At 42.3% G+C, this 265,637-nt stretch overlaps 5 protein-coding genes, 1 long non-coding RNA gene and 1 pseudogene across 16 annotated transcripts; 3 read left to right on the top strand and 4 right to left on the bottom strand.

Moving 5' to 3' along the window:
* Positions 1-11,297: 11,297 nt before the first annotated feature.
* TMEM126A (transmembrane protein 126A) lies at positions 11,298-20,288 on the top strand. 6 transcript variants are annotated; one of them, XM_047752868.1, is made up of 6 exons: positions 11,298-11,423; positions 12,131-12,195; positions 13,860-13,990; positions 17,436-17,629; positions 19,464-19,578; positions 20,052-20,288. In XM_047752868.1, exons 3-6 carry the CDS (start codon positions 13,902-13,904, stop codon positions 20,242-20,244), a joined length of 591 nt encoding a protein of 196 aa, XP_047608824.1. In that variant the 5' UTR covers positions 11,298-11,423; positions 12,131-12,195; positions 13,860-13,901; the 3' UTR covers positions 20,245-20,288. The 6 variants fall into 6 exon arrangements, with proteins under 6 accessions (XP_047608824.1, XP_047608825.1, XP_047608822.1 ...); XM_047752869.1 differs by having other exon boundaries at positions 11,298-11,418; XM_047752866.1 differs by lacking the exon at positions 12,131-12,195.
* A 5,480-nt stretch (positions 20,289-25,768) lies between these two features.
* Positions 25,769-29,820, bottom strand: CREBZF (CREB/ATF bZIP transcription factor). The gene is given in 3 exon segments (XM_047752564.1): positions 25,769-26,445; positions 27,062-29,353; positions 29,355-29,820. Coding segments are annotated over 2 exon segments (1,065 nt in total). The 5' UTR covers positions 29,556-29,820; the 3' UTR covers positions 25,769-26,445; positions 27,062-28,489.
* A 12,338-nt stretch (positions 29,821-42,158) lies between these two features.
* Positions 42,159-44,735, bottom strand: CCDC89 (coiled-coil domain containing 89). Its single transcript, XM_047753764.1, has one exon. It carries the CDS (start codon positions 43,996-43,998, stop codon positions 42,883-42,885), a length of 1,116 nt encoding a protein of 371 aa, XP_047609720.1. The 5' UTR covers positions 43,999-44,735; the 3' UTR covers positions 42,159-42,882.
* Positions 44,736-48,911: 4,176 nt separating this feature from the next.
* On the bottom strand, positions 48,912-50,664 carry LOC125111920 (uncharacterized). Its single transcript, XR_007130968.1, has 2 exons — positions 50,492-50,664; positions 48,912-50,398 (listed from the first exon to the last, which is right to left on the bottom strand). It is a non-coding gene; the product is annotated as an uncharacterized LOC125111920 (long non-coding RNA).
* Positions 50,665-52,449: 1,785 nt separating this feature from the next.
* SYTL2 (synaptotagmin like 2) lies at positions 52,450-168,027 on the bottom strand. 6 transcript variants are annotated; one of them, XM_047754109.1, is made up of 21 exons: positions 167,906-168,027; positions 166,245-166,326; positions 123,791-124,294; positions 113,022-113,173; positions 111,210-111,345; positions 94,117-94,198; positions 91,939-92,053; positions 89,080-89,871; positions 81,192-85,088; positions 78,233-78,334; positions 76,062-76,115; positions 74,786-74,833; positions 70,530-70,624; positions 67,065-67,184; positions 65,581-65,750; positions 64,137-64,239; positions 61,124-61,294; positions 59,044-59,122; positions 56,229-56,328; positions 54,538-54,743; positions 52,450-53,672 (listed from the first exon to the last, which is right to left on the bottom strand). In XM_047754109.1, the coding sequence occupies exons 3-21, from the start codon at positions 123,889-123,891 to the stop codon at positions 53,575-53,577; spliced, it is 6,621 nt and encodes a 2,206-aa protein (XP_047610065.1). In that variant the 5' UTR covers positions 123,892-124,294; positions 166,245-166,326; positions 167,906-168,027; the 3' UTR covers positions 52,450-53,574. The 6 variants fall into 6 exon arrangements, with proteins under 6 accessions (XP_047610065.1, XP_047610068.1, XP_047610070.1 ...); XM_047754112.1 differs by having other exon boundaries at positions 85,020-85,088; positions 167,906-168,021; XM_047754114.1 differs by lacking the exon at positions 67,065-67,184 and having other exon boundaries at positions 85,020-85,088; positions 167,906-168,021.
* A 30,201-nt stretch (positions 168,028-198,228) lies between these two features.
* LOC125112079 (voltage-dependent calcium channel gamma-like subunit) lies at positions 198,229-198,839 on the top strand (annotated as a pseudogene).
* Positions 198,840-207,613: 8,774 nt separating this feature from the next.
* CCDC83 (coiled-coil domain containing 83) lies at positions 207,614-249,181 on the top strand. The gene is given in 11 exon segments (XM_047754335.1): positions 207,614-207,734; positions 208,446-208,551; positions 212,405-212,489; positions 222,771-222,933; positions 225,008-225,175; positions 233,139-233,230; positions 235,940-236,008; positions 242,850-242,971; positions 246,207-246,310; positions 246,837-247,039; positions 248,905-249,181. Coding segments are annotated over 11 exon segments (1,395 nt in total). The 3' UTR covers positions 249,067-249,181.
* The last annotated feature ends 16,456 nt before the right edge of the window (positions 249,182-265,637 follow it).

Consider the following 265,637-nt stretch of genomic DNA (forward strand, 5'->3'; position numbering starts at 1 on the left):
GCAAAAAATAAAAAGCCATACAAAGAAACAAGAAAAAACGGCACACACTTAAAGGAACAAATCAATTCTCCAGAAACTAACCTTAATGAAACAGAAATATAGTAACTACCCCCAAAATTCAAAATTACTGTAAAAAGGATACTCAGTGAATTAAAAGAGAACACAGGGAGTTCCCGTCGTGGTGCAGTGGTTAATGAATCCGACTAGGAACCATGAGGTTGCAGGTTCGATCCCTGGCCTTGCTCAGTGGGTTAAGGATCCGGCGTTGCCGTGAGCTGTGGTGTAGGTCGCAGACGCGGCTCGGATCCCGCATTGCTGTGGCTCTGGTGTAGGCCAGTGGCTATAGCTCTCTCTGATTAGACCCCTAGCCTGGGAACCTCCCATATGCTGCGGGAGTGGCCCAAGAAACGGCAAAAAAAAAAGAAAAAAAGAGAGAACACAGACAACTAAATAAAATCAGAAAAACTATGCATGAATGAAATGAAACTATCAACTAAAAGATGGAAACTATGAAGAGGAATCAAACAGGAATTCTAGAACCTAAGAATATAATACCTGCATTGAAAATTTCAATAAAGGGACCCAACCACAGAGTTGAGCAGTCAGAAGAAAAAAAAATCAAGGTACTTAAAACTTTCAAAATTTCTGTTGCAGAGAAGCAAAAAGAAAAAAGGGATGAAGAAAAATAAAGAAAGCCTAAGGCACTTTTAGGTCATCATCAAGTGTCACAAAACATGCATCAGGTGAATTCCAGCAAAAGAAGAAAGAAAAGTGTAGAGAATCTATCTGAAGAAATAATGGCCAAAATCTTCCCAAATCCGAGGAGAGAAACAGACATACACATTCAAGAAATTCAAGCAACTCCAGTTAGGTAAGGTATCTACGAGAGAGGTACTGGGGGAAGAGGCAATCTAGAACACATGACCACTGGTTTACCTAAAAGGTGGGTCAGGGCAAACAAAGGCTTCTCACCCTCTCCCCTGTCCTTAGCATGAATATTGTGCCTATCATTCCCAGAGTGGGAAACCTCTTCAAGGACACAGCCTTGAGAAAACAATATGTTGTGAGACCATCCAGACAGGATAGATGACTGAACTCAGTTAAGACCTCTCTATAAACTTTTAAGATTTTGGGAGGCAGGTGGTGTGGAGATCTATTTGTCTTGCAGCCACCCAAGACAAGCTTTGCATGCAAATTCTCCTGCTTATTAAAACTGCCACCTACCAATATGAAGTGGGTTTTTCTCAGTGTTTAGTCTCTCCTTGCCCTCCATGTATGGGGATAGCTGCAAACCAAAAGACATTATAATCTAATTGTCAAAAGTCACAGGCAAAGAATCTCCAAAGCAGCTAGAGAAAGAAACTTGCTATATACAAAGCAGATACTATTAGACTGTTGGCAGATTTCTTAGTGGAAACCTTGTAGGCCGGGAGGCAGCAGGGATTTGTTTAAAGCACTGAAAAAAAAAAAAATGCCAACCAAGAATACTGTATGTTGGAAAACTGCTCTTCAAAAACAAAGGAGAAATTAAGAATTTCCTACAAAAAACAAAAGTTGAGGAAGTTCATTACCATTTACCTGCCCTACAAAATGCTGAAGAGAATCCTTCAAGTTGAAGGACTATAAACAACAACACAAAACCATACAAAAATATAAAAGGTAAAGGCAAATATTTAGGTGAAAATAGAGTACTACAGTATGATAATGTAGGTGTGTAAATCACTTTATAATCTAATGTAAAATTTAAGAAACAAAAGCACAAAAACTGTCATAAATTTATGTCAATAGATACACAATATGAAAGAGGTAATCCTATCATCAATAACATATAGAAGCAAACCTCATTTTATTGAGCTTGGTTTTACTGTGCTTTGCAGATACTATATTTTTACAAATTTAACAAGCTGTAGCCACCTTGTGTCAACCAAGTTCATTGGAGCCATTTTTCCCATGTTTTCAATAGTATTTGCTCTCTTCACGTCTTTGTGTCACATTTTTGTAATTCTTGCAATATTTCCAACCCTCCACCAGAAAAAGATTATAACTCACTGAAGGCTCAGATGAGTTAGCATTTTTTAGCAGTAAGGTTTTTTGGGGTTTTTTTTTTTTAGGACCACACCAATGGCATATCAGGCTAGAGGTCGAATCGGAGCTACAGCTGCTGCCCTACACCACAGCCACAGCAACATAGGATCCGAGCTTTAAGATGTTTCATGTTTTTGCAATGGTAATCACAAAGGAAATACACAAAGGCAAAGGAGAAGAGAATCAAAGTATGGAACATTCTCAAGACAGATAATATGTCAGACCACAAAACAAGTCTTTACATATTTAGGAAGACTGAAATCATACAAAGCATCTTCTCTGGCTATAATGAAATGAAATAAAGAGTAGAAGAAAAATAGGGAGAAATATAGTAGAAGAAAAATAGGAAAAATCCACAAATATGTGGAAACCAAGAAAGGTACTCTTTTACAAGTTTATTATTCACATACATATCACACAAACATAGTTCTACATACTATATTAATTCACATTTAATTTAAATATTTCTTTAATATTTTAGGTATAACTAAAATCTCTCATAGAGCAGAAATTATCACAGCCTTGTAAATTAACTATACTCCAATAGAACTTAAAATAAATAAAATCCCTCAAATTTCAGTCCAAATATATTCACTTTGCTTAGTATAAACAAAATCCCTCTTATTGCATTTGAACTATTTTATATCAGTGTCAGGAGAGGCAGCCCACTGCAGGCCCTCCTACATGCCCTTGCTGAGCATTATCAAATTGCAAGGCTTACTTACTCTTACTTACCCTTCTGATGCTCCACCCTCTCTATAGGAGTCACACAAACAAATAAATAATGTCAAGTCCACCACAGATGACTGTAGTAATAATTTAACATTCTTCATTTTCTCTTGTTCACACAAAAAAATTGTTACTTATTTAGGTTTGTTTTTTTTTTTAATACAGAAGACAAGGTTTTAATCATTTGTAAAGTATTTATATTTTGGTTTGTTTTCCCCATTAAGAAATAATTGGTGGAGTTCCTGTTGTGGCTCAGTGGGATAACCTATAATGGTTAAGAACCCAACCAGTACCCATGAGGATATGGGTTCGATCCCTGGTCTCAATCAGTGGGTTAAGGATCTGGCATTGCCGCAAGGTGCGGCATAAGCTGCAGATATGGCTCGGATCTGACATTGCTGTGGCCATGGCATATTCTGCAAACTACAGTGCTGATTTGACCCCTAGTGTGGGAACTTCCATATGCCACAAGTGTGAACCTAAAAAATAATAATAATAATTGTCATTATCATTATCATTAGATTAGCATTATAAGTGAAGGCAGAAAGAGAAAGGTAAATGTCATGATATTAATTATATATGGAGTTCAAAAAACATGATACAAGTGAACTTATTTACAAAACAAACAGATTCACAGCCATAGAAAACAAATTTATGGTTACCAAAGGGGGAAGAGAGGTAGGGAAAAAATTAGGAATTGGGATTAACAGATACACACTACTCTCTATAAGATAGATCAACAACAAGGACCTCCTCTACATCAATATCTTGTGATAACCTATAATGGAAAAGAATCTGAAAAAGAATGTATATAATTGAATCACTTTGCTGTACACCTGAGACACTGTAAATCAACTATAATAAAACACTGTAAATCAACTTTAATAAAAAAAACTTTAAAAAAAGACATAATTGACATATAACATTTGTTTCAGGTGTACAACATAATGATTTAATATATGTATATATTTCAAAATGACTACCACAATAATTCTAGTGAACACCCATCACCCCATATATTTACAATTTTTTTCTTGGGATAAGAACTACCAAGATTTACTCTCTAAGCAACTTTCAAATATACAATACAGTATTATTAACTATAGCCACCAGGCTATACATTACATTGTTTATTTTATAACGCCCTTCATCTATTGTGTCCACCCCAAATCCCCAAATTGGTACCTCTGTCAGTACCAATCTGTTCTTTGTATCTATGAGTTCAGCTTTGTTGTGGTGGTTTTTAGATTCCACACATAAATGAGACATGCAGTCTTTCTCTTTCTGGCTTATTTCATTTAGCATAATCCCCTCAAGATCCATCCCTGTTAAATGGTAAGATCTCTTTCCTGTTATGGCTCAATAATATTTCATTGCATATGGGACTAATATCCCATTCATCCCTCAGTGGAGGCTTAGGTTGAGCCCATGTCTTGGGTATTATAAAATGCTGCCGTGAACATGGAGGTACATATACCTTTTGGGGTTACTGTTTTCATTCCCTTCATATAAACACCCAGAAGTGGAAGTGCTGGGTCATATAATATGACAATATGGTACTAGCATAAAGACAGATATATCAACTAACAGAACATAAGAGATAGTCAAGAAATAAATCACTGTAGATATGGCCAAATGATTTTTTACAAGGATACCAAAACTATACAACGGGAAAAGAATAGTATCTTCAACATATGGCGTTTGGAAAACTAGATAAACAATGAAGTTGGACCTTTTCTATACTCCATACTCAAAAATCCCTAAAAGAAGAAAGAGGAAAAACTTGAGGACAGTGGATTTAGAAATGATTTCTTGACTATGACACCAAAAGCGCAGGCAACAAAATAAAAAATAGACACACAGGAGCACATCAAACTTAAAGACTTTTGCACGTCAAAGGACAATTAACAGAATGAAAAAACAACCTATGGAATGGGAGAAAATAGTTGCAAGTCATGTATCTGATCAGGGGTTAATACCCAGAATATATAAGGAACTTCTACAACTCAAAAAAAAAAAAAACACCCAAAATTCAAATAAAATATATGCAAAAGAATTAAACAGATTTATATATATATATATATATATATATATATATATATATATACACGAATGGCCAATAAGCACATAAAAGGATGTTCAACATCACTAGGGAACACATACATCAAAATCACTTTGAAGTATCCCCTCATACCCATCAGGATTATTACTATCGAAAGAACATAAAATAACAAGTGCTAGCAAGGATGTGGAGCAGGTGGAACCCTTGGAGTTCCCTAGTGGCTCAGTGGGTTAAGGATCTGGTGTTACCACTGCTGTGGCTCAGGTCATTGCTGCAGTGCAGGTTCAGTTCCTGGCCTGAGAACTTCTGCATGTCATGGATGCAGAAAAAAAAGAATTATTTTTAATGCTGTACAGAAGTCAGAACCCTTGTGTATTGTTGGTAGGAATGTAAAATGATACAAACATTATGGAAAACAGTATGGAGGTTCCTCAAAAAAATAAAAATAGAAATTCCACAATCCAGCAATCCCATTTGTAGGTATATAATCCTATAGACTTCAACGCAGGTCTTGAATAGAAATTTACACACTCATATTCATCACAGCATTATTCACAATAGCGAAGTGGTGGTAGCAACCCAAATATCAACAGATGAATGGATAAAGAAAATACATACATATACATATACTGTAATAGCATGACAGCCTTAAAAAAGAAGGAAGTCCTGTCACACACTACAAAACGGATAAACCTCCAGGACATTGTCCTAAATAAAATAAGCCAGTCACAAAAGACAAATATAGTTTCATTCATATGAAATATATAAAGTAGTCAAATCATAGAAGCAGAGAGTAGAAAGGTGTTACCAAGGGCTGAGAGGAATGGAGAAGAGTAGTGTTTAGTGGGTATAGCATTGCAGTGTTGCAGGATGACAAAGTTCTACAGATCTGGTGCATAATGATGTGAATATACTTAACACTACTAAACTAGACACTTAAAGGTGGTTAACATGTTTAAATTGGTTAAATTTAATATTATGTGTTTTTTTACCAAAATTTTAAAACTAGGGCTAAATACTTTTTAGATTTGTGAAATGTGAAAGAATTCACCACCAGAAGATTTGTTTTCTAAGAAATGTCACAGAGAATACTCTGGGTAGAATAATACCAGATGGAATATGAATCTATAAAAAGAATGAACTACACAAGAGATGGCAAATATGTGGATAAGCATAAATTTTCTTATTTTTAAACATTCTTTCAAAGACAAACATCAAAAATGATAACTGTGGTGTATGGTTTATAACATATGCAGAAGGAAATGTATGACAACAAGAGGACGAAGACGGAAGAAATGAAAGTATGCTGTTGTAATTCTCATCCCATGCGTAAAGTGGTATAACATGACTTCAAGATGGACTGGGCCAAGTTAAAGAGTTGTTGTGGGTTAAACTGTGCCCCACCGAAATATATTTTCAAGTTTTAATCCCCAGTATCTGTGAATCTATCATTATTTGGAAATGGGATCTTTGCAGATGTAAGTTAAAATGAGGTACATTGTACTGGGGTGAGCCCTTAACCAAAGGTGTCTTTAGAACAGAACTTTGGCTACACAGGCACACACAGAGGGAAAATGGCCATGTGAAGTAACAAAGACACAGGGGGAAATGTCTATGAAACATAAGTAGGGACTGGAGTGAAGCATCCACAGGTAAAGAGACACCAAACATTGCCAGCAACCACCAGAAGCTAAGAGAGAAGCATGGAACAGACTGTCCTTCCAACAGGAACCAACCCTGCCAATACAGTGATTTCAGACTTCTAGCCTCCAAAACGTGAGGAGATAAATTTGTTGTTTTAAGCCATTTAGTTTGTGGTGTTTTATTAGAGAGCCCTGAGGAAACTAATAGAGATGTATACTGTACATGTTAAAGCCATCATTATAATTTCTTTAAAATAATTATAGTTAATAGGCCAAAAAAAGGAATAAAATAGAATAAAAACTATTCTAATCTTAGAGGATCCTTAACCCTCTGAGCAAGGCCAGGGATATAGCCTGTGTCCTCATGGATGCTGGTCAGATTGATTTCCACTGAACCACAATGGGAACTCCAACAGTTTAAATACCTCCTTCATCAAAAGTCAGAAACTATGGATTTAAATTTTTTAAAAATCCAATTACATACTGCCTATAAGAAGTCTACATTAAATATAGAGACACAAACAGGTTAAAAATAAAACAATGGGGAAAGCTATGTCATGTTAACACTAAACGAAGTTATTGGAGTTGGTATATTAATATTAAACAAAGTAAACTGTTTAATATTTTATTATTTGCAAAGCAAAACATATTACCAATGAATAAGAAGGTTATTTTAGGAAGTTCCCATTATGGCTCAGTGATAAGGAGCCCTACTAGTATTCATGAGGATTCAGGTTTGATCCCTGGCCTCACTCAATGGGTTAAGGATCTGGGGTTTCCACGAGCTGTGGTGTAGGTAACAGATGCAGCTCAGATCCTGCACTGCTCTGGCTGCGGTGTAGGCCGGCAGCTGCAGCTCCATTTCGATCCCCAGCCTGGGAACCTCTGTACACCACAGGTGCGGCCCCCCAAAAAAACAAACAAACAAAAAACCTAAGAAGGTTATTCCATAATGATGCATGGATCAACTCATCTTAAGTGTTTATTCATATAATAATGAAGCTTCAAAATACTGAAGCAAGAGCTGACAGAACTGAAAGGAGAAATGAGACAACTCCCATAATAGAAATTTCAATAACCTTCCCTCAATAATTGATAGGACAAGTTGGAAGAAATTCAGAATAGAGAAGTGTTATGCTATCAATCAACTTATGCTAATTGACAGACACGTGACACAATAGCAGCAGCATATACATTCTTTTCTTTTCTTTTTTCTTTTTTTGCTTTTTTAGGGCCTCACCCTCAGCACATGGAGGTTCCCAGACTAGGGGTCGAATCAGAGCTACAGCTGCCAGCCTACACCACAGTCACAACAACACAGGATCCGAGCCATGTCTGCGACCTACACCACAGCTCACGGCAACATGAGATCCTTAACCCACTGAGTGAGCCCAAGGATGGAACCGGAAACCTCATGGTTACTAGTTGGACTTGTTTCTGCTGCGCCACAACAGGAACTCCTATACATTCTTTTCAATCACTCATGAAACATTTCCTAGATGGCCCAGAATCTGGGCTATGAATATCAATAAATTTAAAAGGATTCAAATCATACAAACTACATTCTCTGACCACAAAGAAAAAGAATTAGAAATCAATAACAGAAAAGCATGTGGAAAATTTGAACTATTAGAAAATTAAAACAATTCTAAATAAACCACAGGGCAAGGAAAAAAGAATTTATAAAGTATTTTGAACTTAACAAAAAAAAGTATTTTAAAAGTACTTTGAAATAAACAATATTTCAAAATCCATGGGATATAGTTAAAGTACTTGGAGGGAAATTCATAGCACTAAACGCCCCCATATGAAGAGAAAAACATCTCACACCAATGACTATCAGATTCCTCCTTAAGATACTAGAAAAAGAGGAAGAAGTTAAATCCCAGGTGGGAATAAGAAAGGAAAATATAGGAGTTCCCATTGTGGCTCAGTGGTTAACAAACCTGAGTAGCATCCATGAGGATGCTAGGCCAGCAGCTACAGCACTGATTTGACCCCTAGCCTGGGAACCTCCATACGCCACCAGTGCAACCCTAAAAAAGACAAAAAAAAAAAAGGAAAAAAAAAGAAAGTAAAAATGCAGATCAAAGCAAACTACAATCAAATTGAAAACAGAAGAAAAAAAAACCCAAATAAATAAAAAACTAGTTGAGAAGATCAAAAAAATTTTAAGCATTAGCCAGACTGCTCAGACATAAAAAAGAAACAAATGACTAGTTACAAGAAAGAGTGATGTGGCCATGCATTACAGATTCCACAGATTTTAAAGGATAATAAATGTGTATTATGAAATAAACAAATAGGACCCGATTAAACTGAAAAGCTTTTGCACAGAAAAAGAAACCCTAAGCAAAAACAGAAAGAGAGCCCAAAGAATGGGAGGAAATATTTGCAAACGAAGTGACTGACAAGGGATTAATCTCCAAAATATATAAAAAACACCTGCAGCTCAATACCAAAAAAATAAATAAAAGACAAAGAATGGACAGAAGATCTTAACAGACAGTCCTCCAAAGACATACAGATGGCCAAAAAACACATGAAAGGATACTCAACATCACTAGTTATTAGAGAAATGCAAATTAAAACTACTATGAGGTACCACCTTACACCAGCCAGAATGGCCATCATCAAAAAGTCTACAAACAGGGGAGTTCCCATGGTGGCTCAGTGGTTGGCAAATCCGACTAGGAACCATGAGGTTGCAGGTTCGGTCCCTGGCCTCGCTCAGTGGGTTAAAAAGATCCGGCATTGCTGTGAGCTATGGTGTAGGTTGCAGACGCGGCTCAGATCCTGCGTTGCTGTGGCTCCGGCGTAGGCCGGAGGCTAGAGCTCTGATTAGAACCCTAGCCTGGGAACCTCCATATGCTGCAGGAGCAGCCCCAAAAATGGCAAAAAGACAAAAAAAAAATCTACAAACAATAAATGCTGGAGAGGGTGTGGAGAAAAGAGAACCCATTACACTGTTGGTGGGAATGTAAGTTGGTGCTACCACTATGGAATACATTATGGAGATGCCTCAAAAAACTAAAAATAGAATTACATTTGATCCAGCATTCCCACTCCTCAGCATCTATCCAGAGGAAACCATGACTCAAAAATATACATGTACCTCAGTGTTCATTTCAGCACTATATATAATAGCTAAGACATGGAAGCAACTTAAATGTCTGTCAACAGAGGAGTGGATAAAGAAGAGGTGGTACATATACACAATGGAATATTATTCAGCCATAAAAAGGAATGAAATGATGGCATTTGCAGCCGAATGGACCTAGAAATTATCATGCTAAGTGAAGTTAGGCAGACAGTGAGACACAAACATATGCTATCACTTATATGTGGAATCTAAAAAAAAGATACAATGAATTTCTTTGCAGAACAGAAATTGACAGACTTTGAAAAACTTGTGGTTACCAAAGGAGACAGGGTGAAGGGGGAAGGATGAGCTGGGGGTCTGGGATGCAAATGTTGTAAAACTGGGTTGTGATGATGGTTGTACAACTATAAATACGATAAACTGAGTTAAAAAAGGTATATTATGAACAATTTAAGCCAATAAATTTGAGAACTTAGATGAAATGAACATTCCATCTCGTCTGGTGAAGAACTGATTTTTTGTAAAATCTCAACGTACTAAATTGCTTTTATTGCTCCAGAATGGCATACTGCAGATACTGTACAGCATGCACATTTATTAACTTCAAAATTAGCTTCAAACCATTAAAAATGAAATTGTAATAAGAGTATAAAATGGAGTGTTGGGGAAAAAACTATTCATGCACACTGAATTAACTTCTAAAAACCTGGTTTTCCCAAACTGTTTGTTTATCTTAGAAACTTTCCAATTGGGATGTACGCTGATCTTCTGCCTCGGAAAAGCACTTGTTTTCATTTTCTGGATCACCAACAAGCGAAGGATTGACATCTGACAAATCCCTCAGGGAAGGAGTTGGGGCCGGGGGGATTCTCCTCCTGCTCACCTCATCTATCAAGTTTTCCCTCTTCACCTTAACTATTGCTTTCTTCTTAGATAAAGCTCAATGAGCTTCCAGGTAACCTTGGTAACGCTTTTATAGGATCCTCACACCTTTACAAAATAGTCAATGATTGTGTTTCCTCTCCTGCTTTATAGATGAGGAAAGAGCCTGAGAGGATGAGGCTTGAGGCAGGGGTCTCCTGAAATTTGGTTCAAGACTTTGGTTCTTAATTGTCCTGAGGGAGCTACAAGACTCCCTCGCTCTGAAAAGTTTTCTTTCGCCTCATTCACCTACTCCTCCTTTTTATAAACAGTACTCTACTGGGCGGGGATGGGGACGGAGAATGCTCCTGCTGGCACTTAAAGTGTTCGGATTTCGGTGGCACAATCAACCAAACCGTAACATGGCACAAGAAGTTCAAGATCTAAGGGAGAACAGACAATCAATGGAGCAAAGAAATCTCAGGTACCTATCTCGTATGCCCAGGGCTATGCAGGGTTTTTTTCACATAGCCAATGTCAATACATGAGGCATAATCTAATGGTTAGGAAGTTTTAAGGAACTTACCAGAGGTAGATTTTCAACGAAAGAGACAACGAAAGGGGAAATCTGGAAATTTCTCAATTTCCGAAAGCTCTGTTCCGAGAGGCGGGAGAAGGTTGTAAGCAGTAAGTACTCTCCACGGTAGCCAAACTTCCTTGCTGGGAGGCACAGCACCTTCCCGAGGAGGGAAGGCTCTGGGTGCAACCTCCCTCCCGGTAGCCCAATCACCTGCCGCGCGGCCACCCAGCGCCCGCCCCGGACCGCGTCACGTGTCGGAAAAATGGCTGCGCCCGGGCGCGTTGCGCAGAGGTTGGAGTGAGCCTTCGCGTGGCTGAGGAAGACCAGAGGAGGCCCCGACTGCTGGAAGGAGAAAGTAAGGTACTGGTTCCGGGAAAAAGGGTGCAGTAAACCGCGCAATATCAAGAGAAGCTCGGCGTGGTGACGTGCTGTTCACCTGTAGCGCGGGAATGAGATCCCAGGACTTGAGTCGGAAGGGGAGAAGTCGGTTCTAGGGCACCGACACAGTCCCTTCACTTTCCACCCGAAAAGAAAAGGCCTTATATTTAAATTAAGCCTAGGAGGAGGGGGAGAAAGACTGCTTGAATTTAATTCCAGGTTTACTGCCGATTTACAGAGTCACCTTGACCTAATTTAATTTTGTCTATTTTAGGAGCTATCCTGAGCCATGAAAGGTAGCTAGTGCAAAAACCTTTTGAAATGTTTGTAATATTTAAACGTTGCATTGTCTTTGATAGGGATTTATTAATAACCGGGGTAATAACCGTGGCCTGCTCCTGGCTGCTTCATCAGAACTTTTACCAAAACAAGGGTGACTTAATATCCACGCCTTAGAAATGGCTAGTTCACAGAACCAGGAACCTCAAAAATATGCAGAGCATGGAACAGAAAACTTTCTAGTGATAGCACTAAGCTGGACTTTCAAACATTTCAGACATATATACTGTACACTTTATATATACTAAATTTGATTTTTATATCTTGCTCCAGCACCACCCCTTACCCCCATCCCCACAACACAAAATTATTCCTAATAATTAAACTAATATTAACTAATATTCCTGTAGGGCAAAGATCCTATCATGTTATGTAACCAAGGCCCTCAAGAAATTTGCATCCAAGAAACATAGAGGTAAATTTCTGAGCCTACATTGTAGTACTTAGGTTAACTGTAAGTGCAGGGATATGAAATTTCAGTGCACTGAACATTTTCCTGGTCTCTTATATATCTACTAGCTACCCAGTAAATATTTGTTGGTGTGTAAATTAATCTCATAGAAAATGAATGATGAACCAAGAAAATTTAATTTCATAAAACCACGTCCTGGAGTTCCCGTGGTAGTTCAGCAGAAAAGAACCTGACTAGCATCCATGAGGACACAGGACGCAGGTTCAATCCCTGGCCTTGCTCAGTGGGTAAGATTCTGGCGTTGCTGTGAGCTGTGGTGTAGGTCACAGACACAGCTCAAATCTGGCATTGCTGTGGCTGTGGTGTAGGCTGGTGGCTGCAGCTCTGATTCGACCCCTAGCCTGGGAACCTCCATATGCTACGGGTGCAGCCCTAAAAAAAAAAAAAAAAAGTCCTTTATTTCTGAACTTTTGCTTTCTTAGCTCTGCTACCCTGAAATCTTATTTAATACTCTAAATCTTCAGGCTAAAATTCTTCATTCACCCATCCCCTTACTCCTTTATTCACCTCAACTAGTGCAGAGATAAACCACCCTCCAGTGGTCCAGAAGAAAGCCTATAGCTTATTTCCTCTGTACAGCCAGCCAGAATACCTTTTTTGTTTTTTTTTGCTTTTCAGGGCTGCACTTATGGCATATGGAAGTTCCCAGGCTAGGAGTTAAATTGGAGCTACAGCTGCCAGCCTATACGCCACAGCCACAGCAACTCAGGATCTGAGCCAAGCCTGCTACCTACACCACAGCTCACAGCAATGCCGGATTCCTGACCCACTGATGGAGGGATCAAACCCACATCCTCATGGATACTAGTCGGCTTTGTTTCCACTGTGCCACAATGGGAATGCCCCAAAATATTTATTATATTGAGTCTGTGTTCAAGTATTTGACAAAAACCATTATGTTTCCTGTAAAGCCTAGAATATTTACTCTCTGGCCCTTTAAATAAGTTTGCTGACCTCTGCTCTAGAATACACCTAGAAGTGCAGTTGCTGAGTATGTGTCTTCTACCTATTAAATAATACCAAAATTCTTTTTGGGGGGCACAATTTATGCTTCCACCAGCAGGACATGAGTTTCAGTTACCTTACATTCCAGTCAATAATTGAAATTTAATTTCTATTTCCCTGATTACAGTGAGGTTTGACTTTCTTCTTTTTGAAGTCCTGTTCAGATCTTTTAAAAGTTTTTCTATTAGGTTGCTTGTTATTCTTGTTGATTTGTATATTCTGGATACAAACTACTCCTTTGTCAGTTGCATAACAAACATTTGCTCCCACACTAGCTTATCTTTATGGTATCTATTGATAAACACAAGTTCATTTTAGTTAATATTAGTTTAATATTAACTTTATGTCTTTTATGGTTAGTGCTATTGGGAAATTTAAAATATTTTTAAGTGTTACAAAGATTTTGTGTTTTTTTCCTACAAGCCTTATGTGTTGTGTTTCATATTCTGGTTTCAATTCACATAGAATTGGGTTTTGAGGGGGAGGGTAGTGTTTATGCATTAATTTTTCATATTATGAAATCAAGCTGTGGCTAATTTTTTAAAAAATTAAATATGGTCTTCAGAAGGTTTTTTGTAAGCCTTTTTGCTGTTTTTCTATAGATATACATCATCAAAAAATAGTATTTTAATTTAAGGCTCAAGATGGAAAATCATGAACCAGATGATACTATCAAGGAAAACTTAATTGATATCATAACCAGAAAAACCAGCCAACTTCCAGAAGCAGAAAGGTAAGATCCCTTCTTAATTAAATCATTGTTATCAGGTAGATTTTCATCATTGATTCATCTCAAATTTATTTGGTTTGAATATAAATAACATAGAATGTCAGAAGGAAACTGAATTTTTTTCTTGCATTGATGAGAAAACAAAGGCCCAGAGAGATTAACCATTTTACTTGAGGTCGAGGCTACAATTCATTTCTTTAAGAGGACGAATCTTTTTGGACACATGATAGTTCTTTTTTTTTCCATTTGGCTTAGAGTCAAATGTAAACATTTATGGACTAATTTAAATAACAAAACTTTAGGTTTTAAACTGTTTTTCCTATCACCATGCTTACCAGTCTAAGAGTGCACCATGTAACACACATGGCTAGACAGGAATGGCAGACAAATGGGATTGTGGCTAAAAGATCTTTAAGATATTAAATTTATATATATTTCTTATATAAACAAAATGATCTTTAAAGACAACACTGAGTGAACTGCAGTACACTTCTGCAAAATGTTCTTAGACCTCTTTGGCAAGGCAGCCTCTCTTGAGGTTCCATTTAAACTGAAAATCTGAGACCAAAATGAAGAGCCAGCCTGCAGAGAAGAAGGAATGGTATATATGCCTAGGTCACAGGATAGCAATGAGTTTGTCCTGTCTGAGGAACCAATGTTACTAAAGTACAAGGAAAGTGGGGATAAGGTTTTATAAGGAAGAGTTTTAAGCAGGGAATGATCCAGTTAACAATTCCCAAGAAGAATTCAGCTGCTTTTTGGAAAACAGATTTAAGGGAGAAGAGAAAAGAAGATAACCAGTAGGAAAACTGGCATAGCAATCCTGGTGAACAGTTAGTGGTTGCAGCTGAGGTTAAAAAAAAAAAAAAAAAAAGGATGGATTTGGAATACATGTGGAAGTATAATCTTACTGTCTTGCTGCCACTTACCAGCTCAACAAGGGAGAGCCTATAAACCAAGGGCAGTAAAAAGAAAGTGGTGAGATTTCATAAACTGTATACCCAACTCCCCCCCCAACCACACATACATGCTGGCACATCCTGTTACTGCTTTCCAGAGGTAAACAAAAAAACTTCCCAAGCAAAAAAGAGACTTATGCCCATATTTCCAGGCCCAACAAGGTAGGAAAAGCAGAAAGAGTGACCCCAGAAAAACAGGAGATATGACAGCCTTGAGGAAAATTAAGCAGTTGTGTTACCGGGATTTTCACCAATTCGAAGAGTAAGCAATAGGGAAGTAAGCTGGAACTGCAAAGTAAGCTTTAGTTTGTAAGTAGTAAGTTGTTTTCAAACACTGGCACCTAAACAGGGCAGATGACAGCATATATCTTTGCCTTATCCTCTATTTTTCCCCTCTTCATATTTTATCTATCCTACTTCTCCTAAATTTGAATTGTTTCTTGCATTACCAGTTAGATAAGTATACCAATAATTTGAAGAGATCTTAAGTTTATGAAACTTAACATCAAACACTTCACTTACTAATCTATAGTAATTTGATGTGTGTTTCATTGCCAAATATTAAATCTTGTCTTTTATTTCATGTGTTTAGTTCATGTATCTAGTTATTCTGTGAGTGTATCTTGTCAAAAAGTCATGAGTTTACATTAGTAATTGTATGGCACTTTTCAGGAACACTGACTGGCAGTGGGGCTGCTAGATAATAACAATTTTGTATTGAATTATTAACTTAAAAAAAAATGTGACTTTGGCATTCCCATTGTGGCTCAGTGATAACAAACCCAACTGGTATCCAAGAGGATGCAGGTTTGACTGGGATCCAGTGTTGCGGCAAGCTGTGGTGTAGTTCGAGCACATGGCTCAGATCTGATGTTGCTGTGGCTGTGGCATAGGCCTGCAGCTGCAGCTCCAATTCAACCCCTAGCCTGAGAACTTCCATATGCCGCAAGTGTGGCCCTAAAAAAAGAAAAGTGACTTTAAGCAACATGAAATTAAAATCTGGTTGGGAGACAGCAAATTTTGCTGTTCATATTCCAGTTACACTCCTTGTTACATTTAGGTACTTATGTGATTTTTTAATGTTTAACACTATCAACATATAATGTATTTTAATAATTAATTGATGTATAATATACGGGCAAATTGTTTACCTCTCTGAGCATTTGTTCTTGTGACTAAAAATGGAGATTTTGTATTTCATAGTATTGTTATGAAGATGAAATATTTTAGAGGAAGTCCTCGAGTTTCCCATTCCCTCAGCTCCCACAAAAATACACAGGTCTTTTTTTGCAGTTATGTGTTTTCTGTTGTTACTGTTTGGTAGCTTCTCTAGGCCCTCATCCCAATTTAAATGATGTACTCTGTTTCTAAACTGCCTCCTTTGTATTGCCATCACCACTTAAGTACACTTCTGTCGTATCTCAAGTTTACATGTCTTTTATTCTCCAATGATAAACTATGGAAACACTAAAGGTAAAAGATAATTTTTGTGCCTTCATCACTAAGTCTGCTGCATGCAGTAGGTGCTCAGTGATTGAATATCAAATGCCATTATGACTGCAAAGTGACATGTAATACCTTATACAATATAAAAAGCTCAATTGGGAATTCCTAGAAAAGCTGTCTTAAGATGAATGTTAACCATTTAAGTTAGAGGGGGCATTGTGTGGCTAGTTTGCCTAATTAAGAGTAATGAGAAAATTGATAAGTAAAAAAGTTAAGTGGTAGGCTGAAGAATCTAAATTGGAATATTTTCAGTATTCAGCAGTTTGAGGGTTGCATAGAACATGCATTTTAAAACTCACATGCCTTGCTTAAAACCCATTTCTACCACTTATATTCCAAAGCATCAATTTATTCTTATTTCAATGAAATCTTGTAAAATACATAGCATAGAGTATCCCTTAACTCTTTGTCTTCCTCCAAATCTGCCAATCCTGACTAATGCTTCAAGGAAGAGTAAAAGGAAACACTCCACTTTACTGAATGAATGCCTTTTATGTATCAGGTGCTATTGAAACCAAGATGCATATATCCTTGTATCCATTCTCTTCAAGTTGTTTACAGACTAGTGGGGAAGCCTGACATGTTAATCAGCGATAAGACAGTATCACCTTATAGTACAGAAGTTAAGTATGGGGTATCATGAAAGCCTAGAGAGGCATCCAAATCACTCTTCAGAAGCTCTTCCTTGCTATGTAGTTGGGGGAAATTTTCCATTCCAATATCTTTTGCAAAATCACAAAATACATTTAGCAAAACTAAATCTATCACTGTATCTTTAATCAACCACATTAAAGCCTTTTAGAATAAAACTCTATATGTAAAACATAATTTTAAAAGGCCTTTGTTTTATAGAGCTGTAAGGTATAAATGTTTGACTCTTTTATTCCTTAAATCCTGTTAAATTCTATAACATATGCCAGAATTATTGGAGAGCTTACATATACAACAGAGCCCAAAAAGTTACTGTTTTTTTCCTCACTCAGGAATCTGCTTGAAAATGGATCAACATACATTGGAATTAATGCTGCTCTCTGTGGCCTAATAGCAAATAGTCATTTTCGACGCATCTTACATGTGACACAGGCTCGTATAGCTGCTGGCTTACCAATGGCAGTGATCCCATTTTTGACAGCACACGTTTCTTACAAAGGTTTTATAAGCTTACCTTTGAATACAGGTAAATTCTGTTTTACTATCGCCAGCAAGTTTGCTTTGGTATACATTATTTGCGCCTTACATTAATCCTTAAATACTAATAGCAAGTAGCTACATGCTATAATGTAGTCATTACTTGGATAAGTTTGAACCTTGCTAGCCTCTCTGTGTGAAGTAGCAATTAATTCGTATTTGCATACAAACAAATAAAATCATACTAATTCTAAATATGTTCCTTTATCTAAATTCTCTCGGTGCTAATAAGGAAATATTTGGAAATTTTATTTCTAAAAAATGCTGCCTTAGTTAAAAGAAAAAAATTACAAAAGTTTCTTCAAAGGAAAAAAATGTTTATGGGAACAAGACTGTTCATGTAGTAAATCTCTCAAGACTAAATGTATATACATACAAAATACATGGAAATCTAGCAGTTCCCATCGTGGCTCAGTGGTTAACAAATCCGACTAGGAACCATGAGGTTGCGGGTTCGGTCCCTGCCCTTGCTCAGTGGGTTAAGGATCCAGCACTGCCGTGAGCTGTGGTATAGGTCGCAGGCATGGCTCAGAGCTGGCATTGCTGTGGCTGTGGTGTAGGCCGGAGGCTACAGCTCCGATTAGACCTCTAGCCTGGGAACCTTCATATGCCCCGGGTGCAGCCCTAGAAAAGACAAAAAGACCAAAAAACAAAACAAAACAAAACAAAAAAAAAACCACCAAAAAACAAAATACATGGAGAGCTGATATCCTGTGGACAGTTTACCATATTTGTTGAGTGTTCCAAGTACAACTAAATCATGACAAAATATTCAATAATTAAAAAAAAAATTACCAGGCGCTCCCACTGTGGTACAGTGGGTTAAGGACCTGACTGCAGCAGCTCAGGTCACTATAGAGGCATGGGTTCCACCCCCAGCATGGCCCATTGGGTTAAAGGATCTGGCATTGCTGCAGGTACTGCTGCACAGGTTACAGCTGTGGCTCAGATTCAATCCCTGGCCCAGGAACATCCATATGCTGTGGATACAGCCACTTAAAAAAAAATTATTACCACAGGTAGTGGTGGGGAGAGAGGCAGTCCATTTACATTCTTGTAAGTGCTACTCCAAATTTATTTAAATTGGATGAATATTTTGCTTGAATCAGTCAAGATCAGAGTGTAAAGAATTTTTATGATCCAGGGAAACCTAGTCCACAATGAAACGAAAAGAATCAGTGAAAACAAAGGTGAACTTAGCTTTCTAATTTTAATACCTTGTACTTACTTGGAAATGATTATAGGATTTATAAAAATAAAATCACACTATATAATGTAAAAATGTAAGATGAATCAAATTGTTAAAACATTCCCCGTGAGTTTAAAAAAGCATGTGTGTGTGTGTCCCCACCCACCCATTTTTGTCCACCCCATGGGATATGGAGTTCCCAGGCCTGGGATCAGATCCAAGCTGCAGTTGTGACCTTCATGGCAAGGCCAGATCCTTAGCCCACTGTACCAGGCCAGCACTCCAGAGATGCCACTGATTCTCTGCCACAGCAGGAGCTCCTAAAAATGTTTCTTAAAGACAAAATGTTAGCTCAGGTTTATTAATACAAGTGCTGAAAACTAGAAACCATGCAAACCTAGATTATTATATCCAAGGTCAGAACAAATGAGTTTTTCCTAAGATGGTTTTATCAGTTATTCCTTGCTGTTTTAGATTATCCATACATTATACCTTTTAACATGCCATGTAGAAAAGCATTTGCTATATTTACTGCCTGAAAATTCAGATTATCTGAGGTACATATAAGGGGATCTTGCCTTCTTTAAATCATGTTTGCTTGCCTGTCGATTTGCAGAACTATTTTATTTCCTAGGTGATTTGCATTGTGAAACCTGTACCATAATACGAGGTGGATTGGTTGGTCTTGTTTTTGGTGGTCTGTATCCTGTTTTCTTGGCTCTACCTGTGAATGGTGGCCTTGCAGCCAGGTAGGATTATTTGTTTTTTCAGTCACTGAAAAACTTCAATAATTTACTTGTTTGATTTAAAAGAGGTAAGATTTTTTTCTTAACAGTAATCAAGGAATACTGCTCAAGAATTTGAAAACAGTTCTAGAAACTATCATATTATCTCCTGGATGTGTAATGTCAGGTCTCAACTTGATGTTGAGATTCAGTAACATTCAGCTGACATTCAGTACATCAAGTTGAGACCTGAAATGAATGTCAGCTACAAAGCTACCAACAGTACCCTGACTAGCGTAAAAGCTACATTATATGCATAATGTTAGTCTGAATAAGTCTATCAGAAAATGTCTAGCTATAAACCGAAATAATTCAGTTATCCTCAGATGCACTCTTAGTTTTATTTTAAGACTTCCAAGATTAATAGGTATTGTATACAGGTTTGCCCCTTGATAAAACTATCTTTTCTAGTGAATTGTCTCAATGTTTTCTTACAGGTATAACTCAGCACTGCTACCTGAGAAAGGAAACATCTTAAATTACTGGATGAGGATTTCTAAGCCTGTCTTTAGAAAGATGTTATTTCCCATTTTGCTCCAGACTGGGTTTGGAGCATACCTTGGGTCTAGACAATATAAAGTACTTATAAAGGCTCTTCAGTTACCTGAACCTGGCCTGGAAATGCACTGATTCTAAAACAAGTCTGTACACAAGAATAAAATTATAAAAAATAACCTCTGTCTAAGTATGAGTAAACACAGACTTAAAATTTATCACATGCGGTACAATTCTGGGATCAAAAGGCTGGTCCATACTACCACTTAAACAAGAGCATAACTTCTCTAGTTTTCCCAGTATTGTCTCCCACACTGCTTGCTCTACTCTTTTACATTAGGCAGAGTTTGGTCATCACACAGGAAAAAAATAACCATATAAAAATTTTCACTGAACACCTCATAAAGAATCCAAACAGGAATGAAAATGGAGGCGTGGGAGGAGTATCAGTACACTAATGTTCTACTTCATTTTCTCAATTCACTGTTTCCCATAGGTAGTTCATTCACAGGATCTTAGAACATATTTAAAAACATTCCTCAGAGAGGGATCAATTCTAGTATTCTTGACGTGATTATTCAGGCTCAGCTTGAGCTGTCCTAATGATACACCTATTTCAAAAGTCATCTTTTTATATCCTTGGACAACTCTAAGATTGAAGCAAATTCTGTCTTTGAAAGCTTTCCTCCAGTGTGGTATATTAATTCTTTGCAATCACATAGACTTGAACCTTTTTTTTTTTTTTTTTTTCAGCTGTATGACACTAAACAAGTCTGGCCCTCAGTTTTATCAGTAACCTCACTCAAGATTGGTATATAACATAATGTATGTAAGTTGACTTAACATAGCTCCTGACATCAGGCATTCAAATGGCAGCCATATTCCTCCTACTGTTTCTGGTTTTGTTCTTTGAAATATCCTAGCCTATTCCTCACTTCCTAAAATAGATTATTTAAATTTGTGAAATGACCTATTCTGTTCCCCTTCCTAAAACATTTTATCTCAGTTCATTAAACCATTTTATGTGACAGCATCTAAATCAGCATTGTCCAACAAAACTTTTTTTTTTTTTTTAGGGCCTCACCCACAGCATATGGTGGTTCCCAGGCTAGGAGTCAAATCAGAGCTGTAGCCACTAGCCTACACACCACAGCCACAGCAATGCCAGATCTGAGCCACGTCTGTGTCCTACACCACAGCTCATGGCAACACCAGATCTTTTACCCACTGGCCAGGGATTGAACCTGTGTCCTCATGGATGCTAGTCAGTTTTGTTTCCACTGAGCCACGACAGGAACTCCAAAAAAATTTCTGATGAAAAAATATTTTATATCTTACAATATATCAGCACTAGTCATAGATGGCTACTGAGTCTGAAATGTAAGTAATAGGCCTGAACTAAATGTTTTGATTAAATTTTTTAGCCACACGTGACTAAAAGCTTGCATACTGGACAATACAACAGACCTAAGCCAACACCTATGAAACAAGCCAAGTCATACCAAACAAAATATTAAGTCTCATCCTAGATCATATTCACAAGCATCGTAACTATTCCTTCCAAATAGAGTGACAGATCTGTTAAATAATCTTTGCTACTTAAAATTATATGAAAGGAGGATTTAGCCTGTCACCTAAAACAGGCAGCTCTGGGAGTGGAATAGAGTTCCTTAAAGAAAGCAATGCAGCCAAAGATTTAAAATTAAACTGAAATTAACAAAATACACTTTCAGTTTTTCAGAGCAAGATTTGTCCTTTCAACAGGTACCTAAAATATATTCCCTATCAAACTATTTTGATAAAAGTTAATCCCAATCATGAAGCAAAAGGATCTATATTTTACTGTGTATTCTCTGGGCTATAGACTTACAGATAATTTTTCTTTTCATCCTGATTCCTCTTTGGATATTCCCAGTTTTCTACAATGAATATGCTTTACTTTTAAACTAGGGAGAAAAACATATAAGGCAAAAACAAACCAAAAAACCTCTACCAAAAAAACCCAGTTTATTTTATAAGCTAAAATATCAAAATAAGCTTTCTGAACCAAAATTACACATTTTACCTGCATTCTGTCACTTTAATTTAAAGCACAATTCTATTTATCACAGTAAAAAAAAAAAAGAATTAGAATTTCTGACTTCAAAAATAAAGCCAAATTATTATTGAATTAGGCTCTTTAAAAATAGAGAAAGGTATAATCAACTTAGATATTCAAAACCACTGACAAAACTAAATTGATAATTTAGTACAAATTGTTTCCTTATCCTTATATATTCCACAGTACGTGTTCCCTAGCATAATACCACCTATAAACAGTTTTTTTTTTTAATGTACAATGAGTTCTGTAACCAAAAAGTATTTCTAAACCTGTCCTCTACCACGTATTTCTTAAATCATCTCAATTAGTAAAAATAGGCAACATAAGCCAAAGAGCATGTTATTTTAAACCTGTTGCTACAAGTCTACCAAAATTTTTGGTCAGGGGGCACTAAGTGTGTTGAGCCTCCTGTGATCTGCATTACAATTTAGCTAAGTCCTAAAGAACACTGCCTTGGCCAGGAAAAACAGTTTAATATTTCAGTTCTATCACAGTAAACAAACTACTTAAAGCTATCTTTTACAATTTATTCAGAATACTTACTTTAAAAAAGAAAGTTCATATTATACTATACTTAAAATAATCTGTAAACCCCAGACTACAGTACATTAGAAGCTAGAGAGGTCCAGGAAATTGACTTCAGTGGTTATAAAGGAAAGATAAAGAATTTGGTGGCACCGTTTAAAGGAAGCTGGGCCACCAATAAAATTCAAATCCATGCATATTAACAGAGCTACACAAATGTTCTAAACGCCAAGTAACTTGATTTTAAAATCAGATTAACTAAAAATTATGCAATATTTTCAACAAAACAAATTTGGGGTCAATAAAACTACAAAAAAAATGATTAAACTCCACTGTGAACCGGTTTTTTTTTAAAAAGTAGGGGAAATGATTCTAAGAAATCTTGAAAGGTAAAAAAACTAAGAATAAAAACACTATTATCAGTAACCAAAGCAATGAAAAAGGCAACTTTCTATTAACCTGTATCTTTTAAAATTTGTTTTCTCAAATGCTACAGATTTATGTTGCTAATGATAATTTACTTTCTGAATAAAATTTATCTCCAGTTTAACTCTTCTGTACTTCATTTATTTATTTATTTATTTATTTATTTAGTCTTTTTGCCATTTCTTGGGCCACACCCAGGGCATATGGAGGTTCCCAGGCTAGGGGTCTAATCGGAGCCATAACCACCAACCTACACCAGAGCCACAGCAACGCGGGATCCGAGCCACGTCTGTGACCTACAACTACAGGATGGGTTAAGGATCATGGCAACGCCGGATCCTTAACCCACTGAGCAAGGGCAGGGACCGAACCCACAACCTCATGGTTCCTAGTCGGATTCGTTAACCACTGAGCCACGACGACAGGAGCTCCTAACTCTTCTGTACTTTAAAACTGAAAGTAAATGACCACTTGGAGTCTAGCTGAGAGGTGTGAGCTCAATCTGGTATTATAAGACAAAAGGGAGCGAATGGCAGAGACAGTATTAAGTAAGGGAGTATTAATTAAGGTATTCAAGTATGTGAAAAATACTGTGGCAGCTAAGCAAAACTTTCAAATGGAAGAACTCCCCTTTCTGAATCCCTACCTTAGATGGTAACTACCTGGTTTCTGAAGAAAAAAACAGCACAAACAGTACAGTAAAATATAAAGTTTAACCATTTGGGAATATCTCAAAACTCTACTGACAGCCTGGGGAAAACGAACTAAACACATGAAAATACAACCTATTCGTTAATTATCAGATTATTTAGCTTAAAATTCTGATTAAATTAGTAAGAACTTAAAGTATACCTCCAAAATGCTGAATTAGGTAATAAAATATTTTAAAAGATAATAACTTATTATCAATGAATTATCCACTCTGTTCTAGCAAAGCAATAGTTATGGTCCCCAAATAGCTCACACTTTAGGAGCATCCATCAGTCACTTAAGTATAATCCACTGGGAATGCTCTCTGCTGCCTGGCATGAGAGGTAGTGAATTACAAGAAACTGAGTGGATTTGATAAATTTAGTAAATATCAAACTGTAGTTATTATGATGAATCATTCTGTAAAGAAAAGAAATAAAAGCCTATCTACTGCCCCTTCCCACTTCTATCATCTGCACACTTCACAAATGAGTCAGTAAGATAAAATGACTAAGTCTAGGCCAGGTGAAAGAATGTATTAACATAATCCAACAAAAATGAAATAAAAAGACCAGAGTTTTGAGTGTTTTTTCACACTTGTAATGAGCTGAAAAAATGTTTTCAATTAAGTAAAACAACCATATTCCATGAAAAAAGCCCATATCACCCAGAATACTAAAGCCCTTACATACTAGAGAAATTTTAATATAAAACCACAGAAGCTAGTATACCATTCATTAGAAACCTCAAAATATTTTTTAAAAGTCCTCACAAAAAGCTCAAGCCAAAAACCTCAGAATCCAAACATCTTGGCATTACTCTGAATTGCAATTAACTACCCACACATTCTCATAATCAATGTTTTCAAAGATATACAGACAAATCAGTGCATCTACTTAAAAAGACTACTCTTTACATTAACTTTTATATTCCTCACAGCAAGGTGTCTGTACTTAAGATTAGCTCTCATGTTCCAGGAAATAAATACAAACTCATGATATGCCTCGTGATCACTGATGGCCTGTTTATGTAATTCTATTCCACTAAATCTAAATCCATAGAATGTGCTCTTGATTGAGTAAAGAATCTAATATTCCTTGATGAAATACTACCATCTCTTCAAAGGTTACAATTTTTAAAAGGTATGCAAAGAACTGAGTTATCACTCCCGTGAAAGACAAAAAAGTATAATTTTGTTCCAAAATTAACTTAGTCTCATGTATTTCTATTAAGTCTTTCAAGGATTCCAGAGAATCTTTTCATATCTCCATTTCTGGAAAGTGAAATCAGTATAGAAGTAATTTGGGAACTTGAAAATGGCATTCATTTTTTCAGCAGATGCCAAATATTTGACCGACATGGCTCCCACAATTACTTTGTTACCATCAGTCCAGTCAGTTAACAGGTTGTAGGAAAAGATTCGTTTTTGCAGACACTGCTAAGCTGTTTAAAGAGAAGAGAGAGAGATTAATTTAGTGATTATAAAATGCACAAAAATTTAAAATATTTCGAACACTTTTTGTTGGATTATATCATGTGTGACTACATTTTAACAAACGTGGACTTTTAGTTAGGTTTGGTCAAGGAAGTGCAGAAACATCAAGTCAATATGATAGAAATAGTAGGTCAATATGATGTGTTAGTTCAATTAATGTATGAATTCCTATCACCACCAGAAGACAAATATTAAAAGCTACCACTTTACTCTAGTTCTTTCTGTATCATTTTGCCACAGAGGCACAATTAGGACAAAAATTTAAAAATTAAAAAAGACTCCCCAAACACTAAATTGCTTTCATCCATTACATAGAGCCAAACCTGAAAATTTCTAAACCATCCACATTATATTCCAGAAATGGCCTTTATCCAACTACTAATCATTCAAAACACAATTTTCTAAAAATAGTAAGACAACAGTTTCATATTAATCATAATTTTTTAATTAACAAGTAGTGAATAGGACACTTTAAGATATTGTTTACTACATACTGAAATAAACAGATCCGTTGTAAATTCAGAAACCCAAACATTTACAGTAAAATGTGCTTACACATAAATATGACCAAATTCATTTAAAGCCCCTGATAGGTCCTAAGTACATGCAATACCATGTAAAAACAAGACCGTGACGCTGATGTAAAAAATGACAAAATCACTAAGTCACCAAAATTAGAAAAAAAAAAAACGAATGAAATGGAAACTAAGAAAAGACAGTTGAAACATAAGGAACCTAACAAAGCAGCTTTTAAAATATTCGATACTAATCTCCATTTTCAAAAGTTCTTAATCAAGTATTTCCAAAAACTGCCATTTATAAAATGACATTCTAAAAATCTAGACTTGGAATTTCAAAGCATCCCAATTCAGAAAGCTTTGCTACTGTTTCTCCCCAGCCCCAAACTTCAAATAATGCAGGAAAATCATTGACGTTAGGAAGAAAATACTCCAAGGGAATGGGATAATTTTTAGAAAAACGCACTTACTGCTTCCAGAACCTTTAAAGACCCACAGCATTAACAACAATCATTTTTCCTATTTTCATCCATTATTTTCCAATGTCATGTTAGAGATGAATAAATTCTTTGAGCCCATAACTGAAAGATCAACAAACCTGGTTTTATTATGACACCGTATTTTTGTCATTGGTACTGCACAAAATTATATACAAAGAAATATATACAAAATGTTCAAGTATTAATTAAATTTCAATTCAAGGCTTCTGTTTCAAAAAGCTACATTTAACATATTCCATAATGATAGCACAAATTAGTCATTTCAAATAATTTTTCCAACTACTTTTGGTTTGTATATATATATATATAATTCAGTAGGCACTAAAAACCCATGCAGCTGCATTGTGAGGGGCCTGCTCCTGCACTTACGTATAAGCAGGTTCGTCACTCCAGGTTGTGAGTTTGGCTACTATCCGTTCATGCTCAAGTGCAGTAGATGATTTTACAAAATATGCTGTAATGCACTGGAAACCAGAGACCAAGTTAGGTCTCAAATTGTATTATCTAGCAAGAAAACATTTACAGTTGTGCAAGAACAAGATTCCATTTTCATAACCAAGTAACAACAAAATAAAACATATTATGTGTAAGATAACTTACATCTTTGGACTGCTGGAAAATACTTTTTAATTATGAACATTTTAAAATAAAAGCAGAAGCCCTGATATTACCTCTTTTTCCTCATTTCTTATACTACCTTTTAAAATAAAGCAGGAAATGTGGCCAGCAGCTGGTCCCGTCTCTTCTGCCCCAACAGCTGTATCCACTTTAGCACAAAGAAAAACAAGGATGCTAAATACGTATATACTTTATCAAACAGTGATGTTTCACAAAGAATTTCTTAATGCCTCTTACACTGAAGGACACAGTGACTCAATCCATACAACTGGACAATAGAGTACTTCAAGGGAAGACTATGTCCCAACTTTGGGAAAAGTGTCAATTGTGTCATTAGGTAGCCAGAACCACTCAATTTCAAAACTTATTTTTAAATAGGTCACAGACTTAAAATATGGAAAATAAGATTCTTTGTGAAACCTCACTTTACACGTTTTCATTCACATTTCATAACCGTCAATGTCTAATCATACATAAATTTAACCTAAAATTTTAGTACAACAAAAATAAAGGTGTTCAACAATTTATTCATACTCAGTGATAGGATAATCACTGTGCTGGTCCTCAAAGAGACATTCCATTGACCATGCTTATTCCCCCTTCAATTAACCAACACAGGAGTCTGATGTGCACATTAATTTCCAATTTCTCTAATGGTGATATAAAAATCTATAATCTGAATAGACTGTATGTCTAGACCTAAGAAAACTAAAAGGCATTCTTGATTATTCAAGAGATTTCTGTTATCTCCGGCAAAATAACTATCACATTTGTGCATGCCCCAAGTACTTATTGTCAACCTCTGAAAAGTTGCTCTAAAATTGGAATTCCAATTTGCACCTTGTACAACTCGGAACTTCCATTCAACTTCACCTGTGTCACTGTCTCCAAACTGTATCTCTATTAGCAGCTTTCAGTGTACAGTTGGAACCGATGTCATCCAAGGCCATGTCCACACTGGGGACAGAAGAGCTAGGTACACGCAAGTCTGAACAAGGGGACACATTAACAGCTATTTCAACCAGAAGAAGCATCTTGAATACATTACTGACCAGCACAAGTCTGTTTCCAGGGTGGACAGGGCCCAAATTAGATTCCCCTCCCACCTTCCAAAAAAGAAAAAAAAAAAAATCACACACACACACACGAATTGAGATGTTGCCCATTAAAGTAGACTAAGCAGCAGAGCATGAGCGTTACGTGAAGAGATGGATCCTTACCAGGTTGTGAGGCGGGAACGACTGTTCTGTAACCCCTACAACGGAGCCTGGCAGGAAGGAAATCACCTAAAAAAGAAACTGTCAGAGAGATTTAATAGTCACATGTTATCATTAGGAGTTGGTTACAGTGTCACATTCATGCTTTTAGCTAAACACTTAAAGATTCAATATTACTTTTTTTTTTCCTCCTCTGAAATGTGTCCAGTGAAGATGTCCCACTAAGGTGTTTTACATGGTGTAAGGGAGTTGAAAGGGGTAAACGCGGATAAAGAGCAGATTACTTGACCCTACATTTTAAGAGAAGACGACGCCTTCCGGGCGCACGCTGAGCAGAACTCCACCGACACCTTATCCTTGTCCACATGAAGACACACTCCTCCGGCTGAGTCGTCCTCTTCCAGCAGGTCCTGCTGCTGCTTTCCCACCGGCAGCGCGTAGTCATGGTCCCCGGCGGGCGAGTCTCTGAAGAGCGAGGTGGTCAGCCGCAGTCCCACGCCGCTCAGCCGGCTCAGCAAGCGAGCCAGTCCGGTCTCGTTGGCTAAGACGGCCCGTAGGTAGCGACTCTCCTCCTGCAGTGCTTGGACGCGCTTGCCCAGCTCCCGATTCTCGGCCCGCAGCTCCTGGTTCTCGGCTGCCAGACCCCGGACTCGGCTCTCCAGCCCCATCACGTACTCCTTCTTCTTCAGCCGATTCAGACGAGCGGCCGCCGCCGCCGCCTTCCGGGGACTCTTTGTCGCCGCCTGGTTGCTGTCGTTGCCGCCGCTGCTGCCGCCGCCGCCTCCGGGGGACTTTCTCCGCCTCTTTTCGCCGCCGCCAGTGTCACTGCCGCTGCTGCAGCCGCCGATGCCGTTTAGCAGCCTCTGCAGCAGGTCAGAAAAGCGCTGCATCTCAGCGGCCGCGGCTTCGTCGTCGTCGTCCCCTCGCCACAGGCCACCGCTCTCCGAGCCTCCGCCGGACGAGGAGAGAGGCCCGGGCGAGCTGAGCCCGGGCTCCAGGTGCCAGTCTGGTTGCCGGGGGTCCAGCAGATCCGCCAGTTCCAGCCCGGACAGAAAGTCCATGTCCTCCGTTTCGTCCCCGGGGACGCTGGCGACCGCCTCCTCCTCCATCTCCTCGGGCGAGGGCGCGCGCACGGCCACGCCGCCGCGGCCCCCCCCTCCCGGCCTCCGACTCGCCCTCGTTTCCGCGAGGCTGTTTGCGGCCGGGAGATCCGGCCGCCGCCGTCCCTTCGTCCTCCGCCGCCGCCCGGCTCAGGTCCGGGGGCAGCGAGAAGGTCGCGGCCGGCGCCGGGCTCTCGCTGCGGGTTGGGGAGTCGCTGCCCGAGGCCGCCAGCAGTTTGGTCAGGCTATGCCTCATGGGGCCCGGCAGCGGGCCCACGTAGGCCCCGGCCCCTCAGACCGGGCCTCGCGGGTCCCAAGGACCCAAAGCGGGTAGCCGGGGTGCAGGCCAGAACGAAGTGAAGGGGAAGGTCGGAGTCACCTCCCGCCCCCACTTGGCTGGTCGACCCCCCCGCGCTGCGGCGGGGGGGAGGGACGGGAGATCGGAGCGGCGAGGCCCAACGATGACTCGACCGCGCCACCCAGACAACGGCCTGGCCGGAAGTCGGTCAATCTTGGCCCGGCCCCTCCCACCACATTTCCCGCTCCACCAGGCCCTGGTATCGCGAGAGTTCTGTGAGGTCGAGAGTAGGAGTAACTCCACATTTCCAGTGATGTCATAGTAACAGAGGCAAAAATAACAACAAACCTAGGATTAATCGAAGGAGTGGCCACTCCTCTGGGCCCTCAAGTCTCAATCCCTGTATTCTAGCTTCCATCTGCAGTAAAACCACTGTCATACGAATTGATCTTTTAGATACACCAAATTTATGAATAAAATTATCCTGATGATCAGATTTTTCTCCTTTCGTTATAACACATGATTTTTTTCAAACACTTATAGAATACTGGAAGAAAAGAGAGGTAAATAAGTCTTTCATATATAATTTAATTTTTCCAAGTTTTTATTTTAAAAATTTCCAAATATACAATATGTGAATATGAATGTGAAAGAATATTGCAGTATATACTCTAATTGAACACCCAATACTCAGACTTAACAGTTCAACAATTGTCCTTTTGTCAAATGTGCTTTATCTGTATGTAAAGATTGGTAAAAACAATTTTTCTTTTTTGCAGAATCATCCCAAAGTTGCAGATAAGCATACTCCCAGAATTTCATACTTTCTCAGAATTTTTCATCTATATTTGAACATTAATTCTTCCAGATAACTTTATAACATTTTCCAAGTTCAAAAATAAGCTGGAATTTTCATGGAAGTTGCATTAAATTTATTAATTTATTTTTCCCAGTTACTTTATGCATTTTTTTGCTACTAGACTAGATTATTTCTTCTTTTATATTTTCTAAATGGTTATCATTGCTACATAGGAAAGCTGTTGATTTTTTTGTTAAATTCTTAACTGATTCACCCACTGAACTTCCTTGATAGTTTTTATTTTTAGCTTATTCATTCAAATTTCCCTGGTAGACAATCATATCACCTTATTGTACATAATGACAATTTTGCCATCTTCTTTGCAACACTTCATTATATTGACTAATAATGAAATAGCACTTCCAATTGATGTTAAATAATGCTTTTAATAACTAACTTCCGTGTCTTATTCCTAACTTGAACAGAAACACCTGTAGTGTCTAGCTGTTGATTTGAGATGGATATTCTTACCAGGTTATACTCAGTTGTAGGAAATAGAAACCAATTCAAGTATTTTAAGCAGAAAAAGATGTAATGGAGAGAAGGTGCTTACAAAGTAATTGGAAGAACTAGAGGAGGGGCATTAGGCTGGGTGATCAAGAATGCCTCTCAGTATAGGGTGGCCAAACAGGCCTGACAGGGAGCAGCTATTTCTGCCCCAGTTGGGAACGTTGTCAATAGAAAGCTGGAATGTTGGCCTCAAGAATGCTGCTGCTGCCAGTACTATTGACCCCATGTATTAATTATCTATTTCTGCCTGACGAGCTACTCAAGACCTTGAAACAACAATAAATATTTGCTTACCTAGTTAGGGCTTAAAATAACAATAAACATTATCTCTCACAGTTTCTGTTGGTCAGAAATTTGTATGTACCTTGACTATGCAGTCTAGCTCTGGAATTCTCATGGTCTTCAGGAAGAATTTGGCTGGAACTGGAGTCATCTGAAGGCTTAGCTGGGACTAGAGGATCCACTTCCAAGGTGGCTGACAAGTTGGTCCTGGGGGAAGCTCAGTTCTTTCTCTAGGCTGTGCGAGTGTCTACACTGGCTTCCCCCAGACTGAATCACCCAAGAGACCAAGGAAGCAACAGCAATGTCTTTTATGATCTACCATTGGAAATCACTTACGATCACTTCTGTAGAATTCCCTTGATCACACCAATCAGACTTTACTCACTGTGGAAGGATATGAACACTAGGAAAAAGAATCATTAAGTGTTATCTTGGTGGCTGGCTACCATATCTCAAAAAAATAGTGAATGGACAGCTACTTGAAAAAGAATGAAATTAGAACATTCTCTAACACCATAGTCAAAAATAAACGAAATGGATTAAAGACCTTTATGTAAGATCAGAAACCATAACATTCCCAGCGGAGAACATAGGGGGAACACTCAATGACATAGATTGTAGCAATATTTTTTTGGATCTGTCTCCTAGGGCAACAGAAATAAAAGCATAACAAACAAACAAAAGCAAATGGGACATAATTAAACTTAAAAGCTTTTGCACAGCAAAGGAAACCATTGACAAAACAAAAAGAAAACTATTTGAAAATGATATGACAAGAAAGGGGCTAATATCCAAAATATTTGCAAATGATATGACAAATAAGGGGCTAATCCAAAATATTTAAACACCTCATACAACTCAATATCAAAAACAAACAACACAGTTAAAAAATGGGCAAAAGATGTGAATAGGCATGTCCCCAAGAAGACATACAGATGGCCAAGAGGCACATAAGAAGACGCTCAGTACCACTAATCATTAAAGAAATGCAAATAAAAAACCACGATATATTACCTCACACGATCAGAATGATGATCATTAAGAATTCCACAAATAACAAATGTTGCAGAGGATGTGGAGAAAAGGAAACCCTTGTACATTGTGAGTGGGAATGTAAATTGGTGCAGCCACTATGGAAAACAGTGTAGAGGTTCCTCAAAAAACTGAAAACAGGGAGTTCCCGTGGTGGTGCGGTGGTTAAGGAATCCAACTAGGAAACATGAGGTTGTGGGTTTGATCCCTGGCCTTGCTCAGTGGGTTAAGGATCCGGTGATGCCGTGAGCTGTGGTTGTAGGTCACAGACACTGCTCGGATCTGGCATTGCTGTGGCTCTGGTGTAGGTTGGCAGCTGTAGCTCCGATTGGACCCCTAGCCTGGGTACCTCCATATGCTGCGGAGAGCGGCCCTACAAAAGGCAAAAAGACAAAAAATAAATAAAAAACAACAAAAACAAAACAAACCTGAAAACAGAATTACCATATGATCTGGGTGTGTCCCCCCAAAATCTCACTAATTGGAAAGGATGTATACTCCCCAATGTTCATAGCAGTGCTATTTATAATAGCCAAGATATGGAAGCAACACAAATGTCCATTAACAGATGAATGGATAAAAAAGATGTGGTATATACGTATAATGAAATAATAGCCATTAAAAATAATGAAATTCTGCCATTTGCAACAGTGGGGATGGACCTAGAGAATATTATGCTTAGTGAAATAAGTCAGATGGAGAAAAATAAATACTATGTGTTATCACTTATATGTAGCATTTAAAAAATAAAACAAACGTGTATATAATAAAACAGAAACAGACTTACAGATATAGAAAACAAACTAGTGGTTACCAGTGGGGAGAGGGCAGTGGGAAGGAGGACCGTGAGAGAGATGGGATTAAGAGATACAAACTGCTATGTATAAAATAGATAAGCAGCAAGGATATACTGTATAGCACAGGGAAATATAGCTATGATTTTGTAACAACTTTAAATGGAGTAAAATCTATAAAAATATTGAATCACTATGCTGTACACCTGAAACTAATGATATCGTAAATCACCTATACTTCAATAACAAATAAATAAATAAAACTAGTAAATGAATACTAGGATGTTGTTGCAGAAAAACCCAATGTCCCCAAGACTGTGCTTGGCAGCAAGAAGAGCCAAAGCAGGGAGAAAGGATGGCTGTCTAATTTGCAGCTTCCAAATATAATCTGGCAAATATGGTTTGATCTGGGGTTTCTTTTGTTTTAGCTTTTCCATTTCTGCAATACTGAAAAGCACATTAAAAACACATTAGGGGAGTTCCCGTCGTGGTGCAGTGGTTAACGAATCCGACTAGGAACCATGAGGTTGCGGGTTCTGTCCCTGGCCTTGCTCAGTGGGTTAACGATCCAGCGTTGCTGTGAGCTGTGCTGTAGGTTGCAGACGTGGCTCGGATCCCACGTTGCTGTGGCTCTGGCGTAGGCCAGTGGCTACGGCTCCGATTGGACCCCTAGCCTGGGAATCTCCACATGCCACGGGAACGGCCTGAGAAATAGCAAAAAGACAAAAAAAAAAACCACATTAGGGAGTGCCTGTTGTGGCTCAGTAGGTTAAGAACCCAACAGAGTATACATGAAGATGTGGGTTCAATCCCTGGCCTCATTCAGTGGGTTAAGAATCTGGCATTGCCACGAGCTGCAGCGTAGGATGCAGAAGCAGCTCCATTTCAACCTCTGGCTCAGGAACTTCCATATGCCATAGACACAGCCATGAATAGAAAAAAGAAAAAGAAAAGAAAAGAATACATTAAAAGAGGGATTGAAATAGATGATGAGTACCAGTCTATCAAATGCTTTACAAAGACCATGACATAATTGTACTCCATCACCAATACGTACATTTATTAGATTTTCCATAGCAGAGAGTTGGAGTAGAGATGGTGGGGAATGCAGCTAAGTCAGGGTTGGGGTTTTGCTAAATGAATACAGCAGAACAATAAGAGCGCTACAGAGGCCGGAGTGCTCACTTTAACATAGTTTACTTGTGCATTCATGAAGTATAATCTGTAAAGAGTAGGAAATAAGATCATGAAAGGATTTTACAATAGGATGAAAATTGAAGACTCAAAGACTGACAGTATCTAGGGTATTGTAGGATTATGTTTACAAGACTACATAATTGCATGGATTATATGCAATTCTCTGTGTACTAGCTATATTTCCATTTCTTTCGTCTCAAAAAAAGCATTTCTACACTTGATCTTAGCCAAAAGGCCGAGAAGCGATAAAAAAAAAAAAAGCATTTCTGAATGCAAATGAATGAGTTATAGTATTATGGGCTGGAATCAGATTTATTTTATTTTAAAATGACCAACATTGGTAAACAACTAAAATAGTAAGAAATCACTGGTATGCCACCCAACTAATCAAGTCCCACAATTGCTGACCCTGAAGCTGACACTTGCTGCTTTGGTGGGGAAAGGCACCACAGGTGTAGAAGCTTGGGCATTAGAGATTTGGAAGCATAGGAGCAAAGCTTTTCATGTTCTGATGGAAAGGACTCCACTTCTCAGGTGGGAAAGTGTCTTCTCTCTCACCCACAGGCACCCCTGAGCCAGAACTTGGTTAAGCTCATTGCCAGTTTCTAACCACTTCTCTTCCTCCCTCCTTCACAAACATCAGATCTCTATTAACTTTTTAAATATTGAAAATCTGCAGTCATATACAGAGCTACAGAAAATATGCTGAATCCCTATATACTCCTCCTCCAAATTTAAGAATTATCAAAATTTGCCACACTGCTTCATCCACTTGCCCTTTTTTTTTTTTGAAGTATTTCAAAGTAAAAATCATTGACATCATGTCATTTGATCCCTACACATGTCAGCATACATTTTTAAGTGTAAGTTCATCTTTTTCTGTAACCACAATGTCCTGATAGCACCTAGTCAGTTGTTATGCATTTCTTGGTATCACTTAACCCAAGTCAATATTCAATTGTCGCAAAAATTTCTAACTACAGATGGCTTGATGGAATGAGGATCCAAACAATGCAATACATGCTTTATATCTCTCAAACCTCTTTTACTCTAGGACAGCATCCCTCTACCCCTTGTCACCAGTGCCATTTGATTTTTTGAAGAAGCCAGATCAGTAGTCCTGTTGAGTATCACTTATTCTATATTTGTCTGTTTGCTTTCTCTGAATGCTGCTTTACTTCCCCCTGCCCCCAGCTCCATCATTCCTATAAGCAGAAGTTAATTCTCAGGGCTTAGTTAGCTTAAGGTTCAACATTTTTGGCCAGAATACTTCCCAGGAGGCACTGCTCCATATGGTGCATCACATCAGGTAGCATGTAGTGTCTATCTTTGCTGGTTTTAGTGAAGCTAAGATTGATTGATGTTTTCAAATGGGGACAGCGAAATTCTCCATTAACTTTTTTTGTTTGTTTGTTTGTTTTCTATTTCTTTGGGCCGCTCCCGCGGCATATGGAGGTTCCCAGGCTAGGGGTCGAATCCGAGCTGTAGCCACCAGCCTACGCCAGACCCACAGCAACAAGGGATCCGAGCCGCGTCTGCGATCTACACCAAAGCTCACGGCAACGCCGGACCCTTAACCCACTGAGCAAGGGCAGGGACCGAACCCACAACCTCATGGTTCCTAGTCGGATTCGTTAACCACTGCGCCACAACGGGAACTCCTTCCATTAACTTTTCTCCTAATGGTTTCATCTAATGATGATCGGTGCCTGAATAATTATTTCACTGGGCTTTTATTATTTAGGGTTCTTCAGTAAAAAGCACATTTATCTCACCATGTAGGGGCCATTTTGTTACCCTGAAATAAAGGGACTAGAAAAATGTAGGATAAATGCTCCCTTACTGAAAGTTCTAGCTCTCTGATTTCCTCTTCACCCAGTAAGGTCTTATAAATAAGGTCACCCAGGAAGTGACATGATTTTAATCTATGCAGTCTGATGCCAACACACCCCTTCACTCCCTGCACTAACACCTTGGCTAGTCTGCCGATCATAGATCTAGATTTCGAAGGGCCTAGTGAAAGGATTTGAGTGGAGATGGGGCATGGGGAGGATTGAGCCAGATTATGCAGGCTCAGATTTCTGACCCAGAACCCGGGAGGTAAATATGGATGTGTAATTGGATTAATCAAGCCAGAGAGTCTCTTGTTAGAGTCTACCGTGACTGCTTATTCTGCAGCCCTGGATGGTGTGACTATTGTGACAGCAGTTTTCACACCAAGAGCAGGAAGAGCTGTACCGGCTTCCAAGCTACTCTACTTTCATGTTTTCCTCATCTCTTCTCTGGGACAATTCTCACACATTCTGCAGGCTTTAACTTAAATGCCACTTCGAGGACAAGCTTTCCCTAACCTTTCCCTAAACTCTGCTATGCACTCCCATGTCATCCTAACCTTCAGCATTTTCTCCCCACCCACCAGGATGCTGATTCAGTGAGGATAAAGTTTCTAGGACTGAACACAGTGCCTAGCTGATAACAGGCTCTCAATAAACATTTGTTACACTAATGAGATATATTAAATGACAATTATTAATTAAAATTGAATGATCAGAAAAGCTTGGCCTGAAGAACAAACAAAAAAGGAGTTCCTGTTGTGGCACAGTAGAAACAAATCTGCCTAGTATCCATGAGGATGTGGGTTTGGTCCTTGGCCTTGCTGAGTGGGTTAAGGATCCGGCACTGCTGTGAGCTGTGGTGTAGGTCACAGATGAGGCTCGGATCCTGCATTGCTGTGGCTGTGGTGGTAGGCCGGCAGTTGCAGCTCCGATTCAACTCCTAGCTGGGGAACTTCCATATGCTGCAGATGTGGCCCTAAAAAGAAGAGGGGGGAAAAAAATGAATGGCAGAATGGCTTGGCCTGCCCTACCTTTATTTTTTTTTTAATTTAATTTTATTTTTTGGTCTGTGAGGGCAAAACAACAAAAAACCAATACTCAAAGCCTGAAAATTTGAATATATGAGAAAATAGGCCTTCCTAAAACTTAAAATTTAAGTCTCCCATGGACATGTGAATATCCATGAGAAAAGTTAATACCTTTAAATCTTTAAATTTAGGAGAGAAATAGTAATGATTAGGAGGCATTCCTAAGGGCAGAAAAAGATACTGTCATCAGCTGTACATTGTTGAACATTCATGAAAGCGGCAGCTTCCAGCTGAACTGAACGGCCTGACCCAGTTCTGTCAAACCATATTTGGCTCTGTGTAAAATATGTCTTGTCTACTCAGTTCTTGGGGCAAGAAAAATCTGTAGGCTTTTTGAGTCATCTACACAGAAATAGAGCTGACTAGGAAGCAGTTATGTGGAAGATTCTTTTTTGTTTTTAATTTTATTAAATTTTCAAAGAGGTGATGTATTCACATGATTCAAGGGGCAAATGATACACAATGGAAACATCACGAAGTTTCCTTCCCAATCCTCACCCTATCCATCCCTGTCTCCACTCCTCCATAGCACTAAGAAACACTTTTCTTAGTAATTGTCTTTTCCAATATTTATTTATAGCTGGGAGTACATAAATAAGTAAGAATTTACATTCTTAGACCCCTCTCATTCTCTACCCCTTACACAAAGGTAACATATAACATATTCTTTCTTTTTTTTTTTTGTCTTTTTAGGGCCTCACCTGCGGCATATGGAGGCTCCAGGCAAGGGGGCGAATCGGAACTGTTGCTGCCAGCCTACACCACAGCCATAGCAACACCAGATCTGAGCCTCGTCTGCGAGCTACACCACAGCTCACGGCAATGCTGGATCCTTAACCCCCTGAGCGAGGCCAGGGATCGAACCCGCAACCTCATGGTTCCTAGTCGGATTTGTTTCCGCTGCGCCACAACGGGAACTCCCACATATAACATATTCTGCACGCCGTTTGTTTTTTCTCCCTGCATATGTCCTGGAGATACTTCTGTATCAATACACAGAGAGCTTCCCTCCCTCCTTCCCTTCCCTCCCTTGTATTTGCAATGTATCCCACAGTTTATTCAAAATTTAATAGGTTCCTTACTGATGGTATATAGAGTGTTTCCAATCTATTGCTATTAGAAACAATTATGTAATGAGTCATCTTAAACATGAAAGAGAAAATTGAAACTAGTGCATGTAAGAGTAGATTCGAGCATCAAATAGGGACGGTCTGGCAAAGAGCTAAGACAAGTCCTTTTGTTGAACTGAGGAATGAGGAGGGTGTGGAAGGGGTACCATAGTTAGTTGAATATGTAGTGAATGATCAGGGAGGTCTGTTCCAAGGGAAAACTTCTTTCTTGAAGTAGTTTTTTCCAAATGGGATAAATATCAGGTTTGAAAAGAACAATGCCAAGTAGGGAGACTCAGTTGTAGAGCTCTAGGGTCTTTAATAAGATGTTGTTAGTGTTTGGAAGCTAGCATCCAGTTTGTCCTTAGGGAGATGGACAAATGATTAGAAAAGCCCATTTCTGGCCACTTCCCAAAATCTCAGCAACTTTTTTTAAGAGACGGAGAATTTACAGAGAGACTCCCACCTGATAAGACCACTGCTGGTGGTCCACCCAACATCCATCTCCATTCTCAAGGGCAAAGCCCTACCTTTGTTAGGTCGCTGCATCTAGTATATGCCATAGAAAGTCGCCTCATTCCCAACCAAGGGCACATCCTGATTGAAGTCAGTCATGGTTGCAACACTGTCCATGAATATGTTTGATTGAGGTATTTGCATATGACCTGATTTTGGCCAATGACAGCAGAGTCAATGGTCAGCTTTTGAGAGAGCAGTTAAGGTCATGGTCCTCGTTCCTTTATTCATGGGCCAAGAGGTGGTATCTCAAATGCCCAGTTTTCTTGGTCTTACCATAGTGGGGAGCACAGCACCATTCCTGCCTTGACCCAGGCACAGCCACTCCTCGAGTATCTGAGTCAAGGAGGGTTGGAGAGAACAGCAAGCAGGTGTTCCTTCAAACAATGTTTAACTTCAATATAGAGGAGTTGGGGAGAAATTGATCTTCTTTAATACTTTACCAGAAACAAATTAATTTTCACTAAGTGAAACAGTATTGTGAAAATGTCAACCAGTCACTTTTCATTTTTCCTGTAGTTTTTCATTTCCTAGTTCTCTTTCATGGCTTTGTGTGTTTGTTTTTTGAACCAGACAAGTTCCTTACGGGAACACTGAAGGGCTTACAATGTAGGTAACACAATAGATCACACTTATCAGCTACACAGCACTACTTACACATTATCTGGTTTTAGAATCTCTGTTCTATTGATTTTCATTTTAGGGTTACTGCTCATGGATGATGTCACAGATAAATCCACCAGGAATATCGGTCTGCTTTGTTATGTTTTTTACATTTCCCCCCAAAGGCAGTAATTTGGAGATCGTGGATTTATACATTGACTAAACATCACTGTATAGCATCCTGCCCACAAGGATGCAGGTTTGATCCCTGGCTTCACTCAGCGGGTTATGGATCCAGAGTTGCCACAGCTGCAGTTTAGGTCACGGATGAGGCTCAAATCCCATATTGCTGTGGCTGTGGTATAGGCCCGCAGCTGCAGCTCTGATTCGACCCCTAACCTTGGAACGTCCATATGCTGCAGGTGCAGCTGTAAATAAAATAATAAAATAAAATAAATAAAAACATGGAGCCCCTTGCCATACAATTATTAAGAAATCTCAAGGCAGCGGCAGTAGGACCAAGTGTGGGGTCCCTGTGCAGGTGGCAAACCCATGAAGCCAGACCTGCCCAAGGGGCTTGGTTTCAATTCTCTCCTTCCACCCCAAAGCTCCTTGGCTTTGGGCAAGTCACCCTCTCTGAGTCTCACTATTTTCACCTATAGGATAGTTAATTGAACCTCTCTTGAAGAGTTGGCATGAAAGTGACACGAAAAGCACTGGACACATGATAGGTGCACATTGCTCTTACTTTCCTAATCTGTTGTGGGATCTTTTCCTCAGCTAACCTCTAGGCATCCATCTGTGACCGTCTATTCTCATTACCACTTTCTAATATCTTTCAAAGGAGTATTAGAGTGAACACTATGAAATGACCCGTTTCTAATCATTGTGAACTATAAAGTGCCAACTCTGTATGGCTCAAACTAGCACAAACCCTCAGAATGCCTTTGAACATTGCCATCCTCAGACCTAGGCAACTGAGACCCTTTTTTGTGCCTACGCTTTAGGGGCCGTGCATCCCTGTCCCCCATCTTACCCAACCCCATGCTCTTCCAGAGGTACCCTTCTCCACCTAGCAGAGTTCCAGAGGGCAACTTCTACCAGCCCACACTCTGTACACAGACCCCAGAATTCCCTGCCCAGATGACTGCTTCCAGGACGCCCTTGACCTCTGCACAGGAGTCACTTCCTCCTCCTCTCTTGCACAAAAATTAAGAGGGACGACCCTTCCAGTCGTTTGGGTCTAGTGGTGGGAGTTTTCTCAGGCCAGTGCTAGTAGAAGTTGGGGAGATGATATTGCGCCTGCACACCAGGCTCTTCGCCATACAGCCCAATCTGCGTGGGAAGGGCGGGGGGGGGGGGGGGGGGGGCGTATCTGTGGTTCCTTTTTTCCGGCTTGCTGACTCTTCTCGCCTCTCCCTGCAAAATATGGGGCCCACTGGCTTTCGAGGGTCCTTTTATTCTGCCCACAGTTTTACTGTAGACATGCTTCTCAGCACCGCTTCCCATCGACTTAGTTTTGCCAAATGTGCTGGACATTTTAGAAAACCTCTGTGACTTTCTACATGATGCTATCGCAATCCTTTCTCCCTTTTCTCCACCTGATGAAATTCTAGTTATTTAAGAACCAGCTTATATATCAAGTGCCGTGTTAGTCATTCCTGGCAATCCTCTCTACCATCCCGACCCTGACCCCCCGCCGTTTAGCAGGTGTGTGTGTGTATTTCAGCCACAGTGATTCATAACACCCCTGGTTGAAAACACATTACACTGTATGTGATTGCTTTTTGGCCCCTCGTCTAGACTATGTGGGTGCTGTTCCAGGGCAGAAAACATCCTTCTTTAGGCTTATTCTCAGCACCCACCCCTAGAGCTTGGTACTCAGTAGACAGTCAATAAATCTTTCATTTATTGTCATCAAAATCTCAGCTCCCTAGTGAGCAAGTGGCCTTGAACAAATTACTGAATCTCAGTTTCCTCTTCTTTTAAATAAAAATGAACACAATTACTTTCTTCAGGGGTCCTAAAAATTAAACAAAACATCCAAAGTGCTGGTGTTGGGGGGCAGGGAAACAAAGTGCGTCAGCACAATGATAAATAGTAGGAACTCAATGGTCTATGATTAAATTAGCTCCTATATTCTGATTCTTGGTAACATGTAAGAGGAAGTAAGTAGTCCTTTCAAGCCAGCAACGTGGATCTTTGACATCCGTATTTAATACCACCATTTTAATAGAACCATGAGAAAACAGGTTCTAAAAATTGTCTTAGATAATGCTTAAAATTGTGTATTAAAAAAGTACCAAGTAATATTTTTTAATAAATCCAAATCATTAGGTAACTCTGGGCACTCTTGGCACCAAGTGGGTGAAAAAAATATGTTGCAATATATTTTGAGAAGTATTCATCATATGCTTCTATATCAACTAAATACAGAGAAATAAGGAAGCATAAAGTGTATTTTTATAACTACCTCTTTAAGAACTTTGTATAAAACAAGTTTTTATAACGACTATTTAAGTATTTCTCAACAATGCTGTAAGTATACAGATACACATTTCACTTAGATGTTTTTCTTTAAAAAAGAAACAATTGCAAGAAAATATGCTCATAGAAAAAAAGCAATCGCTATGTGTTGCTATCTATATCATATGCAGTCTGCTATGACTTGTTATTCCATATTGGAGACCTCTATTAGCATATGTGCAATGTTAAATGAAACTACTGATAATTTGCTTTTTTGCACCTCAAATTCTAATTTTTATTAAGAAAAAAAAAAACAAGAAAATGGCATGTGACCTAAGCATTCTGGAAAAATTAAAATGGGTTGATTTTACTTATTTGAATCTTATTGCTCATGTAGAATGATTATAATAAAGTTTGCCTAGTTTAGAACTAAATGAACTCAATCTTTGTTTTCCAAGCCAGTATAAATCAAATAAAATCAAAAGGATATTGCCATAAAGCAGGTAAAGTGAGCAACTGTTTGGCCAGTTACAAAATCAGTCGCTTTTCTGCAAGTTATCCATGCTACTATGGGAGACTCCAAGCTTACCTATTTACAAGGGCTTATTAAGCCATTTTTTTCCTCACATTAGCACATCCCAACTAGGCACTTTTAAGATTCACTTACATCCATAAGCACTGCTAATTTAAAAACTTAGGATATCTGAGGTTGAGAATGAAAAATGTATGGGGGAGGTGGAGATATTGACAGCAAACTTAGGAAGATTTTAAAGAGACAGAAAGAAATTTGGTAAATATCATGTATTCTAGGTGGTGGCACTAAAATTAGTGTTATCCTTACAATAGCAACATCATCACAGTAAAGTAGCTTTTCTTTGAGGGGTCTTTTGTACTTGAAAGTATAATAAATGGAATACCATCTTTACTCTTGCCATTATGCTAAGGCACAAATACTTGAATTCTAAGTGAGAGGCCAGAGGAAGCAGAAGCTTTCTTATGGAAAGAGATGGCGAAGTTTGGCATTGAGCTCTCTCTCTTTGCTTAAGAGATCCAGGCTGTGCCTTTTGAAGGCTTCAGACTGCAGCCTGAGTTCATCATAGGCCTTCTGGATCCCATCCACCCTGCGCTGAAGCTCCTGAACTCTCAAGTTACTGTCCACGGCCACTGCCTCTTGTTCAAACCGCTCCACTGCGTGCCTCCTGGCCACATCTGCTGTCTCCAGCTTATCCTCAAGCTGGCGTATCTCTGCTTGCTTGTTCTGGAGCACCTTGCCCCTCTCCATGGACAACTGCAATAGCTCCTCTTTCTCACGACTGACGGTCTGCAGCCTGGCCTGCAGCTCCTGGTTCAGTAGGCTGTGTGTCTGCTCGGCCTTGGCCATCTGCTCCGTGGCCTGCTGGTGCTGCTGCTTGAGGCTCTGCAGCTGGCTGCGCAGCTGCTCGGTCTCCCTGGCGTGGGCGCAGGCCTGCTGGCTCTGCAGCTTCAGCAGCTCCTTCTCTCGGGCCTGTGCCTGGCAAGCATCCTGAGCACTCCGCTGTTTCAGAGTCTCCAGCTCCTTGGCCAGGGCCTCGCTCTGGGCGGTGAGCTGAGCTACTTTGACCTCCTGGTCCTTCAGAGCCTGGCTGAAGAGGTGGTCATTCTCCAGCCTCAGCTTCTCGTTCTCCTCTCTCAGCTTGACGTTCTGATTCTTGTGTTCATCCTTGAAGCGGATCATCAGCTCGTGGTTGGCTGCCAGGGTCATAAAGCGTTCCTCCAGCTTCTCGGCATGCTCACTCTTGGCTTTCAGCTTCTCGGCCTCCAGCATCCTCTTCTCCTCCAGTTCTGCGTTGAGCAGCTCCAGGACCTGGCAGCGCTCCAGGGCTTCGTCTGACCTCCGCTTCAGGATGCAGATGAGCTGGGATTGCTCCTGGATGCGGGAGCAAAGCATCGCCTTCTCACCCTTCTCCTCCTCGGACAGTCCCCGGAGGTTTGCCAAGGCTTCCCTCAGACCATCCAGTTCCTTAAACTCCAGTCCCTCCTCTTCCTGGTTTTCGAGCTTTTTGTTTTGCTTTTCTAATAGTTTTTCAGCAGATGGGGCGTCCATCCCGAGAGCTGTCTCTTCCTGGGGCATCTGCAGGTACTATCCTGCACTATCGGGCTGATTACTCACGGTTCCCCTCTCCAGATTTCAAAAGCCACAGCGTTGCTAGGGGCTCCTGGCACTCTTTAGCATTTCACCCAGTAAGGAGCCCTGTGATTGGTGGACAGGTCTGCAGAATGCTGTGAAGTAACAACAGGGGAGCCCAGAACCAATGTGGTCAGGCTATGCTCGCCTTTCTGACCAATCAGAGCTCTCAGCTCACAACCCAGGGTCTGGCCTGTGTTATGTAGAGATGCCAACCCCACTGGACTTCCAGCCGGCGTAGGGGGAAGAAACCTGACGCCACCTGATTTCTTGCGAGAGTAAACAAATCCAGCAGCCATGACATATCCCTCTACCCGCTCTCCGCTTCAGTGGTCATGAGAGTAGAGTCCGGTCTGTGGAAATGGCTGGCTCCTTAAAAAATATGCAATCTATAAATACAAAGCAGCAGTATTGCTCCTGAGAGCGAAAATTCGAAATGGCTGAGGGTGTACCTGTAGTGTTTAAGACAGCTCAGTGAAAGAGCAAAGCCCAGTGGTAGCTCTTTTGTTTCCCCTTGCATTGGCCCCCAGCCAAGAATACATTTTATTAGATATTCGGCATGTCCTGTTTTGCTCATTAACACAATAGGATCACAAAGGGAAGCTTAACGGATAATGTAGGTGTGATGAACATTACAACCAACAACAACAACAAAGATTCAAGTGAGGCTTACTTTACTTACACCAAAGGCAATTACAGATGGATTATATAGTTAAATGTAAAGAGTAAAATAAAAACAAAATATTAAAAATGGAAACTAGAGGAAAATAAAGGGAAGCATTAAAGCTTCGTGTGAGAAGTCTTTCTTAGCTTAAATATTATGTAAGAGATGAAAAAGGCAAAGCTTACTTTGACTTAGCTGAACATCAAAAGTTAGATATAATTTTAAAAAATTATGTGGTTCTGAGGTCTCTCCAGCCTCTTCTTCCTCTGGCTCTGCCTGGCATTTTACTCCCTAGCCCAACCGTAGCTGACCAGCTCTCTGGCCCTGCCTATAGGTGTCTGTTCTGCCTGGAATGCTTTTTCCCACCTTGCCCCTGTCACTTTAGTAATTTACTCAGCATTTTATGCTTGGTTAAGAATCATCTCCTCTGGCTGGGGGAAAAATGTAATTGTAATGTATACATGTAAGGATAACCTGACCCCCTTGCTGTACAGTGGGAAAATTTAAAAAAAAAAAAAAAATTGGAGGAACTGCAAATAAAAAAAAAAAAAATCATCTCCTCTGTGAAGCCATTCCTGGCCCCTACATATTCATTTGACCACTCACCTCTGTTAGTGCTGCCATTCTAGCCTATTTGTACTTCTAACAGAGCATGTGAAAGCTTTACTGCACTGTTTATTTGCCTGCCTCCCCCTTTTAAACCCCAAGATCCTTAAAGGCAGGGACTGTGTCTATTTTGTTCCTGACGACTAGATCTGTGCCTTGGGGAGATTCATATAAACATGTGCTGAATGGACACTGAAGGCAAAAATCAAATTGACACAAACACCTACCATAAATATGACAGATGATAGATTTATCTTTTTATAAAGAGCCTGTATAAATTATTAAAGCATTAACAGCTTAAAAGAGAAGTGAACAATTAAATTCACAGATGAGAGGAGACAAAGGGCTGGGAATTGAAACCCCATGGTGATATAATAAATACAAGTTTAAACTAGATATCACTTCTTCTCTCCACCTAATCAAAAATTTCCCCCTTATTTTAAGATGACTCAGGTCAGGTAAGGGTATAATGAAATAGGTTCTCTCTTTTACTGAAAGTCAATTGATACCATGTTTTGAGAATTTAAAACAGCTCTATGCCTTTGGAACTAATGATTGTCCTTCTAGGGAGATCTTTGCTCAGGAAATACCCTGAAAGAAGACATTTTGCTCAGAGAGTGGTTTATAACAACTAAGAATTGAAAACCAAAATGTCCAAAAAAGGGAAAATGTTAAAAAAAGTGTATTTTCATATAATAGAATATTATGTACACATTAAACATTATCTGTTTAAAGGTAATTTAATGGCATGGAGACGCTTGTGTTAGATAACTGAAAAGAGCAAGATAAAAAAGTTAAAATTCAGAACAATGTTAGTAATGTGAAAACTTAAGGACAGCGTAAAGAGCTGGCTTTTTCTGTGTCACAGTTTCTGGTGGTCAGACTCAATTTCTCAAGTCTTTACGATAAGGAAAAAGCCTAGGGTTGTTGTTATAGATGGATGGATTTTTAAATACTTCAGATTTCACTTGGAGCAAAATAGAACTGAAAGAAGAGTTTGAGAGTCTCCCTTGGTCCCAAAGATTAGGATCTCTTGTCCCAAATCCTGAATCTCTTGTCTACACAGGAAAAGCAGGCTGAGGACTAGGGAAATCTTCTGAATTAAAATTTTAATAACAACTTAAATTGTAGGATATTTAGGGTTTATGAAAGTGGGTTCCAAGACTTTAAAAAATAGAACTGAAACTTATTTTTAATTTCTCCATCACATCTCTTCTTCACTTTTCCTTACATTTCAAGCTTCATGTACTGAAATGGAACTTACAAAACTGAGGCAAGTGACCAGAAAGTGAGAACAGTTCTCTTCAAACTATATGCAGATGACATGATATAGGAAACTCTAAGGATTCCACACAAAAACTACTCAATCTGACAAACTAATTCAGCAAAGTACCAGGATACAAGATTAGTGTTCAGAAATCAGCTATATTTTTGTATACTAACCATTAAATATCAAAAAAGGAATGTAAAAAAAAAAATCACCCCCCCCCAAAAAAAATACCTAGGAATAAACCTGACCAAGGAGGTGAAAGATGTACACTGAAACTATAAAGCATTAGTAAAGGAATTTAAAGATTCAAAGAAATGCAAAGATATGCTCTTGGATTGGAAAAATTAATATTGTTAAAATGGCCATACTATCCAAAGCACTCTTCAGATTTAATGCATTCCCTATCAAATTACCCATACCATTTTTCACAGAATTAGAACAACTGGAAAATTTATATGGAACCATAAAAGACCCAGAACTGTCATAGCAATCCTGAGGTGGGTGTGGGGGGAAAGGCAGGAGGGAGTGCCTTTGTGCTGCATCAGGTTAACCGAACCAGCTTTGTCACTGCAGCAGCTCAGATCACTGCTGTGGTGTGGGTTTGATCCCTAGCCCAGGAACTTCTACATGCCTTGGATGCAGCCAAAAAAAACCAAAAAAACAAAAAATCCACAAGGCAAGAGGCGTAAACTCTCCCAGACCTCAGACAATATTACAGGGCCACAGTAATCAAAACAGTGTGTTATTTGTACAAAGCCATCTGTTCCATATGGCTCATTGGAACAGAATATAGAGCTCAGAAATAAACCCAGACACTTACGGGTCAATTAATCTTGACAAAGAATGTAAAATGGGAAAATAACAGTCTCTTTAGCAAGTTGTACTGGGAAAATTTGACAGCTGCATGTAAATCAGTGAAACTGGAACACACCCTCATACCATGCACAAAAATAAACTCAAAATGGCTTAAAGACTTAAACATAAGACATGCTACCATAAACTCTTAGATGAGAACATGGGCAAAGCATTCTCTGATATAAATCATAGCAATGTCTTATTAGGTCAGTCTTCCCAGGCAATAGAAATAAAAACAGAAATAACAATGGGACCTGATCAAGCTTAAAGCTTTTGCACAGCAAAGGAAAGCATAAATGGAATGAAAAGACAACCTACACAGTGGGAGAAAGGAGGTGCAAATGATGTGACCGACATGGACTTAATTTCTAAAATAAGCAAGTAGCTCAAACAACTAAATAACAAAAACAAACAAACAATCCAATTGACAAATGGGCAGAAGACCTGAATAGACATTTCTTCAAAGAAGACATAGGGATGGCCAACAGAAACAGGAGAAGACACTCAGTATCACTAATCATTATAGAAATGCAAATAAAAACTGCAGTGAGGTACCAACTCACACCAGTCAGAAAGGTCATCAATAATAAGTCTACAAATAACAAATGCTGGAGAGGGTGTGAAGAAAAGAGAACCCCTCTTACACTCTTGGTGGGAATGTACATTATTAGTACAACCACTATGGAAAATAGTATGGTGGTTCCTGAGAAGACTAAATATAGAACCACCATATGATCCAGCAATCCCACTTCTGGACATATATCTCAACAAAACTATAATTCAAAAGCATACACGCACCCCTTGTTCATAGCAGCACTGTTTACAATAGCCAAGACATGGAAACCACCTAAATGTCCATTGACAGATGGGTGGATTGAGAAGATGTGCTACATATATACAATGGACTACTACTCAGCCACAAAAAAGAATGAAATCATGCCATTTGTAGTAATACAGATGCAACTAGAGATTATCATACTAAGTGACGTTAGTGAGAAAGACAAATACCATATTATAGCACTCACATGTGGAATCTAAAATATGGCACAGATGAACCTATCTACAAAACAGAAACAGATTCATGGACATAGAGAACAGACTTGTGGTTGCCAGTGGGGAAGGGAGTGTCCTCTTCATTTAAATAAAAGGGTCAGACATACACTGAAAATTTTATTTGCCGATTATGACATATGGTTGTCTGAGGTAGTCAACTGAATTCATAAAATATATTTCAAATGCTCAAAATATTGCTAGAAGTTTTTTGTGGATGAGCTTATGGATGCTTCACCCTCTCTTTCTACCTTTCTAAGTCCCTCGCATAGAGTTGATGCTCAATATCTATTGAGTAAATAGATTTTCTATGTTAGGAATATTTTATATATCTTCTACGTTAAACTTATTTAAAGTAATACTAAATGTATAGATCGCTTGTCAAGGTCAAGAATCTCACAAGATCCTAATCAATATGCATTCACTGATTTATTCAATAAACATTTGTAATGTATGGTGTGGTGCTAGATACTAAGTCTTCATCATTAAATTAGGTGTGTCACTCTTCTCAGAGAACTTACAGTTTAGTAATAATGACATTCTGCTCCTCTCTGCCAAGGTGGTTTTCTTTGTTCTACTATTTTTTTCCCCCACCTGCCTTTGATCCTGAACGATATATTCCCTTCCCAGAGGTACAAGATGTAAACAGTGGCCAACACCCTCCCTAGGGGTGAACAATACATCCCCCTCCTTGCCTTTGTTAAGTCTTTTAACATCTTTTTAAAGCTACTAGTTACATGGTTCTATACACTCTACACAGTACTAGACATTTGCACATTTAAATCTAACAATATTCTTGAAAGGTAGGCATTATTATCCACATTTTATGATCAGCAAGGAACAAAGAAATTAAGGCAGAGAGGTTAAGCAAGTTGTCCCAAGTCACTAAGGGAGTGATAGAAACAGAATTCAAATCCAGATCTTTCTGATACTAAAGCCCATGGTCTTTAGTTCATCATTCATTCATTCAGTTCACATACTAAGAAACTTATGTCTAAGGTTTGCAGTCCCAGTTCTTAAGATGACTACAGCCTAAGGATGGAGACAAATAGAAAAACAGAATATTCAGTGTGATAACGGCTAACACAACTGTGGATAAAGTAGACATATCACTTCTCTCAAAGAATAAACATGGGGATGCCATGATCTGAACTCTGACCCAACATCCTGACTGAGGTTCTAAATATGGAGAGTGAAAGTCACCTTTTTGTGAGGCTGAAGAACCAGTTCTTTTGGAACAAGTCAGCAAGAAGTGGAAGGAATGTTGTGATTGGATCAAATCTGTAAGGGCACATGTTTTGTCAAACAAACTAGTGAAATGAGCGAATGAGCCTGGGAGAGAGTGGCGAAGGAAGAGGAGATGGGAGAGCAATCCCAAATCTGAATGGGAATAATGGTCCATCAGAAGGCAGATGTTCAAGCACTTTCTACTTAGATGGTGAGTATGGATGAGATGTAGGCAAAGCAGTCCAAGCAAGTGTCGTGGAAGTGAGGGTAGCCTAAGAGTGATCATGCTTTGGTGGGCTCCGAGGCCAGGTGAGCAGGCCGTGCAGTGACCAGAATCCTTGCCACCTACTTAGAAATCATGGTGGATGTGGAAATTTAGGCCTCTTTGGAAAGCTTCAGCAGTGACTCTGAAAGATGACCTCATTTTTAAAATAAAGGAATTTTGAAGTATTTTCACCAGAGGGAGACATAAATTGCATGGCTGTTTACCTCTTGATTTCTCCAATGCCCATGTCTATATAATATCCCATTCTCCTGATAATGGTGGACCCATAATCCAGGCAGGGTCAGTCATGGAGCTTACCCTATCCATTCCTGGCTACAGTGGGTGGTACAAGAGGTGGGCACATGACCCAAGCCTGGCCCGTTTCTCCCAGAGCTCCCTCAAGCTGAACCTAGGAAAGAAAAGTGCTTTAGCTGAGAGGTTGTGATGCTAGGGCTGCCTGTGGTACTATTTCCCACTCCCTGAGGAAGAAGAGAGATGGTACCTGCGTTCCTGGTTCCAGCCCATGAGTCCCCCAAGTAATATATGTTCCTGCAGTACTTTTTTTTTTTTCTTTTCTTTTTCAGGCTGCACCTGTGGCATATGGAAGTTCTCAGGTTAGGGGGTGGAATAAGAGCTGCAGCTGCCAGCCTACACCATAACCACAACCACAGCAGATCCTTAACCCCACTGAGTGAGGTCAGGGATTGAACCCACATCCTCACAGACACTCTGTTGGGTTCCAACCCACTGAGCCACAGTGAGAACTCCAGCCTGCAGTACTTAATTCTGTGGGCTAACCCAGTATCTTTCCCATCAATCCCCCCCTTTTAGCTTATTTCCAGTTGAATTTCTGGAAAAAGAACCCTAAAACATGCAATTCAAAGAAATGCCTCCAGTTTAAGCAAATAAAAAGTGTCAGCAGGGACTTTGCCTAAAAATCCCACTGGGTCAAAAGCCCTCAACTTGAGTTCACCTCCCCAAAGAATTCAGGTTGCCCACACTTTGTAATGCATGGAGATCCCATTTAGCCTTCCTCTGTAGCCAGGTGAAGACTGCAGCTGTAATTTATATTTTCTTTTTCAGAAGAGAATGTGACATGACATCCCTTTGGACATCCCGAGGCAGTTGGAAGTTCTGTGGGTGGATGCAAGAAGGATGGTTCTATGGTCCACTCTGGTGTTTTGAAGGCCAGGGGTCTGAGGATGGAGACAGGCAGTCTCCTCAGTGAGACTGCCCTCACTAATCCTCAGTGAGGGGATACGAGAACCAACTTCATGGGTGCTTCAGAGCCGGCTGAATGCTGGGAGATGTCTGAGCAGGTAACTGGAAACAAGGAGCGAGGAAGCTTGAAGTGGTGGGAGCTGGAACGGGATCTGCACTTCAGCCATGATTCCAGGTTGACGTGGGAGCTGGGCCTCCAATCACCTCGTCTTGCTCCTCCCACAGTCAGAATAGGAAAAGGAAATGGAGCTAAATTAAATACCCTCCTAAAAGACCTGAAGAGGTTATGGGTGTAGGTGGGCATTCTTCATTGTTCTAGGTTAGGTGCTCTTATGAGCAGTGGGCTGAAGGTTCTAGCATCTGTTTAGGAGAGGAGGCAAGGACTCTATCCATTTTCAATGATATTTGTTAGACACCCAAGATCTGACTCTCTGCTCATATTCAGGCTTTCCTTAACCTACGTGAAATCAGTGCTTCTTTTTTTGGACAAGCATAGGGAGTTTCTGGGCCAGGGATCAGATCTGAGCCAAAGCTGCAATGCCACAGCCGTGGCAACTTGGGATACGTAACCCACTGTGCTGGGTCAGGAATCGTACTGTGTCCCAGGGCTCCAGCGATGCCCCCAATCCCCTTGGGCCACACTGGGAACTCCAGTGCTTATTTTGAGAACAGCAAACTAGTGGGTTCTAAGGTGGAGAAATGCCTTATGTATTAAATGTCTCTGTGGAAAACATTATGAATAAACGTTAACTTACCTTCAAAGCTTTTCAACTGCCTTCTAAAAATAAAAACTATGCTCTTAATAATGTAGCTGAAGATTCCAACTTTGAGGAAATGATGCCTGGAGTTACAATAAAGACTCTGGGGAAATATTGTCCAGAAATTCTTTAACCTTGCGAGGGAATTTAGATTTTTTTTTTCTGTTTTTCTTTTTTTGGTCTTTTTAGGGATGCACTTGCGGCATATGGAGGTTTCCAGGCTAGGGGTTGAATCGGAGGTCGAGTCGGAGGTACACCTGCCAGCCTATGCCACAGTCACAGCAATGCCAGATCCAAGCCGCATCTGCGACCTACACCACAGCTGACGGCAACACCGGATCCTTAACCCACTGAGTTAAACCCACAACCTCATGGTTTCTAGTCGGTTTCGTTTCCGCTGCGCCATGACGGGAACTCCAGATTTTAGGATTCTTAAAATATCTCATTTAAATTAAGAAGTCAGATTAATTTGACAACACCATTAATCATATAATAATTTATGCTAAGGGTTTTACAAAATATTTTATGAAATATATTATACATACATAAGAAGTACAATATAATTTAACAATTTACATTCAAATTAAAACTTTGTTGCAGGGCATGTCTGTGACCATGCTCATGCTGCTTTCAATGTAGTAGAGATATAAGGAAAACAGAATCATATATGTGAGGGTTTCGTTTTTGTTTTTTAACATATTGGGCGTGCTCTATAACAAAATACAGGCTTGAGACTTAGGACTAATTAAGCTCAAAACTGAATTCCACCTATGGCCATGTGGGTGGCACCAAAGCACATTTGAGATTTTAACACTGGGAAAAGGGAACGTTTCTCAAGGCAGAAACACATGCAGTAGAATTAAGTCTTACTCCCCCAGCATGGAATTCCATATTTCTTTTTCTTTTTCTTTTTTTTTTTTTGGCCACGCCCATGGCATGTGGAAGTTCCCGGGCCAGGGTTCAAACCCAAGCTGCTGCATCAACAACACCGGATCCTTAACCCACTGTGCCACAAGAGAGTTCCTGGAATTCCATATTTCAATAGAGATTACAGAATAATTTCCTCATGGTCAACTTCTTTATCAACAGTGATATTCTGCCTTTTTTTCCCCTCATAGGAGTATCTTTCTGTCATTCTTTTCCACAACCAACATTTTTTCAGTTCCTGGAAGGGTTTTCAAGGATCAAGGGACAGGTCCTCCTACCTACACCACAAGACTGTGGTGTGAAACCCATGATGGCAAAAAGGCAACTTAATTTTTCACCCCATTTAATTTTTTTTGGCAGCTTTTTCTTTGAAGCAGCAGCAACAGTTTGATTTAAATAGCTTTCTGAAACATCTTCTTTAATGTTGGAGCTGCAAATATAAGTTACACATTCTGTTACTATTTCAGTCTCTTGGGCCTTGTAACCAAGAAGTACACGCAGGTTGACTTTGACATATGTGGCATTTTAGTGGCAATAGAGGGTGAGGATCTCCGTCTACACAGTCAGATTTTCAAGATCAGATTCCACCTGCTCAGTAGTTTTCACTGGAGGAGCCAGCAGACTTTGGGTTCACTTGGAAATCTTGGCAATCAACAGCATTCTGAGAGGCAGGGTTGCTTCAATCCAAGTATTCGGGGAATTTACCATTTTTTTCCCAGAGAGCAACTTCCTCTGAAGTAGAGTCCATCCAATCCACTTCAGTACCATAGCTTTTACCTGGGGGGGTGTTGGGGGGAGGAAGGGAAGCTTTGCATTTAAAAAGGTATAGCTCACTGGGGAAAAGTGGGTCATTCCCTAATTGCAATCACCCATGGAAGACAACTAGGAAGAGTTTTAACATCACCAGGAGGGTAGATCTGGGATTCAATAGAAGACAGACCTGTTTAACCATCTGAGATACCCAATAATGGGACCCTGCACAACTGGGATTATTCTCATTACTCTCCGGGTAACGCAAATACTCTCACATTCACATAAAAGGTAGATGAGACTCTCTCGGGGGCATAAGGGAGTAGTAGGGAGAATTCCCGCATTGGGTTGGAAGTGACAGATGACCTCTAAGGAAGTGTAGTTACAACTTTAGTCTCCAACAGACTAAAGTTTGAATCTTGTCTCGCCGCTTACTAGCTCTGTTATTAATTTCTTGGAACATCAGTTCTCTGGGGAGAACATTAGTAATAACTCAGAGAACCGCTCTGAGGACTAAAAGAAACAATGCACGTAAATCACTCAGGACTGTGACCAGTTCTGCCTAAATGATAGTTACGATTATTATGCAAAGCATACTTGAAGCCATGAAGGGCCGCAAACTTTTTCTCAGGAAAGAGTAGTGATGAAGGCTTTTTTGTTTCCACCCACAATAACTTAAGCTCTGTGTGGACAAACAATGCAATCCAGTTCATTCTTCATATCTGGATCCCTTGGCTCAAGCCTGACATTCCTTCCCACATTCATTTTAACACACTTAACAGTGACAGAATACCAGTCTTCAGTAAGAAGAAGCAAAGCAAGCAACCGACCAACATCTAGTGTCTCCAGAAGCATTCCGTTCATGGAGAATTTAAAACATAACAAATGGTACCTGTTCCAAAGCCAATCCGAAGACCTCCCAAAAACTGGTTGGTTAGCTTGTAATGGTCCCAGACAGTAAGCTCTACACAGGCTTCTGTCAGATCTTCGGGCCTGAACCCATCGTACACCATGGTGTGGTTGAAGACAGGGTTGGTGGTTTTCCCTACAGCTCTTGTCTTCTGGCGACTTTTCCTACTCGTATCTGGAAGGATGGTACTGTAAAAGGGAAACATTGGGAGAGCAGCTTAATGAGATGGCTAGTGCTCTTGCTTTCAATGTCCTGCAATGACTGAGGATTGGCAGAAGGAATTGGAAGAAAAAAGAATGTAGAGAGATGGAGATGCTGGTGGTGAGACATCCCAATAGGAAGACTATGCATTTAAGAGAACCACGCTTGCTTTGAATCCTGGCCCTGCCACTTACTTATCGACTGTGTATTATAGGAAATTGACTGAACCTCTCAGACATTTGTTTTCTCATCCATAAAATGGGAATGGTGATGCCAACCACATAAGGTTAACGTTAGAATTAAACATGAAGCAAACAACTTAGTTCAGTGCCTGGATTTAGTTAAGTGTTGACTATGTAGCAATTGTTTGAGGATTCCTCTAAAATCTATTCCTGATTACTTGTGTTAGCCTAAGAAATCAGTCTTGTACCGAATTGGAAAAGAAGAGAAACCTCTCCGATTGGCTAGATTTGACTTTGGGAATAAAGTACATTATATATTGGCAATTATTTGTGTTTAACTTATGGTAAACATTGAAATTAACCTATGATGCCTTCTGTAAAGGCAAGAAGGTCTAAGATTAGTGCTGGAATGGAAGACTGACTGGAGCTGAAAAACTTACCTGTTGATGTCTATGAAGAACATGTATTGGGAAAACCATAAATAATGTCATATAAACTTAAATAGCTGGGGAGTCTTCTGGTAAAATCCACATAAAGGTAGTCAAGAGAGACAGTCCAGCACACTACTATCTATGTAGTTACTATTTACTAGAGGCCAGGCATTTATATTACAACAGAGAAAAAAGTTTGCCACTTAAAAACCCAGACTGTCTTAAGCTCACAGAAGCTAATTATTAGTATGGGTCTGCTTAGCAAAAAACTTTACAGGCTGATGCAAAGGACCCTTTGCAAATGGGCCACAAAACACATGCTCCACAGAGTAGCCAACACACGTGGCATCTCACTGAGACATTTCATAAACTCTTTCATGCTGAATATATTGTCCTACCAGCAAATGCACCTCCTAGAAAACATTAGTTATCTGAGTAGGCGGCCTCTGTTGTTTTTACAGGCTAGAAGTCAAATGGGAGCTGCATCTGCAACCTATGCCATAGCTTGTGGGAATGCCAGATCCTTAACCCACTGAGTGAGGCCAGGATCGAACCTGCATCCTCACAGACACTATGTTGGGTTCTTAACCCGCTGAGCTACAATGGGAACTCCTGGTCCTCTAGTTTGATTGTATACACGTCCTCTTATCTTTTATGACTTAAACACCAAATGAAGCCTTTGAGGGGATGAGGGTGGTTCACGTCACAGACCCCTTAGCTCATGTCGCCACTGTCTCGAGGTATTTCATTTATACAATGAATGATGAGTTTCAGCATCACAGATACAGAGAAGTAAAACCAACCCAGCAAAGGCCAGGCCACCGCAGGAACTGAGAGAGACAGTTATTAATGTTATTACCATTTAACAAAGGAATTTAGATGGCTGCCCCTCAGCAGTGGTAGATCGAGGCATTCCTTTACCCAGATGTGCACTTCTCCAGTCGTAGGAAGCTTTTTACCTAACATAGAAAAAGAGAGAGAAATGAAATGCCACTGCCATGCCTCTCTCGGCAACACTCCATCCAAAGATGCCAATCTAAAGAATGCTCTGGTACCGTGATGCTGCTAGGGCTTGATGACATGATCCTAATTGATTTTATCTATTCTTAACTATATCTTTCACAGTCTGGCTGTATAGAGCTCAGAGAGCGCTACGAAAATAATTTAATTGATTCCAAGTACAGAGTACTACGTCGTTGTTTCTGGGTTTTGCTTGGCTCAACATCAATTATAGATATTAGGTGTGTGAATCAACCATTTACAGTTATGTTCAAAAGTACTTAGTGAAATGCATATATCTTTCCAATATTAATACCAATGTCAACTGGTGCTGATAGGAGGCATTTTAAACATATTTGCCTATAAAGTAACCAAAACAGGTACTGGTTAAGGTACAGTCACTCTTCTTGTTAAAGCAGTTACCGGAGTTCCTGTTGTGGCTCAGTGGTCAACGAATCCGACTAGGAACCATGAGGTTGCGGGTTCAATCCCTGGCCTTGCTCAGTGGGTTAGGGATCCAGCGTTGCCGTGAGCTGTGGTGTAGGTGGCAGATGCGGCTCGGATCCTGTGTTGCTGTGGCTCTGGCGTAGGCTGGTGGCTACAGCTCCGATTCGACTCCTAGCCTGGGAATCTCCATATGCCACAGAAGTGGCCCTAGAAATGGCAAAAAGACAAAAAATAAATAAATAATAAAATAAAATAAAATCCACCTGTAAAAAAAAAAAAAAACTTTAAGGAAAAAAAAAAAGCAGTTACCCCTTTTATAGGACCGTTGTATAGGTACACATAAGAGCCAGTGCTATCGTCAAGGAATTACTGGAATGGTGGCTTAGTCTCAAGTTGATGTCTAGGCTGGGTGCATGTGGATGGAAGAATACTACCATGTTTTTTCTGCGTGGGTGAAACCAATCAGGAACCAACCAGTGTTTAATGAGAATATATTACATGCTCAGCCCCATGCTACCAATGTCTTTGGATGTACAGGAAACACATGAAATCTATGTCCTTGGGAAATGTTTATAGTCAAGCTGGAGAAACCCTATAAAAACTATTAAAATGTAATATAGGGTAAAATGTCAACTTATTATATTACTGTAATGTTCTAGAAGATGACATGATCATTGAGGGTAAATATGTTCAGGAAAAGCTTTAAGGAGGAGATGGGACTTCGTCTAAGACCTGGATAGGGTGAGGAGGAGAGGAAGCCACTCCAGGGAGGAGAAATTACACGAGTAAAAACTCAAAGTGAAGCGTATCACAGCATTCAGTCTTCCTGACCTCCCCCCCACAAAGAAATGATAGTGGGGAAAATGGGAAATGAGACGGGCAGAATTTCTAGGCATGTTGACCATAAATGATAGGATACAAGTTAAATATAAAAGAAGCTGCCTTTTAGAAAGATTCAGAAGTAAACAAGATGGTGGTGCAGCCATTTGGCCTAAAGCTATGCTTTGCTTGCCCTCTAATTCTTTTTCTTTTTTCTTTTTTTAACTGAATTTGAATGCCTTTCTCTAGTTTAGTCACTGTCCCCACCATTATTTCTATCAACCCACTAGCTTCACTGTCTGGTTCCTGAAAGCATCTGAGTTTGCAACCCCTGATTTTAGTCATAACATTCGAGTAGATTCGTAAGGAGAGCAACCTGGAGAACTGTGTGGGAAATGAGAGGGGGTTAGCACCCATTTCCTGGCAGTCCCTCGCTCCTTAACTGTGTGGGAGACCTGAGGCCCTAGCATCCAGGATGCAATTAGTTACTTTTGAAAAAAAAGCTTTCTCTCCTAATTAGACCTTGAGAACAGAGGACAAATGAGCTCTAATTTCTTAGGGGCCTCATATGACTTCTCCAGTTTCCACCTGTGGAAAAAACCCACTCTGGTCCCATTTGTACCCCAGCACTATCAGTAGAACCACATTCTAAACACAGGAAAGGCCATTCGCACTGTGCAGATAGAAACTTTGGGGAGAGTGGGGTGAAAATCCAAACAAAGGCTGTAAACCTGACTGAAAAAAAAAAAGAGGATTTTTCTCATAGAAGCAGAAAATAGCGTGGTGGTTAGCAGGCAGGGGAACCTGGAGGAAGGGGGAGAGGGGAGTTGTGGTTTCGCGGCTCTAGTCTCAGACGAGATGAGAAAGTTCTGGAGATGGGCTCTACACCAATACAAATACACTTAACAGTACTAATGGCACACTTAAAAATGATTTTTTTTTTTGGTCTCTTTAGGGCTGCACCCTCAACATATGCATGTGGAGGTTCCCAGGCTAGGGGGTGAATCGGAGCTGTAGCGGCCAGGCTACATCACGGTCACAGCAACTCCAGATCCGAGCCACGTCTGCAACCTACACCACAGCTCACGGCAACACCGGATCCTTAACCCACTGAGCGAGGCCAGGGATGGAAGCCTCAACCTCATGGTTCCTAGTCGGGTTTGTTAACCACTGAGCCATGATGGGCACTCCAGAAAAATTTTATATTATGTGTTTTTAACTACAATTAAAAAAAAAAGAAAAAAATTCTAGTTTACCATTGTGGATTGACTCATTCTGTCTATACCATTACTAAGCTAATAACTTTATTCAGGGTTTCACCTTCGAAAATATCATAGAATGAAAAGGAATCCTTGGAGAGGGGAGGGATAAGGCAGGGGTGCAAATCTGGACAGAAAATCACAACATACCAGGCATTGGCTCTGGGACATACTGGAGAGCTAACTTCATTTCACCTCTGTTTTCTGCTTCAAGGGCAACTGGAGCCGTCTATGAAATGAAGAAAACGTCAGCAGGTGTGAGACACAAACCATTGACCCTGTTTGTTGGTACTCTGTTATAGGACTGTATCTGCCTGACTTCTGGGATGAGGCATCACTCATGAGTGCCCTGGATTAAAATCTCCCTCCCCATCAGAGCTACACTGTTGCTTTTACATCTGGGGAAAGCTGGCCTATGTATCCTGGAAAACCCTGCAGGATACCCAGAAAACATTTCAAGGCCTTGAGTTCAGAGAAATCAGAATGCCTTTCTTGGAGATGGGAGAGGTGTGCTGGGATGCTTTGATTTTTATAAAGACACAGACATTTTGTTAGTCATTCAACCAGCACATGAAACAACTTATATATCCTCTTTCTTTGAAGGAGTAAGAAAAGTGTGGGACAGGGAAAGGGAAGGAGGGCAAATATTACATTTTCAAAGTGGCTTTAACCTAGTTATTTTAGACCAAATGAGTCGAAGCCTATAAGAATAACAAAGACTGAACAACAAATTCAAAATTTCTATTATTTTCAAGTATTACATTGTTTTACTTTCAAATTTGGGTCTTTTAGAGCCTTGTTTCCAAACATGGCTATCTATCAGAAACATAAGGAAGTTTGGTAAAAATGAGATGCTTTTGACATATTCTGAGGAATTCTCACATCTAACAAGTCATGGGTAGACCTAGAAATCAGGTGATTTTGATGCGATGTTTTGGAACCATTTCTTAAGTGGAACTGTTGCGTAGATACTAAATAATAATTTGTATTAATTGTATGTATCACTTGCAGCTATGATGGACTAGCTGGGATCACACCAACCCTCATACTGAGAACAATTTTAAAAACTGAATTAAAAAAATCTTATTTGAAGATGCTGAAGATTATTAGGCTAGATGGGGCCCAAATGGACATGTTGGAGTCTGACATTCTCTGTCTACTTTGAAGCACTGACTGACTTTTGGGTAGTGCCAACTGAGAGCATAACAAGCCTGGCAGAAAGAAAGACATGAAGAAGCTGAGCCGGGCTTTAGGTAGTCTCACAGGACTGACGGCAAAAATTGGAGTCTCTGGCCAAATCAAGAGACATGGCCTCAGAAAACACTCCGGACCAGAGGTTCTCGAAGTATGGTCCCCAGGCCAACAGAATCAGCAATGCCTAGGAATTTATGAGAAATGCATACTCTTGGGCCAGATCTTATTAAACCAGAAATCCTTGGAATAGGGCCCAGAAATCTGTATTTTAATAAGTCTTTCAGGTGAGTTGGGTAGCATGCTAAAATTTGAGAACTACTACCGAGGCTTTCAGTTGGAACTCATGAAAGACCACAGCCTAGGAATGTGGGTGAACAGAAACTAGATCAAACCACGTGAAAATTAAACGCCAGCCTAGTCAGTTCATTACCAGACTGGATAAAGGTGGTGTGTCCCAACTCTGTGTGTCCAATGTAAAGTACAAAAGCCTCTCAGATTAGCCCTAGAATTTTTCACATGCGATGTCCAGCATGCAGTTAAAAAAATGAACAGGCATGGCAGAACAAAGGACCAAATGACCAAACTAAGGCAAAAAAAAAATGAGATGAGAGATTCACATATGTTTAAGATACTGGAGTTTTCAGATACATACTTGAAATAACTTTCATAAATTCATAAAGATAACATGAAGATGGAGAATTTTAGCCAAGAAATGGAATCTATGAAAAAAGAATCAAATGAAAATGTACCTCTGAAAAGTATAATAACTGGGTGTAATAGACTAGGCAGAGAAGAAAATTATTGAACTGAAAGGTAGTTTAGCAGAAAATAGCCAGCCCACAGATAAGAGAGCAGGAAAAGGAACAGAAAATAGAGAAAAGGGCATAAGAGACTTATGGGAGAGAGTGAAAAGATATAAGGACCCCAAACTACGGACAGGCCTTCTTAATGAAACTGCAATTTTATAGCAGCTTTCCTCTATATCCCAGGCCCCAAACCAACCAACGCACAAACCAACAAAAAACCCTGAACTTACCTTCCTCTTTAGAGGGTACCACTTCAATTGTTTATTCTGTTTGTTGTCCCAGTCCCAAGTTTCTAAATCAAGTTCCACTTCCCCTAGAAAACTATTGCGCTTAAATGTATCTCGATGCCAAACGGAGAGGTTCAGCTTCTGCGTCTTTAAGATCTGCTTTTCAATTTTATACTGCAGTTCAAAGAAGGAAGTTTAAATGGTACATAATATTATTTTATGCCAGAGCAATGACAGAGAGAAGAAAAAAAGTCATGTGTATAGATCAGATTTTCTCGTTAGGTTTCAAGTCTCAAGAATATTGCACAGTCATCTTATTCTAAGACTCTTATTTCAAAGAGCTAAAATCCATCTTTCACAAAAGCTGATTTTTCTTTCCTCCTCTGGAAAAGCAAACCATGGCTCAAGTATCATAGCCAGCAATAGCTTTCTAAAAACAAAAGCCAATTATTCAATTTTTTTACTGGATGTTTTTAGTTCTAACCTGATATAAATCAAATTCAGTCTAAAAACATAAATGAAGCTAAATCCAATGGTCTATTTTCTATCTAAGGACAAAATATTTTTAATAGACAATATTTTTTATATCAGTTTTAGATTCATGCAAAACTGAATAGAAAATACAGAAGAGTTCCTATATATCACCTGCCCCATATACATACAACCTCTCTCTCTTTTTTTTCTCTTTTTGCCTTTTCTTGAGCCGCTCCCACTGCATATGGAGGTTCCCAGGTTAGGGGTCTAATCGGAGCTGTAGCCACCAGCCTGTACCACAGCCACAGCAATGCGGAATCTGAGCCGTGTCTGCAACCTACACCACAGCTCATGGCAACGCTGGATCCTTAACCCACTGAGCAAGGCCGGGGATCAAACCCACAACCTCATGGTTCCTAGTCAGATTTGTTAACCACTGAGCCACGACGGGAACTCTGCCCTCTATTTTTTTTTTCTTTCCTTCTTTTTAGGGCTCCACTTCCCAGGCTAGGGGTCAAACTAGAGCCACAGCCACAGCAACACCAAATCTGATCTGCATTTGCAACCTATGCTGCAGCTTGTGGCAACGCCAGATCCTTAACCCACCGAACAAGACCAGGGGTCAAACCAGCATCCTCATGGATACTGGTCAGGTTCTTAACCTGCTGAGCCAAAAGAGGAACTCCTCTCCCACTACTGATGCCTTGCAAGGACAAGGTATTTTTCAAGAAAAGATACACTTGTTTTTTTTGTTTGTTTGGTTTGTTTTTTTTTGGTATCCTAAGAGTTTTTAATCTAAAATGTAGTCAATCCTTGATTATATATAATCATGGAAGGGAATAATAGTCCTTCTAATCCAAAAATAACCTCTCCTTGGCTTCATGATATACTACTCGAATGTCCATTTTGGTTGTAGCCAAAATGGCTTGTCTCTGAGTTGACCGTTCAAATTAGCTGACTTTTCCCAAGGATAGGGTTGAAGCTGCTGACCTAGAAAGAGCTGGGGTGCTGAGGTATACCACAGTCAACCTCTAATTAAAAGACCTGCTACAGAAACTCCCTAAGAAATTCGCCCGTGGACGACTGAGAGTTAACTCTGCTGCTTTCCTCAGAGGATAACCCAAACACTTGGACAGAATTTTCAGAAAAAGGGAATGAGTAAGACTTCTCATATTTATAGTTTTAAACAATCTGTTACCCATGACTAAGGCAGCATGATACAGTCCGAAGGAAAAAGGAAGGTGGTATTTGAGCTGCGATGTTCTCCACTCATCTATCAATCTCTCCTTCCTACAAACTTTTTTTTTTTTTCCTTTTTTAGGGCCGCACCCATTGCATGTTGAAGTTCCCAGGCTAGGGGGTCCAATCGGAGCTACAGCTGCCGTCCTATACCACAGCCCCAGCCACTCGGGATCCAAGTCATGTCTGTGACCTACACCACAGCTCATGGGCAACACCAGATCCTGGACCTACTGCGAGAGGCCAGGGAATGAACCCACATCCTCATGTATACCAGTCAGATTCATTTCCTCTGCCCCACGATGGGAACTCCCCAATACACACTTTTTGAGTACCTATCCCAGACATTGTATTAAGAGTCAGCAGCATCAATTAAGTGTTTAATGCATATTAATCACTTCACACATATTAACTGTTAACAACTACTGAGGTAGGTAGGTACTATTCTTATCTCTCTTTTGCAGATCTGAAATGCAGACAAGTCAAGTCATTTGTCCAAGGTACACAGTTTATAGGCAACACAGAGCTGGTCCCTGCCCTCGTGAGACTTGCAATTTAATGGGAAAGCAGACAATTAAACCAGTTGTTAAATGCTGAATGTTAATGCAAGTATTATAAAATAAGGAGACTTAGGCAGCAGATAGCAGGGAAACAGGCAGTCCCCACTTGGGTGACCTGAACAAAGACTATGAAAGTGGAAAGATGAGGCTGGAGCTTAGGTTGTCAAGGGACTGGAGTGCCTGTTATGAAGGATGGACTTGACCCTTAGGGTAATGGAAATGCTTAAAGATTTTAAGAAGAGAAACACATGATCAGATTTAGGCTTTTAGAAGACTGTTTTGGTTGCAATGCTCAACGTTGCTTTGTTTCTCTAAGCTTCACTTGTCTCCTCTGCAACATGCAGATAATAATACCTGCCTGGCAGTGTACAGAGGGCATGCGTGAGAGAATGCCTACAACCTTCATGGTAAAGCTCACACAAAACAGATTCTCAGAAAATGGTTATTCCTTTCATTCTTCTCTCAGTGACTGACTTCAACTGTAAAGATACTATCCAAGAGGACATGTCCCCCCCACCCCACTTTTTAAAAAATTATATGGCCACACCCACAACATATGGAAGTTCCCAGGCAACACCCAATCCTTTAACCCACTGCCCCGGACCAGGGACTGAACCCATGACTTGGCAGTGACCTGGGCTGCTGCAGTCAGATTAACTGCACCACAGTGGGAACTCCAAGATGGCCTTTTAAATGCATAGGTCACCACTGAGGATTTTCTTAGATAGGGAGGTCAAAGATACCCGTAGTATCTCGTTATACACAGGATTCAACGTTTTCTTCACGACAAGCGTTTTCTTCTTGCCCATTTTGCCCTTGTCTGGTAACAGGTAAGTCTTTACATATCTAAAAAGAGAAGTGAACAGAGAAGGAAGTTAGAGAAAATAAAAGGGATGTGTCTACCCCTACTTTTAAAAATGCATTGGAGGAGTTCCTGTCGTGGCTCAGTGGTTAATGAATCCGACTGGGAACCATGAGGTTGCGGGTTCGATCCTTGGCCTTGCTCTGTGGGTTAAGGATTCTGCTGTGGCTGTGGTGTAGGCCGGCAGCTACAGCTCTGATTCAACCCCTAGCCTGGGAACCTCCATATGCCATGGGAGCGGCCCTAGCAAAGGCAAAAAGACAAAAAAAAAAAAAAAAAAAAGAAAAGAAAAAAAGCATTGGAAACTGACAAATGATTATTTCATGACACTAAGAAAGCAGTAAGTAATTATGGCTCTCACCAATCAATACCTTTATATTTAAATGTTGAAAGTGATTTCAGTCGAATTGATCACTTTATACTGTTTCGAAGATATTTAAAGGGTATCTCCTGAATTTCTATTTTCCTTTGACCTTAACTAATGTGGGGCCGGAGAAGGACAACAGACCTCAACGTGGTGCTTGATTCTATTGCCTAGTTTCCTATTAAGAAAGACTCTGATGCTTGCAGAATTTTAAAAAGTTTTTGCTACTGTATTTTGAAAAAAAAAAAAAACTTAGCACATACCTAATCAAACCACATTTAATATAAAAAGGAAAAAAAGAAAAAGAAAAAGATATTGAGCCCAGCTGTTTTTATAATAAAGAACTGGGCTTAAGTTAGCAAATTCATTAGGACTTCTGCACAGGGCTAAGTAGGGGAATACCAATTAACTAAACTGAAATGCATTTGAACCTATGATTTCAAAGATGAACTGGTAAATCCCCTTAAAGTTCTGCGAAATATAATTTAAATACGGAAACGACCTCATTCTAGAGTCTTAACTATTTCTGCACCACTGGACGTTATGCAGTAAGTCCCATATGTCCCTTATTTTAGAGAAAGTTTGAAAGTGTCGTGGAGAGAGACTGAGGCTCAAGCCCTCGTCCTCATACGGCTGCTGATTATGTGAATTTATGCCAACCATCGCTTATCTTCTCTGGCCTTTGTTTCCTTATCTGTAAAAAGAAGGAATCAGGACTAGAGGACCACAAAGGTCCCTTCCAACCTGAAACATTTTGTGCTCCTCTGACATTTTTATGATTTAGTAAGTTTGGCAGAGGAATCTATAAAGTAAACAAAAGAGCATTCTCCCCCAAGGTTTTCCCCTCAAACATTCCTTTTGACACAGTCTCACACATCCCCTCCCTTTAATTACTTTCTTTCCTTCACTCTACAAGACTAAGAGTAACGAAGGAAGAATAATGACTCCAAAATGTACTTACGGGTCCGAACGCTGCTTCTTAACATCCGCTGCTGCTAAGTCTTTACACTGGGCCACAAAGACATGCAACTCCTTCAGTGAGTCCACATAGTCGATTGCAAACTGAATACTTCCTCTCACTTCCAGATTGCCGAAGTCTCCGCTATAAACACTCATCACACTGCCGCTTACCTGAAAGCATCCGAAACACGCAGTGTTTGTCTCCATCTCATTCCTGAACCCAAGGATCATGGGTGTAATCCTTGCTTGCCATTATTTTTCTAGTTTGCATATAAAAGCAGTTAATTTCAAATGGCATTTAAAAAGTGTACCAGCACAGACCACCTGACATGATATATATATGACGCGATGCCTAGTGTTTAACAAAAACGGCCTCTAAGAGACAGATGAAAAGTAAAATGCAAAGTTATTTCAATGCTGCCTCGTTTCAAAGCAGGGTGATTTTATGGTAGGGGGTATTCAGAGTTCCATTTTTAGGCATGCTTAGAATTTAAAGTGTTATAGAAAGAGGATGTGAGAAACCCCAGGCACACAAATCACAGTGACATGTTGCTCTATCAAATTTCCAAGGCACTAAAAAGGAATTTTACTAGGTTACCCATCCCCTGTAACTAAGAAAATGCTTACTGAGCCATATGCTTTTAGAGGTCAGGAAGGGTAGAAAATGGATGATTGATGAAGGAAGTTTAAAGCCTTCCCAAGGCCGTACGTTTGATTGTTATCAGCAGAAATTCAATTAAATAGTTTTTTTTCCAGAGTTTGAAAAATGCAAGGCTAGTGAGAATTTAAGCACAGCTTTACCATTTGTTTAGCATACCTGGTGAGATATGTGCATGTGTATGTATATCAGAGGCCTCTTGTTACATGTATGCAAACATATTTATACATGTATATTTCTATATACACACTACATGCACACACAAAACCACCTCCCTTTAGGAAAGTTCTGGGTAAACTCAAATTCTCTCAATCGAATCTGAGCAATTACTCCTAGAGGGCTTTCCTTGGAAAACCCTGTTCTGAATCCTTTTAAAAGACAAAGAACTGCCTCTCCTATTCTTTTATGTAAATCAGTACTTTTATTCATCAGAATAAGAGGCTTACCAAAAAGAGAGGTACAATTCTATACATGCAAATTGTATATAAAAGCATATCTGATATAAGCGGTCTTTTTATAATAGTTACCCTATTTGCTGCACAAATTTAGCAATCATCTTGTTGGTAATTTAGGTTTATTTTTGAAGTACTTACGTCCAAAAAACCGTATTTATTTATTTTGGATATGAACTCTCTTGTGATTAAAAAGAGAGAAAATGGAAGATTTAGCTAGCCAGAAGCTAATTGTGGGTTAGAGAAAAAGCTTGTGCCCTTTGAATCTGAGAAATACAACAGAAGGCCATTTCACCGTAGGTAGCAGGAGCATGGTGGAGCAAGGTTCACAGAAGCAGAGGGATATTAATTAACAAGAAGCCTATGTTTACATACAGAGGACAAGGACGTCATGCCAGAGGAGCTGCTAAGATTGGTTAGAGAGCTTGGGCTCTTCTTGTGTCTGCTGAGCTGGTAACTGCCTTCTGATGCTGTATCTGTTTCTCTGTCATCACTCTACAAAACATCATACAATATACACAAAGCTTAAATTCAGAATGAGTCAAGATCAAAATTTGTTTAAAGATAGTATCTGGTATCCCACTGGAAGGACATTTTCCCAGCTGAAAGGACCCTAGTGCTAATTGCCAGGGAATGACATTAAAGATGGGGTGGGTGGTTTGCCTTGGGCCTCACCCAAGGAGGGGAGCAGTATTTGGCTACTGAAATAATGATTTTTTTCACCTAAAAGGTGGCCCCAAGGTGCTACAAAAGGTAGCATTACTATGAGCTTTCTTGACATTCTCTTATTTATATTGCTTGGAAAACTGTATTGATATATATGAGAAATTAACTTTACCTAAACAATAAAAGGTCTAAGATTTACTATCAAATCATAAAATGTCATGCCTAATTCCTGTCATTAACATAGCCTTAACTTCCCTAAAAATCCAATCTTTTACTTGAGATCCTATTGAACTAGGGAAAACTGAGGCTAATCTGATTTGTGTTTCAAGTTATATATATCATGCATGTGTACATAATTTTTTTTCTTTTTCTTTTTAGGGCCACACCTGACATGTGGAGGTTCCCAGGCTAGGGGTCAAATCAGAGCTATAGCTGCCAGCCTACACCACGGCCACAGCAATAGGAGATTTGAGCAGCCTCTGTGATCTACACCACAGCTCATGGCAACGCTGGATCCTTAATCCCCTGATTAAGGCTAGGGACCGAACCCACATACATTCTCATGGATACCAGTTGGGTTCATTACCACTAAGCCACAATGGGAACTCCTAAATTTTAACTACCTTTTAGGTATTTCTATAGTACTATTGTGCTTTTTGTGGTGATAGGGAAGTATATTGAATTATACATTCTACCCACATTACATTTTAACAAGTTAAAAAAACACAGCAACAAGATTTTTATTCTAAATATGTTCCAGGAAATATTTGCCTGGGTCAAGAAAGAAAAGTTACAATAACAAATTTTATTATATTTATATCTAAAGTTTATTAGATGGTAGCTTTAAAAATGCATGATTCAGAATGAGCTCCTTTTGCAGTTAAAGTGTTTAGGGAATAGTTCAGTGGCTCCTGGGGTTAGGGAAACACCTTTGTGCAGGAATGGTTAGTTCATGCCAACATATTCCAGGGCCATGCAATTACATATCAGTGTAACAGATGCCAATTGTAATGCAGATTAAGAAAGGAGTTTTAAAAAATTATGATACATACGGATGAAAAAAGAATCCTTCCTCAAGGATGAAAGAAAAAAAAAATCCACACCTTTTTCATGTCTCTATTACCACCATCTCTCCCCCACACACTCATAGACCATTTCCCCCATCATAGCCCTAATACATTCTACCTAGTACATCAGATCATTAGTGATTATTGCAAGGATAGGACCTTGTTTTGATGGCCTGGAACAGTGATTTTCACAAAGCTGGCCCTCAACAAAGGTGACGGATGCTAAGCCTCAAAGGGACAGTGGACAAAGAAGCAGGGCACCCCAAGTGCTTTGGAAGGTAAAATGATACAGCTTAACTTGGCATCTCTGATTTAGACTGTTTTTTGTGCAGAGCTACGAGGCAGCAGGTTAAAACTGAAGGGAGGAGAAAAATTAAAAATCAAGGACTGGTATCATTTTGCCTCTCAAGTTATTATATGGTTCATTCAAAGGACCAACCAAGACCAAAGCATATCGACAAAGGGATAAAAGCATAGGAACTCCATGAGGTGCCTAGGCTGGCTTCCAACTAATGAGTTCATTTCAAAGAATGAGTGATTCTTTCAAAGAAACTGTAATATGGGCTCTTAAGCACATTCATCAAGGGCTGAATATTTGCAGATGCAGATCATCTAAAGGCTCAAGAGCAGGTAGAGGGGTGCCTAGGAGGTGGAGGAGGAGGGATGTAATTTATAAGTTGTCCAGAGCTTTCCTTACATTCCATCTACTAAGAGAATGCTTGAGGATGAAGCTTTTATTTCACCATGAAAAAATAAGACCACACGGCAAATAGAAAGCGTTAACATTAAGGTGCTATAAGTCAGCATTGTGCTATGTGTTTTTCCTGCATTATCTCACTGACTCCTCCCAATCTAATGAGGTCAGTTCTAGGAAAGCACTCAGGGAAGCTTAGGAAATTGTCCATAATCACATAGACAATCAGTAGCACCACCAGGACCGGGAGTGTCTCACTTCAAAGCTCAGACTCCCAGGTGCCTGGCTGCAAGAACACACAATCTCAATTAAGGCAAAAGAGCTGAGTTAAAATCTTAGATCTACTTTTTAGTAGCTGCTGGACTTGGGGAAAGTTACTTAACCTATTTGAGGCTTTCTTCTTTTATAAAACGGAGGAAGGAGTTCCTGTCGTGGCTCAGTGGTTAACGAATCTGACCAGGAACCATGAGGTTTTGGGTTCGATCCTTGGCCTTGCTCGGTGGGTTAAGGATCTGGCGTTACTGTGAGCTGTGGTGTAGGTCGCAGACACGGCTCGGATCCTGCGTTGCTGTGGCTCTGGCGTAAGCTGGCAGCTACAGCTCCTATCCGACCCCTAGCCTGGGAACCTCCATATGCTGCGGGAGCTGCCCAAGAAATGGCAAAAAAGACTAAAAAATAAAAATATAAAACAGGGGAAACAGTATCTACCACAACTTGGTTAATGAGTATCAGAGAGACTATTAAGTGCCTGGTACTTAGTCGGCACTCAGTGAATAGCAAATAATAGTCATGTTTTTACTTGAGACAGTTAAGTAGTTAATAGCATGGGGGCCAGATCTGGGCTCTGGTTCAAGCCCTTTCTAGCTGAGTGAGGTTACCTTACCTTGCTTAGTCTCGGTTTCCTCACCTGTGCTATCTGGGAGTAACGATGGTGCTCTCCCCTCTCCCCCCAGGGATTCTTGGAGGATTAAAAGAGATAATGTACACCAAGGAATCACACCCAGTAGATATCGCTCAAGTTTGCCATGTCACTGTGACTTTATTATTTTAACATATGCTTTCACGCTAGTCATGCTTTCACTCTAAGCATGTACTCTAAGCTGCACAGGAGTTCAGGTCAACATTTTTCTGCCTGGATTTCTTCTTTTACACCGGCTTTGAAACAAAAGTCACATTCCCAAATCGATGCAATGTGACTTCACTACCAACAAAAGGGTTACTGGAGGAGTCAGATGAGACATGCTTTGCCTCATTCCAGGACCAACAACACTACCTCTATTGATATGAGAGGCAAAAGTCAGTCCCGCTGACCTCTCTGGTCTCTGCCATAGCTGAATACAAACACACCAACCTTGGCATAGCAAATTCACCTAATTGGTTCCATTTTTCTGAAGGTACAAAAGACAAACTTGCCTCATCTTGTAGAAAGGCTGGAACAGACTTGCTCATCCTTTTGAGTTTGTCAGGGTGGGAAAACTGATTATCAGGCTGTGAAGGCACTGTGGAAACTAAACAGCAGCATGTTCCATTCAAAATTATCCTCAATTGTCAAACATAAGGCATTAAGTTGAAAACACACTTTTCTTTAATCTATGAACAGAGACGTTTCTGTAAAATGGTTAAAGGCACAGTAGTTCACATGCATAGGACCGTAAGATAAGCGACATGCAGTTTTCATAAATTATAAAGAACTAGCAAGGAGTTGAACCAAAGAGAAACCAAAAATTAATTTTAAGCCCACTAGGTTTTATCGCAATGGAGAACTCAATTTGAATTATACTGAAACATACAGCCAATGTGAACTGGTTTTCATTTTTTCACATCAGAGCTTTGACATGTACTTTATTGGTTCATCTCCTTGAGATATATGTTTAACATGCTGCAGGCTGAAAAACTATTTCATTGGATAGCAGGGATCTTGATTCACAATTCAATCGTAAGAGTCCTGGGTACTGAGTGCCTGAGAAGAGGTCGGTTTAGTGACTGTTGTGATGACTTCTAAGAGTGTTTCTCACCCAGAATTATGAGACTACAATTTCAAAATAATTCTTTTTGGAAAACAGAATTTAGATAGCTGTCAACTCAGAGAATTTTCAACAGAGATATCCCAAGGCCCAAGTTTGAATGATGCAAGGTAGGCTGCTCTAAGAATTCACTATGAAAATGTAGCACACGGTTTCTTTCTGAAATATTAAGTATACGTATGGAATTTCACAATAAGATGACATATTCTCTAATTTGTGTAACTCTAGTTAGAAAACTGTTTTCTTTGTTTCTTCCTTCTTTCCTTTCATATTTTCCGGGCCACATTTGCAGTATATGGAGGTGCCCAGGCGAGGGGTCAAAGTGAAGCTGTAGCTGCCAGCCTACACCACAGCCACAGCCACATGAGATCCACGCCATGCCTGTGACCTACACCACAGCTCATGGCAACACTGGATCCTTTAACCCACTGAGCAAGGCCAGAGACTGAACCCATGTCCTCATGGACACTAATTGGGGTCATTACCACTGAGCCACAGAAGGAACTCTCTAGAAAACTGTTTTCTTCTTTGTCTAAAAATGACAATGTCTAAACTTTTCCGATGGTGAATCAGAGCTTTTATATTGAATAAGTTAATATGTTTTGAGGCACTTAGAATAGTTCCTGGCACATATTAGGCCCTGGGTCAGTATTTGCTAAACAAGTAAACATTATCTGATAGAAAAGCTTTATTTGGGAGTTCCCATTGTGGCTCAGTGGTTAACGATTCTGACTAGCATGCGTGAGGACTCAGGTTCGACCCCTGGCCTTGCTCAGTGGGTTAACAATCCGGCATTGCTGTGCTGTAGGCCAGCGGCTAGTGCTCTGATTCGACCCATAGCCTGGGAACCTCCATACGCCATGGGTGTGGCCTAAAAAGGAAAAAAAAAACAATTTTAAAAGAGAAAGAAAATCTTCACCTTTCTAATGTGACAAAAAAAAAATATACTGACTTAGCTTTCTCATTGAAAGAGCTACCAGGAAAACAGATAAATACAGATCAAATTCTATTTCTATATATTATTCAAAAGCCTCAAATTTAGCCCTAAACATTAGCTAAATTCATCTTCGGTTAAAAGAAATCTAATGAAGGAATATAGAAACTTGAACTACACATATTAAATACTTTCTTATTCACATAATAGTTCTCACCTAGCTTTAGGCTCACAAATGCATCAAAATACATTTACGGTGTCTCTCACAAGATGACATCTGCTTTAACCACTTCCCATTAAACAGTAACACATGTGGATGTATTCGGGTGACTTATACCGAAGCAGGATAAGATTAAGTCCTGCAAGGGCACTGTATATACCCCAATGAGTAGGCAAAACTTTTTTATCCTAACACTGCTATCTGTTATTTTTCAAAATATAGATCTACTACTCAAATGTAATCAGTTTTACATGTATTGGGCTTTAGTTATTTGTATTCTGATCATGCATTTCATTTCATCAAGAGAAAGAGAATAACCCCAGCCTGGGCACTGAGTCGTCTTGGCAAATATCACAAAAAAGAGAGAAATTAATTTACCCAGAATTTAGCATGTGATTAGCCTAATCGTCTTGACCAATAACTAAGCTAATTAGGAGGTCACAAATGAAGACAGATATATTGTTCTACATTGTCTATGTTTTGTCTTCACTTCTCAGGTCAATGATGAACAAGATATAGAAAGATAAAATAAGCTGACCAAACTCAAGTAGCCAGTTGCCAGTTCAAACAAGACAGAAGCCTCATTTTTCTCTGCAGCAGCCGGACAGAGAACACACACAAGCCGGGATTGCTTTTTTCCCTAAGTTGTTCTTAAGAATTTGTCAGGTCATGTGCCAAAGCTCAGCGCCTTCATCTCCGGCAGGAGAACTTCATGAGCAAAGTTTCAGATTTCAGAGGAGATGCCACTGCCTTTAAGCATCAGCATTTTTTCTCTAGCTAATGGCTCCTTCATTTAGCTGCTCTTCTCTTTACGAACCATTAGCACAGCCAAAGACTGTTGGGAAAGTGTTATTAAAAACTCTGTGGACGCCAGAGGGCAGGTATGTGTATCATCTTTACCCCTCCAGTGCCTAGGATTATGAAACCGGCTGAAAAAGGGATGCATATCTGCATGCTTTGCTCATTCCCACAGACACCTTTTTAAGGCACTATTTGTCCTCGAGACAATAGTCACAGTCAAGTACAGGAACCTTCAGATTGAACAGAAAACAGTGAATAATCATTATCTTTTCTTGGTAGGGGGTATTAATTAGTTGATGCACATTAGCTACCACAAGTATACATACACTTTTTTTTAAATGAAATATAGTTGACAAAAAGAAAAAAAAAAGAAATATAGCTGACATACAATATTACGTTAGTTTCAGGTATACTACCTAGTAATTTCATATTTGCATACATTATGACTACCATAAGTCTAGTAACCATCTGCCACCATACAAATTTATTATAATATTATTGACCATACTCCTTATGCCTTGTGTTATCTCACCTTACAAGTTAATCCCCTTCATCTAGACCCCTCTTCTTTCCCCCTGCAACCACCCACTTGTTCTTTGAATCTGTTTTTGTTCTGTTTTTTTAGATTCCACATATAAGTGAGATCCTGTGGTCTTTGTCTTTCTGACTTACTTCTCGTAGCATCACACCCTCTACATCCATCCATGTTGTCACATACATTTCCCACTTAAGATTTTAAAATCCACGTGCTTTACATATTGAGCATGCCCTATTTGAGTTTTGAGCCTCAGAGCTTAAACGAGGGGCAGTATGAAATTTACTTCTAAATCTGATACATAAAGGGGTATACAGAGCCATACGACATCGTAATGGTCAAAGTGCAGCTCTTTCTTAGGTCCAAATACACCATAAATTGCTTCATGACTATAGTCTTATGTCAAGGCCAAAAAAGATTCAATACTCAAGACCACAGTGCAACATAAAAGCCAAGTGATATTAGAAAGTGCCAATTTCATTTTAAGTAAAGACTCAAACAACAGAGAGACTGGCAAAGGTAATAATAGTGCTCAGTGACAACATGTGTGTGTCTGTGTGCATATTTATATGCATGTATATATGACTATGTAGTATGATCATATATACCCCTTTATGGATCAGATTTACAGAGTTATGTGTGTGTGTATATCATTTTTTTATTTTTATTTTTTTAGGGCCACGCTGGCAGCATATGGAAGTTCCCAGGCTAGGGGTTGAATCGGAGCTACAGCTGCCGGTCCACACCACAGCCGCAGCAACATGGAATCCGAACCGCATCTATGACCCACACCACAGCTCACGGCAACGCCAGATCCCTGACCCACTGAGCACGGCCAGAGATCGAACACGCTTCCTTATGGATACTAGTTGGATTTGTTTCCACTGTGCCACAAGGAGAATGCCTATATATTATATATATAATATATATTACATGTATAACGATTCCTCAGTGGAATCATGAATTAATCTGTCAACCAAGGCAGTAGTAAAACGCTTTTTAATAAAACCCTTGTCAGAATGAAATAGTTTTTTGTAAGTGGCAAGAGTTTAGTACAATAATAAATGTTATTAAGGGGGTTAGTTATTTCAGTACATTTAACACCACGTAGAGTGGCAACGTTTAGTCATTTGTAAGAAAGATCCTGCTACTCACTTCCTGGAATGCATTCATTTGTATCTGGCTCCTGATCTGCTTTTTGATCTACTCAGAAGAGCAACATTGAGAATAAATACCATTTCAACAGAAAGATTAAAGAGACATGAAAGTAAAGCTCAAATGTCAGTTTCACAACCCAGACTGCAGAATACATCTGACAGGTTTTCGGCTTGCTTTCGTCTGTTCCCCAGCGCATTTCTTCTGAGCCTGTTAAAGGGCTCCTGTTCAAACGAAAATCCAACATCCAGCATAGGAGATGTTCAGCATCTTTCCTCTCACTCACTCAGCCACGGCATGGAAAATGAAAAGAGCATTGGACTAGGAGCAGTGAAGCTGAGAGCCCATCCCTACCCTCCCACCGACTGACTAGCTAAAGGAGCTTAGACCCATCACCTAATTTCTCTGAGCTTTTCTTATCTGTAAAGCGAAGATAAAAATCACTGCCCCACCTACCTCAATGGGATTGTCGTAAACATAAAATGCGAGAAAGACAAAACTATTACATATAAGTAGGGCATGACCTGTGAGGAGCTCTGTTGCTGCATTTTACATGGGAAAGCTCAGTTAATATACAGTTCTCTTATTTTTGTGAAAGCAATTTAGAAAACAAAATTCCAGCATCCCAATACAAATCATACATTTGCATCAACGCTGAACCATAAAAATCAGCCTCCTTTCCATCCCTTCCCCAGCTAGCAACCTATTCATTTTATAACTGAAGCCAATAATACCTGGTCCGCTGACAAGCTGCAAGACCTTCTGGCTCCTTAATATTCAGAATCAGTTCATTTCGCTATACTTATGTTCATGAGCAGAAACAGGATGCCCGCTCTTGTTCTGGGACCCTTCCCTTTGAACTTAAAGCTTTACCAGTTATACCCAGAGAGATCTACATGCTGGGACTTGAGAATTAAATTCAGGGATAACTTAACCCAGGAATCCACTCCACTCTCCCTTCACAAGGAGTTCTGCATGTCAGAGTGGCAAAACCCTGCTCATAGCCACAGAAATACAATTTCCTATTTATAGAAACCCTCGCTTGCCAAGGGTCTCCGATGAGATCCTCAGAACAGTGTCACCAGCAGAAACCTTAAGCATACAAACCGTATTAAATGCACCAAGTCAGAACCATTTTATAATAACTTAGGCACCATTCATCACGTAGTGCAAATGACGCTCTTCTATTTATCTCACAGCTGCGTCCCGGTGACTGGCCCAAACCGCCCCAGAACCTGACACACAGACAGACATGCAAATACATAAAGATATTTACCATCTTCAGCACTACGTACTAATTCTTCTGGCAGATTATCTACTTTTGCTTGATCTGTGCAGGAGAAATTAAGAAACGGTTAACACGACTGCCCCTTGGCGAGGAAAGAACAATGCGATTGTCCCTGGGAGCCCCCGGAGTTGGCAGCAATTAGTCAAGATGCAGTGAGGGGTGCAACCAAGATGTCTTCCCCCAAATACTTTCTCTTTAGATTAGCTACTTGAGCCAGTGCCATAGCGGGAGCTCCCATTTCAGCCCCGATGCAGCTTACATCAGCACGCTGCTGCACACGGACTCCCAAGGGTTAGATAGAGGGTTAGCTCAGAGCAAGCAATCGGCCGGCAGCAGGAGAAAGCACGGGGCTGCAGCAGCCTCTCTATTCTTCTGGAAAGGGTAAGATGCATAGCCATGACTAACACCTTCCCCAACCCTTGGTCATTAACAAATACTTCTGCGTGTGCATCATCGTTTGTGTATGCCTCTGGGAGCCTTGCTTGGGAAGTCAACTGAAGAGATGTAACTGGGGACCAGCTGCTAAGTGGAATCTTGGCAGGCTAGTGTGAGAGTGGGTATCGGTATTTGGAAGGGAGCGTGCAGGAATACCCGTCAGCTGATGGAGATTTTTTTTTTTTTAACCCTACACATTCCTGAGTACTTTAAAGCTGCACCATGGAAATAGCCCCATGCTTCTCAGGCAAAAGGTTTGCCAAATTGGACAATGGTTGCTGAGGTTTTGTGTCCCCCACCCCCACGCCCAGGGCCATCAGTGACATGGGAAAGAACAATCAGGGCTGTCTAGTAAGGGACTGGGCTCGCCTTCTCTGGAAGCATTCAGGCGGATGTGGGGGGTTGGCCACCTGTTGAGGAGGCTTTAGCGGGAATTCCTGCATTGGGGGTTGTTCGGAATGGGTGACCTTCAAGGTCTCTTCCAACCCTGGGATTCCAAGGTCTTTGGAAGGGTGAGGACTGCATTCCAAATCGGGACTGCTATCCTCGGAGCCCTGAAAATCTCTAAATTTTAGCAACTGTTTAGTGACACAGCTTTTTCTCTTTTTCCTTCCTTTTCAAATTCTGACATTTTAGTCTCAGTTGCAGATGCATAAAAATATTCTAAACATGACAGCAGTCAATTTTTAATCATATGAGTTTGGCAGTGGTTAACTTGCACTCAATACATTTTCTCATGACCATGTGTAATCCCAAGAGTGCATCTTAGATTAAAAATAAGAAGAACAGGGAGTTCCCACATGGCTCAGTAGGTTGAGGATCCAGCACTGTCACTGTAGTGAGTGGCTTGGGTCGGGTTCAATCCCTGGCCCAGGAACTTCTGCATGCTGCGAGTGCAGCCCAAAAAAACAAAAACCCCTAGAAGTCATAGTTTCTAATTCATTTGTCTGGCTCACAAGTTCCTATACACATTATACTTTATGTTAGTATTCAAGAAATCCTTCACCAATTAAAGCAGTCAATGGCGAATGATGTGCCTGAAGAGTTGGGTGCCAGGTAGCCTTTGGGTTTACAGTTCTACCATCCAAAAGAAATTCGTGAAAAGAAGGGATAAAAGAGAAAGGAAAGTTCTTGAAGTCAGGGATGAATTCATATCCATATCATGCAAAATTCATCAGGCAGCCAACACTCTCATATGTAACATGGTCACTTCATAAATGTTCTTGGTAACAGCCTGTTGATTTTGAGTCTCAGCTCTGCTATATGCCAGGACGCAAATTACTCTACCTCTCTTGACTTTACTTTCCTCATCTGTAAAATGGGGATAACAATTTGTCCCTCACGGGATTGCTTATGCCAGTTCAGTAAAATAATGCGTTTAAAATGCTTAGCCACATCTTGGCACACAGGGATGTTAGCTAGAACCACTAGAACCACTAGCTACCACAGTCTTGAAATTTACTGTACTTAAATAAACACTCAAACTGGGATTTTTCAAGGAAACCCAGTGTCCTAGTAACCAAACCTCATGTGTTATTTTAAAAGCAAAGTTTCAGCCACTTTAGGGTGAGCCTCTTCGGCTCCCTTGGGGAAAGTTATTCTCATCTGTTAAGCCCCCCTTTAGGGGTTTCAGTGCACAAGAGCATGCAGTCAGGCCACAGAAGAGCATGTAGCATTTTTAAGTTTAGATGGGGCATGAAGAGTGGGACAAACTTTATTCTCACTTGATGAATCTGATGAAATATCTTCTAGACTTTTGGAAGGCATTTTCCTAGCAGCACTCCTTTCCAAAGTTTTCAAAACAGGACTGGGTTCTTCTTCTGAACCTGTTACAAGACAAAACCGATGAATACTGCACAATGCAAACAAACAAAAAGACCACCAACCAAACTCTTAATAACCAACGGACATTGAAACAGTAGGCTGAAAGGAGGTATTATGCCATAAGTCTCTATACTTGTATTCACTCTAGGAAGCGCTCCACATAAGAAAATAAAATTTCTCCACTATTAGTATGTTCTTTAAACAACGTTCCTGGTCAAGAAATATCTGTAAGCATAAATGATATAGAAACAAGATTAACAAGATGACCGCATTAATAGAAATGGGATCTCTTAGTTGTCTACACCTCTATTTTAGGCACATGATTTGCTCCTTCACTTTTAGCTTTTGAAGATAGCCACAAAATAGTTTTAGGGACATTAAAATCATTAGCTGAAAACCACAGAAGGCAGGATTCAGATGTTTCAACATCGGTGTATAATAGGGTACCTGGATGGGTGAATTCTCCAGATCAACAAATGTAGGCTTTGGGGGTTGCATGACCTAATAAAATTTCCAGCAAAATGGTGGGTAAGGACATGAGGCAGTCAATTTTTTAAAATTTTGCTAAGACATTTTAAAGGGGGGAGACTCTACTGTTCTACCAATGCCTTTCTTTTATAAAAAGGAAAGGCATTTTAGGAACACAAGAGAAAAAAAGAAAAAGGGCATAACACCTAACATTACAAAACAATTGCTCTAGACAGGCCTTCGTTTTTCCATTTTGACGGTGAAAACTCCCTCCCAGACAAGCCCTGGTCTGAGTACTGCCATTCGTCACTGCTGTATTCTCAGTGCCTAGAATAGTGGCTGGCAACAGGCACTTCAAAAATGTTTGCTAAATCAATGAATGATTCCATTAATGAGTCGATGAATTTGGGAACCATTTCTCTAGACAATACTTTCCTGAAATGCATCCCAGTTCTGCCCAATGTTAATAGGCATTCCACAGTAATGGATTCCAAGATGGATCAGATTTGAGTTGCTCTGTGTTCAAATGTAAAAGGTTCCTACTACAGACCTCCTCAGTGACTTTAATATGCTTTAATATACTAATAATGCACATAATCTCCCAGCATTCTCTCCCTTTTTTTAAAAGGAACATATTAAACTATTGATTGGTTAAGAGCTCAGCCACAAGTCAAACATGTTAGGATGCTCACTGAAATTATGGTACTCTTGTTGTCAGGTTCTCTCCTACTCTCATTCCAGTTCTACCCATTTATGTAAAAAATAATAATTTAGGTTAAAGGATATGGAACTATGACTGTACCATTTTATACCTCCTACTTGGCTTATCATTTTAAAACATCTTCTCTGGGCTTTGTCTGGGTGGTTCTTTATACTTCATTTTTTTTTCTTCTTTTTGCCTTTTCTAGGGCTGCTCCCGTGGCATACGGAGGTTCCCAGGCTAGGGGTCGAATCAGAGGTGTAGCCACCGGCCTACACCAGAGCCACAGCAACACAGGATCCGAGCCGCATCTGCCACCTACACCACAGCTCAAGGCAACGCTGGATCCTTAACCCACTGAGCAAGGCCAGGGATCGAACCCGCAACCTCATGGTTCCTAGTCGGATTTGTTAACCACTGAGCCACGACGGGAACTCCTATACTTCATTTTTAAGATGGGCTTTTTGTTGTTCAATCAGTTACACTGGTATACTTGAACACAGCTATTAAGGAACAGTCTCCAAAGTAAGAGCAAATTTACAAGCCCTTCAGCTCTGATGGGTCAGTTTACCCTAGTAACTCATGAGGTAGCTTAGTAAAAGTCTACTTCAACAAGTTTAGCATGCTTATACACCTGCTTATAACATGCATATGTCTGGTTTCAGAGACCGGTATTTCACTTTCCTTTTTTCACCAGTAACAAATGTTAAAGGGGCTTCAGCTTGATTAATCAGGATTAAAGGTGGATTCTTGGTCAGTTTTCAAGAAGAGGCCCTACAGTTACTTGTAAAGGAACCCAAACCTCTCAAGTCAGCCACTCAGCAAAGCTCATTTGTTCCCACTGAGACTGAAGGGAGGTAGAAAAATGACAAATTCCATTAATTTTCTACTAAAGAAGGTGGTCAACACTAGTTGTTGTGCAACTTTGGTTAAAATGTTCCAGCCAGAGAGTATCCTTTATCATTTCATCCCTCTAATCAGGTAACTTCTAATCCCTATTTGTTCCTGGGTTTCCCTCCTAAAATAACCATGTTGATCAGAACAGGAAACTGACTTAAGCCCTGGGGCTGCACAGCCTGGCTGAAACCAAGACCCAAAGTCCACTTAGAAGAATATGGTAATTGATTAAGATCTTCATCCACTTAGCTAAAGCTGGAGCCAAAGAAATGCTTCAGGCCAGGCTATGCCCTTAGGTGGAATCAGGTGAAGTCATCTGACTGAGTCATACTCTAGAAGGGGAATAGTCTGCAGATAATTGAAAATGAGAAGGAGAGAGCGGCAGCAAAAATACCACAGCACAAGATATCTGAGGGAAAGTTCCAGCCTTGCACTTTTGTTCCTGGTACTCAGCCACTACTGTGATAAAATGCCGCCCCTAAAAGGGAAATTTGTGCTCCTTTGTGGCACTTTCTTGCCACAGATCTTACTATTTTTGAAACATAAAGATTCTACTGTTGATTGGTGAGAATCAAGCCAGATTCTGAAACACTGCCTTATGGGTCAAGCAATTGCTATGCAATTCATTTGATTAAAGAATACAAAAGGAAATGTAGTTTTTATTAAGAAAATCTAGGGAGAACTGAAGTGCAAAGAATTTAGCACAGTTTGGGACTGTCAAATTAATCCTAGTTTTAAAAGCTATACCATTCTTTATGTCACCATTATGTAAACGAACTCATTAAAATGCTCACTGGAGGTATTTCTCCAGCTTTCTGCATTAGAACTGATGTTTCCATCTGCAAAATCAGAGTCAGAGACGCCTTCTTTTTCTTCATGTTTCCCTGCTCTCTTATACAGTGATGCCAGAATCAATTCAACTTTACTTATTTTCATAGAGTTTTCTGCGGTCGTCAGGAGAGGAAAGAAGGGTTGCTCACTTCTGGGCAAACTAATTGCTTCAGGAGCCTCTTTGAAACCTGGCTCCTGAGAAGCCCCTTCTTGAACCACTGCCACCTCCCTCTCACTATCCCTGTCCTCTGGGGGGTTTATCATTTCAGTGGTCCCTGTTGCATGGTCCACAGACAGTTGTGAGGTGCCAGGGATCTCAATCCCACTTTCAGAACCACAGAGATCTATGGATCCATCAGCCACAGCTTTGTCTCTTCCCAACTCTTCACCACCTTGGTTGACGTGGGACCGGAAAGCATGACTCTTGAGCTTCATTCCAGAGGCCCCTGAGGCTGTCCAGGAAAAGGGGGGCACTTTCCCCAAGCACCTCTCCTGCCTTGACTGGGAAAGCTCCTTCTCAGGAGTTTCATCCTTCACTGACATTGGGAGCTGATAAGGACAACTGTTAAATGTTTCTTTAAGGAGTTTCTCAAAACCAATATCAAAAGCACCCTCAGCTTTGGATGGGGCCTCAGACTTTTTTATTGTTTCTTTTATTTCCTTAGGATGGAATGCAGGAGCAGCTTGCCTGGGCACCTCAGTACTACCTATTAGCTCAGATGAATCAAGAGCCCTGGGATCACTGTCATGTCTTGAACAGGGGGTTGCAATTGTTTCCTTCAGTAGTTTTTCTAAGCCAGCGCTGAACTCAAGGAGCTCTGATTTAGGCTGAACAACTGTCTCCCTCACACTTTCTGTCACTTCCTGAGGTAACTCTGGGCCGTACCGAGCAGCAGTGGAAGCAGATGAGCTAAGAGTCTGCTCTGTTGGAGACATGTGGGCAGCTGACCAAGACCCAGCTTCATGAGTTTTATCAGGAACTACGCTAAAGGCACAAAAGTTCTTTCTCTCTGGAACTGTGGTGTCCACTGAAGCCCATGGTGGGCTAACTCTCAGAGAATCTGGGGGGCTACCTGGGACCTGCACGCTCTCAGGAAATTCTGCGTTTACTACTCCAGAAACAACTTCCCTCTCAGCTGGATAACTCAAACAGGCTTCTCTAAAGAGCTTCTGTAATGCAGCCCTGACGTCAGTCAGTGCAGGTTTGGGTGGAATAACAACCTTTTCTACAGTCTCTGAGATTTCCCTTTGGGAAGGAAATGCCTCATCCTGGGGAGCAAGCTGAGCATCCCTGAAAGAGGGCCTGTCTTGGGGAGAGTTGGCCACGTCCCTGCAAGAACCCTTTCTGTGACACTGGGGAGGCTGATCCAGTGGGCGAGAACCCTCTGCGCCCACGCGAAATGAGCTCGCCACCTTCAGCGGGCACTCACCACTCCGAGCTTTCTGGGAGGGAGCCGTCTTTCCCCAAGTTTCTCCCCCCTCTGGCAAAGGAGCTATTTTCTCTCTCTGATAGACTGGTGTATTCAGATTCCCTTCTATCCCCTTTGCAACCTCTCTACGCTCTTCAGACTCAGCGCTGATCCTAGTAGTGACGAGCTCACACTTGGTGTGCAAGGGCGAGGGTGGAGTTCCAGGTGTTTCCTTCAGGAGTTTGTCTAGACTCGCAGTCAAAGCGTTCCGTTTGACCCTGGGAGGAGCTACTGTTTTGTCTATAAGTTCATGAATGACCTCCTTAGGTCCTTCGGCTTCTTCCTCAGTAGCAGCAGAATCTGTCTTTGGAGGCCATATCCTCTTTTCAGAAACCCCTGGTTCAAGCACTTGTTTTTCATGAACTTTTCCACCAGAAGCCTGGATGCCTGGGGACGAAGCTTCTGAAAGCAGCTTCTGCAAGCTGTCGTTAAAAGTGTCTTTGTAGTCCTGGGACGAAACACTTGTTTTCACTACGGATTCCTGAATCTCTTGCATCTTTCGGTCAGAGTAATCCTTTTCTTCCTTGAACTCTGGAGTAACAAACGGTTCCGTATTTTTTCCCATGTTTTCCTTTGGTGATTCATTTCCTGGCAACTGATGAGTGGACTTTCTGGGTGGTCTCAATGGAAATGTGGTTTCATCTGGTAACACCTGGAGTGTGCTCTGTGAATTTAATTTCTCTGTTTCCTCTCTTGCCGGAACTGTTTTCTCTCTTTCGTGGGTATTTTTTCCTGATGACTTAATGTCACTGAATTCTTTGTGTTTCTGGCTATTAAAAGGCACAGATTTTTTTTGGCTGCTGGTGGTAGTATTCTCCTCCACAGTATCTTGACTGTTTGACTGGGCTCCTAAGTCCCAAAACTTCCTCAGATTCTCAAATTGAGAGTGATTATAGACCTGTTCTGCACTGGGTTCATCCATTCTTTCTCTTAGGGACATAACTTTAAAGTTGGGATTCGATTCATCGATTTGAGATCTGTCTTTCTCCAAAGAGGTATGTATTTCACTCCCAACATCTGAAGGATGTGGCAGTGGCGGTAAAGTAATGTCCTTTCCAGAATGCAAATGGTCTGGCACTGGTAATCTTTTCACAGGCTCAGTTGTCTTATTCTGAAACAGAGACACTTGACCTGGTTGGTCAGCTGAAGGATAATTTTTGGATGGACCTAATACTTGGGGCCTGGTCTCTTTATTTGAGGAATAAAAACCAGAGAGATGGGCTGCTTGGCCATCCTTATCTAGGACCACTGGTTTGGCAGTGACTTGATTATTATATTTACTATGGCCTGTAGATAAACTATTGGTGGACTTCACAGGCGGATATGCATTAGCAGAAGGTCGTTCCTGACTGAATGAAGATGTGGGTTCTTTATGAGTTATCTTAGCAGCAGTTTTCTCACCTTCCCAAAACGATATTCTGTCACTCACTCTTTTGTATTTCTCTCGCTGCACTTGGTTCTGGGAAACCTCACCAGCTTCTTGTAGCTGGACCTCGGGCTTCTTCCAAGACTTATTGTTGGCCACCTCAGGTGGCAGTTCAGTCTTCTCCGGTTCTAAAGAAGCTTTTAGGTTGTAAGTATCCCTTCCTTTGCTCTCTCTCTCTGCCTTCATGTTGTCTTTCAAACTTGGATCTTTGGCAATTGCTGTAGAATCAAAATTCACTTCCGACTTTCCTCTGTTTTTTTCATAAACATGAAGCTTGGGCTCTTGTTCACTTAAGCTGTCAACATCCTTAATGTGGCATGAAGCCTGGCCTTCTGCATGAGATCCTTTGTGAACACTGTGAGAATAGTTACGGGTTGGAGGAAGTACCCCAGTTCCTTCTATGTTTTTTGAACCTTGGCTATAGTCCACAGTTTTACTCTCTTGATTTGGACTATAGATTTCAAACGGTTGCAGTATGCCTGGATGTTCCTTGTCTTGTTGGGACAAATTAATAGATTTGGGTTTGACATTCACCTTGTGGTCCTGGCAATTTTCAGAAGGCAGCATATTTTCCTCCATCTGAAATGCTGAATCAGATACCACAGGTGTCAATTTCACTTTGGTGGATAATAGAGCCTTTGAGCCATTTTCTTTTTGACTGCTATCATCTGTCTCCAAGGCAACCACAATCTGTGACTTTGAGTTTGTTTCTCCTTTGGGCTCTGTTTCTCGGGGATGTTGGAGAGATGACTTACTGTCTTCTGAATGAGAACTTCGGTTAAACCAGTCTAGGACTTTAGATATGGAATCATCAGTTGTCTTCCTCATCTCAGTGGCATATGGACCAGAGCGTGAGGACGTCTTAGCTTTTAGGGCCTTGAGAGGAGGGGGCTTACCTTGCTGATGGTCTCTAGAACTGTGATCTGGCACCTGAGAAGGCTCAGGCTCAGTGTGAGACAGTTCATCTGCAACACAGAAACGCTTTTCTAAATAAGAAAAGAGAAAACTTACAGAATTATTCTTTGGTCACTCACAATAGCTGTTAAAAAGGCGCTTTGCATTTACACTTTCCACACCATTAACTATTTATATTAGCATGTATCAGGCATTAGAATGTAAAGCATCCTCATTAAGATATTCTACCGAAGATGCCCTATAAGAATAAAGGAAGCTAAATATAGACCCCTGGAAGTGCAGGAAATTCCAAGTGTCTGTTTTCTCTTAAAAATTTATGTGGATTTTGTATTCTGGCCTATGTTACATTTTAAATATTAATTTTCTCCTTGTCTCAAATTTTTGCTTCAAACAGACACTCCAGGAAGATACAGCACATTGATTTTATGACTCCGCCCATCTCCTGGCACACCCCCAAACCCTTGAGAGGGCTTATACTCGAATTTGAGGGAATTTCCATTATGGCTCAGAGGTAAAGAAACCCAACTAGTATCCATGAGGATGCGGGTTCAATTCCTGGCCTTGCCCAGTGGGTTATGGATCTGAAGTTGCTGTGAGCTGTGGTGTGGATTATAGACGCAGCTCGGATCTGGCATTGCTGTGGCTGTGATGTAGGCTGGCCGCTGTAGCTCCAATTCAACCCCTCTCCTGAGAACTTCCATATGCTATGGGTGAGGCCCTAAAAAGATAAAAATAAATAAATATTTATTTATTGATTAGAAACAAAGATTTTGGAGATTTCAGGAGCTGGGAAAACAGCTTTCAGGAAGATTAAACAAGGAGTTCATGGCACAGTGAAGACACTGGCATTCCTGGGCCTTCCTCCTGCTAGACCCAACCCGAATCTCTGAATATGAGGCCCAGGAATCTTTCCTACCAGCTAGCCCAGTGACATAGTAGAGTCTGGGCCCATGGTGTCGAGAGGCTCCTGCACTATCCCCTATTTCACTTCTGCAATTTGTAGTTTCTGTGAGACAAGTAGCATGAGGACTGATGGAGGATGTGATTTCTACCTATCCCCTGATGTTTGCTAGCCCAGGGACTAGGAGGCTGGAATAGGATATTTAAGTTCTTCCTAAGCTACAGGAAAGCAGGGAGAGACTTTTCTAAGCCTTAATCACAAGGGATGTGGCACATGAGGGAACTCAGGCATTTTCCCCTCTTCCTTATAAATGCTAAGCTACACGATACATGTTCCTGAAAATAATAGGAGCCAAATTTTTATGAAGTCAGCTATATTGCAAAAGCACCAGAAGAAATGTCAATGAATCAAATTCTCTCTTGGAGTTCCCTTCGTGGCTCAGTGGTTAACGAACCCGGCTAGGATCCATAAGGATGTGGGTTTGATCCCTGGCCTCGATCAGTGGGTTAAGGATCTGGCGTTGCAGTGAGCTGTGCTGTATGTTACAGACTCGGGTCGGATCCTGCATTGCTGTGGTGTAGGCTGGCAGCTGTAGCTCCAATTTGACCCCTAGTCTGGGAACCTCCATATGCTGCAGGTGTGGCCCCCCCACCCCCCCAAAAAAATTCTCTTTAATTTTAACAGCTCTGGCTACATATACAAACAACAAAGGCTTAAAACAATAACAACAACAACAACAACAAAGGCTTGTACAATAATTGGCTTATGGTGGATCCTGGTTTCTTTCTTAACTACACATTATACAATTAAATTTCTGTCAGTAATAGTGAAGTTCTTTTGAGATATATTTAAGCATTCTTTATTAGTCTATTTAACAGAACACTTAAGATGAAAAAAAATGCTTATAATATACTGTCAGGGGAAAAAAAAAAGTCTGGACAGTATAAACATAATTTAAATTATATCCATGACTGAAAATGATTGAAAGGCCCTACAATTAAATGTTCACAATAATTAATGCTGGGAGATGTTATCACAGATGATAACTGTTTTATTCTGCGTGCGTTTCTTTTTTTCCAATGTTTTTACACTTTTCAAATGAACATGTATTACTTTAAAAATAAAAACACACAGGGAACTACGTCCAATTTCTTGCAGAACATGATGGGGGATTATAAGGGAAAAAGAATGTATATATATATGTATGCCTGGATCACTCTGCTGTATAGCAGAAATTGGCACAACATGTTCAATCAACTATAATTTAAAAAAGAAATGAAAATAAGAATAGTTATTTTAAAAGTTTTATGCCAGGAAATATTTTGTTTTCTTCGAGTATTATAATGAGTATGATACTGACTGTCCTAAAGCTTAGAGCTAAAGTCACATCCTTATAATTCACACAATTAGAGAGTTTACCAATTTTTCTGTCCTAATCTTCTTTTTATGCTCTAGTATTTACTGGTGTGTGTGTCTATATCATACACATATACTAATATATTATATATAATATGTATATATAGGGATAACAGTAGACCATTAATGAGTAAGTAGAACTTTGTTTATAAGCTCTAAGGCCAGAAGATTTCTCTGCCAATCAATTTAATTGATGCCTTCTTCCCAAATTTCATGGTGAGTTGCGATTGAAAAATCACAAAGCACAAATAAATAGATGATATAAAGTTATAAAGGTAGTCTGTGGGAAAGTAGGCATACTTTGAAAAACCAAAGTTTTTGCCAATTTTTTTCTATGGATTATAACAAAGGAAAACAACCAAAAATTTTTGTTTCCTCTTTTGGATGAATATTTATGTAAGCACCATCCAATTATTGGCTAGGGTCTACTCAAACTTTACTAATTTCCTTTAATATGAGCTCCTTTGTATCTTGAAGAAGCACCTGCTAATTTAAAATTTTTTAAAAAAATATTCTGTTCAAATGCTTTATAATGTCAGGGAGAGGGGTGATAGAAATGTTTTATCCTTTGAGAAGTGAACTGATCCTAACAAGTATGAAACTGTAGGCCGGAGCAAAAGTGACTCAAGGTCAACTTAACATTGACTAATAAGGGAGGGGAAAGCACATGAAACTTGACTTTTACTACTGGAAATCTTCCTGACTAAAAATATTATCATAGGGTTGGAGTAAGACTTAGTGAAGATGGGGAAAGAATATATAAAGTGACTTTTCACATTTTTTTTTTCTTTTTCGGGCCGCACCTGTGGCATATGGAAGTTCCCAGGCTAGGGGTCGAATCTGAGCTATAGCTGCTGACCTACGCCACAGCCACAGCAATGTGGGATCTGAGCCTCGTCTGCAACCTACACTACGGCTCAGGGCAACACTGGACCCTTAACCCAAGGCCAGGGATCAAACCCGTGTCCTCATAGATACCAGTCGGGTTCATTGCCACTGAGCCATGATGGGAACTCCTTGTTTTTTAAAACATAAGAATTATGAAGTAATTCTGTAGGTATGGGGAAGCTGTTTGAGGCATCCCCTGAGAGTTTTAAAATCTTTAAGAGAGAGCTAGTTAGTAGGAGAAGGTGGTATTCTCACTGCCTCCCAGCTCACACCAGCGGAAGAAAATTCCTTCAAAGCATTTAAAGTCTAAGAACAAACAGATGGAGGCCCTGGGCTGGCCCAAGCATGAGGCTTTTTGTAGTAAGAATTTAAAGTCTAGTTTCCCGTCCTTTGAGGCTAGGAAAGTGAAGGTTCTCCTGAAATTAAGAGAAATCAGAATTTGGTTTAAATGATAATTGATAAATTTGCACTAGGTGAGTAATAATACTATTTACTCTGTGCAAAGGTCTAAGCATAGGTTTAATTCTCACTCTGTATATACATTTTGACTTATCTCAAAATACTGTAATTTGTTTAAATAATTGATACAATTACATTTTTTAGGATTAAGCACAATGTGCCAAAAAGTGTGCTATCCTGGTTCTTTTTGTTTTTGTTAGTTGAGGAAAACCTCCAAATCCATTAAGAGGTATACACATTCCCCAGGGGCCTCTGCCTGAATTTCAGCTGAAATAATCAGAAGACAAAATGAGGCGTCCACTGGGCTGCCTGGCTGGCCTGGCTATTCCAAGCCCACTGGGTCATTTTTTGTAGCCCGGTAGTGACGAATCTCTTACCAGCAGGGTTTTGCGACAATGTTGACTCAAGCCTTAACAATTCTGATGAGTTAGCTTTGTGTTCACCAAGGGTGTGTGGATTCTCAGTGGACTGTGGTCTTGCAGTGAGAACTTCTTTGGGAGAATGGTGCTCATTAACTGGAAAAGAACCAGAAGTTGTTGGCTGATGTGTGTCACTTTTTGATGCACTTGGGCTTGCGGCTGGGGGCTGAAAAGGCAAAGGCTTTCTGTCCTGCGAGGGCTTAGGGTCCTTCCAAAACTCATCTGCGTCCCCAGCATCTTCTGTTCCATTCTTCAACGTGTCAGATTCTAAAACACCAAATTCTCCCACCTCACGGCCACGGACTAGCTCTGGACTCTGTGGGTGTCCATCTTCCAGCGCAGAGAATCTCACGTGCTTTAATGGCTCCAGCGAGTTTGAGGAGGAGTCATCCTCTAAAGAACACTCCTTCTCAGAAATCCTCTCATGGATGGTTAGGCCAGGGGACACGATTTTGCTTTTGGGTTCAAAGCTCTGATGGAAACGAACAGTTTCTGAATCTGTGCTGCTGGAACTGGAGTTGCGTTTCAGGATCCCTCGCGGAGGCCCTCTTGTGTTCAGGGAGTCTGTCCTTTGTCTAGGAAGGGACTGCTTATCATCTTGCTTTAGGTCAGGTGATTTGTACATCATTCTCCTGGCTTTGGGGATTGGAGGCTTGATTTGGGACCCTTTCTCAGGGCCTGGTAGAGTCGGCTCTGGTTTCTCTAACTTTTGACTTGAAATATCCAGGCGAGATGATTTTTCTTTGGACTCTGACAGTTCACCGGAAAAATCAAACATATTAGATGATATACCAAATGGACAGTAACTCAATAATTTAAAACACTTATACATTTAATCTACATTTAGCAAAAGTACTAAAATATTAAAGACAGTAAAGCATGTAGCCTAAGTACAGTCCTAATTAAAAAACCTTTAAAAATTAATGCCTGGACGTTATTGAACCGGACATTTAAGACTGCTGTGTTTTACATATATACACAATAAAAAAAAAGTTTAAAAAAGAATTTAAAAACTCAAGTAGGCTAAAAGAAAACCACAAAGTCAGTTAAAAAATTCACGTACACAAACTAGAAAAGGGAATACAATTTTTTTAAAGAAAATCTCAATATCTAAAGCAAAGATTAATACAGTCAAAAAGTTTAAAAAAAAAAAAGTGTAACCTGTCCTGTTTCAGGGACTTTTTACAGTAAAATATTTTGTGCTATAACATAAATGTCCATCAACAGAGGAATGGATAAAGAAGATGTGTGTACATATACAATGGAATATTACTCAGCCATAAAAAAGAATGAAATAATGCCATTTGCAGCAATATGGATGGACCCAAAGATCATTATACCAGGTGAAATAAGTCAGAGACAAATATCCTATGACATCACTTTTCTGTGGCATCTAAAAAAAATGATACAAATGTATTTACAAAACAGAAATAGATTCACATCTTTCAAAAACAAACTTTTGGTTACTAAATCGGAAAGTTGCAGGTTAGGGATGAATTGGGGGCTTGGGATTGGCATATGCACACTATTATACATGGAATGGGTGGTCCATGGGGACCTCCTATAGAGCACAGGGAAATCTACTCAGTATTCTGTGATAACCTATATGGCAAGGAAATCTGAAAAAGAATATGTGTGTAACTGAATCACTGTTGTACAGCAGATATTATCACAACCTTGTGAACCAACTATACTTCAATAAAACATTAAAAAATGAAAAAAGTATGCTATTTAAAACTTACCCACTGCTGTACAGCACAGGGAACTATGCCTGTGATGGAACATGATGGAGGATAATGTGAGAAAAAGAATGTATATGTCTACATGTATGACTGGGTCACTCTGCTGTATAGCAGAACATTGTAAATCAACTACAATAGAAAAAGTAAAAATCTTAAAATAAAATGTATCAAAAGGAGAGGAGGAAATACACTATTAAAATAGGCTAATTGAAAAGCCCAACTCCACTGTCTGACTGTTAATTTTCTCTCCTTTAGCCAATCTTTAATGCTTATGCAATCTTCTTACAGTTGCTTTCGAAGAGTTTAAATTGTCTAAGAATTCTTCTTAATGGTAGGTAAAAATGGTAAAATTCCATAAAAAGCAGACTTCAATCAATTAAGCCAAAACTTGACTGAACGCTCCTGAGGGACTGGGCTGATAACTGCAGACTGGAGGACTATAGCATTGTCAAGTGGTCTTTTTTTCTTGAGGCACTCTTTTACTTCTATTTTATTTATTTTTTGTATTTTTTTTAGAGGGCCACACCCATGGCATATGGAGGTTCCCAGACTAGGGGTCAAATCGGAGCTACAGCTGCCAGCCTACGCCACAGCCACAAAAACAAGGGATCTGAGCCACGTCTGTGACCCATACCACAGCTCATGGCAACACCAGGTCCTTAACCCACTGAGGGAGGCCAGGGATCAAACCTGCATCCTAACGGATCCTAGTCGGGTTCATTACCACTGAGCCATGATGGGAACTCCTAAACTCTTTTATTTTTAAACAGAGAACTGTGAGGTAAATACCTGAATGCCTATGGTGAGAAAACTTCCCAGTTTGCTGACAGGGGCCCCACGACATGGAGGTCACACAAGTGTCAGCTCCTAGCCTGAATGCATGGATTTCGAGCTTCTAAAACTTCTGCCTCCTTCCATCAGGCAGGAAACCAGTGGGCATAGTAGAAGAGTAAGAAAACCATCAGGACTTGGCTCTTTCTCTTGAGAGCTATTTTAGTTCAAGGATCTCTGAGAATTTCCCTCAGCCCATAGATAACAAAGATAAAAATATCTAGTTCATAAAAATAATATTTACCCTTTTCTGAAGTCTGAAAGAAACCAGCCCTTCCATTGTGTGACTGCTCGTTTTTGGTTTGTTGAGATAAGTGATCTTCCGGCAACATGGAGCTATTAAACGGATTCTTCCTTTGCTGGGGAAAAATATTGTTTATTAAACTCATTTTAAGTGTCATAACACCAAGTCAGTGACAGAAAATGCTTATTATTATGTCCAATATGTGATAGTTCTATGTGGTAAATTCTTTTTTTTTTTTTTTGTCTTTTTCTTGCCTTTGCAGGGCCGCACCCACGGCATATGGAGGTTCCCAGGCTAGGGGTCTAATCCGAGCTGCAGCTGCTGGCCTACACCACAGCCACAGCAACACCAGATCCGAGCCACGAGATCTGTGACCTATTTACCACAGCTCATGGCAATGCCAGATCCTTAACCCACTGAGTGAGGCCAGGGATTGAACCCGCAACCTCATGGTTCCTAGTCGGATTTGTTTCCACTGCGCCACAACGGGAACTCCCTATGGGGTAAATTCTATCTGGCATGTTTGAAAAAATGGCTGTCCTCATAAATGCATTGAGCATAGAATGACCATGTATGCCATACCCCGCCCCCCCAAAAAAACCTGTATAAAATATATTCAATTCCAGAGTCCTACAAAGGTAAACCAGAACCAGGCATGCAAATGTAAATCTCACAGAGGTGTGGTTTTTTATAGAAGTGAAAAAACTTGGGCCCAAACATACCAAAGAGCTGGGCAAGGGCAAGGTGAACCTGAGACCCTCGTCAGGGCAGGTTCCCACCAGTGCCCTTTCTACTATATGAGACTCACTCTGAGAGATTAAAGCTGTACGAAGTATAATTCTAACTGCCCTTCTTAAAAGGATGTAAAAGACACATATCAAAGTATCTTAAAGTGGAGTTCCCGTCGTGGCGCAGTGGTTAACGAATCCGACTAGGAACCATGAGGTTGCGGGTTCGGTCCCTGCCCTTGCTCAGTGGGTTAACGATCCGGCGTTGCCGTGAGCTGTGGTGTAGGTTGCAGACGCGGCTCGGATCCCACGTTGCTGTGGCTCTGGCGTAGGCCGGCGGCTACAGCTCCGATTAGACCCCTAGTCTGGGAACCTCCATATGCCCAAGAAATAGCAACAACAACAACAACAAAAAAAGACAAAAGACAAAAAAAAAGTATCTTAAAGTGCTTCATGGTCACTATTACAACCATCAACTCTAATGACAGAAAGGGTATCAGTAAACAGATTTTTTTTTTTTTAAACATAAGACTGAAAATCCACGTTTGCTATCTGTAGTTTTGCACACTGACAATTCCCCCACACAACCTCTAACAGAGTTTCAGGGAGTCAGGGATAGGGACTGACACAGAACTAACAAGCCACATTCCACAGGCTGAAAAGAAGCAGCCTCTAATAGTGTCAGACTTTTTTTTTTTTTTGGTCCATATGCGCCTGCAGCATATGAGGTTCCCAGGCTAGGGGTCCAATTGGAGCTGTAGCCTCTGGCCTATGCCACGGCCACAACAACACTGGATCTGAGCTGGACCTGAGACCTACACCACAGCTCACGGCAATGCCAGATCCTTAACCCACTGAGTGAGGCCAGGGATCGAACTTTTGTCCTTTTGGATGCTATTCAGATTCACTTCTACTGAGCCGTGACGGGAACTCCCAGACTTTTTAGTCTTTAGAGGGAAGACTATCTTCAACCATGCAATAACATGGTATTCATAAAATTTTCCACCACAAGAGTGATTTCCTATGTTAAATAGTAAAAACTGGGAGTTCCCGACATGGCTCAGTTAACGAACCCGACTAGTAACCATGAGGTTGCAAGTTCGATCCCTGGCCTTGCCCAGTGGGTTAAGGATCCGGTGTTGCCGTGAGCTGTGGTGTAGGTTGCAGACGCGGCTCGGATCCCATGTTGCTGTGGCTCTGGCGTAGGCCCGAGGTTACAGCTCGGATTCGACCCCTAGCCCGGGAACCTCCAAATGCCTGCCGCAGGTGCAGGCCTCAAAAAGACAAAAGATCAACAACAACAACAACAACAAAAAGTAAAAATTATCTCTATTTTGTAGAGAAAAAAAAAAGTACTACAAAATCCTCTTTACTTCATGATGCTTTGATAAAATGAGGAAAATGGCATTCTTGCCTCAAATGACATTTTCAAAGTCTGAGCGCAATCTACCTTGGTTGGAGACGCATCTGACTTCCTTGTGTTTTCCTGGGATGTATCAATCACGGTGGAAGCTGGATTTACCGCACTGGAACTGCAAAAGAAGCAATAATTCAGAGAATAAAAAGCTACTCTTTGAGGAAGTGTAAATCACGCCCCTGAAGCCAAAAGCTTCGAAGGCAGGGTAGGAGAGGAAGTTTATCAAATCAAAGAGCCAGGAAGGGAGAGGGACCTGGAGCCTAGGGATGATGAAGCAGTCAAGCAAAGGCAATGGTGGAAAAGAAATGAAAGACAGACATGAGACAGGACAAAACCTTCCATCAGAAGCCTGGACATTTTTATCACAATACCAGGCACAAAGGACATTCACAGTTTAAATCTGTAGAAATAAACCTGTCTCTGTGTTGGAAGCTAACACCAGGTATAGGTTAGAGAGTGGGCAGGCAATGTCCCTGCTGAAATAAGGCCCCCAGCAATGGAGAGAGTCCACAGGCCAGGGCCCAGCATGGCAGTGCTGTAGAAAATTGCTAAAGGCAAGACTCAGGGGAGACAAGTGACATGGCAATGGAAGAGAGGAAACAGCAGATCTCAGAGACGCTGTGACTGGACGATGGTGGATTGGGGCAACTTACTGCCAACTTTCAACCCAACTCTCCAGGCAGGCTAGATGAGTTCCTGTTCAAATACAAGAGGCGTAAGGACAAGAAGAGCACCCAGAAGCTTGAGGGAGGTGAGAAGCCTGGAGCTGGCTTAGAGGATGAGGATTCTCTAGATCATGATTCCGTATCCCAGGCGGGGGCAGGGCAGCTCTAGCGGCAGAGTATGGGGAGAGTGAACGGAGAAAAGAGAGTTGAGCTCGCTCCCTCCTCAACAACCACTCCCTTGGCTAGTGAGTAAGAAGGGCAATAAAGGGTCATAGTAGCCCCAAATAGGAAGGAAAACCACCTGCTCAGACTTCCTGCTCCAGGGGCCTAGCCTCAGGCATAAAAGGTGAAGTCACTATTGGCTGAAAGCACTGTGCCTGTGTTAAACTCCACCCATTCTCTTCGTGACATTATTGAATTAAAGGCTTGGAAAAATACCACATAGGGTGCTGGCTTTTCAAGGCACAGCTAAGAAACTGGAGGTAGGGGAGAGGAGCACTTTGCCCCAAGGTCACAGAAACTTGCCCAAGATTACTGTCGCTAAATTGTGGGCTAGATTTTCTGCACCTTCATTTCCATTCCTTCTTGCTGCACTTCAATTGCTCTTTTGTATAGTTAGTCCAAGGAAGAGGCTGAACACTTGAAGGCATGCTTCCTTTCGTTCCCCTTCTCACTGTTCCAGAAAGCATTTATTGCAGATGAGGCGGATGTGTATCAAATACAGCTTGATCACAGGGATATGAGAAGGGGGAAAGAGGATAGGGAAGGGAAGGGCAGGGAAGAAGAGTAGGCACTTTAACAGAGCCGGAATTAAGGCTAAGAAAAACACACACACATACACACTGCAGAAGGCCTCTATTCTTATAACAGGTGAATACAAAGTTGAAACAAGTTATCCAGCAGCCAGTGTAAAAAAAGAATCCTGGTCACTGATAGACCTCACAGTAAAAGCAGCCGAGAGCTCAGGACTAGAAAGCAACGTCTCTTGAGTGTCGCCTTAAGAAGCCAGTGAGTGAGATGCTATAGCAGACACCGTGTCCAGTTTGTCAGAGTGTTTTGTATCATCTTCCTTAGTAAATAAAAGAGCGTATGATCAGAGGATCTGAGCCACATGCTAATGGTTGCAGTCTCCATGGAATAGCCATTTTCTTCCTTCCCTTCCCCACTCTCCAACAACAAATGACAAGCAGAGCCTCTATATCCTCTTCCCTCTGCTCCCTGGAAATCCAGTTCCTGTGACTCCAGTGCCACCAGCCCCTGGCAACTACCCATGTCACACCTCATTGCTGCCCTCTCCTTCCCAGAGATGAAACCAGTCTCTCTCTTACTAAACTCTACGCAGCAAAGGACTTCTGGTCTGCTCTGCAACGTCATTCTGTGCATACACATCTTGTCTCTCATAGTAAAGTGGTAGATCCTTTGAGAACATCTTGATCATCTTTCCATTCCCCCACAATGCCCTGTATAGTGCCTGGTATACAACTGGTGAGTGACTGAACAATTAAAAGCTGATGGAGCCGGTGCCAGGGAAGGCAGCAGCAGACAGGAAACCATGTTTTTTGTCTTTTTTTTTTTGTATTTTTGCCATTTCTTGGGCTGCTCCCACGGCATATGGAGGTTTCCAGGCTAGGGGTCGGAGCTGTAGCCACCAGCCTACGCCACAGCCACAGTAACTCGGGATCCAAGCCACATCTGCAACCTACACCACAGCTCACGGCAACGCCGGATCCTTAACCCACTGAGCAAGGCCAGGGATCAAACCCACAAACTTATGGTTCCTAGTTGGATCCATTAACCACTGAGCCACGATGGGAACTCGTTTTTTTTTTTTTTTTTAAATCAATGTTACCCACAGCCGATGGAAATCCTGTGAATTTAGATTGTTATGATCATTATACAACTACAGATGTGATAAATTCATTTGAGTAATAAAAAAAAAGAAAAAAAAATGTTACCCACAGCCACTATAATACTCAGTGGAGAAAAGCCGAAAGCCTTCCTGCTAAAATCTGGAACAAGACAAGGATGCCCACTCTCACCACTTTTATTTAACATGGTATTGAAAGTTCCAGACACAGCAACCCAGAAAAAGAAAGAAAAGAAAAGAAAAGAAATCCAAACTGGAAGAGAAGAGGTAATTGTCTCTACTGCATATAGAAAACCTTAGACTCCACACAAGAACTACTCCATCTAATAAATGAATTCAGCAAAGTAGCAGGATACAAGATTAACATTTAGGAATTGCTTGCATTTGTAATATACTAACAATGAAATATTAGAAAAGGAATATTTAAAAAATACCTTTTAAAATTGCACCCCCAAAAATAAAATACCAGGAATAAACCTGAACAAGGAGGTAAAAGACCTATATGCTGAGAACTATAAAACATTAATCAAAGAAATTAAAGAGGATTAAAAAAAAATGGAAATCCCATGCTCTTCAATTGGAAAAACTAATATTGTTAAAATGGCCATACTACCTAAAGCAACCTACATTTTTAATGTGATCCTATCAAATTACATGAGACATTTTTCACAGACCTAGAACAATAACCCCGAAATTTATATGGAATCATGAAAGACCCAGTATTTCCAAAGCAATCCTGAAGGAGGCAGGGGGAAAGCAGGAGGCATAACTCTCCCAGACTTCAGACGATATTACAAAGCTACAGTAATCAAAATAGTGTGGTATTTTAAAAAAGGAGTTCCTGCTGTGATGCAGAAGGTTAAGAATCCAATTGCAGCAGCTCAGGTCACTGTAGAGGGGCAGGTTTGATCCCAGCAGGTTAAAGGATTGGGCGTTGCCACTGTGGCACAGGTTGCAGATGCAGCTGGGATTCAGTCCCTGGCCTGGACACTTCAGATACTGGGGATACAGTCATGTACATATGAACAAAAAAACACACACAAAAAAAGTGTGGTATTGGTACAAAGACAGACATACAGATCAACACAACAGAAGAGAGAGCCCAGAAATAAACCTAGACACCTACAGTCAATAAGTTTTCAACAAAGGAGGCAAGAATATAAATGGGAAAAAGAAAGTCTTTTTAGCAAGGAGTGCTGGCAAAATTGGACAACTGCATGTAAATCCATGATGCTAGAGTGCACCTTCACAGCAAGCACAAAAATAGCCTGAAAATGGCTTACAGACTTAAACAGAAGACATGACACCATAAATCTCTTAGAAGAGAACATAGGCAAAATATTCTCTGACATAAATTGTACAGATATTTTATTAAGGCAGTCTCCCAAGGCAATAGACAAAAATAAACAAAAATAACAAAAATAAACAAACTGGACCTAATCAAACTTAAAGTTTTTGCACAGCAAAGGAAACCATAAACAAAACAAAAAGACAACCTACAGAATGAGAGAAAATAACTGCAAATGATGCAACCAAGGGCTTAATCTCCAAAACACAAAAATAACTCATATAACTCAACAACAACAACAACAAAACCCAATTGGAAGACGGACAGAAGAGCTAAATAGACATTTCTACAAAGAAGACATATGGATGGCTGGTAAGCACATGAAAATATGCTCAACATCACTGATTATTAGAGAAATGCAAACAAAACTACAACCTCACACTGGTCAGAATGGCCATCATTAATAAATCTGCAAATAGCAAAGGCTGGAGAGTGTCTGGAAAAAAGAGAATCCTCCTACAGTGTTGGTGGGAATGTAAATTGGTACAATCACTACGGCAAACAGTATGGAGGTTCCTTAGAAAACTAAATATAGAACTGCCATATGAGGAGTTCCCGTCATAGCACAGTGGTTAACGAATCCGACTAGGAACCATGAGGTTGAGGGTTCGATACCTGGCCTTGCTCAGTGGGTCGAGGATCAGGTATTGCCATGAGCTGTGGTGTGGGTTGTACATGTGGCTCGGATCCCACACTGCTGTGGCTCTGGCATAGGCTGGTGGCCGCGGCTCTGATTGGACCCCTAGCCTGGGAACCTCCATATGCCGCGGGAGCGGCCCTAGAAAAGGCAAAAAGACCAAAAAAAAAAAAAAAAGAACTACCATATGATCCAACAATCCCACTCCTGGGCATATATCCAGACAAAACTATAATTCAAAAGGATACATGCACCCCTAGGTTCATAGCAGCACTATTCACAATAGCCAAGACATGGAAACAACCTAAATGTCCATTGACAGATGAATGGATTAAGATGAGGTACGTATATACAACAGATTATCCCTCAGCCATAAAGAAGAACAAAATAATGCCATCTGTAGCAACATGGATGCAACCAGAGATTATATTAAGTCAGAAAGAGGACAAATACTATATAATATCACTTAATGTATTGAATCTAAAATATGGTACAAATCAACCTATCTACAAAACAGAAACAGACTCACAGACATGGAGAACAGACTTGTGGCTGCCAAGGGTTGGGGGGAGTGAGATGAACTGGGAGTTTGATGTTAGTAGATGCAAACTATTACATTTAGAATCAATCAGCAATAAGGTCCTACTGTGTAGCACAGGGAACTATGTCCAATCTCCTGTGACGGAAAATAGTACTTAAAAAAGAATGTGTATGACTAAATCACTTTGCTGTATAGCAGAAATTGGCACAACATTGTAAATCAACTATACTTTAATTAAAATAGAAAAAAGTCTATGTTACTTCACAAACTACAAGGCACATTATTTGTGTTTTAAACAAAATATCTTTGTTCCTGTTATTCAAAAAGCAAAAGAGAAAATGAAATGAGGCATTCAGAGTACATGATCAGATACAAAAGTTCCAGAAACATGCAGTATTCACAGGATTACCTTGTGGTTGGGGCAGATGGAAAATGGGAGAAGGGTGGCAGACTTGGTTAGCTATAGTTCACAAGTCTGCTTAAGTAGAAATAATTAAAACAAGAATCCTATGCCTCAGATTCTGTTTATGAACATGCAGCTCCTTTCACACTTAAGCTCTGACTTTGCTTCTCTCAAGGAATATAATTTTTTGCTTGTCTGTCTTTTTTTGGGTGGGGGGAGGGTGCTGATAACATGTGGAGTTCCTGGGCCAGGGATCAAACCTGTGCCACCACAGTGACAACACCAGATCCTTAATCACTAGGCCACCAGGGAACTCCTTGCTTGCCTGTTTCTTACTGGGCATCATCATTACAGCAACCATCTTATTCTCAGTTGATCTTTGCAACATCCCTGTGAGGTACATATTCTTTTCCTCATTTTACTTGTGAGAACACTGAGGCTTGGAGAGGTTAAGTTACCAGCTCCGTGTCACAGAATTAGTGAAGGAGCTGGGGATGTCCGCCAGGTGTGTCTAACTCCGATTCCAAAGACAATCACGGTGATTGTTGGGCGCTGCTGCCAAGGATTTCTCACATTAGCAAAGCAGCGGTTTATGAAAGAGGTCTGGAGTGAAGTCTGGGCCATTCTTCCTTCCCAATGACTTTCCTGTCTGTCACTTCCTTTCCATCCCTACCCATTTCTGTCATCTGTATTAGCCTCACACCTGACCTCCCGACTCCAAAGTTCCACTCCCTTAATGCGTTCGGCATTTGGCCACTCAGCTGGAATGGGCTAAAACCTCACTTTGATCATGTCGCTCTTCTGCTCATTCTCTCTCCCGTACCCTCAAGGCCTGTGGAAGGAAGCTGGAGTCTGAACTCAGGAAGGAACTGGAGATGCTCCTCCCTTCTGCTGGCCCTCATGCCAGGCACACCTCACTGCCCCCTTTGCTGTCTCCTCCAACCTAGCTCCAACCTCCCCTTCAAATGTTTGCTCGGCAATCTTTTTTTTTTTTTTTTTTGTCTTTTTGCCTTTTCTAGGGCCACTCCTGCAGCATATGGAAGTTCCCAGGCTAGGGGTCTAATCGGAGCTGTAGCTGCCAGCCTACACCACAGCCACAGCAGTGCAGGATCTGAGCCACATCTGCAACCTACACCACAGCTCACGGCAACACCGGATCCTTAACCCACTGAGCAAGGCCAGGGATCGAACCCGCAGCCTCACGGTTCCTAGTCAGATTCATTAACCACTGAGCCATGACGAGAACTCCTGCTCAGCAATCTTGACCCAAATCCTCACTATCACCTCCAAGCCCAGTCCAAATCTCACCTTTGTGGCACTGTTCACCTCTCAGCCCAGCCGGAAGTGGGTCTCCTTGTCTTAAATCTTACAGTTCATTCCACTGGTACTTTGGAACTGGATTTGCTCCCTGCCTGGCACTATGTGTTATCATGTGATCAGATATTCATATAGGGAAGCATTATTTTTCCTAAGAGAACGTAGTTGCTATAGCCAGACACCGTGTCTTCTGTTTCTTAGAATCTCTCTCAGAGGGATTAGCTTTCTATTCTCAGGTTGTGTCCTGCATATGAAAGATATTCAACGCATTACATATGATGCATTCTTGAAACTGTACGGCAAGCCGAAGTTCACATCTTGTGTTCTGTAATTTCTTCCCTCAGGTACCATTCAAAAACTACCTGTAATACTAGAGGTAGCACTTAGACAAAATAGGTTTACTTCTTAAGAAGAGTATCAAAATATTAGACTAGGATATTGCTGTTGGGGTTCCCCCTGTAAAAGTGTTGGCATTTTAATACAGGTCTTTTTTTTTTACTAAAAAGCATAATAATGTTAGGTCCAGTGTTGGGGACACTTGGGGAGGAAGGAGGTAGGGTTTTATAGCAGTCTTGGAACTGCACCGACATGGGCAGCGGGATAATCCAGCCGGTCATAAAGTGCTTCTAAGCACACCCAGCGACTTTTAAAAGTTTTTGAACCTTAACCAGTTAAAACTAACAAGAGATATAGCTTCTTCTGAAGTCTTTTTCAGTTTAAATATTAATGGATTCTAGACAAGGTTTTTGTTTTTTTTTGTTTTTTTTTTCCCCCACTGTTTGTTTACTGCAGATTTTTCCCTTTGGATTGTGAATTCTTTGGACGCTAATGCTGGGCCTGGCCCCAGCCTCCGGCACTGTGCTAACACATGTTACACTCAGGGAGGCGTCAGCACATGTACAAACACATGAAGAAATGGGTTAGGGATTAAGTGAGTGAAGCAAATCAGGAAATGGGCTATGCCAGCTTTTCAAGTCAGTACGTTTCTTAAGTAAAATATCACTTATAGCAGTTCCTGTCGTGGCTCACTGGAAACAAATCTGACTAGTATCCATGAAGACGCAGGTTCAATCCCTGGCCTCACTCAGTGGGTTAAGAATCCGGCATTGCCGTGAGCTGTGGGGTAGGTCACAGATGTGGCTAGGATTCTGCCTTGCTGTGGCTATGGTATAGGCCAACGGCTACAGCTTCAATTCGATCCCTAACCTGGGAACCTCCATATGCTGCAGGTGCAGGCCTAAAAGGACAAAAAAAAAATAAAAATAAAAATAAAAAAAAATATTACTTCTCTGGTTCTACCATACTTCATGCTACAGATTTATCTAACAGAAACATTCCCATCCAAACATAAGGCATTCTGAGGTCACAGTGAAACTATCGCTACCACAACTGATGTGGCAAATCCAAGATCCTGTAGGATTAAGAAGGATTCTTTTAAGAGCTCAGCGTAAGTGATTCTGTGGGGCAGGCCTCCAAGGAATGAAATGTTCACATCACTGGATTTGTAATCCATCTAAGGACCAAAGATGAAATGCATTGTTCCAGAGACTGGCTCATCTCTACCCTGCTTTTTCGAGCAAGTGAAATGCCTCAACCTAATCCTATTATTGAGAGTGAAGGCAAGTAGCTAATCCTTCTGGGAGAGGGAGATAGATATACACAAACAAAAGCTTTCCAGGAAAAAGAGTATTACTGGAAAAAACAACACTATGTCAGAGCTAAAAACATGGTGTTAAGTGATTGGTTCCCACTGCACAGAGGCTAAGAGAGCAACTGGTGTCAGAAGTGAGTATCATGGAAGCACAGGCAGTCAAGCTTGAAGACTAGCATTTTTGGTTCACTATGATGACCTAACAAACAAACAGCCTCTCAATTCTACCAAAAACAAAGATGCACACTTTTTGCTTGCAAGAACACTCATCGTTTTCTCACTATTTCATAAGGAAATTCCCAGAGGAAAACCTGCCAGTGTCATGGAAGGAAACACCATGGTGCAGGCTTTCTCTTGTTCTCCCTTGAACTCATTTTGGAGACACTTTCTTTTGTTTATTATTATTATATTTTAATAGTTATTTCCCCAATACAACTTTTTTTTCTACTGTGCAGCATGGTGACCCAGTTACACATACATGTACACATTCTATTTTCTCACATTATCATGCTCCATCATAAGTGATTAAGACATAGTTCCCAGTGCTACACAGCAGGATCTCATTGCTAATCTATTCCAGAGGCAATAGTTTGTATCTACTAACCCTAAGTTCCCAAACTACCCTGTTCCCTCCCCCTTCCCCTTGGCAACCTCAAGTCTATTCTGCAAGTCCATGATTTTCTTTTCTGTGGAAAGGTTCCCTTATGTCTTATATTGGATTCCAGATAAGTGATATCATGTGGTATTTGTCTTTCTCTTTCTGACTTACTTCACTCAGGATGAGAGTCTTTAGTTCCATCCATGGTGCTGCAAATGGCATTATTTTGTTCTTTATGGCTGAGTAGTATTCCATTGTGTATACATACCACATCTTCCTAATCCAATTATTTGTCAATGGACATTTGGGTTGTTTCCATGTCTTGGCTATTGTGAATAGAGCTACAATGAACATGCGGGTGCATGTTTATTTTTTAAGAAAGGTTTTGTCCAGATATATGCCCAAGGGTGGGATTGCTGGGTCATATGGTAGTTCTATGTATAGATTTCTAAGGTATCTCCATACTGATCTCCATAGTGGTTGTACCAGCTTACATTCCCACCAACAGTACAAGAGGGTTCCCTTTTCTCCACACCCTCTCCAACATTTGTTATTTGTAGACTTATTAATGATGGCCATTCTGATTGGTGTGAGGTGGTATCTCATGGTAGTTTTGATTCGCATTTCTCTAATAGTCAGGGATGTTGAGCATTTTTTCATGTACTTGATGGCCATCTGTCTATCTTCCTTGGAAAAATGTCTATTTAGGTCTTTTGCCCATTTTTCCATTGGGTGGTTGGCTTTTTTTGCTGTTGAGTTGTATAAGTTGCTTATATATGCTAGAGATTAAACCCTTGTCAGTTGCATCATTTGAAACTATTTTCTCCCATTCTGTAAGTTGTCTTTTTGTTTTCCTTTTGGTTTCCTTTGCTGTGCAAAAGCTTGTCAGTTTGATTAGGTCCCATTGGTTTATTTTTGCTCTTATTTCTGTTGCTTTGGGAGACTGACCTGAGAAAACATTTGTAGGGTTGATGTCAGAGAATGTTTTGCATATGTTCTCTTCCAGGAGTTTGATGGTGTCTTGTCTTACATTTAAGTCTTTCAGCCATTTGAGTTTATTTTTGTGCATGGTGTGAGGGTGTGTTCTAGTTTCATTGATCTGCATGCAGCTGTGCAGGTTTCCCAGCACCATGTACTGAAAAGACTGTCTTTTTCCCATTTTATATTCTGGCCGCCTTTGTCAAAGATTAACTGACCATAAGTGTCTGGGTTTATTTCTGGGTTCTCTGCTCTGTTCCATTGGTGTGTATGTCTGTTTTGGCACCAGTACCACACTGTCTTGATGACTTTGTAATAGTGCCTGAAGCCTGGGAGAGTTATGCCTCCTGCTTGGTTTTTGTTCTTCAGAATTGCTTTGGCAATTCTGGGTCTTTTGTGGTTCCATACAAATTTTTGGGTTGTTTGTTCTAGTTCTGTGAAAAATGTCATAGGTAATTTGATAGGGATTGCATTGAATCTGTAGATTGCTTTGGGTAGTATGGCCATTTTTACAATATTAATTTTTCCAACCCAGGAGCATGGGATATCTTTCCATTTCTTTACATCTTCTTTAATTTCCTTGATTAATGTTTTATAGACATCTGCCACAGCTTGTTGCAACAGTGGATTCTTAACTCACTGAGGCCAGGGATCAAACCAGCATCCCCATGGATACTAGTTGGGTGCTTAACCTGCTGATCCACAACAGGAACTCCTGTCTATTTGTTTTCTTCACTGTGCAGCCTGGCTTTGGGACTGGAGACCCTGATGGCCAGCTGGGCAGCTCTCTCTCCATAGTGGTTGTACCAGCTTACATTCCCACTAACTGGAATAAACATGTAATGTAACGTCATGTAGTGGTAAGTGATGGAGGACAGTAAGAGGAAGTACAGGGATTCATTCATTCATGCCTTCCATAGATAGTGACAGCCTACTATGTGTCAGATACACAGTTAGAGGAGGGAGGTATAGTGGTGATCGAGATTCATGTCCTCGACCCAAGAAAGCAATGCAGTGATACTCAGCCCTAGGAATCTGAATTAAAAAAAAAAAAAAAAAAAAAGTTCCTTGAGTAATTCTCACCTATAGGTCTCAACAGAGAACTTCTCAAGTAACCCACATATCCGAAACCAATTATTAGTTATCTCTGGGTGTCCTACGAACAGCTCAAATTTCTTTTATTCTCATCTCTAAAATTCTGTCATGTTTCCTCTTTTCTCCATTCCCTTAATTAGGGTCGCACCATCTCCTACCTGAACTCCTCTTATTATGTCTTCATTGAACCCTTCCTCTACACTGTGACCAGAATCATTGTGCTAAAAAAGCAAATTTGGTCAGAAAGGCATATGGTAGTTCCTGGTGGCTTAAAGGAAAAAGTCTAGTCCTTTGGTCAACATTCAAGGCTTTTCAGTCTGGTTCCAACCTCTTTTTCCAGCTTAACTTCCCACCCCCATGCAATATATCCATCACACAAGACCCTTCCAGGTGCCAAGCCATATCAGACCCCCATGTCATCCCCTGTCTGTACTGTCCTCTTTCCATGTCTACCTAACAGAATCCTTCTCATCTATCAAGAATTGCCTTAAATACGACTATCTCTGGGATGAGTTCCTTACGGACAGGGACCATATCTTCTTTGTCTTTGAATTCCCAGCTACCATTTTGTATGCAAAAAATACTCAGGAATTGTTGACTGAATACGTGCATGAAGAAGGAATGAGTAACCCTACAGAATGATTTATTCTACTGGGTGCTAGCAAGATGTTAAGTCAGGGTTTCCCATCAATTGCAAACAAGGACATTTAAACTTTATTTCCAATATTCTGAAAGTAAACCTAGCTAACTTCTTAAAAAACCATCCTAAGAAAGGAGGTTCCCAGGCTAGGGGTCGAATTTGAGCTATAGCTGCCAGCCTATGCCACAGCCACAGCAATTCAGGATCTGAGCCACATCTGTAACCTACACCAGGGCTCACAGCAATACCAGATCCTTAACCCACTGAGGGAGATCAGGGATTGAACCCACAACCTCATGGTTACTAGTCAGATTTGTTTCCACTGCACCACAATGGGAACTCCAGACCTAGGCAACTTTTGAATTAATACTTCCATCCTCACTCATCATACCTATTTCTCTTTGTCCTATTTTCCTCCACATCTCACTCTTACACGGCTTACATCTGGCTGTCCTAACCCTTCTGTCCATGGCTCAGGCTACTTGTGCAGTCACTGACCTCTTACTGACTCTCATCTTAAATTACTAGGGCTGGTTCATATACAGTCAGAGTGATGCTCTAAGTGTGATGCTCACTGCTCCTAAGATAACCTTTAAACCTACGAACTTGCTTCCTGTGGTTGAAGCCTCTGATCTTTATCAGGACACATTCTAAGGGTAATTCTTCAAACTTTTAGAAACCATCAAGAAAAGGAAAGAGCCTCAAAACTATTCACCCATACAGGCTTAAGTTAGTGAAAAGTCAAATATGCCTCAGGCAGAATGCATGTTCGATCCTTTCAAAGGAGAAAGGCAGACCCCAAGGTAACTGAGGAATGTGGGGTGTTGAAAAGTGTGGGAGGAGGACCCAGAAGAAGAAAAGAGTTCGGAAGCTTAGAACACACTTGAGAAATTTCTGTTGTGGCTCAAAGGGTTGAGAACCCGACATAGTCTCCATGAGGATGCAGGTTCGATCCCTAGCCTCGCTCAATGGGTTTAGGATCCATCATTGCTGAGAGCTGCAGTATAGGTCATAGATGTGGCTTTGATAGGGTGTGGCTATGGCTGTGACACAGGCTGGCAGCTGCAGCTCTGATCAACCAGTAGCCCAGGAACTTCCATATGCCACAGGTGCACTGTAAAAAAAGAGAAGGAGAAAAAAAAAAAAAAAACAATTGAAGAACTTTTTTTTTTTTTTTTAAAGGCCTGGGCTGGTCCTATCTGTGGCCACAGAGCCAAGATGGTATAAGCTACCAGAGGGACCAGTCCTCAGAGAGGTTGTCTTGGAAGAGATTAGAGACAGAAACTGAAAGGTCAGTCCACCGCCAGGCTCCTTCAGCCCAAAGCAACATTAACATTGGGGACATCTAAGGCCCCAGTCAGTAGAGAGGCTCCTGGACCCTCAGCGTTGCCCCAAGCTGCTCAACTGGTTTCACAAAACAAGTCACCTCAAATAAAAAAGGACGGGCTCCCCAGCCCAGAACAGCGCTATGTCTATAATCAGGATACGTGTGTTATACTCGACTGGGGGCGGGAGTCTGACCCACAGAGAGTTTCTCACATCTTTACCCTGTGCTCCCCGTCTGGGCTCAGCCGTGTCCTGTGGATGACTGGGGGCCTATCCCACAGTTATTGGGGGGGCGGGGGGGCATGACATGCTACCAAGGTGTGGTTCATGGATCGGTGCCAGTATGTGAACTGTTTGTTGATGGTTTAGGAGATAGCACAGAAATCAAGAGAACGCATTTAGCATTATTTAAAGTCATCTGCTGACACATCCTAGCACACGATCGGCAGGTTTCTATTTTGCAAGTCCTTGTTGTTTTCAGCATTTCATTTTTCTGGTATTCATTCATTTTTACTGTATTTTACACGAGGTTTCACTCTGTGATAATTAGAAATAAAAAATTGTTTTAAAAACCCCAAATAGGAGTTCCCATCATGGTGCAGTGGTTAACGAATCCAACTAGGAACCATGAGGTTGCGGGTTCGGTCCATGAGGTTGCGGATTGTTGTGGGTTAACAATCCGGCGTTGCCGTGAGCTGTGGTGTAGGTCACAGACGCAGCTCGGATCCTGCGTTGCTGTGGCTCTGGTGTAGGTTGGTGGCTACAGCTCCAATTGGACCCCTAGCCTGGGAACCTCCATATGCCACGGGAGTGGCCCAAGAAATGGCAAAAAGACAAAAAACAAAAACAAAAAAACAAAACCCCAAACACTAGTCCTTTACCACCGTTTGTGCCCAACCTACCCTGCTGAGAACCAGTAACCCCCGCCAGAACTGGGAGCAACTGGAGTTTTGCCTGTGACTCAAAAGGGAACCTCTGTTCATCCCACCTCTCTGCTTCCTTGTGCTACAGGTACAAAGCTGAGTTCCCAAAGAACACGGGCAGCTTCCCATGCCTGAGTGCAGGCTGAAGACCCATGGCATTTAATGATTCACTGGCAGAACCCACTGAAGCGGGCTGCCAACGGAAGAAGGAATCTTGCCCCAGAGCCTATGAGACAAGCTCCCTCAGAAACTGCAACATGCAGTCACTGTGGCCTCACTCTCTCTGACTCCTGGCTAAGAAAATATTGACAAGTATTGAGTCATTCTATTCAAGTTCACTTAGTCTAAAGGTGCAGGCCCCAAAATGTACCGAACACACCCAGCTCCCAAGGGTTAAACTGTAGGTGAGAAACACTGCAGGAACCTGACACTGAATAAAGCCAAAGTTTCTGACACGGAAAGGAGGAAGTCGACGGCAGCTTCTTGGTTCTGGGTGATCACCACCCATGCCACGTAGTGAGCCACGCACACTGGATACGTCTACCATCCTTATTCCTGCCTTCTCAACGGACTGCATATCTGTGTTCTAATAACATAATTATAATGCCACCCGCAAGTTGCCAATTTTCTTTCTTTGTGGGAAGTGCTAAGTGGTTCCCACACCTCATTCCATTTAATCTCGTGACATCCTGGTGAGGCAGCTCGATTCTGATCTACAGATGAAACCCCACAGGCTCGTCTGAGGTCACATGAGGAAAGTAGCAAACAAGAGAGATACAAATGCGGGCCCCACATTAACAGCCTCAAATTGAGGAAGGGGGACGGGTACCCACCAGTTCACAAGGTCTTCAGGAAAATCATTCAGGTTCCAAGGGCAGTGGGACCTCTTAGGCCCTTAGAGATTTGAGTTCCTGGGAGAAGGGCAGGACTTTTGACCCACATAAAACTGCAGTGAAGTAAGTTTGTGTCTGATACCCCCAGATCTTCTCCTGCCCCCCTCTTCTTTCCCTAGGTGTCCCCATCTCCCCGATCAAACCCATCTCATAAGAGCTGCTTTCACTCCTTGAAGGTGAATCTAAATGACTGTGTTCTCACTCCCAGAGCTTCTAATTTTTTATTTTTCTTTTAGGGCCACACCTGCAGCATATGGACATTCCCAGGCTAGGGGCTGAACCGGAGCTGGCGCTGCTGGCCTATACCACAGCCACAGCAACACCAAACTGGAGCCACATCAGTAATCTACACCACAGCTTGTGGCAAGGCTGGATCCTTAACCCACTGAGTGAGGCCAGGGATCAAACCCGCATCCTCATGGATACTATGGCAGCTTCTTAATCCACTAAGTCATAACAAGAACTCCTAATATTCAAGGCACCCTCTTTCCCTGTGGAAGGAAGGCAGGCCTTCATCCCACTGGGGAGGCTGCAGACAGCTGGTAAATGGGGCGTCACAAGGGGAGGGAGGTAGGGTGTTCCCCACATCCTCTCTTAAGCTCCCTGAAATATCTGCATGGAAGTGAGAGTCCATGCTTCCTTCCATTCATTGAGCACCTACTATGAACTATGAACTATGTGTAGTAGCTAATTAGATTTGCAAAAATCCTGGTAACAAATGACTATCGTTCCCATTTTACAGCTTAGGAAACAGAAACCCAAGAAGTTAAGCCACTTCTAGTGCAAGGTTGCAGAATCAATCCATGGCTACTGTTCAAGTGTTTTAACCTCAAGCCAACAACAGAACATTACAAATTATCCCACAGGGGAAACAGTGCAGCTTACCACCCAGGAACACAAAGTGAGCCCTTGCCAAAAGGGGAATGGATAAATGACAAGTACCTTAATAGAACCAGCATTCTGGAGTTCCTATAGTGGCTCAGTGGTTAACAAACCTGACTCGTACCCATGAGGACGCGGGTCCAATCCCTGGCTTGCTCAGTGGGTTAAGGATCTGGCGTTGCAGTGAGCTGTGGTGTGTGTCACAGACGCGGCTCGGATCTGGCGTTGCTGTGGCTGTGGTGTAGGCCGGCAGCTGTAGCCCCAATTCGACCCCTAGCCTGGGAACCTCCGTGTGCCGCAGGTTCGGCCCTAAAAAGACAAAAACAAATGAAAAAAATAGAATCAGCATTCCATTATCCATGTAACAAAATTTTACTTACATTTGACCCTGAAATACCTGCTGGTATTTGCTCACCTGTAAATTATGTTGGAAACATCCCTATTTCCCAGGGGCCTTGGACCCTGACTCAGTGACCATCCTAACCAGCAAATTCATTGACTTCATTCCAGTTGGAAACTCTGAACTGAACTGTCTTCACTGAGGAGCCAGAGATAAAATGCAATCGCCTTCCCACCAAAGGGTAACGACTATACCTCCAAGGGATGGATACCAGTGGGAAGATCATTCGATACCTAAAAGCAAAGCTTCATAGTTCAAAAGGTTTGTGCTAACGTAGTTCCGTAATGAGCTATAATGCAGAAGCAATGTACAAATGTACATTCACTGGCCAGCTGATAAAATGTATGGAAAACACCCAGAAATCAAGACTGAAAAACATAATCTACATCCTGAAGAGGCATCCACTGGGTACCCACCAGGCACCAGGTATCCTACCTACATAACCACGAATTCTCACCTCAACCTTTCCTATAGAGCACGATTCTTATCTACAGTTAAGAAGAGATCTGGCAAGATGAAATGACTAGTAAATGGCTTATTCGGGATTAGAATTCACATCTGTCTGGTTCTTGTACTTGAGCTTCTTCTCCTGCACCGACAAGCTGTTACACCTGACTGGATCATCATTCATTTTTCCTGAAATGACTTATTCCCCTACACTCACTGGGGAAGCGCCTCTTCATCTTCTCTATGCAGACGTCCTTAGCGTGAATAGAAACCAGTGTTTGTTGGTGCTGGCAGAAATCACCACTCAACATTTTCATGTTATGTGATATGCAGGTTTGTTAGAAATTCTGGAAGCTGGGAAAGAATAGTGCTCAGGCTTTGTCCACATCAGGGCCCCGAGTTCTCCCAGACAGGTCCCCTGCCCTGTGCCCATGAGACCAGTCTGGCATCTGCAGGCAAACAGCACACCAAGCCACGAATCCCACCCGCAGCTCCCCCCAGGATCTCTGCCTTACCTGGGGCTTGCGGGGGCTACGTCTTCTCCGGGCTCTTGCACAACGCCGCTCAGCTCTGGGGGCGGGAAGGCGTCTTTGTTGATGTTATTCACCCAGCTTTCCTTTGCCCCATTTTCTCTGTCCTTACTCTGCTCGGCTGACACAGGAAACAGCAAAGACAGGAAGGTTATCTTGCTCTCACCTCCACAACCTACAGCCCTCATAGCAGCTCTTATCACTGAAGGCTGGACCCTGTACTTCAGGCCTTCCCTGAGCACCGAGGCCATCCTGGATGCATCCGAGTACCTGGGATCAGCATTATATCGGCGCCAGCAGTCAACACATTCCCACGTTGTTAGCTCCCCGCAAATCGAGTCTCCAGAGAGCACAGGCATTCCTTTACATGTGCAGAGACAAGCAGCAATCCGACTGCCTCGGGTAAATCTGACCTGAATCAGGGTCAGGACTGAATGTGTGTGGCCAATGGACACTCAGGGCAGGGAGCACTCACTGGGACAAAGGCACCACCATGACCACATATTTACTGAACAGCCACGATGCGCCCGACTCAGGGCTGGATTCCGGAATATAAAGGGGGAACTAATGCTTCTATTCTGGAATGTTCCTCTCCACCGCCTCCTCCTTCTCCAGTCTCTGCACATCCAAATTCTATGTTTTCCTCGATAGCCAGCTCAGAAGCCAGGGCCTTCAAACAACCTCTGGGATCCGTCTTTAAGAAATAATCTCTCATGCCTCTGAACCCCCAAGGCCCTTTACCCGTACCGATTGGATAATTAGCATCGACTGAGGGATGACTGAGCGCCAGGTACAGTGCTGGGTCCTTTGCATGCATTGTCCTATGAGGAGGGGACTATTTTCCAAGTTTACAGACTGAGAAATGAAGGTAAAAAGGGTTCTTGAAGCTTGCCTAAGGCCACAGAGCCAGTAAATGCCAGGAATACTCTGATCCGTGTTAAGAGGATGAAGCAGCCTAAAGTCTCCCAGTTTTCAAATACACACACCCACAGGTCTCTTTACATGTAAGTCTAGTTTCTTCAGCTGGGAAAGGGAGTCCCCCGTACTAACCTGTACCCCCTCTAGATTTCCGAAGGTCTGAATGCAAATCAGGCAGGCTTTGAGCAATGCAGAGCACATAATAAGCAGTCGGCCCATATACCTGCCTTACAGGATTGCTACTAAAATTAGAAATAATGGAGAATAAATGCCTATTATATATTAGATGCTGAAGAGGTATTTTCCCCACTGAGTACAGGCTAGAACTAAAAGGGGTTGTTCTTGGGGGTAAAAGTTCACACTGACCAGTGCAGAGTTAATTAGAGAGAAGGCACCTGGTAAATATTTAATGAATTCAACAGAATCCCACAGAAGCCCTCAAAAGGCTGTCTTCTCAGCCCCTTAAATGATGTACTTGATTTTAAAGAAGTACCAGATGTCAAGGTCATTGAATACGGAGGCAAATCTCTTCCCATCACCCTGCTCAGGAGGAAAGGTTCTGAATTTCTAAAGTTAAACCAGAGAAAGAGGAGGTGGTAGATCCCCTAGAAGCCCCAATTGCCAACGCTACTCCAATTCAACATGGTGCCTACTGCTCTGCCTTTGTCCTCCTTCCCCACCTGTGTCCCTAGGTCCTGCCCTCCTCCACCCAAACTGGCAAGAAGAGTCTAACTTAGAGGACTACCCACTGTGCAGGGCGTACCTCTAAATGATTTCCCTCCGCAGATTTCAGTGATGATCCCAACACCCCTTCGCTTCTCCCAAGGAGTCCTTCCCAAACAAATGCTGGCTCTACATGTACCAGCCAAAGCAACTCACCTGCTACCTGGTGCCTCTTCTTTCTCATGGATGCTCTGATGATATCTGCACCGTGGATTTTGTCTCTGTGCCTTTTGGCCTTGGCTTCGTAAAACCACTGGCCACTCATGTTCTTCAGCTGCTGGTCATCCTTAATTTTTTCAGGCAAATGTCTACAAAAGGAAAAAAAGCTTTACTTTGCTAAGAACCCACAGTAAATAAATGAGTTCATTGTGACGCTGCATCAAGAAATTTGTAAACACTCAGCCAAAATGAAGCTCTCCATATTTTAGAAGATCCCACAAACCTTGCAGATGACTAGCCAATGTATGCTCCCCTTTGACCAAAAGGTCAGAGAAGCCAAGGCCAACTTTTAAAAGTTCAAAGATTGAAACCATGATCCTCAGATGACGCCTGAGATTTCTCAAGAGCAAATTCACTTTCTGACCGCAGGCTTGTGTGTCCACCATTCAAATGCAAACACCCCAGGGAAAGAAAGATGACATAGTAAGCTTCCCTAAACCTTGGGTTTCCTTATCTGTAAAAACGGGTTAGTAACAGTCATCTGCCTCATGGGGTTGCTAGGAGGGTTAAATTAGCTAATGCATGTTCACTATCCCCTGCACATGCCTGGCATCCAATAAACACTCAGTGAATAACTGGTGGGGACGTTATCAGGCCATCAGTTCTTGCCATTTCAGTAACATGATGATCAGAGACTTTCCTGGCAGCCTATGGTGGGGAGTGCATGATGTCCCTGGTTCTTAAGCCTGGGGAAGGAAATGAATTCAACAACAAGGCAGTCTGGGATCAGAGAAGACCAAATTTATGTGAGGTGGGGAATGGTAGGCAGGAGGGAATTCCACTTGAGCAGATACTGTTTTTAAGGGCTCCACAGTCACTCAGGCTCACTTAAAACCCAAAGAACAAACCAAGTACCATCCTTCTAAAAAAATATCTCCCTAATTTACACTGGAGGAAAAACACTGTCCTACACAACAAGTCTTTAAACCTTTGCCTCTCTCTATCCATCTCAATAAACAGAGAATTGCAAAATCTGTCTTTTCTTAGTCAGAGACATGTACCTAGAGTAAAGTGGAAAAAGAGCCTTGAGGAGACTTTGAACTCTTGGAAGATAATGTGCTACAAAAATCTAAAAGGGTTTTATGATCTAAGAGGGTTTTATGTCATTCAAGCGAACAGGCATGCTTCCTCAAAGCAGCAAGTCTAAGTGTTTTAGCCAGAGAACTTGTGGGAATAGTGACCACACCAAGGTGGTGGCAGGGCCATGTGTGAGGGTTGCAAATAGGCATATTCAGGACTGGGGAAGACAGGTGGACAGTTGCCTGGGTGCTGGCAAGTACACTTCTCTCCCTCAAGAGCGCCTGGAGCGATTCTTTCCCAGCTGGAGTCCACCTCTGCTGGAAAGTGCTCTCCTCTCCCAGTTACCCAAGGAGAAGTGACTCTGTCCCAAACACGTCCAGTCACAACCCTTGGACACACAGCCCATCACCAACTCCTGACACGGACACGGTGTCACCACTTCACAGTTCTGAATCACCAGAGAGGTCATGATTCTTCTTAAACATTTTTAATCATTTCCCACTGCCTAGATTTTCAGCAGAGCAAACAATCCATCCTGGGCTGCTGGTGGAGCTTTTGCCTTCTGTTCCCAGAAGGATCACATTCAAGTTCAATACAAGCCCTTCCAGGAGTACCCATCATGGCGCAGTGGTTAACAAATCCACCTAGGAACCACGAGGTTGTGGGTTCGGTCCCTGGCCTTGCTCAGTGGGTTAAGGATCCGGTGTTGCCGTGAGCTGTGGTGTAGGTTGCAGACGTGGCTCAGATCCCGCGTTGCTGTGGCTCTGGCGTAGGCCAGCGGCTACAGCTCTGACTAGACCCCTAACCTGAGAACCTCCATATGCTGTGGGAGCAGCCCAAGAAATGGCAAAAAGACAAAAAACAAAAAACAAACAAAAAAAAACCCTTCCAGCTCTCCTTGACTAGTCAGTGAGCCCCGATGGGCAGGGCCTGTACTCAAAATATCTTTGCTTGGTGTCTGGAATACAGCAGGTGTTTACTCAGCGCTTTTGTAATGAAGGAACATCATTTAACGCTCCTGACCACTGGCTTCAGGCTACCTTTTTAGATTCATTTTCCAGCACTCATTCCCCTGCTCCCCCTGCCAGGACAGCAGCCCTCTCGCTGGTCTCCAAACTGCTCTTACGTGACCCCTGTGGAATTAGGCTCTGGCATCTTCCCAGATGAGGTCCAAATCCCAGTTCCCATCCTTCCTAGATGTCACCGTTGGCAGATGACTAAACTTTTCTAAGCTTCCATCGCCTTGTTTGTAAAAATGGGGGAAATAAGACCAACTCTGCAGGACTTCTGGAATGATTAAACACGGTGTCCACCTAAAAGTACTTAACAATGCCTGGATCCTGGTAAGAGACCAGTAAATGTGAATTCTCCCAGGACATCCTTCTGTCACTTCTCTGTCCAGCATGTGGCCCCTCATCCCTCAGATCCATGGGCCACCTTGCCGGGAAGCCCTCCCTGACTCCCAAGGATATGGTGCTCCCAGGTCCTCCTCGACAGCACTTACCACACCGTGTTCCAATCATCTACCTGCACACCTGCCTGGCCCACTAAATCTGTGAACCCTGCAAAGTCCTGGAAGGCGAGGACCACCTCTAAACCACCTTCATGACACTGGCACCTGGCACCAAACTGATACCTAGAAACTGAATAAATTGGTTGATAAATAAAAGCTCAGCAGCCAGCCCTGTGTGAGCTGGCCAAGAGATAAGAGAGTTCCCGCCACTGCTGGGGTTAAGTGAACCACATTCCATCATAACGGTGGTGCCCCCTCTTGATGACACAGACCATCGTGTCTCTTGGCAGATTAGGAAAGAGCATGATGACATGTGGCATCAGGGAGTTCCCTTGTGGTGCAGCAGGTTAAGGATCTGGCATAGTCCCTGGAACAGCCCAGATCGTTGCTGTGGCTCGGGCTCAGTCCCTGTCCCAGGAACTTGCACATGCCGCCAGCACAGTCAAAAAACAAGCAAGCAAGCAAACAGTTGGCATCAGCCATCATCTTTGGAAGGAGACCACAAACCCTCATAGCAAAACAACTCTCAACTTCTCTTCATGAGATTATTTGTTTGCTTATTTCTGTTGTTCAACTGAAAGGCACTTCACAAGAGTCCTTGGGCAATTCTTGTCCTGCTCCCGCCTAAACGACTGTCTACAGGCCTTTGGTCCCACGAAGCTTTCAGTGCACAATGAGCATGTACTGTGTGAGTCAAGCTCCCTGAGGCACATGGGCCCTTACAGTAAGGTCCTTACAGTAAAGCACTGAGGTTGGAGAGCTCCTGCTGTGGCTCAGCGCTAACGAACCCGACCAGGAACCATGAGGATGTGGGTTTGATCCCTGGCCTCACTCAGTGGGTTAAGGATCTGGTGTTGCCATGAGCTATGGTATAGGTCACAGATGTGGCTCAGTTCTGGCGTGGCTATGGTTGTGGAGTGGGCCGGCAGCTGCAGCTCCAATTTGACCCCTAGCCTGGGAACCTCCATATGGCACAGGTTCAGTCCTAAAGAGTAAAAAAATAAAAATAAAGAAATCGCAAGTAATGATTTAAAAAAAAAAAAAAAAAAGAACTGAGGTTGGGTTTTTGGCATATTTCTTTTATTTCTTTTTTAAAAATTTTTTTTTATTACTCAAATGAATTTATCACATCTGTAGTTGTATAATGATCATCACAATCCAATTTCACAGGATTTCCATCCCACAACCCAAGCAGGCATATTTCTTTTAAAGCGGCAGATGAATTGGAAATTCTTCCAAATTCAGTAAGTGCTATTTATATATTTCTTGACATGATAATCACTGCGAGGGTTAATCAATTTCTTTTTTTTTAACTTTATTGAAGTGTAGTTGATTTACAATGTTGCATTAATTTCTGCTGTACAGCAAAGTGACTCAGTTATCCATATATATTACTTTTCACATTCGTTTCCATTGTGATTTATCACAGGATAGTGAATATAGTTCCCTGAGCTATACAGTAGGACCTTGTTTTTGTTTTAAATTTTTGGATTGGAGGGAACTTTATTTTTTTTTTGATTTTCTTTATTCTTTGGCCACACCTATGGCATGCAGAAGGTCCCATGCCAGGGACTGAACCCAAGCCACAGCAGTGGCCATGCTGAATACTTAACTGCTAGGCTACCAGGGATCTCCCTCAATTTCTTTGTCTATTTTAGTCATTGGGAATATTTTATAGATGAATCCTTACGTATGACATCAAAGCCCAAGTTTTGTAAAGATGTAGATTTAAAAAAAAAAAAAAAGCCACCATCTAGGTGGTGTTACTAAAATTTCCTCTGCACCTAAATATATTAATTATGCTTATGAAATAATTCAGAGAAAGACAAATTCTGTCTGATATCACTTATACATAGACTCTAAAAAAATAATACATACTCAAGTTGGTGCAAAACAAAAATAGACTCATTGATATAGGAAACGAACTGGTGGTTACCAAAGCAGGAGAGGGGCAAATAAGAGGTGTGGGATTAAGAGATACAAACTATGTAGAAAATAGATAAGCAACAAGCATATATCGCATAGCACAGGGAATTACAGCCATCGTCTTGTAATAACGTTTAACGGAGTCTCATCTGTAAAAATACTGAGTCACAATGCAGTACTCATACGAAACGCATGTAACATATAAATCGACTATACTTCAATTAGAAATTAAGGGAAAAAAAAGTCTTCTCTACCAGCCCACACTGAGCTCTCATTTTCCTTGAACTCCAATGGTACCAACCAAATTAGCACTTGATTCTCTGGCTGTTGTACCATTTGGTCAAAGTGACAAAAGGGTAACTTCCTTGGCACTCACACTGTATTCCTTATCGTCCTCTCTCTGCGTGCATGCAGTACCTAGAGAGAGCTGAGCATGGAGAAGAGGCTAAAAAACACCCCTGGGCTGCTGGGCAGAAGTGAAGGGAGAAGAAGTGCCCTCAGCCCAGGAAAGACATCATCCCGGCAGCCGGCCAGGCAGAACACGCTGATGACAGCCCACTCCTTCAGCTAATAAAACACAAACCATGGGTTCTGTTCTGGGCCTCATGCTTGGCACTTAACACACATCATCTCATTCAATCCTTACAACTTCACCCTGATGTACAAAGAATTCAGTCAACTGCAAAAGGTGGCCATCTTGCCTCCTTTAACCAGATTATGGCCTGGTTATAGGCCATCCCCGTTCATTCACTAATTCATGAATCCCCTTGCATATACCAGCCATATGCTTGGAATTGTATAAAAAACTCAGTCTACAGCCCTCACTGCCAGCGTCAACTCCCGGGGTGCAGAGAGGGTGCAAGTGCTTTCAAAGGAAAGCCAGACCCATGGTGCCGCCCTGCATCCCAGGTTCAACATTTTCCGCCCTTGTACTCACACAGGGCACCCCAGCTTCCAGCTACTGATCACGATTAAGCAAGGGCCCAACATCATGGGCAGGACCTGGCTGACATTGTCTACTCAGCGGCGGATCATCGGCAGACTGGCCAGAGAGGTTGAGAAGTCCATTCTGGGCAAGATGGTTAGATTATGCAATTTGAAGGTACTCTTAGATGTTTGTTTTGAACATGAGAGCTGGCAGGGACCTTAGATGGTTACAAATGGCTTCCCTGGATGCATGAAATGAGGCTCAGAGGGGTTAAGAGGTTTGCACAAGGTCACACAGGGCTGGGACTGGAAGCCAGCCGGACTCCTAGCCAGTGTTCTTTGCCCCATCCTGCCTGAGCAAGCCAAACAGGATTCCGATTTCTAAGATGGCTATCACACGTTACTCATTCTACAAAGGCATTCAACCTTTGATAGAGAATCTGAACATCAACACGCGTGACCATGAAATAGGCTGCACAAGCTCCTTACAGTGGAAAATGGAAAGAAAAAAAAAAGTGCATCGCCTGGGTTGTAGACCCATCATTGATTCCCCCACCCCCACCCCCACCCCGTCTGTGGCGGCTGCACGGTGTGCGGGAAGCACAGGCTTTGCAGCTGGATGAGCCAAGGCTTCGATCTTACAGGGCGCTTGGCCTCTTTCACCCTATTTCCTCATTGTTGGGCCGGTTCAGCCACACTGTTGTGTGGATGAAAGGGGAGCATGTATGGGAAGCTCTATGTATAATGTAGATCCTGGACAAATGGTTCCTCTCCCCTCTGCTCGGACAGAAAACGCCATCAGAGGTCCTGGAAAGCAGTTCTCCAATGACAACTGCCTTCGTTTAAAAGAAACTAGGTCTGACAGCAGCAGCTGAGAATCCTAAGATGTGGTTGTGGTTGAGACGGTATCAACTGCAAGAACGCCCATCACCCTAGATGTGGTCGTGTGTTTACGGGGTGGGGGACATGGGGCCGGTGGGGTAGCGACACACAGGGGCAAGGATTTCCTGCTGGCAGAGTGACGCACAGCACAGGAAATACCACTTCTAGAGCGTGTCGTTTTCAAACATAAAAGACTAAAATGACATACACGTATGTATGGCGGTGACTCTTAAAAAGAGAGAGACAGAGGCAGGAGGCAGCGGGGAGGGAGAAAAAGAATCCATCCTGATGTGTGCTTCCCTGCTGGTTTGTGAAATGCCCCCAGCTGGTAGGGAGGGAAGCAAGCTGGGTAGAGATGCGTGGTAGTAACTGGGCCTGGCACTTGTGGCCACAGGTAGGGAGACACCATGAGAGATAGTCACAGTGGCTATGGTGACCTGGAACTGCTTTCTTCTGAGTGAACCCCACACACTCAGCACAGTGGATGGTCCCTTGGGTTCAAACCCATGTTGCAGCACTAACAAGTTGAGTGTTTTGGGAACTGAACCCATCCCCTGTTCGACACGCATGTTCTCCTCCACGCAATCGGGATGGGAGGTGATATAGAGGATAAATCATCTCCAAAGTGCCTGGAAGGAGCCTGGATGTGAACACAAGTCAAAGCACTGGATGAATCAGGAATGGCAAATAGACTGCAGGTTACACCCAGCTCTCGTCGAGAGCCACGCCGAAAAGGATTCTGAGGCAGTGTCTGGTCTCCGTGGGGCAGCAGTGCTATAATCCATTAGTAATGTCCTCACAGCGACAAGGGTTACACGCCAAAGTCCACAATCAATTAGCATCTGAAATAGCAGTCTGAACTATAGTGGCAGATCTGCCTTTCTAATGATATTTTGCTTCAGCTAACGTTAGAATTTACCTAGAGTGTGTTTCTAAAGTCACATACTAACTTGGAGGGGGACTGGGGCATCATAAAAATCATGTTAGGAAAACAAGGTTGAGATTTTAAACGCAACTGATGGCTTGCTTGATAAATGGTAAATTCCGGGAGGGCTGGGACCATGTTTCAATTACCCTAAAATTCCTTTCCTTTGTCCAGAAGTTCCCCATGCTTAATAAGCACTCAGTCAAATTCCACTGCATTAAACAGTTAGTTTTAAGAGAAATTTCCTCCTAAGGAATCAGACCACTAACCAGAGAATTCTGTCCTTTTTTAGAGGCACTGCCGGAGTGGTGAGTAAGGGAATTAAAATGTATCCATCACCTATTACGTGCTAAGATTAAGAATCTTACTGAAACCTGACTGTAATTCTTTTAATTTAGCACACAATTATTCCTAGACTCTGAGTTGAGGCTCAGAGAGGTCAAGTAACTTGTTGAATGAACTCTAGTTGATGAGGGGTGAGGACAGGATTCAAACTCACATCAGTTTTGACTCAAGGCCCGTGTGAGGACCTTCACTGTTCTTCTGAAAAAGCAACACCAGTATGCAGCATGGGGGAAAAAGCAAAAGCACTAGACTGAGCACTTTTCCTATCACGGCTTTGGCATTGACTAGCTGTGTGACCCTGGGCAAGTCACTTCCCCTCTCTGGGCTTTCCCTTCCTTATCTATAAATTGATTAATATGGACCCCCCAAACATCTTTTCAGAGCTGCCATACTCTAACTCTGATGGAAGAGCCAAAGACAAACAGCTGATGGCTGGTGAAGGGGCTGAAAAGCAAAAACCCATGGAACAGCATTTTCAGAGACCAGAGGCCGAGTCCTGGTTCCACTAGCCCAGGAGCAGAAAGCCTCAGAACTGTCCCAAGCCCCTTTAGTGTTTAGAGCAAAGGGAGCCAGAGCTCCATGCCTCTTGTGTGGAGCAGGCTATGGGTGTGGCCTCTTTCAGGGTCCACAGGCTACAGGCCTCATGCCCATCTGTGACCCCTGCACCCAGTCACTCAGTCCTGGACCAGCCTGGGGACATATGTGCGTGAGTCACTTGGAGCCTAATTAGGAAGGCCCCCAGAATGGCAGCAGTAAACAGGGCTTGACTCACACCAGGTTTTTCCCCACCCCAAGCCTTCTCCCTACCAGTTTGCAAAAGCAGCAACAAGGGCAGCACCTGCAGCAGCTTCTGGGGCACCCTCAGCAGCAGTGCATGGAAGGAGAATGTGCAAAGCCACTGCCACAAAAGGACTCAGGGCACTTCTGCTGTGGCTGTAGACTGGCTGGTGCCAGTGGCTACACACTCATACCCATGATAAGGCCCAGCTCCAGGCAGAACTCTGAATTTTACATTTTCATCAAAGTCCTGACAGTGCCTAAGAAATGCCTGTGTGCCACTCACACAGAATCACGGAAGCACAGGGAAGACGCAGTAGCCCAGAAACCCAGGGGCCGGAAAATACGAAGGGCAGGGAGGACCCATCTCTCTTCATAACCTGGCGAGACAGAGGAAGCAGAACTGCAGAGCGCACGCAAGGCCTTGTAAGTCAGAGGAGTCACAGGTCACACTTGCCAATGTCCAGAGTCTCCCTGTCCTGAGGCAGGAAGAGGGGCAGGATCTGGTGCAACCCCAGCTCCAGTGCTTTCTTTCCCAGTCTCTCCATCTTCTGAGAGGCTAAAGGAATTCCCATGTCCCATGATGCTTTAAAAATCAACTAATGTTGTCTCTGTGCTGCCCCCTCCCCTTACTCCTAAAATGAGCGTAACAGTCTCGCCTGGCCTGATCTCAAGGGTGCTGGGAGGAATGTAGGAGGATAACATTCACCGACCGTGAATGCGTGAAGGATGGATGCTCCCCAGAGGCTCTGATGACTGATTGGTATAAATCCTACCCCTCCACGGGAACTGCTCAAGGCACCCCGCTGCTGAGAATGGGGAGCAGTGCTTGTGGGATGGGGCGTGACAAGTGAGGAGCCCCATTCTCGTGATCTCCACCACCTACAGCCCCCTCCTGTCACCATCACAGCCCAGTGTCCTACTTCACCCTAAGACAGCCAGCCCCTCTCCATGGCCAGGACCCAGGATGGCCAGTCCACAGGGATGCTCTCAGGGAGAGGAGATGGAGTTAGTGAACAGGTATGGGAAGGCCAGGATTTAATTCTCACTTCTGACACCTATGGATTGCATGCACTTGGTTGAGTCACTTGACCTGTCTCAAGGTCGATTTCCTCACCCATCGCATCCCACCCAGCACCCCAACAGCCCAAGTACTGTGAGCTCAGATGCAAGAAAGTGTGTGTAAGCCTCCTGCAATATACTAAGCATCATCTATGAATTAACAGTAGTACCCATAATCAGATAGTATGGAGTACCTGAAGTGAGTTCCAGCATGTTCTTTTATAAAGTATCTGAGTTCACCTTAGGTCAAAATATGGAAAATAAATGTGTGTACAAATAAGTCCATTATTCACAATCCTTGTAAGAACATGGCGTATGCTCCTTTGGATAACTCCTGGGAGGGAGATTGTGCAGTTCTTACTACCTTACATTCAGGAGGCCTTTCCCTGCCTTCAAAGCCCCAGGTTCAAAGGCAGTAGATGGGAGGGCTTGGACCCCAGCCCACGTCTTTGGCCCTACCTGGTCTCAAGCGCACCCTACCTGGCAGCTGTGACTCAAAGTGGCAGGGATGTTGACATGGAACACTGGGGTTCCTCCCAAAAGAATGCCGTGTCAACGCTGCCACCCCGTCTTGTGAGACACAAATGAAAAATTGGCTCAGAACCAATTTCAACTGCTATTGAAACCAACTAACATTTCTGAAAACATGCAAAAAACATGAGTCACTTCTCAATTTATTGTCTTCTAAAAATTTAGAAATTTAAAAACTGTCTAATTTACTACACGATCTTTTTTTAAAAAGCAGATTCAGTAAAAAAAAAAATAAGGTGGTTATAAATGTATATCTAAAGCGGTAGATGGATATGTGTTTGCAAATGGCATTTCAGTTTTAATCCAGCGTTTAATAAATTAAATGAGTTCAATTAGGTTGTTTTGTTTTGTTTTTTGTCTTTTTAGGGTCGCACCCATGGCACATGGAGGTTCCCAGGCCAGGGGTCTCATTGGAGCTGCAGCTGCCAGCCTTCACCACAGCAACACCCCAAGCTGCGACCTACACCACAGCTCACGGCAACGCCGGATCCTTAACCCACTGAGCGAGGCCAGGGGTCGAACTCATGGTTCCTAGTTGGATGTATTTCCACTGCACCATATGGGAGCTCCTCAGTTAGGTTTTCAATCAAGACTATTTCTGGCAGGAGTCCTATGGGATAAATTAAGGGATACCACGGAGGAGAAAGTTCTATCTAGGAAGCAAACCTAAAATTGGAACCCATAAGACAGGCTCCAAGTCAGAACTACCACTTATGGTTGAGGGTGAATAAAAGTGTCCCATCTTCTTACAGACCGTCCCTCCTTCCCTCGTGCCCAAGGACCTCTGGGGCCTCTTACCTGACTCTCTCTTCTTCAGTCCTCTTCAGGGCAGCATCCCGCTGCAGAACCTTCATGATGGCTTCTTGCTCCTCCTCCGTCAGGAAGCTTAAGTCGATCATTTTGAAAAGCGAACACAGAAACGACAGGAACCAATCTGGCTTAAAATTCTCAAAGCTGAACAACAGTGACTATGGCCCAGAGGATCCAAAAAAAAAAAAGCAAAAACTGAAATGAAATGATAGCTCGTGCAGGTCTGCAGCAGAAGTCTTCTTTAGCTAGGCCAAGGTTTGAGGTGGCTGAGAGCAAAATCCTAAGCGCCCTTCGCCTGGAGAAAGTGCTGGTCTGCGGGATGATGTCAAGAAGAGTCTCTCGGGATGCTGCATTACTTGCCAGATAGGTCTCTCATGCCTACAGCGGCATTCCTACACGCACCTCCTCTCTGGACCAGTCAGAGACGCAGCTTGGTTTCCTTCCGTCCGTCAGAAACTCGATGAGAGGCAACAGCATCCGAGTATCACCTACCTGGGGGAATCATAAGACAATAAATACCTGAGAGCAAGAGGCGGTTCCTACAAGCACTGCTCATCATTGTAAGATTTAAAACCTGTCTGGGGGGCATGGGGGGACATGACCATGGGAGATGGTCTCTGAGATCAGGGAAACCAGTTCCGCCAGCTTCCTGAGTGAAGAGAAAGTGGGTCCTGAAACTCCATCCCAGACGGCTAAGACGGAAAGCGCACAAAAACACCTGTCAAGGTTTAACGATCCACAAAGGGAAGGGATGGCAGCAAGAAGGAGGTGGTTCTCTCCGCAGACTCATGGAACACGGGGCTCGAAGGTCAAGCTAAAGGTCAGTAAGACCAGGGAGCTCTTACTCCACTGTCAAGTGACTACAGGTGGTAACTTAGAGATAAAAATCCACAAACGCTCTTGTCTTCAGGAGTAGGGACGTCTCCCTAGGGTTCATCCGTGCCCTGTACTGACAGCAGAATTAGGACTAGGTAGTCGTCACTCTCCGCTCAGTCCCACTTCGAACTTTTGCTGGACCTGGAGCAACTCCAGGCTTGTCTCCCTTCATTTCCGAGAAGAAAGAACATTTATTTACTTGTGTGTGTATATAATCTGGGGGAAAGGAAGAGGCAGAATTTCCAGACACCTCGCCATTCAATGTGAGCATTTCTGTGTAGAACTACAGGCAAGAATCCTATTTTCTCTGAGGCATTTTATTTTATTATCTTTTTGTCTTTTCTAGGGCTGCACCTGCGGCACATGGAGGTTCCCAGGCTAGGAGTCTAACCGGAGCTATAGACACCGGCCTACGCCACAGCCACGGAAACGAGGGATCTGAGCTTCGTGTGCAACCTACACCACAGCTCAGGGCAATGCCAGATCCTTAATCCACTGAGCGAGGCCAGGGATCAAACCCACAACCTCATGGTTCCTAGTCAGATTCGTTAACCACTGAGCCACAACAGGAACTTCTCTCTGAGGCATTTTAAACCCACAGGCAATGAGAAGAAGGTGAGACCGACAGAATGCCACAGCCAGGCCGACGTCAGAGGTTACCTCCTCCAGGATCGGGGCCCTTTAACAAGCACAGTACTGCATGTACATCGGACACTCAAAAACATGGGTTCTGTAAATTTTAAAGCAGCCCTACTTAATAAAAATACAGTGTGCACAGTATGTACTGTACTAGCAGTTTTTATGAAAAAGAATCCTTTGCTCTTTGTCAAAACAGAATTGCTGGGAAGTAGTCCCAACGCCACCTGCTACCCACAAACCATCAGGCAAGTTACCTGCCACTCTGAGGCTCAGGGTTCTCGTTTGTACTCACCTGACACTAGGACATCCCGCACAGGTTGTAAGAATTAAATGAACTGATGAATGAAAACCAGCACTTATCTCGCCGCCTGTACCAAGCATAGCTACTAAAAATATATTCTAGCTTCCTTTCTGAGCTCACACTTGTGTTCCATCTAGCTGAGTAAGAGTGTTCTGGTCATACATTTCCCTTTCATCTCTTCTGATCCCTTCCATGAAGTTTGCTCTTCATAGACAGGAACTCTGGTGACCTTCATTTTATCTTCTTGTAGCTCTTTGCATATTGCCCACAGTGACTACTTAATATTAAGACAGCTTCACACACTCATTTTAAAAATGTGCATGCACTTGCGTCTGTTACCGCCTGTTTGCCTCAAAACGACTCATTGTTGGAGATGAAAGTTACCGCCTCCAGGAAGCCTTCCCTCCCCTCCACAGCCAGAGTGAGATGCTGTAGTAGACTGGATTATTCCTAACTCCTCCCTCCCTCCCTGGGATCGAACTACACAGTCAGGCTGCCTCTAGAGGCAGCAAGGCATTTCACCCCTACCTTCCAGATGGTGGGTGTGGCCGGTGACTTAACTTTGGCCAATGGAATGTTACCAGTGTGATGCAAGCACAGGCTATGGATGGGCTTGTGTGGCTTGGCTTAGCGTCTTATACTCCAACCACAGGCCACAAGCAGAGCTGGCCCCAGGTAGCCACTGCCTCTCCAGTCTGCGTCCCAGAAAAAGATACAAGGACAGACCAGAACCTGACCCACCTGGAGCAGGGCCACCTTGGCTGACCTGTTAAGTCTCGAAGCAAGAAATCAGTATTTGCTGTTGGAAGCCATGAGGCCTGAGTTTGTCATACAACAAACACTTTAGAGCAGGACCTTGACTTGCACACTTTCTCCTCCAGGTACACATCTCCACTGCTCGAATTATCTGTCTGCTTTCCGTCTCTCCCATCGGAGTCCCTCGATGTGAATAAATAAGTGAACAAGTAAATGACCAAGTGAATCTAATCCCAAGAGACAACTTCACCAGGGACAGCCATCCCGATTCTTTCATGCAGAGCAGCTTGCTTTCAAGCACAGTAACGTCCTCAGATCTCAAAGGCTGGCCAGGACGTGGATGCGGGCCACATTCTGGGAACCAAAATGCCTGAGGAGACACTGCCCTGCCATAAGGTTCAATGGGAGATTGTTTTTTAAGTTCAATGAGTTGGGGACCGGAAGAGAACAAAAGAGAAAAGACAACTTAAATTGTCCAGCAGTGGAAGTCGGCAGGGGCTAGAGGAGAAGGCTGGTTTCCACACCTTTCAGGTAGAACTACAAGCTAACCCGCGTGTCTGTGGAAAAGCTTCTAAGGATGAAGGTTTTCCTAAACACAGGCTATTTAGTGAGGCAAAGGGCAATTTCTTCATTCTACAAAGGAGGGAAGGGCCAGAACCCTTGACTCCTAATTGGGTAGCCTGGAGTCAGTATCCAGTCAGACTGCAGGAGAGCCCTCAGATAACCAAGACGTCAATGCCATGGGCTCCCCCGACTCTCAATATTTTGGATGCTATCTATCACGGGAGCTAACCAAACACCCCAACACTTCATTCATTCATTCAACAAACATTTACCGAGAGCCTTCTCTGCACCCGGGACCGTTCTAAGCCCTGGAGACACGACAATGAAGAAGCCATTAAAAACCTCCTGTCCCTGTGGAGCAGATATGCCACTGGGAGGAGATAACGATCAAACTAAATCATAAAAACATAAAAGTAAAGGCAGATGATGAGGTAAATTTGGGGAGGGTGATAAGTGCTCTGGAGGAAAACAAAGTGGGGCAGGGAACGGTAAGGTGTTGCTCACTGTTGCAGAGTTGGCGATGCGAAGAGAACGGTTAGGGGAGGTCTCATTAAGAAGATGACATGTGAGCCACAACATGCCAGAGCTGAGGAAACGAGCCATGCACGTACCAGATGGTCCAAGGTGGACCTTTATGTCGAGTGTTCCAGAAACATCAAGGCCACCAGTGCTGGACTGCCAGAGGGTGCCAGGAGGAGGACAGGACGGAGTGAGTCAGAAAAGATGGTCCGAGGTGGACCTTTATGTCGAGTGTTCCAGAACATCAAGGTCACCAGTGCCAGGAGGAGGACAGGACGGAGTGAGTCAGAAAAGATGGTCCGAGGTGGACCTTTATGTCGAGTGTTCCAGAACATCAAGGTCACCAGTGCCAGGAGGAGGACAGGACGGAGTGAGTCAGAAAAGATGGTCCGAGGTGGACCTTTATGTCGAGTGTTCCAGAACATCAAGGCCACCAGTGCCAGGAGGAGGACAGGACGGAGTGAGTCAGAAAAGAAACAAGTCAGACTGCGCTGGGCTTTGTACGGAGCAGCAAGGAATAAATATTTACCAGGCACCTCCTACATGCCTGGCACCTGACATGCACCATCTCATTGGAGCCTCCCAAAGACCTGGCAGAGGCATTTTATGACCTGTGTTTTTCAAATGAGAACCACGAGGCTCAGGGAGGCGCTTGCCATTGAGCTTGTGTGTGTTGGGGCTGGATTTGAATAAGTTACCCGATGTTGACATCTCATTTAATTCTCCCCTCCACACCGAGTCCTCAAACCGCAGAAGCAGAACAAGGCCCTCCTGGCTGGCTGTGGACCCTCATTCTTGCCTTACGCGTAAAAGAAACACGGGCCCACCAGGGGCGGTCAGCATGGGGCAACCTCAGTGCCGACATTCTGGAGGAATGAAGCTCATCGGCAGGGATTCTCCGATGTGCTCACAGCCAGAGCAGCTCCCAGGATGAGCCAACAGTTCTCCCAGGTCCAGCCCACCCTCCCATCCTCCGCCTGCTGCTGAATGACGCTTCCAAAACTCGGATGTAGCAAAGCCACATTCCTAGGCTTAAAACCCCTCACCAACTTCCCACTGTCCATTGACTAATGCCCAGAGTCCTTCCCGCAGCCCATAGGCTCTTGGTGAACCAGCATCTGCTTTCTGCTCCAAGTTCTTTTCCAGCCACATTGAGCTTTTTCTGTTCCTTTTGCCTTCAGGACTTTGCACATGCTAGTCCCTCCTCCTAGAACAAATACCCTTTCCTGAGCTAATACCTTTTGGGTCTCAAGTCAGATGTCACTTATTGCACGGTAGCCTTCCCCATCCTCTCAAGGCCAACTTAGGTGCCCTCCAGCCTGCTCCACTAGCATCTAATTTCCTCACTCGGGAGACTCACCAGAGATCTCAAATCCCATCTACTGGAGTTCCTTGTGTCTCAGTGTAAAGGAACCGGACTAGCATCCATGAGGTTGCGGGTTCAAACCCTGGCCTCGCTCAGTGGGCTAAGGATCCAGTGTCGCCGAGAGCTGTGGTGCAGGTCGCAGATACAGCTCGGATCTGGCGTTGCTGAGGCTGTGGCGAAAGCCGGCAGCTGCAGCTCTGACTCGACCCCTAGCCTGGTTTCTTCCACATGCCGGGGGTGCAGCCCTAAAAAGACAGTCGATCACTAACACGAACGTCTTCAAGCCTCAGTTTCCTCACCTGTATGATGGGTCTATTCACTCCTCCTTCCCTTGCTTGTGGAGATTATTGAAGCTCTGGTGAGATGGAAGACAGTGCTGAGGGCAAACAAGGAGTGGGCAGCACTAAGAGCAGCCGCTAAAAGGGAAATCTGAGGGCTCCAAAGGCAGGCTGCACTTAATGCAGATTTTCCCAGGTGTCATTTTGAAATGCAAAGCGATGTCAAATCACTGTTGTTAACAGGAACTGACATGGTGTTTGTAGGTCAATAATACTTCAAAAACAAACTCGTAGAAGACACGATCGGATGTGTGGTTACCAGAGGCGGTGGTGGGGAGGAACTGTATGAAGGTACAAGCCTCCAGTGTACAACCCGGTAACGGTAACTAACACTCCCCATCTTATATTGGAAAGCTGCTAACCGTAAATTGTAAGAGTTCTCATCACAAGGAAAAAGGGTTTCGTCCTCTTTCGTTTTACATCTCTATGAGATGATGGGTGTTCACGGAACTTGTGGTGATCATTTCATGACTCATGTAAGTCAAATTATTGTGCCATACATATTAAACTTTTTCAGCACTATAGGTCAATTTTACCTTAATAAAACTGGGGAAAAAAAGAAAAAAAAATGTGCCCATGTATCAGCCCCACCACTCAACATCCATAAAAGCTCTTCTCATCTATCATCCAAAAGCTAAACTGGAAAAACAAACAGAGGCCCCCACAGTGGGTGCTTGGGTTTGATGGCAGCGAAGAGAAAAGCGTCTAATCCCGATCATCACCTTCTCTAATCCCAATCATTCTGCTGACCAAACTCAAGTTAAAACCTGATAAACAGCAGCACTGGTTCCCCCAACTCGCTCTGCTCCAAGGAGGGGTCCAGATGGCACGTGTTCCTTTCCCAGACAGCGGCTGCTGTCCCAAAGCCTGCGGACCACAAGGAAGGGGAGGAAAACTCGAGGAGGCAGTGACTCTCACATGACGAGGTTTTCAGAAGAGAAGCAAATTGTTCTGACGGTCCCATGACATCAAGAATGAAGGCACGAGAGAAAAATCGGGGAGGCAGAAGGAGAGTCGGGGAGAACAAAAGCAGTCCTGATCGCTGAGGAGGCTTGCCCCCGGCGGTGACAAACTGTCGCGCAGAAAACCAACCACTTTGGAAACTTCCTAGATCACAGAGGCATCAAAGGGCAAATGCAATAACCCGCAGATGGTTCAGGAGAAGCCTAGGAAGGAATAAAGGGAGTGGGGCCATCAGAAAGCCTGTGCCCACTTCCCTCCCGGGGGAAAGATCTCCCAGCCTGGGAAGCTGCGGTCAGCAGACCACCAGGCCCAAGGCTGCTAACGCCCCTGCCTGGGCTGCTCCCTTCTGGGGCTTCCTTCCCTCTGTGGTTGACTTGGCCTGTCATTTCCACGCTTTGCCTCCAATTTGCCCTGCTGCAGCAGCTCTCTCTCCCTTTCACACAAGAGTCTAAAAGGAAGACCGCATTCACCTCCTTCCTGAGCCCCCTTTACTGGGGGAAGATGAACGTCCTCCTTCCCTCAGCTGCTCATCGTGTGACGTTTTCTAAGCCTCGCACAATCTTGGCCATTTTTTCTCTGTGCTGAGATCCTTTGCACACAGGAGATCAGTTAATCATGCTGCTGTGCTCCCCCCACCACCAACTCCCCGCCTCCCCCCTCCCCCCCCCCCGGCCCCAGTCAAGCAAGCATTCTCCATACTGTGCACATAACATAGGGCTCAAGGAGTGAAGTCACCAGAAAGTGCCTCAACCAGAAAATGATTTGAATCCAGGGCTGTAAGATTCTAAAGCGGCTGCTTCTCAGCTTTCATTACACCACCAAGCCACCCCCGCCCTGTCCCACAGCTAGTTAGGCACAAAGATGAGACCAGACCCGGGGGTCCTGATTCCCAGCCTGGCTGTGTTTCTGCCCTGCTGTTCCTCCTCCTGATGTCCTACTTTCTCCTTTGCCATTTCGTGTGAGTGACATGCACCAGCCCTCAAAGCACGGCATCCTGGTCTTTGCACAACTTGTTAGGAATAGGAAAATGACTGCCCTTTGGGTTTGTTCTATGGCCAGACATGGAAAAGAGAACGAGCACTCTTCTCGTTGAGGAAAAGAGGCACCTGTGTCAACATGCCAGTGTTTATAGGTGTCCATCAGCCTCTGAGAAAGGAAGCGATCCCAGGATCCAGAAACTATTACTAAAAGGAGCTTCTTTGTGTGTTTAAAGTCAATCAGAATCAGAATTTCTTATAGAAATATGTTTATCTGGACAGCAAACTTTGTCCAGAGCACTGTCCTGAAACAATGCTCTAGGAGCCTTTTGTTTCAGCATGTCTATGCCTGTATCGCTCTATTAAAAACATGTAAGTTACTCAATCTAATGTGTTGCTTACATTCAGCTTCTTGAACGGAAAGAATAATTGCCTTGCAGTGACTAGTTCAGAACAGCTTCTCAAAAAGAGTATGAGCTGAATGGATAAATCAAATGAACAAATGAAATGAACCTACAAAGAAGTGAATGAAAGAGTCCAGAAGGAATAAGAAATCCAAGAAGTCTCTAGGCGTTCCCGTCGTGGCACAGCGGAAACGAATCCAATGAGGAACCATGAGGTTGCGGGTTCGACCCCTGGCCTCGCTCACGGCATTGTTGAGAGCTGCGGTGTAGGTCACAGATGCGGCTTGGATCTGACGTGGCTGTGGCTGTGGCTGGCAGCTCGAGCTCCAATTAGACCCCTAGCCTCGGAACCTCCATATGCCCTAAAAAGGAAATAAATAAATAAAGGAAAGACAGAAATCCAAGAAGTTTCTATGTCATTTCTTCCATAGAAAAATCAAAATGGACAGGCACCGTCAAGATCCTCACAAGCTTTTGCTTTTGTGAGGCTTCTTGCCAAGGTGGAAGCCTTTGTCCAGTGACCTCTTTCAGCTCCAGGCTGATGCAGCAGCAAACATCTCCCACCGCCTGACCTGACCTCAGACTAAGAGCAAAGAAGGTGGAGAGAAGGAAAGAGGACTCATGCGTGACCATGCTCCCTGCCCCTCAGCCTCACATTCAGACCTAACCACGATGTCTCTGGACTTCTGAAAAGCTCACCTTCTGCCGTTCCCAAGCAGCTGAGACCTATGGTACCGGAGGAATGAAATGGTTTAATCAAGCCCCATTCAAGGGCGGGTAAGGAGCCCTGTGAGGAAGACATCCCACACAACTAACCCTCGTACAAGTGCTCCCTTAAGTACTCATAATGACGGTACCAGCCAAGTGCCAGGGGCCACAGGGATTCAGGAAGGAGGGAAAATGAGGAGAGCCTTGCAGGGGGAGAAGGAGGGATGGTGTTGCTGTGGCTGTGGTGTGGGTCCCAGCTGCAGCTCCAATTCGACCCCTATAGCCCAGGAGCGTCTATATGCCGCAGCTGCAATGCAACAAGGTTTATCTGACATCACGTGGAGCTGCTATAAAAGCCAACATCATCGTGGGCTCTTACTGGTTACATAGCTTGGGAAACACCAGGAGTCTCATCTCAGTTCAAAACGCCAGATGCTTCCTCTCTCCTTGGAATGGCAGCAGATACCACCGTCCCACCGTCGGGGATCTCGATTCTGGGAGAGGATACATTGTATGTTCCCTGAGTTGTAACGGCATACACAGTCCCCTGCCCCCCCTCAGAGAGCTTATATTCTAGAAGGGGGACAGATGCTGAACAAGCCCAAGAAGTCCTACAACGCAGAAGAGCAAGATGCTATAAAACTTTTAACCAGGCGCCTTAATGCAGTCTTGGGGGCGGGGTGGAGGCACACAGGGAAGGCTTGAAGAACTGTGACCTCTATCAGCTGTGACCTCTGCAGGAATATCTAGATGCGGAATTCCACCGCTTTAATGTTGTCATTGCTTGTATCCAAATCTGGCTGATGAGCAGCAGATTCCCAGACATTTCTTATGACCTACCAAATCAAGATCTTCTGGGCTGGGGCCCAGGAATCTGCATTTTCTAAAATGTCCCCACATGATGTTTGGCCAGGTTTGGGAATTACAGCTATAAAGGATTCGCCATAGGTCAGACATGGCCGATGACTTAGTTAAAGAGCAAAGCAATCAAAGTCAGGCACGTTTGTTTGTACATCAATTGTTCTCTGGCTATAACAAGAGCAAACACAGAAATGAGGTAACAGCTGAATCATGGAGTCATAACCAGCTCTTTGTGCAGATGAGGAAGCTGAGACACAGAGGGGTTGGACTACTTTCTTAAGGTCACACAGCTACCTAATCCCAGAGCTGAGACACCCAGAGGAGACACCTTCTCGGACACAGTTTCCTCCCCAATAAGGATTTGCAAAACAGGCTGATAAAATGGGTTGAGCTGCAGTTCACAGCACCCCTGCTGAATCCAGCCCACTGATAACAACAGGCACTACAGATGAATTCTAGATTTAATTATTTTCTAGGTTTCAAATTCAGAAGAAGGGAGGGCAAGCACCAGCTGATTTATTAACCAGGCTGGAATTAAACCCAGGACCATAAAGTTAACTGAACTGTAGCAATCATCCACCCCGACTTTAAAAGACTGTGTAAACCCTCACTGTTGGTACCACCCTGTCCATTCCTCCTGGGCCTGGCAATGAGGGACTGTCTCTCCGAGTGCACAAACTCAGGGGTTCCCAAACCTGGCTGTATATTAGCATCACCTGCAAAACTGAAAAAACCAAACCAAACCCATATTCTGGCCTCTTCCTTCCTCCCATCCCTCCCCCACCCCATGCCAGTGATGCTGGTTTAACTGGTCTGGGGTCAGACCTTACCTGAGATATTTTTTTGAAGCTGCCCAGGGGGTTGGAAAGTGCAGCCAGCATTGAGACCACTGAGTTCACTGGTCTTCTCCTCTTTCTGTCCCCTGCTCAGATCCAAACGGAGGGGGAGGCAAGCAAGGGGCCCAGGGCCCAGAATTCAAGGAGGCAAAACACCCTGTACTGCAGCGCCCGGAGAGCGAGGCCCCCTTACCAGTGAGGCACCCAGGGCACAGCATTAAAGGAGACTCTCACTCTCAGGGTACAAGTGCAACCCCAGCACTGGTAATGACAAGGTCTCCATAGATTTGTGTGCTCTGGGTGTCTTATGTGCTGTGCCCTAGGCCCAGACCTGCTCAAACCCCTCAGGTCAGGCCATTAATTATCCCATCAGAGACACAGCGTTCCTACCATGAGCAAGGTCTTCCCTGCTGCTCTCCATCCTCTAAAGTTTTGTTGTGAAGCGGCTACAGGTGAATAACACCGACCAGAGCATTAACTATACCCCTTGACTTATGAGGCTGCTGTGATGGAGGAGGACACACTGGTTTTGGAGTCAAAAGACGATTGGGTACAAATGACTAGGTGTAAAATAAATGACACAAGGATGCAAGGCACAGCACAGGGACTACAGTCACTATTTTATAAGGACTTAATAGGGAGTACGACTTATAAAAGCAGTAAATCACAAAGTTGTCCATCTAAAATCAGTTTAATAAATTAACTATGCTTCGGTAAAAAATAAAAATAAAGCAAAATCCTTACCCGGTAATTCAAAAAATGCATATATATATATATATATATATATATGATGGGATGGAAAGGGGATTGATCTCCCATCAGTTCGTGGGTAGTTCCCCTAAGGATCTGGGTTTCTTCTCAGTCTGTGCCATGGAAGCCGCAAGACCTACCTTACAGGGTTACTGTGAGGATGACACCAGGCTGAGGGTTCAATGGCCTGGGACCTAGTACGTGCCTCATCAACACCGTCCACTCTAAATCGTCAGCATTTCACCAGCTCAATCGCCTTCTACACGACTGAGGTTTGGTCGAGTATTACTGCTGCTGCTTTTTCCATTTTCATTACTAGACTATCTCTCATCCTCTAACCTCCCACCTCCTGCTAAAAAGGAGTCGAATTCCTGGTTTCTTAAAACACACCCCCCCTGCCCAGATGCCACTGAGTAGATTAAAAAAAAATCTAGACTGGGGATTGGAGTTTGGCAAGAGGGAGGGTGAGTAGGAAGATCCCATTTGGGGGTTTTTTTCCCCAGTTTTCTTGAAGTGCAGATCGCTTTTTAAAACTACTGAAATTCCTCTCAATCTTCTCATCTTCAGTCAGGACCTCAGCTTCTGAAAATCAGAAGTCGAGAGCCGGACCTCTCAGCCTCTGGTTCTACATGAACTGCCCTTCTCCCATTTTGCTTCCTTCCGCCATGGGCAGTGAGGTGCCTGGGCATCCTGTGTTCCCAGCACCCAGCATGGTGCCTGGCACACAACAGGTGCCTCCCTTACTGAATAAAGGGAAGAAAAATGAGATTATAGGGACAAAAAGGTTTAACAACTTATCTTCTGCAGATCTTCTCCAAAGATGTCCACATCCTAATTCCTGAAATTTGTGATAAGGCACCTGATAAAAGGGATTCTGCAGATGTGATTTTTTTTTTTTTTTGGTCTTTTTAGGGCCGCACCTACAGCATTGGACGTTCCGGGGCTAGGGGTCAAATCAGAGCCATAGCCACTGGCCTACACCACAGCCACGGCACTACCAGGTCTGAGCTGCACCCATGACCCATGCCATACCTTGTGGCAACACTGGATCTTTAACCCACTGAGCAAGGCCAAGGATTAAACCTGCATCCTCATGGATGCTAGTTGGGTTCTTAACCCGCTGAGCCACAACGGAACTCCGCAGATGTGATTTAAGTTAAGGATCTTGTAATGGGGAGATTATCCTGGATTATCTAGGTAGATCCAATGTGATCACAAGGTCCTTATAAGGAAGCAGGATGGTCAGATAGAGAGAGGGGAGATGTGAGATGAAGACGGGTTGGAGTGATGTGCTTTGAAGATGGAGAAAGAGGTCATGAGCTAAGGAATGCAGCCTTTAATTGCTGGGAAAGGTATGGAGATAGAGTCTCCCCTAAATCGGCCAGTAGGAGCTCAGCTCTGCCAAATCCTTGATTTTTATCCTGTTAGACTCATTTTGGATTTCTGACCTCCAGAACTGCAAGACAATAGACATGTGTCGTTTCCAGCCACTAAGTTTGTGGTAATTTGTACTGCGGTCATAGGAAACTAAGAGAGGCTGAGGACAGATAACGTGCCTTATTTGCCGCCAAGCCCCCACCCAGCCTGATGCCCAGAACTCTGTTGACCAAACCCATCCGCAGAAGCAACACCAAGTGGGGGGTGCTTCCTCCTCCTTACCTCACAGCCACTCAGCTGCCAGGTTCGGCTGAGGGAACCTCTGCAGTCGCCTCCGCTCAGCCCTTGCTCTCCTTTCTACCACTCATGCAGACGGGAACAGGACCATGAACTGACTGCGGCTTCTTTAATTCCTGGTTCACCCTCACTTCTGGCGACTGTACACAACCCTGCTAGACTCATATTCCAAAGCCCCACTTTGAGCATGCCACACCTCAGTTGAAAAACCTGGGGCGCTCACTCTGTGATGCAGCAGGTTAAGGATCTGGCATTGTCTCTGCGGAGGTGCAGGTTCAATCCCTGGCCTGGTGCAGCGGGTTAAAGGGCAGGCCGTTGTCACAGCTGTGGCTTGGATTCAATCCCTGGCCCAGAAACTTCCATATGCCAAGGTATGGGCAAAAAAACCCCAAAACCAAAAAACTACCCCAAAACTAGAACCCTTCCCTCGCCCTCCCCTGATGGCAGAGCAAGTCCAAATTCTTGGCAAGTACTCACGTACACCTCATCCCAGGCTTGCTACCCAATCTTATTTTTCATGGACCCTTTCTGGTCCCATGAGTTCCAGCCAAACCACTCCTTAATATCTGCTCCACACTATCGCCAGACCTTTGTTCTTGCTGTTCTCTTCACCTTGAATGTCCTTCTCTTACACCTGCACACATCCAAACCTTACCCGTCTCTCAAGTCCCAGCTTAAACGACACCTCCTCAAAGAAGCTGCTCCTGCAGCCCCCTTGTCCCCTCACCACTATCCCTTCCATGGACTGACAATAATCACTTCTTTCACTGAACCTCAGAGCTCTGACCTGCACATCTCTCATCTGAAGTAAGGAAAGAGTGCAGAGAGACCTGAGTAGTGTGACCTTCTTGTGCAAGTTACTGAGTTCTTCGAGCCTCGGACTTCTCATCTGGAAAATGGGTATCATACCTGTCTTGCTGGGTTGCTGGGAAGATTTAAGCTCATGTATAGGTACCCAACACAACAAGTATTCATTAATTACATAACCAATACAGAAACATATATATATTTATATTTATGTTTATAAATTCCCACTTCTAGACTCTTTAAAGGAAGGATTTATGTCCACTTCATTTGGGTAGCTACCATGCACACGGCAGTTAAAAAGAACAACAACAAAAACATTGAGTAAGTCACTGAAGTATTGGGAGCATCTCTTCAGGCTTCCTGTTCTGTATAATAAGGATGCCCGTATTTTCCTCCATTTCAGAGAGAAGGGGAGAAGTATGCTTATTCTCTTTTGATCATCAATGTAAACTTTTCTTTTTTTTTTTTTTTTTGCGCTCCTGTGGCATACAAAAAGTTCCTGGGCCAGGGATCAAACCCGAGCCACAGCTATAGACATGCCAGATCCCCAACCACTAGGCCATTAGAGAACTCTTTTTTCTTTTTTTTTTAATGTTAGAATTCTGAAGATGGAAACTTTGTAAGACCCACGTTCTTTGGTGAATGCCTCTAAACTGACTATTCATGCCAACCAACGATAATAAATGAGTATCATTTTCATTAGCCTAAGTTATACATTGTTACCTTAATGATTTTAATGTTCCTGAGTTCTAGCTTAGAAAGAGCTGCTGTTCCAGAGCCAGCGGGACAAAGTCCACTTTCACTCCCTCGTGTCTCGAAATCCCACGCTGGAGATGATCCTTCATTCCTCAGTTGGGTATGCAACAGAATTACCTTCCTTTAAAGGCATTCCTTAAACCACTTTTGTGCGAGAGGAGAAACTTGGCCTTTTATTTCTCAATCTAGTTGGCAGCATCATGAAGAGGAGAGACCATGAGATTTAAAGTCATAAAAATCTGGTTTTGAATTGAGTCACCCACTCGGTTACTAGCTTGGTGACCACAAACAGCACTTACCTGCGTCTCTGTTTCGGTCTTTCTAAAACTGAGACTAATCACTGCCCACCTCCCTTGTGGAACCACTACAGGGGGCCAAGGAGCCCATGCCTGGAAAGATAGTTGGTGAACTGCAACATGCTATACAACTGCATTTACCCATTCCCCTTCTAGCACAGCCCAAGCTCCAGACACCCATGAGACTGGATAAAAGGTTCACAGTACATTCTAGAAGAAATGAAAAATGCCTTCACTTTACCTGCCTGCATAGAGTCCTTGAGACACAATAGAGAGTAGTGCCCTAATTGCAGAGGCCAAATAACCACAGGCAAGCTCCCCTCACGGGATGCTTCAGGAACATCTGACTGGGTATCTGCAGAATGTTCTGAGGTGACAGTCCTGGGTGAAAGGTGCTATTCAGCGTAACTACCATGTACTGAGTCGGCACCACCTCTACCCAGGCATCCTGCAGGACTCCAGCTCCATGGCACCCCTGAATCTTCAAAACCCATCCTTTGAGGTGGTTGTTATGATCCAGAAGGACCTTCACCGTGATTGAAGAAGGTGTGAGAAATAATCAACCACATCTAAGCCAGTGTTTACCATTAACTGGCGCTTAACATTTAAAAAAAAAGGGCAGCACTATCCCAACTCCAACCTAGTTTTCCCCACACTCTAGTTCCTTTATTTATTCCCAGGACAGGCTGACTCCGACTCGGCACAATGCCTCACGGAAGGGTAAGAGCCCTAATGAGCAAATCTCATGAAAAATTCAGCTGGTCTTTTGGAGAAAAACAGCTGGGGTTGACCTTAAGAATTCCACTAATTCCCCCTACCACACAATCTAAAAATAGCCAAAGAGCATTTCTAGCTAGCGATGGCCTTTCCTTTAAAGGACATAATATGCAAAAAGGCATGCTGGGGTCATTAGCCCAAATCATGCGGTCCCCACGATAAATCCTTGGTCAAGTGTTCCTATGAGAATCTGCCTTCACAGGGTCAACACTGGAATTTCGTTGCAAAGGCTCCGTGCCCCCTGCTTCCCAGGCACCAATGGGGCTACATAAAGATGTACGTTATCAGCCACTAACTACCTGTGCGACCATGGGTCAGTCAATTTCCCTCCTTTGGACTCAGTTTCCAAAATCTGTCAAATGAAATGCTAGACTCTGACCTTCAAGGTCTCCCCTTCTGGTGTAAGACCTTGTGGGAGGTCCATTCAATGGCTCCTCATTGGCTTCAGGAGGAAATTCAAAGCCCTCGGTGTTACAGGGGCCCCTCTAGATCTGCCTCTGCCTTCCTCTCCAACTCCCCCTCCCCCAATCATACCTGATGTTCCTTAAATTTACCTCTGCGGGAGACGTCCTTCCCAGTTTTTTGTTTGTTTGTTTGTTTTGTCTTTTCTAGGGCCACACCCGCGGCATATGGAGGTTCCCAGGCTAGGGGTCTAATCGGAGCTGAAGCCACCAGCCTACACCAGAGCCACAGCGACGCCGGATCCGAGCCATGTCTGTGACCCACACCATAGCTCTGAGCAAGGCCAGGGATCGAACCCACAACCTCATGGTTCCTAGTTGGATTCATTAACCACTGAGCCAGGATGGGAACTCCTTTTCCAGCTTCTCAATCTCTACCAAGTCACAGTCCTGGTATCACCTCCTCTGAGAAGGTGAGTCTGGCCCCTTCCTTGCAAGTTGGTTAGTCTTCTGCTCTGAGGACCCACAGGCTTCTGTATTACACAGCAACTGCCTGTATAACTCTCAGTCTCTCTTACAAGGGACCTGAGTGCTCCTTGAAGGTAGAAACGCCACGTCCACCTCCTCTGTGTTCCCACTACCCGACCTGCGCCTGCTGTTCAATGTTTGCCGACATGGTACCAAACTCCACCGAGGTATCACACGCATTTTAAAGTGTTCTTCCAAAGGACCAGAATTTTTCTAAAGGAGTGTTTTCTCTATTCAAGAAGGAAGACAGTAAACTATCTCCAAGCCTTTGCCTTATTAGGAAAAAAACATATATAGCTGTTTGGAATTGTGACATCATTTTTGTGGCGTTGAAAAATACACACTGCATTGGTTTCTGAGAAACCTCTCTTTAAACGAACTGAACCACATCTTTTAAAAAGGAGCTTTAAATTTAGAAATGATGTCCAACTTGGTGGGGTTTGGTTTTTTGGGTTTTTCTTTTAACCGAGGAAGGAAAATCTCCCCAAGAGATAAATTATACAGTAAGCTTGCTTAAAATTGTCAGCCAGGCCCTAGAAAGTCATTGGAAAGGCAACAAGAAAGAAGGTGGCCTTGCATAGAAAAGCAAAATACCTTCTTAACCATTAATAATACTGGAAGGTGTGTGTGTGTTACTTAGTGTGAAAACTAAGTTAATGCAATTAATACGTAGAACTTGGACTTGATGGAGACGTTAGAAAAGAAGCCAACACTTCATCTTCCTTTAGTATCTTCCTCCACGCTTACATACATTACGTCACTGGAAAGCCAGCAAAGCTGGCAGCATTGCGTGTTTTACAGATGAGGAAATTGAAGTTCCCGGAGGCTAACGGACATCTAAACTCATATTGCCTCGAAGCTGCAGAGCTGGAATATAAACCAAATCCGAAATGCTGTCCAACACACCAGGAAGAGGTGGTAAAGACGGAAGGAAGACCCGGGCACACAGGTACCCTATGAAGGAACCAAAGATGCAAAACGGAGCCGGGGTTTCTTTCCCTCAAACCTCTACATACCCCAGCCCTGAGCCTGCAGTGGAATGAATGCTGTTAAACTTGAAGTGTAACACAACTAGTTACGAAGGGATTTTTACTCTTTATGTGATCTGACGTATCAGCACATACAAACGCCTACACTGTGGGGAGCAGGCAGGGAGTCTGCTGTTCCAGCATCAGCAGATCTGTTTGTCCTAAACCCTCCTGAACAACAAACATCTTGGCCCTGATCTAGGCAAGAGCTGTAGAGTGTTAGTCAATCCTGAAAATACCTTCCGAAGGCAGGCAACACTGATCACTGCCACTTAGTTATTCAGGGTCAGTCTGGAGGAACAGCCAGAGACCAGGGTTTTGCTTCTCACTCAGCCAGGAAGGACTGAAATCCTTCGGGAGTTCACTCACCTCTCTGGGGGACCTCACCTATGAGATGAGGCCTTTGGTCTCGAATCGCTCAGATACCTTTCAATTCTATCATTTTTTTTTCCCTCATGAGCATAAAGTCAAATGATCAGAATGAATTCCAACACCACTACCAAGCTAGCTGGGTGAGAAAGAGGGTAGAAAAAGATTACTGGAGGGGGGAGATGTCATCCTGCTGCCCAGTGCAAGATGCCTTTGCAGAAACGAAACATCCTTCATAAGCCATACCGAGGGAGAGAATGATAACCAGGATGATGGGATATAAAAGTTAATAGACGTTATCCTTCCCTTCTTTCTGTCTCCCTCCTCTTTTCCTCTCTCACCGAGAGTGTCCCCTGTTTGGGATGGGGGCAGGCACTACAGATAGAGCTATTAAGTAGTAAAACCTGGTTCCTGTTGCCAAGAAGATTCTGACTCCCAGGCATGACAAGAGCTCCCCTGTGTACAAGACTGGGGTTTACACCACACTCGGGAATATGCGCTCTTCGCAACAACCTCAGAAGGGCAGGTAGGAACAAGCATCATCATAATCCTTTGGTTGACGTGAAAACTGAGGTTCAGCAACGTCAAGTGGCTTGTCCAAGGGCACACAGCTGCTAAGTGACAGAGCTGGGAAGAGAACACACATTTGCAAAGAACAAAAAGGACCACAGATGAAGGGGTATATTTGTGTCAATTGTGTTGAGTGGGGAAGTGAAAAGATCAGGGCAAGAACTGGGAAGAGGTGAAACTTGAGTGCACCTTTGAATATGAGGTAAGAGCTAGACATTTCACATCCCTGATTCGCTGAGTTCAATGCAGAAGACAGCAGAGCACTACATTAGAGGGGGGGAGTGCAGAGAAACAAAAGGACGTCCGTATGTGTGTGCACACAGGAGCGTGCTGCCTTTCATTGAAGAAGTAGACATTCTTAGAAGTTCCTGTTGTGGCTCAGTGGTAACAAACCCGACTAGTATTCATGAGGACACGGGTTCAATCTCTGGCCCTGCTCAGTTGGTTAAAGGATTTGGTACTGCCACAAGCTGTGGTGTAGGTCACAGGGGTGGCTCGGATCCCCAGTGCTGTGGCTGTGGTGTAGGCCAGTAGCTACCGCTTCGATTCGACCCCTAGCCTGGGACTTCCATATGCTTCAGCTGCGGCCCTAAAAAGCAAGCAAGCAAGCAAGCAAGCAAGCAAGCAAACAAAAACCAAGTAGGCATTCTTTAGCCACCATCAGAAGTCAGTATGTGTGGGCTCTGAGCATTTTCTCAGGCGCAGCAACGGGTGGCCCTGAGCCTTTTCCCTTGGAACCCGCAGTAACAATCAAGGAAAGGGCCCTGTGGCATTGGGATCTGTACCCACAAAGAGTGCAGATCCTTGACCTTGGCACTCCTGACCATTCCAGTAACTACCCGAGCTGAGTGGCCTTCTCAGTCAGGTATTCTCCGTGAGTGTGACTTGTCACATGTTTGTACAGCCAGCCGACCTTCCCAAACTGCATTCACTGCTACCCAGGTTCAAGAATGTAATTAATGAGCAACCTGGACCCGCTGCTTGAGGTGGGAAGGAAGAGAAGGAGAATGTCTGGCAAAGATTTCAAGGTGATGACAGAGCCTCAAAATTACATAAGATCTTAATAAAACAGGCCCGGGCTCTGCATATCACAGTGGAATTTAAGCTAAAACATAGGAACTGGGGAGATTGTGGATTCGGGTCCTTAAGAGAGGAGGAAAGAGGGAGGTTAAAGTTAAACCAAGGAGTTCCCGTTGTGGCGCAGTGGTTAACGAATCCAACTAGGAACCATGAGATTGTGGGTTCGATCCTTGCTCTTGCTCAGTGCGATCCGGCGTTGCTGTGAGCTGTGGTGTAGGTTGCAGACGCGGCTCAGATCCAGCGTTGCTGTGGCCCTGGTGTAGGCCAGCGGCTTCAGCTCCGATTAGACCCCTAGCCTGGGAACTTCCATATGCCGCAGGAGCGGCCCAAGAAATGGCAAAAAGACAAAAAAAAAAAAAGGTAAACTACAGACCTTTTGGGGGTAGGGAATTTAGGTGACAGGATTTCTATGGTTTACTCTTCATAATTTTTTTTTTTTTTTTTTGCTTTTTTAGGGCCACACTTGTGACATAGGGATGTTCCCAGGCTCCCAGGCTAGGAGTTGAATAGGAGCTACAGCTCCCGGCCACAGCCACAGCAACATGGGATCTGAGCCATGTCTGTGACCTACACCACAGCTCGTGGCAATGTCAGATCCTTAACCCACTGAATGAGGCCAGGGATCGAACCCACATCCTCATGGATCCTAGTCGGGTTCGTTAACTGCTGAGCCATTAAGGGAACTCCCCTCTTCGCAGAATTATCAATTCTATTTCTCGCTGAGACTTTAGGAAACTCTCCAGAATTCTGATTCCAATCTTATTTCATCAGGTAACATTCCAAACAATACCTATTTCATCAAAGGTTCTGAGATGAAATTCACAGGTATAATGCAATACAAGGTATGAAGAGATTAAACAGTCTGCCCCCTTCCCCAAGTAACCAACTAGCAGTGAAGGCAGGGACTGAATGATGGTGGTACCCAGGAAGTGGTTTTGGAGTTTGAACTTGAAACTGAAAGTAACCCTTTCCAATCAGAGGGAAATTGAACCTTCTCTTCCACTGCATGAACTCAGCACTATTTGCAAAGTGGATACAACGACCAAAGAGAAAGAGCTCCAAGCTAGAGACCAGAGTCAATTCAGCATCTTTTCAGCCTTTCTGACAACTTGACCTCAACAGAAAGCAGTAAAGCCTTCCATATATATTCACCAATGGAGACTTAAAGACTTATCCTTGAGCAAGTGCCGAATAATGACTAAGCTTAATGAGTAGCAACAAGAATACACACATATACACTCTATATACCTACCTATCCACTGATCTAAAATACAGTGTATGTATTTGAATACATTAGTGTTTATATAATGAATATAGGCAATGTATGTATCTATTTCGTTCACAATCATCTGCAACCAATTTATGAAATACTGAGAACTTCTCGCCCTACTGCTAAACAGAGAAAACTGAGCTGGGGTGTTGCTAAGTGACTCTAAATCAGTGATGCCTAAGAAGGGGGTAAAATCAGGGAACTCTCCCCCATAAAAGAATGTCCTAACAAAGCTTATTTTGGTTCAGATATAGTTGGTTTGGGCGGGGGGGGGGGTTTCAGAAGGGATTAATAGGATTATAGGTGACGCTCCTGCTGCTGTCATTATGAAGTGCCTCCACGTTAGAAGAGAGACATCAGCTGTCTCCCGGAAAACTCAGCCCAACACTGAGTTTATAAGAAAACTATCATTGTCATTCCTAGTCTACAGAGTAGCAACTGGAGTAACTTCACCCCCTTCTGTCTATCAGTTACCTTCTACAACTGACAACAGAATTTCAAGTTTTCATTTCAAAAACTACAAACGTACAGGTCATAAATCTCCTTATTCTTTTTTTTCTTACTAGTAGAAGTAGAACTTAAGATAAATGATCAAGTTACAATAGAAAGCTCAAGGTATTTAGGGAAATTAATCATATCCATAACTTTGATTACAGAAGAAGAAAATGAGGGCTCATTTTATACATTTTTAATCTCAAAGGTTGACCAATAAATACCTCCTAAGGACATCACACACATGCCCTTAACAGGTACATTCCTCCTCAGAGAAGGGATGTGATTGCAGAAAACCTCAAAGTACTGGAAAAACAACACTATCATGGGAATTAGGCAAGGCCAGTCTCTCTTCGGCTCAGACACTCCTGAGCCGTGGAATAGTGGGCAAGTCACTTAACCTTCTGGGCCTTTGGTCGCCTCATCTGCAAAATGAGGGCACTGAAAAAGATCATCTTTCTTTTCCAGCGGGGGATCTCATAGATCCAGCCAGAAAATACTCTGAGGCATACTAACGAAAGGACGAAATTCAGACCACAGCAAAACGAGGCTACAATGGATCATGGCCCCATAACTCACGCGTACACTTTGCATCTCATCTCAAAGCCCAGGATAACACCAGCCCAGTCTTGCAGGAGCAAGTTCACAGGGTCATTCAGTAGAACTCAGGCTCCTCTAAAGAGTAAGATGGGACAACCAAATTAAACAGCCTTTACTCTTGACAGTAAATTGCAAACGAGGCAAAATTAGTTGCTATTAACAGCAGCTATAAGAGGCGTTCCCACTGTGGAACAGCGGAAACAAATCGGATTGGTATCCATGAAGACTCGGGTTTGATCCGGGGCCTCTCTCAGTGGGTCAAGGATCCGGCATTGCCATGAGCCATGCTGCAGGTCGCAGACACAGCTCGGAGTCTGCGTTGCTGTGGCTGTGATGTAGGCCAGCAGCTGCAGCTCCAATTCAACCCCTAGCCTAGGAACTGCTATATGCCATGGTGCAGCCCTAAAAAGCAAAATAACAACAGTCATAGTAATGATAGCTATATGAATATCCAAGGCTTACACAGCATTTCCCACATGACAGGCACTGTTCTAAACACTGCACATTATGAATTCATCAATTCTCACAACCACAGACCAAGGTAAGCCTTTTAAAGATAAGGAAACCGTCTTAAAGAGACTACAAAACTAGTAAGAGGCTGTGCAGGACTCAACTTGGGCAGTTCCAGGCCAGCATCCAGGCTCTTGACCTCCATGAGACTCTTGGACAGTGGTGTCACAAAGCACAGAGCCATCCTCCAGGGGCCTGGCTTGTGGTCTCATAAGTCTTTGGCTCCTCCTGCCCCTTTCTCTCTGACTTCTGTGGGCTCTCTGGCTTGGCTCACATTCTAATCTCTGGCAGATTCTGCCCGCAGGCTTCCTGGGACCAAACATCCCCAAGCAGCCCAAGGACAGGAGACCCCGGGAGGCCTCCAGCAGTCCAACGTGGGCTCTTCAGCCACCACAGCCATGGCTCGTGTGTCCCAAGGCAAACCTCTTGCTTGGACCTGACACCCTGTCCTGAAATCAGCCTTTGTGAAGTGACTGAAAATCCATCTTTCTTAACCCCAGGGAGAACTCTCACCGCCACCAAGAGATCCAGTCAGAGAAGAAAGGAAACATTTCCCCAGGAAAAGAATCAGATGCGCTCAGATAAATTGAGACTCGACTTTGGGAAAGTTTAATGGCGGAGATGGTGCAACACAATGATCTGAAAATAGAGCTTGGGCTTTAAGGGCAGCTTAACCACCACATGCCTCAGATTCCTTCTGCCTGATTCTTCCCTTAGGAAGGCCAAAGCCACCGAGAGGAAACAAAGAGTGTGGCAAACCTCATGAATGTGATGCAAAAGAGAACGAAATGAACGGGGGTTGGGGATGACAATCTTATCTCAAGATGGGATATTCTCTGCCTTACTGATTTTTCTTTCATCTTAGATACAAGAGAATAAAAAAAGAGAGAGTAAAAGACCAAGGAGATTAAGAAGCACTGGTCAGCCTGCAAGGCTTTTTCATTTCAAATTCTGGGTCCATAACGACATTCCTCCCCAAAATAGTAGCTTCCAAACGCCACTACTACAGGCTGAGATTCAAGGGAAAATAAATGACCTCACGGGGCTTAACTGTATTACATGTTCATTTCATTACATTCATGTATATCAGAAGCACAAAAAATCACCAGTCTTCCACATTCATTAAAAAAATATAGGAGTTCCCGTCGTGGCGGAGTGGTTAACGAATCCGACTAGGAACCATGAGGTTGCGGGTTCGCTCCCTGCCCTTGCTCAGTGGGTTAACGATCCGGCGTTGCCGTGAGCTGTGGTGTAGGTCGCAGACGCGGCTCGGATCCCGCGTTGCTGTGGCTCTGGTGTAGGCCGGTGGCTACAGCTCCGATTCAACCCCTAGCCTGGGAACCTCCATATGCCGCAGGTGCGGCCCAAGAAATAGCAAAAAGACAAAAAAAAAAAAAAAAAAAACCCAAAAGTCACCTCGAATTTTGAATTTCTTCCCACAGTTCCACAGAGCTGGTAAGGAGAGCAGGAAACCAGTTTCTGTCAGCCCGGGGGGCTCACTAGTTACTCACACCACAGTCTTCTGTGCACAATACCACATCAGCATTTGCGTGCACGTAATGCCGTATCTTCTGACTGGGATGTTACTTCTTATCTGATCCAGTCAGAAGATGCTTCAAGGCCGTCAGGGAACAAGCGGGAGGTGAGAAAAGGGCAATCGGAGTCAAGAGAATCCACACCCAGTCCACACTGAAATCACAACTGTGTCCAATGTATGGTCCCTGCTAAGGGGAAAAGCACTTTGTGGCCCCCCAAAATCTAGAAGGCAAAACACGAATGAGGTCTACTCGGTGGGGTTCAGTCTCTCTGAGGACAGAGGCTTCTGTAATTCTGAACAAAACTCAAATGCAAGGGCATTTACCCAACAGAGTGGAGAAAACAGACTTTCTGTATGGGCTCAAGCTAATAACGTAGTTTGTTTGAAAGCAGCTGGAAATAAACCCACTTCAGGGATGGAAAAGAGAAGGAAAATGGGGATTTCAACTTTCCCCTTACCCAGGCATGCTCTGGCAAAATGCCCAATATCTTCCTAGGCATCAAGAAGTCATTGTCTTCCAGGTTTACGAAAAGAAAAGCAGATTTTAAAACAACTTCTGCAGAAATGTCTTCTACTCTTCTGCTTCCAAAATAATTTCCAAAACCAATTGGTAGGATTGTCAATGAGATTTTTAATCATCATGAAAAGTTACAGAAAGTCTGAATTGGTCTGGAAGAATCGGAAAGTAAAACCCCAAAAGGTTAATTCTTACAGCCTGCCAGAGTTCACAGGAGCTTAAATGAGGCCCACACCTTGGACTTCTAGCTTGCTTTTCTCCAAAGAAGCCAGACATTGAGAGCCATAGGCCACCCAAGTCCAAGAGTCAACAAATGTAATGTTCAGTCACCTATTTTTTAGCAGAATGTAAGTAGTGCAAAAAGTACTTGTTGAATGAGTGACAAATGAAAGAATAAAATATCCCCAAGGAGTGACAGTGACTCCCGCTTCATGTTCTAAGGTTGGACCCAAGCATGCTACATAATTTTTACAGAGAGCATAAAAAAAAATCTTGTTCATGGCAGCTCTATTTATAATAGGCAGGAATTAGAAATAACCTGAGCCCTTCAACAGGTGACTATTTGAGTGTGATATATCCATACCATGGGATGCTACTAAGCAATAAAAAAGGAACAAACTAGAGATACACACAACAACCTGCATGAATCTCAAGGGGATGAGGCTGGATGTAAAAAAGCCAGACCCAAAGGTTATGCACTCCAGGCCCATCATGTGACATTCCTGAAACGGCAACATCATAGAAATGGAGACCAGAAGAGTGGTTGCCAGGGGTGAGATACAGGGATGGGGAGGCAGGAGGGAGCTGGAGATGGTTACAAAAGAGAATTGGGAGGGAGCTTTGCGGGGATGGAACCGACCAGTATAGGATATAGGGGATACCTGTGCTACAAACCGTTCCCAACTTTACACACCTGGTACGTACTAGAGTGCACACCTACGTAACGTGTACAACTGGGGAAATGTGCACTATATTGATATCATTATTCAGTTGTGATTATTATACCATAGTTGTGCAAGATGTCTCCATTGAGGAAAACTGGGTAAAGGGTACACCGATCTATTATTTCTTATAACTACATGAGAATCTAAAATCATCTTAAAAAATTTTTTTTCCATCTTGAAGCAATCTCTCCCCTGCAACCATTGGAGATGCTGCATGTGTGTGTGTGGGTGTTAACACATCTTTCCTAACCACCTACATAGATCCCTCCCACCTGCAAGTGCGCCAGTTATTTTTATTACACAGTCTACCTCCTCTTCTTACATTAAGGGCAGATATTTCAGGACTCTCATCTCCCTATCGAATAAAAGCTCCTGAGTCAGGGCCCACGTCTTCTACCTTTCTGATACCCTCTCAGTGCCTGGCACAAAGCTGAACCAAGAGTAGAGACTGAATAAAGGTGTTTGTGAACAAAGAAGTGAATGGAAGAATGTATATATTCTCTATTCCTCAGAGTAGAACTGGACAAGCCAGCAATTCATAATCCTTTTATTCCAACTTTCCCAACTTCAGAAGGTCTATAAGACTTGTGCCACCTGCTCCCAAACCTTGCAGGCTTACAGTGAGGTCAGAGGTCACCTCCCACGGAGCCTGTGGGAGTAGCAGTGCTGATTATTTGCTGTGTGATCTCATGCCAGTTAATTCAGGTTTACTATTTGTAAAGGGCGGGGGGAGGTTATTTTTGCCAGCTTGCTATGTGAATGAGATGTGCTGTATATCAAAAGCCTGGCTCAATACCAACCTAAGTAGATACTCAATAAGTGTTGTCATCCTTCCATAGATACTTCCAGGCACGAATGCTCACTTTGTGGTTCAAAATGGTGGCCAATTCTTAGCAGGTTTATGTCTTTTCAATAGATAAGCGGTGTCCTTCAGCCAGAATGGCCATCATCAAAAAGTCTACAAACAAGAAGTGCTGGAGAGGGTGTGGAGAAAAAGGAACCCTAGTACACTGTTGGTGGGACTGTAAATTGGTGCAACCACTGTGGAAAACAGTATGGAGAGTCCTCCGAAAACTAAACACAGAACTACCATTTGATCCAGCAATCCCACTCCTGGGCATCTACCCAGAGAAAACCACAATTCCCAAAGACACGTGTACTTCAATGTTCATTGCAGCACTCTTTACAATAGCCAAGACATGGAAACAACCTAAATGTCCATAGACAGAGGAGTGGATCAAGAAGAGGTGGTACATATACACAATGGAATATTACTCAGCCATTAAAAGGAATGAAATACTGGCATTTTTAGCAACATTGATGGACCTAGAAACTATCATGCTAAGTGAAGTCAGCCACACAATGAGACACCAACATCAAATGCTTTCACTGACATGTGGAATTTGAAAAAAGGACAGACTGAACTTCTTTGCAGAACAGATGCTGACTAAGACATTGAAAAACTTATGGTCTCCGGAGGAGACAGTCTGGGGGATAAGGGGATATGCTTTGGCTGTGGGATGGAAATCCTGTGAAAATGGATTGTGATGATCATTATACAACTACAGATGTGATAAATTCATTTAAGAATAATAATATTAAAAAAAAGCAGTGTCCTATTCACGTAACACCTTTCCCTAAAGATCAAACCCTACTTCCATTTACAATGGAAGAAGTCATGTGGACAAAGTGAATGGAGGCAGAGGATGGAGAAATGGGAAGAGACTAGTTCAAGTGGAAGATAAGGGAATTTCCAAGTAGCTTGTAGGACAGTGCACCCCCAGCCCCACTCTGCCCCCAACAAGTCACTGCGGAGGAAGGCTTATCTTGGGGTGTGCTGTCTTCCCGTTGGCTTCGTGCCTTGGTCCTGTCCAAAGGCAGCATAGACACCAGGGCAGGACACTCCAAAAGTCTGATTCCTAAGAATAGGGGGCTGGTGGCACTGAAGAGAAGGAGAAAGGGCCTCTGTTTGTTTTCTCTGCTGGAGAAGTGTTTGTTTTCAGGGTAAGTCTACTGCTTCCTTCTCAAGGTTGGGAGTGCCTTCGTCCATTCTTACCCAGAGGGTGATAACTTTCCCCCTAAGTATGCAGCTGTCTGAAAACATATTTGCTCTGGATGTGTCACTGTGTCATGAAGACTTCTATGAGAAACACTTTACACATGGGTGTCTCCAAGCCCAGGCAGTGGAGTTATTTGCTGACCCATGAGGCAGAAATGGACAAACACTGGGTATGGTTCCAGGGTTCAGGTTTTACAAGAGCACACTCCGTCAGCTGCTCCGTCATTCCGAGCCCTGACTGCACACCTGGCCTCAGCTAGAAAGTGAGGAGGAATCATGCATGACTGTGACAGAAGAGCCCCCCCCGCCCCTACCCCCGACTCAGTGGGGCTCCTGCTCTGGTTCTACACATCCCCACGTTGGCTTGACTGCTACCATCATGACTTTGCATGACACAACAGCACCTTTGGTCAAAGCCAAGGTCTTAAAATTAAAGAGATCGTCATTCCAGGCATATTCCCTACAACTAGCAGAAGCATATGAAATAGATGATAAAGATACGTCCTTGTTAGACAATAAACATGGTATATTCCATAGATTTCAGGGGGAAAAAATATGAATGTGCTGTCTGGAAGGATTATATATCCACAAAGCTTTATGAGTTCCACTCTCCTCCTTATTAATACAATGAATAATAGCATATACTCCCTAAGTAATTACTACATGCCAGGCACTATACAAAGCTTTTCAAAGAATCACCTCCTTTACCCTTTCAAACAACCTCAAAAGTAATGCAGACAATATTATTTCTATCTTATAGACGAGGGAACTTCAGCTTAGAGAGACCAAGCATACAAAACCAGGACCATCTGATTCAGAACCACTGTTCTTGAACTTCACACCTAAGCTCCACTTCTCTGGGCTTGCTTGTTGTACAGAGAAGGCCAGGGCTATTATTGCTATTACTGAGCTGGGTACACGGTATTGATCCTTCAGACATGCTAGGTTGAACCAGACAAAATGGCTAATAAGCAAATGTTTTCACCCAGAGAAATGGCAATTCCACTGATTCAACCGAACACGATAACGAGACAAAGAGAAGGACACAGGCCTGGCCCCAGCACAGTCCCCAACTGGCTGTGAGACTTTGGGCACATCACCAGTTTTCACTTGCTCTATCCCACAAAATGAAAAGGTTGTGCTGCATTTGTCCTTAAGCTCCCTTTCAGCTCTGCAGATGCTCAAGTGCTCTGCCCAGCAAAGCTGAGTCCTCTCCCTTCCCTTCTACTGAGAACAAGGGAAGGGAGAAAAGCACCATGATTCATTTGTTCAGCCATCATTTATTAAGTGACTACAACATGCCAAACACTGTGCTTTCTCTTCCGTTCTAAATTCGTCTGCACTTCAGGGACAGCTTCCTCTGATCCCTGGGCTCTCACGTGTTAGAGACCAAAAAAAAAAAAAAAAAAAAAAAAAACCAGCTGGAGGATTCTTGCTTGCCTGCTATTTAGGGAAACTGGCATATGCCCTAGAGTGCTGGCAGCTCGTGCCCCATCCCAATTCCATAGCAAAAAGAAAACCAAAGGGCCCAGAAACTTCCAAGGTGAAGAGGTGAAGCCTGGTGTGGCAAAAGAAATGGTGCGTGTGGACAAACATGTATCTTCCCAAACGAAGAGCCCTCAGTAAATATCCTGGCTCACAGTGACCTCCAGAAAAAGATTCTTCTTCTTTCTGGACTTCACCAGCATCCCCCTGCAGAAAGACAGTCATCTAGCCCTCTAAGTTTAAAAAAAAAAAAAAAAATCCAGAAGGAAGAGACTTCGGGTCTGCTGGGTAGAGCACAGGAGCATCTCGGTCACAGCCTTTGCTGTGATCAAGGGTTAGGAGTTGAGGATGACAGGAAAACACCACCGGCAAGCCTACGGGCATTGATTCCACCTTGGCTGTGATACCCACTAGCTGTGTGAGCCTGGATTCATCAAGCTGCCTCTGCCTCAGGTTCCCCATCTATAGAACAAAGACTGGGATAGATGACCTCCAAGCACGTTTCCTATTCTAAAGGTTGAACCAGCCAGCCCTTTATCATCTAAGTTTTTGCCAACTAATCTGCCATCTGTTCGCTCTTGCACCGTCCACTGTGGACACAGCAAACAGCGCTTTTCCTGCTCGCCTACAACAGCTCTTCAAATACGCACTTGAAGACTCTTATGCCTGCTCCCTTCAGTCCCTCGCCTCTGGGCTTAAATCAAAGTCCTAGATGAAGTCGTGTGGCTAGCAAGATGTTGGCAGTAACTCATGTGAGGTCATATAGCTAAACTTGGAGCTCATAAATAAGGGAATACATGCGGCAAGAGTTGTTTGCTTTGCCAGTTTCTTGAGACTGAGTTAAACTCATTTAACTCCCAACCTCGTTTCCTGGGAATTCTACCGGCTGTTAGAGGAATACAAAAGCTACAAGAGAAGGGGATTAAGAACGCTGACATGCTGACAGTCTGGCTGAGATCAAATCTACACACAGTATGTAATTGGTGAATTCTATAGGAAAGATCATTACTACGGGCTAAATTGGGGTACGTCCCAGGAAGAGTCAAAGGAAGCCAGATAAACAAGGTCAGATGGGATGGGGGTGGGTACAGTCTGCTCCAGCAAAAGCCTACTGCTCTGTAGCTCAGGCTCTGAATCACGGAAAAAGACACAACTCAGCAGGGAAGATATGACACCAATGCAGCCTCTAGCCTCTTCAAATTTGGGGTGACCCTCAGCTCTACCAATCAAGTGCTCTCAAGCCCTTCCAGGAGAGTTCAGAGAGGGTTATCTGACAGGACAGTGGAGGCCACTGACAGTCACAGGTCCTTTGCCCTCCTGTGTCCTCTTCCAAGTCAGAGTCAGGGCTGCTTACTTCCCTCTTTACCTGTGGCTTAACTTTTTCGCCCATTTAAAGCAAAACATCTCTGAATGGGGCTCTCATGAAATGTGTCACTTTAACTACCTTGAAGTCTCCAGAAGGGTTTTCTTTCCTCCTCAAACAAGTCCCTTTTGGAAACAATAAACGCAAGAGTCAAAATGATTTCACAAGAGGAGAAATCATCAAAGCAAATTGTTTGTTAATAAACTGCTCCCCCACCTGCCCAGGTTCTCCGTTTCAGAGCATTTATTACATCTTCTTCTTCATTACAAAATACAAATACTTACAAGGAAGAAAGTAGTTGAGAACTGTTAGGAATCAAATTCCATGTTTTAGAGATGAGCAGTTTTCTTTGTTTGCTTCCGGGATTTTGAATGATAAACCTTCTCCAAGAGACAGACATGGAGAAAAGTTTCAGCCACATCAAATTTTGAAAACATCCATGCAATGTCAACTGATATATCTCCTAACTGATGTTTTATAAACCTGTCCTTAAAATCAAGGGCTTGCTCTCAACACTTTCTGTCATGGAAATTGTTCCAAAGGACAAATCAACAGGCATTTCCATGGTTGGGGCCCAACAGCTGTCAGGTTATTTAGTTCTGCACAAATGAAAAATCCTATGACCAAAAAAAGGTTGGAGAATCTGCGGCTGGAATCCAGCAAACAATTGGACTTCCACATTGTTTCAGTGGGTGCGCTCCCTCAATGCAAACATGAACCCTGCAAAATATTTGATTAAAAATAACTATGTGGTCCGAAAAACAAGTCCGGCACAAGTGGAAACATGTCAAAAGGAGAAGTTAGTGTTTTGCCATCTTTAATTAATGACGTTAGAGAACCAGTTAGAGAAAAGAGCTCACAGTTCCTCAACCCCCATGCTTGATCGAAAGACTCGGATATGCAGATGCAACTGTAAAAGACAAGAAAACAAGCACACTGTCACGGTCACAGAATTGACTTTCCCATCACAAAACTCACAGGAATCCAAATTCCCAGGAGGCATCATGTCCCCCCACGAACTGGCCCCCCAGTGAGGGAACCAAAGTTTATCAAGTCCTTCCTGCTTGTTTGAGCTTGATTTCTAGTATTTTACCTGGTATTTGAGGGAAGAAAAAAAAGAAAAAAATAACAGTATGTTAGGGGATAAAATACCAGAAGACAGAACATGAATTCTTACTTCTTTCTGATAAAAATTTAAATAATTGTTTGAGGCTTACATAAAAGTAAAAGAAAAGCAGAATTTTCCAGAAGTTGCTCCAGGAATTTATGGGAAGTGAAGCCTTCCACCTGTGCCTTACTTTTAATAAAACAAACAAGCAAACAGAAATACTAAGAAGTCGAGGGACTTTAAAATGCCTAGTTTGGAGTTCCTGTTGTGGCGGAAACAAATCCAACAAGACACCACGAGGTTGCAGGTTCTATCCCTGGCCTCGCTCAGTGGGCTAAGAATCTGGAGTTGCCGTGAGCTGTGGTGTAGGTCACAGACACGGCTTGGATCCCATGTTGCTGTGGCTGTGGCTGTGGTGTAGGCCAGCAGCTACAGCTCCGATTCAACTCCTAGCCTGAGAACCTCCATGTGCCATCAGTGCGGCCCTAAAAAGCCAAAATATTTTTTTTAATTTTTTAAATAAAAAAAATTCAAAAAAATAAAATGCCTAGCTTCCCTCAAATGACTTTTGAGAAGGGTGCCAAGACCATTCAAAGGAAAAAAGAAGGTCTTTTCAACAAATAATGTTGGGAAAACTGGATATCCACATGCAAAAGAATGAAGCTAGACCCTTAATTTTTGGCCATACACAAAAATTAACTCAAAAGGGATCCGAAATCTAAAGCTAAGCCCTAAACAAAAAATCTTAGAAGAAAATATAGAGCAAAAGCTTCATGACATTGACTTGGTGATGATTTCTTAACAATGGTATCAAAGGTGCAGGAAACAACAAAAAATTAATTGAAATTCATGAAAACTGCTAAAATTTCATGCATCAAAATACTCTCACAAAAAAATAAATAAATAAATATTTAAAAATAATGGAGTTCTCGTCATGGCGGAGTGGTTAACGAATCCGACTAGGAACCATGAGGTTGCGGGTTCGGTCCCTGCCCTTGCTCAGTGGGTTAAGGATCCGGCGTTGCCGTGAGCTGTGGTGTAGGTTGCAGACGTGGCTCGGATCCCGCGTTGCTGTGGCCCTGGCGTAGGCCGGTGGCTACAGCTCCGATTCAACCCCTAGCCTGGGAACCTCCATATGCCGCAGGAGCGGCCCAAGAAATAGCAAAAAGACAAAAAAAAAAATACTCTCAACAGAGTAAAAAGGTAACCCAAAGAATGGAAGAATATATTTGAAAATCATAAACATCTGATAAGGGGTTAATATCCCCATACTTTGAGAATTCATAAAACTCAACAGAAAAAAAAAAATTACAAACTGGACATTGGATTTGATGGTTCTCCAAAGAAGATACATTAAACGGCCAATTAAGCACATGAAAAGGTACATTAGTGATCCCTGGGGAAATGCAAATCAAAACCGAGAGATACTTCCTAAGATCCATTAGGCTGGCTACTATCAAAAAAAAAACCCCAAAACAACAAATGTTGGTAAGGATACGGAGAAACTGGAACCCTTATGCATAGGTGGTGGAAGTGCAAAATGGTATAGTAGAAAATAGCATGGGAGTTTTGCAAAAAATTAAAAATAGAATTACCATATGATCCAGCAACTCCACTTCTGAGTATACACCCAAAAGAATTGAAAGCAGGGCCTCAAACAGATATTTATACACCTATGTTCATAGCAGCACTTTTTGTAACAGCTAAAACAGGGAAGCAATCCAAGGGTCCACTGATGGACGAATGGTTAAGCAAAATGTGCTGTTTCTGAGCCTTGGAAGGGAAGTAGGGAGTTCCTGTTGTGGCTCAGAGGGTTGTGAACCCAATTAATATCCGTGAGGATATGGGTTCAACCCCTGGCCTCTCTCAGTGCATTAAGGATTCAGCATTGCAGTGAGCTGTGGTGTAGGTCACAGGTGTGGCTTGGATCCAGTGTGGCTGTGGCTGTGGTGTAGGCCAGCAGCTGCAGCTCCGGTTCAACCCCTAGCCTGGGAACTTCATGTGCCAGAGATGCGGGCCTAAAAAGCAAAAAAAAAAAAAAAAAAAAAAAAAAGGGCGGTGGGGAGGAAATTCTGACATAGGCTGTAATATGTCTTTGAGGAGGACATTAGGCTAAGTGAAATAAGCCAGTCACAAAAAGAAAATTACTGCTTGCTTCCACTTAACATGAGGGTACTTGGAGTAATCAAATCAGAGAGACAGAGAGTAGAACAAAAGTAGTGGCCAAAGGCTAGGAGTAGGGCAGAATGGAGAAATAGTGTTTAATGGGTACAGAATTTGTTTTATAAGATGAAAAGCGTCATGGGGAGAGAGGATGGTGTTGGCTGCACAATACTGTGCATGTTGAAGCCACTGTACATTCAGAAAAGGTGAAAACAAGAAATGCTATGTGTATTTTGCCACAATAAAAAAGTTGGGAGAAAATGTTTCCCATTCCCTTTATAGTATCACTAAAGAGCGGTTAAGTGGCTGCTCTTTGGAATCTACATTTACATTTCAGAATGACCACTTACAGGGGACCCTGCGCAAGTTAAGGAATACCACAAATGCAGAGCCAGTCTTTTTTTTTTTTTCTTTAAGCTATGACTTCAGAGTTATTAACACTTCAGACTCCCAGAAGGAAAGCAGGTGCTCAGCATAAACTGCATGGTTTGCACAGAGAGGCGAGGTACAGTGAGCTACTGCTATCGTTTAGAGTGGTGGGAACCCTTCTGAAATTCAAGTTCCCAGATGCCAGTGAAGGACCAACCTTGCAAGGAGGCGTTTCTAAGGACAAGCAGTCTCGGGCTTGCTGTGTTAATTCTCTTCTGCATATACGAAACAAACAACAACAACAAAAACGAAGCATATGGAAGTTCCCAGGCCAGGGATTGAATCCAAGTCACAGCTGCGCCACAGCTGCACCAGCTGAGGCAGTGCCAGATCCTTCAACCCACCATGTTCAGCTGGGGATCAAAGCCATGCCTCTACAGCAACCGAGCCACTGCGGTGGGATTCTTAACCCACTGCCCCACAGCAGGAACTCCTAAAATTCTTTAAAAAAAAAAAAAAAAAAAAGACTGTGAATGTAACTCAGTGCTTCAAAATGTATTCATTCGGCATGTTTGTACCGTGTCAGTCTGCTGGGCTCCAGGCATTAAGGAAGTAACAGTAAGTCCCCGCCCTCTAAGAAACATCAGACCACTAGGGGAGATAAGCTAAGTACACACAGAGCACCAACTCGAGACGCTATGCCATGACAACCATAAAAGAGGTATAAGCCAAAGGCTAAACCAGTTGGAGAAGGAAGACGAAACTTCCTGCTGTGATGAACCCGGAAGACGTGGGTAAGAGTTACCATGGAGTTGCAGTTTTTAGGACAGGGAAGATTTGAATTAAATGATGGGGCAGGGAAGAGCTTAAGAAGGGGAATGAAAGTACCATTCCAAGCCCAGGCAGGAAGCCACATGAATGATGATGCACAGAGGCTGCTACAAGGAAAGGGGAATGTGGTTGGTCTGCAGGACTGGGTTCATAGTGGGGAGAGATAAGAGTCGAAAATACAGGTCTCAAACGTCAAATTAAAGAGACTGTCTTTTTAGGGCCGCACACTCAGCATATGGAAGTTCCCAGGCTAGGGGTCTAATCGGAGCTGTAGCTGCCGGCTTACACCACAGCCACAGCAACGCTGGATCTGAGCTGCATCTGTGACCTACACCACAGCTCATAGCAACACCGGATCCTTAACCCACTGAGCAAGGCCAGGGATGGAACCCACATCCTCCTGGATCCTAGTCAGATTCATTTCAACTGCACCACAATGGGAACTCCCTGGTTGGTTGGTTGGTTTGCTTTTTAAACAGGTTATTTTAGCCGGAATGAAGGAGAGGAGACAGTATAGTCAAAAGGACCAGAGCTTTGCAGCAGACCTCACCAAAGCAAAGAGGGCTGGAAGGTGCAGAAGAGGTGAAATGTGTCTTTGGGGTACCACACTGAGAAGGAAGCTGTGACGTCAGTGCTCCTCAGGAAATGCAGGAATAAACAAGACTCAAAGTCCTTAAATCAAGTTAAACGGCAGGAATGCCTAAAAGGACAGCATGTTAAAGGTAAAAACTAACAGCAGGACAGAAACTTCAGTGGATGTGTCTACAACTCCGATGGACATGAGGAGGAAGGAAGGAGGTGATGGCGAGAACTGCGAATGTGGACGAAATCAGCTTAGAGGCTCAGCTGCAGCAGTGGAGAAGCCAAACACTACACATGGTAGGTCCACTGCTGTCCATCTCTTCTGCTTCAAGCAAACATAACTAGGCTCTTAAGCTCAGGAGACAGCACCAGTAACACAAGCACACACACTACTGCGAAGCACTCTGTGGCCAGAACGCCCCAGTTCAAATCCTAACTCCACCATGTTTCAGCCTTACGATCTGAGACAAGTTACTTAACCTCTATGCCTCGGATTGCTCATCTATAAAAATGAGCTTAATAATAGTACCCATCTCATAAAGTTGTGGTGAGGACTCAGTGAATTAATCCATGTAAAGAGCTTAATGCAAAGTCTGGCACATCAGTGTTCAATAATTGTTAGCCGTTATTAGCATCATTTTATTTGAGTCTCATTTGATGATGCCATAAGATAAAACCAGGCAATCACTATCATCGCCGGATTACTAATTAAGAAACTGAGGCTCAGAGAGGAAGTACTTGGCCAACTTTCCCACAGTGCAGAATACAAGCTAAGATTTTAAAAAGTCCAGTTTCCTTAATGAGATGTACAAAGCTCTCCATGCTCAGCCCCCTCTCTACCTCTCTGGCCTCAGTGCCTGCCAGCCTCGCCTTGAATATAAAACTGTGCCTGCCACACTATTTCCTGCCCCTCTCTCTCTGATCTCTATTCATTCCTCAAGTCTCCTCCCAGGTGTCACTTCTTCCCCTACCCTCTCACCACCCCCGTGCATGTAATTAATTATAGACGTCTTGCTTCCCCCATTGGACTCTGAGCCTAAAAAATTTCTGGCACATAGTGAACACTCAGTGAGTATGTGTTGAATGAATTAACGCTTATCTAAGCCTGATATTCTTCCATCCAGAGCATGCTGCCCCTTTACCAACAGACGTTCACTGCTTAATAATAGTTTTAAAAGAGTAGCAACAAAACTTTACCAAAGATCAACCAACGACACAGTACTTAAATATCAAACCAAGAACACAAGCACTGACCATTCCCACCCACAAGCTCATCTGTCTTGATGCCTTTGGTCTCAAAGGAGACCTCCATCTATCAAAGGATTCCTCCTTGGCTTGATTAACCCAGTGAGAAGGATCTGGGGCTTCTCACAAGAAGAAAGATAGGTTCAAAGTTCTTGTTTTCCAAAAGCCCAAGGTGAGGTGCCTCCAGGAGTTTGAAGGGTACATCTTGTTCCCTGTGCCCCAGCTGTCAGCCCAAGACCTGCCTCTGGTTCCTGCCAACCCAAAGGGCGACCTTGGGCAGAGGCCACCTGAGAAGGGAAAAAGCGAGCACATCCGCTCCATCCCCAGTTCCTCACACACCAAACAAACACCTGTGCTCTGTTCCACCAACATCTGTTCCCGGAAGATTCTGACAGGTGGAGCCACATCTCCTCCACACCCTTGGCTCCAGGCCACCACCCCCGTTCACATGGAGAAACAGGCAATCCTCTCCATCTCCAGGTACCTCCAGTAACCAAGGCTGATCTCCCCAGGGGCCCTTCCCCAAGGAACCTCTGGGTGTACGTAGGTTTTCCCTCTGGTCTGGATAAAGCAACAACACTTGGGGAAACATAAACACAGACCTAGAAACATACAAACACACACTTGTGTCTGACGCTGATGGCTTGGGGAAAAGGGCCACTTGGTTTCTTGCAATTTGCCCACAGATGAGAGTTTTGTGCCCGCCCCCGCACCACCACCACCACTCCTCCCCCACCCAGGAAACTCAGAGACGACTAACCACAGCAGTGTCTGCTGAGCACAAGCAATTCTGCAAAGCCCCAGCCAAACTCAGCAAGGACTGGGTGTCAACAATTCCCCGAATTTCAATTCTGGAGCTATGGAAAGGGGTCTTAAACATTTTTTTACGCTGTAATCATTCTGCCAAAAGCACACATTTTGGGTCCTTACAGAAAAGTAAACACACCCAGCTCCATGGCAGGGCGTATGAATCCTTGTGGGATCATTTATTTCCAATGTGGTCTAGTTCATCGATCAGTATATGGAGTCACCATTTTCCAACACATATGTTCCTTCCTATAGATATCTCGAATAGCAGCTCACCTCCACAAGTACCTTTTACAAAAAGCTTTAAAATATCTTATCTATACTCACAAGTCCAATCAACCTCGAATCTACCTTTCATAGTTTGGGCACTGCTACTGTCCTAAAGCCTAGTTATTTCACAAATAGTATTGAGACACTTCCCTTAGTTTCTGCTGTCTCCAAAATAAAAGGCAAGTTTTTCACCTGGGCATCAGCCCACCACATTAAATAGATAATCATTAAATCTATGACCTCATTTGACTCTGCACAACTTTGTGAGGCACGTCCAATCATCCCCATTTTGCAGACACACTGAGGAAAGGATATGCTACAGTGATGGCTGCAGAATTGGGGGACAGCTAAGGTCTCAGGATGCCACCCCTCAACCTGTCCCAAGGTGGCAGACCTAGAATCACCCTAGAACTCCTTCTATAAAGAAACAAAGAATTAAACTGAAAACCCAGGCCCTTTACTTCTAAAACTCAAATGGGATTAGTCTAAAACCAATACTGGTGAAGATTCTGCCCTAAAGACTCTAACACACCCCAGTGCCGTCTTCCTCTCAGTGCAGATGGCTGACAAGAGGGGAGAGAGTGGTGGAGGCCTGGATCTGACTGAGCGCCTTGGCTTGGCCTCGGATCCAGCCCATGCCCTCAGCCTCAGAGCCCTGTATTTTAATCAACTGACTCAGCCAGTGGCAAGAGAGCCCGGGCGCCTGTGGCCATGAGTAATGGTGGCACAAAACACATCTGTCTAATCAGAAGCCAGTGGTGTCAGTTACACCAGGAGTTACAGTAAAACAATGCTTCGCAAGGGAAAAAAGAATGTCTGTTCAGCCAGAAGTTAAGCAATGCCTTTCTCCAACTCACAATGCAAATCTGTGCAATTGTTTACTAGGCCTTATACCCCCTTCTCAAGTATTTCTTGGTGCATTTATAGAGAGAAGACATGGCTAGGAATAATAAACCAAATCTGTTTCTACCAGTGGCTGCAAAATGTCTAGAAAGCGTGACACTAGGAAATGCTTTTATGGTGGCCTTCTTTAATCTCCAGGTGTTTTTGCGAGTGGTAACTAAAGGTCACTGCAACCACCTGAGGATCATTGCACCACATTTGAGCAAAGACCATTTCAGAAGATTGATTCATTGATTCTTCCATGTGTTCAATTATCAAGTCATTAAAAATACTAAGTTCCCAGTGAGTACCAGGCAATTGGACGCAGAATTAAACCAGAGATTCTAAGCCCTTAGGGGCTCAATCTTTTGCCACATGGGTCTCTTCATCTCCATGGTATTCCACCCACACCTGGTGCTCTCTCCTCTCCCCCACCTCTTGGCCCCTATTTCTGTGAACCACTCAAGGGTGTACTTCTCCCACATTCTATAAAAGCCCTAGCACAGGGCCATAGAGCCAGTGGGCGCTAAGGAAAATACTGTATTTAGTGATTTCAGAAGGGAGTACTTAATGCACACGTATTCACATAAATAACCTGCTTTCAATATTCCTCTGTCAACCAACCTCCCCAAAAGGAGCCCCAAAGCAGTTCTCCTTCCTAAAGCTGCGGTTCTAGATTCAGAGTAACAAACAGATGAGCAGAGACAACTCTCCCCTCAATGACCCGTGGATCATGTGTTCTGCATGAGGGCAGTCAGCTGGGGAGACCCTCAGAACATCACGAGGGGGCACCAAAAACAACAGAGACGGGGGAACATTTTCAGACACCTGATTCATCTGGATGCAATAATTCCCAAACTTCTAGCTGGGCGAATGTGAATGGAAACGAACCCACAATCACAGATTTTTAAGACTGGAAGGTACTTCATCCAGTCCAACTCCCTCACTTTATAGATTTAAAAAAAAAAAGGCTCAGGGAGAAGCTAAGACCAAACGCAGGTCTCAGAGTTCTCTGTGAGGCAGGAGAAAAAGCCAAGCCACCTGTCTCCTCCTCTGTCTCCCGGAGCGGCAGGAGCTGGGGGAGGGCCTGGGAGTAGCCCTTGCAGCAGTGCTGGCTGCTGCCCCCGGGTACCCACCTTTCCAGCTGCTCTCAGCTTCCTCCCAGCACAGCACATCTCTGCCTCTGCCTCGATTCAGGCAACTAGAGACAGCCCTCAGTAGCTCTGGGACTCCCTGCGCAAATGAAGAGCTCCTTTGAATGGCAAGTCTGTTTTTATTCCGCAAAATGGGGCTATTTTCTGTTCTTTTCTTCTGTTTAGGATTGTGATGAAGATGGTGAGGTGCGAGCCATTGAGGAATCCTGTATTCTTTGAAGACGACTTAGGATAGGGTTCAATACAGCATTTGCAACATAATTAAATCCTGCTAATGTTAAGCCCCAGAGTTCGATTCCAGCTTTTATAAAGACCGACAATGCTTTTGCTCTTTCTACATTTATTTTTTATTTTTAATTTTTTTATGTATTTATTTATTTATTTATGGTCTTTTTTTGTCTTTTCTATGGCCACACCCGCAGCATATGGAGATTCCCAGGCTAGGGGCCAAATCGGAGCTGTAGCTGCCAGCCTATGCCACAGCAATGTGGGATCCGAGCTGCGTCTGCAACCTACACCACAGCTCATGGCAACACCAGATCCTTAACTCACTAAGCAAGGCCAGGGATCGAACCCAAAATCTCACGGTTTCCGGTCAGATTCGCTAACCACTGAGCCACGACTCGAACTCCTACATTTAATTTTTTTTAATTGCCTACACATGAACATGCCATTCAAGAATCAAATAATAACACCTAACACTTGGTGCTCCTAGTCACTCAGGCAAGGAAAAATCAAGTAGATGTCCTTATTCCCAATCTGTGGAAAGGAAATGCAGTTCAGAGAAGCTACCCAAGCCACACGAGTAATAAAATGCAAAGGCTGGAGCAATGATCTTATCTGAGGCTCTCTCCTCCTCACTGTGCAATTTAGCTTTAGAATATTCTGCTGACATTTTGCACATCAACAACACTGGGGGGAAAAAAAAAAGCTACCTTTTCTGCTACATCAGAGACATTTAAGATACTTGCATCACTTAACAAGGAGCACAGCTCGACCCGATAACATCAACAGCAGCCCCACTGCCGACACTTTCTTCTGTCAGAAACTAAATGAGACAGGGGAAGTACAGGGGGTGAACACTGGGGTTCACAGACAGGATTAACCTTTATGATGTTTTTAATTATTTATAGTTTACTCTCTACATTCTTTAAAAAACAACCTGAGATGGCTCTTAGCTCTGACAGTTATACAATCAAAAATACGGTCTATATTCATTTGTTCATAAAAAAAAAGAGAGAAACCAGCTATCATGAAAAAAAAAATAAAACATATAAAAAAATGCTATAATAAAAAAACTTTATATATATATATATATATATATATATATATAAAGATTTGGAAGGCTATATCCCAAGTTTTGCATTAGTTATTTCTGAGCATAGATATTATTATTATTATTTTATTATTATTATTATTATTATGCTAGTCTGTATTTTATCTTTTTCTACAGTGAATATGTCTAGTTTGGGTGATAAGAAAACAAACAATAGGAGGTCCCATCGTGGCTCAGCAGAAACGAATCCTACTAGGAACCATGAGGTTGCAGGTTAGATCCCTGGCCTCACTCAGTGGGTTAAGGATCCAGTGGTGCCCTGAGCTGTGGTGTAGGTCGCAAATGTGGCTCAATCTGGCGTTGCTGTGGCTCTGACATAGGCTGGCAGCAATAGCTCTGATTAGACCCTTAGCCTGGGAACCTCCATATACCACAGGTGTGGCCCTCAAAAGACAAAGAAAATAAACAGGGGGGTGGGGGGATGTGCTTGGGCTGTGGGATGGAAATCCTGTGAAATCAGATTGTTATGATCATTATACAACTAAAAAAAAAAAGAAAGAAAGAAAGAAAATAAACAATAACGATCTCACTTATATGTGGAATCTAAAAAAACAAAACTCCTAGAAACAGAGTAGAACGATGGTTGCCAGAGGCTGGGGAGTGGGGGAAATGGGGAGATGTGGGTCTAAGAGTATAGTTATAAGATGAATACATTCCGAGGATCTAACACGCAGCATTATAACCACAGTTAACAATACTGCATTACATACCCAAAGTTGCTAAGATAGTAAATCTTAAACCTCCTCACTACCGAAAATACAGTAGCAATATATACACATATAAAATCATCACGTGTACACCTTAGACTTATGCAATGCTACATGTTAATTTTATCTTAATATGTCAGGGGGAGGGAAACAAACAATAATGATTGTTTTTATTTCCTAAGTACATTTTTCATTCTAAAACATGGGAAAAGGGGTTCTCACCACAGGAGGTTGGGACACTCTCTTGCTGTGAATCACATGAATAGAAAATGCAAACAACACTCTAAGCCCCCAGACCAGAACCTTTGCCCTGCTTCGCTATTTGGGAACACTCAGCCTCCAAGAATATAAAGCAATATGCCAGAATACCAATTTTGGGGGGAAGACTATATATAAATATTTATTTTAAAAAATTGATGCACATATAAAATCAAATAAAAAAAACATGCATAAATCCTTAAAAAAAATTTGCAAGCTTGCTGGGGCCAGTGTGAACTATACCATCACCCCCAGGGGCACTGGTCAGGCTTATTTGCTATTGGAGACCCTTTATGGAGAAGTCTGGGGAGTCCTAAGGCAAATAGCACCCTCTTAGTGTCTCCTCTTTTGAGACAGCTTAAATGTCATTAATACTATGTCACTCTCCCTTGTTATTTTTTTTTAAAGTCAAATTTGTCTTCATCTATTATCTTTAAAACTCCTTTATAAAACAGGTGCCAGCTAATATATTACCAGGGAAATCTGTAAGCGCACGGGGGCCTCCTTGCCTGGGGGGACAAATGTCTGGCCTGGCATCCTGGGTTTGGAGGATGGTGGGGTTCAGGCTGCCCCCCGGGGGGGCCCACCTTGTATTTCTGCAGGAGAGCAGATCACTGCACAAGGTGCTAATTCATTCATTCCACAAATGCTTATTAAGCGAAGCCAGAGAAAGGCCTCTGCGGGGACAGTGGGATCATTCACAAGCCAACGGTCAGGTCTAACGGATCAGCTGCGGACAATCAATCTTTCACTAGACCTCAAGCCACCTCTAGGATAAAGCAAACAGGGCCCCTGCCCCACCCACTCACCAGCAGCTGGGTGGGATCAGGCAGGCGTTCTGGAACAGGAGGCTAAGGCATCGCTGATCTCCAGCAAGACAACCTGAAACGCCTGCAAAGTAAATGACATAACACGTCTCAAATGCTTTGAGTGGTGTCTGACACCTCGTGAGAACTCAGTAACAGTCATTTTTGCTGTTACTAGTCCAACCTGCCTTACTCAAGGCACACCAAAGAAGTGAAGAGAACACACGTTTTTAGCATCAGAGAGATGATCTGAATCTCAGCTGTGCTACCTACCACCTCCATGACTAAGGGAGGCAATCTTTCTGAGCCTCAGATTCTCCTTTGTTAAACAGGGTAGATGACAGTAAGACCAGCCCTCGTGTGCTTTTGTTAGAATAAAAGACACGTCACACGCAGAGAAGAGTGTCTGCCTCCCCCCAAATCAATACTGCCCCTGCCCTGCCCCCTACCCCATGCTCTGGATGGGCCCTGGAATCTGACTGCACCTGGATGGATACCCCATTAAGGGCCCGAAGAACTCCAGGGCTGAGGCAAAGTGGGGGGATAGAATTGCCAGAGACCTTCCACCGAAACCCAGCAAAGTCCTCTGCTTCTTGAACCATCCTTCTCCATTTGGCTGCTCCATCCAACGGACAGCTGGCTGCCTAGCTGGGAATGGCTGCCAGGAAGGGGACAGGAAGCTGGACAGCAGTGTGAATCCATCCCACCTTCCAGTGTGTCTGTGTCCAAAGCCTCACCGGGCTTCCTCCGCACATCGCTGCCGGCTGGAGGCGGACAGTGTGATTCATGGCCTGTTCTTATCTGGGCTTCCATCTCAACCCAGAGCCCAGAGCCCCAGTCACAAACCAGCACTAAACGAAAATGAGAACTTTTCATTCAGACAGGAAGTGGAGCCCCTCAAAGTCAAAGGGGACGTATGAAGGGAGGAGGGGGGAAGGGGAAGAGGGAGGATGGGTGCTGAGAGAGAGGCCCACTTCCTACACGCTGGGAGAGCCTCATGTCTGCTGATGAAGCAGTTGGTTTTCCACGCTGCAAGATGATAAAGCCCATTCCTATGACTTGTAACCCATCGCGGGACAAGGTCTGCGTGTAGGAAGAGAATTCCAAAACAAATCTGCTTATTTTCCAAGAAGAAATCATCAGCCTCCAGCCCCTACCTGTAGATGGGTCCTAACGCCCTACCTTACTTCACCTGAGCAATCTAGGGGCAGTTACGCTGCAAGTCAGGCAGCCAGGCGCACGCCCAGGGTCAGTCCTCAGAAGCCCCAGGAAAGGGGACACAGAACCCCAGCCCACCCGAGCACCTCGGCTTCCTGGAGACTCGGCCCCCTGGGCAGCGGAGGTGGCTCTTCAGGGAGAGAGAAACCGAGAAAGGGAGCTTGCCCGGGTGCCCAAGAAAGTTACGTTTTAGAACGCAGAAGACCAAAAAGCATCATTCAACAGCAACTCCCTCCTTGAAGAGAGGACGACACACAGTCCCAGAAAGGGAAACAAAGTTGCCCGAGGTAACACAGCGAGGGGGCAGATTAGTTGAGGCTGGATCCGGGCGCGCTGCTGTGAGTCGCAGCCTGGCAGGGAGCGCGTCTCGCCGCCTCCCGCGTCCTCTTAGCTGCAGACCCCGGCCGGGTGGTGCAAACCCCGCAACCCCGGGCGCGACGCATTACCTTCCTCGGGACTGGGCGCTGCGAGCCTCCTCTCCCCCGGCGGGGTGCTGGCGGCTCTGGGCGGCTCGCTAGCGCGGCGCTCCAGGTGCCGCGGGCCGCTGTCAGCGATGGGCGGCGCGTGCAGGCTCCCCCACGGGCTGCGGGCGGGCGCGCTGGGGGCGCTCGGATCTGCGGGCCAATGGCTCTGCGCCCGCAGCCCGCCCGGCCCTGCGCCCCGCCCCGGCCCGGCCCCCGCGACCGTGGGCTCCAGCCCCCTCTCCGCCGCCTCCTGTTTCTTCTTCCCCCTGGACGCCCCGTTTTGGCCTCCCTCTCAAGCGTACCTCACCTCGAAACAACTTTTTCACTGTGAGGATTAAAAACGCAGCCCTTATTTTTTGGCCACTGTGCTTTAAGGGTCCTCGGGGCCCGAGAGCGTGGAGCTCGGGAGCCCCGCCCCTCAGAGAGCCCGGTCCGCCCAGGCTCCCAGGAAAGGGGCGCGGAGTGGTACACAGCATAGGGACCAGGGCCAGATGCTCTCACGTCTCCGGGGCCTCAGTTTCCTCGAGAGTAAAAGAAATAAAAATATTTCACAGGCGTTGAAAGGATTAAATGAGCTGATTTAAAACTAATACAATAATACTGGGACAAACGGTGAGAGCAATGCGTACGGCCTGAGCCACCTAATGGGTGTGCGCTGGGACACTGCTGGAAGGTGCTGGCTGGTGGGGAGGCAGGCACACCTATAAATGCAATATTGTATCATGGCCAGTTTAAAAAGTTACCCATGATGGAGCTAGCCCAGGCAAACTTCCGAAATTTGTTGTGAATTTGAAGGCCTTCTGCGTCCTCCCTCTTCTCCCCAATGTACTGTTGAACATGCAGCTGAGGGTAGTCCAGGTCTGCCTAGGATGGTTCCAAAGATCTTCCTTCTCCCAAACTTCCAAATGCTGATCCCCGACGGCCTCATTCAGCGCTGAGTGCAGGACTGCCAACAGGAAACTTTGCATTAGGTTCATGTGCACATTTTGGCTTTGACCCAAGCTTTGAGAGCCTAGTGTGTCCCAGTGCTGGGTGAGACTCCAGATGCAAAAGAGAATTAAGCCCTTGCCTTGCCTTTGAAGAGACAAATTTGCCAACAATTTCAATTCAGGGTAATAACTGTTATAATAGATGTGCAAAGGGTTATAGAGTCACATCCGCTGGGCAGAGGAGGGCAATAAAAGCTTAAATACAGATATGACCAAGGTAAGCCTTGAGGGAGCGCTGTAACTTAGGTCCAATGGAAGCAGCAGAGGACAGTGAGTGCAGAGAGGCAGGCCAAGACATAGAGATGCCTACAGGGTGTGTGGCAGGGAGGCAGAGATGAAGCTAAGGAGGAGGGAGTTCCTGTGATGGCTCAGTGGTTAACGAATCCGACTAGGAACCATGAGGTTGCGGGTTTGATCCCTGGCCTTGCTCAGTGGGTTCAGGATCCGGTGTTGCCGTGAGCTGTGGTGTAGGTGGCAGACGCAGCTTGGATCCTGCGTCGCTGTGGCCCTGGCGTAGGCTGGCAGCTACAGCTCTGATTCGATTCCTAGCCTCGGAACCTCCACATGCCGCGGGAGCAGCCCAAGAAATGGCAAAAAGCAAAAAAAGAAGCTAAGGAGGAAGGCAGCCAGATGCAGGAGGAGTAGCTGTGCCTGCCTTGCTGAGAGAGTGGGCTGTGGTCATCCTGTCAGTGATGATTGCTGGGGAAAGATTTTAAGCAGAGGAGTGGCATGACCTCATTTGCTTTTGGTACCTCGATTTCAGCGTCAGTTGCACCTGCCTTGTTTATCACCGTCCTGCCCCTCTCCAGCCTGGAGGAGAGCCAGCATTGCATCTTGCCCCCCTGTGGTTGCCTTGCATTACCTGGTACAGGTAACCAGAAGCAACCGGATGCTGGCTACATCCAGCGCCACTCCTTCCCAGGTAACAAACGGCAACTCCCAACCACTCGGGAGGGTGTAAGGATTCTCAGTTCAGGCTCTGGGGCAGGAAAGGGGGGGAGACTTTGAGGGAGGGTCTTGCCAAGGACCCTCAACTCATCTAAAGAGTATCACTGAGGTGAAAAGCTAGAGCTCTAACGTCAAATGACCAAGATTCAATTACTGGCCCCACCATTTTCTAAGAGGACCTGAGCCCAGGTCCTAACCTAACCAGGTAAGAGGACCTAACCTCTCTCTGTACCTCAGTTTGTTCATCTGTTAAAGACATGATAATAATGCTTGAAGGCCACTGGGAAGGTTAAAATGAGAAAGTGCATGTGTTTAGCAGAATGCCTTGCGCATAGAGTACTGAATAAGCCTTAGTTAACACCATCAGAGCAAGTCAAAGGTGGCCGATTCCTCTTAACCTATGGACTGCCACTCTTCAAAATGGTTTGCATATAAGTGACACTAAAATTTCACAGAATTCTCTATTGATATCAAAGAGAAAAAGAAGGGGGTAGGGATCATGCAGTGCAGTGGTTACATGTGCAGGTACTGACTCCACTGGGCTCCACCACTAAACCGGCCTTTGTTGGGGTTTGGGGAGTTTGGGGTTTGTTTGTTTGTTTTTTTTTTTTGTTTTTTGCCTTTTTAGGGTCGTACCCATGAATATGGAGGTTCCCAGGCTAGGGGTAGAATCATGGCTGTTGCCACTGCCCTAGGCCACAGCCACAGCAACGGGGGATCTGAGCCGTATCTGCAACCTACACCACAGCCCATAGCAACACCAGATCCTTAGCCCACTGAGTGAGGCCAGGGATCGAACTTGCATCCTCATGGATGCTAGTCAGATTCGTTTCCACTGAGCCATGATGGGAATTCTAGCCAGGTGACTTTGGACAAGTCACATAACCTCTTTCAGTCTCTGCTCCTCTTCCGAAAAATAGAAATGGTAATATTACCTGTCCAGTGTAAGGGAGATGCTGTCATATGCAAAGCACATTGCCTGGCCCAAGGTAAGCTCTCTGTAAATGTGAGCTAATCATGTGACAATGGTTAGAAGAGAGGTCTTGAAAAGAGAAAAGTAACAGTAATGCGTTGGAAGGGGAAGCGTAATCCCCTCCGCCAAAAAACTACACCTAAACATAGACGTTGGTGCTGGATCTGTGAAAACTGACTGGGACAGGGGCAGAAGTAAGCTTAGAAACCTATGGGTGGAGCGTGGGCCTGGGTATTTTCCAGCTGGGCGTGGGTTATTTAAATTTGGCACCTCTGTTTGAACAAAGATAAAATTCTTGCAATTCTATGGAACTGAAATTAAATGGAGTATTGTTTGCAGAACTGTATACCCTGAGCTGGCCCCCTGGGATGGTGCGATACCAAAGGCTCATGCTTTCAAATGGGAATCTGGGATTTTACCCCAACACCACCCAGCCTCGACTTTGCCAAGGTCTTTAGTTTTCTCAGGCCAGTTAGTAAGTAACTCTTTATTTGTGAGCTGGTTAGGTGTGATCCCTGCAGGCTTGGAACATCCTCAGCTCTGTTTCTGATCCAAGGCATCAGGACCAGGGGCAAATGTCACCAGATTCTGCCCCTCCTGGGTCGAATGAGTCAGTCAATCCTTTAAACGTCTCCAGCCCCCCGATGTATTCCTTAAGCCCTTCCTTGGCATTGATTTCATTGTGTCTTTGTGGTTAGTTATCCCAGGATATGGTACTCCCCAGCAACTTGAAAGCTCACCCAATTCAGGGACCCGTTTTTTTTCTCTTTGTGTTTCTTCTCACGACCTCCCCCCTGCCCCTATCCCCATCGCTACCCCAAATGACTGTACATCATAAGCATTCAATTAATGCTTGTTAAGTTGCATCCCATGGTAGACACGTTACAGAAAGCAGCACCGTTGCCACCATGGAAAGTAAAACAAAACAAGACAAAACAGAAAACAAAACTTTCTAGCAAAGATATGAGTTTGTCTTTAAGCTATGTGGATTTATAACTTCTTACCCACCCAAAATTGAATAACTGGTGAAATGCTGTATAATTACATCTAGTGGGGTTATGTGGGTAGATGACGTGCAGCAGGAGGTATCAAATGTACACCATTTAGAACATAATTCAGTCTTAGTACTGGGTGGCCGCAGCAGGAATTTGGTTTTCTAAGTAATTTCCAATGACTGAATATCTCTTTAACTTTGGGAAGTACAAAATTTTGGCCTTGAATCAAATTGTATTAGCAATCTCTCCACAGTCTTGAATAATGTCATGCATTTCTACGGGGCTTTGTACTTTTCAAAGCCCTTTCACTTTGATTATCTTGTTTGAGCTTCACCTCAACTCTAAGATGTAGGAAGGGCAGCTATTAGCATCTGCATTTTACAGATGAAGATGGTAGGGGCTTGAGAGGATCAGGTCCTAAGCCTAGAAAAATGGCAAACTAGTGACACCACCAAGGTCGGAACCCAAGGATCTATATACCAGAGAGACCTCTGATATTCATGAACATTTGGGCATCAGTATTTATTTACTGGCCGCAACAGGAGCATGTGGAAATTCCCTGGCCAGGGAATGAATCTCTGCTGCAAATGCAACCTGCACCACAGCTGCAGCAACGCCAGGTCCTCAGCCCGCCGCACCACGAGGGAACGTCTAGCATCACTATTTATAACCTGTATGAGCAGGGACCTTATGCAGTCATGTCTTAACTTATGTTCATGTGTATATATTTTCAAACAGAGTTCCTTCGTAAGAAGTAAAGGAAAAGCTTTGTGGTGATCACCTCCCTCAGAGGCATATGTGTAATAATCATAATTTATTACTTCAGTGCCTGTCATCTGTATCAATATGCATTCCAACATTAATTATCCTTTTAAGAAATCTCTTTTAGTAAAAATTTTCTTACTTTTTTTTTTTTTTTTTTGCTTTTCAGGGCCACACCTGAGGCACACGGAGGTTCCCAGGCTTGGGGCCAAAGCGGAGCTGCAGCTGCCAGCCTACACCACAGCCACAGCAACTCGGGATCCAAGCCACATCTGCGACCTACACCACAGCTCACGACAATGCCTCCTTAACCCACTGAGCGAGGCCAGGGGTCAACCCGCATCCTCATGGATACTAGTCGGATTCGTTTCCACGGCACCACAACAGGAACTCCCAAATTTTCCTAATGTTTCTTTAAACATTAAACATTTAAACATTCTTTAAACATTTCTTTAATAACAAACGCTACTTCAAGAAATAGAAGACCTCCGCTTATATGAGATACTTAGAATAGTCAAATGTGAAAAGACAAAGCAGAATCGTGTTTTTCAGGGACGAGGGGGAGGGGCCATAGCAAGTTATTGGATACAGAGTTTCGCTGTAGGATGTTGAAAAGTTCTGGAGATGGATGATGGTGGCAGTTGTAGAACAGTGTGAATGCACTTAACGTCACAGAACTGTACAGTTAAAAATGGTTAAGGAGTTCCTGCTGTGGCTCAGCGGTAACAAACCCGACTAGGATCCAGGAGGATGTGGGTTCGACCCCTGGCCTTGCTCATGGGTTAAGGATCCGAGGTTGCCCTGAGTGGTGGCGTAGCTCATAGACGAGGCTCAGATCCCTTGTTGCTGTGGCTGTGGTGTACGCCGGCAGCGGTTAGCTCTGATTAGACCCCTAGCCTGGGAACTTCCATACGCCGTGGGTGCGGCCCTAAAAAGAAAAAAGAAAAAGAAAAAAGATTAAAACAGTATATTTTATGTTATCTATATTTTACCACAATAAAAAAGTAGAAAATCATCTTGTTTTATTAATATGAGTTTCCTTCTCATAGAAGAAGCTAGTTATAGTGTAACTCAGGACCTTTTTTGCTTATTTTGTGGGTTTGATTTTTTTAATTCACCTTAGCTAAGAGCCCCTTTATACTAGCTGAGGAAGAGAAGAGAGCAACCTGCAGGGAGGCCCTACTAATCTTTTTTTTTTTTTTTTTAAATCTAAGATGAGGTGAGGTTTGTGAGATAAAGTAAGATCCTAGTGGGTCTATTAATCGAGTGCTTTCTACCTGCCAGTGTTGACTAAATGTTTTTACCTATTATTTCATGTCATCATCTGAGCAGCTGTCAATGGTAACAGCTGAGAAACTGAGTTCTAGGAAGGGTGAGTCACTTGCCCAGGGCTGCACAGCCAAACATCTTCTCAGAAGGCTATGAAAACGCTGAGGCTGACTCCCTAGGACATAGTGGTATCTTCTTTCAAGCAGCTCTGGGTTATATGGTTGGACTAAAGCACAGTCATCTCCTCAAGGTGTCCCTGGGAGGCTGCTTCCTCTGTGCCATGATTTCTGTCACCTTCTCTTTACAGAATCACCATGTCCTGTCTGGCTAGACCTACGCGGTCCAAGATGGCAGCCACTGGCCGCGTGTGGCTGTTGAGCCCTAGATATGAGGCTGGTCTGGAGTGAGAGGTACTCTAAGCACATCTCAAAAAAAAAAAAAAAAAAGTGAAATATCTCATCAGTAATTTTTGTATTGACTAGATGGTGCAAAGATAGTATTTTGGACATACTGAATTAAATAAAACATTATCAAAGTTAATGTCACTGTTTCTTTTTACCTTTCTTACTATAACTACTAGAAAATTTTACATTATATATGTCTGTCTTATTCTATTTCTACTGGACAAGGCTGCTCAAGATTATCTAGGGCACTTCCTCTACCTCAGTTTTCCCCTGGGAGAAGGGGAGTAACCTTGGTGACCTGATGGTTCAAGAGGAATTCCTCCCTTCACCTTCTTTCCACCACTGCGTCATGTCCAGAGAGCCTTCTGCCTTATTATGTACAAAACAGGAGAGACATATCAAAAGAGCTCACCTTCGTGTTCATTACTCTGCTTTTGATTTCAAAGCATCGTCACGACAAAATGTTGTCATGACTACTGACTGGGGGTTTTAGCCTCTATTTCTTTTCAAGTACAGAGGGATCCTGATTAATCATGCATTTCAAGAATGGAATGTCTGATTAAAATGAAACATAATCCCGTTCCATCCCTTGTTTATTCAGTTGCTCATTCATTCCTTCATGTATTCATTTCATGTTATAAATATTTATTGAGTGACCATTATGTACATGGTATATCGCTATGAAGAATTCAAAGATGAACCAGGTCAGTAACTGCCGCTGATTCTCTTTCAAAAACATATTAGTTAATTTCCTTGCTTTTTATACTGAACATCACAAGCAGCATGACATAATTAAAAAAAAAAAAAAAAAAGCCCTAGACCAGGAGTCACAAGGCTCAGAATAATAGCCCTGGTTTTATCAGTTATATGAATAAGCAGGTCTCTTCAAATCCAAATCTCAGGTTTTTCATTTGTAAACTTGGAAAGGATAAAAATATCTATTTTGTCTCTTGTGGAAATAAGATAAACAGTAATCTTCAAATTACTATTTCTTCCTTTTATTTATTTATTTTTTTGTCTTTTTGCCTTTTCTAGGGCCACTCCCGTGGCATATGAAGGTTCCCAGGCCAGGGGTCCAATCGGAGCCATAGCTGCCGGCCTACGCCAGAGCCACAGCAACACAGGATCCAAGCCACATCTGCAACCTTAACCCCACTGAGCAAGGCCAGGGATCAAACCCGCAACCTCATGGTTCCTAGTAGCATTTGTTAACCACTGTGCCACGACCGGAACTCCTATTTCTTCCTTTTTAAAAGACATTGCATTAGAAGCCAGGTAACTTAGCTTCCTTTTGGGACCCTACTAACAACATACTGAGTGGCTTTAACCTCTCAGTGTTCTTATCTCTAAAATTAAGAGGTTAGGCCAAACCTTGAAAGAGATTCCAAGATCTCTTCCAGAGCAAAATCCCAGGTTTTAAGAGTTTAGGATTTAAAATAATCATTCTCTATAGATCAACATTTGTTTATCAGAGTCATAATTATCACATCAATTCTCTAGTCATAGGTCTTATAGGATTTAAACGTATGAAACTTACTTGGGATTTAAAAGTAGAAGCTCCCCTGGAAATTGTACTTACATGTTTGCAGAAAAGTCTCTGCATCAGCTTTTTTTAAACAGTTTTGTCCTCTGCATTTTTTTTAAAAAGTCAAATGGAAGAGGAAAAAAAGTAAAGAAATTGAAAACAACTGTTTTGATTACCTACTGGTGTGCAGCAAAGCACTCCAAGATAGAGTGGTTAAACAACGATTAATCACTTCTAACGACTCTGGGTTGGGTGGTTCTGCGGCTGCTCACTCACTAAGTGGGGTTTCTTAAGTGGCTGCATTCGGCCTGAAGCTCAGCTGAGGTTGGAACATCCCAGAAGGTCTCTCATCCCCTGAGGCCGCTCTCTACAGGGCCTCCCCTCACCCAGTCATCTGAGCCCAAGCCTCTTCAGTGGCAGCCGAAGCCCAAGCATTTCCAGAGACAAGCCCCGTGTGCAAGTATTTGTGTCATGCTTCGTAATGTCTTCCGGCCAAAGTGAGTTTTGTGGTCAAGTTCAGAGTCAACATGGAGGATCCTGAATCTCTGGAGGCACGTTTCATCAAGGACCACCAACATAATAGTCTACCACTGCAACTTCCACTTGACCGAGTTGTAGATCTTACCCCCATCTCTCGTGCTTCTGCTGGTCATTCCCTTCTCTACCTCTGCGCCTGCGTATACTTCTATTTCGGCATACGTCACACTCCCCTTGAATCATCAGGTTACATCTCATTATTTCCTCACCAAAATGGGAGGTACTTGAACAGGGAAGAGGCAGTGTCTTCTTCCTCTCTGAATGTCAAGCATCTATCAAAGTTTCTCCACATAGGACATAATTGATAAAAATGAACCACCGAAGTGAAATCTTTGGAACGCCACCCAATGTGAAGGGTGGAGGATCCGACTTCGGATCACACAAGGACGTGAATTCTTAACCTAGTTTCTTTCACCAACTTTGATCTGAAATTTACCATTGCCTTCAATTGCAAATATAAGCAACAAACCACAGTAGGTATGAGTTTCTCACCATTAGAAACCCCCAATTTTGTATATCACAATGCAGTTGACTTATTGCAAATAGTGGGAAATAATAGTCTGAGACTTCACCACACTACAGGCAAAGGCAAGGGGGCAAATGACTAGGGAGACATTTAATGCCTTTATAAAGGCCCTCCCCCACAAAAAAAACCCACCACACAACACCCCCTCCATCCTACCAGAGCTGCATCCTCACGACCTTGTTAGAAAAACAATTCTCAGGCTCCCCACAGACCTTCTAAGTCAGAAACTCTGGGGGTGGGCCCTGCAATCTGTTTCTGCAAGCCTTCCAGGTGATGATGCTACATATTTTTGCAAGTCTGAGAATCACTGAACTAGGGAAACCAAGAGTGAGTTGAAACTGAGCTATACAAGGGTGGCTGAAGACCATTTAATCAATCAGTAAGTATAGCTACATAGCAAGAGATATTTCCTCAGCACTGGGAAAAGTACTGGAGGAATATATTCTACTACATCTTAATTTGAGACATTCTAATGCAGATGTATATATATATATAAAAAGCTTTAGGCTCTATACTTAAGATTAGAGAACTTTGCTGTTTGCATATTATATATCGACTAAAAAATAAGTATATATAAGAGCATAATGTATAATCCCTGCTTTCAAGGAACCTTCCATTCACTTTAGAAGTCCATTTATTTAGTCATTTGTTGAATATCAGAGAATTTGCTGGATAGTTAAGAGGTGTAACGCTGAATGATCCAGGCCTAAAATCTGTCCTCGTGAAGTATTCCTTCTAGCGGAGGAGTCAGAAAATAAACAGCAATTGTGAAACTGATAAAGTCTATTATAATATGTACTGCTAAATATTACCATCTTTATTGATTCTAAGGTGCATTTTTTATAGCTTAGCATTTCTGACATATAAATGTACCTTACATTCTATGGTTGCCAGTTTAATTAGAAGGGTTTATCTAATGGTACGTAAAATAATGGTGCATCTTCAGTTGATGGCATCTTAGATTTTGCATGATTTCATGACTTCTAAATTATTAAGTGTCAGAGGAGTTCAGAGATGCAGATTTATAAGCATTCCAAAGGGTCAAAAAAGGCTTCAAAAAAGAGATCAGGAGTTCCCACTGCGGCTCAGAGGTAATGAGCCTGACTAGTATCCATGAGGATTCGGGTTTGATCCCTGGCCTCACTCAATGGGTTAAGGATGCAGCAATGCCCTGAGCTGTGGTGTCGGTTGCAGACGCGGCTCGGATCTGGCATTACTGTGGCTGTGGCATAGGCCGGCAGCAGCAGCTCTGATTGGACCCCTAGCCTGGGAACTCCCATATGCCGTGGGTGTGGCTCTAAAAAGCAGGTGGGAAGAGATCAGAACTGTGGTTACCACAAGCAGAATGTCGGGGGAGGGGAATTGGATGAAGGTGGTCAAAAGATAGAAGCTTCCGGTTTTTAGATAAATAAGTACTAGAGATGTAATGTAGTATAATTAACACTGCTGCATATTATATGAAAGCTGTTGAGAGTAAATCCTAAGCATTCTCATCACAAGGAATGATATTTTCTTTCTTTTCTTTCGTGCATGTATGAGATCACAGATGTTCGCCAAGCTCATTGTGGTCATCATTTTACGAGGTATATAAAGCAAATCAGCACGCTGCACACCTTGAACTTACACAGTGCTGTATGTCAATCTTATCTCGATAAAACTGGAAGAAATGGAGTTCCTGTCGTGGTGCAGTGGTTAATGGATCCAACTAGGAACCATGAGGTTGCGGGTTCAATCCCTGAGCTTGCTCAGTGGGTTAAGGATCCGGCGTTGCCGTGAGCTCTGGTGTAGGTCGAAGACACACCTCAGATCCCGCGTTGCTGTGGCTCTGGCATAGGCTGGGGGCTACAGCTCTGATTAGACCCCTAGCCTGGGAACCTCCATATACTGTGGGAGTGGCCCCAGAAAAGGCAAAAAGACAAAAAAACAAAAACAAAAAAACTGGAAGAAAAACAAGAACCAAATAAAAGGCTTCAAGGGCAAAGAGGCTTAAGCCAAGTTAAAGAAAGAGCAGGATGTTCAAGAGAGGATCAGCGGGGGCAACTGGAGGTGAAGCACCCAGGGGAGAAGGAGAGGTTGCGATCAGAGACAGGGGCCTGGGTGGGACAGGGAAGGGGGAATAGTAGGAAGCAGAGGGAGCTCAGTGGCTAAGAAGCAGAAGTCAGATTATAAAACTAACCCAAGAATGTAAGTCAACCATATATTCCGATCAAATGTAAAAATAAAAAATGAAAAATGAAAAAAATAAAAGACCTAGAAAACTGAACAAGTGAAGCAGTTAAAAATAAGGAACAACTGAAGATTTTTGTATAATTTGGAATGTGGAACAGCCTCAGCAACAGAGGCCATATGTGTAGGTCCGTTTTCAGTGTTTGGTCAACACTATTGGAGTCTAACAAAAGGAGACACACTGACTCAGGATTCAGGGAGGTGAAGAGCTCACGGCAGAGCCATGACAAATACAGGAACACTGTACACACATGCGGGCATGTGGTAGAGACAAATGGGCCAACACTCAGCCACTCCCACAGACCCAGTGGGAGCGCACCCCAGTGGGTGTTATTCTCTCAAGCAGCCAGACCTGAAGGACCTTGCTAGACCACTGCAGACAACAGAGCCGGCACTGGGCTCTGACCATCATCCCCTCCCCACTCGGGCCTCCTGGGGAGCCCCAGATGCTCAAAGACTTGTTTATCCACCTTGCTATTTGAAGAAGCCTCAGAGCCCAAATTCATTCCCTTAATCCTCACCACATCCACAAAAGGCAGGTGTTCCCACCTCCATGTGACAAGTAAGGGGACAAAGGATTAGAGTGGTGAAGCAACTTGCCCAAGGCCACAGAGCTAGTAGACAGCAGAGGTGGTATTCATACCTGCTATCTTCCCTCAAAGTCTATGCTTTGAGCCAGTACTACTCTCTGTGAGTCCCAGCCCTAACCAGTCCGTCAGATCATAGTTGCAGACCCCAGTCATGGAGTCTGGAATTAGCACCAATACAGCCTGGGTTTGGTGTGTGCATGTGCTCACCAAATTGCAGTCTTGCCTGTAGCCCCTGTCATGCTTGTCTGTCTACACGACTAGATCTTACCATAACCTTTTGCTTTGTTTGCACTTTAGCCACTCTGTAGGCACAAAGCCTTTGAGATCCCGACTTTGACCCTCTCCTGCCAGTCTTCTCCTCCCAGTTGAGATGCTGCTCCAAACGTTATAAACTCCTACAACCCCAGCCTTGTTTCCTGCCTGGATCTGAGCACTGTCACTGACTGGAAACTGCCGCTGCTGAGCCCCAGTCCCTGACATCTGGTTTCCCCATTGGGTCAGGTTGTATCTAAGGCTTCAACCTAGAAACTAGAGCCGGGTTCAGACTGAGGTAGAGCTGGCCAGTAGCTGTGGAGCGTAAAGGTAGGAAGGGATCCAAGGAGCGTATCTAGGGATGCAGGCAAGGAGGGGAGCCGAGAGCCAGGCCAAAGAAATATCCATCCAGAGGGGGATACAGTCAAGAGGGAGGAGGACTGTACCAGAGCCAACATTAAGGAGCAAACGAGTGCCGAGGGGAGGATGGAGATGAAAGCAGCAGCAACTTCCCACACACTTAAATGTGGAGCCAGGGCTTCTGATAAAGGTCTATGAGTGTATAATGTTACAAAGCTGGTCCAAACACCCGGAACTGACCTCTTTCTGGCTCTAAGTACTATCCGGGGTTGTTGGTTGCTGTGACCACAATCCAGCCCAGTCCCAGCCTCCTTCCTTTCTCCATGCTCATGCATTCATTCACTTATTCAGTTAAACATCTGACCCTCCATGAGAGTATAAGCTCCATGCAGGCAGAAACATTTTCTATCTCTTTTCAGCACTCGAAGGCCTAAAACCCAGAACAGTGTCTGGCAATCATAAGCACAAGCTCTCAATTAGTCAAATGAATGGATAATTGATGAATGCTTGGAAAATGTATTGGACTCCAGAGTATCTTCTGGGTCAGGACCATAATCCAGCACATGTTGCCTGCTGATATGCACCAACAATAAAATTAAAGATTTGAATAGGCTCAGAGCTATCAGTGTCTATAATCTTTAGTAGATCCTTCCTACATTAAGATCATTTCAAAGTTTCTGAGATAAGAAATAACATGTGGGTTTCAGAAAAGGTAAAAAATATCCTTTAGCCAGGTTTTATAACATCTAAAACAAAATAATTTCTTTTTTTTTTTTTTGGCCACACCTATGACATGTGGAACTTCTGGGGCCAAGGACAGAACCTGTGCCACAGCAGTGACCCACACCACAGCAGTGGCAACATGGAATCCTTAACCCACTCAGCTATTAAGGAACTCCTACTTTTCTCTTCTTTTTTTTAAAATTTCAAAAAAAATTTGTAATCAATATTATCAATGCTACTAAGCATCTGCCACCACTTTCCAAAGAATTTGCAACAAAGAATGCCTGAAATTTGCCAAAAATTATACAATCAACATTGTAGGCAAAACAAATTATGGAGTTTGACCACAAACTTTCCTAGACTTGAGTGGAGTCCCAAAAGGAAAACACTGATGCAAAGCTTTGAAATTTTGATTTGGATTATTTCTTAGGGCACTAGATCAAATAACACTCAAAAGTTTTCAAGACCAATGTCAACTCCATGTAAGCCCCAAATCGCCTACGTACTGACTGCAGGATGCTGTGGTGAGTCAGATTGAAGCCCCATCAACCTACTTCAGGTTCAGAGTAAACAAACAACAATTCTGGGACTTGCAAAGAAACCATGGAAAACCCTGAGCGGGGGCTTTAACTTTGAATTAAAGGAAACCACAAGCCACCACGCTGCTGAAAATGAACATGTTTACATTTTGTCTGATGGGGGAGGGGGGATGAATGCAAAAGAGTTTGAGTGACTTACAGAGCTGTTGCTCGTGGTGTGGCCAAAGCAGCCCTACAGGGTCAAGGGGAGGAGAACTGGGGGGAAATGCAACAAGAGGATCAGCCACGCACAGCTAGAGGCTCTGAAGGTCCAAGGCAAACTTGAGCTTGGGTTGGGCAGGCATTACCGTGGATTGGGTATGTGAGCGGAGAGAAGGGACACGTTAACAGGTGTCGCTCAGAGTGACACCAGGTCTACAGAAGATGCCTGAAGTCTGGTTTGTGATCATCTAAAGTGTCGGTCTGAATATGGGGAATGGTTTATAGAATTTTGTTGAAGATTTCTCACTAAATGTCATACTGGGTGTCTTGGGGTAAAATGGATTGCACTGAAAGACAAATAGAAAATGTTACCACCTTCAGGGAGAAGTGGCTGTGGTACATTTCTCTGCTAGCTCTTGCTCAATTCTGCCATTCTAAGCAAGATAAAGCAGGTGAAGCAGTAGCAATACTACCCCACCTCCTGCACTGGGTCATTCAGGGGGAGTCAGTGAGCCAATAGCAAGTAAGCTCCTGGCTCACCAAGGAAGCAGCTAAGAGGAGCAGGGGGAAGAGGGACTACAAGAATTCAAAAACCATGACCACAGCCCAGGGCTCCTGCGGTCTATGTCATGTCCATCCTGTGCAGATGACTCTCTCAGAGTCTCTCCCACCCATTCGGCTCTCCCTGGTGCCTTGGCAGAAATTGGCAGAGCTGAGATGAGATCTGGGAGGACTCACATGACAAGTGCTACCAACTGCTCCATCCAGCCACCCGCAGGGAAAGGGGGCCTGGACCATTAGAGATATCGCCCTGGGTTAAGAGGTCAGAGGATGAAGTTTGCACAGATTAGTGCCACTTCCTTCTTTGTTCGCTGTGCCTACGATTTAGCTTATTTACTTTTTGAAGTGCCTGATGACAAGGGTGCAACTCCAAAGGACCAGGAGGATGAGTTACAGAGGAAAGGGAACATTCCTCTGGCAGGAGTTCCTAGAAGCTGTTTTGCAACACGGAGCAATGCTTTGGGTTTCCAGGCAACTGGACTGTCTAGAGCAGAACCCTAACTAGGGGGTGGGTGGGCGAGGTGAAAAGAGCTGGATGCATGATCTGGGGTTTGGAAGGGCTCAGCCTAAGCCAGAAACTAAAATGCTAGGCAAAAAAAAACAAAACAACAACAAAAAAAACAAACTGAGGCAGAAGCCCAACTGTATGGATCTTGGCAACACAGAGGATTAAGGAAATGGTACCTGAGATAATCCTAGAAAGCCTGAGGGCTCAGAGCCAGAGAGTTGAGGGCTGGAATTCAGGCTGTCACTTCCCTTAAATATAACCCCCAACAAGTGTCGTAACTTCTCTAAGGCTCTGTTTAAAATGGGGATAATAGATCCATGATGGCTCAGTGGCTCATGATGGCTCAGTGTCACCACTGCAGTTCAGGTTCAGTTCCTGACCCAGGACCTTCCACATGCCTTGGGTGTAGCCAAAAAAAATACATGAATAAAATAAATGGAGATAATAATAATCTCATAGGTATATTGTGAGAATAAAGCTATATAAAGTATATAGGTTCTAAATAAACACTTCCTTTCTATTAGACGGTAAGCTCCCTGAAAGCAGAGTGTCTTAGCAGTACAGCAATGGCTACACAGAAAGATTGTTTAATAAGTGTTTACTAAGAAATGGAACAAAAAAACCACCCAACATATTCCAGACCCTATCTGCAGGTGAGGCTGAGGTTGCAGCTCTGTACACATTCTCATTCTTAAGACTTAAAGTGAAGCCCATGGGCCACTGACATCCCTGGGGAGCTTCTTAGAAACACAGGGTACCTGACCCCAGCCCAGGTTTAATGAATCAGAAGATCCCTTTTGGCCCGATGCCCAAGAGATCTGTTTGCATGTTACACTTGGAGAAGCACTGCTTAGGCAGGAGTAACGGGAGGAAAGGGGAGGCCTGGGTCCTCTGGCAGATGGCATCTGGTGGCCCCAGCTGGGAGGGACTGGGGAAGGCAGACTCTATCAGGTAGCAACCAAATGCTTTCTTACATCGTGACCACTGTCTGTGGGGCCTGGGCAGGGCCAGGCTGCTCTGCCTCAAGGGAGTGGGGACCTCGGCTGGCTGGGCGGGGCAGCCCGCAGATGGCATGAAGCTGGGGGCAAAGGTTGTTTCAGAGCCTCAGCCTGGGCTCGAAGGCAATGTCCAAAGGTCAAGGAGGCAAGAAGTCAAGTCCAGGGGTATCATATCAGGTGAGAGAGGCTAAAACCGGTTATGCTAGTTAGAGAGCCAGAGTCTAGAGAACAGAAAACAGGCAAGTCTACTCATACTACTGAGCCACTTTGGGCTAAGACAGAGAGTGAGTTTTCCTTTTCTGGGGGGGGGTGTGGAGCTGCTGCTCCTAGTTCTGGGTCCCACCCCCTTCAGCATGTAGGTGGGTGTCTCCTTAGCTCTGTGGAGTCCCACCGAGGGGGCTCAGCATCGTAAGGAAGGCAGGTATGAGGCTTGCTGGAAGGTTCTTCCATCCTGACGACTCAAGGAGACAACAGTGAAGATGGGAAAGTGAAAATTTCAGAGGATAGTTTGAAAATTTTATGAAAAAAGTGGGCAGAAATTCCCAGGCCCTTTTGCTCACACCATAACCCTGTGTACTTTCAGCCAAGGATGAGCTGCTCCAGGAGCCAGACAGTAGCCTCTCAGGAGGAGCAGCATGGACTCCTATTATTGAGGAGAGGACCTGGTCGTTTTTAATCCCCTGTTTAATCCTTGGAGCCCCATCTTCTCACACTATCTTGCTCAGATCCCCAACTTTTGAAAGGGATGTTAGCAAAGCTGCTCTGACTGAAGCAGAAGTTGGACTCTGAGTCCTTCCCTTCCACCCGCTACTCCCCAGACCCTCTGAGGCTCCTCGGTGCTACATCTGGGTGCCGTGGGTTAGTCTGAGAAGGATGGCACTGCACGGACGCTGTCATTATGCAAATGAGGAGGGGGAGACCCAGCCGACAAGGTCTTCCATGACCTGGCCTTGGCCTACCTTGCTGTGGCCATGGTGGACCCTTCTTCACATACTCTCTACTCTAGACCTTCTCTCTCTCTCTTATTTTATTTTATTTTTTTGTCTTTTGTCTTTTAGGGCCGCACCCAAGGCATATGGAGGTTCCCAGGCTAGGGGTCTAATTAGAGCTACAGCTGCTAGCCTATGCCAGAGCCACAGCAACGCCAGATCTGAGCCACATCTGCGACCTACACCACAGCTCTTGGCGACACCAGATCCTTAACCCACTGAGCGAGGCCAGGGATTGAACCCACAACCTCATGGTTCCTAGTCGGATTCGTTTCCGTTGTGCCACGACAGGAACTCCCTTTTTTCTTTTCTTTTTTGGCCATGCCCATGGCATGTGGAAGTTCCTGGGCCAGGGATCGAACCCACACCAGAGCAGCAACCTAAGCCGCTGCAGTGACAATACCAGATCCTTAACCCTCTGTACCACAAGGGAACTTTCTATGTGCTGTTCTCTCTGTTTGAAACCCTCTCTGCTCCCCTCCAGGCCTCACTGTCTTTCCAGCCTTCCTCCTGCCTGCCTGACTCCTCCGTAACATGTGGGCCTCAGCAGAGGCCTGTCTGTTCTGTCCCCTGTGCCCAGGACAGTATCTGATCAATAGTAAGTGCTGAGTATCTCTTTTGAATGAGAAAAGGAGACCACTTACAGGTGCCTGGCTCCACAGCTGCCTAGCCAGCTCCAAGATGGAGAAATGCCGGCGGCCCTTCCACCCAAATACAGGGTGGTGGTGAGCAAATGCTTGTCTGGTCTATGTTGATTCCCTCTCAGGAGTTCAGACTGGTGTCCAACAGTGTTTGGTTGAAGATCCAGGTAACTGGAGAAAAGTGTGTAGGAAATGCATCGTGAGACATACTTAGAAGATATTGGTGGGTCCACATGATAACTGCCTTCAACGGAGCCAGAGGGACTGGCAGACATCTGTTTCTTACGATGACCGTTTTCAGACACTATCCTGACCTTCTGCCACACTGAGGGTTTAGAAATAACGAGGCCTTGGAGTTCCCGTCGTGGCGCAGTGGTTAACAAATCCGACTAGGAACCATGAGATTGCGTTTCCGTGAGCTGTGGTGTAGGTCGAAGACGTGGCTCGGATCCCACATTGCTGTGGCTCTGGCGTAGGCCGGCGGCTACAGCTCCGATTAGACCCCTAGCCCGGGAACCTCCATATGCCGCGGGAGCAGCCCAAGAAATGGCAAAAAGACCAAAAAAAAAAAAAAAAAGAAAAGGAAAGAAAGAGGCCTTAAATCTGACTACCTCCTAACCCCAGTAACCATAAATGAAATTCACAGCAGGTAATCACCTAAAAATTCCACAAGGAATCATTCACCACTTCCCCAATGACAAAATACAGCCATAAACACAGTGCTTGGTATTTCTCAGGCATTTCTGTGGTGGATGAATAAATCTCCCCCATCTGACAGATGAAAAAAAAAAAAGCCAAATAAATATGAATTAATGTGGCGCTGAAATTTTTCTGAATATGCAAAGTTAGAAGTGCCAAGTCAACATATTCCAGAATTGGTTCTCCCTACTAGTATGTGGGCAGTAAATAATTAAGGAAGACTAATAGTATCTCTTAGATAGTATCACCCCAAACATTACTTTTACAAGCACTGCAGAATGATTCAACAGGTTAACTCAAGTCTCTGCTTAAGCATCGTTTTATTTAAAGTAATACCTCCTGGTAAACAAGCTTTTAATTAAAAAGGAAAATTACGTTTTCACCCCTTGAAGTTAAATAAGAAAGTACAGACTATCTACACTTTCTGTCTATCTCTACCTATCTTTGGCACTCGTTACAAAGGAAAACTACCTAGAAGGATAATTTCTTCCACAATAATCCCTTCCAATTAGACAGGACTTTGCAATTTATAAAGAATGTTCACATACACGATTTCATTTCATTTATGTAAGGCAGGTATTCAAAGATTAGCATTAACGTCATTTTATAAATGAGGCTGCTAAGGCCATGGAAGCTGCATGACTTGCTCATGGTCACCTGGCTGGTAGGGGTCCAGCCAGGCCTTGAACCTAAGGTTTGTGATCCCAGGCCCATCTCAGTGTTAGCATCATCAGGTAAACTGTGGTTGAGTTGGCCTGATGTCTCAGGTCATATTGTGGAGGGACCTTGAGGGTTTTCTGGTGCAACGGTTCCCAAACTTCATTTCTTTCTCTCTTTTTTTTTTAGGGCCACACCTATGGCACATGGAAGTTCCCAGGCTAGGGGTAGAATCAGAGCTACAGCCACGTGGGATCCGAGCCGCATCTGCAACCTGCGCCACAGCTCATAGCAACGCCAGATCCCCAACCCACCGAACGAGGCCAGGGATTGAACCTGCATCCTTCTGGATACTAGTTGGGTTCGTTAATCACTGAGCCAAGAAGGGAACTCCCCAAACTTCATTTCTTAGAAACCTAAAGGTCCATCATGGTCCTTAGGAAGCCACCATAGGAAAGTGAGAAGAGAGGCGACTAGGCTACTCTCCCAATCAGGGAGCTCTGTTTTTAATGTCTCCTATACTGGTGTTTCAAGGAAAATTTCTTTGAAAGGAGGTATTCCACTGCTTGAAAAAAATTTTTTTTTTGGAAACTCCAGTGTACTAATCCAAATGACTCATTTTACAGGTTGAAAACATCTATAAAGATTGCATAATTTATTCATGTTCATACCCAACTAAGACTAGAAATCAGTCCACCACTCTGACTGGGATAAAGGTTAATTCTCAGCACGGTGTTTGGTCTACACCCCAAATCCTCCAACTTTAGTGTCTGTCAGGAACACTCAGAGGGCTGGTCACAGAGTTCTGGGTCTGACCTCCAGTGGTTCTGTTCAGTAAGGCTGGGGCGGGGCCCGAGAACCTGCATTCCATGCAATGCTGGTGCTGCGGAAGCAGAGAACACATTTTGAGAACCACTTGTCTACAGGATATAGAACAACTGAAAAGTCAGTGGAATTGACCAGCGAGTTGTACATTTCATTAATTTTATTTCATTATGGGAAAATGGTAAAAGGAAATTCCTCCTTCAGAAATTATAAACGCATTATTTAAGCATGCTGCTACACATTTCTCAACACCCAGCACTGATGTTCTATCATATCAAAGCTCCGAAACTACCCATGCAGTGGATGGCATTGGTGTTCCAGCCCACATCCCCTCATCCAGCCGCTGAATTTATCTGCACCTGCAATGGGCAGTTTCCATGCCATGCACGCTGCCAGTTTCCCATTGGCTGACATTTCTTTGTGTTTCTGTCTAAGGACTTTCTTTAGGCAATAAGAGCTTGCTCAGTCCACAAGCAGTGTGTGTGTGTGTGTGTGTGTGTGTGTGTGTGTGTGTGATTAATTAACGTCCTCACTTTGCAGGGCATCCTTCAAAGAATGAGAACCTGATCTGCAGAAAAATACTCCTGGGTCACCATCCCTCAGTGGGACAGTTTTGAAGCTTGTTCCAAAGACTCCTCAGAGGGTCCCTAGTGAGACTGAGCCCCAGTCTCCCCCAGCAGCAACCCCCTCATTAATGCAGGCTTCACTGGCATTTCTCCCTTTCCTGTCCACTTCTCTGACTTCCTCATTTGTGCTTCCAAGGATCACCTCCCAAACAAACTACCTGCCTTTCAAGCTCTTGTCTCAGAGTCTGCTTTGGGGGGGATCATAAGGCTATCTCCAACTCCTTCACCAAATTCTTGGAAGTCTTGTCTGCTAGCCGACCCACATCTACTCTTTTTCACCTTTAATTCTGTGCCCTGGGGCTTTATTTGCAGGTCTTTGGTTAGCTGACCAAGTTAGGTGTACTTGATGGGTGTTAAATAATACAATGATTGCTGTTCCCATAACAACAGCAAAAATACACGCTTCTAATCATGTGCAGATATTCCTGATTTACGAATTGTATACTTAAGCAGTCACTCTTCAAAAAGAGGCCCAAGTTCATTCAATATCAGCTCTGTGGAGGATGACAACTTAAAAAAACTGGCAGTATGCATATTCTCTAGGCGTCACAGTAAAAAGCATCTGTCAATTCTGAAATGGAGATAAGTTTCCTTTTGTACTGTTAAAGCAAGATTAACCTTCAACAAATATTTACATTTAAGGAGTGGAGTTTCAACGATGATGGCATGGACATGTGTCACACTGCAGTCCAAATCTCAAAAAAAATCAAAAACCAGAAAATTGAGAAACAATTAGATTGTGCTCAAATTGAAGCCTAATAATGAACAGATCCTTTTAGACAAAAAACGAAAAAAAAAAAAAAATTAAAAGAATCAAACTTCAGGGAGTTCCTGTCGTGGCGCAGTGGTTAACGAATCCGACTAGGAACCATGAGGTTTCGGGTTCAATCCCTGGCCTTGTTCAGTGGGTTAAGGATCCAGCATTGCAGTGAGCTGTGGTGTAGGTCACAGACGCAGCTCGGATCTTGCGTTGCTGTGGCTGTGGTGTAGACCCGCAGCTCTAGCTCCAATGATTAGACCCCTAGCCTGGGAACCTCCATGTGCCACAGGCGAGGCCCTAAAAAGACCAAAAATAAATAAAATAAAATACCAGTTTCTTAAAAAAAAAAAAAGAATCAAACTTCATATTAAATAATAGAGCTATTTTATGTATTTGATTCTATTCATTGTTGGTGGGTTAATCTTTTAAAGAAAATAGCCTCATTACGGTATAACTGATATGTAATAAACTGCATGTATTTCAAATATACAGCTTAATAAATTTTGACCTATTTATGCCCCCATGAAACCATTGTTTCGGCTTATTTTTGAAAGCAATTCTACCTAGTTTTAAGTCTATATCATTTTTAAGTCTGATTTTTGGAATAATCTATTAATTATTACATTTATGCAGTGATCCATTATGGGCTAAAGCTCTTTCCATTAATCCCTATTTGAAATGGCTCCGTGAATGCGCTCCAAAGGGCGTACGTGCAAAATTACTGGTTGGCACAATTCCCTAGAACTTATGAGGCAAATAGTAGCTGTCTATCCAGCATATAGTAATAAAAGATACCATTTCTTTCTTTCTTTCTTTTTTTTTCTCTTTTTGCCATTTCTTGGGCCGCTCCTGCGGCACATAGAGATTCCCAGGCTAGGAGTCTAATTGGAGCTGTAGCCACTGGCCTACGCCAGAGCCACAGCAACGCAGGATCTGAGCCGCATCTGCGACCCACACCTCAGCTCACAGCAACGCCGGATCCTTAACCCACTGAGCAAGGGCAGGGAGCGAACCCGCAACCTCATGGTTCCTAGTTGGATTCGTTAACCACTGCGCCACGACGGGAACTCCAAAAGGAACCATTTCTTTAGCTTTCATTGCCAAGGTCTATTTTGTAGCCCTTTAGGTACATCATTTGTAACCCTCACAACAAACCTATGAGATCAGTGGTATTAACCCTATTTCATATGAGCAAACTGAGACTTAGAGATATTTATATAGGTAGAACAGAATAGAATTGGGAACTACATTCATGTCACTATGCTAATATTTCCCAAACTGTTAATTTATTCACCAAATATGTGCCAGGCCCTAGGTTAGATGTGGGAGATACAGCAGCGAAGGTCATGATTCTCAATAACAAAAAGTTTATGGCCAGTGGTAAAGAGATGTGCCGTCTCATTGAAATATAAGTTTTGATACACATATTCACTCTGACACCAACACCACTCTAAGGACAATGAATGTGTTCATTACTGTGTAAGTATCCTCACAACAAAGCAACAACTGATCCGCTTTCTCTCGCTGTCAATTAGTTTGCATTTTCTGGAGTTTTACTTTTATTTTTATTTTGTCTTTTTGCCTTTTCTAGGGCTGCTCCTGCAGCATATGGAGGTTCCCAGACTAGGGGTCGAATCGGAGCTGTAGCCACCAGCCTACGCAAGGGCCACACCAACGCGGGATCCGAGCCACATCTGTGACCTACACCACAGCTCACAGATCCTTAATCCACTGAGCAAGGCCAGGGATCAAACACCGAAACCTCATGGTTCCTGGTCGGATTCATTAACCACTGAGCCACGACGGGAACTCCTTCTGGAGCTTTATATAGCTGGAATCATATGCACCATACATATGTTTATTTGTCTGGATTCATCTCCGAATATATTTGAACTTCATTCAGTTTTTAAAAGTCAGCTTTATCAGGGCATAACTTGCATACAAACTCACTGGTTTTAAATGTAGAAGTTGATGAGTTTTGGTGCATGAATATCACCATGTAATCACCACTATAAGCAAGACCCCAAACATGTGAAGAGGAATATTTTTAGTGTAAGCAAGGTTTTACCTTTAAAAGCACAAAGTTCATCAGTTTCAGAGAAAGCCAAGTGCAGTACACACGGAACATGCATTATCCCAGGAACAGGCCAAAACCAATGTCACTTGCTGCCTTTTTAAACTTACACAGCTGTGAAAACTTGCATTCTGGATTATCTACAGGTAACCTTTGTGATTTGCAATTACTTTTCTTACAAACACCCCTTTGGTGCTTTAGGAAATAACTTCACAGATAAAGTAACAGGAAGGAGTAAACTTTGACTCATTCACTGCAGTGATTCCTCTGTCCCCAGCCAGCCTAGGGACCCACAGTGGGAAGTTTCACACAGCTCAGAGGTTTCTGTCAGCCACACTGTCTCAGGCCTCTTTCCTCTCTTTTGGTTTCTCAGCCTCCAATCTCTTCCCAGTCCCTTCCTGCCTGAACCTCACTGTTCCATTCGCCTCTCTAAAGTCTTGCTTTTGGCATGCTGCAAAACCTTCCACGGCTGCCTGTGCTCACAGCATGAAGTCCAAGCTCCATAAGGCCGCCTTTGTGTGATCCACCTGTTTGCACTCATGCTGATGAGCAGCTGGGAGCCAGCTCCGGGGCTGAGCCCAGTTGTGCACGGCAAGGACGCGGAGTGGCTCATCTCCCCTGGGGCCCCGTGTGGAGTGACCTGGGGCTAGAAGAAAGATATCAGGACTGTGTTTGCTGCAAAGGGATAAAAACTAACATTCTAAACTTTATTTGTGAGAGCCTCCTAAGGCCCTTAATTGGTTCTTCTTAAGAAATTTCAGTGATTTATGTGAATGTGGGGATTTAGCTATAATAATAATTTAGAGATTTTATTGCTGCATGTGTGATTTCTTTGTCAAATACAAAGCATGATGTGACTGGGTTACTTTCTGAGAAGGATCACCATTTATTCATTTATCCAAATATTCACTAAATATCTCTTAAGCATTAGAGTTCCCTTGTGGTGCAGAGGGTTAAGGATCTGCACTGTCACTGCAGCAATGGCCATGGCACAGGTTCGATCCCTGGCCAGGGAACTTCCACATGCCTTGGTGTGGCCAAGAAAAAATCTTCCAGTATCTCTTGAGCACCTAGTACATATCAGGCTGTGTGCTAAGCCCTGGAGGTATATTGTCTACACCCTTTCAGAACTAACAGATTAGCTGATGAGTCATCACAAGGTAAGGAGAGCGACAAAGCAGAGGCACAATGCATTCTGGGAGCTGGGGTGGACCCTGGGGCCCTGCCCAGAGCCCCTGAGCACTTACCAGGCAAGCCAAAGGCTCCTCACCACCAGGGGCTCCCAGGCTGATCGAGGACCTCTCTGGCCCAAAGGGGACAGGAGCTCAGCCCCTGCAGCACAGGCTGTGAGTGCCCACAATCAGTGCCCTCGGGAGCCCTAAGCCAATGGCAAATGAGAACTGAGGGTTAACCTCCCAGCTTCCACCTGAGGGCCCACTGACAACTCCCAGTGATCTATGCTGCCTGTGATCTAGCAGTCCCTCTAAAGTAATATTTTAGAAGGCATATGACAGGACTAATACTTACTTGCACTGCCGTTAACGAAATGCCATCGACTGAGTGGCTTCAACTACAGACACTTATTTTCTCACAGTTCTCAGAGGCTAGATGCCACAGATTAGGGTGCCAGTGTGGCTGGTTTCCGGTAAAACCTCTCTTCCTGGCTTGTGGGCAGTCACCACATCGCTAAGAGCTTAAGTGCTCATGGGACTTCTTGTGTGGGGAGAGGAGAGAGAGAAGAAGGCAGAGAGAGGAGCAAGGCTCCAGGTGCCTCTTTTTATTAAGGCACTAATCTCCTGGTATCGAGGCCCCACCCTTAGGATCTCACTGAAGCCCCTCCTTCATTTTTAATTACCGCCTGTTAGAGCCTATCTCCAGACATGGTCACATTAGGGGTTATGATGCATTTTGGAGGAACGCAATTCAGTTCACCACATATGCTGTCTCCCAGAGAGCTCTGGCGAGGCCGAGCCCCAGGAACCCAGATCCCAGTAACCTGTTCATTAATGCACGCTGGATTGGCTTCTTTTCCTTCCCTCCTCATTTCCCCGTCTTCCTTCGAGAGCTTCCTGAGAACTACCTCCCAAATTAACAATCTGCACTCAAATCCCAATCTCAGGGTGGGCTTCTGGGGGAACCCAACCAATGACTAGAGCTGGCAGCCTGAATTTAGAAAGCCTTACCTTCTTTCCTAAGGGCTCTGTGGGAAGGCACTTAAGGTGTTAAGCAAAGGAATGAATTGCTGGAAGAACTTGGAAAAAGGATTAGAGGAGGTATAAAGTAGATTCAGGGCAACTAGTTGGGAAGCTATTTCTTTCATTGATCGAATCAGGAGAAAATTGTAACCAATATGAGGGAGGAAGCAGTGAAGACAGAGCCCAGCATAGTGCCTAGTCATAGTGAGCCGCTTGACAAATATTTGGGGATGAAAATTAATGAACAGGTTCAATCTACCCAGTCTGTCAGTAATTGACAGAACTCAAAGGCTGATGAGATCTGGGGTTTGGGGAAAAGCAAAGAGCAGAGAAAAACTCCCCACCTTCAGGCGTGAACAGCTAAGTAGATGCTGGTGCTACTTACTGAACATGGACACAGCCTGGAGGGGGAGGGGCAGGCTGGATGGGGGAGGAGATGACGGGTCTGAGGCATGATGTGCCAGCAAGACATTTAATGGATGCTGAGTAGGCAGCTGCGTGGACAGGATTGCAGCTGGGTCAGAGGTGCATATTTGGGTCCCATCAGACCAGCCACATGGGAAATATGACCCAGGAGAACTCCACTTTTCCTACTTTCTGGCAGTCCCTCTAAAGCAATATTTTAGAAGGCATATGACAGAACTAATACTTACTGAGAACCTACTCTATGCCAGGAATTGTATCATGTGTTTAATCTTTACAACAACCCGGGGAGGTATGCAATATTATCTCCATTTATAGACGAGGAATTGAGGTGCAGAAAGGTGAAGTAACTTATCCAAGGTCACGCAGCTGGTAGGCAGCTTCAGAAAAACTCTGGACTGTCTTACTCCAAATTTCATGGTCTCAGAGAAAATAAGCATCAACAAAGCCTGGTTCGGTTTCCTATGTCTCGAAGTCCCACTAGACCCCCGACGAGTACTCCCCAAAGTCAGGTGCATTCACTAGAAGGCTCTCTCAGTTTCAGGGCTGAAAGACTATTTTCTCTGCAGCACCCTGGTCAGCCATCAGCCAGCTCCCACCCCTCATTTGGACGGTTCTCTTTGCATGTGGTCCCCCTGCTGGTGACCCTACTGTGTACAGCCCTAACCCAAGTCTCTCAATTCCTATCTCTGTAGGTTTGTTTTTCTGGACATAGCATCTAAAAGCAATCACATAATGTGGTCTTTTGCAATGGCTTTCGCAGCTAGTGTGCTATATAAAAGGTAAAATATTTAGATTTCTTCAACACCATGTGAAGTACAGAGAGTAACCCAAAACCTAATTATTTCTTTTTATTTAAAAATACAGCACATTACCTTGGATTTGTTAATGCTGATATATAGTCCTGAAAATGTCCTGATTATTTTCCCTTCTGCAAACAAATACGTTTTTGTAGACATGAATCAAACTTATACATTTATTTGGAGAGAATTGGCATTGAGATTCTTCGATGTTATGTATTGTCTTTACATAGTATTTCCTTTTCAATGCAATGTATTAAATCAAAGTTTTGAGAACTTAAAAGAATTATTATTTAGGTTTTGAATATATACTATCAGTGTTGTAATTAAACTCTATTTTTTAAAATATTTTTATATGGCACATTTTCCCATAGTCTGTTCGAAACCATTGTTTCTGATAGACAAGAAAGCTATTTCATTGTGAACGAAAATTTTGGAAAAATCATATGGAGTTTCTTCAAAAGGTTTAAAATAGAACTGCTGTATAATCCAGCAATCCTATTTCTGGGTATTTATCCAAAAGAACTGAAATCAAGATCTCAAAGAGATATCCGCATTCCTATGTTCACTGCAGTATTATTCACAATAACCAAAATCTGGAAAAAACTTCAATGTCCATCAATAGATGAATGGATAAATGAAACATAGTATGTTCATACAATGGAATATTATGTATCCTTAATAGAAGGAGAAAATACTACCATTTGCAGCAACATGGTCGAGCCAGAAGACATTAGGCTAAGTGAAACAAGCCAGTCACAGAAGGATAAATACGGCATGATTCCACTTATATGAGATAATCTCAAATAGCCAAACTCAGTAAGAGTGGGAAATGTGGAGCTGAGGTTCAACAAGTATAAAGTTTCAGTTATGCCAGATGCGATCTCCTGTTAAACACAGTGCCTTGAGTTAACAATACTGTATTATGCACTTAAGATTTTGTTAAGCGGGCAGATCTCATTCATTCTTACCACACGCACACAAAAAAATCAACTGGAAAATAGTTACACTTAGTTTTTCAAAGACCTAATTAGGACCTATACTGCCCCGTTCTCCAGATGTGAGGTGGTGTTACTCCATATGTTCTCCTTCTTTTAATATGTTTGTTGGAGGCAGAGTTTCACAGGCTGCTTCCTGCTGTGGGCGTGGGCAACTCACCTGAGTCCGAGAAGGTTCCAGAGATTGCACAAGCTGACAACTGCAGCCAGGAAGGTGAGGTCATTCTTCTTGTCAGTCGATGCAGTCTTACAAAAGGCAGAGCCTGAGACATGTTTCTTGGACCAGAAACTAGACCTAAGGGAGAGGCCCTTGGGCAGAAAAGATGGGAGCTGTGGTCAGTGGCCTTCATCCTGGAACCTGTCCCCATCCTGACCTCTCCCAGCCTCCTCCACACTGTAGCCGGAGCACATGTTTACTATCATGAAAGAGCAGGTTCAGAGGACCCACCAGGATCTGACCCTGCTTGCTTCGCCAGCCTCCCCTCTTGCTCCTTTCCTCTTGCTGGGACCCTACTATTAGGGAACTTCTTTCAGCTCCATAAGAAACTCATCATTTTGGTTTTCACCTCCAGGCTCCTGGACACCCCTCTGCCCCAGCTCCTCACATCCAATCCTTCAAGCAGACTAATTCCTGCTCCCTGTCAAGACTCAATTTAGACCTCACTTCCTCTAGGAATTTTTCCTTGACCCTGAGACTGGCCTAGGTTGTCCCTTAACACTGAGGGTTATCCAACTCTGTTGCAATTGCCTATTAATTTGTCTGCCCCTCCCTCCTCCTAGACTGAAAGCTCCTTCAGGGAGAGACAGAATCTTCCAACATCTGACCTCATGAGATAGCCCAAGTTAGAACTGCCCTGTCAATTTGCTCCCAATTCCTGATCTATAGAAACTGTGAGATAATAAGCTATTATTGTTGTCTCAGATCACTAAATCTTGGAGGTAAGTTGTTATACAGTAATGGACAACTAATACACTGTCAAAATTTAGCTTGGTAACAAGTGATCTCTTGCTCCTTGTGGCATCAACTGAGATCAACTCAACAACACTCAGCTGAGGGACGGGCTGGTGGGGAGGATCCAAGTTGGTTTCACTCACATGCCTGGCACATTGTGGGCTGGAGGGCAGGACTCAGCTGGTTGACCACAGAGCATATACTTGGGCTCTCCAGCATGGTCCTCTCACAGTGGATGTTTTACGTGGCAGCTGGCCTCCCTCAGAGCAGGTATCCTAAAAGAAAGCAGAAGTAGCTGTATGAATTTTTATGACCTAGCCTTGGAAGAAATGCAGTGTCAGTTCGCTGCATTCTCTTGGCTGAAGCAGTCATAGGACTACCCAGATTCAAGGAGAGGAAACAGAGACCCCACTTCTTGAGGGTAGGAGTTATCAGATAACTTGCCATCTGTTTTAAAATTTTTTTAACATAATTTCTATACAATAAAATGCACCTATTTAAAAACATCATTTGAGGAGTTTTAACAGGCATATATATGCTTGTAACCACCACCACAATCAAGTTATAGAACATTTCTTTCATCCCAAAAACTTTCCTCTGATCGGCTTTTAGGATTTTCCAGAATTTCATATAATAGAGTATATTTTCCACACTTAGCTTAAATTCTTTTGAGACCCATCATGTTGTTGCATATATCCATAGTTCATGTCTTTTTAAGTACTAAGTAGGGAGTTTCTGCCGTGGCATATCAGGTTAAGGATTTGGTGTTGCTGCAGCTGCGGCTCAGATTTGAATCCTGGCCCAGGAAATTCCATATGCCGTGGGTGCAGCCATAACACAAACAAACAAACAAATACTATGTAGTTTCCATTGTGTGAATATAAACTCTTTATGTAGTTACTTGCTGAACATCTGGGTGTTTCCAGATTTCAATCATCATGATAAGCTTCTTGGCCATTCATTTTCCTTTCTCTTGAATAAATATCTAAGGGTGCTGTTGCTGGGTCATACAGCAGATATGTATTTAACTTTATAAGAGATTACCGAATTGTTTTCCAAAAATGGTCGTGCCTTCTTACTCTTCTACCAAAAATGTGAGAAAGCTCTAGTTGCTCCACATTCTTGACAACACATGGTATTGTCGGTCTTTTGAATTTAGCCATTCTCACGGGTATCTAGTGGTATCTCATTGGGGTTTTAATTTGCATTTCCTTTATAAGCAAAGATGTTGAGCATATGCTAATTGGCCACTGATATATCCTCTTTTGTGGAGTGTCCGTTCAAATCTTTTGGCATTTGGAATTGGTTGCTTTATTTTCTCACTATTGAGCTTTAGGAGTTATTTATAAATTATGGGTACCAGCCTTTGGCAGGTATATGTATTAGAAATACTTTCTTCCAGACTGTGGCTGTAACTGAGCAGGACCCTATGGGGCTTTCCCAGGACAGACCCCTCCCCATACCCTCCACTGTAGCTCCTCCCTGAAGTACCCGGGTAAGAGTATCTCATGCATAGTTTCTGAGTTCAGATGCTAAAAACCATCACCAAATGGAAGAAATGAACTACTTGATGATCATGAGCACAGAGCCCCCTGACAACTGGTGTCTAAGGATTGATAAGGCTAATCTTTTTGTCACATCAACATCAATCAATCAGAGAGCTGTGCACAAGCTGATCACGTACCCTGGGGCACCCCTCCCTCACCTGTCCTTTAAAAATGCTTTGTTGGAAGAAGCATGAAAGAACCAGGCAGGAGCACGTGGCCCAGCCCTGTGAAGCATGACCACTCTCAACGTGCAGGCCCAGAGGCTACTGGCCCAGTGCAGGCCCTGCCAGTCCTCCCCCGAGTCCTTCATCTGGACCCTCATCATCCTGAGTGCTTCCCAGTCCATGATCCTCTCCTCTGTCTCCATCTGCGATGGCCACTGGCTCTTGGCGGAGGACTGCCAGTTTGGGCTGTGGCACTTCTGCATGGCCTCCAACCAGACTGCTGCTCCGCACTGCCTCAGAGACCTGAGTCAGGCCCACATGCCCTGACTGGCCTGGGGCATGGCCCTGGCCCGCAGCACGGCCACCTTGGCCATGGTGGTCGCCATCTTTGGCCTGGTGCTCCTCACAGTGTCCCAGGTGTATGAGGACCTCCACTCACGGCGCAAGTGGGCCATGGGCTCTGTCCTCCTTCTTGTCTCTTTCATCTGCTCCTTCGGGGGGCTCCTGACCTTCTGGATCCTTCTCAGGAACCAGGTCACACTCATTGGCCTCACCCTGATCGTCTGGAGTCAGTTGGCTGCCTCCGTCCTCTTCTTCCTCAAAGCCATCAGCGGCCTAATTTCAACATCTTCACCCACATCAACAGTATCACCCATTCCTTGGGCCATCCTAAAATGTAGGCCCCCTTCCAAGGACATCGAGTTCTACCAGAAACTGTGGTCAAGTTGAGACTCTTCTAACATGTGACCTTGAAAATGCTACCTCTTAATCTTTGGGTGGTCAGGCCATTAATTGCCTCTTAATCTCTGCAGCTGGTCTGCAGCCCAGAGACCATTGGGTGCCTCAGTGCTACCTGCTGAACCTGCTTGGCCAAGTTATTAGGATGTTGATTTTACAAGAAGAAACTTATTTCTTTTGTTGTTCAAAAAAAAAAAATGCTTTGTTGAAACCCTCCGAGGGGAGTTTGGGATTTTTAGAGGCAAGAGTCACCTTTTCTCTGCTGAGCAATAAACCTTTCTCTGCTCCAACCTCCGATGTTTTGGTTGGTTTGGCCTCACTGTATGTTGGGCACATGAACTTGTTTTCAGTAGCACAGCTTGCCTTTTCATCTTAAAACTAACTAAAGAGCAGATGTATTTAATTTTGATTAAGTCTAAACTATTAGTTCCTTTTTTGATTCATGTTCTTTGCCTCCCTAAGGTCACAAAGATTTTCTCCTATGTTTAACTCTAAAAGTTTTCAGTTTCAGCTTTTATGTTCAGATCTATGATTCGCTTTGAGTTAGTTTTTTGTAAGGTATATACTCAGGGTAAGGCTCATTCTTTTCCAGATATGCCCTGGTCACAGTAGCATTTGTTGAAAATGCTATCCTTTATTTAATTACCTGGGCACTTTTGTCTGAAGCAACTTACTATATATATTTCTGGATTGTTTTGTCAAGTTCTATTGACTTAGACATTTATCCTCTGTGGTCATGTTTTAAAACTGCGTGAACACATCTAGCAGTTCACTGTAGCTGCACTGTTCTCGTGACGTCACACACTAAAGCCTTCAAGCATAGCCTATGTCAGCTGGCTCAGTCTCAGACGACAGGACACTCTAGCTTCAGCTTACCATCCTGGGCGTCCCCAAGAAGAACAAAGAGATCATAAAAGTAATTTCCAAACTGAGGCAGAGGAGCTCAGTGGGAAAAAAAGAGATGAGGTCTTTTTTTTTTGGCCAGACTTCTGGTCATTCAAGTTAAACTCGGTTTGAAGGGATGAGGCGGGTGGGTTGCAGAGCTATTCCTCCGGCCTAAAGGGAAAAAATGCAACCCTTATTCATAAAGCGGGAAACAGGCCCATTTTATAACATGGCAACATGCCAGTGGACGATGGTTCGAAACATCATCCTGAGGGTGTAAACTTTTCCTCTCAAGAGAATATTTTACCCCAAGACTCTTTTTTTCTTTTTGCAGAACACCGATTTCACTGTTTCAAATGTGTGAGGAACAAAGCTTTTGCATAAGAAGTTATAGTGGGGCCTTTTCCATTTCTCAAGAGGAATTTTGTTGTCAGTGAAATTTCCAACTTACTAGAAGTTTGAACGGGTTTACAAAGTCAGTGGGTTAAATCACTAGCTCATGTCTCTAAAAGTTATTGTGAAATGCTATATTAGTACATTTAGTTGATTGCCTTACGGTCTATTTGCAGAGGTCGTGATTCTCAATTGAAAAGAGGTTTAAAAGTATAGGGTGCTTAGCAACAGTACATACCAAATGAATTCTTGGTGTTTTTGCCAAAATCAGACAACATAGTTGGCGTTTTTGACCACAGAAACTCTCGAACCTCTATTTCTGCATCACTCAACATGGCAAGGCTAACAGAAAATCGAGGTCAAATGAGGAAAGTCAGCAAATGGTTCTTATCCAGCTTCATTGTTTGACCACCAACTGGCAAACATCACAAGAAAAACTGCACAGGAGATAAATGATAGGGTAAGAATACATTTTTGACCATGGGCCCAGGCTCTAGCAAAAGAAGCTGGCCTAGGATTTATAAAAAGTGATTTGGGAATGAATTCAAAATGCTGAAGAATCACAAAATTGTTTTTCCATTTAACAACAACCCCCCAAATCCCCATGCTTTAAACGTTCTTTAAACATTTGGAGTGGTACATTTTTTTTTTCCCTTCAGCATCTGAACTCTATTCAATAATTTTGCCCCATAATCCCACTAGTTGTTTTTATTTTAGGGAAAAGCAAGCAACAACAACAACAAAAAAAAAACTTTACCAAATGTGCTGATCAGGAGTTCCCGTCGTGGCACAGCAGAAGCGAATCCGACTAGGAACCATGAGGTTGCAGGTTCGATCCCTGGCCTTGCTCAGTGGATTAAGGATCTGGCATTGCCGTGAGCTGTGGTGTAGGTCACAGACTTGCACTGCTGTGGCTGTGGTGTAGGCTGGCAGCTCTAGCTCCCACTGGACTCCTAGCCTGGGAACCTCCATATGCCGCGGGTACAGCCCTAAAAAGCAAAAAAAAAAAAAAAAAAAATGCTGATCACAACAAATAATTGGCACTGAACAAATATATAACACTAACAGAATAAAGGGAGGTTCAAATGAGGTAGAGTATATAAATTATCTCATAGTCGCTAGATTTTGGATGACTTTTTCCTGATGAGAAAAACTCCCTTAAGCAAAGATAATTTTTTTCTCTTCGTTTTAGGGCTGTACCCAGGGTATATGGAAGTTCCCAGGCTAGGGGTTGAATTGGAGGTGCAGCTGCTGGCCTAGGCCACAGCCACCGCAACCAGCGGGGCCAGGGATAGAACCCAGGTCCTCATGGATACTAGTCAGGTTCCTTACTGCTGAGCTATGAGGGAATACCACAAAGATAATTAATATTTTCATTCACTGTTTCAGTTCCCTTCCTTAAGTTCTTAATAAGTTATTAACCTTAACACCATTAAGCATGAAACATATGATAATGTATTTTTTAAAAAATCAAATTCAAGGATGACAAGCATGTGACGTATGATGAGTGGAGGTCCAAGCCGATGCCTTGCTTTTGTCTTCTCAGTACAGAAGGAAGATCACTGACTCAAAGGCAACTAAGTGCTCTTAGGATTTAAGAGATTGTCAGGAGGTGGAGATGGAGAAAGAACGCAGATGAGGAAAGGGGGCACCTGAAAGGTTGCAGGTGTGTGATATGCCCCCTCCCCCCCGATTAGGAGAGAGCCGCCAAGACTGGAAAGACAGGGGGAGATGGACTCTATATTGGTTTTCTTAAGATTTAGGAGCAAAACAAACAAACAAACAAACAAACAAGAAGGAAAATGGGTAGAATCAAGGGCTTTTAGAGCTGTAAGTATTTAGTCCAGGGGTTTGCATATCTATTTGGAGTTAAACCCAAAAGAACTCTTACTCAAAAAAAGCAGACAGAAGAATGGCTGTCTCGGTGTAAGGGGCAGAGGCGGGCAGATCTCCCGTCAAGCGCACACAACCGTTTCCCCATCCTAGGAGTTGTCTGAAAACCACCGACCAGTCCTGATGGCTTCATTTTACAGTGGAAGAAAACAGCGAGCGGCTTAAGGTCACAGGACAGAGGCCGGAAGACGCGGCTCTAAACAACTCACCACTTCCCGGTTTGCCGCTAGAGGGAGCCAGGTGGGTGAGCTGCGGCGAAGAAAATCCCGCGGGAAGGAAGCCGGCGAGGGCAGCGGTTTCCCCTGCTGCCACCAGGGGGCGCGCCCGGCCCGCCGCTCGCAGCTCTGTTTTGCGGTGGGAGGGGACGGTCCTTGTGAGCCGGTCGCCTTGGAAACGGAGGCCCGGCGGCTGCGGCGGATTGAGCCTGCCTGGCCTGCTGGCGGGAGGCGAGAGCTACCTCCCCGCCCGCTTCTGTGCATCTGCACCTGGAAGCCATCGAGGGGAGGTCTGGAGATTGCCTGGCCTTCCCGCACGGCCGCGATTCCTTCCAGTATGACCCTTAAGACTCTAAGAGCATCTCTGCCCCACCCCTACCGGCCCTGAGCCTTGCTCTGCCACAAAATGGGCCTGTGGTCCCAGCCTTTTGGAGTCTTAACACCAGGCGAAGTTTGGCGCCGCTAGGAGCCCCTGGGAGGGGTTCTAATAGGCCCACAGCTTCTCTACACCCAGGGGACACAGAGGAGGAAGAAATTTTGATCTGATCAGAATATTAACCCACCTCTTTTTCCACCTTACCGTAGAACCGCTGGATTGCGTTACTTATTCGCCTCTCTAGATCTTCAGCTCCTGGAGGGTAGGATCTGATTTTGATTCAGGTTTGTAACCTTGGTGCCCTTACCATCTCCAGCGCACAGTAGATGTTCACTCAGTAAATTAATACTGCCTTCCATTTTGGGGGGACTTTATCACTTGACCGTTTTCCCACTTGCGCCTCATTAATAACCCCTACAGGAGGTAGGAAAGGTGGAAGAGAAACTGAGGCTTAGAGACCTGTCTGAGGTTATAAAACTCACTAGTGGAGGAGCTAGATCTAGACTCAAATCTTCTTAGTGCTCTTCTCATTGAATTCCCAGTCTGATGAATTCTTTAGAATGAGTGCCCCACACACCTTCGCACCCTTCTTAGGACCAGAAAAGAGCCCCTCCCACTGCAGGTACTTTATAAACCTCACCTGTCCAATCCATAGCCTGGTTTGTCCTGGCTGCCGGCAGCATCATTCAAATCAGGACACTTGGTTTCTTTTATTATTTGCTAGATTTGGATAGTAGCTTGTTTTCCTCACTCCCCTTCTTACTCCGTAATTCTCTGCTGGGAAGAGAGAGTCGAGGAAGTGACTGGGAGGTAGGAGATGTCCCGTCTGAGAAAAAAGAAAAAAAAATTGTGTGAAGGCAGAGAAGGAAAATAATAGACTGGGTATTTATCAGTGTGTGCAATTACGGCTCATGGATTTCCTTTCCACCCTCCCCGGCAAGACCCCGCCCCAGCTGGTCCTCTTTATTCGCCACTGCTCTTTGAAGGGGAAAAGAGTTTTTATTCTCCTCTGCCATCCGAATGTAAAAGTATTTCCACCATCCTCACAATATTCTCTTCACGGTGGTTTCTTTTCTTTTTTGTCCCTTCTAAAATTGAAGGACAACAGGAATTGAAAAAAATATATAGTTCTGGTAGAAAACAGTATAATATACTGCATTTCAAACTATTATTAGCAATTCTGGATCAGAAGACAGACCAATTTTTAAGCTAAGAATCCAATATAATTTGAGTTCAAAAATGTGCCACTGACCAAAAGATTTGTATTGGTGAAGAAAATACATGCTAATGTAACACCACATCATCAGTCGAGCAAGTGAAAAGTTGAAAATATCACCTATGCAGATTATATTTTATTTTTTTTTTGGCTGTTTAGGGTTGCCCGCAAGACATGTGGAAGTTCCCAGGCTACGGATCCAATTGGAGCTACAGCTGCTAGCCTACACCACAGCCACATCAGATCCTAGCGAGTCTGTGACCTATACCACAGCTCACAGCAGCACCAGATCCTTAACCCACTGAGTGAGGCCAGGGATCGAACCAGCAACCTCTTGGTTTCTAATCAGATTTGTTTCCACTGAGCCATGACAGGAACTCCTATCCAGATATTTTTAAATACATTGATTTGAATATACGGTTATTTAATATAGCTCCAGAATGGCTGTGTTTTACATTTTAGAGCTGTTTGGGGCTATATATCCATAATCTATACAAAGAGAAGTAGGTCTGGAATTTTGTAAAACTGAGTTTTAGGTGATATTATCACTACTAAGAGGCTTTAAATGCATACAGGTTTGTTTGTTTTTTTTAACATGCTGGAGAGTATTTCTAAAATGTTTTTAATTATATTAAAAGTATATTCTAGCCTGAGTGAGCATTTGAGTTTAAAAGTTATTTTACTTTCCAAGTTCAGGGTACATACAACATTGTGAGCAAATAAATAAGGCCATTGGGAAAGAACCTGAGCGTGCATTATTTACCCGTCATTCAAATCAGACATTTATTGAACATCTAATTTGTGCCCATGGGAGATGCTAATCTGTGTGCCAACATCTGTTTTCGGTTTGGTTTTGGTTTGGTTTTGTTTTGTTTTGACTGCACCCATGGCATATGGACGTTCCTAGGCCAGGGACTGACTCTGAGCCACACCTGCGACCTACTCCAAAGCTGCAGCAACGCTGAATCCTTAACCCACTTCTCCAGGCCAGGGATCAAACCACACCTCAGCAGCAACCCAGGCCATGGCAGAGACAATGCTGTATCCTTAACCTGCTGTGCTACAGCAGGAACTCCCCAACATCTATTTTTGAATTCCCAAAGACAGGAGTTGCTGAAGCTTTTATTTAGTATTTAAGGAGTTGTTTTGGTTGAAGGTGCGTGCCTTGATAGGTAGATGTGTGCCTTTTAAGTTATACTGCTCTTTAACGAAGGCTTTTGGAAGGATGGCATTATTATTGTTGTTGGTAGGCTTACATAATCTTATACCTGGTTAATGGCAAAGCCACATCTAGACTTCAAGACTTCCAACACCCTCATAGAGATTGTTTAACTAAATCATGCTCACCACCCGGATGGAATCTTATTGAGGACTTTTGTCATTACAAATGCTATTACATAAATATCTTCCATTTTAATCTACATTTATATAGAACATTAGCTAAAAAACATCAGGATCCATTTCAAATGTCTAGAAAGGCCTTAGAGCAGTACTGCCATCCCTTCCAGCCTCCACAATATTATGAAAGGGGTCATTAAGAGACTTCTGGATATTCGTGGCTCCACAAAGTCATGACAAAAAGTCATGAGGAGCTTTCTAGGTGTTGAGCCAGGATCCTGAGACTGTGCAGTAAGGGACACACTCCTTGTTGTAGGGGTAATTTTACAGAGTCAAGGAAAGCATGATGGGCTAACAGTACATTAGAGGAAGATGGCAATTATATGTCACTTTTTACTTAATAGACTTTTATTTTTTTATTTTACTAAATAGACTTCTTACTTTTCCCTGAGGAGCAGGGAGGGAGTATTTTCTGAAACAGTTTCTGACAGAAAATGACTATGAACTAGTCTCTGGAAAGGCTGGACATCTGAGTCCTTCGAACCCTGCCTCCTCACCTGCCCTCACACTACATGTGTATGTTATTGATGCCCAGAGTTGGGAAAGGAAGAACAGATGGGCACAAAAGGTCATGCCCTGGGCACAGAACACGGTAGCATTCTTTACTTGCATGGTTTTTTAAAGTCTTTTAAAGTTGCTCATTAATTTTTTTAAAGTTCTGTTGGAGTATGCTTCTTTCTTCCTGTCGGTCTGAGACCTCACCTCTTCTGTGTTTTATAACCAGGTGCCAGGTAAATTGCCACACACAGGATGGAATAGACGTTTGCAGGTACTGACAAAACAGATTAGATGTCCACCTGTCAGGAATTCTTCTCAGTGAAATCTTCCTGGAAAATAATTACCTTGCTCTGTGGATAATTTCTAGAACACTCACCTTTTTCTGAGATAGAAATCCTCTAGGTGGTCAGGCACTGTAAACCCTGGTAAATGTTTATGAAAATCCCCGTCGTTTGTAGGACATTATCTAGTGCAAAAGTCCATTTTGAGGCAATGTCATTAGCTCGTTGCAAAAAGTCAGTTATTAAGCAGGCAATCCCATTGGCTTACTAATTTTCTGGAAAGCATATGAAACAATAAACCTTAATATAGTTTATGCATAAATCATTTGTGCTTAATGGATCCGCATTTTCACTCATGTTTTATTCAAACCCTTTGCATAAGCTGCAGTTAGGTAACTAATTGCACATTGGTCAGAAAGTTGAAAACATAAGAAGCAACTGAGCAAGATGAGGTCATTATTTTCCTCCAGCACCAGATGGGTACCACAGGTGGGAACCATAACACTGGATCTCTTCCATATGATGCAGAAAGAAAATTAGAGATTAATGTTATTTAAACTTTAAAATATTTTATTATAAACGTTTTTGTTAAATACTGAGTTACTGTAAAATGAAATACTTGACAACATGCTGTTTTTGTGAAACAGTCAAGTTAAAAATTTTAATTCTAAAATAGAAAATAATATAAAAATTAAACAGCATCTGAGAGAAAAGAAAGCAATTTTTTTTTCTTCACTATAAGTTGCTGTGAACTGTGATGGTATAATGAAACATTTTGGTAGGGAGCTTATGGAATTATTCTCCATACTTTTATATCTAAGAAGAGATCACTTAATATATTACTCTGCCTTAAAGTATTAAATCTTTTTATGTGTCACCTTTGTAATTTTCAGTTAAAAGTATCATAGTATATTGGCATTTACGTGTGCTAGAGATGAACACTCTTGGCTAGGAAAGAAAAGTCTCAGACACAAAGACTGAGCCTCCCTGGGGGTCTGGGCATGCAAGCAGCATATCTGCAGGGGAAAAATATGTTTTCATTTCAGGGAGTTTCGCTGTGGACCTGAATGATATATGGAGATTGCCGATTCGGTGATCCAAATCAGTGATGAAGGCTGGCAGTAGCAGACCACACGGATTAGTCTTTACACCTCTCATCATACTTGGCAGCAGGCACACTCCCTCTGTCTTAGTTACCTGAAGCTTAGAGAAGCATAGTCTGGAGCTATATCGAAAGGGGCAAAATACTTTTAAAGTCTTTCTATATGGCAGACACTATGCTAGGTTGCTTTAACCCTTAGCTTATTTAATCCTTGCCACAGCACTTAGAATAAGATTTTTGTTCTCACTTTACAGGTGATGGAACGAAAACTCAGAAAGATTAAGTAACCTCTGCAAGGTCGCAAAGATAATAGGTGGTGGATCTAGAATTAAAACCTGCCTGCCTGATTTATCCAAGGACGGCCTCTGCTGAGCCAGGTGGGGAAAGGCAGTGATGCACAAGAATGACGTCATCCCAGCTCTCCTCTGTGCAGCGATTTGAGCAAAAATCGCAAAGGTTATGTCCTTCCTGTCACACCCACCTCCTAATACATTGATTGAAGATGAGGCACTTATTTTCTTGAACTTAATAAAAATCAAAAGCGAAAAACCTGTTAAGGAAGACAATGATCTTAATAGATGTATGTTAATACTCATACTAAAGCCACAAAATCTACGAAGTATTCCTGCTTACCATGAAACTCTAAGAACAGTGGTCCTGGTTTTCCCTTTTAAAAAATATTTTTGAGGAGTTCCTGCTGTGGTGCTGCAGGTTAAGGACCCAGGGTTGTCTCTGCAGCAGCTTAGGTCATAGCTGTGGCTTGGATTTGATCCCTTGCCCAGGAATTTCCATATGCTACAGATACTACCAAAAAGTACAAATATATCATATATATATTATTATCTATTATATATCTATTTATATATAATATATATATATTTGTCCTTTTGTCTTTTTGCCTTTTCTAGGGCCGCTCCCATGGCATATGGAGGTTCCCAGGCTAGGGGTCGAATTGGAGCTGTAGCCGCTGGCCTATGCCACAGCCACAGCAACGTGGGATCTAAGCCACGTCTGCAACCTACACCACAGCTCACAGCCACGCCGGATCCTTAACCCACTGAGCAAGGCCAGGGATCGAACCCGCACCTCATGGTTCCTAGTCAGATTTGTTAACCATTGCACCACGACGAGAACTCCTATTTTTGACAATTTTATTATTAGTTGCCAAATTAATTAATAGCTGATGAAAAGTTACTGTTATGATAATATTATCATATTAAACACAAGTAGAGGGACAAAAAATTTATTTACTTTTCCTATGTCTCTTTCAAACAGGTATACTTCTTACTAGCTAAGCAACACAATGGAAAACACAGCAAAAGCAAATAAAAGGATATCCAAGATGGGCCACCAAAAGAAGTCAAACTGCCTACCAGTGAAGCACTTCTAGATTATCAGTAAGCTTAGATTATGAAATCCAAAAGTTTCCCTACACGAGGGGCCATCATTGCTAAGACTCACATAAATCCAGTGGAAAATAAAGTGCTCAAAAGCTGTCAAGGAAGCTGGATTGAAGGTGGACTGAAGACGGGGAACTTTGACTATAACATAAGCCAAGTGGTAGCTATGAAATAGCATTCCTGAATGTGGTTTTGGCTTCCTTCCTCCCTCCCTCCGTTGTATTATTGGTCATTCTCTCACATAGACACAGCAGCTTGCTGGAGTACCCCTTCAAACACAGCATGGAATAGTTAGTATATATTTATGGAAGAGTAAAAGAAGTTTTTTTTTTTTTAAATTTCTAGACATTCCAATTTGCGTTATCTCCAAATGCCTACAGATCAAATCCAAGTGATTTAGAGATAATTGTTTTTAATAAGAGCCTTTCTTTTTTTTCTTTTCTTTTCTTTTTTTTTTTTTAGGGCCACACTTGCAGCATATGGAAGCTCTCAGGCCAGGAGTCAAATCAGAGCTGCAGCAATGCAGGATCCAAGGCACATCTGTGACCTACACTGCAGCTTGTGGCAACGTCACATCTGCAACCCACTGAGTGGGGCCAGGGATTGAATCTGCGTCCTCATGAATACTAGTCTGGTTCTTAACCCACTGAGCCACAACAGGAACTCCTTTAATAAGAGTATCTCTTAATGTCTCTGTCCCAGGATCTAGAGACAAAACTAGAGGTGACAGCTATTCTATGTTTAGGTTTTATCCAGCTAATGGAGAGTAAGCCCCTGGAGAGCTTTTGAACCCCAACTCTGGGTACAGGGTAGGTGTTTCAATATGTGCCACTTAGGGAGTGAATGAATATGTATCAGTCTTTTTTCAAATAAGACTGTACTTCATTCATGCGTGTTGAACAAGTATGTGAATGTTTACCAAACACAAGGTGAGTGCTGGACACTGGAGGGCCACCTGCTACCTGCCCTAATGAAGCATGGGAGTTGGACATTAAACAAACAGTCCAGTCTTAAAAAAAAAAAAAAAAAAAAAAAACTACATGGCTCTAAATAAGGTGCTATGAAAGAAAGGTATATGGGCTGAAGGGCTTGCCATAGTCAGAGGGATCAGGAAAAGCTTGTTTGAGGAAGTGATGTGTGAGCAAATCTCTGAAAGGGGAAGACTGTTGTGGAGACAGAGAGGGATGGACAGAGGGGCTTGTGGAAAGAGGCTGGGACCGGGGGAAGAGCTTATCACAGCCTGGGAACTGACAGAAGGCAGAGTGAGGGAGAGAGGGCAACACTGTGGTGCGGGCACTGTCGATGAGCAGACCCCTGTGGAATACTTGGGAGTGGGGAGCTATTCACTGGAGGGGGACGAGGTTGCAAGTGGGGGGCCCCAAGTCTGGCAACTAGGTCTTTAAGAGAATTATTTTTTAAACATTCAGGGAAAACCCATCTCCTTGTAAGACTCCAAATCCATTCATATGATCCTTTCAGAATAGAGAGAAAGGGTTGGAACACTGGGAAACATCCATGGGAGGGGACCTTGACTTTCTACTTGAGATAACTAAGTAATGACCAGAAACAACCCTGCCCTCATTTCTCACCATAACTGAACACTTCCTTCATCTTATGAGAGATGGACAAAAAGTCCAGCTCTGGGGAGTTCCTGTCGTGGCTCAGCAGAACGAATCTGACTAGTATCCATGAGGACGCAGGTTTGATCCCTGGCCTCGCTCAGTGGGTTAAGGATCTGACATTGCCGTGAGCTGTGGTGTAGGTCACAGACACTGACGGCTCAGATCCAGTGGTGCTGTGGCTGTGGCGTAGGCCGGCAGCTGTAGCTCTGATTGGACTCCTAGCCTGGGAACCTCCATATGCTGCAGATGCAGCCCTGAAAAAAACAAACAAAAAGTCCAGCTCTGTGACCACAGTCTGGTCTGTTATTTGCTCCCACAGCTCACAATGATGACATCTAGTTATAGCTCCTTCTCTCTGGGTCAACCATAGGCCAGTCTTTCTCCTCTTTAATAGAGTTTTACAAAAAAGGAAAACATTTAAAACCTTTCATGATCTAGAGCAAGATGTAAATTGCACATTCCCATGTTTTGTTCTCTTTCCTCTGGTAAAACTAAATAAATAGGCCTCACCGGGCTCTGCTAGTTACACTTTGCTCATTCCCTGTGTTCCCAGGTGACAGGGCCTCTGTCACAGGACAAAGAGCCAAGACAGCCCCGTCACCATCTGAGGAGGGAGTGTGCAAGGGTCTGCGGGCAGCATATTTCCTCTTACACAATCTCAGCTCCCAACCAAGAACTGAGCACACATAGTAGGTAGTCAGTGATTTCTGAAGCTGTAAAAAACCTCTCTCAAGAAAATTAAGTCATGAGCCTCTGTGGTTGTTTGTGAAGAGCTGGGCCTGCCAATGCTGAATCTATAAAATCATCACCTCTTCATCCCCCCATCGCCACCCCTTATCCTCGGGGAATAAGTTCCAGGATCTCAGTGGATGCCTGAAATCACCTATTGTACCATAAACCCTGTATATGCTATGTTTTTTCCCACACACATACCTATGATAAAGGTATGATGCATGGATGGGAACACTGATCAATTTAAATGGTAGAATTTTGGAACCGAAGAGGAACCACAGGGCTCATCTCCTTTCATTCTCTTGGCTATAAAAGAATAAGCCATGGCCTAAATAGGTCAAGTCCTTCGGCAGATAGTGGAGGACCAGTCCTAAGACCCAAGTGGCTTGGTATATAACAGGGCTTTTGGCTTCTAAAGGAATTGCTCATTTGGTTTTTATATTGTATTTTTCTCTTCATTTGGAAAGGAGGAGCCTTATTTTTCTCTCAAATAAATTTATAATATCATAGTTTAAATGACGTTTGGAGGAGGTGCTGAGGACATAAAACTCCAATTCAACTGAAATTTACTAAGCACTTTATGCTAGAAACATTCACATGTGATTTCTTATTTTAATCCTCATAAAAGTACACGGAGCTGGGGATTGTTATTTTGCCATTAACAGCTTGGAAATTGAGGCTCAGAGAATGACTTGTCAGAGGTCATGTAGGTAGGAAGATTTAGGGACAGCACTCAACACCGGACTTTCTCATTCTTCAACCTTCGCTCTGTTCACTACACCACACAGGTGCTGTATGTTTGTTTTGCTTTTAAATTGAGTCAAGAGGGTTACACGGAGCTACTTCTGTTCTTCTTTTTTGGTCTCAGATTTAAAGTTGTAAGATTTATGAGGTAATAGAGGTATACTTAACACTTCAGAGAGCTATCAAACGGCCTCTACCAAAGTCTTTCTGTAGTTTTCTCTCTCTCTTTCATACCTAACAGAGGCTCAACAAATTCTTGTTGGGTGTTAGAGAAACGTGTTTTTGTCAAGAAAGCAGCTTTTACTATTTATAGAAGAGATGGTACACTAATAAAAGGAACCAACAGGTCAGTCTGATTTACCTGATTACTGCAAGAAGATGTGCTCGCTCCTAGAAAGCCTTTGTTTTGTCATTTTTGCCTGAATGTTTCTAAAATGCTAGAAAGCATGTTTTCTGTACGCCCTTTCTTAGATTCCCTTTAAGCTGAATTATTTATACATAACTAGAAAGCATAAAAATTATGACTATGAAATATAAATGGGGATTGATAAAAAACTTGAACTTGTCTAATACATATTTTAGTGAGTAAAATATACTCAGAAACACAAGATCACTTGAGATTTTTATCTCTACATGGGTTTTTATAAATATTTAATACTTTAATTCAAATAATTGGGTTTAATTTTAAAATTTTGTCTCATAGATTTTTTCCTAAGGTAAATAATTGTAACACATCTTATCTTTGTTGTCAGCTGTCAGATAAAGGAAAATGCAGTAGAACGATTCATGGTTCAAATAAAGAAACTTAGGGAAAAGAACCAAAAGTATCAAGAAAGAGTGAGTACAAAATTTAAAGGCCAATATCTAGTCATTAAACATTTACACGAATGCTTTAAAAAACTGAGTTATAATGAAATGTATGCTAGGAAATTATTCTCTTTAAGTGCTTGGAACTGATTAATTTACAATGTATTTAAATGTATTTTTGTACGTGTGGGGCAAGAAAGTACTGCTGTTCCTATAATAATGGCAAAGGAAGTCGGCTCGAATTGTGCTATTTGGATCGTGAGGACACTGAATCTTATGTTCAAAATTTTAAAGCTCTACAACCACATTTATCTTTTAATTTCTTATTTAACCAAACTATAACACATTGGTTCTCTATTTTTAATTTCTGTATCTGTTTTCTTTTAGGTTTTCAGAGTGTGCATGTGTAAATATCTGAAAAACACAATCTCAGTTGTTAAAATGACTAATTTATTATTTAAGACGATATATTGCTTTTATAAAATCAGAATGAAATGAATAGCATATAAGTGCTGTATATGACCATCAGGACTAAAGACCAACAGAAATAAAGTTGGGAAGCAGTAAGTGGTAATTCACACAACTCAGCCCTTAAGGCATCTCATAAATTAGGAAATACTGAGGGTGTCCCCTATTAAAACATTTATTTTATGAGTTCCCATCGTGGCACAGTGGTTAACAAATCCGACTGGGAACCATGAGGTTTTGGGTTCGATCCTTGGCCTTGCTCAGTGGGTTAAGGATCTGGCATTGCCATGAGCTATGGTGTGGGTCGCAGATGCGGCTTGGATCCCGCGTTGCTGTGGCTCTGGCGTAGGCAGGAGGCTACAGTTCCGATTAGACCCCTAGCCTGGGAACCTCCATATGCCGCAGGAGCGGCTCAAGAAAAGGCAAAAAGACAAAAAAAAAATTTATTTTACTGGAGTTCCCGTCGTGGCGCAGTGGTTAACGAATCCAACTAGGAACCATGAGGTTGCGGGTTCGGTCCCTGCCCTTGCTCAGTGGGTTAACGATCCGGCGTTGCCATGAGCTGTGGTGTAGGTTGCAGACGCGGCTCGGATCCCGCATTGCTGTGGCTCTGGCGTAGGCCGGTGGCTACAACTCCGATTCAACCCCTAGCCTGGGAACCTCCATATGCCGAGGGAGCGGCCCAAGAAATAGCAACAACAACAACAAAGACAAAGACAAAAAAAAATTTATTTTATATGGACCCTGAAACTTGCACATCTCTTCTATTTGGCTTTTGTCTAAAGAGGCTATATCTACAAATTTTTATGGAATCTGGGTCAGAGATCTGAATTTGCATCCTAGCAAATACAAATTTGCATCCTAAGTACAACTTGCTGCTGATGTCTTTTTGGTCAAAACTAGTATAAGCCTCAATCTCCCCCTTGTAAAGGGGGATTCCTGTTCCTATTGGGCAAACTCGTTCAGCAAATATTCATTGGACAAGACAAGTTCCTGGTGGTGATATAACTGTGATCCTGACATTATCATGATTCTCAAGGATCGGTCACTTGCAATAGGAACCAAGACAGAAACTCGTCTATGGATGAGAGTGGAAAGGGGAAGTTTGGCCCAGGTGCTTGGAGGCACGTTCTCCCTAATGTGGTTCCAGAGCATGTAAGAGTGGGTTGCCATCGAAGGACCAGTGTACATCCCCCTACTGGTCCCAGGCCAGCTTTGGGACGTCAGTTCGGTTGAGGAAAGGACAACAGATTAGGAGGGAGAAATCACTTTCCCATAACCCATCAATTGGAGCCAGAGACAAAGTTATTTCCATGAGGATTAGCTCGAGAACGTGATAGGGCTAAGTCTGCTCTTGGAATCATTAGTGGACCCAGCAGTGAGGAGCATGGACAGGCAGACTCTAGCTCAACTGTACGTATCCACTTCTTTCCATTTGTGCTGCTGTTGCTATAGTTTAAACCACCATCCCTCTTACCCATCCTTCCTCTAACCAGTACATTTTCCACAATGCAACTAGAATTACCCTTGGAATACGGTAAACCTTTCAGGGCTGAAAACCCTGCAGTGGCTTCCTATTGCACAGAAAATAAAATCCGCAGTCCTTCCAAAAGTCGTGAAGGACCTGCAAGAGCTGACCTGGGTTCACCTCTTCAACCTTGTCTCCAGCCGCCCCACCCTTCACTTACCACTGCTTCTTTTAAGTACTGGAAAACCCCATCTCTTTTGTGTTATGGTAACTTTACAACAGAAGCTGTTTCCTCTTCCCAGAAGGCTTTTCTCTTGGACTAACTCCTTTTCTTTCTCCCAATCTGAGCTGAAATGTTAGGTAAAAATATATCATTCAACTGAAAGCTCTTTAGGCAGCAGCAATCACATCTTATCTTTGTTTCTCCAGAAGGGCTCAGCATGAGTAGGTGTTCAGTAAATATTTGTTGAATTGGTTCACACAAACACCAGGGGGAGGACACAATTTTGAGGTCACAGATATTTAAATTGCTAAATTAAACACGGCTCATCAGCAAGACCTACTTTTCAGTTATGTGGAAATCAGAAACGCCCCTCTTCCTTCCCGCCCATCATCTCTTCCTCTGTGTTTGGTTTTGTTTAGATGATGCTCCCACTTCCTTTCTTTCTGTTTGCATTCATTGCTTCACTAGCTCATTAGACATTTTCTAGTTCACTATGTGCACAACCTTACCTCCCAGTACATTCTTTCATTCCTACTGCTCCCCTACAGCTGCCCTACCAAAAGTTATTCATGACCAATTAGCCAAGTCCAATGGACTCTTACCCCTCTTTCCTTTAGCAGTTACTCCTTTCGTCCTGAAACTTTCTTCTGTGGGTACCAGGACATCACTTTTTCTTAAATTTCCGCCTACTTCTCTGGCCATTTCTTCTTGGTATTCATTCACTGTTTTTTTTCCCCCTAGAACCACCCTTTAATTAGGGTATTGACCAAAGCTCTAATCTTGACCCTTGTCTTTCACTCCCAAACTCTATCTTGATTATCTTATTTAACATCATGGCTTCGCATGTCATCTATACGGTGATAATTCTCATATGTATATGTGACAAAATTCATAATCTTGTTGAAAAGGGTTCCCAACCCAATTCTGACTTGTTTGGGTGGAGGCTCCCCCTCACCAATAGGCAATTCTCAGACACCAGCAGGGTGTCCGAGAGTTCATCTCAATCTCGACACTACCTACCTGGAGACAGAATCAGATTCCGAAGGTAAAGGAATCAGTTCCACCAGACCATCTTCCACTTCAGGAAACAGTTGCAAGTCCAGGTTGTTACTTGTACTTCCAGCCAAGTGGGTGTAAATCAGAGGCTTGCACAACCTTCTCCTCAGTTTTGACTAATTTGCTAGAATGGCTCACAGAACACAGGAAAAGCCATTTAGTCACTAGATCACTGATTTATCATGAAAAGGATATTAAAGCATATGAATCAACACCCAGATAAAGAGATGCATGGAGCAAGGTGCCAAACAAAGGAGTTTCTATCCTTGTGGTGCTTGGGGTCTGGCATGGTGGCACACAGAAACTCTCAGAAAAAGGACCAAATGATTCTCCTTTTTCTTTTCTTTTCTTTTCTTTTTAAATGGAGGCTTCCTTACATAATCATGATTGACTAAATCATTGGCCAACAGCAGTTGGTTCAACCTCAAGTTCCTCTCCCTTCCCCAGAAATCAGTGGGGAGAGACTGAAAGTTCCAGCCCTCTAATAATTTGGTTGGCTCTCCCTGCAACCAGGCTCCCTCCTCCTTCCCCTGACTATAGGATTCAAAAGTCACTTTCATTAACATAAACCCAGCTGTGATGGCAGAAAATTCCAAGGGTTTCTGGTGCCGCAGTAAGACAAGAACTGTGGGTAAAGACCAAAGATATCTAAGAAAAATATTTTAGTTACCTGAATGATCAAATATATATATTTCTCATAAATTACAATGCTACAACTAAACACTAAAAAAAGAGTAGGCTTTCCCGTTGTGATGTAGTGGAAACGAATCCAACTAGTATCCATGAGGACGCAGGTTCAATCCCTGGCCTCGCTCAGTGGGTCAGGGATCCGGTGTTGCCTTGAGTGGGAGTATAGGTCGAAGATACCTCTCAGATCCCGTGTTGCTATGGTGGTGGTGTAGGCCAGCAGCTATAGCTCTGATTCAACCCCTAACCTGGGAACTTCCACATGCCCCGAGTGTGGCCTTAAAAAAAAAAAAAAAAAAAAAGGAATCCAAATTAAGTCTCTAGTTCAGTTAGTAACACTGTACCAATGTCAATTTCCTGGCTTTTGATATTGTGCTATAGTTAGATAAGATGTTATCATTGGCAAAAGCTGGGTGAATAGAAGATGGGAACTGTGTGTTCTATTCTGGCAACCCTAGTTTTGTTCTTGTGAGTCTTAAAACTTTAAAAAGGCCATGAGATGGTCTTATAACAAAATTAACCCTTTTTTGATAGCTTAATTACTAAATATCCTATTTTATAATGTGATAATTATTCTTTAAATAATAATTTACTTCGCTTCACAAAACATTTTTAAAACATATTGGTGGATATATCTAAATAAATTTTATTTCCGAATGCAGCTCAAAATAATTTTTCAGACATAATGAAATTTATAACATTGTCACATTCCCTTTCTATCTGAAATTCACACAGGATTTGGGAAATTCAATATAGATGTTATGAATTTATATATAGTAATCTTTCTGCAATGCTCAATTTTTAGGACATGTGATGCTGTTTTAATTTACAAATGAAAACTATCACATGTTTGAAAAGAATAATTGTGTTAAAAATTTGAGGTAAGAGGACTAGATTCACTTTGAGAACTATTGTGCTAAGTATAAAAAGTAAAAAATGTATTCTATTATGCGTTAATATATTATTTATACATTAATGTATTGTGTATTCTATATGTATTACATATTATTTCTTTGTGAATACAATGTAGTGGTTTTTAAATTATCAATATCCTTGTAAATTTTTTGCCTATATATCATGGTAAATATTTTTGAGCTAGAATTGAATTTAGAAGGCCAATTTTGGAGTTCCCTTTATGGTGCAGTGGAAAAGAATCTGACTAGGAACCATGAGGTTGTGGGTTTGATCCCTGGCCTTACTCTGTGGGTTAAGGATCTGGCATTGCAGTGAGCTGTGGCATAATTCGCGGATGCGGCTTGGATCCTGTGTTGCTGTGGCTGTGGTGTAGGCTGGCAGCTACAGTTCTGATTAGACCTCTAGCCTGGGAACCTCCATATGCCATGGGTGCAGCCCTAAAAAGACCAAAAAAAAAAAAAAAAGAAAAAGAAGGCCATTGTTGCCTTACTAAAATTAACTAGCAGAAGCAAAATCAGATTAAAGGATTATTTAGTATTCAGAACATACTTGATAAAGGAAAATTCTACTTTTACAAAATTAAGTGGGAAAGTCCATATTTGGAAAAAGGCTTAGCAGTGAAATATTTTGGCAAGGGATTTTTTTCATTGCCGTTATTTAAGTTTCTACAAATATGTCATTTTAAAATAACTTATGACAAGACAAAGTAATTCAACTTATTTATTAAAAACAAAACATGAATCTGCTTTGCTCAAGAAAATGTAAATTTGAGAATAGCCTAAATAAATTTTTTTTCAGCTGCTAATATTCATTGACCTTATTTTTTTGTTTGTTTGTTTTTTTAGGGCCTCACCTGGGGCATATGGAGGTTCCCAGGCTAGGTGTCCAATCAGAGCTGCAGCCGCCGGCCTATGCCACAGCCGCAGCCGAAGCAACTCAGGATCTGAGTGGTATCTGAAACCCACACCACAGCTCATGGCAATGCCGGATCCCCAACCCATTGAGCGATGCCAGGGATCAAATCCACATCCTCATGGATGCCAGTTGGGTTCGTTAACTGATGAGCCATGACGGGAACTCCAACCTTCATTTTTAAATTAAACTTTTTGAGGAGTTCCTGCTGTGGCTCAGCAGTAGCAAATCCAACTAGTATCCATGAGGATCCAGGTTTGATCCCTGGCCTCACTCAGTGTGGTTAAGGATCCCGAATTGTGGCAAGCTGCGGTGTAGATTACAGATGGGCTCGGGTCCAGCATTGCTGTGGCTGTTGCATAGGCCGGCAGCTACAGCTCTGATTCAACTCCTAGCCTGGGAACTTCCACAAGACACACAGGTGGCCCTAAAAAGCAAAACAAAACAAACAAACAAAACTTATGTTTTTGGCTCTAAAATCCTCCATTTCAATAAATAATAAATGTCTTCCAAATATCCCTATTTCCTTCAAAAACTTTCTGTAGGACTTCTGACCAAACTGAAGATTCGATGGGAAAGTTTTAGTGCAGCACTAAAAAGCAAATAATAAATAAATAAACAAACACATAAATATATATATAAATAAAATACTCAACACTTCAAAAAAATAAACTTTTGAAGATAATTACAGATTAACATGCAGTTATAACAAAAAACACAGAGAGATCCATTACCCAGTTTCCTTTAAAATATTACACAACTATTAATACAATATCACAACCAGTGCATTAACTTTGGCAGCACCGATACTGATATGGTTAAGATACAGAACATGTCCAAGTGGAATCCAAATAAAATCTCTAGCTTAGCTAATAACATCTTATTAATTACCATCATATCGAGGATGAAGGCTTCAGCATATGAATTTGGTGAGAGTGAGAACACAAACATTCAGTCCTAGCACAGTACTTCATTCTTTTTTGTGCCGAATAATATTCTGGCTGCGCAGATCTGGTGTTAAGCCCCTCCAATTTTTCATTTCAGTTATTTTACTTTTTAGCTCCAGAATTTCTATTTGGTTCTTTAAATAAAAAATTCTTTTTATTGCTAGTTCTATTTTGTGAGACATCAGTCTCAAACCTTGCTCAAGTTCTTTAGACATGATTTCCTTAACTCTTGGAACATATTTAAGACAGCTGATTTAAAGTCTTTGTCTAGGAGTTCCCATTGTAGCTCAGTGGGTAATGAACCCAAGTAATATCCATGAGGATGTGGATTCGATCCCTGGCCTCACTCAGTGGGTTAAGGATCTGGTGTTGCTGTGACCTGCAGTGAAGGTCACAGACGTGGCTCAAATCCCGCGTTGCTGTGGTTGTGGTGTTGGCCTCCAATTCAACCTCTAGCCTGGGAATTTCCATATGACACAGGTGTGGCTTTTAAAAAATAATAATAATAAATAAATAAATAAAAGGAAGCAAAAAAAAACCTCTCGGTTGCCTCAAGAACAATTTCTATTGATGGTCTTTTTCCCCTGAGTATAGTAAAAATCCTAAAAATCCCAATAAGAATGTGCATGGGTCATACTTTCTTTTCATGTCTTGTAATTTTTTGTTGAAAACTGGACACTTAAAATATTATGTGACAACTCCAGAAATTAGATTCTTTCCTTTCCCCAGCATTTGCTTTTGTTGCTGCTCACTGTAGCTGTTGGATGACTTTTCTGAACAAATTCTGTAAAGCCTATATTTTTCGTTGTGTGTGGCCCCTGAAGTCTCTGTCTTGCTTAGTGGTTCGCTAATGACAGGACAGAGATTTCCTTAAATGTCTCTAACCAATAAATCTCCCAGCCTTTGCCAAGGGGCTCTGTGTGCCTGCTGGGGCATGCCTTCTGCACTCAGCCAGGCAGTTTACAACTTCACGCTAACCTTCACTTCTTGCTTCTGCAGACCCTCAAGGTCAGCCAGAGCTGAGAGCTTAGGGCCTCTCTAGGTCCTTCCTGAGCACACGTGCAGCCCCGAATATGCACACAGCCCTGTCATGCGTGTGGCCTTTTAGAGTCCCAGGAACATGTCAGAGCTTTCAAAGCTCCCTATGGACACCTCATATCCAGCTCTCTTTTAAAGTTGTTTCTTTTCATTTCATTTTATTTTTTATCAGCTTGTTGTTTACCTCAACTTTTATTACCACCTTAGGGAACTGTAATGTTCAACAACTATTGATTGTTTTTGACAAACAGCTGCCTCTGATTATTTTTGACAAACATCAGTCTAGGAAAAGGCTGTTTACACGCACTGGATAAGCTCCAAGTCAGGTCAAATAAAGACAAAGTTTGCCAATGGGATTTTGCAGGAAATTACCAGATAGGTGAAATAATGACCATTATTTGAAAATTGGGCTTTGGAAGAGTCCTGCTCCCCACTTATCTCTCTCCTACCTTCAACTCCAAGCTGCTTGGTTACTGGTTTTTATCATAATTGTGGGGTTGTTTGCTTTTAGGGCAAGTTAAAAATGCCACGATGCTCACTGTCCTTACCAATACTCAAGCATCTTTCTTGACTAAACTCCCCCTGGAAGTTACCGCAAGCCTTTAATTTCTAGAGTTCTGAAAAGTTGATTTTGCCAATTTTTTTACCAAGGAGAGGACTTTCAGAAGTCTTTACTCCACCGTCTCTGCTTATGTCACCCCAGACTTTACAGAGTGAGTTAGAAGGAAAGAGATTCAGTTTTCACGTATATCATATTATAAAGCCTTTTGGTATTAAAAATTCTTCAGAGACAATTAATTATGATACTTTAGCATATTGCAAACAAAAGGTCAGAGAAGTTAAAGCGTTGAACTTTGAATATCATCTATGTAATCTTTATATCCATTTTTTGAAAGCACTAAAAGCCTATCCAGTTCCCTGTCTCTCTTTTTGCCTGTATTTATCAATACTTATCATCATAAAGTTAATTGTCTGTTGCTTTTGTTCAGTTTGTCAAAGTTTTAAATTAAAATTCTAATGCATTAAAATGACAATCATGTCATAAAACTCTGTGGAATAAATTAAAGAGCATTAGGGTTACTTTAAAATCCTGTTGAGGAGTTTATTAAGCAATTGCCTAGTTTGTTAATTTTAATAAATCAGAATTTTCACCCCCTCAAATTTAAAGCTTGTTGGATTAAGTATTAAATTACTGCATTCAAGTAGACTGTAGCACTATCAATAAATCACAGTTATCTAGATTACCTGAAAGAAATTTGCTCCCCAAGTTGTGGGTTGTGGGCAAGCAGGCATGGCATCAGCTGAAGCTTATGAGAAGTGCAGAATTACAGGCTTCACACCAAGCTTACCGAACCAGAATCTGCATTCTAACAAGGTCCTCAAGTGCTTAGTATACACATTGAAGTTTGAGAAGCAATGGCCCAGGGAATCAATTTTGGGACAGAAAATACTCTTAAAGACATGAATATCAGAGACAAAATGTTGGAAAATCTATGGTAAAGAAAATGCTAAGTTACAGAAAAAAATAAGTAACTTTTAAAAGAAGTATTAGAATGTTTTAAGTATATCCATTTTATTAGGTTTAAGACATTGAAGGAGAGACACCAGCAGAGAATTAAAATTTAAAGGTAGTCTAAGAAAATTACAAGGAAAATGTATTAATTTCACACAAACTAAAATATCTCTATTTATACATAACAGGCTAGCAGGGGCAAGAATAAACTCCACATTGATTAAGAAACTTGGAAACATGGAGTTCCCATCTTGGTGCAATGGAAATGAATCCGACTAGGAACCATGAGGTTATGGGTTCTATCCCTGGCCTTGCTCAGTGGGTTAAGGATCTGGCGTTGCTGTGAGCTGTGATGTAGGTCGCAGACAGGGCTCAGATCCTGCCTTGCTATGGCTGTGGCATAGGCCTGCAGCTGCAGCTCCGATTAGACCCCTAGCATGGGAAACTCCATATGCCGCAGGTGCGGCCCTAAAAAGACAAAAGCCAAAGAAAAAAAAAAAAGAAACTTGGAAACATAGATGGGATATTCACAGGAGGAATACAGTCTATTCCTCTGTGGGTAGTCAGAATGGAATGTTAGAATGCTAAGTACCATCACCCCAAAGAAGAGAATTAGGGTCATTTGTGAGAAAAGCAAAGTGTAATATAAATTCCACAAGAGCAGTGCTTCTTGTCTATTTTGTCCACGGACCTATTCCTAGTGTCTAGAAGACTACCTGGCAATGGTAGATGCTCCGTAAATATTGACTAAATGAATGATGTTTCCTAGAAAATTATGGTGCTTGTGGGAGATTGAAGAAGTGTAATTTCCATGCTCATTGATCCTAGGATATGGTGATAGACTAGCAGATTAATAACACGGGTTTTAAAATGTAACCTTCTCTTCAATGATTACTGTTTTGATGGGTTTAATCTTATTTTGAGTCATCTATATTCCCTATGTTCTTTAGAGATATTATTGTAGAACTTACTTTTTAAATATTTCTTTCTCACTTTGCAAGCCTCCATGCATGACTCTGTTTCGAGGGATATCAACGTAAATACTTCAGCAGATGTGGTTAACTACTGTTGTTATTCATGACAGAATAAACGCTTAAAGGATGAACAGACTTGGCACATACGGAACCTGCTAAAGGAACTGAGTGAAGATAAGTCAGAGGGATCAACAGTTGTAACAAGGGAGGAAGTTGAAAGAGCAATGAAGGAAAAATGGAAATTCGAAAGAGACCAGGAACAAAACTTAAAAGGTGATTTAGGAACTTAGCAAATTACCGTAAAGCTGTATCACGTTATTTCTTGAATGTATTCATGCTTTTGTCTCTGAATATGTTCAAAATGCTGTGAACATGTTTCAGATGACATCATTACCCCCACAACCACAAACACACATAGGTAAGTGGACAGGAGAGGGAAATGACAAAGTGAGCGGAGATACCGAAGCCAGGTGAGGAGAAGGCGTAAGGAGAGTGATCAGAAACAAAGACGGAAGAAAACAAGATCCTGTTAGGTACCACCCTGAACTCCTTGTGGTGGAGATTTGTTCTTTTGGGAGGGAAATTCTCTTGTTTGGTGTCTTCACTGGCTTTGGCCTCAGTTCAGCCTTGGGAACGGTAAGGTGTATATAACTGTGACTCTCCCTTTCCCCCACCCCACAATATCTCTAAGGGAGCTAAGCTCCCTAATTAAATGGGGAAAGAGGGATCAGAGTTGGAAAAGGGGAAGTGTGTAGGACATGGATAGAAATGATGCTGGTACAGAAGACAAAAGACCCGGGCCAGACTTTTGTCAAGTGCTTAGGGAAAACCAGAGTCTTAGGGGTAAGTTATACAGTTCTGACACATGTATTAAAAAAAAAAAAATCTATCCTTTTACCCTAAACTTGCCGCTCAGTTTTCTAAAACTTTTATCAGAACCTCTATAAATACCGTCTCTGACCACAGACACCTCTGATCGTACATCCTTATAACTCAAAGTGGAAACAAAAGAGGTATTTTTCACCAGTTTCAGTGCAAATATTTCTAGGGAAGGGCTCTGAGTATGTTCCTTGCTCAGCCCTGGACCAATCCCTATGGCCAGGAGACAGGGTAACTGTAATTGGTCTACTTATCTGACAAGGGATAGGAGCAGTGTGTTACTAGAAGGAAAGGGAGAGGGGGGTTCTGGGAATGTAGAACAGCCGTCAGACACCCACCTCTCTTTCAAAATCTTCAATGACATCAACCAACCTCCCACAAAGACTGACCACGGTGCAGGAACAAGACGGGCAGCAGTGGCGCCCCCTGGAGGACAGTTGTTCATCTGGGGTATAGCATTACTAATTGTTTAATGACAATCACAAGTGCCATTTATTAAGGGATTTAACAATATCCTATTTACAATCTTTGGGAAAAGGCATGTCTGGGGTCTTTCTGGACCTTTGGACTGAAGAATATCCCTCTGACCTGAGTGGAAGGCTTCAGTCATTCCATAAACATTTATTGAGCACTGACTAATTGCCAGATTCCATGCTAAGTTCTGGGTTGACGGAGATGAATAAAATGTGGTCTTGCCCTCAAGGAGCTTTGAAACAAGATGGTGCACAGGAGTGAGCCAAATAGCTGTTAAATTCATTGTGCCCGGCTTTCTGGAATGCTTCCTTTTCCAAAATCAGCAGCATGATGCTCAGCCTAAAGACTGAGTAGAATATCACGTGTGGCAAGCACCTCAGGGCAAACTGAAAGTGTATGTGGTTGAGAGGGCTCCCTATTTGCATATATTTAACCGAGGAACTGATCTTTCATTCTGAAGTCCTACTATGTGGGGGCAGTGAAGACCGGCTGTTAACGATTATCACACACTCTCATCTCACACAAAGGAAGTGCAGTTGCACGTTAGATGACAGAATCAAACAACTTACAAAAACGGTCACCAAGGACTGCAAGGATGTAAGTTGAAATCACTTTGCCAGAACATAATGACCAGAAAAAATGATGATTTACTAATAAAAGGTATATGTGATATAATATATTGTACCAAGCTATCACAAGAATAGTTGACACTTGTAGGTCCCTAGGCATATAGGTTAACTGCATGTTAGAACTCTCAGTCACAGCCCAAAGCCACACACTTCATAATTGGAAGTTTAGTTTTACTTAGATTTTGAAGCATGAGGGGTAGATAAACAATAGTTTGAAGGGTTTATATATCCCTGAATTGTAGATATAAAACAATTTTTATGAGGTGGTATTTTAATCAGACCTTAACTTCATAAAATCAGATTGCAACATAAAATGGCTACAAGGACAATAGAAACAACACAATGCCTTGCTTTTCTCTCAACAGATATGCACATTCAGATAAATAATGCTGAGAAACTATTTCTTGAGAAACTCAGTGAGAAGGAATATTGGGAGCAGTACAAGAATGTAGGGAGTGAACAGCAGGCTAAACTCATTATCTCCTTGCAAGACGACATCAATAGAGTTAAAGAGAATGCTGAGAAAATGTCAGGTCAGTTGCAACAAAATTGGTTGGGTTTCAAAAAAAAAGAAAAAATCTCTAGGGGGCAGACGATCTCTAGGTGGACAGGAAAAAATGGGTTCCCCCTGAATCACCTATTCCTCTCTGCTGTCGGCACAAGCCCTACAGCCTAAGGATGTGGTGGAGGAAAGAAGGAAAGAAACTCTCCCAGACCTCCTGTGAAACTGAGAAGGGCAGTAAAGGGGTGGGTGTGCCACTGAGTGGAGAAACCCCGTGACTGGCTTTGAGAAAGAATCTTTGTTTGGTGGGTAGTGTCTGTGCATTCCCACATCTGGGTCTGGGCCAGTTCCACCAAGATGGGGGATCCTGGGAGGGGATTATATTAGAGAAGAAATTCACCTGACACAAATTAAGGCAACCTAGCCTGGCTGGACCACCAGAATCATTACAGAAAAATGGCCAAGTAAATGCTAAATTGTAGTCAGGAAAAATTGGAGAACAAATGTGAGACAGGAAGTAAAGAGCGTATGGAGCAGGATGGCATCAGGCATAGTGAAACTTACCAGGACCAGATCTGCAAACCATGAGGCCACCCATCTGTCACCAAGGTTGAGCATCGTGGCTTAAAAGAACACCAGAGACCTGGAGACAAGGAAGTCATAGGATAGACCAAATGGCACAAATCTGAAGGAGCACTGTGGGTGGATGGCAGTTCTGAGCCCAGCCGGTGCGGGTGCTCTTTGTTGTGGAGGAAGGGTTCATGCGGGGTTGTTCCCACTGTCCTTTCTGAGGCTCTGTCCAGTTGCTCTGCTTCTGGACCAATTTTTATATAAGCTTCTCAGCTCAGGGCCTCTGCACCACAATGGTAGTATAAATTTGGCCCCAGTCTGGAGTTGGAGTTACAATTTTTCAAAAGGTTTTCCTCCTCAAAAGAAGAAAGTAAGCGTGGCACTCTCCCACCAGCCAGTCCTCCAGCCACTCAGATCCTCTCTCTGGATGAAACCACTATTGCTAATTCTTTGTGTAACCTTTCAGAAAGATTCTGTGTGTGTTCAGTGTGTACCTTTTTGTCACAAACGGTATGCTGTAGATGCAATTTTTCACTGGCTCTTTCATGTAACAATATGGGTAGTACATATCAATACTTCCTTGTTCTCCCAAAGGCTACTTTGTTTTGTTGTACTGTAATTTTTTTAACTTGTCTTTTGCCATTACAAATAATGCTGCAATGACTATCCTTACACGATCTCATTTTATGGTGAGGAGTGTCCTTGCAGGTATGTAATTCAGTGTATGTGTATCTCTAAAGGAAAAAGTATCATTTACTGTCATTTTGATAGGCCTGGCCATCCACAAAGGTTGTACCAGGTCTATTCCTGCTGGTATGATGAGGATTTCTGTTCTCCCACATCTTCAACAACAGGGGATGTGACCCAACTTTTTGTTCTTTGCTAGTCTTATAGGTAGAAAACCGTATCTCCCTGTAGCTTTAATTTTCCATTTCTCTTACTGTAAGTGACAGCGACCATCTTTTCGCAAGTTCAAAAACCATACGACTTTCCTGTCTTTTCACATCTTGGCCCATTTTTCCACTGTGTTGTAGAAAAACATTCTACATTTACATTTCAAGGAAATGAGCTCTTTAATTGTGCTGTGATATAATGTGCAAATATTTTTCTTGTTTGTCATTAGTCTTTTGTTTGTGCTGTGTTTTGTATAAGGGAATTTTATAGTTTTATAGTGCCCAATTTATCAGTCTTTGATTTTATGATTTCTGAGATTATGAATACATCCTCTAATATTTTCTTCTAGATTTTTTTTGGCTTCATTTTTATATTTAAATCTCTGATTTTGTGAGGTAGGAAACCAACTTTATTTTTTGCCAGATGATTGTGTAGTTGTCCCAAATAATCCATTTTTACCCTACTGATCTAAAATGCTGACTTAATCATATTTTCATTTCCCACATGTATTTGGATCTCTTTCTGTATTTTCTATTCTGTTCCATTGATCTATGTATTTGTGCAACAGTACCATACTTTTAAAATTGTTACTGTTCTAGTACGTGTAAAATTTTTAAATAAATTTTCCCGGGTTTCTTTATATTTTTAAAGTAGGACTGATCTTATACAAACTTAACCCATTATTCTGATTAGAAATCTGAATGATTTCTTTGAGTTTAAAATTTTCATGCTGTAGTATCCAACTTTGGGGTGATCATAATAACATTTATATGCTGGATGAACTTTAGTTATAGCCAATTTTAAGAGTCATAGGAAAACGGCTGTTATGAGCTTATCTTATTTGCCATTAGTTTTAGGCAGTTCTCCTAACTATGCAGCAGCTACTCCACTTTGGGATGATTTAAGCATTCTGGGGGGCGGGGGGGGGGCACTAATTGGACACAATGAATATGAGCAGAGCTCCAGCATCACCTTATCTGAAGTCTTACGACCACCATCCCCCACTTTTTCTCCCACCTCCCTCCTTATTCCATGACTCCTTTGGAATTCTCTTCCCACACCATGATCCTGGAATTTGTGTTAGCTAGGCCTCTTTAATGGCATGGAACCAGTATTTTAGATGAAAGCGTTTTATTATCAATGAAATGGGATATTAAAATGAAACTTTTTTAGTCCCAGTTTAAATCAGGGCATCTATATAACAGATATAACCTTTCAAAGTAAAGGGAGATGCCTACTTCCAAAATGATAAGGCAGAAAACTGGTTTCACACTTTCAACCACTGAATTCCCATCTATGTAAGAAGTTGGGGGCAGGGGTGCTACAAAAAAACCATTAGAAATGAGGGGACCATTTTGGGAATGAGCTTGTCATGTGCTATAAGTTCTACACTTTCCCCCAAAGGGGCCTGTGAAGGGTAATTCCTCCTTCATCTCAAGATGGAAGGTCTTTAAGGACGCTCCTCAGATTGTTCCACATGTGTCCCCTGCAGTTTGGGGGACACTGAGATCTAGTTTATGACCCATCCCTGAAAAACCCAATGGATAAGTGGCTGACCAGCTGCCTGTTCTGACAGCAGGGCAAAGAAAAGGTAGGTAACTGCTGCCTGGGCCAGGCCTGCATCTTGGTCCATTTGGGTTACAACAGCACAATGCCATATACTGGGTGGCTTATAAATAACAAACATTTCTTTCTTACCGTTCTGGAGGCTGGGAAGTTCAAGAGCAAGATTTCGACAGATTTGGTGTCTGGTGAGAGAGCTGCCATTTTGCTGAAACCTCACGTGGTGGAAGGGGCAAAGGAGGACCGAGGTGTCTATTTAAAAGGCACTAATCCCAGTCAGGAGTGGTCCACCCTCCTGACCTAATAACCTCCCAGATACCATACGTTGGGGATTAGGTTTGCATTTGGCGGGTTCCCAGACATTCGGTCTGTAGCAGCCTGCACTACCCGAGTTTGTTGTGGCAAAAAGTGAAGGAGAGTTTCCTGTGGGCCTGTCGTGGAGTGAGCTGGTATGAGGTCCCGTTAACTCTTGCCTGAGGGCTAAGGAGAAGGGTGATGGTGCCCAGCAGAGAAAGTGGAGCCTATAAATGAAGGGAGGCAGAGACTGAGAGCCAGAGGCCAGAGGAAAAGTCATTAGCCAGCCTCCCTCGACAGGACGTCCCCTGCGCCGAGAGCATGCGGGTGAAATGTAACTGGCCATGGGGAAGGTGATCCTCTGAAGAACCTGTAAACACCCCCTTGAGAGAAGAATCAATCTTAACTGCCAGCTGGACCTAGAAAATGTGACATTAGCCTGAGAGAGCACCCAGCAAGCAAGTGCTTTCCTGTCCCTTTCCATGTTCCCTGTCAGCCCTGAAGGAGGAGGCAGGGAAGCTCACATCAGAGGGAACAGTAATAGGTAAGGCTAGGGAGGGAACAGCCCTAACTTGGAATGAAGCTTCAAATTTCAATTATTGGAGTTCCCATCGTGGCTCAGCGGTTAACGAACACGACTAGCATCCATGAGGATGTGGGTTCAATCCGTGGCCTTGCTCAGTGGGTTAAGGATCTGGCATTGCTGTGAGCTGTGGTGTAGGTCGCAGATGTGGCTCAGATCCCGTGTGTCTGTGGCTGAGGCCAGCGGCTACAGCTTCCATTGGACCCCTGGCCTGGGAACCTCCATATGCCACGGGAGCGGCCCTAGAAAAGGCAAAAAGACCTAAATAAATAAACAAATCATTGGATATTAGAGTCACAGAGAGTTTTTTACTTTTGTCCTTGACCAGGTGCACAGGACCTAGATCCCTAAAAGTTCTTCCTACGCTGATAGTAAGTTAAAAGTCTCGGGTTCAAGCCCACTCCTTGGAATGCTAGTGTCCTCGCCTGTAGAACGAGGACTTCAGTGATGTCCAAGAGAACTCACCCTCCCAGCACCTGCTTGTCTGCACAGCATCGCCTCTAACTCCTGCAAGCTCCTCTGATTTAGAGACCATTGTGCCCAGTTTAAAGATGAGGAAAGAGAGGCCCGGAGAAATTAACAGCCTTAACCAAACTCACAATTTAGCAAGTCGTGGAAATGGGATTTGAACCCAGGTGTGTCAGACCCAATCCCGCAAGCTTCAAGTGGCCCTCCCAGCTCCATGACGTAGGGAAGTAGGGATGGCCCTTAACACACTGTGCCTGAAGAAACTGCTCCACGGCCAGTACTGCCACCTGCCCCTACTCAGTGTTCTCCGGAAGGGGCTAAAAGGAAGCCGCCGGCACAGGAGAGGATGAGCCCAGTAAAGTGGTGTGACATCAAAGTGTGTGCAGAGTGAGCAACAAACTCTCAAAAAGCTGTGGAGGAGTAAACTGAAGCACTCAGACACAGCAAGGAAAGGAGAACAATGCAAAGCAAGCTTTGGCCAGCGTGGTTTGCGGTCAGCTTCTGAGAAGTGACCACAGTAAACCATCTGAGCAGCCAAGAATCTAAAGGCACAAAGTCGCAATCTCCCCAGCTCCCAATGGCAGTGTCCCACACTCTTCTGGGATTGATACTTTCACATACTCTCAGTTTCTCTGCAATATTCACAAAGGTGTGGTTAATAGTTGTTACCTAAAGCATCATCTGAATTTCAAAGGATAACAAGGAGGTTTTCACATCCTACTATATGCCAGCTTCTCTGCTTTTAAGAAGAAAAATAGTCCGTAGAGTTTCATATGAAATTCAGAACAGAGTTGGATGTTATTGTTGCTTTTTCAGTATTAATATGGCAACAGAGACAACTTCAGTCAGAGCATATTTGGTCATGTATTTTTTATGATTTATAGCAAAGCGTTAATATTTAATGTTACCAAGCTTTAGTTTGTATCAGATGCTAAGAATGTAAAATCCATTACAGCCCCTGATGCACTGCAACTTTTAGATTGATTTTTGTGTTTTTGTGGGGTAGAAATTTCAAATAAATGCCCAGCATTAGCCTAGTGGACTAGGTTTTAAATTGAAAAAAAAAAAAAAAAATTCCACCAGAAATGCGATTGGGGTTCCCGTTGTGGGTCAGCAGGTTAAGAACTCAACATAGTGTCCGTGAGATGAGGGTTTGATCCCTCGCCTTGCTCAGTGGCTTAAAGATCTGGCATTGCCGTGAGCTTCAGTGTAGGTCGCAGATGCGGCTCAGATCCCACATTGCTGTGGTTGTAGCATAGGCCAGCAGCTGCAGCTCTGATTCAACCTCTAGCCTGGGGAATTTGCATATGTCACAGGTGCGGCCCTAAAAATCAAAAAGAAAAAAGAAACGAGATTGGAATGATTAAAACATTCAATTACTTCAAATGAGAGTAAGAAAAATACTGGTTCTATATATATAGGCATGTGTAGGTTAGAGTAATGAAGAGGTTCATTTTCTATTTTCCAGATATCAGATCAGACCAGACCCCAGACCTAAGAAACTCTTGTTTATAAACCGCAGCCATTCTCCTTCCAACTCTGTTAGTGGTGGGAACAGATGGGTCCCGGCCCCTCTTCTGGCCACTCCACAGCAGGGGAGGGCTCTCCCCTTCCCTCCTTTTACCCCCCCCTTGCCCTCCTCACCAAAGTTGCCATCGGTCGCTGCTTCTACCTTGGCGCTGGAGCCTCAGGTCATCGCCTGCCAAAGACTTGTCATTTGCTGACTTTCACGTTCTTCGGGATATTTTTCAGTATCTGTTGTGTCCCTGGGTCTGCAGTCATAGAAAGATGTGGAAGAGAAGATTTTACACTCTGCTTCAGAGTTTTCCTTGAAGAGGGGATGCAGTTATGCCAGTACAAAGTAAATGAGGGCTAAGGGCCTCCTGCCTAGCTCCCTGGTCCCCCTGCCAGAGGCTTTATTTGCTCCAAACTGTTGAGAGACCAGGTCTGCAGATCTCCTTCCCTGTAGCCTAAGATCCTTGAGATTCCTGCTTTGGCTGACATGGTCTCTAAAGAAAATTTTCCCTTTGGAACAATGTCTTAAACGGCAGTTCTATTCCACAGTAGTAGTGCAATACTCCTGTTTCATTACAGATTAAGTTAGACGGGGGTCTGTGGACCTGTCCAGAAATCTAGCAACCACACTTGTAGACATCATTTGTATGGGAAGATACTTTCTGACTTCCAAGTAATTATCCTTCAGATGTTATAAATACAGAGCATCTAATGGGGACATACAACAGAGATCTGACAATCATACAGCACGAGTATCTGACAATCCTCAGACCTGCAGTGGTACAGAGCCTGCCTGCTGCATGTTTCTCACATCATTCAGTCTTTGCTTCGATGTTACCTTCCTCCAAAACGCTTTCTCTGAGCACCCTATCGAAAATAGAGAATTCTAGTTTTTCTTCACACACACTACCTCCTGAAAGATTACTCACTGGCGCCCCCACCAGCATGTACATGCCTTAAAGGCAGGAGTTTTCCCCCTTACCTGGCAATATTCCAAGTGCCTTAAATAGTGTCATGCACATCAAAAGAGCTTGATGATGATTTGTTGAATAAAAAAATGAACAAACTGGGAGCTCCCGCTGTGGCACAGTGGGTTGAGAATCCGACTGCAGTGTTGAGAGTTCAATCCCTGGCCTGGCACAGTGGGTTAAAGGATCCTGTGTTGCCACAGCTGCGGCTCAGATTCAGTCCCTAGCCCGGGAACTTCCATACACCGTGGGTGCAGCTGCAAAAGAAAAGAAAAGCAAGAACAAACTGGGCTCATTTATGCTGCTTAATTTCTCCCCACTCTCTAAGGAACCTTCTTGTCACTACATCTTTCCTTAAACAGGAGTATTGATTATATAATCTCTCAGCATCTCTTGAGGCCCCCAATTTTATGATCCTTTGCTCTCCATTTTGACCTTTATGGTGTAAGACAATCTGGAGAGTTCAATCCCTGGTTGGAGAATCCTGCACTCCTCCGTCTCTGTTCTCCCTTCTTGCTCTGAGCCCAACAGAACACGCACACTTTCACAGCATATCTCCTCCTCTCTCATCTCCTCACTCCGGACGCGTGCCAAGAATAGTGGAAATTTAGACAGATGGAGTCGGAGGTACAGGATGCTCCTCAAGTAGATCATGAAATCCCTTTATATTTGTGTTGTGGCATCAAAAGTTGTATGATAATGAAGGGTAAACAGCTGCATAGGCACTAAAGTGCATAGGCACTAAAGTGTTGAAAATTCTCCCTTTGGAAAGACAGTCCTTTAAAAATATAAATCTTCATGAGATATCTTAAACTAATTCTCATGAAAATGTTAGTAAACTGTGGAGCATTTCTTCTAACTGGAGGTACTCGATGCTTAAGAATGTACCTTGAGGAATTCCGTGGTGGGGCAGCAGGTTAAGAATCTGGTGTTGTCACTGCTGTGGTGCAGATGCGATCCCTGGTGGGGAATGAGGACACAGCCAAAAAAAGTGCGGGGGCGGGGGGGGGGGGGGAGAGAATGTACCTTGAAAATTCAGGAAAAATGCATTGAAAGGAGAGGTGAGGATCATGGAAAATAAAATTATAACGCCATAGTTTTCACCCAGAATCTTAAGGCATCTAATTTTCCTTTTAAAGAACAGTATGACGTCAACCTAGAAGATGTTAGAAAGAGAATCATCAGAGAAACTCTGTTGCAACTGGACCAAAAGAAGGAATGGGCCACAGAGGTATACCTCAATTTTCTTTTCCTTTTCTTTCTTTCTTTTTTTTTTCTGAGAGTAGATTTTATTCTTCTCACACAGGAATTTCAAAATTTCAGCTGAAATATAGTTAATGGACAATATTATGTTAGTCTCTGGTATACTGCATTGTGATTTGATATTTGCATACATGGTGAAATGATCACCGTGCTAAGTCTAGCAACCACCTGTGCCCATACACAGTGATTCCAATACGATTGACTGTATTCCTTATGCTGTACATTACATCCCTATAGCTTATCTATTTTATAATTGGAAGCCTGTACCTCTTAATACCCTTTACCCACGCCCTGCCAAGCCCCTTCCACTCTGTACTGCAATCTTCTTAAAAGACAAAATAAAAATTTCCCCCATTTCTTTCTTGTGTTATATAATAATGGTCAGGGACCTGGGTTCTGAAGTTAGGCAATGTAGCTTAGATCACAGTCCTACCACTTAATGGGTGTATAAACTGAATTTATACCTGACTTTTTGGGGCTTCGGTTTTCTCATCTATAAAAAGGAGACAATACTAATATTTACCTTTAAAGAATGGTGTGAGGATTGAATGAGATGATTTAAGTAGCACAGCACTGCATAAAGAATAAGAACAAGAGCTCGGTAAATTAACACTCAGTTATTTCTAAGGGTGATCATAATAGCTATGACAAATTATTAAATTTTGGATGAATTATAGATGAAATATAATTTGTCTAAAAAATACTTTCAGACACATCCAAACCTAAGAGAGTACTCTTTACATTGCTGCAGCTCTAAAAATTGTGGCTATGAAAAAATTTGAGGTGTCATTTCCAACTTATGTTTTTGCCCCAAATATCTGCAACTTTCTTTTTCACCCTCCTTTCCCTTTCTCTAGACCATCTCCTAAATCAGTGAGGCCCCTGCTGGGATTGTCTCTTTAGCTGGAACATTCTTTCTCCAGAGTCATAAATGTCTGGTATTTTCTAAAGTTCTTCACTGAATTTCAGTTGCTATTGTTTGTTCTTTCAGCATTGCTATTCTAGTGCCTGATTTTTACTGATTTACACCAATACAGAGGATATGGAGCACAAACCTATGGTTTTTGTCTGCCCATGCGATTCAACCCCATTGTGACTGAATATGATTAAATGGTGAAATCAACAATTAAATGATCTGATCACAGTTAAGATGATTAAATGCTTATGTATATCAAATATGCTCCCAGGGTGTACTTTCAATATATAATGAAGACTATTCCCAATACTGTTCCTAGCCTTTTACATTTAAGTCTCTCAACAGTACTATAAGGCAGAGACTTACTAATAAGAATAGAGGCACAGAGAAACTATGACTCGCCCAGAGCATGTGGCAGAATTGAGATTTAAGAAGTCTTTTTCAGATCATTACACTATACATTTTCTTTTCTCTACATAATGCTGAATACCCACACATATGAATGAATTATCCTCATTTTATCTGGCTATCTTATCATGGATTTAATTTCCTAAAATCTGCTTTTGTGCAACCTGGGCTGCATATTGGAGTCACCTGAAAATTTGTTTAACCAAGGTGAGTCCTGGGTCTCCACCCACAGAAATGCGCATATAATTGGCCTGAGATGTTGCCTGGGCTTTTGGATTTTCAAAGTATCTGGGAGAGTCTAATGTTTAACCAAAGCTGAAAACACTGCTCCATTGTTAGTGAATTAAGCCTTCAGTCAACTAAATTCAATTATGAGTTACTTCCTACTTTTGTTCAAACAAAATTCTATGTTCAAGTAAACTTTAGACTTATTAGTTGAAGCTGAATTATAAGAAAGTATAAGGAAAGAAATGGAGGTTCACACTTAGTTTAATTCACGACTTAAAAATGTATTGCAAATCTTCCAATTCTAAAGGCTTACACGAATTCACCCTTAAAATATTTTTAAATTATTTCAGTCTGTGTTTATGAGGCAGAAGATTTTTCTTAATTTCTCTTCTTCTGGTTGTGTCCTTTAGTTACTAAGTTTGTAGCCTGGTATTCATATAAAAGTACCTCACAGACACTTTTTATGATCTATTATCCACTATAAAATTCCTTCTGGTAAAACTGTAAATATCCAAGTAACTTAAAATGAATTTACATTTTATGAACCTACTGATGAAATAAGTCTTTTCCCATTTGCTTCCTCTAAAGTAACTTTCTCCAGGAGACTCCCTATAACCTGTTACTCTGAAACTATTTGTCACTAGGATTGTAAATACATATATTGTTATTAATGACATGCAGTAATCTTTCAAATTAAAAAGGTAGTAATATAATTTGTTTGTGCTTTTGCCGCATGTTGAATTATGTCTGTGACCATAAACTTGAGGAATGTTTGATCACTGCAGTTTAGACATCTTAATTGTGGAGCAGATCACTTAGTGACTGATTCCACCATGGCAGTCAGATTCAGTTACAATCGAGGCCAAATTGAACGGACAACCATTGTTCAGTTCTCTAAATCATCTGTGTTATGCAATGTAAATGGGCAAAGACAATACTATAGGATAGTACAGAAAGAACAACTGCACCAAAAGTTCTTGGTATGTTTCCAAAGTTATTGCAAAACATAATTTTAAATGCTCAGGTAAATTGGTTGTGTATTTTCATCACTAAAACTGTGACTTGTTATGTGGTAGCTCTTCTTTGATACAGAATTTTCCTTTTTCTATTTTTTTTTTTTTTAAGAATGCTTTAAGGTTCATTGACAAGGGCAGCTATCGAGAGATCTGGGAGAATGACTGGCTCAAAAAAGAGGTAAGTTCGGAGTTCCCGTTGTGGCGCAGTGGTTAACGAATCCGACTAGGAACCACGAGGTTTCGGGTTCGGGCCCTGCCCTTGCTCAGTGGGTTAACGATCCGGCGTTGCCGTGAGCTGTGGTGTAGGTTGCAGACGCGGCTCGGATCCCGCGTTGCTGTGGCTCTGGCGTAGGCCAGTGGCTACAGCTCCGATTCGACCCCTAGCCTGGGAATCTCCATATGCCGAGGGTGCGGCCCAAGAAATAGCAACAACAACAACAAAAAAAAGACAAAAAAAAAGAGGTAAGTGAAATTTTTAGAAACAAAAATGATTCCTTCTTTCTCATTTTTTTTTTGAATGGGAAATACTTTTATTTATGAGCTGAAATCATGGGAAAAGCATGGAACTGTGACTGGCTAAGTTACACTGAAATTCAAGAGGAGTCCAAGCTGTTACCCAACAAACACCATAAATAATTCCTATAATAATCAAAAATCATCTCTGGTGTCACAATTCATACAATACACTCAAGTGTGCAAAGCATCCTTGTGTCCTAAAACTGATCTGGTCTTCCTCTGGACCCTACTTCCCCTTTGGTGATGGGAGCAAGGCTAAAGAATCATTTCAACCTCATTCTCTACTGTTTTAAATTGCCTTTTTGGGAGGGCATGGTCTCCTTTGGATAAATATTCAGTCTGTCTGTTAGATTTCTTTTTCTCCACCTACTACTTGTCTCCAAGATGGACCCTTGATGTATAGGGAGTTGGGACTTACATGACCTCTGGTGGGATGTGTTACTAAAGAGGGCTTGAATCTATGAGGTTTCCTCTGGATTCTTGTTCCTCTGCCTTTCTGCTATGGAAGAAGTGCTTTGGTCTGTTTTCTGCACTGGTGACCTCTGAAATAGATAGCTCTGGCCTTTTGGACATTGTGTTGCAGCCAATGCCAAATCCATGGTCACGGCCATTTTGCCTGTGGTCAAGATGTCCCTGTCCACTGCGATCTCTATATCCATTCCAGCTTGGTCATCAGGCTCCCTTCACACCTCCTCTTGGAGAACATGCAAGGACTAGGGAATCCAGTGTGCTGCCTTAGACTCAGCAGTCCACCTGTCACTATGCTCCAGTGCTGCAAAACTGCTTTTATTGGATGTGGTCATGTGAGCTTTGTTATGAGGAACTGCTCTGTTATTCTTGCATCATACATATAGGTCTCTCTGCCTTTACCTTCTTCCCTCCTTAACCTCACCTGTCTGGAAAACTTTAACATTTCCTCTGGGTATGTACTTTGATGATTATTTTCCTTGTGAATCATTTTGTAACTTTCCCAGGAAGTCTTGGGTGCTTCTTCCCCAGTGTTCTTTTATTTCATTGTAACTACTGTTAAAATAATTTGAAATTGTCTGTTTATGCATAGGAATCTTGGATTAAACAGGTAGATCATCTTTGGTCTAAATGTTGCAAGAGTGTTGCAGAGGATGTACACAACTCAATACTTTGAAATAACCTTTACTTTCAGATGAGAAGCCACCCAACCTATGCTTAGATGCCATCTATTAAAAAACAAAACACCTCACTACATTAAAAATACTGAAGTAATATCAATGTATATCATTTTAGTTTCAGATATACAACATAGTGATTCACTATTTTTATATGCTGCAAAATCATCACCATGAGAAGACTAGTTATCATTTGTCACCATACAAAATTATTATGGTGTTTTTGACTATATTCCCTCGACTGTACATTATATCACCATGACTTCTTTATCTTGTAACTAGATGTTGGTACCTCTTACTAACCACTTTCACCTATTTCACTCATCCCTCCACCTGGCTTCCCCTCTGGCAACCACCAATTTGTTCTCTGTATCTATGAGTCTGTTTTTGTTTTGAAAAACTCACTGTCTTTTGAGAGAATTCACTTCAAACTACACATAGCTCTTGTTAGCAAGTTGTTTTTATGTGATTCTCAAATGCACATCTTTAGCACCAATTTGTACATGACCTTAGCTCTGCATGATTTTTGTTTGCCTGCTGAGTATTTCCACATGGAGGTCCCAAAGGTACTTCAAACTCAACATATCTAAAACATAATTCATTGCATTTCTCCTTAGATTTTCTTTTCCTGAACTTTATTTTTCATCATCTGCTCAGACACCCAAGGTAAAAATGTCACCATCTTTTCCATTTTCCTTACCCCTATGTAACTGAATAGAGTTGCTAAGTCTAGGAAACAAAATAATTTAAAAATGAATATGCTGCCTATAATATTGACAATCATCTTGAAATTGCCTTTATAAAGTCATGGTGAATAGGAATCCATACTGTTTCCAAAGCTAATCAAGACGAATCTTCAATTTTAAAAAATAAGTATTAATTTTAAAGACTGAAGGGAGGGAGGAGTTCCCGTCATGGTGCAGCGGAAACGAATCTGACTGGGAACCATGAGGTTGTGGGTTCCATCCCTGGCCTTGCTCAGTGGGTTAAAGATCTGGTGTTGCCCTGAGCTGTGGTGTAGGTTGCAGACGCTACTTGGATCCTGCGTTGCTGTGGCTGTGGTGTAGGCTGGCAGCTATAGCTCCAATTTGACCCCTAGCCTGGGAACCTCTGTATGCCATGGGTGCATCCCTAAAAAAAAAAAAGACTGAAGGTAGGGAGTTCCTGTTGTGGCTAGTATCTATGAGGACTCAGGTTCGATCCCTGGCCTCACTCAGTGGGTTAAGGATCCAGCATTGCCATGAGTTGTGGTGTAGGTGGCAGATGCTGCTGGGATCTGACATTGCTGTGGCTGTGGTCTAGGCTGGTGGATTTGACCCCTAGCCTGGGAACCTCCATATGCTGTAGGTATGGCCCTAAAAAGCCAAAACAAAACCTCAAGGTGAACTAAATAATTATAGAATATTAGGGAGGAATTTTGTTCTGATACTTTTATTAAATACAACAGTATGAGCCTAGTGATAATTTAACAATTCAAGTCTTAAATTTTATGATATCATGGACATCACATTCAGAGAAAATGACTACAAAAATTAATGTCTGACTGATAAGGAAGGCTATTTTGTGCCTTGGTCCTTCCTACTAAAGCCACAAATTAAATTTTGTTTTATTTTTTACTTCTCATAATTCAGTGGAAACAAAAGATAGAAAAAAAATGTCGAGTATAATTGAATCATGAGCAAAAAGAGCTTACTAATGAAGAATGAATCATTTTAAGGGAATTCAATATATTTAGTTTCTCATTTCAATAAATATTCATTTTGGTATTATTAAATTTACTGACAAAATTAATTAAAACCATTTCTGGTTATAAGTCCTGTCATAAGAATTGAAAATTGCCTGGAAATAGAACAATGTATATTAATTACTTTCTTTGAGAAAGGTTTAGAATGATTTACAAGGCATATTTAATGATGGAATTCCCCCCAAATATTTCTGTTTAACTATCTTTCAACAATTACCAAAAATTTAGATCTCTGGAAAGGATATGAGATAGCCTGTTTATAACTTTAACTATCTGGTTTTATTTAGCATGCTTATTAGGAAAATGAAGAAAATTCAAATTTCCAAATAACCTAGACTAATTTAACAAATGGAAGGCAGAGAATACAAGACAAAAGGATTCAAAGAGGTTAGCATCGGAGCTCCAAATGTGAGGAGGCAGAAATCTAAGCTAGACCTTGCAGGGGAAATTTTCAAGAGCATGCATTTCATTCAAGATCCTAGGCCCCTGACTTATGAGAGCTTTAACTAAAATTTTGCCAGTTTCTTAAGTACATTTCTTGTGTGCTTGGGGAGAAGCAAGGGCAGAGAGGGAAAAGTGGACTTCTACTTCCTTCTTTTCAGTTTCTTCCCCAGATATCTAAAGATATTTATATGGCTATAAAAAAGAATCCATTTGGGGAGTTCCTGTTGTGCTTCAGCAGGTTAGGAACCCAACTAGTATCCATGATGACACAGATTCAATACCTGACCCCACTCAGTGGGTCAAGGATCTGGCATTGCCCATGAGCTACGTGTAGGTCGAAGGTGAGGCCTGGACCCCACATTGCTGTGGCTGTGTCATGGACTGGCAGCTGCAGCTCCAGTTCAACCCCTAGCCTGGGAACTTCCATATGTAGCCAGTGTGACCCTAAAACAGGTGGGGGTGGGGTGGGGGGACTAGTTATCATTTCTCTAACATTTCAAAAGGCTGGGAAGGAGACGGCAATTGAGGAGAACCTTAGTACTAAAGGGGTAATGATGTCACAGGATAGCTGTAGCTTGAAAGATTGGATTTAACTCCCAGGAAGGGCTCTCATTCCCAGCTTGGGAAGGAGATGCAGAGCTGGGTGTGCTGCCTCCCAAGTACGCCAAGCTCTTAGGTCAGACATCTCCCAACCTTCAATTAATAACCCTTCTGTTCACAACTTCCAACTGTAATTTCTTTCTCATCCTTTGACATTTGAAAATTATGAACTTTTCCTTAAGGTATTTAGATTTCTAATCAAGCTGTTCATCTCTTAAAAATATGAGATCCTAAAGCTTTGTAATGTAGTGTTATGGACTTAAACATTTCTGTGAAATTGTTCAAGGCTGGTAAATAATACATGTTTTCTTTCCATCTCTAAGCCATAAGTAATATTTGAGCCTTTTCTATGGCACTGGTACTGTTTTATATGACAATTTTTTGTATATTTGTTCACTGGATTATGAATTCTTTTGAGGGAAGGAGCCATTTTTTTTATTCAATTTTGGATTCAAATCCTTCTACCTTTTAGCGCAGAACCTTGCCCATAGTAAGAATTCAAGCATTTAATAAATGGCTTATGTGACAGAGATATGCATGTGGTCGTATGTTGAATGCTTCCAGACTCCAAAATACAATAACTTCAGCTACAAATCAGAAATGTTAATCATCTCTTTCCAGGTGCTCATCTCAGTTATCCTCTCGGCAGCTTCTAACAAGAGATAATCTAAATCCCTGTGCCTTTCTTATTTCATCATATCCCCTCGAGACACATTCATTTTTTCCAGTTTATCTTTCTACCATCCCCACCAACCCATTACTTTATATTTTATGCCTTTACTTCTAATTCTTCTATTGTCCTGAATTCTCCCCATGAGAACCTCTCAATCCAGCACCTGTATAACTCATGCTGTTTTGGGAAGGCCAGAGAGATAAGTTGAGGGTTCTATGTAGTAACATTCTTCTACATATTCTTCTTTAGACAATCAAGCCTTCTTTAGACAAATGTTACCAAAATGCATTTCTTTTCCTTTTTTCGTCTTTTTAGGGCCATGCCCACAGCATATGGAAATTCTCAGGCTAGGGGTCTAATCATAGCTGCAGCTGCTGGCCTACACCACAGCCACAGTAACACAGGATCCAAGCCCCATCTGCGACCTACACCACAGCTCATGGCAACGCTGGATCCTTAACACACTAAGTGAGGCCAGGGATGAAACCTGCATCCTCATTGATACTAGCCGGGTTCGTTACCACTCAGCCACAATTGGAACTCCCAAAATGCATTTCTTAAAGATTGATGGGAAGTCTATCAATAGAACCAGCAAATTTTGTTCACATCTGAGTTAGCCACATTCCTTTAGTAAATGTTACTTAAGCCTACCGTATCTATGAAAGACCTTCCATCACCTGCAAGATAAAAACCAAGATAAAAACCTGCGTTATTTGGCTCCCCTATTTGTCCAGTTCCTTACTTCTCCCACTCCTCATTTTGTATCTATCCACACCAAAATAACGGTACCTTTATATATGTGGCTCCTTCTGCTTAAAATATATCCCCTCTTATCTCGGCTAGAGGGCTAGAGGATCTCTACTTGGCCTTCAAGATCCAAAATAGATGTCATCTCTTCTATTAATTCTCCCTACCCCCTCACACCTGGCAGACACACTGTGAACCTCTGTCTCCTCCCACAGTACCTGGACGGCTTCCATTATGACTTTTTTTTTAGGGCCTCACCTACAGCATATGGGAGTTCACAGGCTAGGGGTCAAATTGGAGCTGTAGCTGCCAGCCTACACCACAGCCACAGCAATGCCAGATCCGAGCAGTGTCTGTAACCTACACCACAGTTTACGGGAACGCCAGATCCTTTAAACCGCTGAGCAAGGCCAGGGATCAAACCCACATCCTCATGGATACTAGTTGGGGTCTTAACCTGCTGAGCCCTGATAGAAATTCCCCATTATGATTTATCACACTATTTTCTGTTTTTGTCACTCCCTTTCCCACTAAACTAAAATAGATGCTTGAAGGTTACTGTGTCCTGTTAATCCTTTGTTCCCAACATGTACTATAGTTTTTGACACATTGTAAGCATACAATCACATGAATGAATGAATAATATTTCATCGATATGATATTTCTTAGAATGACTCCAGCACTCAGAATATCATTCTTTTATAGAGGCTGATAGAAAGGGCTCCTAGGCCTATACTTTGTTTTTAATACCATAATATAGATTTTTTTTTCCAGTGTCATTAGTTTTCATTGTGTTTTTTATAATTGACCTTAGAGCTTCATTTAGCTACTAATGATATAGTGATAAATAAATTAGTCTTATTTTCTTGTTTAGCTCTGCCTCTAGCTCATATAAATCCAGTGATGTTTTTGAAGAGTAAAAAAGAACAATTCCTGCCATTCAATAATAACTGCCTAATCATGCAACCAAGTTCTGCAAGTGATCTGGAAAAAAGTCCCACCCATTCTTTCTTAGAGCGAACACAGTAATAAATAATACAGGATAGATCTTCCCCTCAGGCAAATGCACTTTTAAAAGTTGAATTTCTTAGAAGACGAGGTAAACTGAAGTGAGTAAGTACTAACAGCCATTCTCTTTATCTGAGGATAGATTGCAACTCACAGGAAAGAAGTGGAAGAACTAGAACATGCTATTCATGAACTGGAAGGAGAAAATTTGGTGCTTATTGATCAGCTATTCAACTGTAGACTTGTGGATCTCAAAATACCCAGGTGAAAGTCATTGCATATCTAGAAAATATTTTTTAAACATTTGTATTCGTAGAGTTTTTTTTTTTAAGATGATAATTCTTAAGATGATAGTGTAAATTTTGACTTGCTTTTTCTAACAGTACACTGGAATCATAATAACAAACACTTAACGTGAATGTCACAACGGCTGTCCTTCAGAAGCTTCTAGTCCGGCATGGGGAATGGGCATAAAAATAAATGCATAACAGTATAGCGGAGGATGGGGTGAGAAGCCAATACACAGGAGGAAGTGGTCAACTTTGAGGGAGCTTCCTGGAGATGTTCTGGGCTTCTGGTTACCTTTGATAGTTAATGAAGGCATCAAACCAGGCAAAGGAAATAGCCTAGTATTCCAAGTTACTTTTATTCCTGCTTAAGAGAAACCAAATGTGTACATGGCTTTGTTATTACTTTTTCTTTCCCGACAAAAGTAGTCTTGATATACCTGTCTTGATGGAAAACTAGAGCCCTGGAACATGGAATTAAAACTCAAAATGGCGTTCATAATTTGGACAAGTAGAAACAAGAAATAATCTAAATAGTAACATGTTTAGGAAGATAGAGGAATTAAATCACATAAATGTAGCGTGTACACATGCAAGACTGGAGAGAAACATCTGGGTCTGGGCAGAGAAGTCAACATAGAAGGGCCAGAAAAAAATTTCCACCTGAGTAGTTCTGTTGTATGTGTGGGCTGGAAAACTACTATTTGAGACATAATAAAGTGTTTGTTGTTGGCAAACTTCCTAATGTGTTCCAGGAAGGGTAGATATAGGTGAACTGTGGGGGTTTTGCTTGCTGAGCTAAGTGATGGGTGGGAGGACATAAGACTGGAGAAATTGGGAGAGAGTGCAATTTACTTTACAGACCGAAGACTGGGTGGGGCAGAACAGAGAAAAAAGCCACCTGCCTCCCTTCCACGATCTATGTGTGCTGCTCTGGAGTGGCTGGACGCCTGTATTTCCAATCTCTGGCGCTGACGTCCTTGAGGGCTCATAGGGGGTGGGGGCTCCACTGTCCCCCCCGCCCCAGCAGGCAGTGCTGTTATTTCCCAGCCCTCCTTCCTAGGATCAGGTCTCCAGCTCCACATTCCTGGCTGCCCCCTACCCCTCAGCTCCTGCTTCTGCCTAATCTCTGCCAGCCGGGGCTGAGCTGGTGCTGAACCTTCTAGCCATAGCTCTGGCCTATGGTCCACTGTGCTCTTTTTCTTTTCTGAGAGCTGCCCTGTAAACCGCCAACCTCACTTCCTGCTTTGGCTCATTCAGTTTAGTGCACCTAATTTGGTGATGATGTGGATGTCAAGTGCCAATTATAACAAAGGACAATTCTTTCATTGGCCAGAGAGAACTTGGCAAGGACAGGAAGGAGATGAGAAACTTTTAAAGGGGTTTTCATGTGTCATAGGCAATTTACCCCTATCCTCTGTCTTCTCCACAGAAATCTTCAGTAAACTCCGCATTGTTCATCACCGCTTTCTGGGCTGGCTTTCTTTAGTGAGAGACACAAATGCTAGTTTTGCTTTGGAGTTGGGAGAGATGAAATCAAAATCTGTCCAAGGGAAATGAAAACAGCCCGAGTGACATTATGAGAACGGGTTAGGCACCAGTATTTACTTCCGGGGCACTCTGAACTCTTCCTTTGTAACTAGCATTTCTCACCCTAGTGATTACTTACGTAACATCTGCTTCCTTGCTGGACTGTAAACTCCTTGAGACAATTGTGTAGGACGTTTTAGAAAGACCTGCTTAAAGAAACAGAGATATGTGTAAACTCTCAATTATCTGTTACATTGCATATCTAGAAGGAAAAATTGAGTGTATTCAGGAGCTTATACTACACCCATTTTCAAGTCAAAACAACACATACTGTGTAATTTATGCTAAATGCCCTTCCACCCTCTTCCTTGAGAACTCAGGCCTATGTGTTCTAGTAGGGTGTTGAGAAATAGACATGAACTGTACTCAGGAAATATATAAAAGTTCTCTATTTTCCTATTTGGATGAAGAATGAGATATTCAAGCTAATAGAGTTACTATATTTCCCATCCAGAGCTCCCCAAACTTTTCCCCTCTGTGACTTCCATAGAACATCATAGAATTTTTTGATATATCAGATGAGGTGAATAAGCCAGAGGTGACCGCTCAAATCTATCTAACACTAATTTCACATGATAACATCCTTTAAAATATTTTCTATATCATTAAATATCAAGTGCTGCTGCCCTATGGTGGTACAAAAGCCAACAATAAACTAGTAATTAAGAGAGAAGCCAGACTTATGAAGGTTACGGCATTTACTAAGATCTTAGTTATTCAAAATGTAAAACTGGGAAAGAAGAGAACTCTGAGGCCTCAGGCTTGTTTACCTGCCTTAGACTTGATACCAGAGTTTCATGTGAGACTAAGCTTTACTAAGTCTTAAGAAGGTTTTAAGATAGATTGTATGCAGTTACTTTTTTTGCCGGAGCTTTAAGCATCTCAGATAACACCGTGTTTGTGTTCTTAAAGTAACTGACTGTACATCTGGTTGCTGAGTTGCCGAGGATGAAGTGTTGTTTGCACATCTGTAAGGGTCAATTGCTTCATGCTGTCTTCAGGCAAACTTCATAGAAATGCCGTATGGAGCTTTCAAAATATCGTGTCTTCTGACTGAAAATTCCATGGGCAGAGCTGCAGAAGCAGATGCACAACTCACCAGGCTTGTAGCTTCAACTCATCACTCAGTGGAAGCCAGAACCTAGATGTCGTCTTGGATTCCTACTGCTCACTGTCTTTATCTTTTTCTCTTGATGTCAAATACATCTCATGCAGTCCTCTTTCATTCCTCATCTGCATTCCTGCAATAGTGACTTAACTGGTGTCATGATCACTCTCATTTCTGGCATTTAAGTGTGTTTTTCCCTGATCATGGAATGCCCTTCCCTCACCCCAGACTCTTCCTTGGCAAACAGCCCCTGATGTTTTTAAGATTCAACTCAGGTTTCATCTCCTCCTGGAAACGTTTTCTTAACTCCTAAAGCTAAATCAGGTGCTTCTTCTCTGCCCCACTGCACTGCTCACCACTATGCTAATTACTCATCATTGCAGAAGCCATTACCATAAGCCTGTCTGCCACCTCACTGGGCCTGATGCTCCTCTTTTTCGTCTATGTGTCTCCAGCACCCAGCTGAGAAACAGGTACCAGTGAGGCAGGTGGTACAATATTTGTTGGCTGACAGACTACTTTTCTTATTGTATTTAGGGCGACTATACCTTACCCAAGCTGTTGGACAGGAAGTGCCACCTGAAGAAATGCCTTTGGAGTTGCCAGAAACATCTATAGGTATATTTTATTGTAATTCTTTTAATTTAACAAACACTTATTGAGTTTCTATTATAGACAGGCACCTCGTATCCAGAGCTATTCAGGGAATAGATAGATGCCAGCTCCACCATATTATCTTATTCTTGCAGAGCTCACCTAACCCTTCTCCTTTCTCTAGACCTATTTTCAAGTCAAAGTCACTATGTATCACAGTGAATTAAATAGATACTGGTGGAGAGGGAAGGGATGATGTCTATACTGGTGGGGTTTGGGTTCTACTTTATCCAGCCAACCGAAACGTCAACACACACATGTTCTCATGTGATTATTGTAACTTATTAGCTAACAGAAGGAAATACAACTTATATACAGTTTCTAATAATGGGACTCTCACTTTTGTACCTAGATTCTACATAATTCTCAAATTCATCTCCTTCAGGAGATTCTCAAAGTTCTTTCAAGTTAAAAGTGTGACAAAGCATGTATTGCATTTTTATTTTTATCTGTCCCCAAATTGTACATAATTTCTTTGCATTCATCCCAGAAAAGTCACAGTTGCAGCCTGTAGAAGTAAAAAGTAGAGATCTAATAAGCTTATCACTTGGGAGCAGTTCTTTACCTCTCGGTCATGAGGACAGCAGCAGGTATAGCGAGCAGCTGAAGACAGATGAAGAAGAGAGCTCAAGTATAGCGTTTGGAGTCTCTGATATCAAATACTTACTGTATGAGGATGAGCAGGATTTCAAGGTAAGATTCATGAGAGAACAACTTTGACTGCTAAGAGTATATGTTGTCTTATTAGTTAATGGAGAAAATTAACTTAAAAATATGGATACTGAAAAATTCTATTTGCATTTATTAGTAAAATTTGCTAACCACTCGCATCTCTCTCTAGATGCTATTTTCACTCCTACCATGCCCAACTTGCTACCTATATTCAATTACAGACTCCATTACAAACTCTATTAGTCATGTACCATGTAGATACAGTCATATATCTAATGCTATATAACAAATTACCTAACATCCAATGTAACTGTATCTGGAGGTAGTGGCTTTCAAAGGTAATTAAGGTTATATGAGGCCATAAAGATGGGCTCTAATCTGAGAGGACTAAGACTTTATAATAAGAGGCTTTACCTTGTGAGGATACTGTGGGAAGAGAGCCATCTGCAATCCAGGAAGAGGACTCTCCCCAGAACCCAATCATGCTGGCTCTCTAATCCTGGACTTCCTGGCCTCCAGATCTGAGAAGTTCTGCAGCTTCAGCCACTCAGCCTATGGTATTTTGCTATGGCAGCTCAACGAGACTAATACCATATATGACTTCAGAATCCTCCTGCAGATGGTTCTTAAATATGTGGCAGAATTCCATCAATTCACTTTTGTCCTAGCTCACATTTATTGTGGCTCTATAATTATATATGTTAAAGGCTAGATCCAGTTATATGCATTTGAGAAATAAAACATTGCCTTCCTTTTTCATTCTTTGATTCTTCTAAATTAATAAATGTCTATTGATAACCCCACAACATGCCAGGTACTGCTTAGGTGCTTTAGAATTTGAGGAGAATGGGAAAAAAAATGAAGTCTCAAAGATGCCTGTATGTCAGGCCCTAACCTAAGTCACATACGCACTAGTAGAAAACCGGTAAGAAGATGATTAATTACTGTACAGGAAGGATGTACCATCTGTATCTGTCTCCCTCACCAATCTGTGAGCTTAACATTGTGCGCCAGCACTCAGCACTTGGTACACAGCCTGGTACATAGTGCATACTCAGGAAAAGTTTTTCAAAGGGTTGAAGGAATTCAAAAGATGGAGTTACGTTTGGAGAGGCTTCCAAGAAGAAGGCATGCTGGGTAGGGCTAGAGCTTTTCAACCTAGTTTGGGGTTGACTATGAGATTTTATATAAATTAGACTTCTAATTCTGTTTGTTGATATTGTAAACTATATTTTGTTTGGCAGAATGTGGTTAAGTTTTATCTATACAGTAGTCAAAGATCCTGTGCTATGTGCAAAACTCATGTAGATTTGCTCAATATTAAGATATTTAGGGAGTTCCTGCTGTGGTGCAGGGGGCTAAAAATCCGACGGCAGCAGCTCAGGTCACTGCAGAAATGCAGGTGCGATCCCTGGTCCAGGGTGTTAAAGGATCCAGTGTAGGTCACAACTGTGGCTTGGACTCAATGTCTGGCTGGGAACTTCCATAAGCTGTGGGTGCAGCCATTAAAAAGAAAAAAAAAAAAAGAAGATATTTATAGTCAAGGATGTTTACTGATCTTTCCCTTTGTTCTTGCACAATATAGAAAACTCTGCTGTGGTTATATCCTGACCAGCAGGGGGCTATATAAATACAGCCAGTACTTTTCTTTTTCCAGTTACAAAGCTTGCAGAGGATATATCTTCTTAGGGTGAGCTTGTCTACCATGCCCCACTGGGCATAAAAGTTTACTGAGCATTTTTTTATGTTATACAGCATTCAGGCAATTGGGACGGCAACAAAATTTGTCAGATAAAGGCCAATAATAGTAAATAAAACATGATCTATGAAGGCTGGTAACTTGTTGAATAACCTCTCCTATTCTCCTCTGTGTCTGTTCATCACAGGATTATGTAAACCTGGGCCCTCTGGAAGTGAAGCTCATGACTGTGGAGAGCAAGAAAAAGCCCATCCATTTCCAAGAAAAGGAAATTCCAGTCAAATTCTATGAAGATGTCAGGAGCCCAGAAAGTCACATCACATATAAAATGATGAAGTCTTTTCTCTAAGACTGAAAGCTGCAAAGTAAAAACAACTTCCTATGCATTTTCTTTGGGAACTGAGGTATATCAGTTGCCCATTTTATTTACGCTTTGGTCCATTTTTAAAGCAACTGTTATTTCTAAAGGTCCTAATTACATTTAAAGTCCTAGTTCTGAGTATTCTGCTCATTTACCTGTGTGGCATGAGAGACGAGAATGAAAGTACCCTATATATTTCCATATTCAAGTATTTGGGAGCATGACAGTGGGTCAAAATGGTCTCTGAGGTTGCTTAGCACTTAAAATTTTATAGACTAATCTAGGATTCCAATGTGAAAGAGTTCACTTAGAAATTTTCTGAGAAAAATTTAGAGGTTTGCATTGTATTGATTACACGTCCTTCCCCTGAGTGTGCTGAATGATGGACAGCCAGTCCACAATTCAAGTCTACTCTTCTTTAAATTAATTCTATTTATAATGAATTTCAAACATTTGACAAACAAATTTGAGAGTGGTAATTTGTTTTATAAAAATATTCCATCAAAAGAGAGATCCATCTCCCATTAGCTACATCAAATCTAAAGTGCTGAGTCCCTATCCAAGGTCATTAGTTCTTCCCCTTTATCACTACCACAGGCCAAGGACACTCTGACTGCCTGAATTTGATGTCAGCGTTTCATTTTAAAGCTAATTCTGCTTACAAATTTTTTTTTTACAAGAAACACCTTTTAAATATAAGGCCAAAGACAGACTGAAAGAAAATTTACCACACAAACATTAACCAAAAGGAAGGTGGTGTGACTAAACTATTAGAAAAAGTAGAGTCTGAGGTAAGAAGGGTTAAGAAAAGTAAAGAGAAAATGAAGCAAAATATGTCATAATAATAAGCACATTAATTCATCTGGATAAAAATTCTAAGTAATAATATAATCTCAAAATACATAAACAAAATTAACCAAACTAAAAAGCAATAGGGTAAACCTTATGTATATTTTACCACAATATAAAATGAAAAAAGACATAAACAAATTCACAGACTTGAAGATCTTACCATGTCTCTCTCAATGACAGATAGACCCATCCTTGGAAAAAAAAAAAAAAAGAAAAAAATTATTAAGGATATAAAAAGTTGAACAACTGTAGAATACACATACTTTTCAAGTGTGCATAAAATACTTACAAAAATAGACTGTAGCTGGGCCATAAAGTAAGTGGCAACAAATATTCAAAAGGTTGAAAATCATGGAACACGTGATTCTCTGACCACAGTAAAAATAACTAAAAACAATACCAACCAACCAACCAAACAAAAAGCCCTTTCAAGTACACAAGATACTTTTGAAAAACCAATGGGTGAAAAAAGAATCGTAAGGAAAACATACTTTGAATTATAACGAAAAATAGGGTGTTAAAACCTGTGGGATCCAGCTAAAGTAACTTTAAGGGAAATTTATAACTTTAAGTTCATGCATTAAAAAGAAAGGTTGAAAATTCAATCATCTAAGCATTTATCTCAAGAATCTAGAAAAACAGCAAAAATAAACCTAAAGAAATTAGAAGAAAGGAAATGAGTAGAAATTAATAGAAAGTTGACATGTAGGAGTTCTCATTGTGGCGCAGTGATTAATGAATCTGACTAGGAACCATGAGGTTGCAGGTTCAATCCCTGGCCTTGCTCAGTGGGTTAAGGATCCGGCGTTGCTGTGAGCTGTGGTGTAGGTCGCAGATGCGGCTTGGGATACCACTTGCTGTGACTCTGGCATAGGCCGGTGGCTACAGCTCCGACTAGACCCCTAGCCTGGGAACCTCCATATGCCGCAGGTGTGGCCCTAGAAAAGGAAAAAAAAGAAAAATTGACATGTAAAAAAGAAAAATCAATAAAAACAAAAGCTGTTTCTTTGAAGAGTTAATTAAAACTGATTAACTCCTAGTAAGACTAATTAAAAAAGAGAGAAAACAAAAAAGAGACATCACTATAGATTTTACAGATCTATTAAAAAGATAATAAGAAGAAATAAAGGGAAAAAACTTTCCCCCCAAATTTGACAATTTAGATAAAATATTTCTTGGAAAACCATTTCTGAAAAAATAAGAATAAAAATTCTGAATAATCTTAGACCTCTTAAAAAATCAAATCTATGTTTAAAAAAATTTAAAGCTAGCTGGTTAGCTTCACTGGTGAATTTTTCCAAACATTCAAAAAAGATATAATACCAAACATACACAAACTCAAAGAATAAAGAAAAAAGAAACATGTCCAAATCATTTCTATGAAGTCAGTGTAATTCTAACATCAAAACCTGTAAATACCATTATAGGAAAAGAAAATTAAATATCAGTATCTCTCATGAATAGAGATGCAAAATCATTCACAAAATATTAGCTTATTGGGAGTTCCCATTGTGGTGCAGTGGTTAACGAATCCGACTAGGAACCATGGGGTTGCAGGTTCGATCCCTGGCCTTGCTCAGTGGGTTAAGGATCCGGCGTTGCCGTGAGCTGTGGTGTAGGTCACAGATGCGGCTCAGATCCCTCGTTGCTGTGGTTCTGATGTAGGCTGGTGGCTATGGCTCTTATTCGACCCCTAGCCTGGGAACCTTCATATGCCATGAGAGCGGCCCAAGAAATGGCAAAAAGACCAAAAAAAAAAAAAAAAGAAAAAAGAAAAGAAAAATTAGCTTATTAAACCTAGCAACGTATAGTAATATGTTCTATTTCATAAATAAAGAATGTAAGGTTGGTTTAGTATTAAAAAATCAGAGTGGAAACATGAATATGATCAGTGGGTTATATCAATATCAATACTGGTTGTGACACTACTATAATCTTGAAAAAAGGGCTAATTTTGAGGGAAACTGAGTAAAGAGTACATGTGATCTGTCTGAATTATTTTGTACAACTGCATGTGAATCTACAATTATCTCGAAATAATCAAGGGTATAATGAACAGAACATAGACAGTACTCATATGATCATCTCATAGATGTAGCATTTGATAAAATTCAAACTGTGATAAAAATCCATAAATGAATGATAAAGCTCTTAGCAAACAAGGAGTATCTTAAAAAAAAAAAAATCTATAGCTAGGAGTTCCCATGGCCTAGCAGAAATTAATTTGACTAGCATTCATGAGGATGCAGGTTTGACCCCTCACTCAGAGGGTTAAGGACCCGGCATTGCCGTGAACTGTGATGTAGGTCGCAGACACGGCTTGGATCCTGGGTTGCTGTGGCTGTGGTGTAGGCCAAGCAGCCATAGCTTCAACTCAACCTCTAGCCTGGGAACCTCCATACACTGTGGGTGTACTAAAAAAAAAATCTATAGCTAACATTATACTTAACAGTGAAATAGTAAACATTTCCACATTGAGGTCAGAAACAAGACACTTATATTCATCATCACACTCCACAACGTTGACAAGAACTGTAGTGTTCTAATCAGTCCAGTAAAGGCAAGAAAAATTAAAAGCATAGAGAGTAGAAAGAAAGAAGCAAACCATCTTACTTATAGATGCCAAGGTTGTGTTTGTAGATAATCCAAAGTAATCTACAAACTACTAGAATTTACAAGTGAATTTAGCAAGGTCACAGAGTAAATATGTGATGTATTTCTTTATACTAACAACAAACAATTGGGAAAAATAACATTTATAATAGCATCGAAAACATCAAATATCATGGAATGCATGTAATGACATATAAGCAAGATTTGTATGCAGAAGACTAAAACATTGTTGAAAGAAATTAAAGAAGACAAATAAAATAGAGGGATACACCATTATCATGAATTAGAAGATTCCAAATAATTAAGACATCAGTTCTTCCCAACTTGATCTATAGACTCAGTGCAATCCAAATCAAAATTCCAGCATTTTGTAAAAATTAGCAAGTTATTTCTAACATTATTATGAACATTTATAACCTAGGCAAAAGACCTATGACAATCTTGAAGAAAAACAACAAAATTGGAGAACTTAGCACTATCAAACTTAATATAGCAAGACTTAATACAACATTTCTGTAACTAAGTGCACTATTGGCCCAGGGATGAAGATATTCCAATGGAACAGAATAAAGAGTCCAGAAACAAACCTACACTTTTTTTTTTTTTTTGCTTTTTAGGGCCACACTCGGCGGCACACAGAAGTTCCCAGGGTAGGGGTTAAATCGGAGCTTCAGCTTCCAGCCTATACCACAGCCAAGCAACACCAGATCTGAGCCAAGTGTGTGACCTACACTACACCTCACGGCAACACCAGATCCTTTACCCCCTGAGCAAAGCCAGGGATCAAATTGGCAACCTCATGGTTCCCAGTCAGATTCATTTCTGCTGCGCCACAACAGGAACTCCAAGCCTACACATTTTCTCTTTGTTTTTTTGTTGTTTTGTTTTGACCTGTGTATACATGTTATTTTTTTATTAATGATTTTTATTTTTTCCATTAACTACACATTTTCAATCACTTGATTTCTGCAAAGATGCCACTATTGGGGGGGAGGGGCAGGCAGGAGTTCATGGTCTTTTTGATAATAAATGATGCTGAACTGGCGAGTATGCAGATTCAATCCCTGGCCTCACTCAGTGGGTCGCCACGAGCTGTGGTGTAGGTCGCAGACATGGCTCAGATCCCTGTTGCTGTGGCTGTGGTGTAGGCCGGTGGCTATAGCTCTGATTGGATCCCTAACCTGGGAACTTCCATATGCCGTGGGTGCAGTCCTAAAAAGACCAAAAAAAAAAAAAAAGATGAGACAACTGTATGTCTGTAAGGAAAAAAATGAACCTTGACTCCTACCCTCTATACCACATACAAAAATCAACTTAAAGTGATCAGAGAAAAATATGGAAGATAAAACAATAAATATTTTAGTAGTAATTATAAGAATATCTTCATGTACCTCTGTGCACATCCAATAGATTCTCTAAGCCTATGCTTGAAATTTTAAACTACATCTGCTATGTGGATAAATGTAGATTTGATAGTGTTCCTCCTGGCCCCACTGAGCCTACTGTTCCCTATATCATTCGACTTCCCGGAAAAAATGTCATAAAAATAACCACAGAAAGATTGATAAACAGCATCTTTAAAAACTTAACATGTCTTTTCATTAAAAGACATCATTAACAGAGACAAAAGGCAAGACACATACTGGGAGACTGTATTTCCTACACATATATCTAACAAAAAAATATATCCAAAATATATAAAGAACTTGTACAAATCGGAAGAAAGACTTATATAGGCACATCACAGAAGAGTATATCCAAATGACTAATAAGCATAAAAAGGAGACCAACATTATTGATCATGGGAGTTCCCTGGTGGCCTAGCAGGTTAAGGATTCAGCACTGTCACTGCTATGGCTTGAGTGGCTGTATATGTATATATAGATAGAGAGAGAGAGAGCTCCAATTCAATTCCTAGCCTGGGAACCTCCATGTGCCATGGGGGTGGCCCTAAAAAAAAATCCCCTGAATAACCATATTCCAGTCCATTCTACAACGTGGCAATGTGAATGGCAGCAAGAGTGTTTTTCCTGACAGGAAGGCAGAATAGTTTGTTAGGACAATCTTTCAAAGGACAACAGCAACAGAAAGGCTCTTGGCAAAGTTAATAACAATATAGAGTGAACTTGCCAATTTTCGTTTTAAGAAAGAAAGGTAAACTGTTGATAGATAAGATTTATCTATACTTTTCTTGGATAGAGAAGAACAACTTACTGACTTTCCACTGGGACAAACTAAAGAGTCTCCGGAACCAACAAATACAGCCGATGTGACAGCTCACTGGTTTCGGTAGGTCAGCAGAAAGTGACATTGTTTTTCTCTCACACTTGGAAAGTTCAGACCATGAGGTTATTAAAACAAGCCAGGCATAACATGGTAGGATTTCAACATTAATTTGTTAGTTGTGGCAGTTTCTCCTTCACAATGTGAATTTGAATCAGAAGACAATACCAAATGACTAAAAGTCCTATTTGCTGCCAAGATGTCCAAAAAGGCATTCCCCAAGAAGGGGAAGAATGTTTCTTTCCTCTGTTACTATCATTCTGTGTTTTTAATCTGCAGATAGCAGTATCTCTAAAACAAGTCTTCAGGAATTTCCTTAACAACCCGGCTTCTTAACAGCCTAGGGTGCTAACTTTGTTCGATGACTACATTACAAAGCAAATCTCAATATAATCACTGTACTGCTGTGAACTTTCTATCAGTGTCACTTAATCAACAAAGCAGTTATCAAACAAGTCTTTGCAGCCAGGCACTATATGTAGGGCATTAGGGAAGCAAAATAAAGCTAGCCCTTTCCTCAAGATGCTCACATTTCAGTAAAAGTGCCTGATGAGTCAAGGAGCCTCTCTTGGCCTGGTGTAACCTGCTTTCACTCTTAAACTAACAGAAGAGAAGGAAGAAAGGAAAGCAGGAGATAGCAGAACAGGATATCCTAGGTGATGTTGTGGTTTCATTTAGCTCAAAATATACTATTTTTAGCACCTTTAACAATAGGTTTGGGAAAGAAACTTAAGAGGAGTTTAGGAGGATTTTACATAGGTTTCAGCTCTCAGAATAACCAAGCATGTGAATTTTATATGTTGTTATGCAAGCCTGGGGAAGTAGGGATGGGGTGTTGGCAGCTATATCATCAGGCTGGGAAGTTGCTTATTGTGGCCCAGGAAGGAGATATATTGGAAGAAATGAAGAAAGGTAAAGAGACAGGATAGAGTATGGGAAACACACTCTGTGCAGTGAGGCTGCCTGCCTGCCTTGAATCTTGGGCAGTTACTTCACCTCTTTCAAGCCTGGTTTCCTCATCTGTATTACACGGACCTAATTCTCATATTACAGGATTGATTCAAGGATTAAAGAGAGTGTGTGCAACCTGTACATGGTAGAAATGCAATACATGGCAGGGGAAATGATAACTGATATTTAACAGTAATCTCTGAGAGAGAGGCCTAAGGTGTCTGCTTGCCTTTGCAGTACATTCACTCAAAGGTGCATAGAGTGCCTGTGTCTGATCCCTCACAGGCTGTGAGGCCCTGACAGCTCTGATGACAGCTGGGCCTGGCGCGCTTTTAACGCTTTTACCACTCTGCCCTGGCCTTGCTCCTGAACCAAACTTGGGTCCACTCACCTGTGTGCAGTAAAGCCAATGTACTGACATGAGGTTGTGAAGAGAAGTGCAGCCTTCATTGCAAGTCCAAGCCAGAAGAATGGGCAGCTAATGCTCAAAAGACCCGGATTTCCTGATGATTTTCAGGGAAAGGTTTTCAAAGAGAAGATGAGGGAGAAGGTAGAGGGGGTGTGTGATCATCTTGTGGACATTTTCTGACTGGTTGATGGTGAGGTCATTGGGAGCGAACGTCATCAACCTTCTGGTTCCAACCCGTCTGGGATCTAGGTACTTGTCAACTTGTAGTGAACATGAGTATCTGCAAAAACGCTCAAGAATGTGGCTCAGAATATTATCTATAGATATTATCTATAGAAGAGGAAAACTAAAAGTCTTGACTTTAATGGCTAAACTATTATTTTGTCTTGCTTGACTGTTCTCCTTTGTTTCTGCATTTTCTCCCTTCTCTGATTACATTTCCTCTTTGGGATTCTGAGAGGGCCTAGGAGGCTAAAATTTTTCTACAAACAAGACACAGGCAGGGGACATAGGAAAGTCCCATAGAATCCTGCTAGGTTATAATTTTTCCTTTTCTTTCATACTCCTCCATCTTGAGGGGGAATAAGTGTGGTACAAGAAAGGGAATAGAGTTTTGGACAGAGAGTTTAATTATAAACTCAGCAGAAGAACTAGATTTTATGGTTTCAGGGTGGCTGGGGAAGGGACTCAGCTACCACCTGGTATGAGGGATCCAAGAAGCCATACCCTGGATCTTCTGATCTACATCGGGCTGTAGGGACAAGCAGTAAACCCAGTTTCAAAATTCTTATGAGTGCGGGGGAGAGAGGGCACTCCGCACTGTAGGTCAGTGGTAACATTTTCGTTTCCTTTCTAATCCCAGAGTCAGACACTAGAGCCATTCAGAGAACAGGAGACCAGAGTATTTCTGTGGCAATAAAGGGCTGTTTGTTAAAGACTTGCTTGATCCTTGCTTGTTTTACTAGATCTCAACACAACAGTTCTCTGTATTTTTCTTGGAATAAAACTGGCCTTTGCATGAGACGCAAGGAACTGTGCCCTCAAGCAGTGGAGGCTTTCTAAATATTAGTGACTTTAACTTGGTTAAGTATTTCCATTTCCGATTCCTGTGGCTTTGTGAGGCTCAAGTTCCAGAAAGACTGCTTTTTTTGATCAGGACTTTTTTAGGTTGGTTATGTTTTAGTTCATTCTGTTCTTATAATCTAAGTGCTAAAAAAGTCAAGATACTTTTTGAAAAAGATTCTTCACATAGAAATGTTTTTGGGTTTCCAGGCAGCAAATGAATTTGAAAGACTGCAGATTCAGATATCTTCCCAGATTCTTACTAAAAGGTTTGGTCAGCATTTCCTTCCTCAAGTCCTGTGCTCGACTCACTGACCTCTCGTCTTCTTGGGTTAGGGCCATCTTTTTGTATAGTCTCAGCTATAAAAATATGCTAGGCTTTGCAACATTTTCCTCCTAAGAGGAATGAAAATTAGCTCTGCTGGATTCCCCTCTGTATGACTAATAGAGGCCAGTGAGGCGCTTTTACCTTAAGGCCCTCAGACACCAAATCAAAGGGATGGTGGGCTTTGGCCTCATTTGAGGTTCTAGGATAAGTGTGCAATTAATTCAGATCTTTGATGTTCTTTGACTGTTACATTTCAGTTTTGCATGGGTCATTTTCTCCCAGCCACTTAAAAAAAGTGTCTTCTGTGACTTTTGTGCTATTTACGTAAAACAGTTATAGTTGGGCCTAAAATCTGGTGAAAGGGTACACATTTTCAACATGGCTTGTAACATTTACTGAGTACTGGCAGTTTGGATTTTCATTTTTTTTTAACTTTTGACTTTTTTTTACATTTAATTCTTTTGAAATATTTCAATTCTAAAACTAAAAACTCTAATTCTTTTTGGAGCTATCTCCAATCTCAACTTACTATATGTGACACAGTAGGGTCTTGAAGTCATTGAGCAGAAAAGTTTCAAGAAATTAGCAATTCTTAATTTAAAAAAAAGTATGACTATGACAGCAGCTGCTAGTTTTCCTTCAAATCTATCTTCCTCTGCTTCTATAACACATTTGTTTAGCTCTTCAAGTTGAGAATAAAGTCATCTCAATTAAAGTCTTTGTTTCCCAGCTTCCCTTCCAGCCACGTGACAAAGTTCTGACCAATGGAAAGTGAGTAAAAGTTTTGCATAGTTTCTGGATCAGGTCTTTCCTTCCTTTCTCCCCCTTCCTGCATCCTGCTGCTCGGAATGTGGTTCTGCTGTTCAGTCACAGTGGATTGTGTGATGAGAAGAACACCTTAACAACCAGGGAGACGACCAGGAAGACATCCGACACCTAAAAGTGGACACCTACCAACCCTACAAAGCTGCCATGCCCACTCAGAATTTTACATGAGAAAAATAGATTTCTGCCTTGTTTGAATCATAGTTAGTGTGAACTTTCTGTTATATACACCCGAATCTAATTCTAAAACAGAGACTGACATGAAATTTTTCTCACTGAAGGTAAAGCTTTGCATAGTAAAATTCAGTCTTCAAGATACTAGATAAGGACCCACAGTAGCTATTCTCTGTTAACCTTTTTTAAAAGGGCTCAAACTATTTTAGAAAGTATTCTGCTTTATCTGAGGGCATCTAAAATTGGGTATGTGAGCCTTGCTGTTTTCAAAAGTGTTCACACCAAACTGTAGTATTGCTGAAGTTGCCTGCATCAAGGACTCCTGCTTGTGTGAGGTCATGTAGAGTCAGCGGCCTGGGGTTCTTCTTTAGAAGCAGCTTATGGGACCTCCACCAGCACTGGGATGACATCGGCTATGTAAACAGAACAGAGTGGACAAGTCCAAAAACTGATATTTTCAAAGGTTCTTCAGTAATACTAATAACAGCAAGTACTTAAATGCAGTTATTAAGTGCACTTTACTTCTATTAACATAGTGGATCCTTATAATCCTATGAGGTAGAGTCTATAATCAGCCTCATTTTACGGATGAAGAAATAAGCAGAGGGAAATTAAGTAACTTTCCCAGAGTCCCCTAGCTAGTAAGGGACAGAGTCAGGATTTGAACACAGGTATTTTGCCTCTAGAATCTAGGCTCTTAACCACAAGCTACTCTGCATCCCAATAAGAATAGTAATTACAGATTGAAGCTTTATTATGTGCTAGGCTGTTTTAAAATGTTTCCATTTATTAACTTATTAAATCCAACAGCCCTAAGAGGTAGGCACTATTATGCCATTTTGCAGATGAAGAAACTAAGGCACAGGGAGAATATGCAACTTACCCAAATTAGGGCTTAAAACCATAGCTTGGCTGCAGAATCCACAGTTACCACTCTGCTGCACTGCCTCATCAAGCAGCAGGTGCTTCTCTCAATGATGGAGATGCTTTCCAAAGGGAAAGAGAATGTTCTTCAAAAGACAACACTTTTCTGCAAAATGCCTCAATATATGCCTGTCACCCAGGCTCCTATTTGCCTTTCTTCTACTTCTTAACCCACCTCATCTCCACTCTTGACCACTTGGCTTTCCCCTCCTTCCACAGATTTCACAGCCTATCTAATTTTTAAACTTTCTTAACTCCTTCTAATCTACATAATTAATGCTATTAGTACATTCTTTTTTTTCAGCTTTACTGAAATGTCATGTACAATTTTATGACATTTAAAATGTACAATGTGACAGTTTGATACACACATACATTGTGAAGATATTCCTACTATCAAGTGAATAGACATATCCATAACCTCACATATTTAACTTTTGGTTGGGGTAGGGTAAGAACATTTAAGTTCTCTTTTAATAATTTATATAATAGTGTTATCAAGTATAGTAACTATGTTATGCATTAGATCCTCAGATCTTATTCTCCTTATAACTAAAACTTTGTACCATTTCACCAACCCCTCCCTATCTACCCTCTCCCTAATTTTCTACTATTTCTATTACCTTGACTTTTGTTTTTTTAGATTCCACATATAAGTAATACAATGCAGTATTTGTTTTTCTTTTTCTGGCTATTTTACTTAGCATAATACCTTCCACTTTAATCTATGTTGTCATGAATGACAGGATTTCTTTTTAAAGACTGAATAATATTTTCTGTGTGTCTATTTATCACAATTTTTAAACCAATGGACACTTAGGTTGTTCCCATACCTTGGCTATAGTGAATAATGCTGCAGTGAGCATGAGTACAGATGTCTCTTTGAGATAATGACTTTATTTCCTTTGGATATACACTCAGAAGTAGGATTGCTGGATCATGCTTTTTTTTTTTTTTTTTTAATTTCCGAGGAACCCCCATAATGTTTTCCATAGTGGCTGTTCTAGTTTACATTCTAACCAATGATGTGCAAGTGTTTTCATCTCTCCACATCCTCACCAGCACTTGTCATCTCTTGTCTTGTTGATGATAGCCATCATAGTTTTCAGTTCCATTTTCCCTGATGATTAGTGATGTTGAGCACATTTTATGTACCTGTTGGCCATTTGTATATTTTCTTTGGAAAATTAATTATTCAGGTCTTCTGCCTATTTATACAAATTGGGTTTTGTGTGTGTCTTTTTTTTTCCCCCCCTTTGGTCATTTTAGGGCTGCACTTACAGCACTTGGAAGTTCCCAGTCTAGGGGTCAAATTAGAGCTGTAGCCACCCAGCCTATGCCACAGCCACCCAGCCTATGCCACAGCCAAAGCAACTCCAGATCCGAGCTGTGTCTGCAACTTACACCACCCCTCATGGCAACACCGGATCCTTAACCCGCTGAGCAAGGGCAGGGATCGAACCTGCCCCCTCATGGATACTGGTTGGGTTCGTTAACCACTGAGCCACAACAGGAATTCCTGGGTTGGTTTTTTGATGTTGAGTATATAAATTCTTTATGAATTTTGGATATTAATGCCTTATTATACATATCATTTGTAAATATTTTCTCTTACACATTAAGCTGCCTTTTTGTTTTTGTTGATAGTCTCCTTTGCTATAAAAAAGCTTTTTATTTATTCATTTATTTTTAGGGCCACACTCATGGCACATGTAAGTTCCTAGGCTAGGGGTTTAATTGGAGCTGTAGCCACTGGCTTACGCCACAGCAATGCCAGATCCAAGCCATGGATGTGACCTATGCCACAGCTCACTGTAACTCTGGATCCTTAACCCAATGAGTGAGGCCAGGGATTGAACCTGCATCCTCATGGATATTAGGTTCATCACCACTGAGCCACAATGGGAACTCCCTGAAAAAACTTTTTAGTTTGATGTAATCTCACCTGTTTATTTTTGCTTTTGCTGCCTTTGCTTTGGGTGTCAAGTCCTAAAAGTTGTTAATTCTCAAGACCAATGATGAAGAACTTACCTCCTATGTTTTTTTTCCAGAGGTTTTTCAGTCTCAGGTCTTACACTTAAGCCTTTCAATAATTCTGATTTTTTTTCAATTTTATTAAAGTATAGTTGATTTGCAATTTTGTGATAATTTCTGCTGTAGAATAAAGTGATTTAGCTATACATATATACACATACTTTTTTTTTTTTTCAGATTTTTTTCCCATATAGATCATCACAGAATATTGGGTAGACTTCCCTCTTCTATACAGCAGTTCCCTGTTAGGCAATCATTCCATATACCACAGCGTGCATATGCCAATCCCTAATTCATCTCTCCCCTCACTACCCCTTTGGTAACCATAAATTTCTTTCAGTCTGAGTCTGTTTCTATTCTGCAAATACATTCACTTGTATCCTTTTCTTAGATTCCACTTATAAGCGATATCATGTGGTGTTTGACTTCCTCTTACTACACTTAGTGTGATAATGGTCCATCTATGTTGCTGAAACAGTGTTATTTCATTCTTTTTTTAATGGCTGGTTAATATTCCATTATATATATATATATACACCACATCTTCTTTATCCTTTCCTCTGTGAACGGACATTTGGTTGCTTCCACGTCCTGGCTGTTGTAAATAGTGCTGCAGTGAATGTTGAGGGTGCATGTATCTTTTCAAATTATGGTTTTCTCTAGATACATGCCCAGGAGGAGGATTGCTGGATAATATGTTCTATTTTTCACTGAGGGACCTCCACATTGTTTTCCACAGTAGTTACACCAATTTACATTCCCACCAACAGTGCAGGAGGGTTGCCTTTTCTCCACACCCTCTCTAGCATTTACTGTTTGTAGACGTTTGATAATGGCCACTCTGACTGGTATAAGGTGATACCTCATTAAAGTTTTTATTTGCATTTCTCTAATAACCAGTGATGCTAAGCATCTTTTCCTGTTTTTTTTTTTTTTTTTTTGGCCACCTTTATGTCTTCTTTGGAGAAATGTCTATTTAGCTCTTCTGCCCATTTTTTGGTTGAGTTTTTCTTTTTAATATATGGAGCTGCATCAGTTGTTCACATATTTTGGAGATTAATCCCTTGTCAGTTTCTCCATTTGCAAGTATTTTCTCCCATTCTTTGGGTTGTCTTTTTGTCCTGTTTTTGGTTTCCTTTGCTGTGCAAAAACTTTTAAGTTTATTGAGTTGACTTTTGTATATGGTGTAGGATAGGGGTCCACTTTTGTTCGTATGCATGTGGCAATTTTTTCCTCACATTATTTACTGAAGAGATTATCCCTTCCTCCATCGTATATTTTTGGCTTGTTTACTGAAAGTTGACTATATATTTCTAAGTTTGTTTCTGCACTCTCTATCCTGTTCCACTGATCTATTTTTATACTAATACCATACCACTTTGATGACTATAGCTTTGTAATGTAGTTTGAAATCAGGAAACACGATGTTTCCAGCTTTGATGCTCTTTCTCAAGATTGACTATTCAGGGTCTTTTGTGATTCCTTACAAACCTTAGGACTATTTTCTTCTATTAAAAATGGCATTGGAGTTTTGATAGGGATAGCACTGAACTGTAGATTGCTTTGGGCGGTATGGACATTTTAACAGTATTAATTCTTCAAATGCAAGAGTACAGAACAGCTTTCCATTTTTGTGTCCTCTTCCATTTTTCATCAGAGTCTTATAATTTTCAGTATATACACCTTCATCTCCTTGGTTAAATGTATTCCTAAGTACAGCTGACCCTTGGAGAACATTTATATGCAGATTTTTTTCAATCAATACATACTACATGATCCAGTTTATTGGCTTGTGAATTTTTTTCTTATACTGACTTGTCTAGTTTTAGTATCAGGATAACGATGACTTTGAAAAATTAGTTTGGAAATACACTCTTCTATTTTGTGGAGGTTTGAGAAGGGTTGGTATTATTTAAATGTTTGGTAGAATTCATTGGTGAAGCCATTTCATACTGTACTTTTCCTTGTTGGGAGTTTTTTTGATTACTGATTCAAGGTCCTTGCTATTTACTGGTTTGTTCAGAATTTCTATTTCTTCCTGATTCGGTCTTGGTAGAGTGTATGTTTCTAGGAATGTAACCATTTCCTTCTAGGTTGTCCAGTTTGTTGGTGTATAATTGTTTGTAGTAGTCTCTCATGAGCTTTTGTATTTGTGTGGTATAAACCCTCTTTCATTTATAATTTTGAGGCATCTCTCTTTTCTTCTTGGTGAGTTTAGCTAAAACGGTTTGTCCATTTTATCTTTTCAAAAAGCCCCAATTCTTATCCTAATTTCACATTCTCTATTGTCTTTTAGTCTCTATTCATTTCCACTCTGACCTTTGTTATTTCCTTCCTTCTACTGTTGGGCTAGGTTAGTTCTTTTTCTAGTTACTTGCTGTGTGAAGCTAGGTTGTTCCAAGATATTTTTTTTTTCCTAATGTAGGCATTTACTGCTGTAAAATTTTCTCTTAGAATTGTTTTTGCTGTTTTCCCTAAGTTTTGGTAGTTTCCATTTTCACTTGTTTCAAGACATTTTTAAAATTTTCATTTCTTTTTTGCTCCATTAGTACACAATAGCTTGTTGTTTAATCTTCACCTATTTGTGAACTTTCTAGTCATCTGCATGTAAATGATTTCTATTTTCTTATCATATCAAAAAAAAGTTTGATATGATTCCAATTTTGAATGTATTGAATTGTTCTGTGACTAAATATATATTCTAAAAAATACTTCCCTTGTACTTGAAGAGAATGTGTATTAAGCTGCTGTTGTACAGAGAGTTCTGTATTATGTCTGTTATGTTCACCTGATATAATACGTAGTTTCAGTTCAATGTTTCCTTACTGATTTTCTACCTGGATGATCTATCCTTTGATGAAAGCAGACTGAGTATTGATGTCAGTTTCCAATATTGTATTACTGCCTATTTCTCCCTTCCACTGTTTATGTTTTATCTTTGGCCAGGTCTTAGCTATACACCTCACAGGGCCTAAGTTTTGCTCACAATTAGACTATTACAATTGTGTCCTGGCTGGTTTGCCATTTTCTTGTCTGTCAATACAGCAGCCATAGTAATCTTTTTACCAACAAAAGTTCTTAAAGAATTCTCTACTCAATGCCTACAGGCCATCTTGACTCAAAATGAAATCCAAACCTCAGCAAGACCTAGAAAGATTCAGTCCACTGCCACCTCTTTGACCTCAGCTTCCCCTGAGTTCCCTCTCACTCACTCTGCTCAAGCCCTCCTGGTATCCTTGTTGTTGCTCAGAGTAGCCAAGCACAGTTCCCTTTTGGATCTTTGATGAGATCTCACACATCTTGTTTTCTCAGTTAAGTCTCTGTTCAAAGGTCATCTCATTAGAGGTCTTCCTTGACACCTTATACAATTAAGCACTATACACTTATCACACCATTCTATCCCTTCACCCTTTTTTTCATAGCATTCATCAAATGCCATAAAATATTTGTTCACTGCCTATTACCACAAAGTAACACTGCATCAAAGCAAAACTCCATACCTTGTTTATTGATTCTCACACTAAAACTACTGGTTCATAGAACGCACTCAAGGCATCAAGTGGATGAACAAAGAAGTAAACTGACTTTCATCTTGAAGACAACTCCTCTTTAGCCTGTATACCCTCTGCTTACTGTCCTTTACCTCTTTTCGTTCATAGACAAGCTTCTTGATAGCTCTACATTCTTTCCATCTCTTAAATTCCACATGTAGTTTGGCTTTTGTTCCTGCCAATACCTGGGTATAGCTAGGGGTAAGGTTTAAATTCTTACCTGGTTAGCCCAGTGGGCAAATTTGAGTATTTATTTCGCTTGAGTTGGCCATTCTTTACTTCTTCAACTATGTATTTCACCTCTTTCCTAGTTATGCTCTAGATGACTGTTCTTTCCTGATTTCCATTAACTTTACCACTCTTTAATGAAAATATTCTGAGACTCCTCATTAACCTTATTCTTACTCCAAATAGTTGTTACTTTGGTATTCTCAATCACTGTGATGTATTCTTCTGCATAAAGTGTTTCCCATACTTTTGGTTAATTTCTTTAGATTTCCAGAAGTAGAATAACAGGACAAAGGCTACAAATATTTTTATGGCCTCCTGAAAG

Source organism: Phacochoerus africanus, chromosome 11, assembly GCF_016906955.1.
Source record: "Phacochoerus africanus isolate WHEZ1 chromosome 11, ROS_Pafr_v1, whole genome shotgun sequence".
Lineage (NCBI taxonomy): Eukaryota > Metazoa > Chordata > Mammalia > Artiodactyla > Suidae > Phacochoerus > Phacochoerus africanus.

Coding starts and splice junctions, on each gene's coding strand:
- TMEM126A (XM_047752868.1), top strand. CDS start 13,902: ATGGAAAATCATGAACCAGATGATACTATCAAGGAAAACTTAATTGAT. Junction 17,630..19,463: donor AAGCTTACCTTTGAATACAG/GTAAATTCTGTT, acceptor TTTATTTCCTAG/GTGATTTGCATTGTGAAACC. Junction 19,579..20,051: donor AATGGTGGCCTTGCAGCCAG/GTAGGATTATTT, acceptor GTTTTCTTACAG/GTATAACTCAGCACTGCTAC.
- CCDC89 (XM_047753764.1), bottom strand. CDS start 43,998: ATGCCCCAGGAAGAGACAGCTCTCGGGATGGACGCCCCATCTGCTGAA.
- SYTL2 (XM_047754109.1), bottom strand. CDS start 123,891: ATGATCGACTTAAGCTTCCTGACGGAGGAGGAGCAAGAAGCCATCATG. Junction 94,199..111,209: donor GTAGCCCCCGCAAGCCCCAG/GTAAGGCAGAGA, acceptor CTTCTTTTGCAG/TTCCAGTGCGGTAAATCCAG. Junction 74,834..76,061: donor AGTACGTAGTGCTGAAGATG/GTAAATATCTTT, acceptor TCTTCTGAGTAG/ATCAAAAAGCAGATCAGGAG.